Source organism: Bos mutus, chromosome 5 (assembly GCF_027580195.1).
Source record: "Bos mutus isolate GX-2022 chromosome 5, NWIPB_WYAK_1.1, whole genome shotgun sequence".
NCBI classification, from domain to species: domain Eukaryota; kingdom Metazoa; phylum Chordata; class Mammalia; order Artiodactyla; family Bovidae; genus Bos; species Bos mutus.
Window position 1 is genome coordinate 60,404,382 of NC_091621.1, and position 288,358 is coordinate 60,692,739.

Consider the following 288,358-nt stretch of genomic DNA (forward strand, 5'->3'; position numbering starts at 1 on the left):
ATTCCAGTTAAACTATATGCTTTTAGCATTTACTAGACGAGGTGGATACTTTGGGCGGAGAAAAACAGGATTTGCAGGAAAGAATAAATTGTAGGTTATTTTTTTAAATAATCAAATAAGGGACATAGAAAAGCTCTTTGTATTTGGTGACTGGTCATTTGTGCATTTTTGGAGGGTATATTTGAGTTTAATTTATTGGCCCACTTATGCAGGCTTCAGTTATCTGAATTGGTTTCTGTCTGGTCACTAGTATATTGCTTGCCTATGTTTCCTTGTATTTTATGTATAAATATGGAGGCAGGATACTATTCAGGGTTTGCAATTTTATTGTTACGAAATGGTTGTGGATTCTATGTTTAACTATCAATGATTTCCCAAGCTGGCAATTTTTATGAAAAGAATTAAATCCAAATGTCCCGTATATTTGTTTAAAAAAGGGAACTTCGTCCCTGGCTCAAGAAAAAGCAGAGTTCCTAAATAGTTAATGTATACAATGCATTTAATAGCATTATTAACCTTAAATTAGCAATTTTCCTTCTGAGAATATATTCATAGAAAGTAAATGACTGAAGAAAAGAATAATGTCATGTGTTCAAAGGCATTTGCAGTAGTCTTAGGCACAATAGCAAGAGGTTGGCTTGAAGTCTAATAATAAAATAATGGATAAATAGAGTAAATGTCATTAGGATGGGCTCAGGTCATTAAAAATAATCATGATGAAGGCAGTGTAGAATCATGGGGAAACATTTGTTACATAATGTTAAGTAAAAGAGGCAGAATATAAATGGCATGTTGACTGTTAAGGCAAATGTAAACAATAAAAACATTTAAAGTGAATAAAAATAACTACTTGGTGGTGGGAATATAAGTAATTTAATTATATTTTCTTCATTTTTTTTTTAACAAAAAGAAAGTAAAAAGTTCTAAATGGCATGACCATATTATTTGAGAGCCAAATTCTTCATTCATTTCTCATGGATTTGTACAAATGATAGCTTGTATGTTACAGCAATTTGAGGTTTAGCCCAGGAACCTGATTTGTTTGCCTCAAAAGACTCACTGTATCTTGACTTTTTAAATAAATTCTGTGCAAATTCCAATGCCTACTGGCTTGCTAATTTTATTTCTATGAAAAGATCACATGGGTGAAAGATACCATAATCAGAGATAAACAGGAAAAGCACAGTATACAATGTGGAGAGTCTATCGAAAGATATGAAGGCCTTCTGAAGAGTTGTTCCTAAGCTCTATGTATATAAGTTAGAGTTTTATGGTAGATATACAGATAACACAGAACATTTTCACATTCTTAAATTTTACTTTCAAATTAAATCTTTGACATTAAAAAGACAGCCATAGTCAGTTGAAAAATGGCTGCAAAATACTCCACAATTCAATCCCCAAATTTATTAACAAGTCTTGTTGGGGTAATGTCTGTTAAAAGTCAGCTGCACTCAGAAGGGATTTGCGAAATTCTGGTCTCCTTTGTATTCAGTCTTTGGTAGGGAGCTCTAACCTTCTTAGATACAGACCTCTTGTGCATGAGTCAAGATGTGGTCCACTTAGGGCAGATCTGTGAGTGAGTCCCCTGGGGATCTGCACGCTCCCTAACCTTGAAATGCAGCAGACACTATGGGGCCTGGCTATGTCTTGTGTGTTCTTGGGCATAAAAGTATCTCCGAGGAGCCTTAAAGAATGTATCTTCTCAAATGTTAAGCACTTCAGGATCTCCTTAAAAATACCAATTCTGATTGAATAGGTTTAGGGTAGGGACTCAGATTCTGCATTTTTAACAAGTTCCCAGGTGACACTGATGCTGGTGGTCTGCAGAGTCCATTTCTGAGTAATAGGACTCTTAAGCTCAGCTTATTTCAAGAAAAAAAAAAAATGTGATGCAGGGAATTGCCGGCTTAGTCTTTGCTTCCCATATTATTTCTATGGCTGGAAGCTAATCTTTGGACATGTAAGCATGCCATTCACATGGACTTCAATGTAAGAAGTGTTATATATTGGAATATTTTCTTACAATTTTAATATATCACTCTGATGTCCAGAAAGATCAGTATTGGTAACCAAGAAATACACTCTTTAACACACGTGTTGAAGTTTTAAGCATTGCTATATGCCCACAAGCTGTTTGGAATGCTGCTGCTCTAACATTATGCTATGCAGTCAGTCATCTATTTGGTTAGCTGTTTTTGAAATTTTCTTTGGGATTTTCAAATTTCATGTACAGGCCTCTTTATAAAACCCCCACTCTGATTCTTTTGGGGTGGCCCTTGTATACACAATATGTAAAATGTCAAAGTAGTTGGTATTAAATAATTAGCAATTACTTTAGGTCTATTTTTAGTAAATATCTTGAGATTTATTTTTAAATCAAATTAATACCATGGGCAGGAAGTTTCTTGATATTCATTGATCTTCCTAGGCAAGTTAAAACTAACCACTATCATTGGTGTTCAATTCTTTCAAAAGTGGCCTTGGCTATAAGTTTTAACTTTAAATTGCAAAGTTCTGATTTTAACTTTCATATACTTATGAGATAATAAAAGTTAAGTATGAATCTATTATACAAAGTAGTAAAAACAAAATACATTATTTGGAATGTCAATGGGATTGTTATCATTGAATCTTTTTTTTTTAAACCAACTAACAGCTGAAAGATCTCTTAAATGTGTTAAGAATATATTTCTATGGGAAATTTACATGGTGATTTGTTTACTTTTGAATATATAGTAGTATATATCTTAATTCTTTGGCTCACCAAAGTCTGGAGACCACAAAGCTAGACAAAAGGAAAGAACAAAAAGGAAGTTTGTAAGTAGATATAAACCACTGAAATCATTATGCTTTTAAGATAACAGTTAAGTCCCTAGAGTGAAAGAAGAATGGCTGAACTATTTTTTTTTTTTTTTTAATTTTATTTTTTAACTTTACAATAAGTATTACTGCTTGCACCTTAGGCATAGACTACTGCTTGATACTAACAATCTGTATCCCCAATGCACACCGAATTAGTTTATTGCTCTGAGAATTGAGGTTAAGTGTCAAAACATCCAGTTATAGATGTTCAATAAAGTTTTACTTTCCAGATGGCTCAGTGGTAAAGAATCTGTCAGTGCAGGAGACGGAGGTTCAATCCCTGGGTCGGGAAGATCGTCTAGAGAAGCAAACGGCAACCTGCTCCAGTATTATTGCTTGGAAAATCCCTCGGACAAAGGAGCCTGGTGGGCGACAGTCCATGGGGCCACAAGAGAGTTAATTTTTTTTAAGACTTATTAACTAAACAACAACAAAGTTTTGTTGAACTTATACATATCTTACTTGATCAGAGACACAGATACACTGTTTTTGGAAAAATTAGATTTGATTGTCTGTTTCTTATTTTTCCAAGATGGCATTTCTATTTTAGCCTCCACAAACTGCTATCCTTTCCTTCTCATGCATTTGCATCTTGTAGACAGTTTAGAATCTAAAAATCAGGATGTAAATGTATACTTGATGTAATTCCACTAGGCTACTATGACCTTCAGAAGCTCTGTAACATGGTTTCATTTCCTTAACTAAACAAAACTCCAAGAGATATAAAGTTTTAATTTTCATAATAATAGACCAGTAAGGAGATTTTGGTTGAATTTACTATTGTTTCATTAATCTTAAAGGTAGGAGGTATGCTATTAAGAGCCGCAATTTTAATGAAATCCTTTCTTCTCTGAGCATCTGCAACCAATTTATTAGAATGAAAACACATTACCAGTAATATCATTAACAAAAGTGGATATTAAAACTGTGCTAGAGATCTAAAACATGAAGCATATTTAAAAAATTCAAATTTGTTTATTTTCAAGAGCAATAACTATTTGCTGTTAATAAGAGAAAAGTTATCCAAGAAAAGCATTTACCTTGCAAAAGTTTTCAGTTCTTACACTGTAAATGTCGACCCTCAAAACTACTAAATATCATTCCTCAGGACAGTACAACCTGCTGTGAAGGAATGACTTCCCAAATGTATAAGCTGGTAATGTGAATGTAAATGTGGAGCCTTGATAGACATTGTTTATATACTAGAAAGATGGCCAACATCCTATACGTTAAAAATGAACCCTTTGGCCTTCAATTTTAGTTTCTGTCTTTTTGAATTAAAGTGGAAATACAGCACTAACATTTTTTTCTTTATGATTTAAAAATCTGTCCCTTATGCATTTATTCACAGAGGTTTACCTGCACAGTTATATTGTCTACTAAAATTGGAAATGGTCTGAAGTCACCAGAGCACCAGAGATGTCTGTTGTTATAATCAAATGGATCTGGAACTGTTTTATCTTTCCCTTGAAACACATTATTGGAGTATATTTTGCTCAATGCAAAACCACCATCAACTCTTTTTCTTGAAAGAGTTGTAGCGGTATTAGAAGACTGGATTCTTTCCTGAGAAGCAGTTCACTCAGAATACGTGTGCATTTAGTTCAAACTGATCAGCTGATGCACACCAAATCCCATGCTGACTAAATGGAAAGCAATGTGTTGAATTTTAGGTTGGAACTTGCACACTTTCTCTGATTTTCTAAAATCCAACATGTTCAATCATAACTGTCTGAGTAGAAGTTAAAAGCTTTTCCTCCCATTAGGTTTAAATACATGCTACTTTCTTCTGTGCTGAAATGTGTTAACTTTCTTATTCTGGATTGTGCATTGGAAAATTCTAATAAAAACAGTACAATTAAAAAAAAAAGGTCTTTCATTGACAGAACACCTGCAAACTTAACGAGGCAATCCACTGAGATAAATACATCAACTAATAAATTCCCATGCATGTAGCCAGTAGTATCACTGGCCAAGCACAAATCATCAGGGAGGTTTGGAGACTTTCAGTTCCTTTGGTCACAGGTTAACCAGAGCACATATTTCACACAGCAGAGTATTTCTTAAACAGTCCTTTCCTCCATGAAAACAAACCATTCTACTGACCACATTTAAAAACAACCTCAAGGAAACTACAGCTAAGAGGAAGAATGGGACAGAAGTCGGCAGTCTAGGACACAGTTCATGGTAAAGCATTGTGTGTTTATGTGGACACTTTCTTTGTCTCCTCCGGGATGTCATTATCTAACTCTTCACTCTTCCATATGCCTCACACATGTGTTTCAATGACTAGATTATAAACTCCTGAATTTAGGAACTATTAATAGCTTTGAAATCTTTCTCCTCAACCTTTACTTGTAAACCAACAAGACAGTGGGTAACAATTATATTTAACATCCACAAAGTACTTTTGTTGAGATATAGGGAATTAATAGAGGATTAACTGCAGATTCAATATAACAGTTATATGATTATTCATGTTTTATTTTTCTTCTTGAGGCAGTTTTGGCATATTGCATTTCTTTGAGAAAAATTTTCCATTTTATATAAATGTTCAAAGGTACTGGCATAAAGCAGTTCATATTATTCTTACTACCTTTTTAATTTCTGTAAGATCTATAGTGATGTCCCCTTTTATAGTCCTATGTTTTATTATTTTTTTAAGTGACTACTCTTGCCAGAGTTGTGACAGTTTTTTTTAAAATCTAAAAACCAACTTTGGAGGTGTTAATTATCTCTCTGGGTATTTTCCTTCCACTAATCTTTTGATTTTTGGTCTTTTATTTTCTAATATGTATTCACAACTGATGTTTCCTTATATCATGGTTTAACTTATCTCATAAATTTTGATGTGTAATTTGTAATAAAAGTTACAATTATGTGTAATCAAAAATTGTAATTTTTTCATTATTATTCAAGATATTTTCTCATTTCCACTTTCTTCTTTAACTCCAAAGTTACTTAAAGGTATACTTCTTAAATTTAAAGCATACAGGAGGACTTCCCTTGTAGCATAGCGTTTAAGAATCTGCCTGCTAATGGAAGGGACACGGGTCGATCCCTCTTTCTGGAAGATTTTACATGCTGTGGAGCAACTAAGTCCATGAGCCACAGCTGCTGGAGCCAGTGAGCTCTAGGGCCCACGAACTGCAAGTACCGAGCCTGCGCACCTAAAGCCTGTGCTTCACAACAGGAGAAGCCGCCGCAGTGAGAAGCCCCACGCACTGCAACTGGAGAGCAGCTCCCACATGCCACAACGAGAGAAAGCCCACGCAAAGCAACGAAGACCAGATGCGGCCAAAAAATAAAATGAATTAATTAAAAAATAAAGCATATGGAACTATCAAAATATCAGTGGCATTTGTCACAGAACTAGAAAATATAATTGTAAAATTTGTATGAAAAAACAAAAATCCCTGAATAGCCAAAAGAGTCCTGAGAAAGAACAACAAAGTTGGAGGAATCATCCTTCCTAATTCCAAATATTACAAAGGTATGGTAATCAAAACAATATGGTACTGGCACAAAAACCAACACATAGCTCAATGGAATAGAATAGCATCCAGAAATGAACCCACACTTAAATGGATAATTGATCTTCAACAAAGGAGGCAAGAATATACAATGAGGAAAAGACAGACTCTTCAATAAATGGTGTTGGGAAAATTGGACAGTTACATGCAAAAGAATTCAAGTGGACTACTTTCTCAAACCATGTACAAAAATAAATTCAAAATAGATTAAAAACTTAAATGTAAGACCTGTAGCCATAAAAATTCTAGAAGAAAACAAAGGAAGAAAGCTCTTTAACACTGATCTTAGTAGTATTTCTTAGATGTGTCTCCTTAGGTAAAGGAAACAAAAATAAATGAATGGCACTACATCAAATGGAAAGGCTTTTTCAGAGCAAAGGAAACTTCCAACAAAATGGAAAGTTCACCTACTGAATGGGAAAGGATATCTGCATATGATATATCCAATAAGGGGTTAATATTGAAAAATATACAAAGAACTCATATAACAACATCAAAACCCTTCCCAAACAACCCAATCAAAAGTGGGGAGAGCATCTGAATAGACGTTTTTCCAAAAAAGATATACAGATAGTCAAAAGGAACATGAAAAGATGATGATCAATATCACCAGAGAAATGCAAAGAAAAACCACAATGAGATACTACCTCACAACTGTCTGAAATGACTATCATTAAAAAGAACACAAATAACAAATGTTGGTGAGGATGTAGTGAAGGGGAACTCTTGTGCACTTTGTGGGGATATAAACTGCTGCAGCCACTATGGAAAACAGATGAATGTTCCTTAAGCAATTAAAAATGCAACTTCCATACGATACAGCAATTCCACTCTTGGGTAGTTATTTGAAGAAAACAAAAACACTAATTTAAAAAGATATATACACCCCTGTGTTCACTGCAGCATTACTGCCAATAGCCAAGATATGAAAGCAACCTAAAAGCTTGTCAATGCTGCTGCTGCTAAGTCATGTCAGTCATGTCCGACTCTGTGCGACCCCATAGATGGCAGCCCACCAGGCTCCCCCGTCCCTGGGATTCTCCAGGCAAGAACACTGGAGTGGGTTGCCATTTCCTTCTCCAATGCATGAAAGTGAAAAGTGAAAGTGAAGTCGTTCAGTTGTGTCTGACTCTTCGCGACCCCATGGACTGCAGCCTACCAGGCTCCTCTGTCCATGGGATTTTCCAGGCAAGAGTACTGGAGTGGGGTGCCATTGCCTTCTCCGAAGTGCTTGTCAATAGATGGATGGAAACAGAAGATGTGACACACACACACGCGCACGCATGCACACACACAGGAATATTACTTAGCTAACAAAGGAATGACATTTTGCCATTTGCAACAACATGGATAGCCTTGGCAGGTATTATGCTAGATGAAATAAGTCAGACAGAGTAAGACAAATGCTGAACGATTTCACTTATATTTGGAGTCTAAATATCAAAACAAATGAACAAACATAACTAAATAGAAACAGACTCATAGCTACAGACAACAAACAGATGATTGCCAGAGGAGAGCAGGTTAGGGAGGGGAGGATAGGTGAAGAAGTAGAAAATTCCAATTGCAAAACAAATGAGTCACGGTTATGAAATGTACAGTGTGGGGTGGGGAGGTGGGATGAACTGGGAATTTGGGGTTAGTAGATGCAAATGATTGTACGTAGAATGGATAAACCATAAGGTCCTAGTGTATAGCACAGGGAACTATATTCAATATCCTGTGATAAACCACAAATGGAAAAGAATATAAAAAAGAATGCATGTGTGTATGGGCTTCCCAGATGGTGCTAGTGGTAAAGAACCCACCTGCCAATTCAGCAGATGGGGTTTGATCCCTGGGTTGGGAAGATCCCCTGGAGCAGGAAATGGCAACCTGCTCCAGTATTCTGCCTGGAAAATACCATGGACAGAAGAGCCTGCTGGGCTCCAGTCCATGGGGCTGCAAAGACCAGGACATGACTGAGCGCCTACACCACCACCACCATCCATATATATATATATATATATATATAAATATAAATATATGAAGTGAAGTGAAAGTCGCTCAGTCATGTCCGACTCTTTGCGAACCCATGGATTGTACAGTCCATGGAATTCTCCAGGCCAGAATACTGGAGTGGGTAGCCTTTCCCTTCTCCAGGGGATCCTCCCAACACAGGGATCGAACCCAGGTCTCCTGCATTGCAAGTGGATTCTTTACCAGCTGAGCCACCAGGGAAGCCCATATAAGTGTGTGTATGCATATTCATATATGACATATATATTACAATCACTTTGCTCTACAGTAAAAATTAATACAACATTGTAAATCAACTATACTTCAAATTAAATTTAAAAAATAACTACGTAATATCTTTGAATGGTGACAGATTGTAACTGGAGTTATTGTGATGATCATCTTGACGGGTACAGAAATATCAAATCACTATGCTGTGTAACAGGTACTGACATAGTGTTAACTGTAGATAAATTACACTTTAAAAGCAAACAACTCATAGAAAAAGAGAGCAGATTTGTGGTTACAAGGGAAGGCAGGCGGAACTGGGTGAAGGCAGTCAAAAGGTACAAATTCTTAGTTATAAGATAAGTAAGTATTGTACTAGGGAATATAGTACACAACTTAAATACAATTAACATTGCTGCATGTTATATATGAAAGTTTTTTTTTTTTTTAATTAATTTTATTTTATTTTTAAACCATACATAATTGTATTAGTTTTGCCAAATATCAAAATGAATCCACCACAGGTATACATATATGAAAGTTTTTAAGAGAGTAAATCCTGAAAGATTTTATCACAAGGAAAACATTTTTTTCTATTTCCTTAATTTTGTGTCTATATGAAATGGCAGATGTTCACTAAATAATGTGGTAAACATTTCATGAATTTAAGGAAAATCATTATGCTGTATACCTTAAACAGTACTGGATATCAACTATATCTCAATAAAATTGGAAGGAAAAAATGAAGCATATAGAAATATTATATATATAAACATAAGTATGTACATATATATACACACACACACACACATATATGTTGGTGATGCTATCTAACCATCTCCTCCTCTCCTGACACCTCCTCCTTTTGCTTTCAATCTTTCCCAGCATCAAGGTCTTTTCCAATGAGATGGCTCTTCCCATCAGGTGGCCAAAGTACTGAGCTTCAGCTTCAGCATCAGTCCTTCCAATGAATATTCAGGGTTAACTTCCTTTAGGATTGACTGGTTTGATCTCCTTGCAGTCCAAGGGACTCTCAAGAGTCTTCTCCAGCAACACAATGCAAAAGCATCAATTCTTCGGTGTTCAGCTTTCTTTTTGGTCCAACTCTCACATTCAGACATGACTACTGGAAAAACAATAGCTTGGATTATATGGATCTTTGTTGGCAAAGTGATGTCACTGCTTTTTAATATACTGTCTAGGCTTGTCATAGCTTTCCTACCAACGAGCAAGCATCTTTTAATTTGTGGCTGCAGTTGCCTGCAGAGATTTTAGAGCCCAAGAAAATAAAATGTGTCACTGATTCCACTTTTTCCTCTTCTATTTGCCATGAAGTGATGAGATCAGATTGGCACAGCAGAAAAATACAGACAATACTTTATAACAACTATAAATAGAGTATAACATCTAAAAATTATTAATCACTATGTTGTATACCTGTAGCATATAATATATAAACCAACTATACTTCAATTAAAAACAAATAAAAAGTATTTAAAAATACGTTCAATTTAGCTCTTAGCCACCTTGGAAAAAATGAAACCACATGACTCATGCAAAGACTTTGGAATAACTATGCATGTTAAGAGGGTAATAATAATTATCATTATTATGTACAGTAGCAAGAAACACAAAGAACAATCAGATTTATGTGGTATAGAAAGCCTTTTGTATAACTCTAGACATTTATACCTATAGATACAATCACTGTTTTTTCCCTAAAAACACTTTTTTCCCCTACAAAAATTACTGTTATAAAGACAGTTAAGCTTCCACTTGTCTCCCTCTAGGACATTTAAAACCCACAACTATTGCTTTTATATTATGCATTATGTGCCAAGAATTAAGTACTTTACAAGGAGAACTGCAACCATCTGCACTAATCTGACAGAGCTATGGAGTCTAAGAACCTGGATCACCTGTGTCAACACAATTTATTTGTGACAAGAAAACTTTGCCCAAGGAAGATAAGACCATAAACCAATAAATAACTTCATTGTTTGTTTCAGGAAATTTCCATATGTCAATTTATCTCAGATAAACAATCTGTTCACCTTGGCAAAGAGTTAACTTATCAAGCAATGGTTTACTTATCATCAAGATATGCTTTGAGACACTCACCCTGCTATAGATATTAACCATAAAATTTGTATCAGGTCAGGAACTTTCCCAAATCCCTGTCTGTTCTCCACCTTAAAAAAGCTACCTTAAACTACTCGAGTCCAGACTTTGAAATCCTTCAAATATCCTCCCCCCTGACTTCCCCTTCAGAGACTGTCCAGGAGGAGTTTCCTTTTACTGCATTGAATTCTAATAAACTTAATTTTGCTTGATAAACAGGGTGCCTGGAGATGGTTTGGGGGAGTTCAATGACACATACTTATTCCTTTAACCCTCATAACATACTTGGAGTAAATTCTATTTTTATATTTCTGCAGATGAGAAAATTGAAGTGCACCAAATAGTTAAGTGACTTAGGCAAGTACACAGCTTAATTTACATGAATCCAAACTATGGTACTAACATTACTGATTCCCTCTTGCCCCCAAGTGTATTGATCTAAAGATGCCCTAAAGAATCCTATGCCCTGATCCTCTTAGCTATGTCCAGTGATTATAGTATTAATTACTGTAATTAGTAATTTTATTGTCTTCCTCACTGAACACTTTGAGGACAGAGACATTTTTTGTTTGTCTCCATACTGCCAGTGCCTACATATACCTGACACGTGGTAAGCATTCCATCATGTATGAATGCATGCTCAGTTGTGTCCAACTCTTTGTGATCCCATAAATTGTAGCCCGCCGAGCTCCTCTGTCCATGGGATTCTCCAGGCAAGAGTACTGGAGGGGGTTGCCATTTCCTTCTCCAGGGGATCTTCCCAACCCAGGGATCGAACCCAGGTCTCCTGCATTGCAGGAAGACGCTTTATCCTCTGAGCCACCAGGGAAACTGGAATGAATGTTATATAAATATTTGGACTTTAGAAAAAAGTTTAAAATTTTAAACAGAAGTAAAATTATGAAAGGAAAGAAAGTAGCCTGGAAAGGTTTTCTGCTCCTGAGAAAGCTACTCATATAAGAAACAACATGAGGAAAGAGAATAAAAAAGTAACCTAAAGACACACATCAATCAGATGCAAACGTGTGAACCCTGTTTAGACTCTGAACTGAACCAAATGAGGTATTAATATGCAAAGACATTTGGAGCCAATCATGGAAATGTGAATGAGGACAAGTAATAGATTACTATGGGAAAAAAAATCCTTAACTTAGAAATATACACTAAAGTATTTAGGTAAAATAACAAGCTGCCTGAGATCTGCCTTAAAATTTTCCATGGATGGTGGGTGTGCGTGACAAGTGTGTATGTATGCATGCTCATGTGTGTGCTGATGAAACAAGATTGGTAAGTGCTTCTAATTATTAAAGTCTGTGATGAGTACAGGGGGATTTATTATAATCTATTCTCTACTTCTGTACACATTTAAAACTCAGCATAAAGAGCTTGAAAAATGGCTAATTTTCCCAGTATCTTACTCAGTATACAAAGCACCTGATCATTCACATATATTGCTGCTGTTGTTCAGTCGTTCAGTCATGTCTGACCCTTTGCAATCCCATGGACTGCAGCACGCCAGGCTTCCCTGTCCTTCACCATCTCCTGGAGCCTGCTCAAACTCATGTCCATCAAGTCGGTGATGCCATCCAACCATCTTGTCCTCTGTGGTCTCCTTTTTCTCCTGCCTTCAATCTTTCCCAGCATCAGGGTCTTTTCTAATATATACTGGTTACACCTGGGTCTTTTCACATATATACATATATATGTATATGTATTATGTATATGTATATATGTGTATATACATATACACAAGTACATATGTGTACACACACACACATATATAGTATATATACACACATATATACTACACCAGGGTCTTTTCACATTTATTTCCCAGCTTCAAGATCTTTTCACATATATACTAGGCACAAACTCAGTATCACACCCAAAGCAAGAAATTGGTCTCACCTGTGGATAGACTCTAAAATTTAAGAAAGCAGTTACTCTTTCTCCTGGAAAAATTTTATGCAGTCTCTAGCTGAGAATCAAGTAAACTTTTCTCCCCCTACCTGTCCACTTCTTCTGTGCAAATCAGAAACTTCAAGTTTCTGCTAATGAAAGGACTCTGCACCACTCTGGGCAGAGTACTGGTCTTCCCCGATTCACTCGTTTTTCCTAGTTTGACTTTTTACACAGAACCAGGTGATTCCTTAAGTGCCAACTCATCCTTTATTTTGGTAAATGCCCCAAGAATCCTTAAAGTGAGTAAAGAACAGACTTTTGGACTCTGGGAGAAGGTGAGGGTGGGATGATTTGACAGAATAGCACTGAAACATTTATATTACCATTTGTAAAACAGATGACCAGTGCAAGTTTGATGCATGAAGCGGGGCACCCAAAGCCGATGCTCTAGGACAACACAGAGGGATGGGGTGGGGAGGAAGGTGGGTGGATGGGGTTCAGCATGGGGGGACACATATATACCTGTGGCTGATTCATGTCAATGTATGGCAAGAGTCATCATAATAATGTAATTAGCCTCCAATTAAAATAAATTAATTAATTTAAAAAAGAATCCTTAAGGTGAATATCTCAATTACAAGATGCATATTCCTTTAAGGACACAGAATACTTCCTCTTGTAATTTAGACTAAAACAGAGTATAAAATGTTCTTTATATTAAGGACTTTTAATATCTGGCCTGTTTCCTGGGTATTTATTTAAGCATGACTTTTTCCTTTCTGATAACATGAAAAATCCTTCCAAAATGTGAAAGAAAATGCTAATGGTCTTCAGGACCAACTAGTTTTACTGTAAGTATAACTATACCTTTCATATGTTAAGTCAGTAAAATGTCAAAATGTGATATGCAGTAAATAGCAGAAGTCTCTATAACTGAACAGGAAACAAGGCCCAGATTATAATGTTCTAGGGACGTACTTGGAGAAGGCAATGGCAACCCACTCCAGTACTCTTGCCTGGAAAATCCCAGGGGCGGAGAAGCCTGGTGGGCTGCCGTGTATGGGGTCGCATAGAGTCGGACATGACTGAAGTGATTTTGCAGCAGCAGCAGCAGCAGCAGGAATTCAGAAATGTAGGTCAATTCTTTTCTAATATTTTCATGAGTTTTAATTTTTTTTAATTAATGTATGCTTTGACAATGGAAAATGGATTAAGGCATTCTGCTTTAGCTATTGTTTTATTGTCTATTTAAGATACATAACAATGTCTTTCAAATATTTACATAACATTGTATTAATGTTTAGAAAAACAAAATTAGCAAAAGATTCCGCAAACAGATATAGCTAATACCTTGCTTCAATTGAAATCATTGCTGCTTCTTCAGGGCAATAATGGCATAACATCTGGGAGATTTCACAGGATCAAACAACCTCACAAGCGCAGACCACATGATATCATCCTGTAAATTGACAAGTGATTTAAACAGACAACTGTTTGTTGAAGATATGAGAGGTGTTAGAATATATACTAGAATATGAGAGCTCTTTGTTGAAGAAAATTAACAAATTTAATTAATTAAATTAATTTAGAATTAAATTCTAATTTAGAACTTCACCTTTAGGACTTTATGGTGAGGAAATAATTAAAGATGTACATAGGGAGTGAAACACCGGGCTACTCCTTGCTACAACTGTGAAAAAGTACAAGTGGCTACAGACAACTGGGTATTGCTCAAATAAATTACATGGTGAAACATCATTCAGCTTCTGCAGTGTATTTAATGAGATAGAAAAAATCTAAATGAAACAAATGAAACAAAGTAGATGAGAAGCTGTATTTATAATTTGATTCCATTTCTAATTAAAGTAGAAATAATGTGCTCATACACACACAGCATACATATATTAAAAGCTCTAGAAAACACAGTAATTTAAGAGCTAATGCTGAAAGGTGAGATTATAATTACTTTCAACTTTCTATTTGATATTCTTCACTTAAAATTTCCTAACACTAAGTATGTATTACTTTTATAACAGTAATAGTATTTAAAATATTATCAAATGAACAACTGCAGGATTTCTATCACTGCATTACCAGTTAAACTTGGTACATACTGTTATGCCTACCTATTTTATTTAGGTCACTGAGAATTGTTTTGAAAAGGGAAGCAATGAGTACCTAGTAAAATAAGCCTGATTCTGTGAACTACCAAGGTGAAAAGCAAAAGTTTCCAGTGATTTTGAGTTAGTAGCTTAGCAAAGTATCTAATTATCCAAATATTTAAAAACTGCTTTTCTCCATAAAAATATCATTTATTAAAACCCACTTGTTCCAAGTAGCTTGTTGAAGTAAAGCTCTTCATATGATAAAAGAAATATTAAAGAGCTTATAGTGAAAACATAAGGCTGAATCTACAAATGGGATTAAACAGTTCAAAAACCTAATTTTGATTACAGCTTAGACTAGAATCTGAAAAACACATTTTCCCCAAAGATAAACCAAAAAATCATTTTTCTAGTCATTCAACATAGATTAAACAAGTAAGACTGAGAAAACAGAAGCAATGATTAGAAAGAAATTTCTGTACTGCAGAGTACATATGTCCCCAAATTCAAAAATGAATTAAAAGCTGATTCTTACAAAGTGAAACATATAAATGATATCCTTTATGTTGATATCCTGGCTATCCGGTATGTCACATATGATGGCTCGTGTGCACTGTCTACTGTATAGTAATTACCATACAATTAAAAGAATGTACACTTTATTATAGCACGTTTTTGGGAAACATCTGTTGTGCATATGCTTTTGTTTCAAAAGAGATGGAAAGAATATTTAAACTTGGAAAATATAACAAGAAAAATTATATTACTAGTTATGTGAAAGAAAGTTATCATAGTTATAAGCAGATGGATATTACTGGATTTAATAAAGATTCTTGTTATGAATTTAAAATTAACATAATTTACCTGCTCTTTCAGGTAGCAAAGTCGATCCAGAAGAATCAAGGTCTCTATGCAAGGAGCTAGAACAACTTTCAACTAAAAGAAAGAATAAGATAGCACAGTGGTACTTTAAAACAAACAAAAATACTAACTTAACACTTACATTTAAGAAAATACACCTACAGAAACTTGCATAAGGCCAAATCTCCAATATCCATTGTACATCTTCAGAAAATAAGTACTTAAGAGATCAAAAGTTTTTCTTTTAATAGTTAAAGGAAAATAATATCCTTTGAGTGACTTTGGGCTGGAATCCAAAAGCAATCATACATATGTGATAGAAAGCTTTTAAAGGCATACTAAGAATGAAATTCATTAAAAGGAATGCTTGTGAAATAATTGCATTGAGACCAATATGTGTTCAAAGAACTCTAAAACTTCTTTCCATGCATTTCTAATACACTTTAAGAGAAATCTGCCATGTGTTCTCTTTATTATAGTACTGACGCCTAATATAGTCCTAAAATAGGAAATGATCCAAAACAGTTTTTCTACATTAAGAGAAAAACAATATAGATTGGTTGGCCCCATAAAAAAAATTTAATAGGATCCCACTCAAGTCTAGCAACATATTCGATTTAATATGTTTAATTCTGAGACTTACCATATTAAAAGCCTCCAGTTCATTCATTCTAGGCTTATATTTCTCGTAGTAGTCCATTATAATTTTTTCTGGCAGCTTCAAGATAAAACAACAACAATAATAGATTTAGTAACAGTTAAAAATATATATTTTTCCCTAATCAGATGTACCCTGAAGTATAACAAACATAATAATTCAAAGCAATCTTATGTGTCTGAAGAGCTCTAAGGATGTTCATGAAGCAAGTCAATTTAACGAAATTCTTTCATTTAAATCTTCTGCATCAATATAGGTTATTCAGTATATCATGCTGCTGCTAAGTCGCTTCAGTCATGTCCGACTCTGTGCAACCCCAGAGACGGCAGCCCACCCGGCTCCCCCGTCCCTGGGATTCTCCAGGCAAGAACACTGGAGTGGGTTGCCATTTCCTTCTCCAATGCATGAAAGTGAAAAGTGAAAGCGAAGTCGCTCGGTCATTCCCGACTCCTAGCGACCCCATGGACTGCAGCCTACCAGGCTCCTCCGTCCATGGATTTTCCAGGCAAGAGTACTGGAGTGGGTTGCCATCACCTTCTCTGTCAGTATATCATAAGTAAGATCAATAATAAGATCCTATTATCTTTGATTTCAACAAGTAGTAATCAAATATTTACCTTCACTTGTTTCTACATTTGGGATACACAGTAGGTAGGAGTTCAATAAACAGTTTTTGAATATAACTAAAATTTAAGCAATATATCTAAAAAAATATAGAGAATAACGAAAAGGCAAAAGAAATACAGTAAAGACACATTCATATTAAACATAATTTCTTCTAACAACACTTAACCAATCCATCAACAAGCGGTGCTTTCTGTTTTTTCTCTAAAACATGATACCCATAGTACACTGAATCCTTGTGGTTAGTAGGCCACTTTGTAGACAATTTATTAATACATGTTCTGTTCTCACCAGTTGAGCTTTATGCCTACTGCATTAAGTGTATTTGTTCCTAAACTTTTTTATTACAGTTACATTATAATGACATTATATAAATATTAAAAAATCAATAAAATATAGATGCAAAAGGAAAAGTTTCTTTATATGTTGAATGCCTTTGTGAAAGGCTTGATAAAGGAAAGTCACCAGAAGAAATTGCTGTCAATTTATATATGATCAAGGGGTTTCCCAGGTGTCACTAGTGGTAAAGAACCTGCCTGCCAATGCAGGGGTCATAAGACAAGCAGGTTCGATCCCTGGGTTGGGAAGATCACCTGGAGGAGGGCATCACAACCCACTCCAGTATTCTTGCTTGGAGAATACCATGGGCCAAGGAGCCTGGTGGGTTATGGTCCATAGGGTTGCAAAGAGTCAGGCATGACTGAAGCGACTTGGCATGTATCCATGCATATGTGGTCAAGACAAATGACAGGCTGAATAAAAAGAGTCTAAAATCTGAAAGGATTTGTATTCAGATCTCCTTGCAAATGTATAAATATTTTTTCAAAGATCCCATTCTTTTTCTATTACATGAAATTTCTTTTGAATAAAAAAAACATACAAAAGGGTAACTAACAGTGAAAAGTAAGGCTTTGTCTCATCCAATTTCTAGTGTGGCCTTCCAGAAAATATTAATATCTTCCCTTTGGTACAGAACCCAAGATTATGGTTTTCTCTCTAGCCCTTTTTTTTGCTCATCTTCGAATTGAATGAGTATCTCCTGAACCAAACTTTTACAGTAGAGTATATTGGACTAAGTCTAGGCCTGAACTTCAAGCCAGCAACACTCACCTCAAAAAATTATGAATATGTTTGAATTGCAGCCTTTAGTCTTTACTTCTGTCCTGTCATGTGAGATTAGCAGTTACAGAACAACTCAGAGCTCACCACCTTTTTTTCAGTCCTGCCTCATCAGCATACTGCTTCCTACAAACACGGTTTTTCAGTGTGATTCCTTGGGTTCCACAGAATTCTCTGAACTGTACTCTTGGTTGTGCTGGTGATCTGCAAGCCTAGGCAATGTCTCTTGAGATCACTCTGTATCCCTCTTTACCTTCACTGAACTTCATAATACACATGGTTTGAGATTTAATAGGCTTTTTTATTTTGTCAAAAAGGAGTTTGTATTTCTGTTTCTCTTTCCATTTGTTGCTTTTGTGTGATTTTGGAGAGAAAAGATGAGACTATCATCTGTACTTCCTATTAAAAAAAAAAAAATGGAATGCTCCAAAACTGGATACTATAAACTATGCATTATACATGTTTGATGGACAGAAGTTAAAGTAGAAATCTAACTAGAGAAACTATATGCAAAGCTGTGTGCAAAAAACAAAATAAATGGCCTTATTCTTATACCAAATGCTTAGTGGATACAATTATATTAATGTTTCTAAGTGAAAAATTCAGTGTTTAAGATATGATTTCATGCTTTAATCAACTTTTCCAATAAAATGCTCAACTATCAGTCTCATAAGATTAGATCAGAGAATCTATGGAAATTTTATGAAGACACTATTTAGTTCTAGGATGAATCTGTAACATACATATACGCATGGTCTCATTGTACTGATGACATTACCGTAGTTAAACCCAGTAAGAGCCAAGACAGGGCAAACATCCTAGAGATAAAGAAGGCATCATAATTGAGGAGGTGCTTGGTGTAGGCAAGAACACCCATGGAAACTTACAAGTTGAAGTGCACATTGAATGCCAGCTGGGGGCTTTGGCCATGAATTCCATTGCTCCTTGCTGCCCATCTCCGAGACTCCAGAGAAAGGGATTAATATTAGCTAAGCTGTGTAATGGGGCCCTAGCTCAGTGGTCTGTGGCTTAGGTTTAGGGAGATACCCAGTCCTAAATAGAAACGAGGTGAGAGACAGCAAAGGAAAGGTCACATTGAGGGTTTTTAGGTTTTTTCCCTTACTTTTCTTACAATTTTTTTTTTTTTTGGCATTTTAAACTCCAATAGTCCTGTTGATTTTGACAGACTTGCCTAGTTTTTGATGACCTTGACATTACTCAGAAGCCCTAGTCAGGCATTTTGTATGATTTTCCATCACTGGGAACAGTTTTCCTCATAATTAGACTGGCTCTATAGATTTTGAGAGGAAGACTACAAAGTAAAGTATCATATTTCTCATATCATATCCAGGGTATTTACTATCAGTATGATCTATCACTGTTGATATGGATCTTGAGTACTTGGCTGACGTTGTTATTCAGTTGCTACGTCATGTCCGACTCTGTGACCCCATGACCTGCAGCATGCCAGGCTTCCCTGTCCTTCACCATCTCCCAGAGTTTGCTCAAACTCATGTCCATTGATTTGTGATGCCATCCAACCATCTCATCCTCTGTTGCCCACTTCTCCCCTTGCCTTGGCTGATTTGTCTCTTTTCCTACATTATTTATTTAAATTGTCTTTTCATAGATCTATATATGGGGGCCCAGACAAGCAAAGGTGGACCATATTTCAACTCCATGGGGAACAGACCTGATGAATGGATAAGAGATACACAATTGTTCAGAGATCCTCCCCACGCACTACCTGATCAGAAGACAGGTTAGCAACTGACCTTCGTTTCATCAGTAGATGGTAGGACTGAGGCTGCTGATACACCCTTGGCTAGAACTCAAGGTGGGTGGATGTGGTACCATGTTGAGAACGCAAAGGAAAACTTCATTTAAAAGTGCTACTCCACGGAACACATGAATGATATGAAAATGAAAGTCTTACTGCTGACTGAGAAAGCTGTAGTGGTCTGGATAGAAGATGAAACCAACCACAACATTCCCTTAAGCCAAAGTCTAATCCGGAGCAAGGCTGTAACTTTCTTCACTTCTATGAAGGTTGAGAGAGATGAGGAAGCTGCAGAAGAAAAGTCTGAAGCTAGCAGAGGCAGATTCATGAGGTTTAAGGAGAGAAGCCATCTCTACAACATGAAAGAGCAAGATGAAGCAACAAGTACTGATGCAGAAGCTATAGTAAGTTATCCAGAAGATCTAGCTAAGATAATTACACCAAACAACAGATTTTCAGTGTAAATGAAACATCCTTCTACTAGAAGAAGATGCCATCTAGCAATTTCGTAGCTAAAGAGGAGAATTCAGTGTCTGGCTTTAAAGCTTCAAAGGACAGGCTGAAATCTCTTGTCAGATAGGGGCTAATATAGCTGGGGACTTTGAAGCCAACCTCATTTACCATCTCCAAAATCCTAGGGTCCTCAAGAGTTATGCTAAATCTACTCTGCTTGTGCTCTGTAAATGGAACAACAGAGTCTGGATGTTAGCACATCTGTTTACAGCATGGTTCACTGAATATTTTAAGACTATTGTTGAGATCTACTGCTCAGAAAAAAAAAAAAAAAGATTCTTTGCAAAATAGTACTACTCACTGACAAAGCACCTGGTCACTGAAGAGCTCTCATGGAGATGCACAACAAGACTAAAATGCTATTTTCACGGCTGCTAACACAACATCCATTCTGCAGCCCATAGATCAAGCAGTAATTTCGACTTTCAAGTCTTATTATTTAAGAAATACATTTTGTAAGGGTATAGCTGCCATAAATAGTGATTCATCTGATGGATCTGGGCAAAGTAAATTGAAAACAGTCTGGAAAGTATTCACTATTCTAGATGTAAGAACATTCATGATTCATGGAAGCATGTCAAAATAACAACATTAACAGGAGCCTGGAGGAAGATGATTCCAACTCTCATAGATGGTTTTGAGGCATTCAAACTTGAGTGGAGGAAGTAACTGCAGATATGGTAGAAATAGCAAGAGAACAAGAATTAGAAGTGGAGCCTAAAGATGTGACTGAATTGCTGTACCCTCATGATAAAGCTTTTACAGATGAGTTGTTTCTTATGCATGAGCAAGGAAGTGCTTTCTTGAGATGGGATTTACCCCTGTGAAGATGCTGTGATGATTGTTGAAATGACAACAAAGGATTTATAATATTACACAAATATAGTTGATAAAGCAAAGTTTGAGACATTTGACTCCAATTTTGAAAGCTGTTCTGTGGGTAAAAGGCTATCAAAAAGCACTGCATGCTTAGAGAAATCATTCGTGAAAGGAAGAGTCAGCCAACTTTACTGTTGTCTTATTTTAAGAAGCTGCCACAGCCACCCCAACTTCAGCAACCACCACCGCCATCAGTCAGCAGCCATCAACTCTGAGGCAAGACTCCACCAGGAGAAAGATTATGACTGGCTGAAGGCTCAGATGATGGTTAGTAGTTTTCAGCAATAAAATATTTTTGAGTAAGGCATGTACATTGCTTTCTAAACACAATGCTATTGCACACATAACAGACTATAGTATGGTGTAAACACAACTTCTATATGCACTTGGAAACCAAAAACTTCATGTGACTTGGTTTATTGAAATACTCACTTTATTGCAGTGCTTTGGAACAGAATCCACAATCTGAGGTATCCCTGTGTTATTATGTGTGTGTGCTTAGTCGCTCAGCTGTGTCTGACTTTTTTGACCCCATGGACTGTAGCCTGCCAGGGTCTTCTGTTCATGGAATTCTCCAGAAAAGAATACTAGAGTGGGTAGTCGTTCCCTTCTCCAGGGGATCTTCCAGACCCAGGGACAGGACCCAGGCCTCCTGCATTGTAGGCAGATTCGTTACTGCTGAGCCACCAGAGAAGCCCTGTGTTACTATAATGGTTGCAAAAAGCAGCAGGAAATATTTATGGGAATAATGTACATGTCATCACCAAAGATGACAGGCTACCTATATATTTAAATTGTATCAGGAATTTAGTGTTTCTTTAGGGTCAGAGGACCTCACTTACTGTAGATCATTTATAAGCAGTCAGTCCTCAGTATCCACAGATGCACAACCCACAGATACAGAGGGCTGCCCGTACTCCACCACTGTATATAAGGGACTTGAGCACCCTTGGTATTTTGTTCTCTGTGGGGGCTTCTGGAACCAATTCCCCAGGGATACCAGGGGACCACTGAATATCACTACAGGAAAGTTTATGAGCTTCTTGCATTTGTGGTTGTCTTCCCACTTGTATTTAAACCACTTAGTTATTACAATGACTACTGATTCATCTCTGATCTAATGTCTGAAGCTAAGTTGATTTGGTCTCTCCACCCTGGTCCTTTGGCCTCATCTCTCACCACTGCCTCCTCCACTTGCTTTATGCTTCAACTGTGCTGAGTCCAGAATCATGTTTCTTACATCTCTGTGATTTTGCACAAGCTATGCTCCCCACCATACACATCTGAAATGAGTTCCTTGCTCACTACCTGCTCATCTTGTTTGCTTAATGCATTCTTACACGTCCTTCAAGACCAAGCTAAGGCAATCAACGTCCTCCGTAATACCTTCACAGGCAGAGTGAGTCACTCCAGGCATACATACTTTATATATGTATCTATTACTGTAAGTTCATGCTATAATTACTTGTTTTCTTTTCTCATGGGTCATGTCTTAATTATCTTTGTAGCTTCAGAGTTTCCACGGTTCTTGGCACATTGGAGATTCTTCAAAGTAAATATTTGCTGATGAATAACTAAATGATTGTAGTCTCAAAAGTTTTGCTATTGCTGGCCTGTTCTGGAGAAATATTTAAGGATAATTTTCTGAATTATCCTCTGCCAACTTCCACTAAGGTTACAAATGTTTAATGATTTTCAACTTAGTCCGTTCAAGACCCCATTAAATCACCACTTTTATTGTCTATTTCATTCTCAATATCTGGGAGTAACATTATTTGAATATTCATTATATGTATATGGGCTTCCTTGGTGGCTCAGACAGTAAAGAGTCTGCCTGCAATGCAGGAAACCTGGGTTTGATCCCCAGGTTGGGAAGATCCCCTGAAGAAGGAAATGGCAACCACTTCAGTATTCTTGCCTGGAGAATTCCATAGACAGAGGAGCGTGGCAGGCTACAGTCCACGGGGCTGCAAAAAGTTGGACACAACTGAGTGACTTTGACTTTCGCTTTTCTATTTGTACATAACCCCACACACACAAGCTCTAGAACATAAGTTCCTTTTATTTTCTTTTCTTATGGACAAATGATCCAGCTCACTCTTTCTCTAGGAAACAACAGTAGTTTCGTTGCTTTTAAAATTAGATGCTTTAAAAATTTATGGATGTGTGTGTGTACTCTCCGGAGAAGGCAATGGCAACCCACTCCAGTACTCTTGCCTGGAAAATCCCATGGACAGAGGAGCCTGGTAGGCTGCAGTCCATGGGGTCGGGAAGAGTCGGACATGACTGAGCGACTTCACTTTCACTTTTCACTTTCATGCATTGGAGGAGGAAATGGCAACCCACTCCAGTGTTCTTGCCTAGAGAACCCCAGGGACTGCGGGGCGTGGTGGGCTGCTGTCTGTGGGGTCGCACAGAGTCGGACACGACTGAAGCGACTTAGCAGCAGCAGCAGCAGTGTGTACTCTCATGCACTTGTGTGCGTGCACTACATGTATGTGGAAGGAGAAAGAGAAAAGTAATACAGAAAAAGAAAAAACAAGTGCTGTGGACCATGAAGATAATAGGAAACCTTAAAGACAGTTTTGGAGGTTTTCTAAAATGTGGAGAGATACTGAAGTTTGGGACAGAAGACAAAATTTGAAAATACCAAATTTTTTTGAAGGTCAAGGTAAAGTTAATCACTAGGAGTTTGTTATTTTAGACTTTTGTAAAGTTCTATAAAAATAATTTACAAAGAAGTAATTGTGCTTTACTAAATTACAAAGAATTTTACTATAAAATTTCATTCTAAGAAGTCCATCTATTATAAACAGTATTCTCGCTGATGTAAAGCAGCTCATGCTCCACACCATTTATTGTAGGCTTGGCTTTACTGTGAAATCGAAATATTCTTCTTAAACAGAACTATATCTTATGCAGGATTGAAACAATATCACCATTAAGCGGTTAAGGCTATATAAAATTAAAGATCGAGGAGGAGATCATTTTGATAAAAAGTCTTCAAAATATAACAACAGAACCACTGCTTTTCCCATCTTCCACACTCTGTTTCTTTGTATAAAGTGGCATTTTAAGATAATAGGGGGTTTACAATGAGAATGCTAACAGAATTGTTAAAATGACAAATGCTTGAAGACAGCAGATCTCAACCAAGTGTGATTTTTCCCCCCAAGACATTTGTGCCTATGTCTGGAGATTTTTTAAAAAATTTATTTTTGATTGCTACCATTAGGGTGCTATTGCTGACACCTAGTGGGTAGAGGCCAAGGATGTTAAACATCCTACAACACACAAGTTAGCTCTCCACAATGAAGAATTACCCAAACGCGATGAGTTTGAGAAGTCCTGCTCTAAGAGAAAACGTTCAATGCTGTGTATCACAACTGACTACAGGACTTACGGGTTAATATTTTCTGCTGTGTATGGGCCACTTATATATCAGCACATGCTGTTCTAGTCTCCTTTGGAATGATGTTTTGTCTGAGACTATTCTTTGTCTTTCCACAGGTTTACATGGTTTCTTGTGACTAAGAAAGTATCAGGGCATGCTAGGAGATTTTCTAGGTACTTTACCTAATTATGCAGTTTTGACTATGAAGAGATGCACTTTGAGAGATCAGAGACACATCAACAGCAGTCACCACATTTTCAATTATATGTAAAATTTGTTAATCAGATCAGATCAGTCGCTCAGTCGTGTCCGACTCTTTGCGACCCCATGAATCGCAGCACGGCAGGCCTCCCTGTCCACCACCAACCTTTTAAATAATTTGATATATCTAACATTTTAAATTTAAGTGATTTTGATACTTTTTACAATTAGAATCTCACATGAAAATTAATGTCATTTTAAAAATAAAACTATTCATATCTTTTTATCATGCATGTGGTTAAGACTTTCATTTTAGCACTGATACTTCATGACATGAGAGAAAAATGAGAGGATTTTGTATTAGATCACAAGTTCAGTTTTAATAAGTTATCCTATTTCCAACTACTCTGGCCTGATAGACAATTCTCTTAATTTGTCTCCCATCACAATTAAAACAAAAAATCCTCAAAACACATACTCATCTATTTGTTTCCTCTCACCCCACTACTTTTTAAACACTTTATTATATTCTATAAGTTCTTTCCCTTCCAGCTTGGGCTTCTTATTCCTTTTCTTTTCCTCGCATATTTTATTCAACACATTTGTCTGTAAATGAGCTTAAACAGTTTTAAGAGAAAAATCAGCAAGTCCTATTATTACCTTTTAATAACTAAGTAAGACATTCATTTAAGACTGATCTTTTTATGGTGATACTTATCTACATTAGTCTTTTCCTTTTGTTTTTAATTGTACTTCTCAGCACAGAGGTGGCTGACAGTGGAGGTTCTGATGGAAGCTGAATCTGTGTGCAAGTTCCAGCTCTGCCCCTTCAACCAGGGGAAAATGACTTGCCTTTCTCTGAGGCTCTCTTTCTAGATCATTACATTGGGTATTATAAGTATCTGACATAAGAGTTTTAGTGAAGAGTAAATGAGATAATGTTGATGTTTATGGCATAATAACTAACACATAGTAAGTCCTCAGTAAGTGTGTGTTAGTCGCTCAGTCGTGTCTGACTCTGTGACTCCATGGACTCAAGTCTGCTAGGCTCCTCTATCCATGGAATTCTCCAGGCAAGAATACTGGAGTGGGTTGCCATTGCCTTCTCCAGGGTATCTTCCCGACCTGGGGATCAAACCCCAGGCAGATTCTTTACTGTTTGAACCACAAGGGAAGCTTAGTAAATATTATCTATTAATAATATTTTAATCAGTAATATAAGAAGCATACTAAGAGACATTTACTATGGTTATTATTAAAGACAAACCTTGGAAGAGAAAGCCATCAGAAAAAATATGTGACATTCTATCTGGATTCCTGGCAAATGATAAAGCATTTTTAAGTAAAATAATATTTGTAAAAATTATGCTTAAGGTTATATTTTTAATATTACTGTAAGAAGTGGAATTGAAGTGAAATAAATATATGCACTAATTAAGACTAACAAAGAAAGACTAGTCTGGTTAAAAATATATTTTAAAAAACAGAAATAAATAACAGTGTTTATTCTTATTTATGCGAAACTAGAAGGATGTTCATTTTGGTGACAATAAAAATATTTATAGAAGTCACATCAATTGCATTATTATAAGCAGTGCATATACAAAAAGTAGAATAAAAACTAGTATTATTTAGTTAAGTACTTGCTATGCACAAACACTATATTCAGTGTTTTATGTATATTAATTCATTTAATTTTTCTTGAATCCTATAAATTTGAAATGCTTTTTAACAGCTATTTTATAGAGGGCAAAAGTGACTGTACCAGTCTAATCATTTTAAGTAATAAACAACTGCAGAGTAAATGTATAATTGGTACAAAAAATAATAATATCCTTTAGCTTTGATATGACTTAACCATATCTGTATAATTTTTTTTCTTTTAAGAAATCCATTTCATTCCTTAACCACCTATTTCATTCTTGATTTCAGTTTACAATCAATTCAAAATACCAAAGTGATCCAGGTTCAACTTAATATTTAATAACTCATCTGAATCATGTTACTTTTTTCTCAGTGTTATTTATTACCACCAGTCCATCAGCTTACTTTTTTGTCTTCAGCAATACGTTCTTAATTATTCCCTTGGGCCTCCTATGATGTTACAACTTTCCAGGATTCTCTCATTCAAAGACTTTTTGAGTTTAAGATTTTTAATTTTAATGAGTTATACAGCCTTTAAATGGGTATGATCCCTGGGTTGGGAAGATCCCTGGAGGAGGACATGGCCACGCCAGTATTCTTGCCTGGAAAATCCTCATGGACAGAGAAGCCTGGCGGGCTACTGTCCATGGGGTCACAAAGAGTTGGACATGACTGAGTGACTAAGCACAGCACAGCCTTTAAAGGCATGCAGTCGAAAATTAAAATCATCATCTTCTGCTTTACTTACAATTCTCATTTGTTCCGTTTTCTTGCTTTTGAAGTCTATTTTGATTTGAGAACTGGCAGATTTTACCTGAATAAACCTAAAAGGGGAATTACTTGAGAGGTGTACAACAGCAAACTATCCACATGGACAGGAAAGGTGAGCTGGAATTAAGGTAACTGTTTGGTTTCAATATAATTTAGACGTTTTCCACAAATAAGAGGAAAGTAGAGGCAAATAATTTTGTGTTATTTCAATCCATAACCCCATAGAAGTTCTTGTGTTTCTTATGAAACAGTGGGCAATAATACACTGACCTTGGACTCATCCAACCCAAGCTTCTTTAGAGACTTTCTGATATAATCCGGAAAGGAGGAGGATTTGGAATAAATTTTACCAACATGCTGGTCACTGCAAAACAAAATCAAATCACTCTTAGTTTTTCCAATTTAAATTATAGATGATCTTAAATTCAGTCATGAAATATTTTAAATACCTTCTGTACATATTGCACAAGCTCCACATGTGATAAAAATGTAGCAATATTTTTGTGAATACTTAATTTACATATTATAAAAAATATTCAGGATCTGCTTTTGAGAATTCCTCCAGCATACAACAGTAGAAGATAATATTATGAGAAAAAAGTTGTAAACCTAGTAGAGATATGTTAAGAAGCCTCTTTTTTAAAGGGTACTATAGGCCTTTCCAAAGGTTCCATTGTGCTACAAAGCACATTTTTACTTTACTGGCTCAACATCACAGTGCATAGTTCATGGCAACACCTGCGAATAGTGGTGATACCCAACAGCCATGCAAAGAGAATTTCCGAAATGCCAGCCCATTGAGCAAGCACCATATACTGCTGAGTTAGGTCTGACTTAATTTCATTTGTGCCCTGCAGATTTTCATTATACTTTAAAAGCAGAATACAAGATGGTTGGAAATTCAAATAATGCAATGCTGAACTATTTTATCTTACAATTTTGGTTGCAACTTATGTATGATGTAAAAATCAAGAGAAGACAAAACTTACCACCTGTAAGTATCAAAAACAATGAATAAAAGCTCATTTACTCATATGTGTGTGCTAAGTCGCATCCAACTCCTTGTAACCCTATGGATTATAGTCTGCCAGGCTCTTCTGTCCATGGGATTTTCCAGGCAAGAATACTGAAGTGGGTTGCCATTTCCTCTTCCAGGGAATCTTCCCAACCCAGGGATTGAACCTGTCTCTCCTGCATTGCAGACAGATTCTTTACTTCTGAGTCACTGACTCTTGGCAGTATAAATATTAATCACTATGTTCTAGTTAGACATGAAGCTCCATCAATTCTTTCAGTGAAATATATCTCAAATATATAACTTCAACTCCATTTCTAGATGGCCACTTCAATTACATTTATTATTACCTTGGGCTCTAATTATTACAGTTGCTGCTGCTGCTGCTGCTGCTAAGTCGCTTCAGTAGTGTCCAACTCTGTGTGACCCCATAGACAGCAGCCCACCAGGCTCTGCCATCCCTGGGATTCTCCAGGCAAGAACACTGGAGTGGGTTGCCATTTTCTTCTCCAATGCATCAAAGTGAAAAGGGAAAGTGAAGTCGCTCAGTCATGTCCGACTTCCTAAATAAAGCTGATGTTGGTCCCTTCATTCCTATTATGTTATTTTCTTAGAAGAGTATATTCATTTACCACTTCCCTGCTCAAAAACTGCTTTGATATACTAGTTATTTGAATAGGTGCATGTTCCAGGAAGCAGAAATTATAATTTTTGTTACTTTTTGTGTAATACTCAGATCTTATACATATTAACATATAACAGACATCATATAATAGATATGAGTATGTATCAGAGTATGTTGAATTGATTAACTGTGTAGCCAGAAAAATAAGTCAATATTAACTCCCTGCTTCTCATCTTAAAAAGGTTTTTAAACTTTAGTTATTTTTAATTCAAAAAGGCAAACAATTCTTTCACATGAGAGAGTGATTTTGGTTCTTACTTATAGGATCCATTACTACCTAATGGAGAAGCTTAAAAGAGAAAGCAGAGCATAGTGCATAGATATGGCTTAGTCTGACTCTATCACCTCTATGTTTATAAAAATGTGATATTAATAGTACCTATTTGGTAGAGTCACTGTGAGTATTAAATTAGGGAATACATGTAAGATCCTCAGAACTATGCCATGATGTGAGCTGTTTTTGTTGCTGTCATGAATGTTGCTTTTATTATAAGTGGAAGCATCGTTTGGGCTCTTCTTTGATTTCAAATGATAAAGAGCAAGGGTAAGATGCTCACAGGTCAATGCTAACCATTGTAAGCTGAAGACAGAATGTATTATAGTGTAAGTGTAGGTACTGATTTGTTTCCTGGGTTTTATGTTCCAGATTTCTTTCAAAATAAGAGAAACACTTAAAATTTTAATTTGCCCTCATCAAGTGTAGGTATTGATTTGTCTCCTGGGTTTTATATTTCAGATTGCTTTCAAAATAAGAGAAACATTTACAATATTAATTTGCCCTCATCTTACTTTCTTCTTTCGGAATACACTACCCTTTTACTGTTACAGAATCTCACAACATGATTATGAGATTACTTTTAGTGTCTTAAGCAATAATTTGCTGCATAAGACTTTCCCCTTAATCCCTTGTTGATTTGTACTATTTCAGACCTGTTTTTAGCAGTAACCAGTAAGGGAAGGGGCTTCTCTGGTGGCTCAGTAGGTACAGAATCTGCCTACAATGCAGGAGACCCGGGTTCAATCCCTGGATTAGGAAAATCTCCTTGAGAAGGCAATGGCAACTCACTCCAGTATTCTTGCCTGGGAAATCCCATGGATTTCTGTATCCTGGTGGGCTACAGTCCATGGGGTTGCAAGAGTCAGACATGACTAAGTCACCACCACCACAGTAAGGGAGAAAAATATCAACCAAATAGAACTAGGAAGGTGATTATTTGATCATGTTACTTCTCTTTAAATTCGTCCAGAGTTTCCCATGACCATTAGAATTAAGATCTAAATGCTTGTAGTGAAAGCAAAAGTCACTCAGTTGTGTCTGACTCTTTGCAACCCCATGGACTATACAGTCCATGGAATTCTCCAGGCAAGAATACTGGAGTGGATAGCCTTTCCCTTCTCCAGGGGACTTTTCCCAATCCAGGGATCGAACCCAGGTTTCCCGCATTGCAGGCCGTTTCTTTACCAGCTGAGCCACAATGTATAATAATCCTTGTTCCACTTGTTCCTTGCTGACAACCTTTCCACCACTCTTAGGACACTGCCTCTCCACCCACAATGAGCCTTTCCAGTTTCTTGAACACACCATGCTTCTGGCTATAAACACTATTGTGTTACACTTCGCCCTTTATTTTTTTGCCTCAGTTCAGTTCAGTCGCTTAGTCGTGTCCGACTCTTTGCGACCCCTTGCCTAGGGAACCCCAAATTCATCCTTTTCAGATTCTATCTTAAATGTTGCCTTCTTAGGAAAATCTTCTCTGGCCCTCCAGATGAAGTCAGGCTCCTGACACAGAACTTTTCCTTCACATGATTACTCTTTTAAAGAGTCAGTGGACTCCAAAGAGGGGTGAACGTATCCCAGGGAAAAGAGAATATTAGAACTGTAATTTCTATTAAATCTTTATTGTTTTAATTTCATTTTTCCAGTTTATTTTAAAAATCTATACAACAGACTAGCAGAAAGACAAATGAATCACTTATAAACAATTAACTATTCATTTTGGGGGTGTCTACTCAGAAATGCTTATTGATAGAGGCATGCCATTTAAAAATATATTTGAGTTCACAGCTCTGAGCAGCTGGAGAGCAGAGTTTCCACCTGTTTTGCTCATGACTATCTCCTCTGTGCTTTTAGTCGTATCACACATCTAGCAGGATCCTACTACATGAATTAAATAATTAAATATCTCTTGCAGCTTGCAAAAACATAAACATCTAGTTAGACTACAACATGAGATGTGTTAATACAGTAAATAGATCTATTTGCTAGTCAGGTAAACAAAATATAGGAAGGCAGGCTTATACATACAAATAAGTAATGTAATTTAAAATATATACATTTATATATAGAGAGAGAGAGAACTCCTGAGAAAAATATAAAAGGAAAATGCAATGTAAACAAAACAAATAATAACAGCTAATGTTTATTTCATTTCTGTGAAGTGCCAAGACTGTTTGCTTATTTATTTTACTGTGCTGGGTCTTCACTACCGTGCACAAGCTTTCCCCAGCTGCGCCAAGTGGGAGCTTCTCTCTTACTGGGCTTAGTTGCCTCGCATGTGGAATCTTACGAGACCAGAGGTCGAACCAATGTTTCCTGCACTGGCAGGTGGATTCTTCACCACTGGACCATCAGGGAAGTCCATGTCAGAGACTCTTAAGCCCTTTGCTGCATCTACTTATTTAATCCTTACAACTATTCCGTGTGGTAGGTCCCATTATTATCCTCATTTTAAAGATGGTGAAACTAATGAATGGAGAGGTTAAGTAAACCGCTCACGTTTTAATTCAGGAAGTCTGGCTTCAGCATCTAGGATATTAACTACTATTAAATATTAACTCTGGCATAGCACTTCAAAGGGCTTCCCCGGTGGCTCAGCAATAAACAATCTGCCGGCAATGCAGGAGCCACAGGAGACCCCAGTTCAATCCCTGGGTCAGGAAGAGCCCCTAGAGCAACCCACTCCAGAATTCTTGCCTGGAGAATCCCATGGACAGAGAAGCCTGGCAGGCTATGGTCCATAGTGTCACAAGGTCAGACATGACTGAAGCAGCTTAGCATGCACTACACAGCACTGCAGTAAGATTCACATTTGATATTGTTAAATTCCAGATGAATAATGTCTACCTCTGCATTATAGGCAAACAGAAGTAGGCAGATTCCACGTGAACTCAAGACTGAAATGAGTCTGAATCCTTGCTCTACCACTTATTTACCACTTAAAAGCCTCTCTTGTCCCTCCTTATTTAGCAGTAGAAGGTTGAAGATTCAGTAACAGAGTCTATATAGTGTGCTTGGCTCAGTATCTGACAAACACTCAATGAATAGTGGTCATTTTCCTGTTACTGTGCTGCATTCGAGGTAGAATCATCCACAATTTATGAGGGAAGACAGGTGGAGAAATGTTAGAATTCGATGTGATAAGCGCAAGATGGTGAGCAGCATACAGCACAGAGTAGGGAGTGCTTCAGCTACTGCAATTGACAAGGGGAACTTTCTTAGAGGAAGAATTGAGTTTCAAAAGGTCTCAATTTCCAACAGTATTGTGAAGAGCAATATTGATAAAAGAGATGAATATACAGTAACATTAAAATTAGGCCAACACTTAAAATTTAGAAATAGGTTAAACAATTTTTTAAAATTGCTTTCTTAAGGACTTCAAAGAGGTACTCTAAGGTTTACAATTTTCCATGAAATATGAAAGGATAACTGTGTCAGAAAAAAGTTCTTTTCTAAAATTTATTAAATTTATTTGGTTCTACATAAGATTGTACTTGAAAATAGAGTGCTATTGTTAAAAACGTTCTGAAAAATGGTTTTATTACTTTTATGGCTATGGAAAGAGAGGAAAGTACCAATAAGTCCATTTTGGTTTAAGAAATAAGAATATATTATAGAAAACAGAACGTCAATTTAAATATTATTACCAAAGCAACATAAGATTAAGTAGAATGAATCAGGCTTTTAGAACTTTTGGAGGTAAAGTTACTTCTGCCAGACATGGCGCTAATATCTAAAGTCTGGGTAACTTACAAAACAATGTTCTTAAAAATAATAGCTTCAAAGAGAGTTTATAATGAAGAGTGCAACCTGCTCCTTTGCAGCTACAAGAAAAAGACTACTTGCCTCATCAGCCTTTAGAAGAGTCTAAAGTTTTAAAGATAAATATTGCAATTCTAATAATTAAGAAACAAGAATAAAGAAGGGCAGGTACAAGAGAAATCTCAGTACTATTCAGAAAGTACAAGGGCAGAATAGGATTGTTAGTAAATGGAATATGGGGCAATCCCACGTTTAATTTTAATTTTTAATAAGTGCCAATTGCATTTTTCTTATTACTTAACACTCAAGGTTGGAGTCTGCTTTTATAATTACATATTATGACATCACGGAATCACTGTAATCTTAATTTTTGCTGACATGTGTGTAAATAAATCCTTCTCTCTGTTAATTACTTAATATAATTAATATGTAGCAGTTTAGTCACTAAATCGTGTCCAACTCTTTGTGACCCCATGGACTGTAGCCCACCAGGCTCCTCTGTCCATGGGATTCTCTAGGCAAGAATACAGGTGTGGACTGCCATGCCCTTCTCCAGGGGACTTTCCCCACCCAGGGATTAAACCTGGGTCTGCTGCATTACAGGTGGATTCTTTAGCAACAGAGCCACCAGGGAGGCCACATATATAATTATATATAATTAGTCTAGTTAATATAATTGTTTTCTGTAAGAAAATGCCTAATATCAAGGATCTGGAGGCTATCTCATTCTGTCTCCTCTGACGTATTAAGTATCTTTGACTTCTCTTTACTGAGTCTTGACTTGTCACAGGAAAACGTTGAAGTTTTTCTGTCTGAAAACAGCAAGCAAGCACACCAAAATCCCCCACCCCACACAAAACCTCTCTCTGATCCTATATCCTAAAACTACCTCCCAAGGGTGGTTGTCACATGATCAAATGATGAGTTGAGTCCCAGAACCATTTAATGTACGTGAATTCAAGTATGTATGCTTGGCATGTCATGAAAAATACTGTGAAACATTTTATGTATGTATTGTATACTGTATACAGGCAAACAATATGCACTTAAACATTTTACACATTTAATTACGATACTGGGCTATAATACTGAATCTATGTACTTTCCTTCAGTACTTTGTAGGAAATGCAAGGAATTTTCATAGGTAGATTTTACTGTACATGACTCCTATGTTTCCACTGTATAGAATGGCTTTTCTATATAAATTTTCTTATTAGACCACACACCCTTGGTTACTTGGTCTAGAAAGCATGGGAACCATGTCAAATAATGGTTGGCAGTTGCTGTGATAAGACTGCTAGACTAGTTTGCAATACTGCTTACCATCCTCCTGAGAAAGAGTAATGCTAGAATCCTTTTGATAATGCAGAGAAGCACATAGTTACCTGTTTAATATATCTGTCTCTGTTACTCCCTGATGGCAGGGTCCACAGATTATTTGTCAGGTTATCTTCAAGGCCTCAGACAGAGCCTCCGATCATAGAGGGTAGTGTTTAACACAAAGCAGACTGTCTGATTAACGGGACAATGACAGCAGAGTAAGAGAAAGTTGAGGCCACGATCCAAATTTTGGCCTCCCTGGCAATAGTACTCTTTCTCATACAGATTTCAAGAATGCTCTAATTTTAATCAAGAATACTCTCTAAAATTGCATTGTACTAGGAAAAAAAAAAAACACTTGGACAAGAAGTCAACAGATCTAAATTCCAGCAGCAGTAAACAAATCAGCTCTCAGAACTTCAACTTTCTCACTGAAAAAAGAGAGATGAAACGGAGGTAACATCTACTTAATAGCTCAACAGAAAGATGTAAATGAGATAACACACGATAACAGTAAACTGTAAAGTGTTACAGAAATATTAGGTAAGGTAGTACTTATATTACTTGATAAAATTATGATTTAGGTCGTATAACTGTGTTGGTATTTTATTTTTTAAATAAGTACCTTGACTTGTTATTAATAAAAGTTTTGGTTTTCTTATTGCTTATATAAGTGGCTTGACTACTTACCATGGAATGCAATAAGGTTAAATGCAGGGATTTAAAACTGTGGTCTTCACTGGCTGTGAGGAATCTGCAAAGACTTTTAAAGGGGTACACCATTGGGGCTGATTTAAAAAAAATAAGTTTCCAAATCCTCTACTTCCTTATACCCACTTTCCTTAAACTCATCTGTCTGGGAAAATCCCTGTTTTCTACATCTCCTTTCACAGATGGCCCTTCTGCTCTAACTTGGCAAAGAAAAGGCATACCTCTCACCCACATTACTATGTTGCATTGCTATGAGGTGTCAGATCCTCCGGAGAATCGTTGACAAATAGTTTCCTTACTCAGGCATTATAAAGGCCACACCCATCTGTCTCAATAGGAGATGCATTCCAATAAAGTTTAACTGTTCATATTTAATAATTAAAAATAAAAAATTTTAATTTATGTTGTCCACATGTATAAGTATTCATGTAACAATAACTTGACCCTAAATAATTTATTTTTTAACATTTAGAGCTTTGACAGGTATTGGAAATTTTGTCATCAGGTGGACATGACATAAAAGTAACAGGAGAGCAAGGACTAGTCACCAAAAGGAAAGGATGTTTGTTGCATTATGTTCCTATTTTGGATTTAAATGGGACTAGACTTACTGTATATAACAGAAAATACTCCATAGTATTCTATAGTTGACTATCAATAATATATGTGATATTAAACAAAATAATCAAAACAATCTTATTTTGCTATTGTCATTTCCTTTGGAACTGAAAGAAAAATAATCAAATTAATCACAAATGAGATCCTCGGATGAGTTATAATAATTATTTTCAAGATTTTTCTGTGCTTCTTAGAGTATGCCCCATAAAACACTTAGAGTTATAAATTTTAACTACGTGTGTGTATAGTTTTGAGAGAAAAAAGTATCATATGAACAAATAAACACATTTCAACAAAGTTCAATAGATGAATTTTAATAGCGATAGCATTCACTATGTTCCAGGCACTATTTTCAGCACTTTATATACACTAACTTTTGGAGAAGGAAATGGCAACCCACTCCAGTGTTCTTGCCTGGAGAATCCTAGGGACGGGGGAGCCTGGTGGACTTCCGTCTCTGGAGTTGCACAGAGTCGGACACCACTGAAGCGACTTAGCAGCAGCAGCAGCATATACTAACTTACTTTTCACAACATCTCTTTGAGGTAGGTACCATTTTTCACCCCAGTTTACAGATTGGAAAACTGAAGCAGAAACACATTAGGTCATATGCCTAAGATCACAGTGTCTCACCCAGTGAGGACGGGGCGGTGCTTTTAGCCATCACACCCTGCTGTCTCTCGCCAGACCTCTGAGAGTCTTTAAAACAAAAATGTGCGTTCGAATCTTAAACAGGATGACAGTGCATGAAGCATTTACTTGATCAAGAAATTCTTGTCTCTCAAAGGATTTTTTATAGAATCACTGCTCTTCAGACAACAATCTGAAGAATACTCTATAATCAGGATTTGTAATCAGGATCTGATTTATCTTTCTTCAAAGGCATTTCTAAAATACTCTGGAGCCAGATTACAAGGTTCCATGACTTGTGAATGGAACCAGCCAAACAAAAATCATCTGAATTGGGAAATGATCAGAGACAAGTAAGTAAAACATTCAGTATATTATGTGTAGCATAAGAGCTAATGAGAAGCTGATGATAGAGGAGAGAAATGTTAGAGAGGAGTGATGGTGGGTGTCACAGAGAGGATAATTTTGAGTGAAGAACTGAAGGAGAGTCAGCTAGCCATGTGGCATCTGGTGATGATATTCCAAGCAGAGAATGCATTATATGGAAAGGCCTTAAAGTAGAGAGTATTCCTCTTATTTTTAAGTAATGGCAAGGAAGGCAGTACAGACATAAATAAATGGGAAATTAGTAGAAATGAGATCAGAGAGATAATGATAGCTCCATCATATAAGGCTTTGTAGGTCATAGTGAAAATAATCAGCTTTACTTCCACATGAATAAGAATCCATGGGAAGATTGTGAGGAAGATCTCACTTAAAAGTATTAACAGGATCACTCTGGCTATTGCATAGAGAATAGACTCAACGGGGCAAAAACAGAAGCAGGAAGAGCAATTAGGAGGTTACTGTAATCATCTAAATGAGAGATGGTGGTGGCTTAGACCAGGGTGGTGGCCCTGAGGGTGGTAAGAAGTGGTGGCATTTTAGATATGTTTAATTAGAGAGACTACAAAATTGCTGGACTAGATCGAGGCAGTGTGAGAGAGAGGGGTCAAAATTGTCTCCAGAATTCCTGACCAGAACAACTAGAAGAACTGGACTATGGTGAGCTACAGGCCACAGGGTCACAGAGTCAGACACAACTTGAAGGAACAATAACGATTAGACTACAGATTTGAGATTCATCAGCGTAAGATGGTATTGAAAGCCATGCAATGTTATGAGATCACCTGGTTAGTGGGGACAGAAAAAAAGCTCTTTAATAATGAGAGGTTTCAAAGAGGAAGAGGAGTCAGCAAAATAAACTGGGGGGAAAAAAACGAATGAAACAAAAGAATGAAATTTAAAAAGTGACTATCTTAAGAGGGACTTTCTCTAGCATATAAGAGAAAAAGTGTTTCCGTAAAAAGTAATAAACTGTCTGAAATACTGATGGCAGGCTAGGTAAGATGAGGACTGAGAACTGACCACAGGATTTAGCCATATGGGGTCACTGTTGTTGTTCAGTCGCTAAGTCATGTCTGACTCTTTGCTATCCTATGAACTGCAGCATGCCAGGCTTCCCTGTCCTTCTGTCTCCTGGAGACCGCCCAAATTCATGTCCACTGAGTCAATGATGCTATCCAGCCATCTCATTTTCTGTCAACCCATTCTCCTCCTGCCTTCAATTTTTCCCAGCATGAGATTCTTTTTCAATGAGTCAGCTCTTTGCATCAGGTGGCCAAAGTATTGGAATTTCAGCTACAGCATCAGTCCTTCCAAAGAGTATTAAGGGTTGATTGCCTTTAGGATTGACTGGTTTGATCTCCTTGCAGTCCAAAGGACTCTCCAGAGTCTTTTCCAGCAGCACAGTTTGAAAGTGTCAGTTCTTTGGCGCTCAGCCTTCTTTAAGGTCTGATTCTAACATCTGTACACGACTACTGTGGGGTCACAAGTGATCCTAAAAAAGGGAGTTTGATGGAGTGATGGAAGTAAAGTCTGATTGGTATTCAAGCAAAAATGGGAAAGAAATTGGCAGCCCTTTCAAGGATTTTCCCAGTAAAGGAAAGAGGAGATATGAGATAGTAGTTGGAGGGGAAAATGGGTCCAAAGAGGATTTTCAGAATCAGTGTTCTTAACCATGATGATATATGACTTCATTAAATAAAGCTAAAAATTGGCCACCAGGGCTCACTAGGTGGCAGAGGAGCAGACACAAATACTAATTGTATATTTAGATTGGATAAGAGCAATGAATCAAACAGATTAAGTTCTATGGGAGAAGAGAGTGAGAAGGAGAAGAGAAAGATACTAGAGATGCTTTCTAAACTGAGTTTTAAGGAAACCCTAGGATTTTACCTGCCAGAGGTCAGGGGAGGAAAGGATGACAGGAATGGGGAGGTGAAGATTTCAAGTAGCCAGAGGAGCTCCAAGAACACACAGGAGGTGCAAAATTAATTGCATGGGAAAGGAATAATCTAGTGTACAAACGATGTGCATGAGCAGCTGCTTGGGGTACAGAGAAGGAAGAAAGGGGTGACTTAGGCTGGAAAGGACATCAGTGACACCTGAGAAATGGCCCTGAATGCCATAATAAGGATATTTTAGTTTTTGAGTATGAAGAAGAGGAATTATCAAACATATTGAAGTAAGAAAAGTGACATGACTGTTTCTGAAAGATAAATGATGGGATTTAAAGAACAGACTGAAAGGGGGCCCTCTGTCAGAATAAGGCATGGTTAGCATGCTAAAAAGGAATGAGCATTCTTTCTTTTAATAAAAGTGAATGCAGTAGATCTAATTAAAATTCTACTCAAGTGAATCCAACACCATCCACATGCTGTCCACAAAATGAAGAACATGGCTTACTTGTGGCATTTTCCAAAGAAGCAACATCAGTGTAGGAAATTTTAGGAAAAGGTAGATATACTCAATAAAAATAAGCAGAAAGTGTCAAAATTCAGTTTCTCTATCATCACAAAATATTTATGAAATTATTTATCTCGTGCCTTTTATATGCTAATATATACTGAAAGACAAGGAAAACTTTAAGTATTTTTTCAGACTTATAAAATTTTGCTGAAAATGGAAATCCCTTAAAGAAGTACCAAAAATCTTCAACCTACTTTTCAATTTAAAAGATACTGACTTGCTAATTTGACCACACGTTAGGGACTAAATAATTACCTTTAATTTTGTGAGCCAGTGTTGATGACCTGGCTTTTCAAATATTTATCTGATTACTGCAAAATCATAATGAAATTAAATTAATTAATAATTACAGGCATCAGAAATGATGTATTTCTTATACAGTGGTTTACAGTACTCAGTATGAAAGAGAATTATAAAGTATATACATCTATTTCTCTGTCCTCTTTTGAAGTGTTCTGAAGGATTTTTAATTCCATGAAATGCTTTCTTTGGCATTTTATTCCCTTAGAAAGTTTCCAGATAAGGACTAATTATAACATCTTAAAAATTATACAAATTATTGAGTTTTAACATAAATGTTCAATGCTAAGTCACAATTATAATCAACAGAGTAAAGATACTCTGTTAATTTAAGTTCATGAAAAAAGTTTACTTCTAATATAAACAATTATACTTAAAGAACTTTCAGAACAATGTTTCAAGTATTCTGAAGTGGGATATCACTTGAAGACAATATATTTTAGTTAGCAAGGAAAATTAAATAAAATGCAAAAGAAATTATTAAGTGATCTTATTTCTATCTTTAGTACTCTTGCTGGATAGAGATTCCAATCAAGGTAACCTTGTTACATTGCTAATACAAGGAGACCTATAACTCAACTCATATTTAAAAATATCCCAAAGAATTTACAAGGAGACCTGTAACTCAACTCATATTAAACATATTCCAAAGAGAAGCATGGGATAGCAAAAACATTTGTGGACTACAAATTTGGTCCTAATCCTGGTTCTTTTAAGCTGTATGACTTAAGACAAGCTTTTAACTACTTTATCTTAATTTTCCTTATTACTATAATGAAGTGATTGCAATAGATACTAGGGATATAATATGTAACTCAACTAACCCTGAGGTGTGGCCTGAAATGAGATTATAATTTTATTACTATTGCATAAAAACAAGGATTTAAAAAATACAGTGTGTATGTCAATAAAATGAAGTCCTATAAGCAATACCAAATCTGAGAAACAGAGCATTACCAGTCTTTAGAAATTCCCATGTGCCCCTCGCCTTCCCCACTCATCACTCTGTACTCAACTGCCCTCCCTCCAACAGGATGCTATACCACTGAATAAGGCTTGTGTTGATCATTGCTATGCTTTTCTTGATGCTCACCACATATTTTATACTCCTGCATAATTATACAGCTGTGTTTGTTTCCAAATTATAAGAATGGATCCATCCTGCAGGAATTTTTCTATAACGTTTACAACATTCATTCACTTTGATGCATGTAGTTGTAATTCACACATTTTCACTAAGGCACAGTGTTCTACCTACAGTTTACCCATTCTCCTATTAATGACATTTTTGTTCATTTTATTCATTCTGTTTAGACTACTGCTCTTATAAACACTGCAGCTATTTATCATTCTTCTGTTGTTGCTGCTATTGTTGCTTTATTCTATTTATTTTCTTAAATTTGGTCACACTGGGCAGCTTGTGAGATCTTAAATCCCTGATTGAATCAAGGACTGAGCCCGGGCCCCGGCAATGAAAGCACTAAGTCCTAACTGCTGGACTGCCAGGGAACTTGCCTTTTGTGTATCTAAGAAATGACATCTGGGGAAAAATGAAAATCTCAAGCTGAGCTCATTTCTCTTGGTTTCCATCTTCTCCTAAATATCTGATAATTTTCAATTTCCTTGCTAGTATCTGATGTTCACCAGACAATTAAAAACAAATTTAAATACACACATACACACAAACACACATACTTGTATACACTCACCACACACATGCATATGTACACATCTCAGCATTTTCAGCTTTTTTCAGATGGAGAGTTAGCTCTAATTATAGTCTGCTGTTCTTGGATGTGGGTTTCTCTTATTTTCTTTGGTTTTTGCATATGCCATCCTGACTAGATTATGAAAGACTCCTATGTGGATACTAGATCCATAGTATGCATTCAGAACTTGATAGACTGCCTGCCACACAATAAACAATCCCTGTGTTAAAAAACTATAACAAGTACAAGTCTTGGCAACTTATCAGAATGTGTGGCTTGATGCTGGGAAAAGAAAATAAGCAAACATCATTTTAAGATTCCTAAAGGTTGATAATGGCCATGCCATTCCCCAGAAAGGACAAAAGAAGTCAAAGGACAGAAGAAACAGCAATAGAACTGGGGTGAAGCTGACTTGGTATTTTGGCTCTGGCTGAATCTGGTGTATTTTTAAGGTACTTAAGAGAAGCTATTTGAGTTAAATTGAGAAATGTAGATTAGAACTTCAGAAAAGAGGTATGAGCTGGATACATGATGTAAGTTATCTCTTGTTACAGTAATTGCTAAGAGAAAGAAGAAATATAAAGAGACAGCAGCTGAGTATAAAACACTAAAGAATTTCTAGAAACACCAAGGGGCTAAGTAAGAAGAACACTTAAAGAAGATAGATGAGTTTTGAGAGTAAGAAGAGGAAACTTAGAGGAATGTCGCTTAATGGAAGATAATGAGGAAGGCAGTCTGGCAAAAGCAATTATTGCATGATCAAATGTGGCTGAAAGGTTAATAAAGGTCTGGAATGAAAAAAGTATTATAATAAATAATATCTATTGAGTAATCAAGGCAGGCAAGAATGTGAAAGGTTAGAGAGATTTGAATTTTTAAGTGAGAAGAAAGGTTTAGGAAAGAGTTTAGATGATTTTAAGCAGGAATTAAGAGAACAACAGAACAACAAACACACTAATGAATAGATCTGAGGGCTTAAAGGAAGGCAGCCAGTCAGTATGTGAGTGAACATGAATTTGCACAATTTTGTGACTTTTGCTAACAAGGTTAACATCTTGGGGTGAGAAAGAAATCAGTTTTCCAGAAAGAGAAAGGAATTAGTTTACAGGAAACCATGAGAAATTCATTTCTAGACATTTTGAAGATTAATATTTGGAAAAGAGAATGGATAGTGGGATACAGATTTTGGAGTTAACTACATAGAAATGACAATTAAAATCAATGGCATATGTAGATATTTACATGTCATAATTTTTTTAGTTAAAACAAAAAGACTATTTTTCTTAGAGAAATTAGACCTAATCTGAAAATATTAATAGCTTCCATTCCTATTAATGAGTGTGGATTTGTTTTTGTCTTTGAGAACTTGAAAACTATCCTATTTTAAGAATAATTCCATTATAACCAAATGGCAATAAGAATCCTAAAATTATAACTAGTAGGAAGAAACTCACGAAACCCGAAGGGACTGCAGAAATATATGTTTGAGTATAGCAGTTGTTAAACCACTATTATGAAAAACTCTCCTAACCCTTGCCTTTGTGTATAGGCAGTTATTATCTGGGGAAAACAGAAACCAAACAAAACATACGCAGGGCTACTGTTTTACCAGTAGAGACAAGAATGGCCACAACGGCTGTTTAAAATGGATATCTGTTCTGATTACTAAGCTTCATGCTCCAGCGGTTGTGAACCTTCTACGACGTAACCTTTGCTCGTATTTGGGCTTCCCAGGTGGAGCGGTGGTAAAGAATCCGCCTGCCAATGCAGGAGACACAAGAGACGCAGACTCAATCCCGGGGTGGGAAGATCCCCTGGAATAGGAAATGGCAACCCAATCCAGTGTTCTTGCCTGGAAAATTCCATGGAGGAGCCTGGTGGCCTATACAGTCCATGGATCACAAAGAGTCGGACACGATTGAGCACTTAGACACACATACACACACACCTGCTCATATTATATTCACTGAATTACTAATATATAACATTTCAATACTTCTCACACTCTAAAGTGCATTTTACATATGTAACCATATATAACTTAATCATCATAACAACCTCCCAGTACAAAAGGGAATCATTAGAACTCTTATTTCATGCTCAAATTCAAAGCTTCTTCTACTAATAACAGTGACCCTGAATAAATTCACCTGAAAATGAACAGTCACACAGGATAGCTATTATTATTGAAACGAAATCATCATACCATTTGGTGATGCCATAGCACTCTTTAATAATATCCTGGAGTATGGCACGATAGAAGAGGGACTCAGTAGGCAGCTGAAAAAAAAAGCAGATACATATGAGCACAAGAAACAAGTAAAAAACAAAAATTAAATCAATGCTTGAGAGTTGGGACCATAAGTGAATGTTAGAAACCTGAGTTTGCTGTTAACATAGAGGATAATATTATAACACTTCTATTCTAAATAAAATGTACCTGGGGGCTAATTCTCACTGAGAAAATAAAAGAAACTATAAAAGAAGTAGTAGTGAATGAAGCAGAAAAGGAATAATCAAGGAAAAATGAGCTAACATCCCAAATGGAGTGCTTATCATTTAAAAACATAGAAATAAACGTTCACAACTGCGTCAGCACTGTAAAGAGAGAAGTAGGATGTGTGCAAAAGAGCAGAGAATGTGGGTCTTTCCTCACAGATGTGGATTAGAGATTTAACCTAGGACGCTGAGCCAGAGAAAAAAGGCACTACACTACATAAGGACATTCCAAAATACGTTCACTTCCTAGGGAGAAAGAAGTGGGAAGTGACCGTGAAGGTCCAAAGGTAGAGAAGAAGGCCTTAGTGATGCATATTAGCTTCAAAGAAGTAGAAGGTAAGAAAGTCCTATACAGAGAAGAAAAATGTTTCACTGTGGCAATGTAAGAGGTACTCTTATACTGCTGCTGCTGCTGCTGCTAAGTCGCTTCAGTCATTTCCGACTCTGTGCGACCCCAGAGATGACAGCCCACCAAGCTCCCCTGTCCCTGGGATTTCCAGGCAAGAACACTGGAGTGGGTTGCCATTTCCTTCTCCAATGCATGAAAGTGAAAAGTGAAAGTGAAGTCGCTCAGTTGTGTCCGACTCCTAGTGACCCCATGGACTGCAGCCTACCAGGCTCCTCCGTCCATGGGATTTTCCAGGCAAGAGTACTGGAGTGGGGTGCCATTGCCTTCTCCAATAGTGGCCAAAGACCTTTTAATACTGATAGTACAGGAAAATTCAACACAAATATCAGGAACAATAACCCTGTTTCCATGTCAAGTTACTGTTGAAAAAAAGAAAAATGAACAAGGAAGGAGGTCAACAATAATTGAATACCTCTGAGTAGTCAAATAAGGTAAAAACTGTTTTAAAGACAGAGTTCAATGAAACGTGCATATCTAATAAGTTATCCTTTTGTAACTTTAATTCTCCTTCTGAGCCCCACATTGTTACTATCATTTGTTTTCAACTACAACACACTGGATTCAAGTGGAGTTTAGCAGAAAATAAACATTTTGCCTGTGTGCTCAGGTGGGAAACCTATTCTACTGCCCCACTTCGCCACTTAACATCAAGTTCCTACACTGCGTGTCCCAGATGCTGAGACTAAAAAAACATCTCAAGTTGGCAGTTGAGGGTCAACCATTATTTCCTGGGTGTTTACCCAATGGCATTGCCTTCTTAAGTCACTGGAGAACATCTGACTTGTAGGGTCTTGAGACAGTACTTTGAACACAAGTTATATCCTCACTGGATGGTGGGAGCAGTGAGAAGGGCGATTCTAGTAAGAAATGGTATTAGTAATACCAGTTTCCAACCCAACTCCTAAATGACTCACTGAAAAGCAGACATACATATACTTGAGTGCCCACACTAAAATTTATAAACTTCAAAAGGCACACTCCTTATACAAAATCTCTTTCCAAATACAACTCCTTAAGACAAAATCTCTGATTTATAAACTTTCATTTCCTGAAGAGTTCTCCAAAAATTTCATTAAGAATTTCCCATCTCTGGATATATTTTCTATTTGATAATTTTTGATCTTCAGTTCAGTTCAGTTCAGTTCAGTCACTCAGTCGTGTCTGACTCTTTGCGACCCCCTGAATCGCAGCACACCAGGCCTCCCTGTCCATCACCAACTCCTGGAGTAATTCTTTTTTGCAGTACCTACTATCTCTATTATCTGTCCCCCATTTCCCCCAAATCCTTCCAGTTCTCTCACAGAAATGTTGAAATCCCTTTTCATATATTAATACCTACTCATATTGTTCTAGTGAAATTCAAGACATTCTGAGAAATATTTAATGAAGTGAAATATTAGAATTATAAATGGCTTACAAAATTAACTTTTTATTTGATTAGTTATAATAGATAGGAACTTCAATGTTATGTACATTTTATATAAAACTCCTAAAAACACTGAAGCTGTTGTTTGAGCTGAGGAAGCCTGGCTCTGATGTCCCACTACTAAGCCATGATACTATTTTGCTTCTTCCACATTTTGGCAAAGATGGGGTGTCATCAATTTTTTTATTACACACTTTCATGTACAAAAGCTGAGAAGAAACTCTTAAAAATAAAGCTCTCCTTTCCCATGCCTTTTAGATAAATTATATAAAATGATATTCAGATAATTTAGAAATACATGTACATTTAATTGTTATTAAAAACTGACTATAGAAAGGCTACCAAAAAGACCAAGAAACATACTTTAAGCAAGAGAACATACAAAAAATGGAATGCACAGAGGAATACAAACAGGATGGAATAAATCATCATTCCCCAGTAACCCTGAGTAAAGAACTTTACAGCTGTTTCCTAAGAGAAAGGAAAGAGAGTTATGAAGTGCCTTCGAATGTGCACTCCTTGAATAACCAGGACTATCCATCCTGGTAAATACAGATGGGGGTAAGTGGGAAGGAAGTCAACATCTTTCGTGCAGCCTGTGCCTGACCACTCCAGGAACAAGCTGGATGTGCCTCAGAGTTTACTTTCTTTCCTTTGCAAATGATAAATCAACTTAACACTTTAATGAATTTTAAAATGAGAGGGAGCAGACAGAGGACACCCTTAAAGGATGTATATGTATATTAAGACATACATGTTACAGGTCTAGTGGACAGGGCACTAAGCTGGAAAAACTCTACAATTAATTGAGCTAGAATGTACTATTAAACTTGTGCTGTGTATCATGTTCTCACGTAAGTTTGGGGAATACTTAACTCACAAGATGGACTGTAAACATGAGCGAGCACTTGGGAAACTGAAGAGCAGAGCATAAATGCACTGGGGCATTATTATGATTAATGCTCTTTCCTCTTCCAGACCCCTAAGGAACCGCTATTTTGATCTGTACTATAGTCAAGAGCTTGGGCTCCAGAGTCAGAGATTCAAATCTCATTGTTCACTACTTAACAGCTTTCTTGTGTGTATTGTGAGATAATAGTCCCCACCTTAGAGGCCATGTATGGGGCATTTTAATTGAAAAAGCCAACTTTGAACTGAACTTTGCTAAGCATTGTATGAAACTAAGCTTTCATTTTCATGATCATAATTAATCACCTAAAACAGTAACAAGAGTTGATATGTACTGAAGACTTACTATGTGACATTGTTTTAAGCATTTTACATCTTTCACTCATTTAATCCTCACAAAAACTCTATGAGAAAGGTATTATTATTACTCTTAGTTTTATGATTGTTATTATTTGTATTTTACAGATTAAGAAATTAAGCTGTGGAGAAATCATGATGTGTCCCCAGCTCACTAAGCCAGTAACTGATGTAAGACAAGACGCAAATCAGCCGTCAGAGAATAAAGCCTACAAGCTTAAAGTATGCTCGAATGTCTTTAAAAAATCAGTTTTTGTCAGTTTTTAGGTAGCTACAATCAATATTTTTTTTATAATTTTATTTTTTTAAATTTTATTTATCTTTTTAAATGTTTTAACTTTTTTTAAACTGTGCTCAGTCGTGTCCAACTCTTTGCAGCCCCATGGACTGTAGCCCGCCAGGTTCCTCTGTCCATAGCATTTTCCAGTCAAGAATACTGAATTGGGTTGTCATTTCCTCCTCCAGGGGATCTTCCCAACCAGGGATCGAACCTGCGTCTCTTGTGCCTCCTGCATTGGCAGGCGGATTCTTTACCACTAGTGCCACCTGGGAAGCTCCGACTTTTTAAAAAAAGTCCACACAAAGTTCTTAGCATTGTGTCTGATCCAAAGTAAGCACTCAGTAAATGATACTTGTCACTACTATTATCTATTATTATATTTAAAAATTAAAATTGACATATTAATACTCTGAAAAGAAGCTAAAAATAAATCTCTAAAATTTAGGTCCAGTAAGAAAATTTTGTGATAAATTTAAAAGGAACTCTAAAAAATGTTAAAAATATTAAAACATTTCACAAATCATAAGGTAGAGGATAAAGCAATTACACTGAATACATTTAATATCTGTTTATATATAAAAACTCATTTGGTTGTTGCAACTAATGACTAATGAATTCAATAAAAACAGAAGTTAAAAAACCACCAAATAAAATGTGTGCTTTGAACTATAGCTAAAAAATAAATTGAATGTTATACCTTGTTTATCTTTGCTTGAACTAAGCCCATAAAAGCTTGAAAGTCAGCAACAACATTCGTCAGAAATATTTATAGACTGTTTAACATAATATGAAGAAATGAGGTCCTAGTATAAGAGTATAATGTAGAAGTCTTCCTAAAAGCTTAATATTCTTTTCCTGAGAGTTCAATTCTCTTTTATAATAAAGTAAACTTACAGAAAATGTGTAAGTTTGAATATGAAGAGGAGACAAGAAGAGGGAGTATTTATTAAAATCCATCAGGTTTTAGGTTCACCAGCAGGTCAGGTATGAAGAGCACTTTGAGAAAACCTATCACTTTCATCAGCTGGATTAGAGTAAACACTCACTTACCCCTTGGCCAACTGCAACCCGCTCCAGAGCCTTTAAGGAGAAAAAAATAAGACAAAGATAGTTGATATGTTTAGTCTTATCTTATAAAACTTATAAACACATTATATGAGGGCTTGTAAAAGTGACATTGAAAGAGATTAATTAACTGATAACATAATAGTTTATACACTTACAAGTGTTAATATCACGAAGGAATGCTAACTGGTACACTTGTATAATTTAGGGCTGCTATATGCGTGTGTGTCATGTACACAAACACACACACACTGCAACTGTATACACTCTTTGAACTTAGAAGGAATTAGAAAACTGGAAAGATATACAGACACATTCTTGGCTCTCTTTTATTGTAGCTAAAACAAATAAATCCAAAGCTATTATAATATATGTAATAAACATAATTTATATGCTATGTTTTAATTTATTTTCTTCCAATTTTTAAAAAACATATAATTTTATCTTTTATTAAATAAAAGTATATCAAACAAATTATGGTTGAAATCTTAGCTTACAAAAGTACATGTTTTTGGTCTGCATGGTCTGCAAATTCAAATCAAATTCACGTGTGATCAACTCACTTTAAGAGAAAGTAATACATATTTTACAATTTTACATGTAGTTAGTTTTACATTTATATTTACTTAAAATGCAAAATATTTTTATAAAACATTTCCTAATATTTCTAATAAATACTCTTAATACAATATATATGAAAGATTTGTTATAATTCAAATATGGAATAGAGCCTTCTGAAACTTTCAGTTTTTTAAGAAACATACATTTCCACATTTATGTTGTTTTATAACTGAATCACATGATAATATTTTAACTAAAATTTTATTATTAAAGCTTTAATTAGAAAATATTTCAAACATAAAGTAGTAAAATGTAACATATTTGCATACACTTCCTAATTCAAACTACTCATATTTATTTCAGATGCCTATGTCTTCTTAAATATTACTTTTTAGATTTAGCTGAATCATGTCCTTTTAAAGCTGAAAGAAAATTTACAGATTTTTGCACAAAAAGTGCAATTTTTGCAGATGCACAAGGTCAATGACAATGAAAGGAACTTGTCACAAGTTGCATAGTTAGTTAGCAGGTGAGTAGGAACTAAAAACTTGTTTTCCAAATCCCAATTTACTTTTCATGATCTCGTGTCATGAAGATTTAGTGGGAAAATGAGCTCATGTCATGAAAGTTTGCTTCACAGAAATTGTTTGAAGAAAAAAATGGAACTTTCCCATTGACTTCAAGGATACCTTCACTGAACATCAAGAGTAAGAGTGTTATGAATACAGAAGATGATTATTAAATAATAAACTTTTTATTTTATACAGGAGTGTAGACAATTCCCTGGTAGCTAAGATGGTAAAGAATCTGTCTGCATTGCAGGAGACCTGGGTTTGATCCCTGGGTCAGGAAGATTCCCTGGAGAAGGGAATGGCAACCCATTCCAGTATTCTTTCCTGGAGAAATTCATGGACAGTGGGAGCCTGGTGGGCTACAGTCCTTGGGATCGAAAAGAGTCAGTCAGGCATGACTTACTAATATTATAGCCAATTAATATTGTGACAGGCAAGTTTTTAATAATATATTATTTGGTGTCAATACAAATATCATATAACACAGGGCTAATTTTGGTATGTGTTGTTGATGAATTTATCTTAGAAAACCAAATGTTAAATTTTGATTACATGATAAAAGATAAACAGGTAGGTGATAAACAGTTTCTTACAAATATTAATAATTTTTATTGGCCAATAAGTATAGATGATGAAGAGAATATACTAAGTGTTCATTTCATACTAATATTTTTATATTTTATCAGGCTAAAAGTATGCTGATAAGATTACACTAATATAATTCATTTATTCCCCCCTGGTTAGTACCCTTAACAATTCATCTGAAAGTGTTACCAGAAAGATATCTCTCTGTCTGTCTCACTCTCTCAATCCTTTAAGCTCTGAATATTTGTAGAAAAGGTGAGTTATGAAGAAAAAGGCAATGAAACAAGAAACACCAAAAAAATGTTCCTTAGACTTTCTAAGATTTGTCAAGAAAAGAAATCCACATGAGCAAAGACAAGGATAGAGCTAGAAGGAAAGGAGCATTCTCTAAGAAGCTGACATTAGTCAGGCAAAGTGGTTGGTAAATTCTTTATTTTGGAATTTACTTTTCAAAAACCCTTCTTTATGGTTTGTTGAATGTTTATAGCAAACAGTTTTGTTTTGTTAACATACTATATTCTTTTATCTTTCTAAGGGATATTAATTGCTATTATATATTATTTTGGATAGTATCTGTTTTTATTTTGGATTGTTTTCTCCAAGTTGCTTCTTTCCTATTTGTTTATCTGATCTCTGTTCTTTCCTGTTAGACTTTCTTAGACAGTTAAAGATTCTTGGCTGTCTGCTGATAACTAAAATGTAGGTATCATAAACTTGAATGGAAGCACTGTGCTTATGAGAGGACTAGTAATTACAGACCTCACCACAAAGGTCCTATTTTATCGTGAAATTTCTAATGCCAGTATCTTCAGACTTTTCTCTTAGCCTAGTCAGATTCCCTACAAAAAGACTATTTCAATTTCTTCTTGCTTAGAGGAATCAGCAAACTAAAATGGACAGGAATGGGTAAATTTAATTCAGATGACCATCTTATCTACTACTGTGGGCAAGAATCCCATAGAAGAAATGGAGTAGCCCTCATAATCAACAAAACAGTCTGAAATACAGTACTTGGTTACAGCCTCAAAAATTACAGAATGATCTTGGTTCGTTTCCAAGGCAAGCCATTCAATATCACAGTAATCCAAGTCTATGTCCCAATCACAGATGTCAAAGAAATTGATCCGTTCTATGAAGACCTAGAAGACCTCCTAGAACTAACACCTAAAAAAGATGTTCTATTCATCATCAGGGACTGGAATGTAAAAGTAGGAAGTCAAGATATAATTGAGTAACAGGCAAGTTTGGCCCTGGAGAACAAAATGAAGTAGGGCAAAGGTTAACTGAATTCTGCCAAGAGAATGCATTAGTCATAGCAAATACCATTTTCCAACAACACAACAGATGACTTTACACATGGACATCACCAAATGGTCAATACTGAAATCAAACTGATCACATTCTTCATAGCTGAAGATGGAGAAGCTGTATACAGTCAGCAAAAACAAGACCTGGAGCTGACTGTGGCTCAGATCATCAACTTCTCAGAGCAAAATTCAGGCTTAAACTAAAGAAAACCAGGAAAAACCCCTTGGCCAGAAAGGCATGGCTTAAATCAAATCCCATGTGAATTTTCAGTAGAGGTAATGAATAGATTCAAGGGGCCAGATCTAGTTAACATTGTGCTTGAAGAACTATGGACAGAGGTCCATAATATTGTACAGGAGGCAGCAAACAAAACCATCCCAAAGAAAAAGAAAAGCAAGAAGGCAAAGTGGTTATCTGAGGAGACTTTACAAATAGCTGAAGAACGAAGAGAAGTGAAAAGCAAGGGAGAGAGGGAAAGGTACATCCAATTAAATGTAGAGTTCCAAAAAATAGCCAGAAGAAACAAGGTCTTTTTCAATGAACAATGCTTAATAATACAAGAAAACAACAAAAGGGGAAAGACAGGTGATCTCTTCAGGAAAACTGGAAACATCATGGGAGTATTTCACCAAAGATGGTCACAATAAAGGATAAAAAGGGTAGAGACCTAGTAGAAGGTGAAGAGATCAAGAAGAGATGGTAAGAATACATGGAAGAACTGTATAAAAAAGGTCTTAATGAACCGGATTACTACAATGGTGTGGTTAATCATCCAGAGTCAGACATTCTGGAGAGTGAAGTCAAGTGGGCCTTAAAAAGCAATGCTGTTAATAAAGCTAGTGAATGCGATGAAATTCCAGCACAACTATTCAAATCCCCAAAGGATGATTCCATCAGGGTCTTGCATTCACTATGTCAGCAACTCTGGAAGACCCAGCAGTGGCCACGGGACTGGAAAATAGTCAATCATAATTCCAATCACTGCAGATGGTGACTGCAGCCATGAAGTTAAAAGACACTTGCTCTTCAGAAGAAAAACTATGACAAACCTAGACAGCATATTAAAAAGCAGAGACATTATTTTGCTGACAAAGGTCAAATAGTCAAAGCTATGGTTTTTCCAGTAGTCACATATGGATGTGAGAGCTGGACTATAAAGAAAACTGAGCACCAAAGAATTGATGCTTTTGACCTGTGGTGTTGGAGAAGACTTGAGAATCCCCTGGACTGCAAGGAGATCCAACCAGTCCCTCCTAAAGGAGATCACTCCTGAGTGTTCATTGGAAGGACTGATGCTGAAGCTGAAGCTGAAGCTGAAGCTCCAATACTTTGGTCACCTGATGTGAAGAACTGACTCACTGGAAAAAACCCTGATGCTGAGAAAGATTGAAGGCAGGGGAAGAAGGGGATGACAGAGGATGAGATGATGGGTGGCATCATCAACTCGATGGACATGAGTTTGAGCAAGCTCCAGGAACTGGTGATGGACAGGGAAGCCTAGCATGCTGCAATCCATGGGGTCACAGAATCAGACACAACTGAGCGACTAAAATGAACTGAATTTAATCCTAATCCCTAAGAAGGGTAGTACTAAAGAAGGTGCTAACCATTGGACAATTGCACTTATCTCCCATGCTAATAAGGTCATGCTTAAAATCTTGCATGCTAGGCTTCAGAATTATGGGAACCAAGAACTTCCAGATGTCCAAGCTGGGTTTAGAAAAGGAAGAGGAACTAGAAATAAAATTGCCAACCTTTGCTGGATTATAGAAAAAGCAAGGGAATTTCAGAAAAACATCCATCTTTGTTTCATGGACTACACTATCGCCTTTGACTGTGTAGATCATGACAAACTGGAAAGCTCTTAGAGAGATGGGAATACCAGACCACGTTACCTGTCTCCTAAGAAACCTGCATGCACGTCAAGAGGTAACAGTTAGAATCCTGTATGGAAAAACTGACTGGTTCAATATAGAGAAAGGAGTACGATAGGGCTGTCTGCTGTCACCCCGTTTATTTAACCAATATGCTGAGCACATCAGAAGCAATGCTGAACTGGATGAGTTACAAGCCAGAAGTCAAGAAAGGTGGGAGAAACATCAACAACTTCAGATATGCAGATAACACCACTTTAATGGCATAAAGTGAAGAGGAACTAACAAGCCTCTTGAGGGTGAAGGAGGAGAGTGAAAGAGCCGGCTTAAGACTAAATATTAAAAAAACTAAGATCATGGCATCTGGCCCCATTACTACACGGCAAATAGAAGGGGAAAAGGTGGAAGTAATGACAGATTTCCTCTTCTTGGGCTCCAAAATCACTGCAGACAGACACTGCAGTCATGAAATCAGAAGACAATTGCTTCTTGGCAGGAAAGCAATGACAAATCTAGACAGTGCGTTGAAAAGCAGACACATCACTCTGCTGGCAAAGGTCCATATAGTCAAGGCTATGATCTTCCCAGTGGTCAGGTACAGTTGTAAGAGCTGGACTGTAAAGAAGGCAGAATGTCAAAGAATTGAAGCCTTCGAACTCTGATGCTGGAGAAGACTCTTAAGAGTCCCTTGGATAGCAAGGAGATCAAACCAGTCAATCTTAAGGGAGATCAACCCTGAATATACCCTGGAAGGACTGATGCTGAAGCTCAAGTATTTTGGTCATCTGATGTGAATAGACAACTCATTGGAATGGTCCCTGATGCTGGGGCAGATTGAGGGCAGAAGGAGAAGAGGTCGTCAGAGGATGAGATGGCTGGACAGCCTCACCGAAGCAATGAACACGAACCTGGGCAAACTCCAGGAGACGGTGAAGGATAGGAAGGCTGGGCGTGTTGCAGTCCCTGGTGTCCCAAAGAGCTGGACACGATTGTGTGACTGAAAAACAGTAAGAAGTCAGTCTCCCTACAAAAGACTATTTCAATTTCTTCTTATCTAGAGGGTATAAGTTGCCAACATTCTGGGAATCAAGTCATTCCAAAAATGAGCTGACATTCTAACAAGACCCTAAATGAGTATTATTTACAAATATAATGAAAGAACAAGACAAATTCCCAGAAAAATATTTTAAAAGGATTTATCAAAGGAAATCATTTTTTTAGCAAAAATAGATTTCTAAGTTAACTCTCAGATACATGACCTAGAACATTGTAGCACTGTTTCTTTACATTGCTGTGTTATTGGCAATATAAAATTATCAAAATAATGACCACATAATAGTTAAATTTACCTTGGGGTTGTACATTAGAAACATTATTGTAGAAACAATATTTTAAATTTATGATGGCAAAATCCATTTACACCATTTAACTGGAATTTGGTCCTTTTTAGACCAACATAACACCACAAACAGAGAAGACTGTGGGCCAAAGTGTTCTAGATCTAAGGATAAGAGCCAACTCAGACATTTTAAATAAAGATTTCAGTTAACTAGATAGGTACTTCCTATCCCAGACAGTTTAATAATATTTTTCCCATTTTATGAAAACTTAGGAGACCAAATGATCTGCTATACACACACACACGCACACACACACACACACACACACACACACACCCCCACACCCACAGAGCTGTGGATAAAGCACTAAAGTAATTCTGTGTTTAAGAACTGGTTGTTGGTACATTTTATATGATAATTAAAGTAATTACATGTAAGAAATAAAGTGCCATAATGCAGAATTAAAGTATAACTATAAATTATGACCATACTGCATGCAGAGTGAATAATGTTGCAAGGGCAAGCCGTTTTTTTCCCCTCATAATTTGCAGTGCATAAATGCATTAATAAAGATGCTCTGCAAAATTTGGCATTTAACAGAGCCAAAGAAATAAATTCAGCAACATCTGGATAAAGCTTTTAGTTGAGAAAGAACAAATCCTACCAAACAGGCTGACATTCTGGCGTTTCGGCCACAGCACCATCTCTCTTCCTTCAAATAGTGGCACATTGGAAATCCCCGCCTTTCTTGGGTATATTCTGCAGATGGAAGAAAAATATGAATTATTTAAATAAAATTCTTCCTTTTTTAGTTAAAGTAAATAATCTATTGACAGCGCAAATCAGTCATTTGAAAGTCAAACAGTAGTTAAACATGGAAGTGGTAATGTTTAAAAGCTCATTCCAGTATGTTAATTGAAAACATATTAATTTTATGAAAATGGCATTTTCTCAACAACAGCTGTTTTGCATTCAAGCTCCAGGTCTGATACCAGCCAATTTACCAAAATTATTTTTCAAAGATTTAACAAAAGCAATTTAAAATGGAAATACTTTTCATGTGCAGTGTAACTATAGAAGATAAGTAATGAGATACTGGGCATTTTCTGCTGACCCAACTTTCTAATAAAATGATTTATTACATGTGACATTTGGCAATTTATTCTAGAACAATATTAATTTATTCCCAACAATGTTGAAGCATCAATATTTTTTCCCCAGCCACAGTGTTCACTTTCCAGAACAGCTGTATGCACTCTTCTTTTTTCCATTATATTAATAGGATGTTACATTTTCAACTGTGATTCAGTTTGGCTCAACTGCATTTATGGTTTAAGTAACAACAACAAAAAAGTCAGCATTCACTACTTAATCACACATATCTGCTGTTGACTCACTTATAGAGTTATATATGTAACTTGCTGATGTTAAAACCCCTTATGATCAACTATTAATTACACAGCATTTCTGACAAGGAAAAAAAAAATTTATTTTAAATTAAAGCCTGGAAAATAAGAACTCAAGTTTATCAAAACAGTGGTAAAGAAAAGGAAATTAAGATACATATAAATTTTCTATTAGATTAAAAAGTAAAATAGAACTAGAAAATAAGAAAATGGTTTAAAACAAAGTATTATTGAGGCTGTTGCTGTCGTTTAGTCACTACGTGTCTGACTCTTTTGCAACCCTTGTAGCCCACCAGGCTCCTCTGTCCATGGGATTTCCCAGGCAAGAATACTGGAGTGGGTTGTCATTTCCTCCTCCAGGGGACCTTCCCAAACCAGGGACTGAACCCATGTCTCCTGCATTGGCAGATGGATTCTTTACCATTGAGCCACCAGTGAAGCCATACTGTTGATGTAGATTCCACCAAATAAACGTCTGTGTTATGAAATATCAGTTGGTTTTTGATTAAAATAGAGAAAATTTAAGTTTCATATGGACATGAGCCTGTGATAGTGATTTCCTTCTTTCTTTTAATTAAGATTTTATAATTGACCTTATTTGATAATCATATGGAAGATGGAAGACATTCCTTGCCCCAGAAATATAAATAATAATAATGCTAGTATTTATACAACACAATATTGTTAAGCACTGTTATAAGTACTTTAAATATATTAATTACCTTTAAATGCTAGGAGCTTTCAGTGTGTTAACAAGTCCCCACAGCAATTCTATGAAATAGGTATACTATCATGTTTCCAATAGAGAAACTAAGCACAGGGACTTTAAGAGGACTGCCGAAGTTGCAAATCTAGCACATGACAGACCTGGAATTTAAACCAGCAGTCTGACTCCAGAGGCCATGCTCTTAACCACCAGGCTAGATAAACAACTTCACTTACAATTGCCCAGGACTCATGGAGCCCTTGAAGCCTATCCAAGTCCAAGGGACCCCAGTCTACTTCCTCCATCAATTACCAGGATGGCTTGAAAGAGAGGTTTGAGTTTTACTGAAGGCTTTACATTTTAACCAAAACATGATTATTGCTAAACGAAAGGGTTACTGTAAGTAGTTTAACTCTTTTTCTGACAGCTGAAGAAAGAAAGAGCTAAACTTTACTCTAAAGAGTAAGGGGCTAAAGAAATGAGGTTTTGCTGTTTTATTGAGAGTGTTTAGGAAAGTCCTAATAAAACCGTTTTTTCCCTTCCCCCATCTGCTCTCTCCTTCTTCCTTACGAAGTAACAGAGCATTCAATCTTTAGCTGACTATTCAGCTGTTCAGATTAGAGACTATAATTCCCAGACTCCCATGTAGCCACTAGGATAGCTAGAGATTAAGTTTTGGCTAACAGGATATGGGCAGAAGTTCAGTTCAGTTCAGTCACTCAGTCGTGTCCAACTCTTTGCGACCCCATGAATCGCACCACGCCAGGCCTCCCTGTCCATCACCAACTCCCAGAGTTCACTCAGACTCACGTCCATCGAGTCAGTGATGCCATCCAGCCATTTCATCCTCTGTTGTCCCCTTCTCCTCCTGCCCCCAATCCCTCCCAGCATCAGAGTCTTTTCCAATCAGTCAACTCTGCGCATGAGGTGGCCAAAGTACTGGAGTTTCAGCTTTAGCATCATTCCTTCCAAAGAAATCCCAGGGCTGATCTCCTTCAGAATGGACTGGTTGGATCTCCTTGCAGTTCATGGGACTCTCAAGAGTCTTCTCCAACACCACAGTTCAAAAGCATCAATTCTTCGGCACTCAGCCTTCTTCACAGTCCAACTCTCACATCCATACATGACCACAGGAAAAACCATAGCCTTGACTAGACGGACCTTTGTTGGCAAAGTAATGTGCAAATGCTCAAAAAGGGGAGGGGTAAGCTCTCCCCTCCCCACTTTATGGTCATGTTGGCAAGCAGATGATGGAGCCACAAGACAGAAGGATTCTGGGTTTTGGAAGGCTTTTTGGTACAGAGCTCCTTTTGTGTGTCTGTGTGTTAGACACTCAGTCATGTCTGACTCTGCAACCCCATGGACTGTAGCCTGCCACACTCCTCTGTCCATGGAGTTCTCCAGGCAAGAATAGTGGGGTGGGTAGCCATTCTCTTCTCCAGGGGATCTTTCCAACCCAGGGATCGAACCTGAGTCTCCTGCATCACAGACAGATTCTTTACCATTTGAGGGCATCTGTGTGGATGCCCACAGAGCTCCTTTAACTAGCTCTAATTGTCTACCTTGGGACTGAAATAGAAATATCCATCTGTTTTGTTGAAGCGACTGCTACTTTGGGTTTGAACCTATCTAGCATCTAAATCTTTAATTCAGTGTTTCCCAAACTTTTTTTTTGTAGCTCAGCACTCAGAGAATATGGTGGATTTTGTAGATTACAGTGGAATAAACAGATGATGATAACTGTGTTGAGCCAAAACCCATGGGATGAAGGAAGCAATATCACAGGAACTCCTTTGTAGCATCCATGACACATTAGTTGAATCCTTCTGTTCTAATTAATACAGGAGTCTTCTTTGACAATGTGTATTTGAGCAGAGATTTATATGAGGAGACAAGTCATGAAAATATTTGTTGGGAAGACTTAATGAAAAGCAAACAGAGCTCCAACAAGACATAGTTCATTTCCAAAAATATAATACCAGAATATTATACAATTTAAAAATTATTAACTAGCAATTTTTCAATTTCTAATACTTCAACAAAATACCTACAGAACAAACTTGTAGGAATGGAAAAGAGGAGATGAAAGTCAGCTTGGTACAAAACAGGAGAATTCCACTTAAGAAACAAGCAATGGATTTGTAATGAAAAGTATAATTAGTGTACCATCTCTGCTCTGCAATTTGCCTTATGCTGCCAGGAAAAAAGCATGTCTACTTGCCTGAAAATAGGTAGACATTTCCTCCACCAATAATAAGCCAAAATACTACTTAACATCAGACTGAAATGAGGAGAGTATTTCTGGAAAATATATTACAATGGAAGGGGTATATTATTTCCAGGAAAAAAAAAATCTAAAATAAGAAATCCATGCCCAAGTTAGTCTCAAATTCTTAACCCACAGAAACTGTAATAAGATATAATAAAATTTATTGTCTCTAAGTCATTCAGTTTTGCGGTGATCTCTCAAACAGCATTAGATGATGAATACAGTCTTGCAGTAGCAACACAGCAGCCAATTACCTCATACAAGGGAACTGAGATGGAAAAATGCACTGCTGATGAGTACGGCAAGTGTGCTTCCTCAGGGAAGAGCTCCGTTTTGATTAAGACAGTAAAGCGATCTTCAAAGAATAGGTTGCACATAAAGGCAATTTTGGTAATGAATGACTGAATTCAAGAACATTTTGGAGTTGAGAAGAGGTAGAAGACAAGGCCAAACAAAGGACATATATACATTTGTTGAGAATCCTGGAAATCAGGAATGAATTGTGAGGTCAGGTTTCTGGTGAGGACTGACACGAATGTGGATCAAAGGCATGATGGGGTTAGGCCTTAGCATCCCTAGAGATAGTGGTGAGGCTATGAGTGTTGTGGTGGGGGCAGGGAGGGGAATTTTTCAGGGAAATACAGAGTTCTGGGCTTGCCAACTGATGCATGGTGATAAAGGGGAGATGCAGATGGGGTTACATATTACATAGGACTGGGATTCCTCTAGATTTCAGATGATACAGTGTGGAAGCCAGCAGGGGAGTAGTCACACACTGAGCACACTGGGCTGTCACTGGAGAAATGGAGGCTGGAAGATGGCAAGCATGTTCCCTCACTCGTGCTGGTGAATGTGATGAGGGGGGATGAGGGTTACTGTCTTCTTTCAGTTCAGTTCAGTTCAGTCACTCAGCCATGTCCAACTCTTTGCGATCCCATGAATCATAGCATGTCAGGCCTCCCAGTCCATCACCATCTCCCGGAGTTCACTCAAACTCATGTCCATCAAGTTGGTGATGCCATCCAGCCATCTCATCCTCTGTTGTCCCCTTCTCCACCTGCCCCCAATCCCTCCCAGCATCAGAGTCTTTTCCAATGAGTCAACTCTTCGCATGAGGTGGCCAAAGTATTGGAGTTTCAGCTTCAGCATCAGTCCTTCCAAAGAACACCCAGGACTGATTTCCTTTAGAATGGACTGGTTGGATCTCCTTGCAGTCCAAGGGACTCTCAAGAGTCTTCTCCAACACCACAGTTCAAAAGCATCAATTCTTCGGTGCTCAGCTTTCTTTACAGTCTAACTCTCACATCCATACATGACCACTGGAAAAACCATAGCCTTGACTAGACGGACCTTTATTGGCAAAGTAATGTCTCTGCTTTTGAATATGCTGTCTAGGTTGGTCATAACTTTCCTTCCAAGGAGTAAGCGTCTTTTAATTTCATGGCTGCAGTCACCATCTGCAGTGATTTTGGAGCCCCCAAAAATAAAGTCTGACACTGTTTGCACTGTTTCCCCATCTATTTCCCATGAAGTGATAGGACCAGATGCCATGATCTTCATCTTCTGAATGTTGAGCTTTAAGCCAACTTTTTCACTCTCCTCTTTAGGGCTCATCAAACTTTTCTTTGCCCCCACAATGAAGGCCTACAGAAGGGTACCCTTACCATATGCTTAAGTAAGTTCCTCCTCCAACCCTATCTAACAGTGTGAAGGACAGCAGACGGGCAGTCTCATTCATGCACATGCCTCCCCAAACCTCCAACCAAAACACCTCTGAACTTCTCGGGCAGTTTACAGGAACTGCCAGCCTTGGTTCAGGGTTATGTGACACCACAGGAGAGACTCACTCCTCTGGACATCCAGTGGTTGTGTAATCACCTTGAGGTTTTCTGAATCTGTATCAGTTTGTTCTGTGATTGAGGTTAGAGGAACCTCACAGCTTTGTTCATTTCCTAACAGAGCAAGAGCAAAAAGCTGACAGGGAGGAGGGATACCCTCACAGGCAAACAAAGCCTTTCATATACAGATGCACTATTTTCTTTGGAATCTGTTTCGTTAGCTTCATTCTGACTGCAATGAAGAATGAGGCTCCCTTCTATGTCTTGAATCAAAGTCACAGTGTTCACCATTTCTGTTGTTACGTCTTGGTTTCCTATTTAACTGTGTTCATATACTTATAATCAAATCTAGTCAAACTGGGCATTAAACTTCCTTATCAGTGAACAGCAGACTCATTGGGAAAGTCCCTGATGCTGGGAAAGACTGAGGGCAGAAGGAGAAGACAGTGTGAGAGTATGAGATGGCTGGATGGCATCACCGATGCAATGAACATGAACTTGGGTAAACTTGCAGGACAGAGGCCTGGTGTGCTGCAGTTCACGGGATGGCAAAGAGTTGGACATGACTGGGCAACAGAACAAACAAACCAACCAGTGAAATCAAGTTGCTTTCCTTGAGGATCACTTTCATGCTATCTTTAATTCTGGAGGAGATGAAGTTTCTTGTTTTTTTCCTTCTATTCCATTTCCTAGTCTTTTCTAGCTTTAGAAATGCATTAATCTTATCAATCTAGATATTCTACTAGTTCTTCCTTTTTGTGTTAATATTATTATCATCCAGTTAGTGACACAAGTTTGAATTATAGAACAATTTTTTTTTATTGTTCTCTGTTTTAATCCCCAAGTTCTTATATACTCATCTTCTTAATTGTATCTCCTTTTCAATCTTCATTAGCTCTTAACTGGGTAAATGCAATACCTACTAGCAAATTCTCTTTCCCTTTCTTTTTGTTCTTCCTCTACATTAAGAGTAACAGTATCTTTCTGAAATCTATACATCCACACATGCCACTCAAACGGCCCTTGTTTCCATCACCACCAGCATCTATGAGACCAAACCCAATGGGTATTTTTCTTACTGCAGATTTTAAGGAGCTTGTGATGTTTCCTCCTTAAAATATTCTCTTCACTTGGCTTCTATGATCTCACTCTCTCTTATCTGTGGCCTAATACTCTTCATAGTCCCTTGACAGCTTATTGTTTTCTGTCTATTAAATGATGTGCTTAAGGGTTAATCCTCCTACTTCTATGCTTTCTTTGACTAAAGGCTCAAAAACTCATACGCCATCAACTGGTAAACAAATGAATGAAATGGCTAGGTAGAATACAACAGGTACTAAAATTTTTGTATGGTATGATAAAAAGTATCACATTTGCCTGGTCTTAACTGCCTTTTAAAGTAAAATTTGGTCTATCGAAATTGTCTAAAATTAGTCTGAATCTATCTATACTTTTCCCTAGGCAATCTTGTCCATATCTCAATACATGCTGATCATTCCTGCTATTACTTCCCCAGGGCTGCCGTAACCAATCACAACACACTGGGTGGCTGAAACAAAAGGACTGTATTCTCTCACCATTCCGGAGACCAGAGGTCTGAAATCAAGGTGTCAGTTGGGGCATGCTCACTGTGAATGCTCTTGGAAAGAATCTCTCCTTGCCTCCTCCTAGCCTCTGGTGGTTGCTGGCAACCCTTGCCTCACTCGTTTCTGAGCAATTACATCTACTCCTTTAAATTTAATTCCCAAGTTATCTCCAATCTGAACTTCTTTTTGGATGTTGAGATAAGAAATTTAAAAGTTATCTGCTGAATATTTCTAAAACTAAAAATATGCAAAAATAAATTCACTTCCTAGGCCTACAAATCTGTTCTTACCCAATAATAATATGTCATTATGTAATCATGCTATCATCAACTCAACGGACATGAGTTTGAGCAAACTCTGGGAGATAGTAAAAGACCAGGAAGCCTGGTGCACTATAGTCCATGGGGTTCAAAGAGTCAGACATGACTGAGTGACTGAACAACCATCATCATGATATAACCTAAAACCTTGCCATCATCTTTAGCCTTCACTGTCACCCCTCACCACCACCAATCCTCTTTCCCTATCACTGGTTGCCATGTCAGTTGGTTTCATCTCTGAAAAGTCCTAGTGACTTGTTGCCTTCTATTTTTCAGAAATGTAAATGGATGAATGCAATTATTTTGCGATAAACACTCAAAAATATTTTTATGGGACTAAGTATACTTTGCCTTCCACTGAATAACATTCTGAGGCTTCAGTATATCATTCATGGCTCTCATAATCTGGCTCGGATTTGTTTTTTCATTTTTCTAAATGAAAACCAAATGTCACCTTTTTTAGAAAGCTTTCCTTTATCCCTGAGTTATGAAAAATTACTCTCTCTTCTAGTCTTAATAGCATTTGGTTTATACACCCATCACTCATTACTTCTTTTATTCATTTTTTCAATAATTCATATTTGTAGTTGATTAAGATCTATAGATCGTGACTATATCACTCTCAGGCATGCATGAAAGTTCTATGTAATTGTTTCTGAATTCCCCACTGTATCATGAGCTCCCAAAGGGGGAAGACAGACTCTCACTTATCTTATACCCTCTAGTGCTTATTACAGAACTTTGTTGAACTGAATCAACAGAATTACATAGATGAATCAAGATTATCTGCATGCCCTCATTGAAAATACATGCTCTTAAGATTTCTTTAGACTTAAATGAAATTTGACATATAATTTTATCCAGAAAAAAATAAACAGGCATTATGCTGTTAGAGACATAAATTTTTGTTCCCTAAGTTAATAATCTCAACTTACATTATACTTTCATATGTAGAGGGTTTTAGACTATTTTATTTAAAACCACAATGATTATTATTGAGATAGGGGAAAAAAGACAGGAAAAAATATATAAAGTGATTTTTTAAAGATTTTGCTTTGCTCTTCACATACCTTGCCCTCTCTGTTTAGTTGTTCTCCTGTTTATAACCTGACATTATGTATCCACTTATTCATTTTTCTATTGCCTGATGCCTTCTTTCAAAAAACTAATTTATTTTTGGCTGTGCTGGGTCTTCGTTGTCTTTGGGTGGGATTCCTCCAGTTGCAGGGAGCGGGGACTCCTCTTCCTTGGGGCGCACAGACTTCTCATTGTGGTGGCTCCTCTTGTTGCAGAGCACTCTAGGGCGCATGGGCTTCAGTAGCTGTGATACGCAGGCTCAGCAGTCGTGGTTTGCGTGCCCTAGGACACGTGGCCTTCCGTGGTTGTGGCGCACAGCTTTTCCTGCCCCATGGCATGTGGCATCTTCCTGGACCAGGGAATGAACCCATGTCTCCTGCACTGGCAGGCAGATTCTTATCCACTGCTCTACCAGGGAAGACCCTGGTGCCTTCTTATCAGAATATAAGGGTAATGAGGGCAGGGGCTTTGTTTTGTTTACTCTTGTATCATTGGTCCCTAAAGAGTGACTAGCATGTGTCAGGCCACCCAATAAATGCTTCTTATATCAAAGGAAAAAAACCCAACAAAATCTTTATGAATAAACTAACTAAAATGGGGCAAGATTAACAAAAATATCTGAAACAACCACCAAATAAATGAAAAGATAATTTGTTACAACAGGAAAAACATATCAAAGACACAATTTATCCCCACAATAATCTATAAATTCACTGTATGTCAATAAAAATCCCAAGAGCTTTTTTAAAATGGATTTTAACAGTCTGATTCTAAAACTCATTTGACACACAAATCATCAAAATCAGCTTTTACTTTGAACCTGGTCAACAATGTATATTATGATCTAAATATTGGAAATGAGATAATTTAAAAATCATTCTTTTTAAACACCAAACATTTTACAACTTTTCTATGAATTTGCACTATAAATCACATAAACTTTAATCCCAAATAAAAGACTCAAGAAAACTTTTCTACCTAAGCCTTATTAAATCGTTGATGTGATCAGCATTTCAATTTTCCTCTTGCCAAGATCTCTGGATAAGTAAAATACTCCATCATCAAATTTTAAAATAGTTCCACTGTTAACAGTAAATAAGCATTTTAATATTAATTATTTCCTTTTCTGAAAGATGGTGTATCCTTTTCCCAGCAACACAAGAAATATTAGAAAGAACTCTAGCAAAACATGAAACAAAGCCTTATTGCTTGACTTTCGTATCTTGTACTGTTCACCCAAATGTGCACTGAATATCCTGGCTTCCACTGCTGAGCCCAGACAATAAATGAGATGCAGACTCAAGCGATGCAGCAGCAGCAGCAGCAGTCTACAAGCCTTTCCTGACAGAAATCTCTTTGAGGAAACTCACTCAATAACCCTGTATCTGGTTTTTAAAAAATATAAAACTGCATTTGTATGTCTTACACAGACCAATGAAATAAAATGCTCACTCTTTTAAAAGTAAATAAATAAAACTCATTTGAAAGGAAAAACACATGAGTTAAGACAATTTTGAAAACTAAGAACTTTGAAGGACTTGCTCTACCAAATTTCAAAGGTTCAAATAAACTACAGAAATTAAAACAGTATAGTTTTATTATAGGAACCAATGGACTAAAGGAAAAGATAACCTAAAAATGTACTATCTTAGAAAGGTGTCATTTCATATCAATGTGTAAAAGCATGGATTATTCAATAAATAGAATTTAGAAAAAATAGAACCATTTTGCAAATCATACACAAAAATAAACCCAGATAGATTGTGAAAGTGAAAGAAAGTGAAAGTTAAGTTACTTAGTTGTGTCTAACTCTCTGTGACCCCATGGACTGTAGCCCACCAGGCTCCTTTGTCCATGGAATTCTCCAGGCAAGAATACTGGAGGGTTGCCATTTCCTTCTCCAGGGCACCTTCCCGGCCCAGGGATTGAACCCAGGTCTCCAGCATTACAGGCAGACTCTTTACTGACTGAGCCACCAGGGAAGATTATGGAACCAGATAAATCAAAAATTATAGTTTAGAGGAGAAAATTCTAAAACATATGTCACCCACACAGGAGAAGTGAAATAGAATGTGGTACATCCATTCTAAGGACTGGAGTGGGTTGCCATTTCCTTCTCCAATGCATGAAAGTGAAAAGTGAAAGTGAAGTCGCTCAGTCGTGTCTGACTCTAGCGACCCCATGGACTGCAGCCTACCAGGCTCCTCCATCCATGGGATTTTCTAGGCAAAAGTACTGGAGTGGGGTGCCATTGCCTTCTCCATTCTAAGGAATACTTTGTCCTTATTAAACAAATTTAGTAATTCTATATAAGTTAACAATGAAAGTGAAAGTTGCTCAGTCGTGTCTGACTCTTTGCAACCCCATGGACTATACAGTCCATAGAATTCTCCAGGCCAGAATACGGGAGTGAGTAGCCTTTCCCTTCTCCAGGGGATCTTCCCAACCCAGAGATCGAACCCAGGTCACAAACATTGCAGGTGGATTCTTTAACAGCTGAGCCACAAGGGAAGCCCAAAATACACTGCTAAGTAAAAGAACAACACTGCACTGCTTTTCCTTACTAGGTCACTTCACAGGTCCTCCTAGTTCTCCCAAACTTCCTTTGCAAAGTACTCTGAACTTTAAAGAATGTTTCTAGGTTTAATCCCTGTATTTTATTATTATGTTTTTTTAAGATCTCTACTCCCTAAGTGATATCACTCAAACTTACTATCTCTATGTTAAGAATTCAGACATTTATCTTAAACCCAGATTTGTCCTCAGAAACCCAGAATTATCTATCCAACTGATAATATAACCTCCACACTTGTATTTTTAAAACAAACGTCAAACTCAATTGTCCAAAACTGAACAACTTTCTTCTCAATTCTACTCTTTCAGCAGTCATATTCAGGTCACTAAATAACTCCATTTTCCCACTATTTCAGACCAAAACACTTTGAGTTACACTTGGCTTTTTTCTTATGACATTCAGAATATTATCTAAGGGTAAAAGGCATATTAAAACTGTACCAAATTGCTAAGATTTCTGAAGTATTCATATCTTATCAGTTGATTGAATATATTAAAACTAAAAGAATAAATATAATTAAACTATATAAATCAGACCCATACTGTTGTGAAATAAAATTCACATTTTATAAGAAAATGTGAAGACAATTGCAAGACAAGAAAAGTTTAAATATAAAAAGTTCTTCTCTGTCCTTTGCCTCCTCTCTCCCCACACTGTGCATTGCATATGTGCACTACGCATCAACCAAACCTTCCCCGTCAGCAGGAATACCTGCTCAACCAGAAAGAACAACATTCTCCTAGCATTGAAAACACAACTCCTTAAAAGATTACATTTCTTCTTGATCTTGAAAGAGGCCAAAATGATGCTTAGATCTGGACTGTGTAAACTGTCAATAATACGCCATTTAATGTATAGCCCTGTGTTCCAAAAAACCTACGTAACTGTGCCTTGACTTCTCATAGGTGGAACAGTTCTCAGAACTTTCTAAGATGCTGTTCCCTGCTTATAATCCTCAGTTTGGCTCAAATAAAGTTTTCCATCTCTTAGATGGACTAATTCTCATCAACACTCTTCAGTTAAAGGATAAATTCAAAACAGTACAACTAGATAAGGCATAACTAATTTAAAAGTAGATAAATTCTAAAAATTGATCTACTCTCTAAAAATGCTTGGAATAAATATAGGTATAAAACTTTGGTAACTTAAAATATAAAACTTATGTGTAGCTCTCAGTAAGTTTCAAATTGTAAAGGAAGTACAGAAAAAGATCCTATTAGGTTGGTACAAACATAACTGCAGGTTTGGACTGTGAATTTTAAATCATTATAACTAGGCTTAAACACATCTTTATTAATCAAAACAGGAACCACTACAATCAATACATTTTTGCCAATGAAAAACAAATTTGTTTATTCCTGTAGCATAAAAATCTATGCTTTAGGAGTCGATGGACTCTTGCAAAGCATTTTCTGCCTCCTGCTGGTTGTGGAAGCATTTTTCCCTGTAAAAAAGTCACTGAGACGCTTGAAGAAGCGGTAGTCAGTTGGCGAGAGGACAGGTGAATATGGCGGATGAGGCAAAACTTCACAGCCCAATTTGATCAACTTTTGAAGGACTGGCTGTACAACGTGTGGCCAGGCATTGTTGTGGAGGATTGAGCCCACTCTGCTGACCAATGCTGGCTGCAGGCATTGCAGTGTTCAGTGCATCGCATTGATTTGCTAAGTGCACTTCTCAGATGTAATTGTTTTTCTAAGATTCAGCTGTAATGGATCAGATGGGCAGCAGACCATCCAACAGTGACCATGAGCTTTTTTTTTCCCCCAGTGTGCTTTTAATACCAAATTAATAGGTATTAATGTATTAACATATTAACGACATTTTACTCTATATGTCCATTAAGATATTCTATACATAGGTTGAATCATATGAAACTGCTATCATTGCTGGTTTTTGTAGGTGAAAAATGGTTGAACACCAGCAATTTCATTGAGTTCAACCTAATCACTGACTTGATGGACGTGAGTCTGAGTGAACTCCGGGAGTTGGTGATGGACAAGGAGGCCTGGAGTGCTGCGATTCATGGGATCGCAAAGAGCTGGATACGACTGAGCGACTGAACTGAACTGAACTGAATCACTCCTTAACTTAAATATTGTTGCTATTGTTTAGTTGCTAAGTTGTGTCTGACTCTTTCGTGACCCCATGGACTATAGCCCATCAGGCTCCTTTATCCATGGGATTTCCCAGGCAAGAATACTGGAGTAGGCTGCCATTTCCTTCTCCATCCATGACCTTTTCTGGTGCAAGTTTGGCTTGGGGAAGTGCTTTGGAGCTTCTTCTCAGTCCAACCACTGGAGCTGGTTCTCACCAGTTGTATAAAATTCACTCTTCGTCACACATTGCAATCCAATTGAGAAATGGTTCATTGTTGTGTAGAATTAAAAGACAACGGGTTGCCGTCTATGGGGTCGCACAGAGTCGGACACGACTGAAGTGACTTAGCAGCAGCAGCAGCAGCACTTCAAAACCATGACTGCTTTGATTTTCGGTCAGTTCGTGAGGCACCCACTTACCAAGCTTTTTCACCCTTCCAATTTGCTCCAGATGCTGAATGACCATAGAATGGTCAACATTGAGTTCTTCAGCAACTTCTCACGTAGTTATAAGAGGATCAGCTTTGACTATGGCTTTCGATTGGTCACTGTCAACTTCCGATGGCCAGCCACTATGCTCCTCATCTTCAAGGATCTTGAAAAACTTCTTGAACCACCACTGAACTGTATGTTCATTAGTAGTTTCTGGGCCCAAATGTGTTGATGTTATGAGTTGTCTCTGCTGCTTTATGATCCATTTTGAACTTGGATTAAAAAATCACTTGAATTTGCTTTTTGTCTAATATAATGTCTATAGTCTAAAATAAATATAAAATAAACAGCAAATAATGTCATTAGCAAAAAAATAAACAAAGAAATGGATATTAAAATGATGAATAACATAGCCACATTTATTTAAAAATGTATTCCAATATCAAAAGGCAAAGTTCAACAATGCAAAACCGCAACTAGTTTTGCACCAACCTACCAGAATTCAAGACATTTGAAGACCGTCACAGCAGAACAGATATTCACATTAACTAATTATCAAATCTATAATATGAATTGAGGCCCTATGTCTTCTACTTCTGCCTTCCCCAAAAGAATCTTCAATTTAAGTCACTGAGATATATATCTCATGTATGGTCTTTTGCTTCACAGAATCCTCTAAAGAGAATGGCTGATTAGTCAATGGTAAAAGGGTAATTTCTCATTTCTCATTTGTTTCTCTCTAGACTATACCAGGTTAGCCCTATTTATATCATCTTTTTTTCTGTTTCTCATCTCTACTTTTAGCTCTATTATATAATCAGTATATTAATATTTCACTTATCCTTTTGTTTAAAAATGTTGCTGGAAACATAATCTCACAGTAATATGTAAATTACAGTCCTAGTTTAAAATATATTGCTTTAACAGAGTTACATCTACATTCAAACACTGTTTCTTAATGAATTGGCCTAGATACTACTGCCTTGGTAGTTTTTTAATTGGCCACACCACGTGGCATGTGGGATCTTAGTTCCCTGGGCAGGGATTGAACCTGCCTCCTCTCTACTGGAAGTGCAGAGTCTTAATCACTGGACTGCCAGGGAAGTCCTGCTTTGCTATTTTTTTGCATGACTATAAGAACAGCAACGTCTGAGTACAGATAGAAAACACTGCACTGGTCTGGCAAACACTGATAGCAGCATCTCAATGGTGCATCTTACTGTGCATGATAGATTTCCTCTGTTGTTCTTCATATACTCTATATTCAAGACTCCAGTCTTGATAAAATAGTTTATATTGAGACACATATGGAATATCTGAAACATTAAGACAATGAGACAATCTTTACATGAATATCATGAATCACATTGTAAACTTCATTCCTAAAGAAAATTTTGCTCGTTGTGCCAGACTGATGATGAAAGAAATTTAAACAATGTGCTTACATTTATCACATGAAAAGAAGAAATATGCAAATACAGTATTTATAGCAAAATATTTTCAACATTATTTGCTCTATAGAATACAAATCCAAATTTGTATATAGAACTGGTAGAATGTAAACTAGTTTTCTTTTTTAAGGCTGTTTTATATTAGTTTGATTGTAAACTTTCTGATAAGAATTTCTATTAGCTTTGATTTCATATTACCTTATGGTTTGAAGCATATATTTCTCTTTAGTACTTCTTTTAAGTGAATATATACTAATTTTCGATTTTAGATTTAATGAAATTCTTCTTTTACTTATTATGAGCACAGTGAAAAGTTGTTTCTTTGCTAAATAAATACAATCTGCATGAGCTTCTAAAACCACTTTCTATTAGTCATGAAAAACAATGAAGTGCAAATTAAAGAAAGGGGAATATATATTAAAACTCCATGTCTAACTACTTGTGGGCAGCAAGAAGATTTCCTATGGCAAAAGTAATCAGAGCCAATACTGTAGAAAATGTACAACTGACTGAAGATCAGATACAGCTGTCTGTGTGAGGTAATTATGCACAGACTGCCAAGTACATCTAGAAATCTCTGTATTCACTCCATGATAATTGGCAAGAATTTCCCTTAGACTTAAGCCCAGCTGAACAGTGAGAAATAATGTGATGTTGTAACTAAAGGTTATAAACACTTGAATCTACAGAGTTGACAGTGGAGTCTACTTATCCACTCTTAAGATTACAAGATCAATACCTTCTTCAAGCCAAGGTATCTCCTGATGGTTACTGATTCTAAACAAATTTAATAAACTATTAATATTGATAGTTAAGAAAATGAAAAATAAGCATTTAACTAGGAATTTATTGTTAGATAATTTTTACTTCTTAACATAAAGCTTTTGGAAAATTTAAGGCCATTATTACAATGACATAGATTTAAGAGTATGATTTGCAAAAACTGTCCGTTATCCTTCAAATGCAGAATCATAGCAGGAAAGTAGAGTATTTGTTTATGTAAACCCTATATAGTTAAGAAGAAAAGAAACCAGGGCTAAATCTAAATATTGTGATAAATACAGGTTAGGTTCAGTTTAAATAAAAGACATATTTTGGAAATCTATATTCAAGTCATAAGATCATATTATCAGAGTCATAAGTGAGATCTTCACGATCATCTAACTTTTCTTTTTACTAATTTACAAATGATCCACAAAGGTAAACTTATTTATACAAAGCCACAGCACTGCAGAGAATAGTAAAACTCTGGTCAATCAAAGAATCTCCTCCCTATGGGATATTTTTGGACTTCCTCGGGAATTTACATATTACTATCTCAGAGCATCCGAATCTAATACAGCACCTATTACACGGTCTTTTGTTACACGTGTGTCTTTTGTTATACGTCTTCCCATTAGGTTGTCAGTTTCTGTATACTGTCCTACCTAGGTATCTAGGAAAATGGGCAGTTGGTGGATACACAGTTTCCTGAGTATCTCCTGTATTTTAGCATATCCTGTGCCGAATAAATTTTCTCTGATATTCTCAATGCCCAAGATCAGTTCTCATGCTCTTACTAAATCAGTTCTTATGCTCTCATAATTTTAGAGAGTCTTCATTTTAATTTCAGGTTGATTTTAAAATTAGTCAGACTTGCTAAAAGAATTCCATGCCCCAATATCCAGATTCTGGATCAAACAGTAATGATTCATAAGAAAGGCTAAAAGAAAGTTAATTGAAACAAATTAATTTGAAATATTGCCAATCATGTATAAATTACTTGTTTTTAAAACTTTATTTTTGGATGGTGAAGGAAGGGAAGGATTGGGAGTTTGGAATTAGAAGATGCAAACTATTATATATAGGATAGATAAACAACAAGATCCTACTATGTAACAAAGAACTATATTCAATATCCTGTGATAAACCATAATGGAAAACATACGAAAAAGAATGGATATATGTATTGGAGTAGGAAATGACAAACCACTCCAGTATTCTTGCCTGGGAAATTCCATAGACAGAGGACCCTGGTGGGCTACAGTCCAAGGGGTAGCAAAGAGTCGGAAACCATTTAGCGACTAAACAAACAACATATAAGTGAATCACTTTGCTGCACAGCAGAAATTAATACGTTATAAATATACTATACTTCAATAAAATTATTTTTTAAAATCTCTTCAAAGAATCATTTTGGAATACAATCAATTGCTTATAATTTGTTTTTAATAATAACTTGTTTTTATTTTCTCAAATTTTATGCTAAAATTCTTTTAAAATTTTAAGTAATGAACATGTGATATAGTAGGAAGTTTAGAAATCTGAAAAATCTCTGTGAGATTCATTTGAGAAACTGAAGTCCTTATATGAAAAGTTGGCCACTGAAAAAGAAATAAACTAAAGAAGGCATAAATATTCCTTTACATTTGTCTAAATAAAGGAACTTATTCTTTTGACAAATACATATTCAGCACTTGCTGCATACCAGACACTCCTTGGGAGGCTTTACAGATAGGTTGATTTGGTTCTTAAGTGAGCAGATAGGTTGACTTGCTGCTGAAGTGAATAAATTCACTTACTTAAAACAAACAAACATATATTTAAATTTATTTCAAACTGTAGGTCAAAGTCAGTGGTGCAGTCAGGTTGACTCCAGAGAGAGCTGACTGTGTCATCTTTTCCCAGTTAAGCATTCAGTGACAACAGTGATAGCCTGAAACTGGTCAATATGGGTTTATTTATACCATGGATACCAGGAAACACTACATATTAGAGCTTTTATCCAGGGACGGAGCAAATCATTTAAACATTTACTGTCACACCACTGGCTACAACCCATTTAATGGGTCATGAAATTTAGTGGATCATGGTCAGTATTTCTAAAAAATTTAATAGAAATAGAATAAAAAAATATGAGCACACATTTGTGAGTTGTGAGAGCCAACACCTTTCAAAGAACAAATATATTAAAACCTGATCAGAAACTCCTGTTGCATGTGCTCCAGTTTTCCACTAAGCCCTTTGATAACAGATGTCAGCTCACATCTGACTGGAGTTTGCCTTTTGAATAGGAATGTAAGCAGCTAGTTTACTCCTCTGGGGTGAATGCTTCTACTGCACTAATTGTCCTAGCCTTGATCCCACGATTTCTGGTTTTCCCACTGTTTCACTGTTAGGGTAACAAAGAATCTCATAGTTGAAAATTCATAGGTCCTGACAGCTTCTGCTTTTGGTCATGTTACTGTTGTACTCAAAATTTTCATTTCCGAAATGGACTTTCCATATGAGGCCCCCTTGGACTGACCTCTGCCTTTCTTTTCCACCTTATCACTCTTCTGTACTTCATATGAATCAAGCTACCACCTAGAATATTCATTCATCTCCAATGAGTGACCTGCCATGCCTTAACTCACCTTGTTCCTAACACTTGGAATGCTTCTCTCAACAATTTTGTCTACCTAAATCCTAAATGGACATGGAACAACAGATTGGTTTCCAATAGGAAAAGGAGTACGTCAAGGCTGCATATTGTCACCCTGCTTATTTAACTTATAGGCAGAGTACATCATGAGAAACACTGGGCTGGAAGAAGCACAATCTGGAATCAAGATTGCCTGGAGAAATATCAATAACCTCAGATATGCAGATGACACCACCCTTATGGCAGAAAGTGAAGAGGAACTCAAAAGCCTCTTGATGAAAATGAAAGAGGAGAGTGAAAAAATTGGCTTAAAGCTCAACATTCAGAAAACGAAGATCATGGCATCTGGTCCCATCACTTCATGGGAAATAGATGGGGAAACAGTGGAAACAGTGTCAGACTTTATTTTTTGGGCTCCAAAATCAGTGCAGATGGTGACCGCAGCCATGAAATTAAAAGACGCTTACTCCTTGGAAAGAAAGTTATGACCAACCTAGATAGCATATTAAAAAGCAGAGACATTACTTTCCCAACAAAGGTCCGTCTAGTCAAGGCTATGGTTTTTCCAGTGGTCATGTATGGATGTGAGAGTTGGACTGTGAAGAAAGCTGAGCACCAAAGAATTGATGCTTTTGAACTGTGGTGTTGGAGAAGACTCTTGAGAGTCCCTTGGACTGCAAGGAGATCCAACCAGTCCATTCTAAAGGAGATCGTTCCTGGGTGTTCATTGGAAGGACTGATGCTAAAGCTGAAACTCCAATACTTTGGTCACCTAATGCAAAGAGTTGACTCATTGGAAAAGACTCTGATGCTGGGAGGGATTGGGGGCAGGAGGAGAAGGGGACGACAGAGGATGAGATGGCTGGATGGCATCACCGACTCGATGGACATGAATTTGAGTGAACTCCAGGAGTTGGTGATGGACAGGGAGGCCTGGCGTGGTGTGATGCATGGGGTCGCAAAGGGTTAGACACGATTGAGCAACTGAACTGAACTGAATTGAAATCCTAACCTACAAAGCTCAATTCAAAAGTTATTATTAATATCTTTGCAAAGCTTTTCCTGATTTCCTAACATGAAATCCTTTCCACCTTCTAGCTGGAATAGCTCTTTTAATACTTATCATATTCTCTTTTTTTCCCTTACCTCTAAGAAATCATTTATAAATTGTATATATTCACATATAATCTGTCACATAAAATTTGTTATCCTTTGTTGTTGCTATTATTGTTGGCTTGCTATATATTTATAGTGCATAACAGTTAGTCTTAAGGTAAAAGTTTCACCAAAGAAGAAGCATTCAGAACAAGACCTTAGATCCACCTGTGCTGGATAGAATCTCAGAACACAGGTCTTTAAATAAGATAGAAATCTTTCTCTCCCGTCATAGGACAGAAAAAGGTAGTAGGTATACAGTGTGTTATCCAGAGCCCAGAGGTCAGGCGGCTCTGCTATGCTTAAAGAGTTAGCTACAAACTTTAATATCAAGGTCACTATTATTCCTTAGCCAGTAAGAAGAGTGAAAAAAAATAGGGGAGCAAGCAGCTTCCTTTTAAATAAATTGCACACATTATCTGACTACATTCTACTGGCTTGAATTTGTCACATGGGAGTCAGGGACTCTAGCTGGGTGACGTCTGCTCTACTAAAACTAAGAGAAGTTCTATTATTAAAAGAAAGAAGAGGACAATGGATATGATTACACTCTGGTACATTTACATACTGTTACTTTATCCACACTCATCACATTCACCCTCTGTGCCCTTATTCATCCTTATTCATGCAGTAATATTCACACATGACTGTCCAAACACACACACACACACACACACACTCACACACACAGTGGCAGAGAATGCTAAATTCCTACAAATATCCAGTTTCTCCTTCTTTGTTACTCACAGAATCTTGATTTCATTTGGAGCTGTAAGATGCCCATCTAGAAGGTTACATTTCCTAGACTACCTAGACTTCTAGAGATGATCAATGGAGGAGTGGAACTTGTTGGATAGAATTACCAAGGAATTTCTTTAAAGGATGCTATCTCAGATGGGAAAAGTTCTTCCATCTTCATGTTTCTTTCCATCTGAACTACAATGGCTGGAGTAGCAGCAACCATTGTGTGGCCACAGTGAAAGGCCAACAAAACTACAAAGACCTTGGCCCTTACACTCTTGAACCATGTGAACCAATGTCAGCGACTGCCTTACAGATTTTCTGGAAAGTAAGACAAAAATAAATCCTATATGATTATACTACAATAGTTCCATTTCCATGTATTTATAAAACTTGTCCAAATATGATCACTCATATATAAAGCAATCTTAAGTTACTAAACATGTGCAGAACTTTGTCCAGAAACATGGCTTCCTTAATTTTTTCCATAACATAAACTGTACCATCACCTACCCAGTGGCTCTAAACAGAAACCTGATAATAGTCCTTGAAAATCCCTTCTCCATTATTGCCACCCCTCTGCTGCTGCTGCTAAGTCACCTCAGTCGTGTCCGACTCTGTGCGACCCCAAAGACGGCAGCCCACCAGGCTCCCCCGTCCCTGGGATTCTCCAGGCAAGAACACTGGAGTGGGTTGCTATTTCCTTTTCTTAAATGTTTCAATCTACTGTATTTCTGCTACAGCCGCTCTAAATTTAGTCCTTATCCTTACGGTCTCAGCTTCTGAGAGTACCTCCTATGTGCGTGCTCTGTGTGTGCCTAAGTACAAGTTTTATCATTTGTACCCCACTCCTTGCAGAGCTTTGAAACCAAAGCTCAACTTTGCCACAGTACACAAATACCCGTAGTAGCTTCAGCATTTCTGTTATCTTTGTGGACTCCTACCTTCTCCTGTATAAATACTATGCATCTTTCCAGTATTTCAATGTCTTAAGAAACAAATTTTAACTATATTCAGTGTTTTTAGTTGAATGGGGGCGGTGGGTGGGGGGGCAGGCAGGATACCTAGCCAGACAGATTTTGTAATACAGTTTTTTTGTTTGTTTGTTAAAGTTCTGAGCTTACATTTGGTAGATTTTAATCAGTAGAAATTCCAGGGGCCAGAATTTGGGATGTACTCCCCCACAAAGATTTGAATTTACCTCTGCATGGGACTGACTGAAGACTGCTTTGCCTCATTCAAGGCCATGGCTCAGTAAGAGCTCTTCAGGTCGGCTCCTCCACCAAGGAGGTGGGCCCATGTTAGTCTCCATATCCCACTGTGGCCAGCACTTGCCTCAGGACAGCGTCTGCTATCTTATAACCCACAGTTCCCTGCTCCAGTTTCAACTCCTCTTCCTCTCTCTTCCCCTTCTCTCTAGTTAATCCTTTGGTTTTGATTTTTCTTCATCCATGGAGATTTCCCTTATTTTTGTACACTCAGCAATGCTTAAAGGAATACATGTTTTAATTTAGGCAGGACCTAGCTGAACTACAGCAGGAAAGTTCCTCAGAAAAAAATCACACGTGGCTGGAAATGGAAGTCAAACAAATGCTCTTTTGATAAAAGAAACCAAACTCTATTTCTTTATATCCTCCAAAATTCTAGCATTAAATGCTCAAAGCAAATAAACAGATTTAATAAAATGCACAATTTATGAAACAGAAAATACTGTTAAATCTTTACTAAAAAGACAGCAATTTTATGCATTGCTGGAATGATGAGATTAATTCACTGTTACTTGCTTGACTAAAATTAGTCATACCTTTCTGTAGACACAGAACATGGTGTAAAGCTAATCTTAACTAGCTAATATTGCCTTAGAAGTTTTTAATATTAATACCATATATTGACTATCCAAAAGGTCTCAAAATACAAGATACATTTATTTTTAAAATGTGTGTTACATTTTCAAATAATACACTGAACACTTTTCCTTCATCCTCCAGATACATTTCCAGGTGAAGTACTTCTAAATTTAAAACAATGACTACAAGCAATAAATGCTTGAGAGGGTGTGGAGAAAAGGGAACCCTCTTACACTGTTGGTGGGAATGCAAACTAGTACAGCCACTATGGAGAACAGTGTGGAGATTCCTTAAAAAACTGGAAATAGAACTGCCTTATGATCCAGCAATCCCACTGCTGGGCATACATACTGAGGAAACCAGAATTGAAAGAGACACATGTACCCCAATGTTCATCACAGCACTGTTTATAATAGCCAGGACATGGAAGCAACCTAGATGTCCATCAGCAGATGAATGGATAAGAAAGCTATGGTACATATACACAATGGAGTATTACTCAGCCATTAAAAAGAATACATTTGAATCAGTTCTAATGAGGTGGATGAAACTGGAGCCTATTATACAGAGTGATATAAGCCAGAAAGAAAAACACCAATACAGTATACTAACACATATATATGGAATTTAGAAAGATGGTAACAATAATCCTGTGTGCGAGACAGCAAAAGAGACATTGATGTATAGAACAGTCTTATGGACTCTGTTGGAGAGGGAGAGAGTGGGAAGATTTGGGAGAATGGCATTGAAACATGTATAATATCATGTATGAAACGAGTTGCCAGTCCAGGTTCGATGCATGATACTGGACGCTTGGGGCTGGTGCACTGGGACGACCCAGAGGGATGGTATGGGGAAAGAGGAGGGAGGAGGGTTCAGGATGGGGAACACATATATACCTGTGGCGGATTCATTTTGATATTTGGCAAAACTAATACAATATTGTAAAGTTTAAAAATAAAATAAAATTAAAAAAATAAAAATAAAACAATGAAAACCAGTTGTTAATTCTAAAAGACACTGAAGCTGACTATATAAGAATCTAGTCTCCTCCCTGAAAACTCCTACTGGTGTCCTAAATTGAGAAAGTTTTATAGTAGGATGGGTATCATATGCCCTTGACAAATTTCTATTTGATACAGAAATGGCAGGACCAGGTTGAAACATGACGTTAAAAGATGACCTGTAGCCCTCCTTTGTTTAAAAAAAAAAAAAGGAAATGGAGGGCTCTAGGGAGGATCGCCTTAATGCCCTGAAACACATTCAGACCAAGGGTAAACGCAAAAATGAGCCATAGGCTGTCAAGGGTTACATCATTTGTATTTAACTCTGCAGATCTGTAGTATTAGAAGCACACTGAAGATATGAGCAGACTTCCGGGTATTGGGTTAAGAAGATGAGGAGACACCAAGCAAAAATCTGTTCCCTGACAAAGCCTATCAAGGCCGCTGAAGAAGCTCTATGAAACCACCTGATGTGACTCTCTGGGGTCCCAGCTCTTTCTCTACTCATCCTGCACTCTGAAGTCTCTGATATGATCATATCAACTTACAGGAAAAGTAAATTACCTTTCATTCCTCAGACCAGGCCTGAAAGACTCAGTTACAGAACTGAGATCAAATTCTGACAGAATGCTTAGCAGGCAGAATTACTAGACTGAACAAACAGATACAGATGACCAAGACCAGAGGCAAAAAAGAAAAAGAAAAGCAATGTTTCTGTCTTGTATTCAATTTTAAGAGAAAAAAATATTTCCCAGGAAACCCCTTTGGAGATACGCTCCTCATGCTTCATTGGTAACAACTGTCTCATATCCATTCTTAAATAAACGGAATCATCGTAGCTAATTTAGATTGAGAGTCACATATTTCTGAGGTGATAGCAGCACTCAGTCTTCCTAATAACACGCTTGAACAAAGTCATAGTTCAGTTAACACAGAAGAAGAGAGATGTGGATCTGGAGAGGTAACCAGTAATGTTTCTTCAGCATATCTCTACCTTGACAGGAAAAACAACCAAAAGAAGCTCTCTCTCCAGCTTCTACAGAAAGAAACAGTTATCAGTATTTCAAATTAATTATGATAATGATAATCAATATTAAGACAAAACACTGAAACAAGTCAAACTTGGGAAAACATATACCTATATATATATATATATATTCTATAAAGCACTGCAATAAAAGTGTTTCTGTTATTTCATATTCTCCTAGGAACTACTGGCTTATAATGTATAAATATTTAAAAGCAGTTTTTAAAGCATATGGTAGAACTTTGGTATTCATAATTGCTCAGAGAGTTTTGAGGTCTTTTTGAAAATTAACATTCATGACAGACCACCTCTATGGTCTACCACAGCGTACTGGTGAAACATATTCATGCAAAACACATATTGTTTACATAGTACAATATTGTCATAAAAAGTTGCAGTGTACTTAGCAGACTTTTCTACTATACTATGTTGGACTATTAATAACTCAGATTTACATCCCAAAGGGCAATACTGCCCCAATTCAAACTTGAAAACAGCTGTGCAAACAAACTGAGGGTTAGGGGCAGGTGTGTAAGATATCAGGGGAGCAACACAGGACACACTTGATGATTCAAAGACATCACTCCATGGAAAAGGGAGTGAAGTCGCTCAGTCATGTCCGACTCTTTGTGACCCCATGGACTGTAGCCTGCCTGCTAGGCTCCTCCGTCCATAGGATTCTCCAGGCAAGAGTACTGGAGTGGGTTGCCATTGCCTTCTCCAGGAGATCTTCCCGACCCAGGGATTGAACCCCGGTCTCCCGCATTGTAGGCAGACGCTTTACCATCTGAGCCACCGGGGAAGCCCATCACTCCATGGAACCTAGTCCTAAGTATATGACAGGAAATACACCAACCTTGTCCATGCAAACATCTTGCCCTATAAGTTAGTTTATCTTAATATTATGATAAAACTGTACAGTGGTGGATTTCTATTTTAGGAATACTATGAATGCTACACGTACAAAATAAGACCACATCCGTATTCCATCTTTCCAAACAGTCACTGCTAAATAGTCAAGAACAAAAAGTCTGCTGTTGTCTGCTTTCATACACACACACACATGCTCATCAGTAAAGTTAAGCTACCAAAATTCTAGTGGTGCTCATATTTTTGATTTTGTCTAGTTTCTAACCCTTTATTATGCATTTTTGCCTGTATGTTTGACTTCCCTGGGTTTTCACTCTGAGCTCAATGCTTCGAGGACTTTTGGGGGTTAATTCTCTGTAGTCTAGACTCTGATATACCCTTCTTAGATCTTCTCGGATTCAGTCGTTTGCTTGGACCTGCAAACTAGCACATGAGTAGAGCCCACCTAAGTGCCTGCATGGGAGAGGTTAAAACAACTACAAACAACCTCAAATATATTTCTGCAGAACATCTTCTGAAATTCTGTATATCTTCTTAGGAACGATAATAAATATTTGTTTTCAGTGATGCTGTTCATTAGAATTCCTACAGTGCTTCTTAAAAATGCTTATATTAAAATCCCATTCTTAGAGATACTTCAGAAGGTCAGAAGCAGGTCCCAAGCATCTAGAAACTGCAACTGTCATATATGATCCATCTGGACAGCCAGAGTTGAGGAATATTGTTATAAAAATCACAGGAGATGGTTCATATCTTCTCTCCTTTCATTATAGGCAATGGCAAGAAAAATGAAGACGGGGTGTGAGAAAGAAAGGAGTGACTTTTTGCCATCCAGTTTTTGAGAAGAGAAAGTATAACAGTCCAAAGCTAGGCAAAGCTCAACTTAAACCTAGGTTGCTTTTGTTTTTCCTATCACTTATTTTCCTACATTTTCTTCCTACCTTTTGGCTTTCAAACTCTCTGCTTTTGAAGTATTTGAAGGCAATCACCTTGCATACATCTCCACCAGCTTCTTCATATCACTCAGTCCTGTTCCCTCCTGCTTGTTCTGCTTTCCCAACAAGCAAGACTCCCAAGCCTCCATGCTTCTCAGGTATTTATGAGGAAATCAAATAACATCAAGAAATACTATCAGCTTTTGCAACTTAAGTCTAGTTCATAGATCTTAAGCCACTGAGATCATAATCTCAATGATTTCCAATGGTTAAGACATTTTTGGTAGGAAGGCCTTTGCATGAATTAATTCTGCCTACAAGAAGGAAAATGAGAGTTTGTAGCTGCCAGTCACAGTCATTAGCAAACCTTTCCAAACCTTTCTTGTCTGAGTTCTGGGGCCAAACTCATCCTATCAATGCGGTGAAGAAGGGCAACTGCCACTCAAGTATCTATTCAGCACACATTGTGCAAACACTGATCAACATGAACCATGTCTGAGGCAAGGTGCTGATTTCTGAAGATAAAAAAGTAAACAAAAACTAGTGTCTACATTCTGAATACTCAATCTATCAAATCTTTCCATGGCAGAAATGAAGCGGCAAAGCTGAAGGTGTGGTGCACCGTTCTTCCTTCAGATTCTGTGAAAAGCTCTCTAGTGAACATGCCTTATTCAAAGATATTTTTTCATCTTAATTTGAATACATGGTCAACAAATACTTCTAAACAATTTATAACAGTGTGTCAGAAAAGGTACCTAAGTGGACTCATAACACAAAGGACTTTCCTCAATCATTTCATTTAGCTCTAAAAATATTTATCTTCCCTTATGTTTGTTTATGCTTTATTGAAACACATTATAAATAAATGTAACTAAGAATATTAAATTACTATTTGCCTAGAGAAGACTGACACAAAATGGACTGACAAAGGAGCAACTAGTGAGCAACTGGTCCATCTCTTAAATTGCTTCCCACCCTGGCAAGTAGTCTCTGCCAACCCCTTTAAGAATAAAATGGAAGAACCAGACACTGGATGTAAATTGTCCCAATAACATTTCCTGGCTGTCATGAAATAATGATAGCCACTTAAATCTGAATTTCTTTACATATTCAACAAAAGTAGAGAATAAATAAAATTACTCATAAACCACTTATACTAGATATGTAGATTTAAATGTACATTAAGAAATAAACATCTCAAATCAGTGAAACCAGCTCTGGGGATCATTCCAGAGGGACAGTCAGATGTGGAAACATGTGTGTGACAGGGAACAGAGTACACTGCCAAGAGACAGGACCCCATTGTGTGAAGAACAGAGATAAAGGCTGAGACCTGACGATGCATAGCAAGGGCTGCAAGGGTCCCGCAGGCCCAGGATGGCAGTCTTCAGATGGACCACCTACAGAGAGGGAAGCCCTTTGGAAGGGGAAGGCATTTTGGTGGGGGGTGGTGGTGGGGTGAGGTGGAGGGGGATGATGTTAAAGTGAAAGAAGGAAGCAGGAAGCTGAAATTAAAGATCTTACACTATAAGACAGTATTTCTGAACTGAAAAACACACCAAGTGGCTCCATCTACTCCCAATTGGGCCAATTGTTAAAAAACACCCTATTTCACTGCACCTGTAGAACAGGAAGCACTTGAACTAAGAACAAGAACTTCCCTACACAGAATTTTATGCTTGCTGAGCCAGGAGAACACTTCCCATTTAATATTTTAAAAACTGTAAACACTGTGATTGCATTAAGTGTTTTGTTTTCTTCCCCATTTCTTTTAGGAAAGAGGTACAAAAAGAGTTATACACTAATGTAAATATTGGGTTATATACTATAGAGTAAAAAAAAAAATTAGGTTCACGTTTCCCCCCAAGTTTTATCTTGAAAATTTGTGTACTCAGAGCAAAGTTGGAAATAATATGACAAGCATATTTTCCATTTAAATTAAACTATTGTTACCTTTTTGCCAATTTGCTTTCTTTCTCTCACTCTGTGTATCTCTACATATTCACAAATTTACATCTGCATATCTTTTCTAAAAGACAGTTTTTAAAACACTGACATAAAAAAATTCAAACTCCCCTCTTCTCCACAAAAACTTTTGTCAGTTTTAAGGAAGACCTCTGTTTCATCCAGCCAAATTTCAGTATACAATACTAATTTTTACCTCTTGGACATGACTAAATAAAAAATAATCAAAATTTCATACTCATCTGGGCTTTATAGCTGAAAAAAAGAGCAAACAATGCCATCCACATTGATACAACTTCCTGACCTAAAAATTCTTGGCAAGGGACACTGGATATTGATAAATAATTCATTAAACTAATAGAAAAGAGAACTGCTAATATTTTTTTAAATTTTATTTTATTTTTAAACTTTACAATATTGTATTAGTTTTGCCAAATATCGAAATGAATCCACCATATTAATAAACTAAATAACCACCCAATGTGATACCATGTCTAATAGAGAGATGTAATATATAAAATGGGTCAGAAGGAGGAATTTCTGGAGCTGCTCTAGATGAAAGACTGTAGGTGCTTTCAGTCTTGTCAACACACTCTGTCCTTCACTCCTCAGGCACCTTTTCAGCCCAAGGAGCAAACAGTTTGAATACTATTATTTTAAAGCAACTGCGGGTCTTCGCCTTTTTGAAAGCATGGTGTTCTAACACTTCAAAGTAGAGTAAGAAACTTTTTGTGAGGGAGAAATATCAGTATGCCTTACAAGATGGAGAAGGGTTTGGAAATGGAAGCAAATCTTGTCAACTCTATATTTATGACAAAATAACTTAGCTTCACTACATTAGTCAAGGTGTATCTGACAAATATTTTTAAATAGAAGTTCTCTAAAACATGTATCACACAAAATTCTCATATATTTGCAGTTTGGGGCACTCTTTAAGACCATACGGAGCTTAAGAATTGATGCTTTTGAACTGTGGTGTTGGAGAAGACTCTTGAAAGTCCCTTGGACAGCAAGGAGATCCAACCGGTCCATCCTAAAGGAGATCAGTCCTGGGTGTTCATTGGAAGGACTGATGTTGAAGCTGAAACTCCAATATTTTGGCCACCTGATGGGGAAGAGGTGACTCATTTGAAAAGACCCTGATGTTAGGAAAGATTGAAGGCAGGAGGAGAAGGGGACAACAGAGGATGAGATGGTTGGATGGCATCACTGACTCAATGGACATGAGTTTGGGTAAACTCCGGGAGTTGGTGATGGTCAGGGAGGCCTGGCATGCTGCGGTTCATGGGGTCGCAAAGAGTCAGACACAACTGAGCGACTGAACTGAAGACCATACTGTGATAAAAAAAGAAACTATCACAAAATACACTATAAGTGACAATGCATCAAATTTCATTGGATGTAACATTTCTAAAATTGTAAGAATATCAGATCTTATTTCAAATGCTAATTCAAAATGACAATACTGTCAACAACAAAAAAGAGGGAGAGAGATAAAGCAGTCATTTTGCTCGAATAAATAAAATCATGAGACATGAAGAACTTTGTACCTTTATGTGGGTTTTCAAATTCTTCAGATAAGAGGTGATAGCAGCAACCCACACTGCAAACTCCTTTGACTTCAGACTTGGAAGTGAATATTCGCAGAGTATTTGGAGCAAGATCACCACAAGTATGTAGACCTACCATCAAACAATCCTTAAAAGATAAGAAGAAGAAATGCTGGAAATTAAAAGGAAGGGTAAAACACATTTCAGGTGAAGACTGTATATGTTTATCAGAATGCAGAGCTTTAAAAAAATGATAAAGTTCTAACTATAAAGTATCGTATGTCCCATTTTCATAACATAATTATTTCCTTTATAGGTAAAATGATTGTGATCTTTTATCAAAACTGACATGCTTCTGAGTTTTCTTTTTTTTTTTTTTTTTTTTTTTTTTTTTTTTTTCTTTTTCTTTAAACCTAAGGAAGCAGGATCTGAGAAGACAGCACAGCGGTATCGGCCTCCCTGGGCCTGAGGGCCACGTGTGCGTCCCCTCGGAGGGCATGGCAGGAGGGATGGGGCAGGGGGGAAGGCCTGGTGGCGGCAGCAGGACCACCGTCACACGGCGGTGCGTGTGGGCGTGCTGGGCTGGTTTAGCCGCAGTGTTTTACACTGCGTTGATTTTCTAATGCTTTTGGTTACTTGTCCTTTTTACTTTTCTCTGGTCTCTTTTACAATTAATATTTGCTTAACAACTAGTCAAAATAAAGGTTGATTTGACCAATCAAATGTAGGCGGTGTTACTAGGACAAACTTGTGATTTGAGATACATTAATATCTTAATAGTCAATTTTTAAATTGCACTTCACCATTCAAAACTTATAAAACCTGCCATACGAAAGAAATTCAAAAGAAATTAAGCCTTGCTAAATTGGCATTTATACTCCAACATCAAAAAAAGTTTACTTAGTTCACTCATTACACCAAATATGACAATATTAATTCCAAATAAAAAATGTTGCTCTTAATTTTATAACATGAATTATGTAAAATTCCTTTGAAATGTTTCTCCTAATTACTTAAGGCCTAATTTAAATGCATACACAGAGTGGTTACACTGGCTCACACTCAAAAGAATTTCGATCAGTATGCTATTTAACTCTTCAGTTGCATAATTTCCTCATCTGTAAAATGAGGCCAATAATAGTATCTCATCTCAATGGGTTGTTGCAAGACTTTAATAAGTTAATACTTGTACGTGATTTAGTATAACCTCTGGCACATAATAAAATTCTGTAAATGTTATATATTTTTATCATCAATATCAGGTTATTATAAATATGGATATTATAAATATTTAAAATAACAGACATTAAGTTGTGAATCAAATATATAACTATTTTAAGAACAAATACAACTACTTCAGTTGAGTTATTTTACAAAAAATAATACTTTAGTTCATATAATCTAGATATGTGTGTGCCTAGTTGCTGCAATCATGTCCGAGTCGTTGGGACTCATGGACCATTGCCCTCCAGGCTCCTCTGTACAAGAGATTCTCCAGGCAAGAACACTGAAGTGGGTAGCCATTCCCTTCTCCAGGAGATCTTCCTGACCCAGGGATCAAACCCGGGTTTTTTGCATTGCAGGCAGGGCTGAAGTCTAACCTTTCAAAAGAAAAGAATTTACCTGTACACTGCTTTGGCCTGATAAAATATTCAGTTGCTTCAATCATTATTCTCTTCAAAGCACATGTTATGGAATGTTGTGCAATTATTTTGCTTTTCTCAGTGATTAGACAGCTTGGGTAGGTTTTACTTAGATGTTATGTTATAAATAATAAGGAGTTCAGAGAGAGAGGGTTTATTGCTAATTAAGGGTAGATCATAGAGGTACAAATCTCTCTTTTTAAGCTTAGCTCTCCCTAAAGACAACACAAAAACATTTAACCTCATTCTTTACTGTATTCATTATACAGGATTGGTTAATAATATCAGCAGGTAGCAAACAAAAATCTGCAATTAGCATAGTATCCTAATAGCAAAATATTTAAGAACTGCATGTGTGTTGTGCAATGGGGAATGGAAAGGATAAGAGGTATTGGTCAGTTTTGGTTATTAAATTACTGCTTCACTAAGGACCCAAGAAACAATTTTCCACCATATATTTTATCAGCAAATTATTATAAAAGCTTGCATACAGTTTTGATCGTATACTTTTCAGATGACTCTTAAAAGCAAAAATAAATGGTAATAAGCACTAAAAGTGTATATATTTTGAAGTCAAATTAAAGTAACTGGGGTTGTTTAACCCCAACAGAAGGTTAAGCTGTAACTTAATTACTGATTTCATATATAGGAAAAACAATTAATGAGGATTAACCAGTTTTCTACAATTAATGAAATACAAAAATACCTAGGAAAAAGAAAAATTTCCCACTCTAAAATGACAAAGTACTAAAACACTGGTCAGCAACCAAACAAGGATTTAAATTTATAAAGAATTCTAGGGTCTTTTGTTTATTCATTCTTTAGGGAAGACTTTTCAAAAATTTAACAAGAGTAGAATATCATACGGAGAAGGCGATGGCACCCCACTCCAGTACTCTTGCTTGGAAAATCCCATGGACGGAGGAGCCTGGTAGGCTGCAGTCCATGGGGTCGCAAAGAGTCAGACACGACTGAGCGACTTCACTTTCACTTTTCACTTTCATGCACTGGAGAAGGAAATGGCAACCCACTCCAGTGTTCTTGCCTGGAGAATCCCAGGGATGGGGGAGCCTGGTGGGCTGCTGTCTATGGGGTCGCACAAAGTCAGACAGGACTGAGGTGACTTAGCAGTAGCAGTAGCAGAATATCATAACTTCAAAGGCTACCTTGATTTCTAAACAATGAGTTAGGCCAAATGATTTCTAGAAACTCCTCTAATATTGTGTAACATACAATGCTGCCTTTAAGATACATTATCTTTCCAACATTATATGACTCAACATACTTGTAGTTTAGAAAAAGTTCAAAATTTTTTAAGAATTCAGAAGCTACTCTTGCTCAATAAAATTGAAATTTTGGTTACCAACTCTAACATTAAACATAATGTTGCCCTTGTGCTCATGCTTAGTCATGTCTGACTGTTTGTGACCCCATGGACCTTAGCCCTCCAGGCTCCTCTGTCCATGGGATTCTCCAGGCAAGAATACTGGAGTGGGTTGCCATGCACTCCTCCAGGGTTCTTCCCAACCCAGGGATTGAACCCAGGTCTCCCGCATTGCAGGTGGATGCTTTACCATCTGAGCCACCGAAGAAGCCCAAGAATACTAGAGTGGGTAAACTATCCCTTCTCCAGAGAACTTCCTAACCCAGATTCTTTACCAGCTGAGCTACCAGGGAAGCCCAATATTGCCCTAGATACATCTTTACTCCAAATGTAAACGAAATGTAAGAATTTTCTTGGAGTGGAATTTGAAAAATCCATCAATTGCATAAGGAGAACTTATCTAACTAGCTTCTGTATTTGTACTTATGTTTAATTCAGTATTAAAAATGAAGGGAGGGCAAGGGCACGCCATTCTGGAAAACTGTAATTGTCAGATTGTCAGATTTGTACTCTTATCAGATTTTGGTATCTATGGAAATCATGAAAACCTGAATTTTTATTTTCTTGGTTCTTTCAATTAATGTAATCAAATAAGATATGCAGCTAATATTAAAATTTAATTCTATGTTTAAGGGCCTTTACATAAGTCAAATTACAGAATTCAAAACTGAAATCACCTCCAGATCTTTAATAATATCATGTAGTTCCGAATCAGCAGTGATAATAGATGTTAAAGGTGAATATATATTTGATTCATTTGACTTCAAAGTAATTTTTCTTCTCTCTTTACTTGCTTCAGACATTTTTCTCTTAGGTATTTGGGATGAGGAATTAGGTTCTATGGCATTAACAGGCAAAAGGTCTCTAAGAGAAAAGGCATTTTCAAAACACAAATTTTCCTCTCGGTGTGAATAAACCTTTAGGTTTTCCATTTGTCTTCTGATGTCAGAAATCACAGAACCTGAAAACTCTGATAAAAAGTCTGAGGCTGGTGGCTTCTCTTGACTTGCAGTACTGCTGTTACATATTCCCTCAATGTCTGCTTTAGTTTCATCTTGCACTTTCCTTTCTTTCGTTGTCTGTAATGCCAGTCCACTGACATCTGGTTTTGACCGCCTACCATAGACTTCCCAATGTTTCTTCAGTTTCCTGTTTCTCTCCTCAGCTCCACGAGTATTTGAGGAATCGATTCCATAAACTTTTAAGCCATACTTTAAGGACAAAAAGGAGCTTAGGTAGCCTTTTCCAGAACCCAGGTCAATTATCTAAAGAAAATCAGAATGAATCAAAGGGATTTCAGTTAGACGACAAGAGCAATCTCAATTTTTTTAAAAAGCAAGTAAATGGATGGTTGTAAAATTTATACAACCTGTTATGCTTTACTCTATTTTAATTTTTGATCCCATTAAAAACAAATAACTCATCATTTTTATTCAATATTTAAGAGAAGTTCTAAGCAGTGTAATAATAAGTCAAGAAAAAGATGTAAAAGATGAATATTGAAGATAAAATTGTCTTTCTTCACTAGAACATTTAGGTGCGACCTAAATCAAATCCCTTATGATTATTCAGTGGAAGTGACAAATAGATTCAAGGAATTAGATCTGGTAGACAGAATGTCTGAAAAACTATGGACAGATGTTCCTAACATTGTACAGGAGGTGGTGACCAAAACCATCCTCAAGAAAAAGAAATGCAAGAAGGCAAAGTGTTTGTCTGGGGAGGCCTTACAAATAGCTGAGAAGAGACGAGAAGTGAAAGGCAAAGGAGAAAAGGAAAGATACACCCAACTGAATGTACAGTTCCAGAGAATAGCAAGGAAAGAAAGCCTTCTTAAATGAAAAATGCAAAGAATTAGAGGAAAACAACAGAATGGGAAAGACCAGAGATCTCTTCAAGAAAACTGGAGATACAATGCAACATTTCAAGCAAAGATGGGCACAATAAAGGACAGAAATGACAAAGACTCAACAGAAACAGAAGAGATTAAGTAGATGTGGTGAGAACGCAACAGAAACTATACAAAATAAGGTCTAAATACCCAGATAACCATGATGGTGTGGTCACTCACCTAGAGCCAGACATCCTTGAGTGTGAATTCAAGTGGGCCTTAGGAAGCATTATTATGAACAAAACTAGTGGAGATGATGGAATTCCAGTTGAGCTATTTCAAATCTGAAAAGATGATGCTGTTAAAGTGCTGCACTCAATATGTCAGCAAATTTAAAAAACTCAGCAGTGGCCACAGGACTGGAGTTTGTTTTCATTCCAATCTTAAAGAAGGGCAATGTCAAAGAACGTTCAAACTACCATACAATTGCACTCATTTCACATGCTAGCAAGGTAATGATTAAAATCCTTCAAGCTAGGCTTCAATAATATGTGAACTGAGAACTTCCAGATGTATAAACTGGATTTAGAAAAGGCAGAGGAACCAGAGACCAAATAGCCAACATCCATCAGATCAGAGGAAAAGCAAGGGAGCTCCAGAAAACGACTACTTCTGCTTCATTGACTACACTAAAGCCTTTGACTGTGTGGATCACAATAAACTGTGGAAAATTTTCGAAGAGACAGGAATACCAGACCACCTTACCAGGATCCTGAGAAACCTGTATGCAGGACAAGAAGCATACATCAAACAACGGACTGGTTCAAAATTGGGAAAGGAATACATCACGACTGTATATTTTCACCCTGCATTTAACTTATTATGCAGAGTTAATCATGCAAAATGCCCGGGCGGGGGATGACTAACAAGCTGGAATCAAGATTGCCAGGAGAAAGATCAACAATCTCAGATATGCCAATGATACCACTCTAATGGCAGATAGCAAAGAATAACTAAATTAGAGCCTCTTGATGAGGGTGAAGGAGGAGAATGAAAAAGCTGGCTTAAAACTCAACATTCAGAAAACTAAGATCATGGCAGCTGGTCCCATCACTTCATGGCAAATAGAGGGGGAACAATGGAAAAATGACAGACTATTTTCTTGGGCTCCAAAATCACTGCGTCAGTGACTGCAGCCATGAAATAAAAAATGCTTGCTCCTTGGAAGAAAAGTTATGACAAACCTAGAGAGTGTATTAAAAAGCAGAGACATCACTTTGCCCACAAAGGTCTGTATAGTCAAAACTACGGTGTTTCCAGCAGTCATGTATGGATGTGAGAGATGGACAGTAAAGAAGGCTGAGAGCTGAAGAATTAATGCTTTTGAACTGTGGCGCTAGAGAAGGCTCTTGAGAGTCCCTTGGACTGCAAGAAGATCAAACCAGTTAATCCTAGAGGAAATCAACCCTGAATATTCACTGGAAGGACTGATGCTGAAGCTGAAGATCCAGTACTCTGACCACCTGATGCAAAGAGCCGACTCACTGGAAAAGACCCTGATGCTGGGGAAGACTGAAGGCAGGAGGAGAAGGGAGCAACAGAGGACGAGATGTTTGGATGGCATCACTGACTCAATGAATGAGTTTCAGCAAACTCTGGGAGATGGTGAAGGACAAGGAGGCCTGGCGTGCTGCAACCCATGGGGTCACAATGAGACACAACTGGGCGACTGAAGAACAACGTGAAACACGCTATTTCAAATTTTTTCTCTGCACTTTAGAAATTAATTTGTTTTATCAATTTAAAATTATTTATTATATAATATTTCATATAAATAAATAAGTATAGTCAAAATGAAAAGCTATAAAGGACAACAACAAATACCCATCAAAGATTTAAGTATAAGTGATTTATTTGGGAGGTAAAGAAAACACTGTTAGGGAAATAGAGAAGAAAAAAAGAGAAAGGAAGGCAGCCCAACAAAAGGTGTGTTTGTGGGCAAAATACGACTTTAGAACAACCTGGGTTTAATCCCACTGGAAAACTCAGACAGCCAGTGTAGAACACATACCTCAAAGTCAGCCACCTGGAAAGTCCGGGAGTTGATGTATTTTTTAATTAACTTGCATTAGTCATTAATTCAAGGATGCACACAGGGAGGAATTAATCCCCAGAATGTGTATGCAGGCAGTGCCATACTTCAGCACACAGAGAAAAATCCACAGGGAAAGAAATACAGCAATTGCCAGGTAGAAAGTAGCCGGGCCACCATGATGTGGTAAGGCCCAATAGTATTTGAATAAGGCATCCAGTAGCATCTGCTATACCCATGAAGCCACCAGCCAACCTAGGGATGGGTATGTTAGTAATTACATTCCATATAACCGTGTTCCTTTCCATATCTTATCTCTCTGTTTCCCCTACCAGCTGCTAAGTCACTTCAGTCGTGTCTGACTCTATGCGACCCCATAGACGGCAGCCCACCAGGCTCCCCTGTACCTGGGATTCTCCAGGCAAGAACACTGGAGTGGCTTGCCATTTCCTTCTCCATCCCCTACCAGAGGTTAACAACTATTATCAGATTATTGTGTATGATTCCCTTGCTTCTTTAATGGTTTTTTTTTTTTTTGCATGTATTTTTTTTGCATTAAGAACATACCATTATTTTCTTTAAGAGCTTTTTAAAAATGGCACCATAAAATATGTAGTCATCAGTAAATTGCTTATTTTTCCCATTCATTTGTATGCTTCGGCTGCACGGGTGCAGGAGGCCCTAGAGGAGCTATACGACGTTGAAGGTCAGGAAGGGCGGCGGTGAGGAGATACCCCTCATCCAGGGTAAGGAGCAACGGCTGGGCTTTGCTAGAGCAGCCATGAAGAGATACCCCACGCCCAAGGTAAGAGAAACCCAAGTAAGATGGTAGGTATTGCAAGAGGGCATCAGAGGGCAGACACACTGAAACCATACTCACAGAAAACTAGTCAATTTAATCACACTAGGACCACAGCCTTGTCTAACTCAATGAAACTAAGCCATACTCGTGGGGCAACCCAAGATGGGCGGGTCATGGTGGAGAGATCTGACAGAATGTGGTCCACTAGAGAAAGGAATGGCAAACCACTTCAGTATTCTTGCCTTGAGAACCCCATGAACAGGATGAAAAGGCAAAATGATAGGATACAGAAAGAGGAATTCCCCAGGTCAGTAGGTGCCCAATATGCTACTGGAGATCAGTGGAGAAATAACTCCAGAAAGAATGAAGGGATGGAGCCAAAGCAAAAAGAATATCCAGCTGTGGATGTGACTGGTGATAGACGCAAGGTCCAATGCTGTAAAGAGCAATATTGCATAGGAACCTGGAATGTCAGGTCCATGAATCAAGGCAAATTGGAAGTGGTCAAACAAGAGATGGCAAGAGTGAATGTCGACATTCTAGGAATCAGCAAACTGAAATGGACTGGAATGGGTGAATTTAACTCAGATGATCATTATATCTACTACTGCAGGCAGGAATCCCTCAGAAGAAATGGAGTAGCCATCATGGTCAACAAAAGAGTTCGAAATGCAGTACTTGGATGCAATCTCAAAAACGACAGAATGATCTCTGTTCGTTTCCAAGGCAAACCATTCAATATCACAGTAATCCAAGTCTATGCCCCAACCAGTAACACTGAAGAAGCTGAAGTTGAACGGTTCTATGAAGACCTACAAGACCTTTTAGAACTAACACCCAAAAAAGATGTCCTTTTCATTATAGGGGACTGGAATGCAAAAGTAGGAAGTCAAGAAACACCTGGAGTAACAGGCAAATTTGGCCCTGGAATACGGAATGAAGCAGGGCAAAGACTAATAGAGTTTTGCCAAGAAAATGCACTGGTCATAACAAACACCCTCTTCCAACAACACAAGAGAAGACTCTACACATGGACATCACCAGATGGTCAACACCGAAATCAGGTTGATTATATTCTTTGCAGCCAAAGATGGAGAAGCTCTATACAGTCAGCAAAAACAAGACCAGGAGCCGACTATGGCTCAGATCATGAACTCCTTATTGCCAAATTCAGACTTAAATTGAAGAAAGTAGGGAAAACCACTAGACCATACAGGTATGATCTAAATCAAATCCCTTATGATTATACAGTGGAAGTGAGAAATAGATTTAAGGGCTTAGATCCGATAGATAGAGTGCCTGATGAACTATGGAATGAGGTTCGTGACCCTGTACAGGAGACAGGGATCAAGACCATTCCCATAGAAAAGAAATGCAAAAAAGCAAAATGGCTGTCTGGGGAGGCCTTACAAATAGCTGTGAAAAGAAGAGAAGCGAAAAGCAAAGGGGCAAAGGAAAGATGTAAGCATCTGAATGCAGAGTTCCAAAGAATAGCAAGAAGAGATAAGAAAGCCTTCTTCAGTGATCAATGCAAAGAAATAGAGGAAAACAACAGAATGGGAAAGACTAGAGATCTCTTCAAGAAAATCAGAGATACCAAGGGAACATTTCATGCAAAGATGGGCTCGATAAAGGACAGAAATTGTATGGACTTAACAGAAGCAGAAGATATTAAGAAGAAGTGGCAAGAATACACAGAAGAACTGTACAAAAAAGATCTTCACGACCCAGATAATCACGATGGTGTGATCACTGACCTAGAGCCAGACATCCTGGAATGTGAAGTCAAGTGGGCCTTAGAAAGCATCACTACAAACAAAGCTAATGGAGCTGATGGAATTCCAGTTGAGCTATTCCAAATCCTGAAAGATGATGCTGTGAAAGTGCTGCACTCAATATGCCAGCAAATTTGGAAAGCTCAGCAGTGGCCACAGGACTGGAAAAGGTCAGTTTTCATTCCAATCCCAAAGAAAGGCAATGCCAAAGAATGCTCAAACTACCGCACAATTGCACTCATCTCACAGGCTAGTAAAGTAATGCTCAAAATTCTCCAAGCCAGGCTTCAGCCTTATGTGAACCGTGAACTTCCTGATGTTCAAGCTGGTTTTAGAAAAGGAAGAGGAACCAAAGAGCAAATTGCCAACATCTGCTGGATCATGGAAAAAGCAAGAGAGTTCCAGAAAAACATCTATTTCTGCTTTATTGACTATTCCAAAGCCTTTGACTGTGTGGATCACAATAACTGTGAAATATTCTGAAAGAGATGGGACACCAGACCACCTGATCTGCCTCTTGAAAAAATTTGGGAAATCTGGTCAACCACTTGTAAAAGAATGAAACTAGAACACTTTCTACCACCATACACAAAAATAAACTCAAAATGGATTAAAGATCTAAACGTAAGACCATAAACTATAAAACTCCTAGAGGAGAACATAGGCAAAACACTCTCTGACATACATCACAGCAGGATCCTCTATGACCCACCTCCCAGAATATTGGAAATAAAAGCAAAAATAAACAAATGGGACCTAATTAACCTTAAAAGCTTCTGCACATCAAAGGAAACTATTAGCAAGGTGAAAAGGCAGCCTTCAGAATGGGAGAAAATAATAGCAAATGAAGCAACTGACAAACAACTAATCTCAAAAATATACAAGCAACTCCTACAGCTCAACTCCAGAAAAATAAATGACCCAATCAAAAAATGGGCCAAAGAACTAAATAGACATTTCTCCAAAGAAGACATACAGATGGCTAACAAACACATGAAAAGATGATCAACATCACTCATTATCAGAGAAATGCAAATCAAAACCACTATGAGGTACCATTTCACACCAGTCAGAATGGCTGCGATCCAAAAAGTCTACAAATAATAAATGCTGGAGAGGGTGTGGAGAAAAGGGAACCCTCTTACACTGTTGGTGGGAATGCAAATTAGTACAGACACCATGGAGAACAGTGTGGAGATTCCTAAAAAACTGGAAATAGAACTGCCTTATGATCCAGCAATCCCACTGCTGGGCATACACACTGAGGAAACCAGAAGGGAAAGAGACACATGTACCCCAATGTTCATCGCAGCACTGTTTATAATAGCCAGTACATGGAAGCAACCTAGATGCCCATCAGCAGATGAATGGATAAGCAAGCTGTGGTACATATACACAATGGAGTATTACTCAGCCATTAAAAAGAATACATTTGAATCAGTTCTAATGAGGTGGATGAAACTGGAGCCTATTATACAGAGTGAAGTAAGCCAGAAGGAAAAACACCAATACAGTATACTAACAGATATATATGGAATTTAGAAAGATGGTAACAATAACCCTGTGTACGAGACAGCAAAAGAGACAGTGATGTATAGAATAGTCTTATGGACTCTGTGGGAGAGGGAGAGGGTGGGAAGATTTGGGAGAATGGCATTGAAACATGTAAAATATCATGTATGAAACGAGATGCCAGTCCAGGTTCAATGCACGATACTGGATGCTTGGGGCTAGTGCACTGGGACGACCCAGAGGGATGGTATGGGGGGGAGGAGGGAGGGAGGAGGGTTCAGGATGGGGAACACATGTATACCTGTGGTGGATTCATTTTGATATTTGGCAAAACTAAGACAATTATGTAAAGTTTAAAAATAAAATTAAATTAAAAAAAAATTTGTATGCAGGTCAGGAAGGAACAGTTAGAACTGGACATGGAACAACAGACTGGTTCCAAATAGGAAAAGGAGTCCGTCAAGGCTGTATATTGTTACCCTGCTTATTTAACTTATATGCAGAGTACATCATGAGAAACGCTGGACTGGAAGAAACACAAGCTGGAATCAAGATTGCCGGGAGAAATATCAATCACTTCAGATATGCAGATGACATCACCCTTATGGCAGAAACTGAAGAGGAACTCAAAAGCCTCTTGATGAAAGTGAAAGTAGAGAGTGAAAGAGTTGGCTTAAAGCTCAACATTCAGAAAACGAAGATCATGGCATCCGGTCCCATCACTTCATTGGAAACGGATGGGGAAACAGTGGAAACAGTGTCAGACTTTATTTTTCTGGGCTCCAAAATCACTGTAGATGGTGACTGCAGCCATGAAATTAAAAGACGCTTACTCCTTGGAAGGAAAGTCATGACCAACCTAGATAGCATATTCAAAAGCAGAGACATTACTGTGCCAACAAAGGTTCGTCTAGTCAAGGCTATGGTTTTTCCTGTGGTCATGTATGAATGTGAGAGTTGGACTGTGAAGAAGGCTGAGCACCGAAGAATTGATGCTTTTGAACTGTGGTGTGGGAGAAGACTCTTGAGAGTCCCTTGGACTGCAAGGAGATCCAACCAGTCCATTCTGAAGGAGATCAGCCCTGGGATTTCTTTGGAAGGAATGATGCTAAAACTGAAACTCCAGTACTTTGGCCACCTCTTTCGAAGAGTTGACTCATTGGAAAAGACTCTGATGCTGGGAGGGATTGAGGGCAAGAGGAGAAGGGGACGACAGAGGATGAGATGGCTGGATGGCATCACTGACTTGATGGATGTGAGACTCAGTAATCCCCAGGAACTGGTGATGGACAGGGAGGCCTGGCGTGCTATGATTCATGGGGTCGCAAAGAGTCAGACACGACTGAGCGACTGATCTGATCTGAATATTCCTTCATATGTTAGCACAGCAGCAGCTGGTTAAGTTTTACTGTGTACTTGCCCCCTTTACTCTGGTTGGGTATCACCATCATGGTGAGCCTGTTACTGATCCTGACAGGTACTGCTTGGGCATGACACATGGAGAAAAGGTTTAAAACTACTGCCTCAGCTCTTGCCTTAGTTCCTACCCTCAAGATCTATGTTGCCATAAGTGGTTCTGTAAGCCTGGCTCAAGCAGTGATTATTTTCTAACCATCCTCACTCTCTAGAAGTCTGGATGAATACACGGAAAAGATTCTAACACCTCTTAAAAACTGAAGAAGGGAAAGTCCTCCATGACCCCCTAGATGTTCTTGTAGGGATAAGAAAAATGACTATTTTTATAGGCCAATATAGTCAATCACTGATTTTATTTTAGCATCTGTTTTCAGACATTACTACCTTTCACAAAGGCTATTTTTGAGAATAGGAATGCATTATGATTCTGACACTATGAAAGAATCCAGGTTTCTCTGTGTTACAATAATGAGGCAGATGCCCCCTGACCACAGCTTGGTACCCCAGGTCCTTGGGAACACCTGCTGCTGCTGCTGCTGCTGCTAATTTGCTTCAGTCGTGTCCCACTCTGTGCGACCCCAGAGACAGCAGCCCACCAGGCTCCCCCGTCCCTGGGATTCTCCAGGCAAGAACACTGGAGTGGGTTGCCATTTCCTTCTCCAATGCATGAAAGTGAGAAGTGAAAGTGAAGTCGCTCAGTCGTGTCCAACTCTGTGCGACCCCATGGACTGCAGTGCACCAGGCTCCTCCGCCATGGGATTCTCCAGGCAAGAGTACTGGAGTGGGTGCCATCGCCTTCTCTGTGGGAACACCTAGTGGTGAACAATTCTGCAGGAAGTCATCTTCATAATGTTGCTTCAAGGTAGAATTACAACATAAGAAAACTACCAGAGCTTCAATCCACTCTGAAAAGAGTGAAATTTGTAGTAAAATATTAATAGCCATATCTTCTTTTTAGTATAAATGGGTTATAATTGCAGTGTATTGTGTAGTGAGAGCATATTTAAAGGATCAGAAATGATGTGATGTATCTCACATTAGCTATTACTTAATGATGTTTTAAAGACTAGACGAGGACAGTAGAAAAGGAAATTTGAATGATACCCCTCAAAATGGTAATAATTTTAACACAAGAATATATAGGGAAATACTCTTATTACCTGCTTTATTCCACAGTATTCAGCAATACTGCTGATGAGTTCTGACATTGCCTGAACTTCGTGAGATTTTTTCAAATTCATAAACTCATCAAGTTTCACATTCTCATCTGAACAAAAATAAAACAAAATTAACATACTGCTACTAAAGAAATAAAATGTGGTAAGAAGCATCAGTTGATGATCATGTTTTCTGTAATTAAATATGAAAATAATACAGAGATCCTATTGTGGTTTCTATATGACAGATATCTACTAGTTTAGCTGTTATGAATCAAATTTGAATTAAAAAAATGAAAAAGACTCATATAACATTATTAAAAATGTTCCCTGAAATAGAAAACAATTAACTACAAAGGGAAAGACTGATAACTAGTCTACAATGATGGAAAAAAAATGCGGAGATTTATAACTAAGTTGTTTGTTTAATATGGTGCATAAGAAAATCAATTCATTTAGAACAGGTAAGTCTACCAGGGCTCATGATACAAGGTCTAACAAATTAAGAACACGTTGGAAATACAGACATATATGAATAGTATATTACTTCTAAATGCCTAAGAAACACACACACACACACAAACACACCTACCAGTTTTCTGTTTTTGATTTCCATGAAGGGCCACAAGAAGTTGATCAAAAGAAGTACATATCCCCAAGTTTTGTACAGAATAATACTTTGCAGCCAGAGCAAATGCTTCCACATTCACCAGCTTCTGGGAAGTTTCACAAAATATTTTTGGAAAATCAGTAACATCTAAAAAAATCAAGATACAAAGAGAAATGTTGGCAACAAAATAAGTAAATACTAGCTAATTGGTTGGAGATTTAAAAAACAGTCAATGAAAAATGAATATTGTCTATTAGTGCACATATATGCAATCTAGAAAGATGGTACTGATGAACCTACTTGCCGGGCAGCAATGGAAATGCAGACAGAAAACAGACTTGGGGACACAGGGGCAGGGGAAGGAGAGGCTGGGACAAATGGAGAGAGGAGCATGAAAACACATACTCTACCATATGTAAAACAGGTGCCCAGGGAGAATCTGCTGTATGACTCAGGAACTCAAACTGGGGCTCTCTAAAAACCTAGAGGGCTGGGAAGGGGTAATAGGCAGGAGGAAGGGACATATGCATGTTGCTGTTGTTTAGTCACTCAGTTGTGTCTGACTACATTACTTTGCCAACAAAGGTCCATCTAGTCAAGGCTATGGTTTTTCCAGTGGTCATGTATGGATGTGAGAGTTGGACTGTGAAGAAGGCTGAGTGCCGAAGAATTGATGCTTTTGAACTGTGGTGTTGGAGAAGACTCTTGAGAGTCCCTTGGACTGCAAGGAGATCCAACCAGTCCATTCTGAAGGAGATCAGCCCTGGGATTTCTTTGGAAGGAATGATGCTAAAACTGAAACTCCAGTACTTTGGCCACCTCATGCGAAGAGTTGACTCATTGGAAAAGACTCTGATGCTGGGAGGGATTGGCGGCAAGAGGAGAAGGGGACGACAGAGGATGAGATGGCTGGATGGCATCACTGACTCGATGGACGTGAGTCTGAGTGAACTCCGGGAGTTGGTGATGGATAGGGAGGCCTGGCGTGCTGCGATTCATGGGGTCGCAAAGAGTCGGACACGACTGAGCGACTGATCTGATCTGATCTGATGCTACCCCATGGACTGTAGCACACCAGGCTTCCCAGTCCTTCACCATCTTCCGGAGCTTGCTCAAACTCATGTCCATTCAGTCAGTGATGCCATCCAAACATCTTGTCCTGTGTCGTCTCCTTCTCTTCTTGCCTTCAATCTTCTTCAGCATCAGGGTCTTTTCTAATGAGTCAGCTCTTCACAACAGGTGGCCAAAGTATTGGCACTTCAGCTTCAGCATCAGCATCAGTCCTTTCAGTGAATATTGAGGGTTGATTTCCTTTAGGATGGACTGGTTGGATCTCCTTGCAGTCCAAGGGATTCTCAAGAGTCTTCTCCAACACCACAGTTCAAAAACATCAGTTTTTCAGCTCAGCCTTCCTTATGGTTCAACTCTAACATCTGTACATGACTACTGGAAAAACCATAGCTTTGACTAGACGGACCTTTGCTGCAAAGTAATGTCTCTGATCCTTAACATGCTGTCTAGGTTTGCACAGCTTTTCTTCCAAGGAGCAAGCATCTTTTAATTTCATGACTGTAGTCCTGTCCACAGTGATTTTGGAGCCTAGAAAAGTCTCTCACTGTTTCCATTGTTTCCCAGTCTATTTGCCATAAAGTCATGGGAATGGATGCCATGATCTTCATTTTTTGAATGTTGAGTTTTAAGCCAGCTTTTTCACTCTCTTCTTTCACCTTCATCATGAGGCTCTTTAGTTTCTCTTTGCTTTTTGCCATAAAGGTGGCGTCATCAAATATGCAAGGTTACTGATATTTCTTCCACCAATCTTGATCCCAGCTTGTGCTTCATCCAGCCTGGCATTTTGCATGATATACTCTGCATATAAGTAAATAAGCAGGGTGACAATATGCAGCCTTGACGTACTCCTTTCCCAGTTTTGAATCAGTCTGTTGTTCAAAATCAGGTTCTAACTGTCGCTTCTTGTCCTGCATACAGGTTTCTTAGGAGGCAGGTGGTCTGGTAGTTCCATCTATTTAAGAATTTTCCACAGTTTGTTGAGATCCACAGTCACAGGCTTTGGCATAGTCAATGAAGCAGAGGTAGATGTTTTTCTGGAATTATCTTGCTTTTTCTCTGATCCAATGGATGTTGATAATTTGATCTTTGGTTCCTCTGCCTTTTCTAAATCCAGCTTGAACATCTGGAAGTTCACGGTTCACATACTTTTGAAGCCTAGTTTGAAGGATTTTGAGCATTACTTTGCTAGCGTGTGAGATGAGTGCAATTGTGCAGTAGTATGAACATTCCTTGGTGTTGCTCTTTTTGGGGACTGGAATGAAAACTGACCTTTTCCAGTCCTGTGGCCACTGCTTAGTTTTCCAAATTTGCTGGCATATTGACTGCAGCACTTTAAAGCATCATCTTTTAGCATCTGAAATAGCTCAACTGCAATTCCATTACCTCCACTAGCTTTGTTCATAGTGATGCTCTCTAAGGCCCACTTGACTTTGCACTCCTGGATGTCTGGGTCTAGATGAGTGATCACACCATTATGTTTATCCTGGTATTAAGATCTTTTTCATATAGCTCTTCTGTGTATTGTTGTCATCTCTTCTTAATACCCTCTGCTTCTGTAGGTACATACCATTTCTGTCCTTTATCGAGCCCATCTTTGCATGATATGTTCCCTTGGTATCTCTAATTTTCTTTAAGAGATCCCTAATCTTTCCCATTCTATTGTTTTCCTCTACTTCTTTGCATTGATCACTTAGGACAGCTTTCTTATCTCTCCTTGCTATTCTTTGGAATTCTGCATTCAGATAGATATATCTTTCCCTTTCTCCTTTGCCTTTTGCTTCTTGTCTCTTCTCAGCTATTTGTAAGGCCTTCTCAGACAACCATTTTGCTTTTTTGTATTTCTTTTTCTTGAGGATTGTTTTGATCACCACCTCCTGCACAATGTCACGAACCTCTGTCCATAGTTCTTCAGGCACTCTGTCTACCAGATCTAATTCCTTGAATCTATTTGTCACTTTCACTGTATAATTATAAGGGATCTGATTTAGGTCATACCTGAATGGTCCAGTGGTTTTCCCTACTTTCTTCGATCTAAGTCTGAATTTTGCAATAAGGAGTTCATGATCTGAGCCTCAGTTAGCCCCTGGTCTTGTTCTTGCTGACTGTATAGAGCCTCTCCATTTATATCTATGGCTAATTCATGTTGATGTATGACAGAAACCAACACAATACTATAAACAATTATCCTTTCATTAAAAATAAATAAATTTTTAAAAACTATAAAAAAATGAAAAACATTGATCTTACAACAAATTACATTTTCATTTTGGTGTGAGTTTTGAAAATATCACTAATGGTTCCATTATATTTATTATTTAAACTATTAGCTATTTATTTGTAGCAGCTAGTTTTCTCATAATACACTATACACATATATACTTAGATTCCACATATAATTTGGTATTTTTGTTGTTGATCTTTCAAAAACCAAGAAAAGAAAGAAGGAAAGAAAAACATTTAAAACCATGCTAAACTGAAATATGGTCATTAGATTTATGAATGATCCTGGCGGACATACAACCATATATTTAAAGAAGGTAGTCCATCCAATGCTGTTACACCCTGTCCACACTGCAGGTGGAACAACAGCAATATTTTCAATGGTGAAAGTGAAAGTTGCTCAGTCACGTCTGACTCCTGTGACCCCGTGGACTTTACAGTCCATGGAGTTCTCCAGGCCAGAATACTGGAGTTGGTAGCCTTTCCCTTCTTCAGGGGATCTTCCCAAGCCAGGGACTGAACCCAGGTCTTCCTCATTGCAGGCAGATTCTTTACCAGCTGAGCCACAAGGGAAGCCCAAGAATACCAGAGTGGGTAGCCTATCCCTTTCCAGCGGAACTTTCCTACCCAGGAATCAAACCGAAGTCTCCTGCACTGCAGGCAGATACTTTACCAATTGAACTATCAAAGAAGCCCTTTAATGGTATAAATGTTACTATAAAAAAGTCCCTGCACCCTGATTCACTGGACCATGTAGACCTATGAGTGGTGTTTTTGTATGTGTGTGCATGTGTGTTTGTTCAATAAACTCTCAATATAGTTCTAAAATTAATCAGGTTATGATTATGTGATTATGTAAAAACTGTTCATTTTCTCCCAATGTCAGTTTACAGCAGACGTTGTCTAAACTTCATATAGAAACTACTGATAGCTGCCCAGTGCTTTAGCAGAGCAAACCACCACTCTTTAAACACCCCATGTCCCTCTCTGTGTGAGGATCATACACCCTATTGAACTCAGATGTGGCTGCATCTCACCAAGGTGAATGAACTATGCCATTTTCAGGCAGAAGTTTTAAAAACATCAAAAAATTCACTATACTTTCTTTGCCTAGAACTGTAATTGTAAAGACATGTCAAAATAGAACCTCCCTCAACCTGAGTCCCCAAGAGATGACAAGAAAGACATCGCTGCTGTCAAACTACAAGGAACATGCAGTCAGTATACATGAAAAATAAACATCACTGTTTTCAGTCACTGAGTCTTTAGGTTTATTACTGCAGCATAATCTTGCCTATTCCAACGAACACACATAATATAGATTTGCTCTTTATTTGTTCAGTTTCATTTGTCTATAGCCACTTTTAATGCATGTTAATTTATTTTTCAAAGTTTTTTCAAAAAAAGCATTCTGATTTGTAGGCAGTAGCTCAAAGAAACTCTTTGGATAGAGTAGTTCATTTTCAAGTCCATTTACCAAAAAAATATTTTTAATAATCAAAAAACACATCTAGTGGTTAAATAAAATATTTAAAATGATCACTTCACAAAAGCATGGTGCAATTTAGGGAACAACTTAGGTTCTACCAGACAAACCGCAATATATGCTATGAAATTTTTTCTAGCATTGATGATCCTCCAAAGTTACCTATGAAATTATAAAAACCTATTTAAACATGAAAAGCAATGATGCTTCCTGGCAAAAATTAAAAGCAAGAAAACTGATGAGGGTTTACAGAATGCTAACTGAAAACTACATGTTTAAGACAGTACTGTTTGAAAGTTAATATCTATAAGTTGATAGTATTACTAGCAATATTTACTAAATTAACAAGAAAATTAGCAGAGATGTATAATCTCCATTTCTGAAGCAATTAAGTAGAAATTTAAACTATAAGATTACTACAAGTTTATTTTAAATACATTTTGTATATTATATAAAGTTCTTTGGACATTTTACAAACTGAATTTACTAATGCAGCCAAAAGTAATAAAATCTACATCACAATATTTAGGCATGATACAGTGGGGAAAACTCAGTCAACTATTAAGTGAGTCTCAGTTTTAAGGGCAGTCTCAACATCCCTACGTACCAGGGCTACAAATTCTTAGAGTGTGATAGAAATAAGAGCATTAAATCTCAGAGTGCAGAGGGACTATTAAAGTAGTCAGTTATTGGACAAGGTTGCCAACAGAAAGAAATGTGATGTTTCTGTTGGAAAAGTAAATGTTCACAGCAATTTAACTACTGAATCAATCCTACTGAAAATATATGAAAAAATTCCCATCCAAGTCAAATTAATCCCATTAATTTGTTTTTAATTATAGGCCTCTTAGTAATTTCAGAAATTTGGAGATCCAAACTGCAAAGAGACTAAATTTTTATTAATTTACTTATATAAAAAAGTGTTCTGATTCAGTCCTGTTGTTTGAGGCTACACCAGTTTATTCAGATAATCTAGAAATCTGTGAAAAAAATTTTTTGAGTTACGAAAATAAAGCTTTTGTGACTTTGTTTTCAAATGATCCAACCTGTAACTTCCATTATTTAAGATGTTTAGAGATTCGGAGAAAGAGAGGTATCAACGGTCACCTTCACTGCCATTTCTGAAACAGTAAGTCCATTGGGATAGAAATGGTGTCTGCATCTGCATAGTGCATTCCCAGGTACCTGTATACTGAGCTTGGGTTTGGCAACTAGCAAAACAGAAACCACAGTGTTACTCAACTTGTTATTTAATTAATTCTTGATTAGTTAAACTTTGTACCCAAGAAAAGCTTCATTTTTAAATTTGATGCCTGTTGCACCTGCATATTATGTGGCTTGATTACTTTGCCAATATCTCCCTCTACTGGAATTATCTGCTCTGCTTTATTACATGCTTTGTTTTTATCTACTCTTATTTTTCTGTCCACCCACAGAAGTTTCTTACAAGACAGATTAGACACAAGTTTCTTACAAGACAGAAGTGTCTTACAAGACTTGGGCATGAGAGAGCAAAAACAGCAAAGAGGCAAGGGAGAAGTTAATTCTATTAAATATGAGATCAGGATATCTCTGAGTACTTTTTTTTACAGCAGAGACCAATGTACAAGGAAAGAAAGGTTATACATACACATGTTGGATTATGAAAATCTCAAAGTAGAGAAATAAATAATAATGTTTCAAAGCTAGAAATAAAATAGAAACAATCAATGAATATATAATTTTAATATAAATAAAATTTCAAAACTAAATGTCTGATATTTTACTACACTATTACCTAGCACTTTTAAGAGGACAGTTAGGATTCACAATTATCTCATCACTATTACTGCTAACATTTATTGTACATATACTACCTCTTAGGCGCTGTGCCAAACAATTGATATTTAATGGAAAAGACTTATCAGCTAGTTATATTGTGCTCCTATCCACACTTACAGAGGAAGAAATCAACACTTAGAGGGGCTGCAATTTAGCCAGGTTCCCACAAACACTAAGTAGCAAGGCATGTGGGCCAAGGCTGTGTTCCCACATTCAATCAACATGCCACAGTGGTGAGTTGGGTGGACAAGAAACAAACTCAGGAAAGACAGCATTTAAAAAAGTTCCGGGCAGATCTGTCAGAATAAGTTAACAAGAATTCCCTCTGGCAGAGATCAATAATGGTAATATCTTAAGATAGGTTCAAACTCATTTTATCTTCTTAATCATTTCACTGTCCTCACTCCCCCCAATAGCTTCCTCTTTACCACAAGTGATTTCAAGATTAAGACATTAAAGAGTAATTTCTACATATAAAACAACTGATAAGTCCCTGAAAAGTAAACGTTTTTATGATGCTGTTGTGGTTTTCTGTTTGTGCAAACTAAGCACCCCACTGTTTCACGCCTAGGTGGAAAGCTGTAACACCTTGCACACAGCAGGTACTCAGTAAGTAGGGAATGAATGAATGGATAGATGCAAGCAATTCCTCAGTGCATTTACTACTGTGGCACCACCAGGCACACTGGGAGAAAGAAATTCTAAGATTCTGTGGTAGCAGTCATCACTGAGGCCACTATGAAGACTTCAAGAGTACTGCCAAGCCGGTTGGAAGAGCATAAATCCTCATCTCAGCCCTGATGTTCACCATCGCAAGGGGAGACAAAAGTGATTTAGAACATTTAGAAAAGTGAGGTAAGATAAAATGCAGCTATGTGCTAAATTCTGACGTTTACCTGTGTTATAAGGGTTAGGGCAAAGGTCACGACTGTTATAATCACACAGCCTGAAAATTTCCTATGGTCCAGACTTTCAGGAAGACATCAACAGTGCCCTCTTATTACAATAGAAATGTTATGGACTCACTGCTACATAATGACCTACCGATGTCTCCAATTCAAAAGGCCCCAAACTGAAATGAACCTTCTTATGCTCACCAAAACTTCCCCTCCTCCTATTTCCTCTCCTGTTTAACACTGGCATCAGTCACCCAGTGCTGACGTTAAAAATCTTTACATCATCAATGCTCCTTGCTCCCTCAATCCACATATCCAGTCACCCATTAATCCTAATGGAACAATGTCTTGCATTTGGAACCGCCCCCCTTTAACTTGCCCATCACTGCCACGTTTCAGATTCTATTAACACCACCACTGTTACCGAAATAGTAATTTTTTTTTTTCCTTAGCAATAAAACTTCCAAAGCACAATGCTCAGTGTTGGTTGAGATGAATTTTACATGTTTCCTAAAATGGAAATTTAAAGTTGATGCAAGTTTAATTACACATTTGAAAGCATTTCCACAAGAGTTGACTTTAGGCTTCAATCTTTTATACTTGTTTACCAGACTTCAATCAAAAGTTAAAGCTGTCTTGCTGAAGTATGAAAATTAAACATGGGGTATATTAAATTTTATGAATGCTTAAATATACCCATAACCTTATAATCTATGTAAGACAGAAAGAGAATATATACTGTGGCCTTTTAAAATAAATCAATATATGTTACTCAATTATGTGCTAGGAAACTTTTTACAAAAGCTCCAGCATAATTTATGGTTGCATATGAAATGAAAAAAAATGTTATCTCAAGACTAAACCGTGCTCTTAGAAAGTATGATATAATTAACAAGAAATTGATATGCATATCCTTACTGTGCCAACATTACATCACAATGAATGTATAAAGTACATGGAACAATTTCAAAAGCATTTTTACATTTAATTATTTATACAACTAGGAAAATCAGTTTTTACTCTAATATTTCTTAGAGTAAATACACAGTATTTAATAGACCATTTTCATAGTTTAATTTGAAGGAAATAAAAACAACTTACAAAACAACAGCAGTTTAGGAAACTGATTTGGTATATAAAAAATAAATAAAAATAAGTAAAAAATATATCTTTCAAGATGTCACACGGGATGCACTTACTCAGGCCTTCCTCTTGTTTTTTCCTCTGATACCATTTTCCCTCAGATATTTTCCTTCAAGTCTCTGTTCAAATGTCACCATTTCAGTGAAAACGTCTCTGACAACCCTATTTAAAGCTGCAACTTCTCTCAGCTCTCATTCCTCACTGATCTTCATCAGTGTTTTATAGTACTTATCATCATGTGACATAGCAATATGCTAAAGGACACAGATCTTTGTTCATTGCTGTGTCCTGAGGAAACCTCGAATGATTTCCTATCATAGCAGGCACTCAATGACTAGAATGGGTACACGAATAAGCAAGAACTAGGTGTGAATTCTGGTTCTCAGACTGTCTCTCCCTCTATAGCCATGAGTAATCTATTTATCCGTTATAAGACTTGACACCTGCATCTATAAAATAGGGGCAAATATCTATTTTACAATATTTTAAGGAACACACGCATACATAAGCACATACGTGTGTGTGTGTGTACTCAGGGACTCAGTCCCTTTGTGGCCCCGTGAGCCCTGCCAGGCTTTCCTGTCCATGGGATTTTCCCAGCAAGAAAATGGAGGTTGCTATTTCCTCCTCCAGGTTATCTTCCCAACCCAGGGATCAAAACCCATGTCTCCTGCATTAGCAGGCGGATTCTTTACCACTGAGCCATCAGGGAATCATAAGCACGTGTACAAATATGAGAATATTCACAAATACACATATACTTGGAGAAGGAAATGGCAACCCACTCCAGTATTCTCGCCTAGAGAATCCCATGGACAGAGGAGCCTGGCAGGTTACAGTCCATGGGATTGCAAGAGTCGGACACGACTTAGTGACTAAACCACCAAACCAGACATATACTTACATGTATATATGTATTTGTGTACATATACACTCATCCAAAAACAGCCTAGAATACAGTAGACAACTCCTAAACCACTACATCCAGACTAAGTAACTGAGCCTCCTAACATGACACTTGGGACTTTGTTAGAAAAATATGGGGGTAGAAAATACTCAAACATTAGGCGGAGTACCATATAGGCTACTAGAGAAGAACTTGTAACAATGACCAATACAGTTTCTAAATACAAGGCCTGCTGGGAAAAAGGACGTTTGGATTCTAGAAATTGGATGCAAGTCCTCAATCATTAGGATGAAAGCATGAGTAGAGACAGGTAAGCTACAATTTGAGGCACAAGTCTAAGAGCTGGCACTGGGTTTTGTAGAATAAGTAAGATGAAAGCAAGAACTTCTCAGTACATGGCAGCCCATGGTCAGCAGTGGGCACCATGTCCTAGAATCAGCTTGAAAGCTCAAGAGAGAATATTATTACCAATGACACTTTTTACTGATTTTGATATGAAATTTGGTAGCTAGGTTATAATCCTCACCATGCTTTAGAGACCTAATATAGAGGTGAAGTCTGCTTTACTATAATGTTTTAATTTCCTTTATCAGAAGTCTCTCTTTTCAGAAAATAACCAAAATCAAGAGACAGATGATGAGAAATTCTACAACTTCAAACTCCATTTAAAATTAGAAGCACTGAGAGATAAATTAAATGTTTGTAAATATTTTCTGAAAAATAAATTCAATTTAAAAAGTCAAATATGATTTTGTTAGTAAAATACCAAATAAATTCTAGACTCTAAAACTTTAAAAACTGCTTGATCGTTGTAAAGAATGCTTTAAAAGTGAACCCTTACTGCAGTATGTGCTTAAATCAATCTCTCGGTTCTTCTCTTGTTTCTACCACAGACATCTCATTTCCTATTTCAGGTGTTGTTTTCTGAACACCAGTGTAAGCTCCACTGCCCCACAATACCTCAAGGATGGCAGTATCTTAGTAATTAACACTGCTATTGATCTCTTACTGAGAAGACCAATATTTCCTTTCTATACACACATTGACTTGAGCCTAGACTTCCAGGCTTTCAAGAATAAAAAAAAAGACTTTCCAGTTTGTTTATTATTGAGGCAGGAAAAATAAAGGACTTTCTGTCCCAAGTAAACAGTAATTGTAAATATAATTAAATTGCTACTAAGAAATTTTTAGAGCGTAAAAAGTCACACCTCTCCCTTAAAATTGTACTTTTCTCTATTGTGTATTTCATTAACTTGAGTTTAATTTTATCTGCTATTCTTATTCAAAATTCCATTACCTCCATTTCAACATTAGCACAAAATAAATGGGTGTCTATTCTACTATTTCTTAACTGAATACAGTTATAATCATTTGCCCAGCAAAAAGAACGTGCAAAAGGAATTTCCATTAAATATACACTTTCTCTATCTAGTTCCTACCATAACTCCAGCAGATCTTGCTCTTTACTTAATTCTTGTAAATGTATAATTTACATTATAATTCATTATATATATTGATGTGTATAATTCATTAAAAAAAAAAAGATCAATTTTATTCTTTAGGGGCCATTATTCAAGGCGGTTGCAGAATAGAGAATAAGCAAAAAAATGCCCACCTAACTTTACATTTACATTCACCATTCTGATTTTAATCATCAAATAAGAGGAAGAATTCGGTTTCAGTAATTGTCATTGGTGTTGCCTAAAGATACTGGTCAGATATTCTGCAGTTACATCTGAAACACAGTTCCCCTCACATGGGAAGTTTCAGAACTTCATAAAGATTAGTGAAAGAAAATTCTGGAAATATACATCATAATAAGGAACAAAAAGTGACAAGGAAAAAAAGAGTAAGTACAAGTACTGGTCTAAATCAAGATGAAGTCACAAAGTTTTATAACACTAAAAATGCTTTCAACCAGTGGTCCCTATCCTGAGGTCTAAGAGCTACAGAAGCTTACGAATCACCTAAAGCCGTCTGTAAAGTGTTACGTCCATTTGTGAGCGTACATGCCTTTTTCCTAAGGAAGAGGTACTATAGCATTCATGTGAATTAGCCTTTTATGGGATCTGTGACCTAAGAGATTAAGAATCACTATCTTTTACTGTTTCCTCACCTTTTACTTTGCCCAATGTTAATACTATAACAGACAATTCAACTAAGTACTTTTCCCCTGGCTTCTCGAGATCATTTTAAATATTTAAAACAACCTAAAATTATTCTGTTATCACTGATAGAGCTATTAATTCTTAATACAAATTTCACAGTTTTAAAATTAATCCAACCCTGAAAAGATAATCCCTTTCTTTCCAGTATTTCTAGTATTAAACAGATCTTCTCTTATTGTTGATGGTCTAAGTTACTAGTCTTGAGTCTTTTAGATAATACCCATCTAACAAAAAAACATAAATAATATGAGCTACCAAAACATACAGGTCAGTCTGTTTCATTTGACAAAATATATGTTAATCACACTAAATAGTTTTAATTTGCACAATCTAAATTTCAATTTCTAATGAAGGTAAGGTAGATATCTTTTTGTGTAATTCCAGAGATAGCCTAAATGACACATACGACCACCTAATCCAGAAGAATGAAGCACATATTTTCTTTTTGACTAAAAATATAAATTAAAAATTCACACACTAGGTGAACAGAAGAATGAAAGGAAGATTGAAAAAAAAAAGCAGAAATAGAAATAAATTACACTGTTAAAGTTTGTGAGGTTAAAAACAACCCTCCCAATCAAAAAAAAAAAAATATTTTAAGATAATAACAAAATTATACTTCCAGATATCTTTTTTTAAAATATTGGGGTGTAAAGGTGATTTACATTATTAAATCTGTCTTTGGTAGAAAATATTATAAAGTATTAAGGAGTATGAAAAGTTTATAAATGGAGCTTTGTAGACAAAAGGATAGATTCACTGTATTTAGATAACACCTTCATAATCAACAGAGTAGTCACTTAAGAATAATAATTTTTGAGAAATACCTGTTGATAAAGATAGAGCCATGTATGGTGAAATTCTGAACAAACTGTACAAATACTGTCATTTTTTAAATTAAAAAAATAGTTGTCATGGAAGATTACTTCAATTGTCATTAAAATAACATAAAAATTCCTGAGAAACACACAGAAAAGAATAAAACAACAAAAGAGAAACAGCTTGACATGTGAGGGGCGTGGAGGGGAAGGGAAGAATTAGAATTTTATTGTGGAGAATTATAAAATTAACCTGTGAAACAATACAAAAATTCAAATACTTACAGCAGGATGCTTAACATTTCAAATATAAACAATGTTGAAAAATCTATTTAGAAAATGAAATCAACTACTTTTGGATAAAAGCAGTCTCACATAGTTGGAAATTTAATTTTTAAAAAAAACCTTAAAGATTGAAAAGCGTTTTCTTGGGCAGTGCTCAGACTGCAGATTTTCACATATCACTTAATCTAGAAAGAATATAATAATTCTCTGACCACATCAAATAGGAAGAAAGTAGAATAAAATTCTGCAAAAGAAAGGAATATTTCATTCATCTTTCCATTTGTTTTGTATTACAAGTACTATGTCTTTTCCCTTCCTTATGGGAATGTGAATTTTTGGAGCTAGATTATGCCTTCTACACTTTCGCATTCACCCATAACACCTAGCAGAGTGTTAAGTCTAAGAAGATGCTTAGACTAATACTTAGAAGTAGAGGGAAGCCTGGCAAGCTGCAGTCCATGGGGTCGCAAAGAGTCAGATGTGACTGAGCCACTGAACAACAAACAAGAAGATGCTAAGTAATGTTTGCAAAAATAAATTAGGTTATAAAAATAGTCAGGCACCCAGAGGTCATAAGGTTTAGAGAGAGTCCTTAAGAACTATTCTTAAGTCAATGACCACAGCACGTTCTGAAGAATACTGATCCTGCAGAGGTCAGAGAAGAGATGCTCCAGGACTGCCCACCCCTTCCTCTCAAATATCAATAGAATTAAATTCGCTTTAGTCACTTCTGGGTCTTTATAGCCCAGAGCAGTGATAATTTATACTACTCAAATAAAACATGGGAGCTAATTCTAAAAATCTAAGGTGGTATGTGAATGGTTGGGGTCAATGAATGTGAATCCTTAAATATCTCTATTTGGGTGACCTCAAACACAATATATCTAGAACTGAATGCGTTATTTCCCCAACCAGCTCCCTCAGCTGATTTTCCTAATTTTGCTAATGGTACCATTCATTATTATTCTTCAAGATATTCCCACAATCAATCTCTTGAAATGAGCTTTGATTTCCCCATTTCTTTGAACCATATATAAAAAAGAGTCACCTTTTTTTAAAGAGTGACTAAAAAAGAGTCACCAAAAAAGACTCAGGCCTTCATTGTGATCATGAATTTAACAAGAGGAACTAATAAAATCTGGAGGTAAATACTTTGTCATTATATTTTGTGCACTAGAAGCAACACCAGATGTCTTTTACCCAGATGATCCACAGCTATCTTTGGTTCTTGGTCTCCTTTCAGAATGTGAAGCAAACTCCTGAATACATTTTCAGGGGTACATGGAAAGTGCCTGAAGTCCACAAACCAAGAGCCATAATCTTTAGAACTTTGGGGAGCCACATCTTTTTTTCTTTTAAGAGAAGCTGCAATTCTAGACTTGTGTGAGTGAGCTAAAAAAAAAAATATATATATGTGTGTGTGTGTGTGTGTGTGTGTGTGTGTGTGTGTCATTCAAGAGATGTTTATAAGCCATATGAGATAGGCTGGCTCTTCTTCTGCCTCCGTTATTGACGCACACCCTAGACATCTTCTTAGATGAGGAAGTTGATGCTTCCTCATTGTACAACTAAATGCCCTGTGCAAGTTCAGTTCAGTCACTCAGTCATGCCCAACTCTTTGTGACCCCGTGGACCACAGCACTCCAGGCCTCCCTGTCCATCACCAACTCCTGGAGTTTACCCAAACTCACGTCCATTGAGTCCGTGATGCCATCCAACCATCTCATCCTCTCTCATCCTCTTCTCCTCCTGCCTTCAATCTTTCACAGCATCAGGGTCTTTTCAAATGAGTCAGCTCTTCGCATCAGGTAGCCAAAGTATTGGAGTTTCAGCTTCAGCATCAGTCCTTCCAATGAACACATTAGGTAGGAAGCATCACTATGAACAAAGCTAGTGGAGGTGATGGAATTCCAGTTGAGCTATTTCAAATCCTGAAAGATGATGCTGTGAAAGTGCTGCACTCAATATGCCAGCAAATTTGGAATACTCAGCAGTGGCCACAGGACTGGAAAAGGTCAGTTTTCATTCCAATCCCAAAGAAAGGCAATGCCAAAGAATGCTCAAACTACCACACAATTGCACTCATCTCACACGCTAGTAAAGTAATGCTCAAAATTCTCCAAGAAAGGCTTCAGCAAGACGTGAACCATGAACTTCCAGATGTTCAAGCTGGTTTTAGAAAAGCCAGAGGAACCAGAGATCAAATTGCCCTGTGCAAGACACACAGCTAATCAGAGTCAGATATGAACTAGAACCCAGTCTTCTGACTCTCAGTCTATTCACCTCTACGTGAGGAAAGCAGAATATGGAAATGATGGCTAATGTTTATTAAATGCCCACTCAGTTATGTGCCAGGTTTTAACAGGTTATCTCTTTGACTTCTACACAACCCTTTCAGACAGTAATTATGATTTCCATTTTTTAAATGAAGAAACTGAGGCTCAAAAGCTTTACTAATTCACACAAGATTCTACTCTGTCCATGGAATTTTTCAGAAAAGGCAAAGATACTGGAGTGGGTTGCCATTTCCTTCTCCAGGGGATCTTCCCAACCCAGGGATTGAACCCCAGTCTCCCACACTGCTGGCAGACTCTTTACCGTCTGAGCCACCAGGGAAGCCCACACAGGATTACACAGCACTAGAGTAACAGAGACAGGATTCAAGGCTGTATGTGACAATCACAAAACCATATTCTGTACATGCTGTCTCCTATTTGCTTACACTATCAGCTGAGGTTACAGCTGGAGAAAAGATAGTAAATAACATCGAAAGTGAAGAGCTTTGTTTTGCAGGAAATGAAAACCCACTAGATGACTTTTGAGTAAAGGAACAACAAGACAAGAACTATGATTCTGGAAGATAACTGGAAAGCAGTTTGAATGGAGAAGCAATTGAAATAGTCTGAAAGTGAGAACAATTTGGAAGTTATTGCTAAAATTTTTTCACAAGATTGAAAAAGGAGGGAGCTGAACTATTTGTTATGGGAAGCAGCAGATGCAAGAGAAATGGAGGACGAAGAGCTGGCAGATTATGAGCCAATGTAATAAGAAGATTGCTAATGTCATTTATAGAGGACCTCTTTAATCATTGAAGTGAAGAGGTAAAAAAACAAAAAAAAATACATGTAGACCCCAATTAGACATGAAGCCTTCTAGGCAAGTTTTTTTTGTTTGTTTTAATTCAACTTAATTTAAATCATGATAAAACCATGAAGACAGGTTACCATAACAGCAAATTTCCAGTGAAAGGTTAATGATTTGATAATTCAAACAAATAACAGGAGTATCTAGATAAATGGAAGACACTTAAATTTATTCAGATTGGCTAAATACAATTTGAATAGGCTGACAGAAAAAACTGCCATAGAAAAGAGGAATCTCCATAAACTTTGTTTTACTCAGCTTCTTAATAACTGAATGATATGAGGGAAATCAGAAGCTGCGGGAGTGGGGGGAGGCGGGTAACCATTAAAAACTAGAAAATAAATTCAAGTTCTAAATGGCCCCATCTTAAAGGAACAATCAGAAGCACTTTCTATACATCGATTAAGTTAAAAATGATGACCAATATCCAAACACATTCCCACAAATGTGTTTGCATTTTTGTTCACTCTTAACACATAATTATAGTAGCAACTCAAGAAACTGGGCTGACACTTGCCACTATCGTTTTGTCCTGTGAAATTATGTCCACACTTGAGTCTCCTAAAAAGATCCAAGAAATATGAAAAGGGAAAACAGAGCTCAGGAAAATGCATATGAAGTGAAAAGATAAAAGTTAAACACAACAGAGTGAAACAGATGACACTAATTATTTCGCTGCTGTTCTCACTTTCTATTTCCAACATGCTTTTGTTTCATGTGTTTCAAATTAAATGTGTGTAATTTTAATTCACTATAATCACCACCATCACCACCAACAACAAAAAATACTTAGAATGGCCAAAAAGCAATTTAATCTATTGAGATGCAATAAAAATAATTTAAGGGAAACTTCAATGAAATAATCTATCATAGGCAAAAACGTCCTGTGTTGTTCAATTAAAATGATAGTAAATTAATTATGCAGATGCTTACCAAAAGGAACCAATTCTAAACATTTATTCAGCACCCATGCCTGGTAAGGATCATGTGAGTGATGACAACAGGAAACAGGAGATGCCGCATATGGCTGAAAGGAGAGAGTCAAGAGAGGCCCTGGAGGCTCAGGCAGAGTCTCCGAGCAGCCCTGGGCTTTGGCAAAGTCACAGAGGCTGGCTTTACAGGCACAGGAACTGTATTTCTTTAAAGCTGAATAGGTTTTCCACAACTGATTCTAAGCAAACTTACAAGAAACTGATTTTATAATTTATTAATTTACACTGAGAAATACATTTACAACAACAGCCCATATCATTCATTTGAGAGGACACTCTTTCCTAATTTTAGAATTGCAACTAAGGCAGATAAAGCCAGATATTCTAAAAGAAAATCTTAAGCAAGCTGGGCAGCTGGTTGAGTTGCCTGTGTAGTCTTGATCTATTTCTGCTTCATAAACTATTTTGGCTATCCTAAATCAGAATACCTCTTCTGTTTTGCTTTTGAAAAATTTCTCTATACTTAGGAAGACCAATTAACTCCTGAAGACCAAAAGATAATTCACTTGAGAATGTTACAGATTTACATATATAATCATCACTTCCAAAAAACAGTTTGGTTCCCTTGAAGCTGGTAAAACAAAATCTTAATCCCTGAGATGAAATATAGAACACTTGTTTATTAGTAAAGTACTTATAAGGTATCACTACTGATTTTTTTTTTTTTTTTGCAGATGGTTAATCTCACCTATATATATAATAAACTTTAAAAAATTTTAGCCCAAAATGATGCCTGCCTTGATTTTATCTCCAGATTCCCAGGGTATCTTTCCATAATCTTCAGTACTGCATTTTCACAGCTGGAAAGAATAGTTACTGTTTTCTATTTTCTCAAATTAAGTTATAAAGCCTATTAGTTAGAATAAGCCATATAAAAACAATGATGATAAATATAATATCAGAAATAACAGCTATCTAGTTCAGTACCGTATTTCCAGAAGTGCCTTCAATAACATTCTTTATAGATCTACGCTTCACTTCATTCTTTAAGAATAATATACTCATCTATATGCCAGAAACTGTTCGATATGCTAAGAACACAAAAACAAAAAAGGCAAACGCTGGACTTTTGTTTTTTAATCTAACTGCAGACAGAGAAGTCAGTGGACAATGAAAACCGCATGACGTGTTAATATATGAAATATACAGGCTGCTATAGAAGCATATACATTTCCAGAGGTTCTTGACAATCTATATTTTTTCCAAGGAAAGAAAGACCTAATTGTATCATCACCATCACAATCATTACCACAACCCTCATCATTTATTAGCCACAATTTGTTGAATCCATGCTATATTCCCAGTTCTGTATCAGGAGCCAGACCACATTATCTTTCATCTTTACTACACCTTTGTAAGATAGGTAATATTATACTTTTGAAAAAGGAAAAAAAATTACAATAGCAATCAACTGTGATCGAGAGCAACTCATAGCTGGGCTGGCACTGGCACACAGATCACACTCTTCCCTATTAAATATGAAAACACATACAGTACACCAATACCAGACAAAGTCTATGACCAGGCCAAGTCCACAATCATGAGCACAGACAGAAACAAAAACATCTGCAAACATGGCAGCTTCCATGGAGGCAGCCCCTGGGAGATGCTCGCATGGTGGGACACAGAGGCCTTGTTCCAACAGGCAGCACCAACTCGTCACCTATGTAAGTGAGACGCTGTGGAGGCAAGTTCTCCAATTTCCATCAAGCCTTCAGCAACTGTAACATCTTGACTGTGAAACCATGAGACCCTAAGCTTGATCCGCCAGTCCACCTGCTCCTGAATTGCTGACCCACACGCTGTGTGAGAGCGTGTTATCAGCAACAGATAACGTGTAACATTGTGTAATACTAATATAATTATGGGTCAATGAGTGTGTACTCTTCCAATTAAAAGAATTATAAGGGAGGTCATACAATTATCGTGTTTCCCTTTAATTATTAGGCTACTCTGTTCTGCTTCTTTGAACATATTTTATAACAGCCACTTAAATCCAACATCTAAGCCCAATTAGGATCAGCTCCTATTATTTTCCCCTCCTTGGGTCACACTTTTAATTCTTTGAACACAGCTACTTACAATGAGCATCAAGGCTCACTTGTAATCAGTGTTTTGAGCAGGAGTCACACTTTCCTATTTCCCTGCACCTTGAGCAGTTTTTGGTTGAAAAGCAGCATTGTGGATAACTTACTGCAGGGGAGCTGCTTTATTTCTCTAAGGATTTGGTTGTTGTTCTACGAAAAGAAGCAAACTTGCTTGGACCCACACTGAAATCTGACTCTCCTTCCCCATGCAGCAGCCAGCGTCTCTGCTCAGCTGCTGATTTACAGCACCCTCTCTCCAGCATATCCCTGAGCCTGTGTAGTTCAGCAGGCAGATAAAGACTTGGGTACACGTGACAGTCAGATTGGGGGTGGCGGGGAGTGGGGGAGGGAGGTTCAATCTCTCTGTGGTTAAGTTTGTTCCCAAGGCGACCCAGCCCAAGTTTCCAGTCATCCCACCAGCCCTGAATTCTGCCCTTTGATACAGGAATTCACATAGGCTTTTGATCTTTGCTACCCAAACTGTGTACACTTTGGGGAACACACCCCATCAAAGTTGCAGCAAGCCTGCATACCTCCCCGGGAGCTCTGTCTTTCCAGGGGTCACCATTCCCCTGGTTTGTCAGTGTTTCTGTGGGACTCTCCGGGTCAACAGTGTGTGGGTGGGTGTGTGCAGTCCAGTGATCCAGCTTTACATTCATATCTTAGATTTCAGTCCTTCTATGGCCTTCCTTCCAGAAGGTGTTTCTTCAATTCCCATCTGCTCTGATCTGAACTCTGTCATGACCATCTTGAGCCGGGAAGGATGTTGTTTTCCATTGATGCCCCGCAAGAAAGTCATGAACTCACAGTTTTTCGCAATCAGTAGCAATATCTCAACAGAAACTCTTCTCATATTTCTGTCCCTGTTTGGTTATCTTCTAGAGACTTCCAATTGTTGTCTTTAATAATCTAGTCAGTGTTTGTCATTGCTATCTGCTGGAGGAACTGCCTGATCTCTTCAACTGGCCATTACCTGAAGTCCACCCTGGACTATTTTAATAGCCTTCGGGCTTATCTTCCTGCTTCCACCCACACCTCCTCCACACAGAAACTAGCTCCTGGAAAAGTACTGGCACACAGCAGGCACTAAGTATATGTTCCCTGAATAAATGAATGAACAAACTTCCCTAAAATAACAGAGCTGGTAGAACTGGAATTTGTACCCTGTCTGACTAAACAGTCTAAAATTTTAACAGCTAAATTACACTGTACAGAGTGGCTAACAATTCTTTACTAAGATATAAATCTGGTCAAAGAGCAAAAAATGCACTTCTTTGACACAAACAATAAATTTCATATAACGGGGAAAATGTCCTTCTTTTCATAATCTTTACTTAAACAAAAATTAATATTCCTTTACAAATGTACATTATAAAAATCATTTTTAATACTAGAGGCAGCTGCCCATTTGTAGAATTGAATATCTTACATAAAAAAAATTTAACAGGGTAAGATACACTTCAAAAGTGAATATCCTGGTCTAGATTGTATTATTGTCGAATAGGCTTAAAATTCAACATTCAAAACTTGAAGCTCATGGCATCCAGTCCCATCAAACAGATGGGTGAAGACGGAAACAGTGACAGACTTTATTTTCTTGGGCTCCAAAATCACAGCGGATGGTGACAGCAGCCATGAAATTAAAAGACCTGTGCTCCTTGGAAGAAAATATATGACAAACCTAGACAATACATTAAAAAACAGAGACATCACTTTGCCCACAAAGGTCCCTGAACAGTCAAGGGTACGTTCTTCCCAGTGATCATACACAGTTGTGAGAGCCGGACCCTAAAGAAGGCAGAGCGCCAAAGAATTGATGCCTTCCAACTGTGGTGGTAGATAAAGACTCTTCAGAGTCCCTTGGAGAGCAAGGAGATCAAACCAGTCAATCTTAAAGAAAATCAACCCTGAATACTCAGTGGAAGGACTGATGCTGAAGCTGAAGCCCCAAGATTTTGGCCATCTTATGCAAACAGCTGACTTATTGGAAAACATCCTGATGGTGGGAAAGACTGAGGGCAGTAAGCCAGGGCAGAGGGCGAGATGGTTTGATGGCATCACCAACGCAATGAACGTGAACTTGGGCAAACTTAAGGAGACACTGAGGGACAGGGAGGCCTGCCGTGCAGCAGTCCATGGGGGTCTCAAAGAGTCGGACACCACTGGGCAACTTCACATTTTCTTCTTGGGTCATAATCACCCAGAGAAGGCAATGGCAACCCACTCCAGTACTCTTGCCTGGACAGTCCCACGGACGGAGGGGCCTGGTAGGCTGCAGTCCATGGGGTCGCTAAGAGTCACGACTGAGCGACTTCACTTTCACTTTTCACTTTCGTGCACTGGAGAAGCAAGTGGCAACCCACTCCAGTGTTCTTGCCTGGAGAATCCCAGGGATGGGGGAGCCTGGTGGGCTGCCATCTATGGGGTCGCACAGAGTTGGACACGACTGAAGCGACTTAGCAGCAGCGGCAGCATAATCACCACTTGAAATGATCTTAATCAAGAATCCAAAAGACTCAATCACGTTAGGTGATGACATCTCCTGCTGTGTTTTCACACGGATCTGTAAGCACTGTTCCGCGTTTCCCTCCAATCAAAAAAATTTCTTTAGTTGAATTACTAAAGAAAGGTCCTAGCACTCTTTCTTGTTCTTTTTAAACTGTGTTAATACAAAAGCACCCGAGGTCCGAGAGGCGGTCACAGAGCCACGCCATCAGGAGGCGGAAAAGCGGCTCCGCTCCCTCCCACGCAGCGATCTGCCTGGCCCGCTCCCCGCCGGCACAGCCCTCAGCTCGACTTCCGCGACCGGGGACACTACCCACGGCCCGGGGTCTCTTCCCGCCTTCTTGCCCGCCCCGCCCACCCGCCATTCACCTGACATTCTCCCGGCTTCCTCTAGGGGGCACGCCTCTGACGCCGCCGCGGACGTCCTGAGCGCCGACAGCACCGTCTCCGGGGCAAGTCAACCAGTTTCTCCCACACAGACTCCGTGTAGAAGTCCACCGTATGTGCATTCGAAATGGGCAGGGCTTCCCTCAGGAACCGCAGCAGCTTCTGCAACTTGGCATGTAACGTGGACAGGTCCTGGGTCACCGGGAGCTGGCCGGAAGCCGCCATGACGCCCCACCCTCCCGGACTGTAGGTGGCGCAAACGTGGCCTCGAGGCAAGGGCTCGTTGGGAAGCAGGAAAGGCCGGATAAATAGAACTCAGATGTGGATTTTTTTGGGTGGGCGATGGATTGCTTCTGCCTGATGACGTATTTTGACTGAGTCCGTTGTGTTTTTCCTGCGCCTTGGTTGGTGTGCCATGGCGCCCGTTTGGCCGGCAGCAAGGGGGCGGACAGGGGGGTTGAGTACGCGTGGAAGAGTTTCACCGGTTGAATTCAGAAATAAGAATGTGAAACGGAAAACGTGGCGACCTAATCATCTGCAAGCCTTCGCGGGGAGCGTTCGCGAAGGTACGTATGTAAGAAGGCAGCCTTTTACAAGTCCTCGGTCCTAGGAAATCTTCGGATACGCCATCCTCCCAAGCTGGGAAGGATTTAGGAACCAGACCCAGCCCTACTTGGAGCCAGGAAATCTGTTCTTAAATTCGCTGAAGCTGTGGGGTTTTCAGAGCCCTGGATGAGAAGGCGAGGAAGTGTTGCTCACTCTAAATCTTTAAACATTTTCCTCGACTTACGCTCATTTTTTAAATATCAGAACTCTTTCCTTTACGTTTTCCCCATGAAACCTGCATGTATTACAGTAAAGACTAGAAGGCAAGCTAGAAATTTACCCATTCTCACCCTTACTAATTAAAAATATCACAGAACCGTCTATTTTTGCCTTACTATATTTACTTGCTTTAGTATTTTTCGTTTTATCTTGCCGTCATTAAGTACCCTTAAATCCCATATGGACTACTAAATCTTAAATAAGTACAGTTTTCTGATCATTGCTGTTGAGAAAGTCAGACACCACCATCTAACCTGGTTAATGTTGAATTACTTGTAAAAAATCGGTCATAGAAGTAGTTTCTCTAAGGTAAAATAATAGATGTGAAGTGAAATGAAAGTCGCTCAGTCATGTCTGACTCTGCGACCCCATGGACTGTAGCCTGCCAGGCTCCTCTGTCCGTGGAATTCTCCAGGCCAGAATACTGGAGTCGGTTGTTCAGTCACTCAGTCGTGTCTGACTTTTTGCGACCTCACGGTCGCATGGGAAGCATGCCAGGCTTCCCTGTCCTTCACCGTCTCCCCGAGCTTGCTCAAACTTGGTGATGCCATCCTGCCATCTTGTCATCTGTCGTCCCCTTTTTAATCTTTCCCAGCATCAGGGTCTTTTCTATGAGAGCTTCAGCTTCAGCGTCAGTCCTTCACATGAATGTTCAGAGTTCTGTTCTTTTAGGATTGACTGGTTTCACATCCTTGCAATCCAGAGGATGCTGAAGAGTCTTCTTCAACACCACACATGTTCAAAATCATCAGTTCTTCAACCGCAGCCTTCTTTATGGTCCAACTCTCAACATCCCTACATGACTACTGGAAAAACGATAGCTTTCACTAGACGGACCTGTGTCCGCAAAGTAATGTCTCTGCTTTTTAATATGCTGTCTAGGTTTGTCATAATTTTCTTCCAAGGAATAAGCATCTTTTAATTCCTGTTTAATTGTATGGCTGCAGTCACTATCTGCAGTGATTTTGGAGCCCAAGAAAATAAAGTCTGTCACTGTTTTCCATTGTTTCCCCATCTATTTGCCATGAAGTGATGGGACTGGATGCCATGATCTTAGTTTTTTGAATGTTGAATCTTAAGCCAGCTTTTTCACTCTCCTCTTTTTGCTTCATCAAGAGGCTCTTTAGTTCCTCTTTGCTTTTTGCCCTAAGGGCGATGTCAAATGCGAATCTGAGATTATCGATATTTCTCCCTGCAGTTTTGATTCCAGCTTGTGCTTCCTCTGGCACAGCATTTCATGTGATGTACTCTGCATATAAGTTAAATAAGCAGGGTGACGATGTACATCCTTGACGTACTTCTTTCCCAATTTGGAAACAGTCCATTGTTCCATGTCTAGTTCTAACTGGTGCTTCTTGACCTGCATACAGGTTTCTCAGGAGGCAGGTAAGGTGGTCTGGTATTCCCATCTTTTGAAGAATTTTCCAGTTGTGATCCACACAGTCAAAGGCTTTAGCGTTGTCCATGAAGCAGAAGTAGATGCTTTTCTGGAATTATCTTGCTTCTTCTCTGATCCAGTTGATGTTGGCAATTTGATTTCTGGTTCCTCTGCCTTTTCTGAATCCAACTTGAACACCTGGAAGTTCTCGGTTCAGATACTGTTGAATAGAAGTAAGGGCTTTTTTCCCCCCTTAGGTATTTATTGAAGACCTAGATTAAGTGTTTAGGTGAATTAATGAATCTGTTTAATTTATGAGTACAATAAATTGGAATTGTGCAACACTCTAGTTGTTTTTCCTTCTTTGAGACTTTCCTTCTTTCCTTCTCAGTTGAGTTCTTCCCAACTTCTGTTAGCTTAGTCTTTTTGCAAAGGACCAAGGTACTATTTATTCCAGTAGTTTCAACTTCTTTTCTTGAAATAACATTTTAAAACAAAACATAGTGAAATCTAGCATCTGAACATGATGGTGTAAAAAGTTTTCTGTTTTAAATTAACAACTACATTTTTCATGCAATGTTTTCTGAGAAAGTAATTCAAGACTGATGTATTCTTCAACAGGACAAGGCTTTGCATTTCGAAGAAAACTCAAGATTCAGCAAACTTATAAGAAATTACTCCGGAGGGAAAAGAAGTCTCAAACCCCAAGTGAATCCCCCTTCACAGATTGGTATCCTGATCATCTGAAACATCTTTATTTAGCTGAAGAGGAAAGACTCAAGAAGCAGCTTAGAAAAGCTGACCAGCCTCTGTCAGAAGAACAAGTTGATCAGCCTTTGCCAGAAGACCAAGGTAGCAGTGACCAGGCTTTGTCTGAAGAACGCTGTAGCATTGAGCAGCCTCAGCCAGCAGAACCGTGTAGCATAAGAATAAAGTATGTATTACAGTCTTTTGAAATTCTTTATTGTGGATGTAAGTAGCATTTTATGAAAGAGATTATAGAACAGTTTCTATAGTAATGGGAGTTTGCCTTAGGGCATTTCAGAAATCGCAAGTGATTATGTGAAAATATTTTCATGGAGACTTTCGTGGTAGCTTAAATGACTGAGTTATGTTAGGTAAGTTTAATAAACAAAGTAATAGAATGGAATTAAGAGATCTGGGTTGTAGATTTAAGCCTCTCACGTACATTTATTTGGACCATGCTTAATGCTTGCTATTTATGTTTTTAAAAATCTAACTTTTGAGAGGTATTATAGTGTAGTGCATCATAGACTCTGGAGTGGCTTTAATATGTTGGTGCCCAATGTCCTCTTCTTTAAAATGGTATTAATAATAGTAAGTATGTGATTTACAGCTACCATGTTGCACACCCCAGGATGGATTATTCATAGACTATGGTATCCCTGACCTATCTCATGATGTTGTGGTGATTAAATGACTTCATTTATATATGGTCCTTTAAAAGGCATGTGATACATGGGAAAGTGGTATATGACTGTTACCTGCTACTGCTGCTACTACTACTATTATTAATATGGATCCCCCCAGCCCCGAGAACATATACTTGATTGCAATTAAAAACAAATGAAATGGAATAGAGACAAGGTGGTCAGAGAACTTTGGGATTAAAGTTCGTGTACACCCATAAAGTCCTTCATAACATCCTTCAGTTTAATGCCTTTGCAGCCTGTCATTTCTACCATACGTATGCTGGTTTACTTCTTTAAACATTTTAGGACCTTTCAGAACTTTCTGTATTTTCCCTGGTTAAACTATTTCTCCAAGACTCTATATTTATCACCTTCTATATCTTGAAAAATATAACAAAAAATTTAACGTGTTATTTGGGTGTCTTACTAGCAAGATTTAACGTCTTTCTTTCAACATCTCTCCCCCTGCCTCAAGTTGCATTAGTGAGATTTGACTATATAAGTACTATATTTGATGTAATTTTGACATAATTTTGGTTATATTATTTTTAATGCTTATGATTTGTTGTCATTTATCTTGCAAAGCTCCATTAATATTCCAAAGAAAAATAAAAAGAAAACGTCAAATCAAAAAGCACAGGAAGAATATGAGCAGATACAAGCGAAGCGTGCTGCTAAGAAACAAGTAAGATCTATTTTAAAATATTTAGATTCATTTTTCTTTATCCTAAGTGTATATGTAAGCTTTTCTTTATATGGGGCCCATAGTATGCCCATCTGTAAGTATTTACTGGGTAAATGAATAATCTGAGAGGAGCTGGAGAATTTCAACATTCCACTTCCTCCATTGTTTATATTACCCTTGAAGGTGATAGTAATAGTCATTTTTTAACAATTGCCTCAAAAGATTATACATAATAAAATTTGAAAACTACTAAAAAATATAGATTTTTATAAATTTACATCAAAGCAAGTAGAAGTCAGAGGGAGGTATTAGAATAAAATAATATTTTAAAGAGTTTTCTTGCTCATTAAAAACCCTACTAGATTAACTTAGCAGTAAGTTACTGTTCTTTGTTATCATTCATAAACCCACAGTTATAATAGCTTTTTTAAATGAGTAGAACAAAATCATGTGCAGCTTCAGCAAAATTATCTGTGTTTCATTCATATTTCTTAGATTAAAGCTCTATTAATCTATCACATTAAAAAGGTTTAGCACATCAGTCAAAAAGACCCCAAAGTTGGTGCTGATATATAATTTCTTGTATGTGTTAGTTTTACAGATTGTATAATTAAGAAATCTGGAAGTTTAACATGTAAAATTTATTTGATTATTTTTAAACTGATGGCAGACTAGAGTGAAATAGGAATATTTCTCCATGGAAAAACTAAACCTCTGTTTCATAGAATGTTACAGTATACTTTCCTTTTTAAACCAACCTTCTGATACTGCCACCTTTGTAAATAGTATATTAGATGAAATAAGAGCCATTATACTGTAAAACATACAACATTTAAAAAAATTCTGTTATATATTAAAATATAGTATATTGATATATATAATTATGTAATGTATGTGAAAGCACTTTGTTAATTATGTCATACAAATGTAAGGGTGTGTCATGTGGAAGCTATATGTGTTACAGGAGAAGTTCAAAAACAGTGCACTTATTGTATTATTTCAGAAACTTCACTTTTATATATGAGAATAGTATTTTAAGTAGTACTTTTCAGATCTATATAACTTTGAATGATTTTTCTATAAGCGCAAATGAATTTAAGTCTTGATCTTAGCAAATCAGATGAACCTGATAATTCTTAAATAATCAAAATCATAATATCTAGCACAATATTTTACGTGTATACAGTGTACAGTCAGTAAGTACTTCTTGAATTTAAATACTTGAATTAAATCTGTCAGATGACAAATTTAAAAGAATACCAGATATTCTAGAAATGATTTCAGTGTTAGAGGGACTAGATAACCTGTAAAGTCACTTCTGACTCTTCAGTGGATCTAATTAAATGATGAAATTATTAAATATGCCTTCTGTCTTTGTGCTTTGATTTTATTCATATGCAAAATTAAAATTGTTAAATGATTTTGCATTATGCTATGCTATAGCACATATGATAGTTTAAAGGCAAAGAGAGTACACTACTGCGCTTACTAGTAGCATTTCACATTTTGAAAAATATAGGACAGACCTTGAAGTGTTTGCATGGTGATAGCTATTTCAACAGAATTGTGACCAATATCTACTGTTTGTCACTAATGAAAATTATATATGTTAATAATTTCAGGAATTTGAGAGGAGAAAACAAGAGAGAGAAGAAGCTCAAAGGCTCTACAAAAAGAAGAAAATGGAAGTGTTCAAAATACTGAGCAAAAAGACTAAAAAGGGCCAACCAAACTTGAATTTACAAATGGAGTATCTTCTAAAAAAAATACAAGAAAATAATTAAGTCAGACGTTGTTGCCTGACTAATCAACCATTAAAATATATGCTTGCTATTGAGTTCTTTTGTATATGGAGTGTCCCTCCTAACATATAACTAAATTTGTCAACATAAACTGAATGGCTAAGCTATATTAAATAAGATATCCAAATATTTTTGTTTTTCTAAAAGAAAATTTTCTATGTATGCTCTACATTATATATGATTTGATTTTTATTTATTTACCACTGAAGGAAGGTTGCCCTTAAGAACTGAAAGAACCTGCTATTTGCGCGACAAGTTCAAGCATGTGATAATTTTGTACCGTATGAAATTCAAATGAAATAAAGTGTTTTGAAAGTAAGGGAGCAAAGCTTTCAACAGATCATTTCAATAAGTGTTTAAGTTTAGCAGTGAACTGTTATGGTTTTAAAATTCTATAATTATGGAATCCTGAAGGAGGCAGAGACTCCCCTTGAACTTTTTAAATTTATCTTCAGTACATTTTATAGGGGGAGGATCCTATACACTTTATGTATATGTATATCCTGTGCTGCTGCTAAGTCGCTTCAGTCGCGTCCGACTCTGTGCGACCCCACAGACGGCAGCCCACCAGGCTCCCGTCCCTGGGACTCTCCAGGCAAGAACACTGGAGTGGGTTGCCATTTCCTTCTCCAATGCATGAAAGTGAAAAGTGAAAGTGAAGTCACTCTGTCGTGCCCGACTCTTAGCAACCCCATGGACTGCAGCCTAGCAGGCTCCTCTGTCCATGGGATTTTCCAGGCAAGAGTACTGGAGTGGGGTGCCATTGCCTTCTCCGATGTATATCCTATACACCACATTATATCCTATATACTGTTATAGTGTGGTCTTCATAAAGCACAGTTTGATAATTTATAATCATTCCCTTAAGTGGAAGTAATGGATTGCCCCAAAAAGTTTCTTTGGGCTTTTGTATAACTTACAGAAAAACCAGAACAAACCTTTTTGCCAACTCACTGCATAGTGTAGTATTTTTTGAAGGGTGATGGCAACCTCGCAGTGTCAGAGCAGGTCTTAAGTTTTCCAGATCCTATGGGACCGTATCATGTAAGAACATTGTTACGGGACCTACCAGTGTTGTGTCTGTTGGTACCTTTGTGAACCAAGGGAAAGTACTGCAGTGCTGCTGCTCCTGTTTCCTTGAAATCACTGCAAAATCAGATAGGCTTGGTTATCAACATTATAAACAAAAGAACTGCAATAGTAAAACATTGCGTTGTAAATGCTATCCTTTATAAGTGGTAACAGGTGCACTGCAATGTTGCTTTAAGGTTTTGGTAGCTCTACTGATGATTCTACATTTAAAGGTGCAATAGAAGATGCTGAAGAAACATGACTTACTAAAGAAGAATTCTTTATTACAGAGAAGAACATTGCTTAATAATTTGCAGTACATTATATTATATGGGCTTTCCTGGTGGCTCAGATGGTAAATTACAGGAGACCTGGGTTTGAGGAGACTGCAGTGCAGGAGACCAGGTTTTGATCCCTGGGTCGGGAAGATCCCCTGGAGAAGGGAATGGGCTATCCACTCCAGTATTCTTGCCAGGAGAGTTCCATGGACAGAGGAGCCTGGCAAGTTACAGTCCATGGGGTTGCAAAGAGACAGACACGACTGAGTGACTTTTTCATGTATATATTGCATTTAAAATGAACAACTCAGCCTAAATTTGGCTACATTGGTAAAAACAGTAGACTGTGAAGCAGTGTAAAATAGTTAACTGCTTAATACTGATTTTACATGTGTTTTACTTCTAGATGTCAGGACGAAACATTACAGATCTGGTCTTTTTGCAAAATGAGTAAAAATTAGTGAAGTTCATTTTAACTTTTTGTTCACTACCTGCTATATATGCAAGTTCCTCTGAGGAACATAGATGGCAGTAAGTGCCAAATAACATCATAGAATGAGAAGCAATCAGTGGCCATTGGGTTCAAGACAAAAGATGCAGACTTGACTACACCGGAGATGTACCCGCAGAGCTTCTTAAGATGCACATTCAAGAGCCCTATCCCAAGACGAGTAGCCTTGAGGGGCTCCATAATAGATGCTCTAACAAGCAACCTGGTGGTTGCTGTGGTTCATCCTCTAAGCCCTAGACCAGGGTCTTGGTCTTTGAGAGATGGTTCATCTGGTTATACAGATCAGAAGTTTCACAAATGAGATGGCCTGTGTGAAAAGCCTTCAGGATTGCGAAGGGAATTATGGGTGAAGACAGCATGAAGAAAATTACAAAGGGAAGAAAACTTGGGATATATTTAAAAGCTTAAAGTCTTAAAAATAGTTATGATGTATATTATTACTGATGGGGTTAACACTTCTATCCATGACTGATGTGTCCTTCCACATGAAGGGGGCACCCATACCTAACACGCATGGCCTCCTTACTGATCTTACTGTACTTTCAGGGAGGGAGGTATGACTTATGTATATGATCACTTTGGGAGAGGACCTGGCCTGCCTGCCCTTCCCTGTGGTTCAGGCAGTAAAGAATCTGCCAGCAGTGCAGGGGATGTGGGCTCAATCCCTGGGTTGGAAAGATCCCTGGAGAAGGGAATAGCTACCCACAGCAGCATTCTTGCCTGCAGAATTTTCATGGACTGAGAAGCCTGGTGGGCTACAGTCCCTGAGGTTGCAAAGAGTTGGACAAGACTGAGTGAAGAACACTTGCACTGGCCTGCCTACGGGAGTTTGTACCCTTAATTACTGTTTTTAACACTGAAAACAGTAAAGAACAGGCTATGTCAATAAAGGAGAGAATGGGGTTGGAGGCAGAGCAGGGAAGAGGCCTGTGTTTGGGGGAATGTAATATCTGGAACTCCAGTTCGTGCTGCATGGGTCAGTACCTTAAGGAATAAAGCAGGAATGAAATGTGAGGGAACATGATACAAAAGTGGAGAAGCTTTGGGTGGCCAGACCATGTGCTTTCAGACTTCAGTATGTAAGGAGTTTTGATCTTGGTAGTTTATAGAGGCTTATATGGAACCATTAATTTGATGTTTTTATAAATGTGTAGTAGGCTTCTTACTGCTATGGCTTTAGCAAGAGGCTTTAAGCCCTGAGGCATGTGGGGTTTTTTGAGCTCAAGTTTAGGGTAGCTATGTCCACTTAAAACTGATGGTTTCTGCAGAGGCAGTGTGATAATAGGGCCTTAAGCAAAAAAGTGCAGGCCTCAACAGAGGAGCAGGGAGGGGAGGGGAATGACAGAGACACGCAGGCTTCACTGAAGCACAAGATGTGGCCGTGGGGCTCGCCCAAATGCTGACCTGGATGGCCTCCGCTGATGCCCGTGAAGACGGGATCTATCGAGCTACTCTGGCTGTGCTGTCATTAACAAAGCCACTGGCATGTGCAGGCAGCCTCAGGGTACAAGCTGCAGCAGTCTGCCTTGAACTATATTTAAATTCACGGGTGAGCATCAGGGGCCTCATCAGAGGCTGAAGAGCTACCAGAATGTAACTTTCATCTGAGGCAAGAATTTGATGACAGAAAAAATCCAGATGTGCTAAACATTGATGTTTGTATCAGTATTTGCTGCTTTTAAACTTTTGCTAAGGCAGAGAACTTGCACGCAGTACAGAGCTCTCAGGAAGTTCCTGGTTTAAATTGTTCATGCCAGTCATAAAATTCAGTATGAAAGAGCAAAATCTGAATATAAAGATATTTGATTATACTAGATGTGATCAGGACCTCAAGAGACCTGGTGATTGGCACTGCTCCACGGCAAATCTCTACTTTGAAAGACAGCATCAGTGTTTGAAATGCCAGAATGAAGATACAGTGTGCCATGCTAAATGCATGGTGATAAATCTAGCTTCTTGATGCAAAGTTTCTTCTGGTTTAGTTGACAAGTGCAGGGCATGGGCCCCTGACAGTTGGCATAAACTGGCTGGTATTCTGATGAGACTAAAGCCACCCCAGTTATCCTCCTTCCTATGTTCCAATGATTTTCTACAATGGAGTTTCTGCTATAAACTGCCAATTACAACTCCTTGGTTCTGAGAACATAATTTTGTCCATGATAACCACAATGAATTTGGTGAGCATAAAGCAAGTGTTACGACTACGTTGGATGTTCTATTAAATCTTTGGACCTTTTAAAAATTGAGACATACCATAGACTTGATGCTGAACTAATTTAACCTTTGAGGTGCCAAATGAGAAAGGAAATGCCAAGGAAAACACACAGGCTGCCATGGCTGTAGGAATCCGTCTAGGCATTAACTTTTCTGGCTGTGAATGAACAAAATAAAACTGGGAGGGATTTTAATTTTGTTGGATTTTTACCTTATAAAGGCAAGAGAAATGGATCTGGGGGTTTAAATTTTTTTGCCTTTGGATGTTTAATTTGAAAGGTAATTTAATATATAGACTTTATTTTCTCCCTAGGAGTTTGAAAGGGAAAATATTTATACTAAAACATGGGAAACATCAGCATTTTACTGTAAGGTTAATATTGGGCTCTCTTTAAGTGTTTGGATAATTGCCATTGAGAACACTTGATTGAGTCACCCATGGAGCTGAGAGCTTTACATCAGAAATGCACACTTCATGGGCTTAGTGACCCTAGGTTTACAAACATATATTGAGGTATAATCGATGGAATACATTTAAAATGTATTATTTGGTAAGTTTGGGCACATGTATACACTCAAGAAGCCATCACCGTAATCACAAATCCATCACTGTTATCTCCAAAATTTTCCTCATGCCCCTTTTTCATCAATTCTACCAGGGGCTCCCCAAAGAGGTCCCTGGCAGGCACTGATCTGCTGTTCTGTGTTAGTCCAACTCTTTGCAGCCCCAAAGACTGTAGCCCATCAGGCTCCTTTTGTCCATGGAATTCTCCAAGCAAGAATACTAGAGTGGATTGCCTTTTCTTCTCCAGAGGACCTCCCTGACCCAGGGATAGAACCTGGGTCTCCTGCATTGGGAGACAGATTATAAACAGTCTGATCCACCAGGGTTACTATATATAATTCAGTTCAGTTCAGTTCAGTCGCTCAGTTGTGTCTGACTCTTTGCGACCCCATGAACTGCAGCACACCAGGCCTCCCTGTCCATCACCAACTCCCGGAGTTCACTCAGACTCACGTCCATCAAGTCAGAGATGCCATCCAGCCATCTCATCCTCTGTCGTCCCCTTCTCCTCCTGCCCCCAAACCCTCCCAGCATCAGAGTCTTTTCCAATGAGTCAACTCTTCGCAAATATAGGTAGCCAAAGTACTGGAGTTTCAGCTTTAGCATCATTCCTTCCAAAGAAATCCCAGGGCTGATCTCCTTCAGAATGGACTCGTTGGATCTCCTTGAAGTCCAAGGGACTCTCAAGAGTCTTCTCCAACACCACAGTTCAAAAGCATCAATTCTTCGGTACTCAGCCTTCTTCACAGTCCAACTCTCACATCCATACATGACCACAGGAAAAACTGTAGGCTTGACTAGACGGACCTTTGTTGGCAAGTAACGTCTCTGCCTTTGAATATGCTATCTAGGTTGGTCATAACTTTCCTTCCAAGGAGTAAGCGTCTTTTAATTTCATGGCTGCAGTCACCATCTGCAGTAATTTTGGAGCCCCCAAAAATAAAGTCTGACACTGTTTCCACTGTTTCCCCATCTATTTCCCATGAAGTGATGGGACCGGATGCCATGATCTTCGTTTTCTGAATGTTGAATTTTAAGCCAATTTTTTCACTCTCCTCTTTCACTTTCATCAAGAGGCTTTTGAGTTCCTCTTCACTTTCTGCCATAAGGGTGGTGTCATCTGTGTATCTGAAGTTATTGATATTTCTCCCGGCAATCTTGATTCCAGCTTGTGTTTCTTCCAGTCCAGCGTTTCTCATGATGTATTCTGCATATAAGTTAAATAAGCAGGGTGACAATATACAGCCTTGACGGACTCCTTTTCCTATTTGGAACCAGTCTGTTGTTCCATGTCCAGTTCTAACTGTTGCTTCCTGACCTGCATACAGATTTCTCAAGAGGCAGGTCAGGTGGTCTGGTATTCCCATCTCTTTCAGAATTTCCCACAGTTTATTGTGATCCACATAGTCAAAGGCTTTGGCATAGTCAATAAAGCAGAAATAGATGTTTTTCTGGAACTCTCTTGCTTTTTTCATGATCCAGCGGATGTTGGAAATTTGATCTCTGGTTCCTCTTCCTTTTCTAAAACCAGCTTGAACATTAGGAAGTTCACAGTTCACGTATTGCTGAAGCCTGGCTTGGAGAATTTTGAGCATTACTTTACTAGCATGTGAGATGAGTGCAACTGTGTGGTAGTTTGAGCATTCTTTGGCATTGCCTTTCTTTGGGATTGGAATGAAAACTGACCTTTTCCAGTCTTGTGGCCACTGCTGAGTTTTCCAAATTTTCTGGCAAATAGTGCAGCACTTTCACAGCATCATCTTTCAGGATTTGGAATAGCTCCACTGGAATTACATCACCTCCACTAGCTTTGTTTGTAGTGATGCTTTCTAAGGCCCATTTGAGTTCACATTCCAGGATGTCTGGCTCTAGGTCAGTGATCACACCATCATGATTATCTGGGACGTGAAGATCTTTTTTGTACAGTTCTTCTGTGTATTCTTGCCACTTCTTCTTAATATCTTCTGCTTCGGTTAGGTCCATAGAGTTTCTGTCCTTTATCGAGCCCATCTTTGCATGAAATGTTCCCTTGGTATCTCTAATTTTCTTGAAGAGATCTCTAGTCTTTCCCATTCTGTTGTTTTCCTCTATTTTCTTTGCATTGATCACTGAAGAAGGCTTTCTTATCTCTTCTTGCTATTCTTTGGAACTCTGCATTCAGATGCTTATATCTTTCCTTTTCTCCTTTGCTTTCACTTCTCTTCTTTTCACAGCTATTTGTAAGGCCTCCCCAGACAGCCATTTTGCTTTTTGGCATTTCTTTTCCATGGGGATGGTCTTGATCCTTGTCTCCTGTACAATGTCACGAACCTCATTCCATAGTTCATCAGGCACTCTATCTATCAGATCTAGGCCCTTAAATCTTTTTGTCACTTTCACTGTATAATCAGAAGGGCTTGATTTAGGTCATACCTGAATGGTCTAGTGGTTTTCCCTACCTACTTTCTTCAATTTAAGTCTGAATTTGGCAATAAGGAGTTCATGATCTGAGCCACAGTCAGCTCCCAGTCTTGTTTTTGTTGACTGTATAGAGCTTCTCCATCTTTGGCTGCAAAGAATATAATCAATCTGATTTCGGTGTTGACCATCTGGTGATGTCCATGTGTAGAATCTTCTCTTGTGTTGTTGGAAGAGGGTGTTTGCAATGACCAGTGCATTTTCTTGGCAAAACTCTATTAGTCTTTGCCCTGCTTCATTCCGTATTCCAAGGTCAAATTTGCCTGTTACTCCAGGTGTTTCTTGACTTCCTACTTTTGCATTCCAGTCCCCTATAATGAAAAGGACATCTTTTTTGGGTGTTAGTTCTAAAAGGTCTTGTAGGTCTTCATAGAACCGTTCAACTTCAGCTTCTTCAGCATTACTGGTTGGGGCATAGACTTGGATTACTGTGATATTGAAGGGTTTGCCTTGGAAACAAACAGAGATCATTTTGTTGTTTTTGAGATTGCATCCAAGTACTGCATTTCGGACTCTTTTGTTGACCATGATGGCTACTCCATTTCTTCTGATGGATTCCTGCCTGCAGTAGTAGATATAATGGTCATCTGAGTTAAATTCACCCATTCCAGTCCATTTCAGTTCACTGATTCCTATAATGTATACATTCACTCTTGCCATCTCTTGTTTGACCACTTCCAATTTGCCTTGATTCATGGACCTGACATTCCAGGTTCCTATGCAATATTGCTCTTTACAGCATCGGACCTTGCTTCTATCACCAGTCACATCCACAGCTGGGTATTCTTTTTAGTTTGGCTCCATCCCTTCATTCTTTCTGGAGTTATTTCTCCACTGATCTCCGGTAGCATATTGGGCACCTACTGACCTGGGGAATTCCTCTTTCAGATATAGTTAGCAGTTACAAAAATTTTATAAAACTGGAATTATATACTGTATACTCTTTTCTGTGTTTCTTTTAGTCAGACAAATTTTAGATTCTTCCATGTTGTTGCATTTATCAATGTTTCCCTTTTTATTGCCGAGTACCCTATGTTATGGACGTGTCAGCATTTGTTTGTTCATTTACCTGTTGATTGACATTTGGGTTGTTCCTAGTTCGGGGCTCCCAAGAATAAAGCTACTAATTGAAGTCGCTCATTCGTGTCTGGACTCTTTGCGACCCTGTGAACTGTAGCCTACCAGGCTCTTCCATCCATGGGATTTTCCAGGCAAGAATACTGGAGTGGGTTGCCATTTCCTTCTCCAGGAGATCTTCCTGACCCAGGGATTAAACTTGGGTTTCCCGCATTGTAGGCAGATGCTTTACCATCTGAGCCACCAGGGAAGTCTTAGTTCGGGGCTCCCAAGAATAAAGCTACTATGAATGTTTCTGTATAGGTGTTTGTGTGGACATAAACTTTCAGTTCTCTGAATAGGTAAATGCCTAGGAGGGAAATGGTTCAGTCACATGGTAAGTATATAACATTTTAGGAAATGTGACATCTCTAAAGACATTAGGTACTAGAAAAGGGGCTACCTGCTGAACGTGAGAAAAGCCTGCTTAGTCAAATTAGAGGCCCAACAATGATACTCAAGATATCATAGCATCCTCCACTTCATATCTATTTGTACTCAATGCAGATGCTACATTTTCTATTTTAAATCTCACTACTTTGTCTCAACCTGTTCCTTTCAGTACTAATAAAATAATGGGAGGTTGTCTCTGAAAGACACTGACATCTATGATTTGACTAGTCTTGTAACTTTTACTAATTTCCATTGTGTGCCTCTGCTCCAGCAAGCTTAATTGATACTTGCTCTGTAACAGCATCATGAAATTCCATGTTTGCCAGGGGGCACCACATCAGAGCCACCCAAACTACAGCAGTTCCTTCACAGGTACTGTCCTTGCCTGGTGCAACATTAGATCAGATTCCTTCTACTCTTCAGTTTAAAGACTTATTGATGTGACTAGAATATTGGAAACTGACCTAATAAAAGTCAAATGAATCCTTATAACTCCCCTTTGAGGTCATCCCAATATCTATTCAAACTTGAAGAAAGTTCAGGAATAAAACTCATTATTGAGTCTTTATTAGAATAAGGATGACAACATCTGTACTCCCACACAGGGAGGTAAGAAGCTGATCAAAAGAGACTGCCCCGCTTGTTCATGATCTCAAGGTGGGTGATGGAATTTTGATGCCCAGATACCTAGCAGTTCCCAACACAAATATGCCTTATCTTCCAGCCCCTGAAAAAGTCAGTATTTCACAGTAGTCAGTCTATATGTAGCTTTCCTTCCTAGACACATAAAGCCAGTTAATATTTGCTATTTTGTGGGAAAATGGATAGTATATCTAGATGTTTATACCTCAGGGATTTACAGAATCCTCATGTTTCCCTCTATCTAAACAAGTCAATCTAAACAAAAGAATTCATTTTTCTTTGAGAGTTCATTCTTGTACAGTATATAGATTACTGTGCCTTTACTAACCTAAGCACTTCACAGGAAGACTTCCTATAACTGTTCTTAAGATTAACTGAAAAACTTTACAAACCACATAAAAAAAGCTATAATTTTGCTAAGAAATTACAAATTATTTGGGTCACAATCTGTCAGCCATGGATACTTTCTGTTCATCAGAACACATAAAATTTCCATGTTACCAAAGTTCTAAACTAAGAAAAACAATGAAACCATTTTCTTTTTGAGGATTGACTGGTTATTACAAACAATAAATGCCTAATTTAAAAAATAGCTCAGTCCCTTCATGAGCTTATTAAAGCAATAGTTCCTGAGTCTCTTCCATGGGAAGCAGAAATGAAGAAGCTTTCTCCTTTTTCACTGCTTCTCTTCAACTGTCTTCCACTTTGGGTATCCCAACCATGCCAAACCCTCTTCTCTTCCGTTAAAGAAAGAAAAGATGCTATATTTGGAGTATTAGCTCATGAGAGCCAGTAGGTTGCCTCTTTTAGCCTATTCCATGGTTTAGTAACCAAGGCATACTTTTTAGGCTTGCAAAATGTGAGTACATCTGCCAAACAGGTTGAAGCTTCTGCCAATATATTGTTTGTGTCTCACCAACTCCATGATTTGCACCTCCTGAACAATCATTGTTATAATACTTTTAGACAACACTCAAGATTTCTCTATCAGCAACTTTTGCATTTATGAAGCTTTTTTAATTATCTCTTTTATATATCCCTATTTAACAAAAGTCAAACCTTACTCTTGCAACTTGATTCCTTTTCAGGATGAAGGGAAAACATGTGACTACAGCAATGACTAAGGAAAGCATGTCCAGGACTGATCTTACAGAACCCTTTTAGTTCATCTTGACTTAATACGACTTATAGATGGATTTTCTTTTAGAAATTACAAAGACATCCTCTTTTGCTGTGTCTACCAAAAATGTAGCCATCCATTACATAATATTCGATCTTCCAGATTCCAGAATTAATAGTTCTGACTAAAGCCTTTATTGTGGTAAAAGACAAAAGATAATCTTTTAGAATTGTTCATGTCACCCTAGGCAGACAGTGGGGAAGATCTGCTCCAGGTCTCTCTTCTGTCTCTGGCTCCTTGGCACATGGCAGCAGAAGTCTAGTCTTTATGTGGTGTCCTCCCTGGGTACATGCTTTTGTTTCCAAATTTCCCTTATGATAAATACACCAGTTATACTGTTTTAGGATTCACCCCAAATTACCTTATTTTCACATGATTACCTATGTAAAGCCCTTACCTCTAAATAACATCACATTCTCAGGTGCTAGTGGTGAGGATTCCAGTATATCTTTTTTGAAATGAAGTGAAGTGAAAGTCACTTAGTCATGTCTGATTCTGCAACCCCATGGACTATACAGTTCATGAAATTCTCCAGGCCAGAATACTGGAGTAGGTAGCCTTTCCCCTCCAGAGAATCTTCCCAACCCAAGGATCGAACCCAATATCTTTTTTAGGGAATACAATTCAACCAATAACACATATCAAGATGGCAATGCTTTTCAGCATTACTGGGAACCATTTCTATTCTTACTATAGGCTCATGTGTCACACAAGTGAACTACTAACCAAGCTACAAACTATCAAAGCAGTGGATTTCTACTCACATGAGATTTAAATTGAGACCAAGTCAAAAAAGTCTCCAGAAGCAGATAATTTCAAGAAGCAGTCATTTTGTCCAAGGGCTCTGAACCAAGGAGATGACAGTGGATATACAGTCCACGCCTGAGATTGACAAAGTAAGACACAGCTGAAAGAATTTCTTTAAAACAATCATTGTTTTTCTTGTAATTATTATTCTTGTATTCTTGGTCATTTAACCCAAATATCACATGATCATTGTCTTCTCTCAGCACAGTTGATTTTAACCACGCTCAGTTCTTGGTATATTCAAAATAAGCAAGTTATTAGCCTGTGCATTTGCAATAGCATTTAGTGCAGAAATGGTTGGGTATATGGGAACTTCTTCGTTCATAAACAGAATATTTGCATGCTACCATATCTTATGGGCTTCCCAGGTGGCGCTAGTGGTAAAGAACCCATCTGCAAATGCAGGAGACATAAGAGACGCCAGTTCAATCCCTAGGTCAGGAAGATCCCTTGGAGGAGGGCTTGGCAACCCACTCCAGTATTCTTGCCTGAAGAATCCCATAGACAGAGGAGCCTGGCAGGCTATAGTCCATGGGGTCACAACTTAGCATACATGCCCGTACCGTATCTTGTAATTCTATTTATTATGCAAGGCATTTTCAATTGCTCTAGTCCCCATGATCTACATGAGGTTTGGGAAACCTTTCCTGTACTTTTCTGCAGAGGCCTGGTTTACCTGACCAAAAACAACAGAGGCCATGGGGTCTAAGTGGGGACAACTTTTGTTACAACTCAATTTCAGAGGCTAAAAACAATAATAGATAATGGCTGGCACAAATATGTATCTCTTTCGGCAATGTTCAAGAGATTAAATAATTGTATTAAAATGATTGGGAGGACATACACCCTGAGAAAACCATAACTGAAAGAGACACATGTACCCCAATGTTCACTGCAGCACTATTTACAATAGCTAGGACATGGAAGCAACCTAGATGTCCACTGATAGATGAATGGATAAAGAAGTTGTGGTAGATATTTACAATGGAATATTGTTTTATTATTCAGCCAAAGAAAGAACACATTTGAGTCAGTTCTAATGAGGTAGATGAACCTAGAGCATGTCACATGGAGTGAAGTAAGTCAGAAAGAGAAAAACAAAAATCATATATTAACATACATATATGGAATCTAGAAAGATGTTATGGATGAACCTATTTGCAGGGCAGCAATGAAGAGAGACACAGAGAACAGACTTGTGGGCACAGGGTGGGAGGGAGAGGTGGGACAGATTGAGAGGGTGGCATGGAAACATACACATCACCGTATGTAAAACAGATAGCCAGTGGGGATTTGCTCTGTGACAATCTAGAGGGGTGGGATGGGGTGAGACGTGGGAGGGGGTACAAGAAGGAGGGGACACATGTATACCTATGGCTGACTCACCCTGATGTATAGCAGAGACCAGCACAATATTATAAACCAATTATTCTCCAATTAAAAAAAAACTAAAGTGCAATATAACACCCAAGACTTTGACATTTGTTTATCTTTAGAATTTTTTCTTTTCACTAGAAATTAAAGGCTTTGTCTCATTTGACACAAAATTCCCAACATGTTTTAGGTGCTTAATTACTGTAGGATAAGTGTATGAATAAAACTTTTAGCCAAAAAAAAAAAAAAAAAAAAGAGAGAGAGAAGAAGACAGGGGGATACAACACCAAGGGAATTTAGTGCAAGTTTCCTAAGGATTAATTGTGAGTGATTCTTTATTCCTTATATTGAATTGGTGAAATTAGGGCTTATAGAATGTTATGTGTTAACTGATTAGGTTTAGAAATTTATCCTGTCTCTTGTCAGCCTTACAGGTTGTCCAGCATCCATTAGCGAAGGCAAAGCACTATTTTACACACCAAAAATAGTTCATCCCTGGCTAGAAAGGTTGCTTAGTTCAAGGAAAATTTCTACTTGTAGTTACGTCTATGGTGATACAGTGTAGTTGTATAGGTTTCAGAGAATTGTTATCCTAATGAACCAGTTTTATTGTTGAACCTCTGATGTATAGTGACACTCAAATGATGATTCTATGCTAGAGTAAACTGAATTCCTTATGGCCAAACTTCCTCCTCTGCTGCTGCTGCTGCTGCGTCTCGTCAGTCGTGTCCGACTTTGTGCAACCCCATAGATGGTAGCCCAACAGGCTCCCCCGTCCCTGGGATTCTCCAGGCAAGAACTCTCCTCTGGGATAGAGACAAAACCACAGAAAGGGACTGATGAACTTTGACCCCTTTTTCCACACTATATATGAAGCAGAGGCAGCCAAATGCCATAATCCCAAGTTAGGGAAATCAGATATAAATCAGAGGTGCTTCAAAGGTGGAATCCTAAAATGGGCACCATACTGCTGCTGCTGCTGCTAAGTCACTTCAGTCATGTCCTACTCTGTGCGACCCCATAGACGGCAGCCCACCAGGCTCCCCCGTCCCTGGGATTCTCCAGGCAAGAACACTGGAGTGGGTTGCCATTTCCTTCTCCAATGCATGAAAGTGAAAAGTGAAAGTGAAGTCGCTCAGTCATGTCCGACTCTAGCGACCCCAGGGACTGCAGTCTACCAGGCTCCTCTGTCCAAGGGATTTTCCAGGCAAGAGTACTGGAGTTGGGTGCCATTGCCTTCTCTGGGATGTCACTGAGAGACCTTGTTTTCCTAATATAGAACAGAGATAGGTCACCATCTCATGGTTATAGAAGACCTAACTCCATTTCTTATCCCTCAAACTATGAGATCCTCCTATATTTGGTCTTTTATATTATGTATATTCATACTAAAATAATTTTATTATAACGTACTATTTTATTATTATAGTATATGTAATATGCCAAAGACTTTGACTGTGTGGATCACAATAAACTGTGAAAATTCTTAAAGAGATAGGAATACCAGACTATCTGACCTGTCTCTTGAGAAACCTGTATGCAGGTCAGGAAGCAACAGTTAGACCTGGACATGGAACAACAGACTGGTTTCAAACAGGAAAAGGAGTCCGTCAAGGCTGTATATTGTCACCCTGCTTATTTAACTTATATGCAGAGTACATCATGAGAAACGCTGGGCTGGAAGAAGCACAAGCTGGAATCAAGATTGCTGGGAGAAATATCAATAACCTCAGATATGCAGATGACACCACTCTTATGGCAGAAAGTGAAGAGGAACTAAAAAGCCTCTTGATAAAAGTGAAGGAGAAGAGTGAAAACGTTGGCTTAAAGCTCAACATTCAGAAAACTAAGATCATGGCATCTGGTTTCATCACTTCATGGGAAATAAATGGGGAAACAGTGGAAACAGTGTCAGACTTTATTTTTCTGGCCTCGAAAATCAGTGCAGATGGTGATTGCAGCCATGAAATTAAAAGACACTTACTCCTTGGAAGGAAAGTTATGACCAACCTAGATAGCCAATTGAAAAGCAGAGACATTACTTTGCCAACAAAGGTCCATGTAGTCACTATGGTTTTTCCAGTGGTCATGTATGGATGTGAGAGTTGGACTGTGAAGAAAGCTGAGCGCCGAAGAATTGATGCTTTTGAACTGTGGTGTTGGAGAAGACTCTTGAGAGTCCCTTGGACTGCAAGGAGATTCAACCAGTTCATCCTAAAGGAGATCAGTCCTGGGTGTTCATTGGAAGGATTGATGTTGAAGCTGAAACTCCAATACTTTGGCCACCTCATGTGAAGAGTTGCCTCATTGGAAAAGACTCTGATGCTGGGAGGGATTGGGGGCAGGAGGAGAAGGGGACGACAGAGGATGGGATGGCTGGATGGCATCACTGACTCGATGGACATGAGTTTGTGTAAACTCTGGGAGTCGGTGATGGACAGGTAGGCCTGGTGTGCTGTGGTTCATGGGGTCGCAAAGAGTCGGACACAAATGAGCGACTGAACTGAACTGAACTGAATATTAATACAAGAGAAATAGAGAAACTAGTAGAAGGAGTTCTCTTCACAGAAGTGGGAAAAAAAATCAAGTGGATTTTTAATACCATCCCCTGTCTTGTGCCATGCTTAGGAGAAAGTCTTTTAGAAATTCTGCTTAAGTTAATTACTATGGCAGTAGGTTTCAAAGGTGACTTTTTGTGCTTTTGTTTGTGTATGTGTGCTCAGTAAATCTGAATTTGTTTAAAAAACATTAGCATATTTGTGTGACCTGGACTTTATGCTTGCTTTTTGAGAAGAGTAGTTTGGATTTCGTTTTCGTAACCTATGTATAATTTGGTAATGAGGTATTAATGTATCATTTTATTTACTTATTTTAACTTTTTATTTTATATTGGAGTATAGCTGGTAGTAGGCTCTAAAATAACTGAGGATGGCAACTGCAGCCATGAAATTAAAAGAGTCTTGCTCCTTGGAAGGAAAGCTATGACAAACCTAGACAGTATATTAAAAAGCAGAGACATCACTTTACTTTCCATATAGTCAAACAAATGTCCAACAAATGTCCATATAGTCAAAGCTATGGTGTTTCCAGTAGTTATGTATGGATGTAAGAGTTGGACCATCAAGAAGGCTGAGAACTGAAGAATTTATACTTTTAAATTGTGGTGCTAAAGAAGATCCTTGAGAGTCCTTTGGACTGCAAGGAGATCAAACCAGTCAAGTCTAAAGGAAACTGTCACGCGACTGTATGTTCCTCGGTTCTTTGTCTCGTCACAACAAAGAATTGGAGCGACGGATGTTAAAGCCCTCAGCGCGTCACAGCTTTTGGATCTTGGACAAACCATGTTACAGCTCTATTTTATTTAGAAGATAGCAGGAGAGAGAGAGAGAGAGAGAAAGAGCGCACACACGTGGGAGAAAGAGTCTGTGAGAAAGCGCTTTGGCTTCTCCTTTTATATGTTTTTCCCTCCACCTGGGCCTGCCCTATGCAAATTGGGCTTAGCCAGGAGTGCTGTTTGTTCTGCCTAAAGTCTTCACCCTGGTCCTCAGACCTTCCTTTGACCTTCCTTGTCTTTTAGCCACCGCCATTTTGGACTCCTTTTCCCTATTCTACCTACCTAATAAAACCAACCCTGAATATTCATTGGAAGGACTGCTGCTGAAGCTGAAGCTCCAATACTTTGCCCACTTGATGCGAAGAGCCAACTCATTGGAAAAGACCCTGGTGCTGGGAAAGATTGGAGGCAAAAGGAGAAAGGGGTGCCAGAGGATGAGATGGTTAGATAACATCACCAACTCAACGGACATGTGTTTGAGCAAACCAGAAGATCAGAATGGCTACCCACTCCAGTACTCCTGCCTGGAGAATTCCATGGACAGAGGAGCCAGGTGGGCTACAATCCATGGGATTGCAAAGAATCAGAGAAGGACACGACCAAGTGACTTTCACTTGCACTTTCCTGGAGACAGTAAAGGACAGGGGAGCCTGGTGTGCAGCAACCCATGGGGTCACAAAGAGTTGGTCATGACTTAGAGACTGAAAAACTGCAAAATAGCCAGTTAACAGTGTTGTTTAAAGTTTTGATAGCTAATAGTGAACAATGTCAGATTTTTGATCTCCTAAGAAGAAGATTTAGCTTTGGGACCAGGGACCAGGCTTGATCAGCTTTTGTGTAGCAGAGTTTTAGTAAAATATGTAAAGGGACAGAGAAAGCTTCTGACATAGACATCAGAAAGGGGATAGAGAGTGCCCCCCCACCCCCCCGACTAGTCTTAGCAAAGGAGCTATATACTTTTTCAACTGGTTGTGAACAATAAATCAAAAGAATGTCTCAAGGTTGTAAAGATCTTACCAGACCCTCTCCCACTATTTACATTTTAAGATGACAGGATTAAAATTAACAATAGAAAGATCTTACCAGACCCACTCCCATAATACACATTTTAAGATAACAGGATTAGTCAGAAGGTTTTCAAGAAGGAGAAACTGTCCTCAAGCAGGATACATTGTTGTTATATAATCCTTACTAAGAAATGTAGGGAAAAAAAAACATTTGTCCTTTCCTTCTCCTTGAGAGCCCCAGACTCCTTTCTCCTCCTCAGGGACCCCGTACTTCTTATCAACCTGCCTAGGAGTTTACTCTGGAGAAGGAAATGGCAACCCACTCCAGTGTTCTTGCCTGGAGAATCCCAGGGACAGGGGAGCCTGGTGGGCTGCCGTCTCTGGGACTGCACAGAGTTGGACACGACTGAAGCGACTTAGCAGCAGCAGGAGTTTACTCTCTCCTTTTCAGGTTGGATGTATTATTTTAAATTGTAAACATTCACAATAACTGTTTCCTTTATTAAAAAGTGATAAACTACTGCTAAATTCACTTATTACATTTTATCCTCAAATTGCTTTTCCAAGCAAATTTATTTTTATATACTTTATTAACAAATTAATTTAAAAAACAAATCTAAGTTTTGAATCAGAGAAGAAAGGCCTAAAATTTACAGCAATCCAGGCCCAGCTCTTTAAAATTACTTTTTGAGATGTATTCTGCAACATGGAGTAACACAATTTATACTTCTGGACATTTCTATCTGTTTCATAGGGTGTATGCTCAGCTATTGTTAACTCTAAAGGCTTATCTACATTCTTAGATTTAATAGGAATGTTTTCACATTAGTGGCCTATAAGTAGGGCTTCCCTCATGGATCAGATAGTAAAGAATCTGCCTACAATGCGGGAGATCCAGCTTCAGTCCCTGGGTTCAGAAAATCCTCTGGAGAATGGAATTGACAACCCTCTCCAGTATTCTTCCCTGGAGAAGGAAATGGCAACCCACTCCAGTATTCTTCCCTGGAGAATCCCATGGATGGAGAAGCCTAGTGGGCTACAGTCCAAGGGGTTGCAAAGAGTCGGACATGACTGAGCGACTTAAAACTTTCCAGTATTCTTGCCTGGAGAATCCCCATAGACAGAGGAGCCTGAGGAGCCCATCAGGCTCCTCTGTCCATGGGGTTGCAAAGAGTTGGACACGACTGAGCGACTACAATTTCAGTTTCCTCTTTGCTAATAAGTGAGCCATCTGCAGGAGTCCTGACAACTTCTTTGTGCACCACAGGCTTTAGCAAGGTAGAATATTGTTCTTGAAATCAGAAGCCACTAATCTAGTGGAAAGGAGAGAATAGTTGCCTGCTCTTGATTGATATAGTTTAAGAATTTTCAGTAATCTACTGTCCCAAAAGTGCTTCCCAGGTGGCACTATGGCAACTCACTCCATTATTCTTGCCTGGAGAATTCTGATGGACAGAGGAGTTTGGCAGGCTATAGTACATATGGCTGCAGAGTTGGACAAGACTGAAGTGACTTGACACACAGCCCCAATAATGGCTGAAGCTGGGAAACAGTAGTAATTTATGTAAAGTATGATAGGAACAAATACACTTGAATGATCAACTTGCATATTTATAATTTGACAAAGGGTGAAATCTATGTTTATAGTTGTGACTACAAAATTATAATTGTTGGGAATTCCCTGGCAGTTCAATGATTAGGACTCTGTGCTACCACCATGTGAGGAACAGCTTCCATCCCTATCAGGGAACCAAGATCCCACAAGACTCATGGTGAGCCCACTCCCCCCAAAATCTTTTTTTCTGTTTTGCCACTTTAAAAGAAGCTATTAAAGAATTGGAGAACTAGCTTGAATGCTTAGTCTCGTGACATTCTGCAGATGACAATTTCAAATTGGTTGCTAATACTGTGAAAATGGGATAAACTGCTTCAGGATTACATATTGAAAGAGTAATAAATACTACTTTTAGGCCTTACCAAAAATGGCTCAATTAACTGTACTCAAGTATATTTCATTTAGATTTTATAGAAAAGAATTCCAAAAATAATTTAGAATTTATATGTGTGAATATATAAAGTAAAATACTGCTTAATTATTTATTCAAGGTCATAGAACAGTTTGGTTTCTAAGGTAGTAACAGAAACTCAATTTTCTAACATCTACCCCAAACTGCTGTACAGATCACTCTAGAAATTCTATCTGTGAAATTTCAATCAAGACAGATATTTAAGCCCTTTGAAAACTTTGCTTGCTCTGTATTTCATCAGTTTCAGACTGATTACTATACAGTAATCCATGGTGAGTTTGGTTTTTTTTTTGGAGAGTACATGCTGGCACAGAATTTTACACCCCTTTGGGGTAACCATGACACAGGCACATTCAAATAAATTAATGTCCAGTCCAACTAACTCTTCTGAGTTGACCAGTAAAATCTCTGCTGTTCAACACAAAATACAAAAAAGATCCCTTTTTATGCTCTAAAAAAATTCTTTTGGACCACATAAATATCCAATTTTAGTGGAAAGAAAGTATAAAAAATAGTATTGAATATTTTTCACATCTGAAAGAGAGTAAAAATGTATGATTATTTTTCTCAACCCTTTCTTACACAGGTTTATTGAAAGATGAAAGCCCCTAGTTATATTATCATAAAGCTATAATAATTACCACCATTTTAAAAGAAAAAATACTTTATTTTAATTAATTTGAAATGATAATTTGTACACATGACATGTAGGAAAAAAAATCGCTTCCTGCAATTGGCTCCAAAGAACGTGAAAAAATAGAGATGCTCCAATACTTATATTCAGATGACATACTACTATATGTAGAAAATCCTAAAACTATTAGAGCTTATCAATGAATATGGTAAAGTTGCAGGATAAAAAATAAACACACAAAAATCAGCTGCATTTCTGTATATTAACAGTGAAATATCAGAAAGAGAAAATAAGGATATTCCTTTTACCATTGCATCAAAAAGGATAAAATACCTAGGAATTTATTCCCATAAGGCAAAAGATCTATACTCCAAAAATTATAAGACCCTGATGAAAGAAATTAAAGACAAAAAACCATCAAACAAATGGAGAGATATACCATATTCTTAAATTGGAAGACTCAATATTGTTAAAATAGGCATACTACTTAAGGCAATCTATAGGTTCAATACAACGCCTATCAGATTACCAATGGCATTTTTCATAGAACTAGAACAAACAATTTTAAAATTTGTATGGAAACACAAAAGGCTCTAAATACCCAAAACAATCTTGAGACAGAAGAATGAAGCTGAAAGAATCATACTCCCTGACTTCAGACTATATTACAAAGCTATGGCAATCAAAATAGTATGGTACAGACACAAAAACAGACATATAGATCAATGGAACAGGATACAAAGCCCAGAAATAAATCCACACACTTATGATCAATTAATTACAAAAGAAGCAAAAATATGCAATGGAAAAAGGACAGTCTCTTCAATAAATGATGCTGGGAAAACTGGACAGCTATAGGTAAAAGAATGAAATTAGAAGATTCTCTAACATTACATATGAAAACAAATTTGAAATGGATTAAAAGATCTAAATGTAAGACCAGATACTATAAAATTCCTAAAGGAAAACACAAGCATTCTTTGACATAAATATTGACATAGCAACATTTTTTTGATCCATCTCAGATAATGGAAATAAAAGCAAAAATTAAACAAATGGAACCTAATTAAAATTAAAAGGTTTTACAGACCAAAGGAAACCATAAACAAAATCAAAAGACAACCAGTGCAATGGGGAAGTATTTGCAAATGATGAAACCAGCAAGGGATTAATTTCTGTGTTTCCTTAGAGGCTCAGATAGTAAAGAATCTGCCTGCAATGAGGGAGACCCAGGTTCTATCCCTGGGTTGGGAAGATACCCTGAAGAAGGAAATGACAATCCACTCTGGTATTCTTGCTGGAGAATACAAACAGACCATACAGCTTAATATCAAGAAAACAAACAACTCAATAAAAAATGGGCAGAAGAACTAAATAGACGTTTTCCCAAAGAAGACATATAAATGGTCAATAGGCACATTAAAAATTTCTCAACATTGCTAATTATTCAGTTCAGTTCAACTCAGTTCAGTCACTCAGTCGTGTCCAACTCTTTGTGACTCCATGAATCACAGCACGCCAGGCCTCCCTGTCCATCACCAACTCCTGGAGTTTACCCAAACTCATGTCCATCGAGTCGGTGATGCCATCCAGCCATCTCATCCTCTGTCGTCCCCTTCTCCTCCTGCCCCCAATCCCTCCTAGCATCAGGGTCTTTTCCCATGAGTCAGGTCTTCGTATGAGGTGGCCAAAGTATTGGAGTTTCAGCTTCCGCTAATTATTAGAGAAATGCAAATCAAACCTACCCTGAGCTATTGTTTCACACCAGTCAGAATGGCCATCATCAAAATGTCTACAAATAATAAAAGCTGGAGAGGATGTGGAGAACAAAGGAACCCCCCAACACTGTTGGTGAGGATATAAATTGGTGCAGTCACTATGGAGAATAATATGGATATTCCTTCAAAAACTAAAAATAGAGTTATCATATGATCCAGCAATCCCACTGTAGGGCATATACCTAAAGAAAACTCTATTTGAAAAGATATGTGCACCCCAATGTTTATAGAAGCACTATTTACTATACCAACCTAACTGTCCATCAACAGATGAATAGACAGAAAGGTGGCATATATGCACAATGGAATATTACTCAGCCCTAAAAAGAATGAAATAACACCATTTGCAGCAACACAAATGGACCTAGAGATTATCATACTAAGTGAAGTAAGTCAGACAGAGAAAGACAAATAACATATGATATCACTTACATGTGGCATCTAAAAAATAATATAAATGAATTTATTTAGAACACAGAAATAGACTCACAGACATTGAAAACAACCTACAGTTTCCAAAGGGAAAGTTGGGGAGGGATAAATTAGTACTTTGGGATTAGCAGATACATACTACTATACACAAAATAGACAGAAAGGACCTACTGTAAAGCACAGGAAACTGGCTTCAGTATAATAACCTATAATGGAAAAGAATCTGAAAAAGTGTACATATATATATATATACATATATTCATGTGCTCAGTCGTTCAGTCACGTCCGACTCTTTGTGACCCCATGGACTATAGACCACCAGGCTCATCTGTCTATGGAATTGTCCAGGCAAGAATACTGGACCGGGTTGCCATTTCCTACTCCAGGGGATCTTCCCAACTCAGGGATATCAAACCCGCAACTCCTGTGTCTCCTGCATTGGCAGGTGGATCTTTGATTTATATACCATTATAAATCAAATATATTTCAGTGAAAAAAAAAGAAGCAAAGCAATCATCACATTCCTTTTCAATAATATCCTAATATATTGTAGTATGCTTCTAGAAACTTTCAGTTCTCCAGATTTATCTGGATATTTCAGAAAGGAAATGTGCTTTCCATAGTCCATAAATGCTTTCTTTTTTTTTTGTTTGTTTGTTTAAAGCAATTAACATTACATCTCAAAATGATCTTCTGGAATTTTAAGTGCCTCAAACCTTAAAAAAAAAAAAAAAAAAGAGACTGGAAATCCAAATTAGGGAACTGAAGAATGTGGATTTGATGGCAAGAGGTTCTAGGAAGAATGGGAACCTGAACTATATATTTCTTAAGTCGGATGTATTTCCCTCCAGTGCATATAAAGAATCATTAACAACGTAAAGATTAATTTTAGAATAACAGAAAAGCCTAGCTATCACCTTGAGATTTAATGAGCCCTTTTCTTGGAACAGATGACATTTGCTCTTTCTTTCTAACAGATATGTTCTTTTTGAACCAAAGTTAGATGACTGTAAAAGGCTGTCTGGTCTGAAAAATTCCTTATGGCCTAAGTAAAATATATGAATTCAGCTTACATTTAATCTGCAAGTAATGTAGCAATCCACACTTTACATTAACAAATCTGCTAAAACACAGGTAGATGACCAATGGTTATTCTTTGCCCTCACATTTTGTAGTGAACATAGTTACATGTTACATTGTGGTTAATATAAAAGAAATAGGCAAACCAGCATAGGTAGGGAGAATTGTGGACATGTTTCATCTGGATACTTTATAATTAATAAATAGTACTATATTTGAAATAAACAAACCTCTAGATATGTTGGCTCTCGTCATCTCACATAACACAACTGAACACTTCTCCAGTAATACTGATCAAAATAAAGAACCAAATCTGTAAGTTCTCTGAATTGTGTTAAGGTTTATAATTCCCAGGTAGATTGGCCCTTAATATTATGCATTTTGTTTCCGAAGATGAGACGTGAACATAAAATTTGCATTATCTAAAATCACAGCAAGAGACTGCTTAAAATCTGCGGTTGGATGTTTATAGCTGCTTTTCTCCTCATTCTCTTTATAGTGCTGTAATTGGATGAGCTACATATTAAAATTCACATCTTTTGTGCTGATGTTGTATTAATGGGTTTTCTAAAGTTGAGTATTCAACTGCAATAACACAAATAATATAAAAGTATAAAGGGTTCTGATATCCCATTTTGTTTCTTTTGCTGTGAATTAAAGAAAATGAACTTCTCATTATGACAATGGATTTCTCCAGGACCTAGTTCCTTGTTATTTCTGTAACATCCTCTCCTGCTGCTCCAGGATATGCAATTTATGTTGTACAAAAATTCTCATGATTCAGTAAGAACTGAACCATGATGCCACACTAGGTAGGAACAAAATTGTAGGGAAGAGAAGATATTTTAGCTGTATATTTAGGAGGACTTGGTATGTAGTTCATTGAAAGTGGTATATAATAGAAAAGGGACAATCTTGGATGATTTCCAAATCTGTATTTTGTGTGACAGTGAAATGAAGTCCTAAGGGTGGAGTTGGGAGGGGTAAGAATTTGGAAGTGATATAGTTCTATATACTGGTGTTTCCCTATACCTTGCCTATACCTGTGTGAATAGTTTCCTTATGAACTTCTTCCCCAGTTTATATCATCTGTTTCCTGTTAGGATCTTGATTGGTACAATAATTAGTACCCAAAGTGGCCTTGGGAAGCAGAACTTCAAATTTTAGGAATGGATTTCTCACATTCTTGCAGAGTGCTGGGGAGAAATGGACATGGGTAATCCATGACATGCAGAGACATTGTGTGTGTGAGTGTGTGTGTGTGTATGTGTGTGTGCTCAGTCGTGTCCAACTCTTTGTGACCTCATGGACTGTAGCCTGCCGGGCTCCTCTATCCATGAAATTTTCCAGGCAAGAATACATGACGTGCAGAGACATTACGATTACTCAAATGATCACTGATGCTAGAAGGTGATGAAGCATATAGACAGAATATGGCATTGGGAATTCAAGTGAATGTAAAACTCAGTCGCTTTAGCAAAAACAGTAATTATAAAATTCATGGAGTCACCTGGCTCCTTCTGATAGCTCTAGAGTGTATATATGTGGAAAATGAGTGATTAAAACCCAAAAATATCTGGCATGGACATTTAGTAAGCTTAAAAGAAATCTTGAAAGAGTCCCTCATTTCTTATGCCCAGAGGGTAAGAACCAAGTCCAGGGTCCAATTCTGAGGGTTTCACAATTCAAATAAATTCTCAAGTCAACTAGGTCTCTTGTGCTTATAGAAAAGTATTGGTGGCAGAAAGGGTAGAATTTTAAACCAGGATAAAGGGTCATTTGAGCAGCAAGGATGAAGCTGAGAACTTTGAGGTTCTCCCCACTCCCACCTATAGGTCTTTCACTCAAAGACATATAGAAAAACAAACAAACAAAACTTCTTCAGTATGAAAGCCTTTTGATGACTGCACTTGCCTCGCAATCTAATTCCCCTCACAACACATCCATTACTGCTAGCAGAGATGGAAAGTCCGAGGACTGCTCTATGTGGAGATGGCCTACACACCCAAAGGGGTTCAGGACCTCTCCAATCGGTACCGGCAAGAAATTAGAGAATGTGTGTCAAGGTAAATTTTAAGGGATTAGATCAAGGAGGATAAAGTATAAGGTATAATTGGGCTGAATTGTTATCATGGATGCATTGTCAGAATATGAAAGTTAATCTATTGACTTAAGCATGTGAATATAACCTGGTGAGGTAGATCTTTGAAGCCTGGACTCATCAATAATCCATATTTTACAATGTGGAAATGTTGGAATGTTGCTGGCATAGCTAAAGGAATAAGTCCAAAAGCTCAGAAATGCTGAATGAATCTGCTCAGCCCCTTACTACCATGCCCCACGGAGAGACAGTTGGGAATATGTCCTTCAACTAAGCTCTAAGAAATGTTTTATTGAGGAGGCTGCAAGATGAGTAGATGTGGAATTTTGTCAATGGGTTGCTAAACACAATCATCATTAAAAATTAAGTTAATAATCCCAAAAGGCTATTAATTCTAGTATTTCTTTCCCCGACTTCATATCTATGTGAAGCAGGAATTCCTTCAATAAATGGTGCTGGACCAATAGGATAATCATATATGCAAAAAAGAGAAAGAGAAAACAGACCCTTGACCTGTATAAAACTTTAAATGGCTCATAGGTCTAAAGGTAAAAGCTAAAACTATAAAATTTCTAGAAGAAAACACAGGAGAATCTTTGTGACCTTGACTTAGGCAAAGGTTACTTGAACGTGTGATAACAGAAGCCTGATTCAAAAAAGAAAGCACTGATAAATTCAACTTCATTAAAGTAAAAATTTTGTTTTTTGGAAGAGATCATTAAGAAAATGAAAACATGAGCCACCACACTGGGAGAAAGTCTCATATCTGGTAGGGACTCATGCCCAGAATACATAAAAAACGTGCATGAGTGCTCAGCCGTGTCCGACCCTGCGGTCAACGTTTGTTCAGCAGCAAGTTGTAATTTTGGAGTTCTTACAGGAGAAGATACTCCACCATCTTCCTCCTTTTTAAGTCTAAAAGAGCATAAACGTGATTATTTTACTTGGATTTTTATTATGATTAGAGTCTTTATGTAACATTTAAAGTGTTTCTGTTCTGTCTATGCTTGATTACTATACAAATATAAGAAAGTTTAAATTACTCCTGAAAGCCAGCAGAGGGTGTACAAGGTACTGTTTTACTAGTGAGGAATTAAAAATCATTTAAATGTGTTCTTTTACTGATTTAGGGAATGAATTTGAGAAATCAAAATATTTATTCCATCAAATATCAGTATTATTAGAAATTTACACCTAGATAATCAAAATTTGCCTAAATATTTTTTGGTCCTCCATAAGTCATATCATTTAGGGAAGAACCAAAATTTTCTTTTGAGCAAGGATAATTTTGGCATGAAGTTATACATACAATGCATATAACACAAAACTGAAATTATGTATGGAGTCTATAGTAAATGTAATTCCAACTAATTCATTTTTGAAAATGAAACTCAGGAAAAATTCAGAGACAATGATTGTAGAATAGTTAATAAACTTATTATTTTGTCACTTATTTTTTATCACATGAAAAACCTTTTCTCATGCTAAAGTGTGCAAATAAGCACATGTAAGTCTTGAATCAATAACACTTCTAAATATTTTTGATGTGCTTATTTCTTTAAGTATAAGGAATTAGAAAACACCACAAACATGTAAGATAAAAGGGAGTTAATGATTTCACTATTTGTTCTTTAGTCACTAAGTCATGTCTGACTCTTTTGCAACCCCATGAACTGTAGCCTGCCAGGCTCTTCTGTCCATGGGATTTCCCAGCAAGAATACTGGAGTGGGTTGCCATTTCCCTTTCCAAGGTGTCTTCCTGACCCAGGGATGGAATCCAGTAGGGATTTAGAAATGGGTTTGTTTATACTGGATATTTTGAAAAAGCTATGTTATTCCAGTGGAAATTTTTGTCTGCAGGCTGCTGCTCTTTGATATTTATAAATATCATAATGATGGAGACTGCTATGAAGTAGAAAATGCTTCACTGAATCTCTCAGTAGCAGTAATTCAATCAAGCAAAGGTTACAAAAGCCCTGTGGGCCACTTGTTATGTGATAGCAGAAGCAGACCTGATTTTGTTGTATCAAAAATTTTTTAAGCAAGGAAGCTTAGTGTTAAATTTAATGCTCTATTATGGTAATTCTATTACTCTGAGCTTGATATATCCATTTCATTTTTGCTCCACATTTTTTCCTGTTTATTGTCAGTAGATCTTATGTGCTATATAAATGATGTAGGGTTAATTAAAAATGATGATGCAACACTGTTTAAATATGTATTACATATTTGTGTATAGACATATAGCTATAGACAAATATACACTAAGTAAATAATTCTAATTTTTCTCACATTTGTGAATTTTAAAATTCCAGGAGGAAATATACTAAAAATATAAGGAGAATTGAATGTTGGAATGCTTGCTGACAGGAATACAAGTGATTCATTTTTCTCATTGTAATTTCCAGTTTTCCAAAATTTCTAGAAATAAATTCTAATTTTTATATTTATAATTCTGTTATCAGAAAAATAAATAAAATTAAATAGAAACAGCCTTATAAAGGATTTACTGGGTAAGTAAGAAAAATTAAGTTTCAAGATGACACAGTGATTAATCACCAATTTTATATCTGACACCATTAGGTTTATTCTCATGAAATTTTTATGTCAATCTGCTCAGGAGGATGTGGAGTCATTTGTCTCTAGAAAATTTCTAGAAAAGATGAGACAGTCATTCTGTTGGAAAGTTGGGAAATTCATCTTTCTGAGAACAAAGGAGTAGGGCTTATGTTCCATAGAATTCTTTCTTTAGTCAGTCTAAACTGACATGATTTTGTCAGTTTTAGCATATTGCACATTTTATGATTCATAGTAATTAAATAAAAGGCACAGTAATTAAATAAAAGTCTCACCACCTTTGATTGACTCCTCTTGCTTTGCTTGTTTTAAAATTTGACACTATTATTTTTTAAAATTTAACACACACTTTTTTATTCTGCCACTTTCCTTTATCATTAGTTAATTAATTAAACAGGTATTCATTGAGTGTTCCTGCCCTGCCCAGCTCTGTTAGCCATCAGTTTGAAGTTAGGAGGTTATGCGTGCTGCCTGGGTCCTGGTGCTCACACCTGGAGCTTGGCTTTGGGCTGCCCCACAACCAATGTCCCTATGTTCCAGCCCGCAGCGCAACTCGGCTATCCCCTGAGCACAACAGGCTCTACACTAGGGTCCGGTCTGTGTCAAGACTGCATGGGAGCCTTGGAGGATATTGTTGAAAAGACAATTGCTTTAGAGATTCCTGGGGTCTTGTCCTCATTTAACTACACCTAATGACGTGTTGTTTTGTAAACTTGGAAGCTTCCCAGGTGAAATCTGAATGCTCCTTGCCCCTACACATGGGCACAGAGGCAGCTTTTTTCCTCCCTTCTTTGTTGAAAAACCTATTTTTGTATTGAGGTAACACTGGTTTATTATGCTAGGTATCATCCATGTGCACAACATTGGATTTCTACTTCTGTACACACCACTGCATGCTCATCACCAAACATTTAGTTTCCATCTGTCACCACAAAGTTGACCCCTCACCTATTTTTGCCCTCCACCGTCTTCCCCGCTGGTAACCACTACTCTGTTTTCTGTATCTATGTGTTTGTTTTTGTTTGGTTCATTCATTTTTTTTTTATTGTTTTTTTACATTCTACATGTGAGTAAAATCATATGGTATTTGTCTTTCTCCATCTAACTTACTTCACTTAGCAGAGTACCCTTGAAGTCCATCCGTATTGTTGCAAATGGCAAGATTTCACCTTTTTATGGCTGAGTAGTAGTCCATTATATATGTATGTATTTACCACATCATTACCCATCCATCCATTGATGAGTACTGAGGTTGGTAGGCAGCAGTTTTAATAAGAAAGGGAAGTTACACATAAGGCTTGTCTTGGGTGTCTGCAAGATGAGTAGATCTCCACACCCACACACACCAGACTCTTAAAAGGTTTTATGGGAGCCTTGCCTAGATTCAGTCAGGTACACGGTTGAGATGGTCACAACAACACATTGCTCTCAGCACTTCAAAACTGCTCCCACTCTGGGAATGGTGTGTGGAATATACATTTTAACAACAGAGAAGAGGGTGAGGAGATTATGATTGCCTAGGGCCAGCTTGGGGTCAAGTACTGATCACATACTCAAAGACCTCCTCCAATAACCAGGGTCTAGTGCAAAAAACAACAGCAACAACTATATAGAAGCATATTCTCCAAGGTAATTGACCACATCCATTAGGGAATTCTAAGAGGAGGATAAAGATAGAGAGTTAAATTTAAAAATAGTGAATTATTTCCCTTTTACTATTATAATTCTAATGTTTAAATGCTGTTTTATGTAATTTGTAATGTTTTGAGAAGTGATATATTAATATATGGAAAATATTTCCCTGGGATATAGAGTATAATAAAGTCAAATATACTTTAAAAAGATACTTTTAGGTTTATTAATAGTGTCAATTCATTGAGGCAAGGAAGACTTGATTTGCAAACCTCACCTATACGATTTAAGGCACAAATGAAAGCATTTTTTTTAAAGTTTGCTAATTTTTTTGTCCTGTGGACATTGGCCAATATTAGGCTTTTCAGCACCAACATGAAAACTTCCATCTCATTCAACAGATGATATCTCCAGGAATTTAGCAACCTGTTTAGTCACTTTGGAAATCTACTAGTGTACCTCTGGGGAAACCTATTGGATTAGCTCTCAATTAGCTTTCTAAGTCCATTTCTCCAAAGGTCACTTAGGACATCAATGATCCGGAGTAGTTGTTTGTATCAAATCACTCTGAAGGTGATAAGAAGAGCCACTTCCCTTATCCTGCACAGGATGCTGAGTACAACTCTGCTGCTGACCACTGGGCTGTGGGAACCCACACGCCAATCCTGCAGTGCAAGTATGTCAGTCACAGGCTGGGAAAACAAGGAAGTCTTCGCTCATTTCTCTCTCCAGCTTGCTCCCTGGTGCTTCCATTTATCTGCGGTGATATCTATAAATTTAAAAGGGGAAGGCTAAATGTTAAGATAGAAAACCTGAATGTTTTGCATGCAATCTCTGATGGCTTTTGGAGGTGAGACATTCATCTACCAGAAGGAAGCATAACTGACATTAAGCCTCTAGCTTATTTCAGAGGAGCATATGTGTTTTCCATGAGTTAGGCTTTTTTTCAAGGTTAATTTTAGAAGGAGTATGATTGCTTCTGCCCAGGGATTAAGAACAGGGAAACTTATCCTGGATAAAATGATCAAGTCAGGGATATGTCATATTCGTGGTTATAATATCCATCACGTGCCTGATATAGCAAAGAACTGCAAAAGAATTTTCTTCAGTGCACTTCAGTTCAAGCCCCAGCTGTGTCACAGAGATCTGGGCCAGCCATTTAAGGTCCCGGAGGCTCACTTTCTCCACTTTACAATGTATATTAAAAACTTGCTGTTGCTCCACTTTGAGGAAAAACCAAGCTGATGTTAATAAATATATTTTTAAGCGAAGGTTTTGCATGGAAGAACAGTTATTACTGTGTACACATGCTACAGATAAACATATACTGTAATGTTGAGGTTATGAAGTGAAGTTAAAAGAGGCTATTGTAATATCCAATTGAGTCCTGAGCGGGGACATCGGTACACTGGATCGCTGTCATTTTACTCTATTTAACTTTTATTCACAGATTTTCGCTTGTTTTAAAATATCTTTCTAACTAGTTGTTAACATTTACTAGAGGCCTTGACTGTCATCTTCCTAGCTGAATTCAAAGCATTTAAAACAATATTTGGAACCGAGCAGACACTCAATTATTTTTAAAATAAACCAATACCACCATGTTGCAGAGAGCCACTCACCATGAGGTCTCTCTCTGCTGATGTTTATGGCTGGTCAGGATTTTTTAACCTACTTGAGAGATTATGAATGAAAAGAAAAAAGTGATAAAAAGGATATATGATTGATATAAAAATTATAACATGCCAATAGAAAAGAAATACATGGTAAAATATTATTTGTAGACAAGTTTGACTTGCTGCTGAAAATTAGGGGGATTATACAGAGACACTGATTAAATCACACTCTTATTATAGGCAATATGTGTTTTACTTCAGATCATCAGACTTAACCTTTGTGTGATTGATATCATACTCTTATTTATCATATATTTTTTGAAGAGATAGATTTCAGTATTTTATATTTAAAAGAACTGTTGACTATCCTACTAAGAAAAAATATTTCTGAATGAAAATTTATAAATATATAACACAATCGTATCTTTCATCAGTATATCCAAATATTGTTTCATGTTTATTCATGCATGTGCTCAAGCAGTTGGCACATTTTTGGCAGTTCTGGTCAAATTACTTCATCTTTTCAGAAATGTTTAAACTAAACTGACAGTTTGGATTATCTGACAGCCTTTATTCACAATTGTCTAATTTTTTCACAATATGAATCAAATGATTTTCTCGTCTATAAGATTAACAAAAATAGGGTTGTGTCCCACAATCGTTACTTAGTAACTTGAGAATATATGGGAAATCACAACTGCACTCAGGAATATGTGTAGCTGATATGAAATGTTCCTGGAAAACTCATATTAAGAACTTCAGGAACTTTCTCTTTTATATTCTACTTTCTCTGCTAAGAGTAATTTACATTTCATTCTGAATTCAAACAGTTTGTTTGCTTGATTTGAACAGTTTTTAAAGCTTTTCCTTCTATTTCTCTGAGTATCATTATACAGTCTAATAATTTGTTCTCTGGCTTATATGAATTTTAATATTTTAAATTTTAGATGAGAGTTGATTATCATTTGGTACTTTATCAGTCATTTAAAAATCTTTTATCATTGTTTCTGTTTTGACAAAAAATCTTTAATAAACTTACAACTTATTTGCATCAGAGTCCACTAAGATTAATGGGATTCAATTTTTCAACTTTGTGAAATTAACTTTGTTAATGAGGTGTGAACTAGTGACATGTGTCATTTAAATACCAGTAAGAGACTCTCTAGAGTGTTTTCTTCCTCTGTCTGGCTGATCTGCAGTGTCACAGTTAATGGCTACTTCATTAGATTGAGTTCCTGAATGAAGATACACCAGATTAGGGTTCCCCATGCATCCTTCAGTGGAGCAAGAAATAAACCTTTATAGTTTTAAATCATTGAGATGTTGAGGTTCTTTGCAATCTTAGCATAGCTAGGCCTATCTTGACTAACATACAAATATACCTAAAGTTGTATTAGATTTGCAATAGTTTCATTTGGCTTTGATTGTTATTTAAAACTCCATCCTAGGCCACTGCTTTGATCCTGTTTGCCCTGCACTCACAGCTTTCTTGTCCCTGGTTCAGTACCCATTTTTTTTCTGTCATACTGTATGTTGTAAGGATTCTCAGAGGACATGGAGACAGGGCATTAAAGTATGTAAGAATAAACACTGGCCTAGGAGTTAGAAGACATAGATTCTTTTACCTATTATTCAACTATGATCATGTGGCAATTTATAATTTTGAGACTCAGTTTCTTTGTATAAAATACATATATTATACTCTGCAGTGTCATTATACTCAATTACAGTATATAGAGAGTAAGGCACTATATTATACAAATGTAAGTTATTGCTATTTATCAATCAGCAATCTATATGTCATCTTTATGTAAATTGCTTAGGTATGTTTTTCCAAGGTTAAGCTGGGCATTGTTTTACGTCATCAGTTTAGCCAATGAACACACAATTGTACAAACTCACGAATGATGATAATGATGGTGGTTTAGTTGCTAAGCTGTGTACAACTCTTGTGACCCACTCCGTGGACTCTAGCCTGCCAGGCCCCCCTGTCCATTGGGATTCTTCAGGCAAGAATACTGGAGTGGGTTGCCATTTCCTTCTCCAGGGGATCTTCCTGACCCAGGAATCAAACCCTGGTCTCTTGCCTTGCAGGCAGATTCTTTACCGATTGAGCTACACATGTAACAAATTAGTTGTGATTCTTTTTAAATATCTAATTGCTTCTAAATCCTTGTTTCCTTGGTAGCTCTTCAATTATGCTTTAAGACAGTGATGAAATCAATGATAATGCTAGTTACATATGTCAAAACAGTATAGTTCACATCCAGGTAGTGATTAAGCTATGTTGCCCACTGATGTCAATGCTGGCACTAAGTTACTCCCAAATACCCTGTTTCTGGTTGCACAGGGGATATTTCTGTGTGCACTGGTAAGGGGTTTGGGAAGCAGAGGTAATCTTCCTGTCCCTTTGACTGTCACTCCTTGATACAACAGTCCTGGAGATGTGAGGAAGTTCTGCTGTTGTGTCTCTGGCTCCATGCTCCAGCTTCTGGTACTGAGAGGTGTATAGATGGAAGTAGTAACAATGGCTTCTGAATTTGCAGTATCCTGGTACCCCCTGAAGTTACAGTATATGCTCTTGAGATCAGTTGTTCCACAACTAGACCTAGAGGTGATAATTCCCTAATGAGTCAGTACTATTTTGTTCTTTATTTCTGGAGACACGGTTCAGAGCTTGCTCTTGTAGCCTTCTCAATGATTCTGTAAGCATCTAACCTGTATTTCATTTGCTCTCACATAAAATACCTTAATCAGTGGTTCTTAAACTTTAGTGTAACTCAGAATGACCTGGTGGACTTATTAAAACATGGATTATCTGACTGCACTCCCAGAATTTCTGATTTATTAGGCGTGGGAGTAGAATCCAAGAATATCAACATACAAGGATTCCTGAACTGCTGAAACAGAGACTGTGATTTGAGATCTAAAGCCTTTTCTGTTTCCTACTCAGAATCTGTAATGAAATAGGTCTTGTCCCTGAGTGTATCAAATAATCCAGATCAGGTATAAGCATTTCTCAAAAGGTCAATAATTGGACTCAGTGTATGCTGCATCACAAATGGAGAATATTAATTGGATTTATAACAAAATGTATATTAAGCAGTGTTAATACAGATCTGACAATTAGTAATATATACTAGAATGGCTATGTTATGTTTAGTATGTATTTATACTTTTATGCTTTGGAAGAAAGCCTGTCTGGGTGATATTATATAGTAACATTATCATATAGCAAGTTACACTTGTTTTCCTCCTGTCTGAATATAAGTTCAGCACAGACAGATCATTTGAAGCTTTTCTATAAATTCTGATTTAAAAATAGAACCTTAAACAGAACTAATATTTATAATACATTTAATTATTATCCTTTTATACTGCATATGTTAATCTTCTTATTTTTAATTTATGTTAATCATCTATTTACCTTAGTCCAGATTAGTGCTTTTTATCTAAACTATTTTGAGGTACAAATATATAATAATTTAAAGAAAGAGTTAAAGCCAGATTCTGAGTGTTTTGATATCTAGTCCAGTTTTTATTATTTTTTTTTTTTTACAACTGTTATCAACTCTCTGGAGTGTGGGCTTCACTGTTACCTATTTTATGTGTGTTCAAATCAGCAATGGAAACTTTTTTGCATATTTTAAACAAAAGTTTAATAATATATTAGTGTGAATTACATTGCCAATCCATGCTAATCTTTAAGTATTAAGTAGAGGTCACTAGCTGCTATCAGTTTTCAAGTTGTTACTTAAACGCTGTTTAAAAGATCATTTTATGTTATTTCAAGTTGTTCTGTAATTCTTAGAAATAAGTAATATATTTGGATGTCATCCAATATCTCCCTATGAATTAAGCTCCTTCGTTCTATAATCATGTTATTTAATCAAAAATTAACTTCCTGCCAGAGTGGCTTGTTAAGGATTTGCTAATTCTAATTTTCTTCTCTGAAACTTAATTGAACTCAGCGGTCAATAGCTCCTCTCCTCAGGTCTCAGATAACAAAATATGTTTTGTGTTTTCTTTTTTTCTCAAGATTTATCATTTCTCAATTTTTTTCTTTAAAAATTACCTTTTTTAAACAATGATTGAGCAATTGAAAAAGATGAACAAGTCACAATTAACTGATGATTCTTGAGGCTTTGCTACTTTTCAATTTGAGGTGACTTTCAATTTCTTCTACTATAATTTTGCATCTATCAACATATAAATATAACAGCCTGGAATTTTTTAATACAGTCCAGCCTTTTGGGCAACTCAAAGACTCAAAGTATGGTTCATTTTTGTCTCTGTTGCTGTCAGTTCAGTTCACGGAAAGTATCCTTTCAAGGTGATGTAGGCTACTTCATATGTACCAGCAAAATATTGAGAGTCTATCATGGCATTGAGAGATGCCTTAAAAACTTAAGCTTCAGGTTAAATATCTAATTTAATCAAGTGAGGTTTGAACAGTTTCTGATTTAGATTGATTAGGCAACTGATGATGGTCATCGCTGGGTTACAGTACAAAGGGTTTAACTATCAGCACCTATATATTTGCATATGATTGAATTTTCTGAAATAAAAAGCTTTTAAAAATAAGCCTTCAGAATGGGAGAAAATAATAGCAAATGAAGCAACTGACAAACAACTAATCTCAAAAATATACAAGCAACTCCTACAGCTCAACTCCAGAAAAATAAATGACCCAATCAAAAAATGGGCCAAAGAACTAAATAGACATTTCTCCAAAGAAGACATACAGATGGCTAACAAACACATGAAAAGATGCTCAACATCACTCATTATCAGAGAAATGCAAATCAAAACCACTATGAGGTACATTTCACGCCAGTCAGAATGGCTGCGATCCAAAAGTCTACAAGCAATAAATGCTGGAGAGGGTGTGGAGAAAAGGGAACCCTCTTACACTGTTGGTGGGAATGCAAACTAGTACAGCCACTATGGAGAACAGTGTGGAGATTCCTTAAAAAACTGGAAATAGAACTGCCTTATGATCCAGCAATCCCACTGCTGGGCGTACACACTGAGGAAACCAGAAGGAAAAGAGACACGTGTACCCCAATGTTCATTGCAGCACTGTTTATAATAGCCAGTACATGGAAGCAAGCTAGATGCCCATCAGCAGATGAATGGATAAGCAAGCTGTGGTACATATACACAATGGAGTATTACTCAGCCATTAAAAAGAATACATTTGAATCAGTTCTAATGAGATGGATGAAACTAGAACCTATTATACAGAGTGAAGTAAGCCAGAAAGAAAAACACCAATACAGTATACTAACGCATATATATGGAATTTAGAAAGATGGTAACAATAACCCTGTGTACGAGACAGCAAAAGAGACACTGATGTATAGATCAGTCTTATGGACTCTGTGGGAGAGGGAGAGGGTGGGAAGATTTGGGAGAATGGCATTGAAACATGTATAATATCATGTATGAAACGAGTCACCAGTCCAGGTTCGATGCACGATACTGGATGCTTGGGGCTGGTGCACTGGGATGACCCAGAGGGATGGTATGGGGAAGGAGGAGGGAGGAGGGTTCAGGATGGGGAACACATGTATACCTGTGGCGGATTCATTTCGATATTTGGCAAAACTAATACAATATTGTAAAGTTTAAAAATAAAATTAAAAAAAAAAAGATAGAAATGATACCTACAAGAATTGTGTAGCAATAGCACATATAGAGAGGTTCAGTGAATAATACGTAGATAAATATTTAGGATATAAGTGAAAAACAAAACAAGTATATCTTTACTGGGATTTAATGTGTGCAACTAGACCATGAGTAGGAGGAAGACATTTATCAACTGACAAAAAATTAATCTACAAAATATACAAGCAGCTTATGCGGCTCAATACCAGAAAAACAACACAATCAGAAAATGGGCAGAAAACCAAATGGACATTTCTCCAAAGGAGACATACAGATGGCCAACAAACACATGGAAAGATGCTCAATATATCTCATTACTGCTGCTGCTGCTAAGTCACTTCAGTCGTGTCCGACTCTGTGCGACCCCATGGACTGCAGCCTACCAGACTCCTCCATCCATGGGATTTTCCAGGCAAGAGTACTGGAGTGGGGTGCCATTGCCTTCTCTGATCTCATTACTAGAGAAATGCAAATCAAAACTACAATGAGGTATCACCTCACACCAGTCAGAATGGCCATCATTAAAAAATCTACCAACAATAAATGCTGGAGAGGATGTGGAGAAAAGGGAATCCTCTTGCACTGTAGGTGGGAATGTAAATTGATACAGCCAGTATGGAAGACAATATGGAGATTCCTTAAAAACTAGGAATAGAGCAGCCATATGACCAAGAAATCCCACTACTGGGCACATATCCTGAGGAAACCATAATTAAAAGAGACAAATGTGCCACCATGTTTGTTGCAGCACTTTTTACAATAGCTAGGCCGTGGTAGCAGCTTAGATGGCCAGCGGCAGATGAATAAATACAGAATTGTGATGCATATAGACAAAGAAATGTTACTCAGCTGTATAAAAATAATATATTTGAGTCAGTCCTAATGAGGTGGATGAACCTAGAGCCTATTGCACAGAGTGAAGTAAGTCAGAAAGAGAAAGACAACTATTGCATAGTAACACGTGTGTGTGTAGTCTAGAAAGATAGTGTGATGAACTTATTTGCAGGGCAGCAATGGAGAAGCAGACATAGAGAACAAACTTGTGGAGACAGTAGGGAAGGGAGAGGCGGGGACAGATTGAGAAAGTGGCAAGGAAACAATACATCATCATATGTAAAATAGAGAGCCAGTAGGGATTTGCTCTGGGACAACCTAGAGGGGTGGGATGGGGTGGGATGTGGGAGGGGGTACAGGAAGAAAGGGACACAGTCTGCCTGTGACTGATTCATGTCGATGTATGGCAGAAGCCTGCACAATATCATAAAGGAAATATCTTGCAATAAAAAAATTTAAAAGATGATATTTATATGTAAGAGTAGGGATAGAATATTTCTTTTGTTGTTGTTGCTACCTTATACTATTATTTACATTATACATTTTTTTATGTTGATCCCTTTTCCTTAAAGTTCAATGAAATAAAATTACATTCGAAAAATGAAATTTAGTTCTCGTTCTTATTGCTGAACTACAATTAGACATGAAGGTCATATTCTTGCATTTTAAAACGATGACAGTTTTGTGGGACAAACAAGAGCAAATACTGCAAAGTCTGAAAAAATGATGCTGTAATTTGTAACGCAGATGGCATAAATATATCTCAAATATCACAATATTAGAGTGTTTATGAAGAAAGCCCAAGGGACTCCAGGTTAAGACCACTTTTCACAAAGCATTTCTATTCTAGTCCTCTAAGACACGCTACAGAACTATGACTATCGGAAGCATCTAATGTTAGAGGCAAAATGCACCACTGAAATCTATGACAAGAATGCAGGTAGGCTTAATATCTTTAAAAATTAAACAGAAGCAAAATTTAAGATAAATACTCCAGATCCCGGTGGTTCAGATGGTAGAGTCTGCACAAAGTGCAGGAGACCCAGGTTTGACCCCTGGGTCAGGAAGATCCCCTGGAGAAGGGAGTGGCTACCCACTCCATAGTCCTTGCCTGGGAAACCCTATGGACAGAGGAATCTGGAGGGCTACAGTCTGTGGGGTCACAGAATCGAGCACAACTGAGCAGCTAACATTTTTACTTTGACTTCCTAGGTGGGGCAGTGGTAAAGAATGTGCGTGCCAAAGCGGGAGAACCAGGTTCGATCCCTGAGTCAGGAAGACTCCCCTGGAGAAGGGAATGGGAACACACTCCAGTGTTCTTGCCTGGGAAATCCCATGGACAGAACAGTCCATGGGGTCACAAAGAGTTTGACATGACTGAGCAACTGAGCACGCACAGAGATAAATGAAGGATAACTCTGATCTTGTAATAATTGGAGGAGGTCATGGAGACAATGACCTGTGAGTGGAACAAGGGCAACCGGAAGCTCCTCACCCTCCTCTCACTTGGACTGTACATCCTGCCCACCATTCCCACCATGGGAGCCCTTTTCAAGAACACAGCCTTAAGAGAGCAATGTGTGCTTGAGACCACATGACTAGGTAGCTACTGTATCTGACTGAACCACACTAAAACTTCTGTATATACTTTAAGATTCTGGCAGGCAGAGCAGAGATCTACTCATTTTGCAGATCCCAAGTCAAGCCTCAGGTCCCCTAGCTTATTAAACCCACCACCTACCAATCTGGAGGGACTGTCTCATTCTTCATCTCTCTATGCCCTCCCTGTATGAGGGCCCATTTTGGATTTTACCTGGGAAACTCCTGCAGGTGCAAACCAACAGTTATAAATGATTGACAAAGTAGTATTAGTAAATTAAAATATAGACAACTGGTACAAAGGTGAAGCAAGCAAGAGGCCCAGGGAGCAAAACATGCAGAAGTACTCCTTCTCTGGGTCACAAATGTGCAGAGCAGGTCCCTGAGAAGGGTGCATCCTTAAATTGCACCCCATAGATGCCTCACTTGCCTTGTTTTTGTAGCGGCCCTGCTTTGCATTAATCAAAGGAATTCAAATTACAGCTATAATTGGCAGTTTCCCAGGTAGTTTCCTGTGATCCCCTGCTCCTGATACTTATATCTTTGAGTATGGCTTTCATAAATACATGGCACTCTGTGTGATCAATGGAATATATTTGAAGTGGTGGTATGTGTCCTTTTGACTACTGCTTTGCTCTCTCTTCTGAGGGAAATGCTCACTCTGGGAGAAGTCAGCTGCCATTTGGTAAGGCTAACCAAACTGCCAGATGCAGAAGTCCAAGTGGTAAGGAACTGAAACTTTCTACCAACAGCCACGAGAAAGAGACATTTTGGAAGCAGGTATTTTTAGTCCCAACCAAGCCTTCAGGTGGCTGTAGCCTCATTAAGATTTTACAAAAATGCAACTCTCAGAATGGAAGAAAATATTTGCAAAAGAAGCAACCGATAAAGGATTAATCTCCAAAATATACAAGCAGCTCATGACACTCAGGGCTTTTCTGGAGGCTCAAATGGTAAAGAGTCTGCCTGCAGTGCAGGAGCCCCGGGTTCACTCCCTGGGTCGGGAAGATCCCCTGGAGAAGGAAATGAAAACCCTGTGCAGTACTCTTGCTGGAGAATTCTATGGACAGAGGAGCCTGGCGGGCTACAGTCAATAGTGTCGCAAAGAGTCAGACACGACTGAACGACTTTCACTTTCTTTTTTTTTCATGCAACTCAATATCAAAACAAATAAACAAACAACAAACAACCAATCAAAAAAAAATGAGTGGAAGATCTAAACAAACATTTCCCCAAAGAAGACATATAGATGGACAACAAACATATGCAATGCTCAACATCACTCATTATTTGAGAAATACAAATCAAAACTACAACGAGGTATCACCTCACACTGGTCAGAATGGTCATCGTCAAAAGACATACAAACAGTAAATGCTGGAGAGGATATGGAGAAAAGGGAACTCTTGCATTGTTTGTGGGAATATAAATTAATACAACCACTTTGCAGAACAGCATGGAGGTTCCTTAAAAAACTAGGAATAAAACTACCACATGACCCAGCATTTCACTACTGGGCATTTACCCTGAGAATACCATAATTCAAAAACACACAAGTACCTGAATGTTCATTGCAGCACTATTTACAGTAGCCAGGGCATGGAAGCAGCCTAGATGTTCATCAACAGATGAATGGATGAAGATGCGGTATGTCTATAGGGCTTCCTCGGTAGTTCAGCTGATAAAGAATCCACCTGCAACGCATGAGACTCTGGTTCAATTCTGGGGTCAGGAAGAACCCTCCCTGGAAAAGGGATAGGCTACCCACTCCAGTATTCATGGGCTTCCCTGGTGGCTCAGACAGTAAAGAATCCGCTTGCAATGTGGGACATTTGGGTTGGATCCCTGGGTTGGGAAGATCCCCTGGAAGAGGATATAGCAACCCACTCCAGTATTCTTGCCTTGGAGAATCTCCAAGGACAGAGGAGCCTGGTGGGCTACAGTCCATGGAGTCACAAAGAGTCAGACATGGGTGATGGGATATTACTTAGCCATTAAAAAGAATGAAATTGGGTCATTTGCAGTAATGTGGATGAACCTAGAGTCTGTCATATAGAGTGAAGTAAGTCATAAAGAGAGAAACAAATATTGTATATGTTGGAATTTAGAAAAATGGTACTGATGAACCTACTTGCAGGGCAAGAACAGAAACTCAAACATAGAGAATAGACTTGTGAACACGGAGCGGGGGAAGGCGAAAGTGGCATGAATTGAAAGCATAACATTGACGTATATGCTCCACCGTTTGTAAAATAGGCAGCTAGTGGAAGGTGCTGTACAGCTCAGAGGCTCGCCTCAGTGCCCTGTGATGACCTACAGGGGTAGAGTCGGGGTGAGTGAGAGGGAGGCTCAAGAGGGAGAGGATCTATGTACACATAGATCTGATTCATGTTGTTGTATAGCAGAAACTAACACAACATTGTAAAGCAATTATACTTCAATTAAAAAAAATTTTAATTGTGAGCTCATAAGAAACCTCAGCCAGAACCATTCAGCCCAACTACTCCCAAATTACTGTCACAGAAGCTTTGAGATAATAAATATTTATTGTTTTAAGCTATTTTTTAATGCAACAATAGGTAATTAAGACAATAGCAGAGCAAACCTGAGGCATTTTATCACTTGTACCTAAAGAAAAAAGAAAAAAAAGAATTCTGTGTGGTAATATAGACTCATCATAGTGATTAAGAATATAGAGCCTGGAGCCAAACTGACTCTGGTGAGTTCTGGATCAGTCATTTATTAGCTGTGTGGCTTTAAGAAAATATTTAACTTTTTTTGTGTTTTTAGTTCTTCATCTCTAAAGAGGGAAAATAATAGCACCTTTGCTACAGGGTTGATGCAAGAATTAAGAAAGTGAATATATGTAAAGTGTCTATTAAATAATAAGCAATTTAAAAGTATCTGATATTATTTCTAACTATTTTTGTCTGCTTATTTATCACATAGATAAATGTATTATCATTAACAGTGAATGGAGTGCAGCTTTCCTTATGTGCAAATATATTTCACTAAAGGGGGCTGCATAAGAAGAGATGATTAGATAGGATCACTTGCTCGATGGACATGAATTTGAGCACACTCCAGGAGATAGTAAAGGGCAGGGAACCCTGGCATGTTGCAGTCCACGGGGCTGCAAAGAGTAAGACAAGACTTAGCGACTGAATGCACAATGCCTTACACAGTAATGCCTGGAAGCACAGATATATGGCTTCCAAAAAAGGTATCTCCAGAGTAGAAATGAGATTTCTCTCACCTTGATTTTCAGTGGGGAAAATAATTTTCTGGATTCTGTAGCTAGGAAAAATATCTCCCAATTACTCACATTTTATTTTATAGGTGTCTCCTTTTTGCCATATCAGAAGTGCTCCCAACTTCAGTAGTTTGGGTTAAATCTTTCCGTGCCTCATATAATAAAAAAATTCATAAAAGTTTTATTGTCCAAACATTGCATGCCTAAGAAATGAAGCTTGCACTTCCCTGTAAATGAATCTTTTATTCTCTTACATTGTGTTTGTGTGTGTGTGACCTACATGCATTCTTCTCTTTTTAAAGGAATGTTCTTATGCTCTGCAGACATCATCCAGACTGAGCTGGAGGTTACCATGGTGATGTGGCCATACAGGATGACTTCAAGACTACATTTCTGCTGAGTTGTTTCATGGAGAATTGAGGACTATTGTTTTTCGCTCATAGGTTGTACTTAAACTTAACTCTCCTTGCCATTTCGTCTAAGAATAATTTTTTTTTTTAATTTGCTATCGGTGTATGACTGTTATCAAAAGTGTAAAGTAGGTAACCTTTATTTTTACATTTTCCTTTTCTGTGACCTTTTCCCCAGTAACAGAATCCATCTTTTTCTCTAGGCATTTGAAAACCTTATGTTATCTCAGACCTTCCTAGCAAATAACAAGCTAATGTGATAAGCTACCCACACTAAGATTTTTTTAATCATATCATTTTTTTGATTTGCATTATTTAGAATAATCTCAAAAGTCATAATTTAGAGGCAGCTACTCTTCAGGAAAATTTTTTTTTTTTTTTTAGGAAACATATTTGGTATAAATTGCTGCAGTTAGAAACATGCAATTAACCATTTCAAAATTACAACTATGAAACGCATAGCTATCTTTCAAATAACTCCTCAAATATATATATGAGGCAGAACAAACAAGTATGTCAATTTATGCCCCAAACAGCACAGGTTTCTTTTCCCTCTTTCCCAATTAATTCTTCCAAAAATGACTATTTTTCTTAGTGAGCATCATTAACATTTTTGTGTTTATTTTTCCCGAATTGTCTGAAATAGTTTTTTAAGAGTTTCACAAAATTTTGTTACCAGGCTACATATTCAGTTGGACATCAACATCTTTAAAAAAAATTCAATTATGTTTCACCAATGAAAAAAAAAAAAATAATTATTAGCCTGTGAAGCAAATGCACTTGAACCTTAAAACTATTTAAGATTTAAACTGTTTCTTTAAACTATACTCCTTATTCATATTTGTGTCATTCTTTCAGTTCAGTTCAGTCGCTCAGTCATGTCCTACTCTTTGCGACACCATGAATCGCAGCACGCCAGGTCTCCCTGTCCATCACCAACCCCCGGAGTTCACTCAGACTCACGTCCATCGAGTCAGTGATGCCATCCAGCCATCTCATCCTCTGTTGTCCACTTCTCCTCCTGCCCTCAATCCCTCCCAGCATCAGAGTCTTTTCCAATGAGTCAGCTCTTCACATGAGGTGGCCGAAGTACTGGAGTTTCAGCTTCAGCATCATTCTTTCCAAAGAAATCCCAGGGCTGATCTCCTTTAGAATGGACTGGTTGGATCTCCTTGCAGTCCAAGGGACTCTCAAGAGTCTTCTCCAACACCACAGTTCAAAAGCATCAATTCTTTGGCACTCAGCCTTTTTCACAGTCCAACTTTCACATACATACATAGCCTTGACTAGACGAACCTTTGTTGGCAAAGTAATGTCTCTGCTTTTGAGTATGCTATCTAGGTTGGACATAACTTTCCTTCCAAGGAGTAAGCGTCTTTTAATTTCATGGCTGCAATCACCATCTGCAGTGACTTTGGAGCCCAAAAAAATAAAGTCTGACACTGTTTCCACTGTTTCCCCATCTATTTCCCATGAAGTGATGGGACCGGATGCCATGATCTTAGTTTTCTGAATGTTGAGCTTTAAGCCAACTTTTTCACTGTCCACTTTCACTTTCATCAAGAGGCTTTTCAGTTCCTCTTCACTTTATGCCATAGGGTTGTGTCATCTGCATATCTGAGGTTATTGATATTTCTCCTGGCAATCTTGATTCCAGCTTGTGTTTCTTCTAGTCCAGCGTTTCTCATGATGTATGCTGCATATATGTTACATAAGCAGGGTGATAATATACAGCTTTGACGTACTCCTTTTCCTATTTGGAACCAGTCTGTTCTTCCATGTCCAGTTCTAAAGTTGCTTCCTGACCTGCATACAGATTTCTAAAGAGGTAGGTCAGGTGGTCTGGTATTCCCATCTCTTTCAGAATTTCCCACAGTTTATTGTGATCCACATAGTCAAAGGCTTTGGCATAGTCAATAAAGCAGAAATAGATGTTTTTCTGGAACAGTCTTGCTTTTTCCATGATCCAGCAGATGTTGGCAATTTGATCTCTGGTTCCTTTGCCCTTTCTAAAACCAGCTTAAACATTAGGAAGTTCACGGTTCACATATTGCTGAAGCCTGGCTTGGAGAATTTTGAGCATTACTTTACTAGTGTATGAGACGAGTGCAATTGTGCAGTTGTTTGAGCATTCTTTGGCATTGCCTTTCTTTGGGATTGGAATGAAAACTGACCTTTCCCAGTCCTGTGGCCACGGCTGAGTTTTCCAAATTTGATGGCATATTGAGTGCAGCACTTTCACAGCATCCTCTTTCAGGATTTGAAATAGCTCCACTGGAATTCCATCACCTCCACTAGCTTTGTTTGTAGTGATGCTTTCTAAGGCCCACTTGACTTCACATTCCAGGATGTCTGGCTCTTGGTCAGTGATCACACCATTGTGATTATCTGGGTCATGAAGTTCTTTTTTGTACAGTTCTTCTGTGTATTCTCGCCACCTCTTCTTAATATCTTCTGCTTCTGTTAGGTCCGTACCATTTCTGTCCTTTATCGAGCCCATCTTTGCATGAAATATTCCCTTGGTATCTCTAATTTTCTTGAAGAGATCTCTAGTCTTTCCCATTCTGTTGTTTTCCTCTATTGCTTTGCTTTAATCGCTGAAGAAGTCTTTCTTATCTCTTCTTGCTATTCTTTGGAACTCTGCATTCAGATGTTTATATCTTTCCTTTTCTCCTTTGCTTTTCGCTTCTCTTCTTTTCACAGCTATTTGTAAGGCCTCCCCAGACAGCCATTTTGCTTCTTTGCATTTCTTTTCCATGGGGATGGTCTTGATCCCTGTCTCCTGTACAATGTCACGAACCTCAGTCCATAGGTCATCAGGCACTCTATCTATCAGATCTAGGCCCTTAAATCTATTTCTCACTTCCACTGTATAATCATAAAGGATTTGATTTAGGTCATACCTGAATCGTCTGGTTCCAAATAGGAAAAGGAGTACGTCAAGGCTGTATATTGTCACCCTGCTTATTTAACTTGTATGCAGAGTACATCATGAGGCATGCTGGGCTGGAATAAGCAAAAGCTAGAATCAAGATTGCCAGGAGAAATATCAATAACCTCAGATATGCAGATGACACCACCCTTATGGCAGAAAGTGAAGAGGAACTGAAAAGCCTCTTGATGAAAGTGAAAGAGGAGAGTGAAAAAGTTGGCTTAAAGCTCAACATTCAGAAAACTAAGATCATGGCATCTGGTCCCATCACTTCATGGGAAATAGATGGGAAAACAGTGGAAACAGTGTCAGACTTTTTTTTTTGGGCTCCAAAGTCACTGCAGATGGTGATTGCAGCCATGAAATTAAAAGACGCTTACTCCTTGGAAGGAAAGTTATGACCAACCTAGATAGCATATTCAAAAGCAGAGACATTACTTTGCCAACAAAGGTTCGTCTAGTCAAGGCTATGGTTTTTCCAGTGGTCATGTATGGATGTGAGAGTTGGACTGTGAAGAAGGCTGAGCACCGAAGAATTGATGCTTTTGAACTGTGGTGTTGGAGAAGACTCTTGAGAGTCCCTTGGACTGCAAGGAGATCCAACCAGTCCATTCTGAAGGAGATCAGCCCTGGGATTTCTTTGGAAAGAATGATGCTAAAGCTGAAAGTCCAGTACTTTGGCCACTTCATGCAAAGAGTTGACTCACTGGAAAAGACTCTTATGCTGGGAGGGGATGGGGACGATAGGAGGAGAAGGGGACGACAGAGGATGAGATGGCTGGATGCCATCACTGACTCGATGGACGTGAGTCTGGGTGGACTCCAGGAGTTGGTGATGGACAGGGAGACCTGGTGTGCTGTGATTCATGGGGTCGCGAAGAGTCAGACACGACTGAGCGACTGAACTGAACTGAACTGAACTGAACTGAACTAATGGTCTAGTGATTTTCCCTACTTTCTTCAATTTAAGTCTGAATTTGCCAATAAGGAGTTCATGATCTGAGCCACAGTCAGCTCCTGGTCTTGTTTTTGTTGACTGTATAGAGCTTCTCCATCTTTGGCTGCAAAGAATATAATCAATCTGATTTGGTGTTGACCATCTGGTGATGTCCCTGTGTAGAGTCTTCTCTTGTGTTGTTGGAAGAGGGTGTTTGCAATGACCAGTGCATTTTCTTGGCAAAACTCTATTAGTCTTTGCCCTGCTTCGTTCCGTATTCCAAGGTCAAATTTGCCTGTTACTCCAGGTGTTTCTTGACTTCCTACTTTTGCATTCCAGTCCCCTATAATGAAAAGGACATCTTTCTTGGGTGTTAGTTCTTAAAGATCTTGTAGGTCTTCATAGAACTGAGAGGGTAACAGGCAGGAAGGCCAGGGGTCTCCAAATAGAGGAAATAGCCTGCAAGTGTCAGACATTTTTATCTCTCTTAAGCGGCAGGAGGAAACAAACTAGCAATATTTTTTCCTTCTCTATACAAATTTAAAGGGAGGTTTCTCTTAAAATATTGTGTTGCCATAATGACACCCCAACCGCCTGAAGTTAGCTATTCTCGAGTCTAGAGATAACCAATGCCTTTTCTTATGGAAATGTTTGTCTTAAGCTATGCTAATGTACTATGCCTTTACCCCAAACTCTGTCTCCAAGTCGGTTCCTCCTCTTGGCCCAGAACCTACTTGACAAACCAGTAGATGGATATTGTTCCCTAATCTATGTAAATGAAACTATTTGTATGGTGGTCTGCCCTTCTTCAAGATTCAAGTTAATCATTTTATGGCCCAGGATAAACCATTTATCCCAAAATGCATCTTATGGGTGAGGGGCCTGGTGCCATTCTGAATTTTAAGATATTCCTTTCTTTCATTAACAGACTGCTAGTGACTATAGAACATCCAGCTAAAGACCAGCAGGGGGGTACTCTTTCTGCCCCCTTCTGATGCCTATGTCAGAAGCTTTCTCTATCTCCTTTATACTTTAATAAAACTTTATTACACAAAAGCTCCGAGCGATCAAGCCTCGTCTCTGGCCCCGGATTGAATTCTTCTCCTCCGGGGGCCAAGAATCCCGGTGTATTTGCGTGATTCAACAACAACCTTTCAGAACCATTCAACTTCAGCTTCTTCAGTGTTACTGGTTGGGGCATAGACTTGGATTACTGTGATATTGAACGGTTTGCCTTGGAAAAGAACAGAGATCATTTTGTTGTTTTTGAGATTGCATCCAAGTACTGCATTTCGGACTCTTTTGTTGACCATGATGGCTACTCCATTTCTTCTGAGGATTCCTGCCAGCAGTAGTAGGGCGGCGGCCAAGAGGAGTTACCCCACATCTGAGGTCAGGGGCAGCCGCCGAGAATGCCAGGCTGTGACAGCACAGGAACGGCCGAGAAGAGCTACCCAAGTCCGAGGTCAGGGGCGGCGCCGGGAGGAGCTACCCCACCTCCAAGGGGCAGTGGCTGCACGGGCGCAGGAGGGCCTAGAGGAGCTATCCCACGTTGAAAGTCAGGAAGGGCAGCGGTGAGGAGATACCCCTCATCCAAGGTAAGGAGCAGCGAATGCGCTTTGCTGGAGCAGCCGTGAAGAGATACCCCAAGCCCAAGGTAAGGGAAACCCAAGTAAGACGGTAGGTGTTGCAAGAGAGCATCAGAGGGCAGACACACTGAAACCATACTCACAGAAAACTAGTCATTCTAATCACACTAGGACCACAGCCTTGTCTAACTCAGTGAAACTAAGCCATACCCATGGGGCAACCCAAGATGGGGAGGGGGTCATGGTGGAGATATCTGACAGAATATGGTCCACTGGAGAAGGGAATGGCAAACCATTTCAGTATTCTTGCCTTAAGAACCCCATGAACGGTATGAAAAGGCAAAGTGATAGGATACTGAAAGAGGAACTCCCCAGGTCAGTAGGTGCCCAATACGCTACTGGAGATCAGTGGAGAAATAACTCCAGAAAGAATGAAGGGATGGAGCCAAAGCAAAAAGAATACCCAGCTGTGGATGTGACTGGTGATAGAAGCAAGGTCCGATGCTGTAAAGAGCAATATTGCATAGGAACCTGGAATGTCAGGTCCATGAATCAAGGCAAATTGGAAGTGGTCAAACAAGAGATGGCAAGAGTGAATGTATACATTCTAGGAATCAGCAAACTAAAATGGACTGGAATGGGTGAATTTAACTCAGATGTGTCATTCTTTAGCACTTAATATTTGCTGCCTAGCATTTAACTTTTTATGTATACAGTTGTTCTCATCTAAATTTAAAATGTGTTGATATTAGGGATCGTGCCTAATATTTTGTTATTTCCAAACAACACATAATTAGCTTTTGAATAAACATTAACTGATTGACAAATTTACTTAGAGGCAATTAAAGAATGTATGCGAAGTTTCAAGGAAAGTGATTACTCACCTATTTTTTTTCCCCCAGAAATATTTTGCACTGGCTCCTCTTCAAGTTTTAGTTTTTCAGTCATGAAAAGAGGTAATAAGTTTGCATACACATTTAGCAAATTCTTACTGAATACCAGCCTCTGCTCTTTTAGATGTAAGCAGAGATAAGAAGATCTCTGTTTTTATATAGCTTACACTAGTTGGGGGAAATAAAAAGGAATTAAGAAAACAATGTATAATTCCAATGACTAAAATGAGGCTCATACTACAAAGATTGTGTAACTATTTTAGAGTCAATCTCTCTGAGCAGGTGGCAATCTGAGAAAATTTAAGAATATGTTGGATTTGAAGTTACAAAGAAGGTCAATGTAGCTAAAGTATAAAGGACCAGAGAAGGGGATTACTAAATAATTTCAAAGAGAGAGAAAAGGGCCAGACTACACTGTGTCCTTTGTAAACTGGGGTAACAGATTTGAATTTTTTTTTTTTTTTTTAGTACAAGAGGAATCCAATGGAAGATATTATGAAAGGATGAATCAAGATCTGATTCATACTTTAAAAAGTTGTAGTACTAGGTTATGAAATGGACAGGATTTAGACAGGATTGGGGTAGAATCAGTAAGCTAGTCAGGAGTTCTGATTTTTCCTGGCTAGGTCTGAAATACTTGTTTGATTTACATGAAGAGTTATCAGGTACAGAGTTGATGACTAGGGTACAAGAGAGAAGACAGAGTTTTTGGAGCCATGGGTATTTAGTTGATATTTAAAGCCACCAACTGTATGAGTTTGAAATATTCCTTCAGGAGCATAATGAGAAGGTGACTTGAAACAGAGGCTTGAAGCATTCTAACACTTAGAGGTCCAATTGAGGAGAAAGGGTCATAAAGAGACGGAGTCACAAGCGTGGTGAGAGGTCAGAGGAAAGAATACAGTAAGATGTAAGAGGATAGAAGAGTAAAGTAATGTGGTAAGAGGTCAGCAGCATAGATAAGATCAGAAAAGAGCAGAGAGAATTCAGTTTCCTGTAAGACATCAGTGATTTTGACATAAACAATATCGATGGAAAGCCCGACTAGTGTGAGTTTATCTATGAAAACAATGAAAAGAATGATCAAATCAGTCCTGAATATTCATTGGAAGGACTGATGTGAAACTGAAACTCCAATACTTTTGTCACCTGATGCAAAGAACTGACTCATTTGAAAAGACCCTGATGCTGGGAAAGATTGATGGTGGGAGGAGAAGGGGATGACAGAGGATGAGATAGTTGGATGGCATCACTGACTCAATGGACATGAGTTTGGGCGAGCCCTGGGAGTTGATGATGGACTAGGAGGCCTGACGTGCTGCAGTCCATGGGGTCGCAAAGAGTCACATGACTCAGTGAACTGAACTGAATTGAACATGTGTCTCATTATATATACATAGTGGGGCTTTTTCAGTGGCTCAGCAGTGAAGAGTCTGCCTGCAATGTGGGAGCTGCAGGAGGAGCAGTTTTGAACCCTGGGTCAGAAAGATCCCCTGGAGGTGGGCATGGCAACCCACTTTCAGTATTCTTGCCTGGAGAATCTCATGGACAGAGGAGCCTGGCAGGCTACAGTCCATAGGGTCACAAAAGCTGGACACGTCTGAAGAGATTTACGATGCATGCATGCATAATATATAGAGTACAAGATAACAATAATGGAATGAGAACACCCATCATTTAATGGGTGTTGGCTTTATGTATGGCATTTTGCTATGTACTTTTCATATATTATTTCACTGAATGCTTGTTACAACACTTTAAAGTCTGTATTATAACCATTATTTTAGAGGTAAGGAATTTGAGACAGGGAATTTAAGTGACTTGCTAAGGTCACGTGGCTTTACTGCAAGCAAAGATTTGTAGCACTAGTCTTAACCTAAAGAAGTAAATGAACATAATGATTATTGTGTATATTTATTTTCCTATACATCTTTGCAGATTGAAACAATGTTTAAGTGGTTTTCTCTACTTCGTTTAATGTAAGGCAGCAATAATAAATGCTAATAATATCTAATGTTGGCAGCGTGTGAGGAAATAGACACTTTTAAACACTGTGGGTGGGAGTAACAATCATTTGTTATAGGGAATTTTCAGGAGAATCTCTAATTAATGTCAGTTGTGTGAATTTTTTTCTTTTAATGAGTCTGGAGAAAAAAACAATATTACATAAATTGTTTATGTGAAGTTTTCTAATTGTTACCAAACTCTGTCTCTAAGGTAGACGTTTTCACTCAGGCTACACATAAAACCCCCCTGGGTAGCTTTAAGAAAATACCCACAACCAATCAAGTAAAACTCTCTGAGAGTGGAGCATAGACACTGTTAATTAATTTTTTTTCCCCAGTGGAATCTAGTATATACTAGGTTGAGATATCTTTTATAAGTATATACCTTCATGTTTCCTAATAGGGAGAGTGAATAACAAATCTATATCCCATTCTTGAGTGTCTGTTGTTCAGGAAAACTGCCGACCTACCTTACTTAATGGAGAGAAAAAGATTTATCTCTTAGCTAAGCTTGTCTAATAAGATATACTTGAGTAGAAGCCTAAAGGGAATTAGGTTAGAAATGGTAGCTAGATTTGACCAGCATCATCAGTTCTGTTCAGGGAAAATAATACTGGATCAGAACAAATTTTTCCTCATTTGTTGTGTTGTTGTTCAGTTGCTCAGTCATATCCGACTCTTTGCGACCCCATAGACTGCAGAATGCCAGGCTTCCTTGTCTTTCATCATCTCCTGGAGCTTGCTTAAACTCACGTCTGTTGAGTCGGTGATGCCATCCAGCCATTTCACCCTCTGTCATCTGCTTCTCCTCCTGCCTTCCATGTTTCCCAGCATCAGGGTCTTTTCTAATAAGTTAGCTCTTTGAATCAGGTGGCCAAAGTATTGGAGTTTCAGTTTCACATCAGTCCTTCCGATGAACATTCAGGACTTATTCCTTTTAGGATGGACTGGCTGGATCTCCTTGCTGTCCAAGGGATGCTGAAGAGTCTTCTCCAACACCACAGTTCAAAAGCATCATTTCTTAGGCACTCAGCCTTCTTTATGGTCCAATTCTCACATCCATACATGACTACTGGAAAAGCCATAGCTTTCACTAGACAGACCTTTGTTGGCAAAGTAATGTCTCTGCTTTTTAATATGCTGTCTATGTTGGTCGTAGTTTTAATTTCATGGCTGAAGTCACCATCTGCAGCAGTTTTGGAGCCCAAGAAAATTAAGTCTCTCACTGTTTCCATTGTTTCCCCATCTATTTGCCATGATGTGATGGGACTGTATGCCATGATCTTAGCTTTTTGAATTTTGAGCTTTAAGCCAGCTTTTTCACTCTCTTCCTTCACTTTTATCAAGAGTCTCTTTAGTTCTTCTTTGCTTTCTGCCATAAGGGTGGTGTTATCTGCGTATCTGAGGTTATTGATATTTCTCCTGGCAATCTTGATTCCAGCTTGTGCTTCATCTAGCCTGGCATTTTGCCTGATGTACTCTGCATAGAAGTTAAATAAGCAGGGTGACAATATACAGCCTCGATATAGTCTTTTCCCAATTTTGAACCAGTCTGTTGTTCCATGTCTGGTTCTAACTGTTGCTTCTTGACCTGCATATAGGTTTTGCAGGAGGCAGGTAAAGTGGTCTGGTAGTCCCATCTCTTTAAGAATTTTCCACTGTTGTTGTGATTTACCTTCTAGTATCTTTGGAGCTCAAGAATTTTCAGAGGGGTGGACTGCCACCTTTAGTCAGAAATCCAAAATCATGGTGGTCATGTTCAAATAGGTACATTATGCTTAATTTGGACTAAAGGACAGGTTGGAGACATTTGATTTAGCTTGGTTTTTCTGTGAACTTTTTATTGATCTATAAGAATCAGTGTATGATCCATCCAGGAGAGGGATGCTGTCTGAATTATGGAAGACCCCAAAGCAATATTTTTATAGTCTGTTTGTAGACAGTCTGACCACATTGATTTAAAAAATGTTTATAGCTTTTTTTGCCAGCATTTCCATATACTGGAGTAAATGGTATATGGCTTCCAAATACGGCTGTCAATACTTTCTCCTTTCATTGTATATGCATGGACTCTAAGAAATGGGATTTATTTTCTCTCTTCTAGAATGGGGGCTGGACTGTGACTTTCTTAGACCAACAGACTACAGTGGAATGATATGCTGGGATTTTCACACATCCTTGAGAGATACTGCAGCTTCCATATTCCTTTCTTGGATCTCAACAAACATGGTATAAAGAAGTCCAGGATAGATGACTGAATGATTAGTGGCACATGGAGAGAAACCCTGAGGGATGAGAAGGCACCTTATATGAGCTTCCAGTTGACTGCAGCTGTATGTGAGTGAACCAGTCAATACCAACTAGAGCAGAAGAACCCCTGAACTTAGCACTTCCTGAGTTCCTGATGCACAGAGATGAGAAATAACAAATCATTGTCATTTTAAACCACTAAAATTTCAGCTGATTTGTTACACAGTCATAGAACCACTATTCATTATTCGCGCATTCATTTACTCTTCATCTACTGAGCACCTTTTGTATTTCAGGCACCATTCTATACCCGGGACAAAAAGAACTAGACAGAAGCATCCTTTTCTTTTGGAACTTAAATCCTAATAACAGATAATGAAGAAATAAAGATAATTTCAAGCTGTGACAAATACTGAAGAGGAATTATATATTTGATGCTGCTACTGCTGCTGCTAAGTCGCTTCAGTCGTGTCCGACTCTGTGCAGCCCCATAGACGGCAGCCCACTAGGCTCCTCTGTCCCTGGGATTCTCCAGGCAAGAATACTGGAGTGGGTTGCCGTTTCCTTCTCCAATGCATGAAAGTGAAAATTGAAAGTGAAGTTGCTCAGTCATGCCCGACTCTTAGTGACCCCATGGACTGCAGCCTACCAGGCTCCTCCATCCATGGGATTTTCTAGGCAAGAGTACTGCAGTGGGTTAGATATGTATTGAAGATACTATCCTAGATTAATGCTGAAAGAAGTCTTCTCTAAGAAGAGTGGAGTTCTGAAGAAGGAAAAGACTCCAGTCCTGAAAAAGATTGGAAGGTTCCAGACAGAGAAACTGCAGATATAAATAGGAAGGTTCTAAGAATAGAAGAAAGGATTATGTGGCTGGTGTGCAGAGATGGATGGGAAGAAGAAGCCAAGAAGTTGTCTGTTTAGAAGCTTGCTAGCTCAATATTCAGAAAACTAAGATCATGGCATCTGGTCCCATCATTTCATAGCAAATAGATGGGCAAACAGTGGAAACAGTGGCTGACTTTATTTTTCTGGGCTTCAAAATCACTGCAGATGGTGATTGCAGCCATGAAATTAAAAGACGCTTGCTCCTTGGAAGGAAAGTTATGACCAACCTAGACAGCATATTCAAAAGCAGAGGCATTACTTTGTCAACAAAGGTCCGTCTAGTCAAGTCTATGGTTTTTCCAGTGGTCATGTATTGATGTGAGAGTTGGACTATAAAGAAAGCTGAGTGCCAAAGAATTGATGCTTTTGAACTGTGGTGTTGGAGAGGACTCTTGAGAGTCCCTTGGACTGCAAGGAGATCCAACCAGTCCATCCTAAAGGAGATCAGTCCTGGGTGTTCATTGGAAAGACTGATATTGAAGCTGAAACTCCAATACTTTGGCCACCTGATGCGAAGAACTGACTCATTTGAAAAGACCCTGATGCTGGGAAAGATTGAGGGCAAGAGGAGAAGGGGACAACAAAGCATGAGATGGTTGGATGGCATCACTGACTCGATGGACATGAGTTTGGGTGGACTCTGGGAGTTGATGATGGACAGGGAGGCCTGGCATCCTGTGGTTCATGGGGTTGCAAAGAGTCAGACATGACTGAGCGACTGAACTGAACTGAGCCATATTAAGAATTTTAAATATTATCCTAAAGTTGAAAAGTGTCAGGCACACTATGAACTGATTTAAAATATATTTAAACAAATGAATTCAGTAAGTTGGAATATGTAACAACTCTTTACAGTGGTTATCTCTGAGGAGTGGTCTTAAGGAGAATTTTAAGTATATATGATAGTGTTTTAATTTTGTATAAATGTGTAGGAGATTCTTTGTTCCAAAATCATTCTCTCCTTGTATGTCAGTAAGACTGTAATAATGAACACATTTAGACTGCATTAGTTCCCTTGTGACTAAAATGTTCTTATGTAGCTAAATATATGAAATTATAAATATTTGAAATGATATGTATCATTCTTGTCTGAGACTTTTGCAACAGTAGGTTGGCCTCTTCCATGCTTTCTTTCCTCTTGTTTTGACTATTTGCAGGGGCTTATGAGAATGACAAAGCCTTAGGTTGGAGAGAAATTTGGTCTTGGATGATTGCATGAAGGAGAGCCACACAGATACATGAGCAATAAAAGCTCTGGTGTGTTAAGCCTCTGAAATTTTGAAATTTGTTACCATAGCTTAGTCTAACTTGATACAATGAATTACATGTATGGCTCTCATAATGGGATTACATCAAATATAATCATTTCATTTGTACTTCAGGTTAAGCTTTGCTGCAAGTAGGTCAAGGAATTAATTTAAGCACTAGAACAAGAGAATATTTAAGAGTTTTTGTGAAATAGTATTTAATAATTTCAGCAACTAATGTTATAATTTATGGCAGATACTTACGGATCATCAATGATCTTACTCTACTGCCTCATATGTCAAGAAGTTTCTTTTTGTCTATATCAAGAACTAAGTTCTTGTTGGGTTATACATTTCCAAATAACACTTTATTCAGTGTATTACCAAAACATGATAAAACATGTGACATGTAAACAGTTTAAGAAGATTATCATGAAGCTCAGAGAAGTAGAGTGGAGATTAAATTTAGGAGTTGTTTGAGTATAGATGAAATTTATAGCAATGAGATTGGATAAAATCACCTTTGGAAATGGATGTAATTAGAGAAGTATACCCTTGATTAAATCCCAAGGCACTCCACAATTCAAAAGTAGAGATAAAGAAGAAAAGGTAGCAAAGGAGACAGAGAAGGAACATTCAGACTCTAAGGAAGACCATCAGGACATGAAGTGTACTAGAAAGCCAAGACTTTTTTTTTTTTTTTTAAAGGAAGAGATGATCAACTGTGTCAAATACTGCTGAGAGGTCAGGTAAAATGACTGGGAGTTGACTTTGGAAATGGTAAAATGAAAATCAATGGTTACCTTGACAGGAGCAGTTTCACTGCATCCATAGCAGAGAGGAAACCTTTTTGAAAGCATGGTTAAGAAAAAGCAAATGAAATGAAGCAATGGACAAACAACTAATCTCAAAAATATACAAGCAACTCCTACAGCTCAACTCCAGAAAAATAAATGACCCAATCAAAAAATGGGCCAAAGAACTAAATAGACATTTCTCCAAAGAAGACATACAGATGGCTAACAAACACATGAAAAGATGCTCAACATCACTCATTATCAGAGAAATGCAAATCAAAACCACTATGAGGTACCATTTCACGCCAGTCAGAAAGGCTGTGATCCAAAAGTCTACAAGCAATAAATGCTGGAGAGGGTGTGGAGAAAAGGGAACCCTCTTACACTGTTGGTAGGAATGCAAACTAGTACAGCCACTATGGAGAACAGTGTGGAGATTCCTTAAAAAACTGGAAATAGAACTGCCTTATGATCCAGCAATCCCACTGCTGGGCATACACACTGAGGAAACCAGAAGGGAAAGAGACACGTGTACCCCAGTGTTCATCACAGCACTGTTTATAATAGCCAGGACATGGAAGCAACCTAGATGCCCATCAGCAGATGAATGGATAAGCAAGCTGTGGTACATATACACAATGGAGTATTACTAAGCCATTAAAAAGAATACATTTGAATCAGTTCTAATGAGATGGATGAAACTAGAACCTATTATACAGAGTGAAGTAAGCCAGAAAGAAAAACACCAATACAGTATACTAACGCATATATATGGAATTTAGAAAGATGGTAACAATAACCCTGTGTATGAGACAGCAAAAGAGACACTGATGTATAGATCAGTCTTATGGACTCTGTGGGAGAGGGAAAGGGTGGGGAGATTTGGGAGAATAGCATTGAAACATGTATAATATCATGTATGAAATGAGTCGCCAGTCCAGGTTCGATGCACGATACTGGATGCTTGGGGTTGGTGCACTGGGATGACCCAGAGGGATGGTATGGGGAAGGAGGAGGGAGGAGGGTTCAGGATGGGGAACACATGTATACCTGTGGCGGATTCATTTCGATATTTGGCAAAACTAATACAATATTGTAAAGTTTAAAAATAAAATAAAATTTAAAAAAGTAAAAAAAAAAAAAAAGAATCCCTATGACCGGAACTTAAATGTATTTAGGTGAATGTGGACTAAACTATTTTGATTTTCTCCTAAAAGTGTCTATATTATGGGTGTGTGAGGAAGAATCATTATAGAGCATAAGTCATTTTGTTTTATGGGCTTCCCTGATAGCTCAGTTGGTCAAGAATTGGCCTGCAATGCTGGAGACCCCAGTTCTGTTCCTGGGTTGGGAAGATCCACTGGAGAAGTGATAGGCTACCCACTCCAGTATTCTTGGGCTTCCCTTGTGGTTCAGCTGGTAAAGAATCACCTGCAATGCAGGAGACCTGGGTTTGATCCCTGAGTTGGGAATATCCCCTGGAGAAGGGAATGGTTAACTACTCCAGTATTCTTGCCTGGAGAATTCCATTGACTGTATAGTCCATGGGGTTGCAAAGAGTCAGACACGACTGAGTGATTTTCACTTTCATTTTGTTTTGCTGAGTCATTTCCATGAGTGCTATTTTTTCTGGTATCAGAGGAAGAAAATTTCAATTGGAAAGTAAATCTTGAAAAAGGTATAAAATATTAGCTCAGACTTCTGAAAAATCTAGAGGTTTTCTCCATCAGACACTGTTGGATTCACAAGCTCAAATAAACTTATCAAGATCTAGTCTCATATTTTCATATAAGCCTACTTTCTTATTGCTTCTGATATTTCCTCTGATTTCTGGCATATTTTTCCACTCCTCATGCAGACAGGCCACTAACAGATCCAGACTTATATCATCTCTTCTTAACTATCAGTGACAGAGATGAGATGTGTTGAGGCAGTTAGGGAGATGAGGAGGGAGATAGACCAGGCAAATCCTGCTAATAAGACAAAGGATTAGTTCTCATTATACCCACTTGGGTTACCCATCTATATACAGACTAGTCCCTGGTTATGGGTGAGAAAGTTATCAATAATTTATAGATAAATAGACTAGTTGTCATTTATACAACTGAACAGCTGCTTTAAAGACTGAGAAAGTCTTTCAGTCTCAGGGGTTAGAACTCTAACATTAGGAATATTTAAGAAATTCATTCACATGGCATAAAGAGGAAAGCATTCATTAGAATCCAAAGCTAACAAGAAGAGATGGACCACTAAGATGTATTGTGGCCATAATTACGCAACGTTTAGTAAATGGTATGTATGGATGTGAGAGTTGGACTATAAAGAAAGCTGAGCATTGAAAAATTGATGCTTTTGAACTGTGGTGTTGGAGAAGACTCTTGAGAGTCCCTTTGACAGCATGGAGATCCAACCAGTCCATCCTAAAGGAGATCAGTCTTGGGTATTCATTGGAAGGACTGATGTTGAAGCTGAAATTACAATACTTTGGCCACCTAATTCAAAGAAATGACTCATTTGAAAAGATCCTGATGCTGGGAAAGATTGAAGGCAGGAGGAGAAGGGGACGACGGAGGATGAGATGGTTGAATGACATCACCGACTCAATGGACATGAGTTAGGGTGAACTCTGGGGGTTGGTGATGGACAAGGAGGCCTGGCGAGGTGCAGTCCATGAGGTCACAAAGAGTCAGACATGACTGAGCGACTGAACTGAACTGAATAAATGGCATGTTTTGCAATTAAAAAAAAGAAAAGAAAAGAAAAAGCAAATGAACTTGAGAAAAGAGAAATAATGCAAAGAAGTGTGTGTGTGTGTGTTTACATTTTATCCCTAGAAGAGATTAATTTTTAAAAGGCACAATACATTGTGTTTTTTGGACTACAGATTTTTTTCTCTTTCAGTTGAGATATCTGAAATAGCTGAGTGAGTTGATAAAGCCAGTCAAGTTCCACTGTTATAGTTTTAGAATACAGTGCTAAACTCTTTATAAATACTGTTTCATAAAAAGAGTTGGATGATTTTTGTTAATGCAAAAGTTTCCACTGTAGGTGCCAAGAGATAAATATATCATTATAAATTAAATAAACTTATTTTTGCTTGGGACAACATCCAATATACACTTCTGTATCTATAATTAACCAAGTAGAAGATAGTTGGTAGCTATAGTAATTGCTATGTGATTATTATTAGATTGTTTCCACATATATTGTCTCATTTAATATTGAAAATGATCCTGCAAAAGTCCTTTATGGATGAGAAAAATGAGGCTCTGAATTTTGGGTTATTTTCTCAAAATTACATCACTAGTTTTAGACAAGGAATTTGATTATAAGTCTGATATTGGGCTCTTACTCTGGTATTCAGTACTAGTTCTTGATTTGAAAATTACCAAACATCTTAAGGCAATGGCACCCCACTCCAGTACTCTTGCTTGGAAAATCCCATGGATGAAGGAGACTGGTAGGCTGCAATCCATGGGGTCTCTAAGAGTAGGACACGACTGAGTGACTTCACTTTTACTTTTCACTTTCATGCATTGGAGAAGGAAATGACAACCCACTCCAGTGTTCTTGCCTGGAGAATCCCAGGGACGGGGGAGCCTGACGGGCTGCCGTCTATGGGGTCGCACAGAGTCGGACACGACTGAAGTGACTTAGCATAGCATAGCATAGCGTAAACATCTTAAAAGGCGTAATCTCTTATACCTATGCTATGCTAAGTCACTTCAGTCGTGTCCGACTCTGTGTGACTCCATAGACGGTCTCTTATACCTGGTATGATATAAATCAAAAATTTTAAGTACTTCAGAATGAATTACAATCCAATAGTTAAAGATCCAGGAATTATACATGAAAATTAGGATCAATTTTTAAAGTTTTCCTAGATATATAGTCATTATGACAGTTGACCTAATTAGTAGAAATGAATTTCATATTAAAAATATTCAGAAGGTTTATATGCTCTATATGTTCAATATATTCTTAGAATAGAAATGCATTTCTTTTTAAAAAGTATTCGGTTGTATAACTGTTAGCATCTTTAAGACCAGTACACATCCAGATGCACAATTATGAAATTTTATAAAATTCTGATCTTGTGGGGAATAGGCAGGGAAGAATAGATTTCAAGTTGGCACTTGAAATATTGACCCTGATAGAATAAGTAGGCATATTTGGTACTGAGAGATAATATAAAGATTAACACACTTGATTATGACTGTATTTAAAATAGTGATCTGAAGCTATAGTGTAGTATCAATTATGAATAAAATGTTAAGCCTATTATGCATTCCAGAGCTATGGCAACTATTACCTAGGTAACCACAAAAACATATAGTCTTGAACTGCATTTATTACATGAAAAGTTTTCTTTTGTATTCCTGCTATTATAATATGTAAAATGAGAAAAGGATTTAAAGTTGTTTGGAATTGCATAAAACAGAGTCTGAATTACATTTGTATGTGATTAGAAAAGATAAAATAATTACAAAATTTGCTTCAGTTAAATATCTCAAACAACATGTGGTGATGATTTACACTTTATTACACATTTTCCTCTAAAGAATTTGAATATGCTTTATAATGGGGAAGGAAATAGCCACCCAAGTCCAAGAAACTCAGAGAGTCCCAAACAGGATAAACCCAAGGCAAAACACCACAAGACACATATTAATCAAAATAACAAAGATCCAACACAAAGAGTAAATATTAAAATCAGTGAGGGAAAAACAACAAATAACACAAAAGGGGATTCCCATAAGGATAACAGCTGATCTTTCAATGAAACTCTTCAGGCCAGAAGGGAATGGCAGGACATCCTTAAAGTGATGAAAGAGAAAAACCTACAACCCAGATTACTATACCCAGCAAGGATCTCGTTCAAATATGAAGGAGAAATCAAAAGTTTTGCAGACAAGCAAAGCTGAGAGAATTCAGCACCACCAAACCAGCTGTTCAACAAATGCTAAAGGATCTTCTCTAGACAGGAAACACAGAAAAGGTTTATAAACTTGAACCCAAAACAACAAAGTAAATGGCAATGGATCATACTTATTGATAATTACCTTAAATGTAAATGGGTTGAATGCCCCAACCAAAAGACAAAGACTGGCTGAATGGGTACAAAAACAAGACCCCTATATATGCTGTCTACAAGAGACCCACGTCAAACCAAGGGACACATACAGACTGAAAGTGAAGGACTGGAAAAAGATATTTCATGCTAATGAAGACCAAAAGAAAGCAGGAGTAGCAATACTCATATCAGATAAAATAGACTTTGAAATAAAGGCTATGAAAAGAGACAAAGAAGGACACTACATAATGATCAAAGGATCAATCCAAGAAGAAGATATAACAATTATTAAATATATATGCACCCAACATAGGAACACCTCAATATGTAAGATAAATATGAAAGGGGAAATGCAAGAAAGCAAAGTCATTGTCTGAGGAGGCTTTACAAATAGCTGAGGAATGAAGAGAAGCAATAGGCAAGGGCAAAAGGGAAAGATACATCCACCTGGATGCAGAGTTCCAGAGAAAACCAAGGAGAGATGAGAAAGCCTTCTTAAATGAAAAATGCAAAGAAATAGAGGAAAACAACAGGATGAGGCAGACTAGAGATCTCTTAAAAAAAAAAAAACCCTCCCCCGCCCCAAGATATCAAAGGAATATTTCATGCAACAAGGGCTCAATAAGGGACAGAAACGGTAAAGACCTAACTGAAGCAGAAAAGATTAAGAAGAGGTGGCAAAAATACATGGAAGAAAGCACTTAATGACCTGAATAACCATGATGGTGTGGTCACTCACCTAGAGCTGAATATCTTGGAATGTGAAATCAAGAGGACCTTAGGAAGCATTACTACGAACAAAGCTAGTGAATATGATGGAGTTCCAGCCGAACTATGTCAAGTCCTAAAATGTGAAACTGTTTAAGTGCTGTATTCAATATGTTAGCAAATTTGGAAAACTCAGCAGTGGCCACGGGACTGGAAAATATCAGTTTTCATTACAATTTCAAAGAAGGGCAATGCCAAAGAATGTTCAAACTAACCGTACAATTGCACTCGTTTCAAATGCTGGCAAAGTTTGTCAAGGTAGGCTTCAGCAGCATGTGAACTGAGAACTTCCAGATGTACAGGCTGCATTTTGAAAAGGCAGAGAAACCAGAGATCAACTTGCCAACATTCATTGGATCATGGAGAAAGCAAGGGAGCTCCAGAAAAATATCTATTTCTACTTCATTGACAACATGAAAGCCTTTGACTGTATGTATCACAAGAAACTGGAAAATTCTTAAAGAGATGGGAATACCAGACCAGACAAACTTATATTCGGGTCAAGAATCAACAGTTAGAACTCGACATGGAACAATGACTGGTTGAAAATTGGGAAAGGAATACAACAAGGCTATGTATTGTCACCCTGTTTGTTTAACTTATATGGAGAGTACATTATGTGAAATGCCAGGCTGATGAATCAGAAGCTGGAATCAAGATTACTGAAAGAAATATCAGCAACCTCAGATATGTAGATGATATCACTTGAATGGCAGGAAGTGAAGAGGAACAAAAGAGTCTCTTGATGAGGGTGAAAGAGGTGAGTGAAAAAGTTGGCTTGAAACTCAACATTCAAAAAACTAATATCATGGCATCTGGTGCCATCACTGGCAAATAGAAGGGGGGAAAGTGGAAGCAGTGACAGATTTTATTTTCTTGGGCTCTGAAATCACTGTGGACAGTGACTGCAGCCATAAAATTAAAACATGCTTGCTTCTTGAAAGGAAAGCTATGACAAACTTAGACAGTGTAATAAAAAGCAGCAACATTCCTTTGCTGACAAATATCCATATAGTCAAAGCTATAGTTTTTCTAATAGTCATGTACTGATATAAGAGTTAGACCACAGAGAAGGCTGAGCCCCAAAGAATTGGTGCTTTCAAATTGTAGTGCTGGAGAAGACTCTTGAGAGTCCCCTAGACAGCAAGGAGATCAAACCAGTCAATCTTAGAGGAAATCAACCTTGAATATTCATTGGAAGGACTGATGCTGAAGCTGAAGCTCCAATAATTTGGCCACCTGATGCAAAGAGCCAACTCATTGGAAAAGACCCTGAGGCTGGGAAAGACTTAATACAAAAGGAGAACAGGGCAGCAGAGGATGAGATGGTTAGATAGCATCACCACTCAATGGACATGAAATAAGCAAACTCCAAGAGATACTGGAGGACAGAGGAACCTGGCATGATACAGTCCATGGGGTCTCAAAGAGTCAGACATGACTCAGTGACCGAACAACAACAACAATCCCTTCTCTTGCAAGTAAAAGAATCCAAAGTATTCCATGGTCTCCCCTTTTTCTTTATTTGTTTCCTTTTTCTACCTCTGATGATTTACACAGATTCTGATGAAAACAGGAAATTAGTGACTTGATGTCTCTTTAATATAATATAGCTAATTTATATTTTCTTAAATATATATTAATATATTAATATTTTATGTTAATATAGACATATATATTTATATATGTACTATATAGTAATGTAATATATTGTATGGTATATTGTATTTAAATTTTTATTTGCACTATGTTAACATTTTTTTCTATAAAATGTATTATTTTACTTTTTTTCCATACAACATATTTCTATTCTTAATTTAATTTCTGGCCAACACTTCCTGATTTTGCAGAGGAATAAGCAGATGGTGACTGCAGCCACGAAATTAAAAGACGCTTACTCCTTGGAAGGAAAGTTGTGACCAACCTAGATAGCATATTCAAAAGCAGAGACATTACTTTGCCAACAAAGTTTCGTCTAGTCAAGGCTATGGTTTTTCCTGTGGTCATGTATGGGTGTGAGAGTTGGACTGTCAAGAAGGCTGAGCACCGAAGAATTGATGCTTTTGAACTGTGGTGCTGGAGAAGACTCTTGAGAGTCCCTTGGACTGCAAGGAGATCCAACCAGTCCATTCTAAAGGAGATCAGCCCTGGGATTTCTTTGGAAGGACTGATGCTAAAGCTGAAACTCCAGTATTTTGGCCACCTCATGCGAAGAGTTGACTCATTGGAAAAGACTCTGATGCTGGGAGGGATTGGGGGCAAGAGGAGAAGGGGACGACAGAGGATGAGATGGCTGGATGGCATCACTGACTCGATGGACATGAGTCTGAGTGAACTTCAGGAGTTGGTGATGGACAGGGAGGCCTGGCGTGCTGCGATTCACGGAGTCGCAAAGAGTCGGACACGACTGAGTGACTGATCTGATCTGAAGCTGAGACATAGAAGGAATAATTAGTTTAGGTGATTTCATGCAGCCACCAGATCTCAAACTTGGTTCGTCTGACCTTATTTTTTTTTCCTAACTAGTAATTGAGTGTGGTGCTAGACTGTACAGTAGAAATAGTGGAAATAGTAGTCAGTAGCTTGATAGAAGGAACAGAAGATTAGTAAAGAAAAGTAAGGGATAAAGAGGGGTTTGCAGACATGTAAAGAAGCTGGCCTTATTTCAGGTAACCTAGGATTGCATGGTTGAGAGGCTTCATTGGAAGTAACTGTTCTCAGATATGCCAATTCTGGAAGAACATTTTTTGTTACTAGAAATGGTTGATCATTCCCAATATCAGCATGAACTAACTTTCTATGTCCAGAATAGACATTAAGGGTCACTGCTGGAAGATACGTAGCTTTGGGTAGTTGGAAGTCCTGCTCTACACTAATAAGAATCTCTTTTCTGGGTCTTGTTAATTTCCAAAATGAAATCACTAACAGAATCTTTTCCTGGTGACTGCCCATGGTCTAGCTCCTATTTATAGCTTAGTTACATTTACGGCTTTATCATCTCACCATTCCTCTTTAACTGATCTTATATCTTCACTATGTTGATTTTATCACATACTAATTAAAATGCATGAAGCAGTAAATGTATACGTTTATATTTAGTGATATATAAGGTGGAATCTGTGAGGACAGAAGGAAAAGAGATCTTTACGAGAAACTTGAAAAAAATCAAAAGTTAAAAAATAGAAGATATCAACTCTTAAAAAGTGTCAAGAATAATTTTGTGTTCTCCTTCAGGATCTCATCAATATCTTTAGGTACAAGTTTTAAGAGCTGGAAACGGAATTTGTCAGGATTGTTGAACCACTTGGAATGGCCAACATTAACAACTGTGTCTGCATTAGTTTGCTAGGCCTACCATAGAAACATATCACAGACTGGGTGGCTTAAGCAACAGAAATTTACTTTCTCAAGTTCTGGAGGCTGGATGCCCAAGACGGAGGTGTCAGCAGGTTTGGTTTCTTCCGAGCCCTTACTCCTTGCCTTAAAGATGGCTGCCTCTAGCTGTGTCCTCCCATTGCATTTTCTCTGCGCACACACAGCCCTGGTGTTTTCCTGTGTGTCTAAAATCCCTCTTCTTATAAGGGCTCCATTCAGATTGGATTAGGCCTCATTTTAACTTAATTAACTCTTTAATGGCCAAATCTCCAATACAGTCAGATTCTGAGGTACTGGAACCAAGGCTCACGTTTAATAAACGCTAATGATGTGTCTGCACCATGCTCAGCTCTTCATGTACTGACTTATTTAATCTTTGAAACAAACCTAAGAGCTACTGTGAAGAATTCTATTTTCTTAGTATTTAACTCATATTATGTGAAAACTGGGGCTTGCCAGGTGGTGTTAGTGGTAAAGAACCTGCGTGCCAATGAAGGAGACATAAGAGACATAGTTTCAATCCCTGGGTCAGGAAGATCCTCTGGAGGAGGGCATGGCAACCCACTTCAGTATTCTTGCCTGGAGAATCCTATGGACAGAGGAGACATGGGCTACAGTTCATAGGGTCACAAAAATTTGGACACAACTGAAGCAACTGAGCTTTCAGCATGCATGTGAAAACTGAGTTACAAAGAGGTCAAACAACGTTATCAAGGCCACAGAAGTAGTGAGTGGCAGAATAGGGAGGTGGTCTGATCTCAGAGCTGCTCTCTCAGCCACCACGCTGTAAGGATGAACACACTAGAATGGATCCTCAGGTCAGAAGATGACGTCATGCTTTAGCCCCACTCACTGTGCCTTTTGGAAAGCCATGTGCCCCCCTTATGTCTTCTATAGTTTTCTTTTTGTGAGGAGTGATGGAAAAGATGATGTAAAGCTATTCTACAAGTAATGATTACATAAATAATGGCTGTTGCAGTAATTTAATCAGTAGGGGTATGCTTGCCACTTATATTTATGGGCAGCCCAGTTACTGAGCAGAGGGGATTGTGCTAATTTCCAGAGAAAAAAAAGATCCACTATAATGTGAATGAAAGAAGATCATATAATATGTTGTGGTAACTCTTTTGCTTCATGTAGTAAATCCAACATGGTATCCAAAGATCTCAAGCCTTGTTCATGTGTACATTCTAATTTCACAGTAAGTAAGAGATTTACTACTCCAACAGCAATTATAGCTGAGAAAGAAAAAAGTAGCTGTTGGTATTAGGGAACCATGTGACACTGTTCTAGGCTTCATAGTTATTTGGTATTGGCCTGGTACATACAGTTAGTGGCTCTCCCATTGACAGAAACAATCAAACACCAACTTATCAAACATCAGTGTCAGACAAGGCTAGTCTGAGACCACAATAAAGTGAGACAAAACAAGGCTACTTCATAACTTTTTAAGCACACACAAAAGCAAGGTTACTGTGCTATTTGCAAAATGGTAAGTATCCCCTTATCCTGGCTAACATAAGGCATTCTCTTTCATTACCAAGCACAGCTTTAGCTTTACTTAGGTGAGCTGTCCATGTAGATGAGCTTTACTGAGACACCCAACCACAGATACATCTCTACTTTCTGATGGCATCTAAAGTGAAGCCCTGCCTTCTTAGACTCCCTTCAAAAGCAACCAGACAAGCCCAAATACTCTTATGGATTCTAATACCTTCTCACCAAAATGACCCACAGTTCTCCCGGGGCTTCCCGCTTTAATACAGTGAATCATAAACCCAACTTGTTCAGTTATAGATGTGTTTCTGGTGGTCTTTAGCTGAAGGACAAGGATAAAGGCAGTGCAGTTTAGCCAACCAGAGTTTCAGTTCAGTTCCATCCAGTCCTTCAGTTGTGTCTGTCTCTTTGCACCACACGGACTGCAGCATTCCAGGCTTCCCTGTCAATCGCCAACTCCTGGAGCTTACTCAAACATGTCCATCGTGTTGGTGATGCCATCCAGCCATCTCATCCTCTGTTGTCCCCTTCTCCTCACGCCTTCAATTTTCCCCAGCATCAGGGTCTTTTCCAATGAGTCAGTTCTTTGCATAAGGTGGCCAAAGTAGTGGAGTTTCAGCTAAAGCATCAGTCCTTCCAATGAATATTCAGGACCGATTTCCTTTAGGATGGACTGGTTGGAGCTCTTTTCAGTCCAAGGGACTCTTAAGAGTCTTCTCCAACACCGCAGTTCAAAAGCATCAGTTCTTCGGTGCTCAGCCTTCTTTATGGTCCAACTCTCCACTACTGGAAAAACCACAGCTACGACTAGATGGACCTTTGATGGCAAAATAATGTCTCTGCTTTTTAATATACTGTCTAGGTTTGTCTTAACTTTCTTTCCAAGGAGCAAGCATCTTTTATTTTCAAAGTTGCAGTCACCATCTGCAGTAATTTTGTAGCCTAAAAAATAAAGTCTCTCAACTGTTTCCATTGTTTCTCCATCTTTTTGCCATGAAGCGATGGACTGGATGCCGTGATCTTAGTTTCTGAATGTTGAGTTTTAAGACAAATTTTTCACTCTCTTCTTTCACTTTAATCAAGAGGCTCTTTAGTTCTTCTTTGCTTTCTGCCATAAGGGTGGTATCATCTGCATATCTGAGGTTATGATATTTCTCCTGGCAATCTTGATTCCAGCTGGTGCTTCATCCAGCCTGGCATTTCACATGATGTACTCTGTATATAAGTTAATAAACAGGGTGACAATTTACAGCCTTGATGTACTCTTTTCCTGATTTGGAGCCAGTCTGTTGTTCTATGCCCAGTTCTAACTGTTGCTTCCTGACCTGCATACAGATTTCTCAGAGGCAGATCAAGCGGTCTGATATTCCCACCTCTTTCAGAATTTTCCACAGTTTGTTGTGATCCACACAGTCAAAGGCTTTGGCATAGTCAATAAAGCAGAAATAGACGTTTTTCTGAAACTCTTGCTTTTTCGATGATCCAACTAATGTTTGCAATTTGATTTCTGGGTCCTCTGCCTTTTCTAAATCCAGCTTGAATATCTGGAAGTTCACAGTTCACGTCCTGTTGAAGCCTGGCTTGGAGAATTCTGAGCATTACTTTGCTAATGCAGGCAGTGGCACCCCACCCAGTGTTCTTGCCTGGAAAATCCCATGGACGGAGGAGCCTGTTGGGCTGCAGTTCATGGGGTCACTAGGAGTCGGACACGACTGAGCGATTCACTTTCACTTTTCACTTTCATGCATTGGAGAAGGCAATGGCAACCCACTCCGGTGGTCTTGCCTGGAGAATCCCAGGGATGGGGGAGCCTGGTGGGCTGCAGTCTCTGGGGTCGCACAGAGTCAGACACGACTGAAGCAACTTAGCAGCAAGATGCATGCAGAGTACGTCAAGGCCGTATATTGTCACTCTGCTTATTTAACTTATATGCAGAGTACATTATGAGAAACACTGGGCTGGAAGAAGCACAAGCTGGAATCAAGATTGCCGGGAAAAATATCAATAACCTCAGATATGCAGATGACACCACCCTTATGGCAAAAAGTGAAGAGGAACTAAAAAGCCTCTTGAAAGTGAAAGAGGAGAGTGAAAAAGTTTGGCTTAAAGCTCAACATTCAGAAAACTAAGATCATGGCATCCGGTCCCATCACTTCATGGCAAATAGATGGGGAAACAGTGGAAACAGTGTCAGACTTTATTTTGGGGGGCTCCAGAATCACTGCAGATGGTGATTGCAGCCATGAAATTAAAAGATGCTTACTCCTTGGAAGGAAAGTTATGACTAACCTAGACAGCATATTTGAAAGCAGAGACATTACTTTGCCAACAAAAGTCCATCCATAGTCAAGGCTATGGTTTTTCCAATGGTCATGTATGGATGCTTCCTAAGGCCCATTTGACTTTGCATGCCAATATATCTGGCTCTAGGTGAGTGATCACACCATCATAGTTGTCTGGGTCATGAAAATCTTTTTTGTATAGTTCTTCTGTGCATGCTTGCCACCTCTTCTTAATATCTTCTGCTTCTGTTAGGTCCATACCATTTCTGTCCTTTATTGTGCCCATCTTTGACTGAAATATTCCCTTGGTATCTCTAATTTTCTTGAAGAGATCTCTAGTCTTTCCCATTCTGTTGTTTTCCTCTACTTCTCTGCATTGATCACCGAAGGAAGGCTTTCTTATCTCTCCTTGCTATTCTTTGGAATTCTGCATTCAGATGGGTATATCTTTCCTTTTCTCCTTTGCCTTTACCTTCTCTTGCTTACTATTTGTGAGGCCTCCTCAGACAACCATTTTGCCTTTTTGCATTTCTTTTTCTTGGGGATGTTCTTGATCACTGCCTCCTCTACAATTTTACAAACTTCCATCCATAGTTCTTCAGGCACTCTGTCTATCAGATCTAATCCCTTGAATCTGTTTCTCACTTCTACTGTATAATCATAAGCGATTTGATTTAGGTCATACCTGAATGGTCTAGGGGTTTTCCCCACTCTGTTCAATTTAAGTCTGAATTTGGCAATAAGGAGTTCATGATCTGAGCCATAGTCAGCTCCCAGTCTTGTTTTTGCTGACTGTATAGAGCTTCTCCATCTTTGGCTGTAAAGAATATAATCAATGTGATTTCAGTATTGACCATTTGGTGATGTCCATGTGTAGAGTCCTCTTGTGTTGTTGGGAGAGGGTGTTTGCTATGAGTTTAGGAAAACAATTTCATTTATATTATTTTCCCAAATGAGAAAAACTGTAAAACTTATTTTTAGTACATAAAGCTTTGGGGTGTTTTGGGGAGACTATTTCCGTAGGAGAGGAAAACTTCCACCTGAACAATTCCATTTAGTTTTTGCCTTTGCTTGTCACGTAGGCTCTTTTCACACATATTTCTAAATGTATCTTTAAATTTTGCCTGCCTAAAAGTGTGGTGTTCTGAATATCATGAATTCTATCTTGTTACAATGACTGTCAGACACAGTTTAGCACAAGTTCTGGCTCTATATATTCTTATACTCTTCCTACCCACAACAGAAGAAGAAAAAAAGAGAGTTATAATGGTGTATGCTGCTTGCCCAATTTAGTTGCTAACTGTCCACCCACTGTTCTTTTCTTTTCGCCTTATGCCTATGCTGCAGTTTGATCAAATTAAAAGATAGACTTAATTAACTGTAAGAACTTTATAAGCTCCTAACTAGAAAACATGCTTCTTCTGGCTCAATTTTTTTCCTCATAGGAAAAAACTGCTTTATACTTACAGATTATTCCTTTTTGATAATTTATACAGTATTTGCCTATCCACTAATATACATATTCAACTAATTTTATTCTAATACCTCAATTCCTGTGCCTATATTCTATGGCTTGAAATCCTTTTTTCCCTCAATATGGTTGCATAGCAACCTTTGCAAGTTGTGAACAACAAAATGCCTTATTATTGGGTTCTAGGAGAGAGATTTCTAAGTACCATCGAGCCAGGAGTTCCATGAGTAAATATTTTTTTCTTATATTTAAAGAGGGAGGATTGGAGTCTATGATCAATTAGAGAAAAATAAAATTTGTAGACACCAAAGAGAAAGGTTGAGACAAACTGATAACCAACTGGCTTGATGGGTTCAAACTTTTTTATCCTTTGTTTACCATGAGTCTCAATGTTTGAGTTGTGTTTCAGCAGTTTGATTATAGATGTTTATTTTTAACACAATATGAACAAACTCAGTAACTTATCAAAGCAACAACCCTACTACATAAGACGCCAAATGCTGTCAGTAATGATGTGTCAGACACAAATACTAGTACAAAGACATTTCATAGAATAGCTTAAGTTCTACTTTTTGTAACAGTTGATAATCTTCCTCAAATTTTGGTTTACTACTTGAATCTGACTGAAGGAAAAGAGGTCAGAAGGCTCAGGGCCTCCGGATCCTTCTATTTCATTACAAGGGTAGTTTATTCTTTTAGAATAAAAATCTGTAAATCTGTGGTCTTCCTGTGGGAGGTCCAATCTAAAGAAATCCAGTTTGAAAATATGCACATGTTCTTTTCTTATTATTCCAACAGATTGCTATTTGTAGAATCTGTAATGTGGATAACCCAACCTTATATCCACTCTTGGTCTAAACGTGCATAATTAAAATACACTGACACAAAAAAACAAACTTTCTGTTCCTGACTGCAGCACCCTAAGGAGACCTTTCTGGTGCTGGGCTTTTCATCTGGAGCCATTATCATCATATACTCTAGATTTTACTCATTCTCTGGCATCTTATTCTTTTAATGTTCCTGAAGCACTTCTTTTCTGTGTGAGGTGCTAATTTTTGTCTGAATAAGTAGTTCAGTAGTTTGTAGGGGTGACAATAATAAATTCATCCTTTCTGAATTTAGATCCTGTCCATTAAAATTGTGTTTCAAAAAATTATTTTGGTGTTAATGGACTACTACTTATGTTCCGAGACTGCACTGTTGATGAGATCTGTGTTTCACGTTTCAAACTCGGAAAGACACAAAAGCAATTCTTTTGTTGACTCTGGATCTAATGTCTATAATAAAAGTGTGATGATTAATTTTACATGTCAACATGACTGGGCCATGGGCTGTCCAGAGAGCTGATTAAACCTTATCCCTGGGTGTGTCTGTGAGGATGTTTCTGGAAGAGATTAGCATTTGAATCTGTGAACTGAGTAAGGCAAATGGCTCTTCTCAGAGAGTGAGGGCTTCCTGCAATCCACAGATGGCTTGAATTGAAGAGGCAGAGGAAAGTGGAATTCAGTCTTTATCTTCCTGGAACATCGATCTTCTCCTGACCTTAGTGGTCGGGATTCTCAGCCCTTCAGACCTGGAATTTATACAATCAGCTCTCCTGCTTTCAGGCCCCTGAACTATACCATTGGCCTCAGCTCTTCACATGGGGTAGATTGTGGGACTTCTCAGCCTGTATTGGTTCTGTTTCTCTAGAGAACCCTAATATAAAACTCTAGGGTCAAGACAATATAAAATAAATTACCTAATGGGCTAAAAGCATAAGTAATATTTATTGAGCTCCTACTATGTATCAGTATCTATTCACACATAATTCTCTTTAATGCATATAGCAATAAGGTGGATATTACTGTTTAAGTTGACTGATGAGATAACCATATTTCAAAGATATTGAGAAAACTGGCCTATGTCACAGAGCTAAGAAGCAGCAGAAGTGGTGTTCAAACCTGTTTACCTGACTTTCGAAACACATTCCAGTTACCCCATTCTGAGGTTCAAAGAGCTAACATTTATTGACTACCTACTAGCTGGAAGATGTATATATAGTTTATGTATAATATATTCTATAAGGTGCTCTGAATGCAACAAAGAATTCAAACCATGGCTTCTAAACTCAAAGATCTTGTAATATATTTTAGGATTAATCATATGAGGCCACATTAAGGTGACAGAGGACTAGAGATAGTGCTGTAGGAGCTGAAAGAAGGGCTTCATAAATCCTCAAAGATTGATATCAAGCTTGTAGCTTGATATCTAGGAAGCATATGTTCATATTCTACTTTTCATGTAAAATATCAATGAAGAATATGTTGCTTTTGTAGTAAACTGTGGGAGTTGCTTTCCATTCTTTTTTCTTTTTTTTTTTTTTTAATGACCTTTTGAATGTTGAAGGACTGTGGTACAAATGGGATGTTCCAGCTCTATCATGTACTAGATGTGTGAATCTGGGCAAATTACTTATCTCTTTGTGTCAAAGTTCCTCTATTTGCAAAATGCACACAATAATAATACCCTGTTTAAATGTTTGCTGTGCCAATTAATGGGAACTTAGAGTGCTTTGAAGTTATATAACTTATTAGGTACATACATATATCAATAGTTTAGTTTATAGCTATAACATCTTCCTGTCAAATCTTTCTTTTTATCATTCAACTACTCTTTATGCCTGAAAACACTTTTACATATTTTTTTTTTCACCTGTAAATTCTGTTTTGTTTTACTCCAGTTTTCTTTTGATAAGTATTTTCTGTCTTTATTTGATAGTATTTACTGTCTTTCCCCCTTTCTATCCTTTTACTTGCAACTTTTGGGGGCCCATATGTTATAGGGATTTAAAAATTACATTTATGTTGACTGTAATTATTATTTTCATTTATTTTGACTATAAATTTTCACTTATTTTATACTATTTTCCTATGCTTACATTTTTCCTTCTGTGTTCTATTTAATTGATAGAAATTATTTTATGTCTTTTAATCTCCATTCATTTGAAAATCATGCACTGCCACTGAAATGAGATTATTTCTTTTAAGTGTTATCCTTAAGATTTTAAATAGATATTTAAGCAAGTTTAAAGAAATCCAAATTTCTGCTTTTCTCCCAAAGAGTATAACTGATTTAGAATGTTTTATCTCTATTAGCTCCCATCATGTTTTCCATGTTATTGTGATCAAATGCTTTTAGTTCCACCTTGACTTTATATTCCCTAAAATAACATTATTCTTATTTATAGTTATTACTTTCTTTGTAATTTCCTCAGCAGTGTCAAACAATTCACTAATCATGTTTTCAGCTTCATTTATTTCTGTTTTTACTCTCAATTAAAATTTTAACTTCTAAAACTTATATTTGCCTCTTTTCCAAATCTGCTTGAATTTTTTCTGATTTTTTTGTTACTTTTATCTAGGTTTTCTATTCCTTTCTTTATACACTTAATATTTAAGTACACAGTAATTTACATTAAGCTCGTTCTATTATCTGAAGTCTTGGGGGTCCTACACGCTGTTTACAGTATCTGCTGATTCTTGCTCTCAGTGGATAGTTTCCTTCTGTGCTTTCTAATTTTAGACTGCTCATCTTTGGCAGGCAATCTTCTGTTGCCTGGACTTGGGTTGTGTCCTTTAAGAACGACTTTTGCATTTAACTCTACTGAGAGTCTTAAAACCTTATCAGCCATTGGGCAAATTTTTATATTAATTTCAAGCTTTGGAGATTTGGATTCAGCAACTGATGGGAATTTAAACACCAAACATGACTGAGGTCAAGCCTGCGATTACAAGTTCTTAGCAGAGATTTCTTTTGCTCTCTCACAGAACCAGATTGTAATAGATAAGCTACCTTTTCATTTCCTTCTCATGGGTGAAGTTTTATAGCTTACCATTATTGCACAGAGGTGCCCCATTTGAGAATCCTAGTTTCATAGGGGAGGGCAAAAGCTCAAGGCAGGTAATCCATAAGACTCTTGTGCCACTCTATTTCAGTGGCACAGTACTAACTTGTTGTTTACAGCTCTGGGTTTTAGTTTATTCTTCATATTTGAGTGACTCATTTTTTTCAAACTTCCTTGAAATGTTGATTTTTCTTCTGACTTACTATGCATTTAATATTGTTTTTTGTATCTATTCGGTCTAATTATGGGTTTTGTATTTTGAAGGCTTTTAGCCTTTCTACTTTATTATGTTGCAAAAAATGTGGCTGTAATAATGGGCAGTTAGAAAGTGTATTCAAAAAGCAGTAGAATTTGTTATGGTAGTGATAAGCAGAGTCCTATGTTTTCATGGGCAGTTTTCCATATTGTATCCACGCCATTCCTTCTAAATCATAAATCTTATTATATGATCATGTAAAAACCCTGTAGTGATTTCCCATTGCTCTTGGGCTGAATTCTCATTCTCTTGGTGTATCTTTTACTGAATGAATTTCATTATTTGCCCCCTATTTGCCCATCCAGTTTTTCCCTTCTCATGCTTTCCTGTACAGCTAGAATGAATGTCTTTAAGTTCTCCAAGTCTGTGATTTTGTTTCACCTTCAGCCTTTTTACTATACTGATCTCTCTGCTTGGAACACAGGTTCTTTCTCATCTCTCTCCTATACCCCACCTCCTCTGATGATTGTGTAACTTTTCAGAATTAAATTTAAGCATCACTTCCTTCAAGGAATTTCTCCTGACTTTCCCTCCCCACAATGTATTTCTATTACAAGCTCCTATCACATCCTGTACTTCTTATTTCCTCTATTATGTCACCAAAATAAACTTTATTTATACTTGATTGTTCATTGGGCATTTTTGGTGGTCTCTAAATTCAGGTAGACTCCCAAATTATATTCTCATTATTGATTCTAACATGACAAATATTTGCTGAGTATTTCAAATGATAACTGCCATGGTTATTATCATTTTCAGTAGTTTTTATTCATGTGCCTAGTACTAGGCAGAAACTATAGGATTATGGTGTTATAGGGAAGCTTTAATTTGGGATTATTTATGAGAGCCTTTCACAAATAGAAAATGACCATGTCCTGTAATCCTAATCATCTACTTTGTGAGGCTGTGTATTCAGATGTCATACCAACTAGAGAATATTTTGACTATGGTGATTGTTTTCAAGCAGGATATCAAAAGGGTCATCCAGTTGAAAGAGTCCTTGATGGTGATACTGACACAAAAGCAAATTAGCTCACTAATGTATTCTCCTATGGTTGTGCCATGCATGTTGGCATGAAGAGCAGAAAAACCTTTGGAATTTTTCAGGGTAGTTCTTTCCCTTAGGTATGGACACCACACTTAGTACTTATTGAATTGCCAGATGTCAAATATGGGTGAAGAAAAGTCCAGACAGATATTTAGAATGTGTTATGGTGCCAGGTATAGCATCCTCAGAATTGGTGTCCATGGGCCTCCCTGGAAAGGATCTATAGACAGAAACACACATACTGAAGAATATGTTTATGGGTGCAAATAAGAGTTCATGTGCCTATCAGCCAATCAGCTAGGCCACTAGATTAGTTTGTGTTGCTCACATGTGAGGAAGATGTAGTTCAAGGTAAGCGGAGCAATGGTGAATTCCTCATCCAAAAATAGGGTAGAGATTTTTTTAGGAATTGATGATTTCAGCATAATCAGATATTCTTGCTTTCAGGTTAGATACCTGGCTTAGTTTAGGTTAGATTTCTAGGCTTATCAATAGTCTTGGAGTTGAGATACTCAAAGAACAGCAATTATCATCTTTGTTGCCACTTAACTATACCATTTATGAAGTGTTAAGTGTGGCAAGTGGTTGCATTTGTTATACTGTGACATACCTGCCCTCGTAGTAAAGATTCTCACCTTAAATGTGGTTCTTGAGGTTTTATCATCCACTTGGAGAGGACAGTTGTGTTCCACAGGACTGAGCTCTTTAAAGAATCACATGCATGGGAATAAGAGCCAAAATTTATAGTTCTTCTGGGCTTCCACAGCAGCCATGGTCATTTAGGTCCATCAATCTAAATCACAAGCAACTGAGAAAGTTTTCAAAGTGAAACTTGAATTACAGACACTGGAGGATATTTTATGCTATCAGGAATCACTGAAATGATGAATTCTTCTCCAGGGTATGTGTGAAAAGGACTGGGTGATGTCAAAGATGGGAAATAAGAACCAGTATTAAGAAACAAAGATATTTGGAATCATTGAATGCTCTCATCAGTAAGTGCATTACTATAAAACAATTTTTTAAGAAATGTTTGGAATCCCTTAAGGAAGTAGGTATGACAATCAACACTGGGAAAATCAAGTACATTTTTCTCAGATCTCATAAGCAAATGATATTGACACAAGTGGCCCAGAATTAACAGGCTGAAATAAAGTTTATGAATTCAAGTATTGTGAGTAGATTAAGTACGATTAAGTTGTCATTCAGAGAGATTATTGCTTGACCTAGAAGCATGTTTGCATGTGTGTGTGTGTGGGAACACCAACCCGTGAAAAACTGTGGGTACATTTCACAGGCCAAAGGCCATCGCTGGACATTCAAATGTTTCAATGATTTTTGTAAGGTGTATTATTTTGGTTACATATAATGAGTCCCAGCTTATAACAACTTTCAGGGAAAAAAATACTGAAAGGATTCTGGGAGAGTTTGTAGAGTCCGAGGTGGAGCCAAATATCAGCTACAGAAAAGCAGGAATAAGACAATTCTGAGGTTCATAGGTACTGATTCAGGGACTTGAGCGTTTTGTGTGATGTCCTGTATCTTTTATCTTGCCTTTTCTCTGAGTTTTGGCATGAAGGTATGCTTCCTGTGTTCAGGAGCAAAGGAGGGGAGTACGTGATACTTAGTAGCTTTTAGAACTTCTTGCAACTTAATCATTAGATATTAAAACCTCTTGCTCCACATTTTGCTCCAGTTATTAAAAAACCCAGGGAAGGGCTTGGACTGGTCAGTGTGAATCCCGTGACTGCCCCAAAGAGATGGAGGTTGGATGGCATTAGAAACATATGTTTCTTTTTATTGTGAATTTACTTTTACTCTGTGACCTTCTCCCTTCCCTTTAACTCAGACTGCTAAACATAATTCATCCATCATATTGGGATAAGGGGGTAGGCTGTCCTAGAACAGAGAAAATAGAGAAAAAGTACACATTTTTACTTCTAAACTTAGACAAAAAGCCATGATCCAGACATCAGACTACATGTGTGGGAGGATTTTTGCTAAATCAATTTTTAAAGTTGCAGTTCTGAGGTCTCAGGAGAGAAGAGTTGGAAAACAAATAACTGAAATAAATAGTTTCACTGGGAAGGACCCTTGTACTTTGCCTCTCATTATGGGGTTAGTTCCAAGCTGGGTGGTCAAAATCCCACCCTCCTGAGTTTGGATATATGAGATTAAAGCAGACTTTCTCCTTGGTTGACTGGGTGGCAGAATAGCTGAGCCCTCTGATAACCATGGTGTGGGAAAACAGACCTGGAACATTTGTATCAGATGCTTGGGCAGAAGAGGGTGTGGTAGACTCAACAAATTGATGGAAGTCCTTCTCAATTGAGGCTCTCCAGAAGCAGATCCTAAGACAGAGTTTGGGGTGCAATATGTTTATTAGGGGTTTAACAGCTTTGAAAGGAAGGAGGGAAGAAACAGGATACAACAGGAGAAGTATAACTGTGATACAGCCTTGACTAACCTCATGGGAAGCTCTGGAACAAGAATTGCCAGTCAATTTTGCAGACTGGCTGAAGTGGCTGGGCCTCTATCTCCCTGCCTTGCTCTCTCACTGGGTATCGACCACCTAGCAATGTGAGGTCAATGTGTGTGATCTCAGCAAGGCAGCTCATTGAGTCTGAGATTAAGAAGAGGTTGACTGCTAGAGACTGTCTGCTGATCATAGTCCCTACATCTGGGCCTCAAACTCTCCTTTGAAATATTTGAGGATGCATCTTTTATCTACACATGCTTTCAATGGTTAAAGGAAGCAGCCATTGTTTTCTTTTGCATCTGAGAATGACAAGGATGTAAAGGATCTTTAAGGTGATAATAACAATTATATCAGGGGCTTCCCTGATAGCTCAGTTGGTAAAGAATCTGCCTGCAATGTGGGAGACCTGGGTTTGATCCCTGGGTTGGGAAGATCCTCTAAAGAAGAGAAGAGATAACCACTCCAGTATTCTGGCCTGGAGAATTCCATGAATTGTATAGCCCACGGGGTTGCAAAGAGTCAGACGCGGCTGAGCGACTTTCATTTTCACTTTCAACAATGATACAGAGTAGAAAGCAACCATGGGTTATGCAGGTGTTGAGTGGGCAGAATTCCTCAGCCGTTGCCAGTATAATAAAAGAAACATATCAAAAGGCCAAGTAGTATTTTCAACTTCAATAAATGGGAAAATAAAACATTCTTACTTCTTACTTTCCCTCCAGCCTCCTACCTCTATGCCATGGTATTGTGTAAACCTTGAATTTGTCATTCACGGCGAAGGTCTGAAATAACTAACTTGGAATTGAATAAGATTGTATTTTTCCATCAGGAAAAGTATTGATTCAAAATGGAGATGAAGATGAGTTATAGAAAGACAGAAAGCTGAATTTGAATATCCAGGGACAGGGCCTTAAAAATTTATAACCACTTCAATAAATAAATAAAACTAAAATAAAACTAAATAATACTAAACTCCTGAAACAGGGGCCCGATCCCCACAGCACAGCAACTGTCTGAATCAGAGGAGAAACATTTAAGACTGAGAGTGAAACAGCTAATCTGTGGCAGCCTAAAGGGAATGAGACTCAGACAGTTCTTGCTGCAGCCATACACACTCCTACAGGAATTCTGGTCTCCTGGAAGGTGCAATGGCTGGGAGCTGGAGTTCAGGGATTGTGGGGCAATCCCAGGGCGAGGGCTGGTGTTGACTGCGGAGAGACGGATTGAGGGGATGTGAGGGAGGAGATTGTGGTGAGAAATGCTGGTGGAGGAAAGCCAGGCAGCCATGGAAGCAAGGTGATACTGCTGAGTCACGTGTAGGGGGTGGAGTCATCGCCATGGCCTCTCTCCCCACACAAGGGCATCAGCAGCTGAATAGAGAGGTTGGCCCTGATGCACTAAACTAGGGAGTAGGACCCCATCCAGGGTGCCCCTTTAAGTGCCTGATGCGCTGATCTACAGCATAGGACCCCAGCCAGGGGCGCCCCTCTATGTGCCTGACACACCAAACAACAGGAAGGACCCCAGGCAAGGGAGCCCTCTAAGTGCCTGAACAGGCGGAGCTACTGGAGAAAGCCTGACCAAAAAGGCCTTCTGATCACCACCTACAAGAGGCTCAAAAAAAGACAATGACAGGGCCATAACTCCTGCCACAGAGGCAGTCCGTGTCCCTGCACACTTAGTGACACCAGGGTCCCCGCAGCTGCTCCACCTTCACACTCAACTCTTACTGGGGCAGAGTTGCCACAGGCGAAAAAAGTCTTGTGTCTATGTGCACAGGGTTGCTTCGGTCATGTCCAACTCTTTGCGACCCTGTAGGCTGTGGCCTTCCAGGCTTCTCTGTCAGAGAGGGGGTTCTCCAGGCAAGAATACTGGAGCATATCAGCCAACACTGGTTGCCATATCCTTCTAGAGCACTATATTTCCTGTTGCCCTAGCCGCCAACCCCACTGAGTACCTGGTGCGGCCAGAGCCCCTGTGACCCAAGCAGCTGCACCACCTCCACACCTGGCCCTCCCATGGCAAACCCAAGCCCTCCAGGGAAGCCTCAGGAGCTAAACCCTTGTAGATGACCCACATGTAGATGTGGAAATAAAACCACAATTGAAATCCAGGGTATGTGGCTAAGGAAGAAGACCCAAAACCTTCCCACCAGCTGTACAAGCTGCAGATTAAATCCACATGATCAACTAAGTAGACTCTGTGTCTATGGAATATATAAAAGGCCACTGAGAGCTCCCACAAAAGAAAATGCACTAGTTCTGATAGCTGTGGACATTGCAGGCAAGAACACAAAGGCGTAGGACCAGATTAGAATCTGAGCTGCCCCACAGCAGGTCCAGAGACCAGCACAGGTTGGAAGGCATCCTAGGGAGGTGAGGTGGACTGTGACTCCCAGCGAGAGGAAGGACTCTGACAGCAGTGACTCAAGAAAAACATTTATTATTCTTATTTTTTGACTTGTTCTGTAGGTTCTTTGAAAAATTTTTCGTTTTCTTTCTCTCCTTTTTCCCCTTCTGTAATAGTTGTCAATTCTATTGGCACTAAGAAATCCAATTAAGCTTTTGAGCTTTTTTTCCCCCCTTCAGTCATATTATTTTATTATCGTCATAAACCTCTGCCTCTCCGTTGGGCTTTTGCTGTTCTGTGGCATTTTCTTTTTTTTTTTTTTCCTTCTTTTTTTTTTATTTTTAATTTTTTAAACCTATTATTTTTTCTACATTTATTCCTTTGTTTGCTTTTCCTACTGTTCTTTCCTCTTGCAGTTAATCTTTAACATATATAAATCTTTTTCTTTCTCTACCTCTATTTAACTTTGCATATCTATTCTTTTCTTTCTCTCCTTTCCTCTCAATATATTTGTTAGTTTTGTTTTCATTGCTGTATTTCCACTTGGCACCTTGCTATAGTTTTGTTTTCCAGTTTGTGCTTAAGTTAATTCTGTTCTTAATGGGTAAATATAATTTTTGATTTCCTTTGCTTGCTGAGTCAATCTACTGCACTTTATTTTTGTTGGACTGTTTTTACTTTGCTCATGGGTGTATATGTACATGTGTATATTCCATTATTTTAATTATTATTTGCCTGATTCTGTAACTGTCATTTGTCTGGGGTTCATCTTTGGTTTCTTGGTTTTGGATATTTGTTTTAATTTCACTTAATGCCATAACAAACCACCTGTGGAATCTTCCTTCCTGATAAGAGATCAAGCCCTGAGCCTTTAGAGTGGGAGCACTGACTTCAAGACCTTAGACTACCAGAGAACTAATGCTAGGGAGTATCAAATAGTGAAAACTCACACAAAGGAAACCACTTGAATATGAGACTCAGCATCACCCAACCACCAGTAGCACCCTATGCAGGATGCCTCATCTAAACAGCAAACAAACTCAATCATCAGCAGACAGGATTACGACCTCATTCAGCCTTTCCCATCAGAGGAAAAACAAACAAACAAATAAAAAACTCACCACAAATCTCACCCTATATGAAGCTCACACAAACCACTGGGCCAACCTTAGGAAGGCAGAAATCAAAGTAAAGAAAGACTTCAACCTTCATCAAGGAAAGAATTCAACTTTTCTTGAAGCCTGGGGAAAGGAGACCTCAAACACAATAACTTAAAAAAAAAAAAAAATGAAAAGGCAGAGAAATACTACATAGATGAAGGAACAAACTAGAAACACAGACATCCAAGTAAATGAAGAGAAAATAGGCAAACTACCTGAAAAAGAATTCAGAATAATGATAGTAAAGATGATCAAAAACCTTGAAAACTAAATGGACAGAATGCAAGAATCAATTAACAAAGACTTAGAAGAATTAAAGAATAAACATACAGAGACAACACAATTACTGAAATTAAAAATACTCTAGAAGAAATCAATAGCAGAATATCTGAAGCAGAAGAACGAATCAGTGAGCCGGAAGATGAAGTGGTGGAAATAACTTCTGAAGAGCAGAATAAAGTAAAACAAATGAAAAGAACTGAGGACAGTCTCAGAGACCTCTGGGACCATATCAAATGCACCAACATTTGAATTATAGGGGTCTCAGAAGAAGAAGAGAAAAAGAAAGGGTATGAGAAAAACTTTGAAGAGATTATAGTTGAAAATTTCCCCAACATGGAAAAGGAAATAGTCACTCAAGTCCAAGAGGCACAGAGTCCTATACAGGATAAACCCAAGGAGAAACACGCCAAGACACATACTAATCAAACTAACAAAAACTAAACACAAAGAAAGAATATTAAAAGCAGCAAGGGAGAAGCAACAAGCAACATACAAGAGAAACCCCATATGTTTAACAGCTGATCTTTCAGCAGAAACCCTGCAGGCCAGAAGGAAATGGCAGGATATATTTAAAGTACTGAAAAGGAAAAATCTACATCCAAGATTATTGTACCTGGTAAGGATCTCATTCAAAATTGATGGAGAAATAAAAAGCTTTTCAGACAAGCAAAAGTTAAGAGAATTCAGTACCACCAAACCAGCTGTACAACAAATGTTAAAGGGACTTATATAGTCAAGAAATAGAAGAGAAGAAAAAAGATCTACAAAATCAACCACAAACAATTAAGAAAATGGCAATAGGAACATATATATCAATAATTACTTTAAATGTAAACAGATTAAATGCTCCAACCAACAGACACAGACTGGATGAATGGATACAAAAACAAGACCCATATATATGCTGTCTACAAGAAACTCACTTCAGACCTCAAGACACATACAGACTGAAAGTGAGAGGATGGAAAAATATATTCCATGCAAATGGGAAGCAAAAGAAAGCTGGAGTAGCTATCCTTATATCAGACAAAATAGACCTTAAAATGAAGATTATAAGAGATAAGGAAGGACACTACATAATGATCAAGGGATAAATCCAAGAGAAAGACATAACAATTGTAAATATCTATGCACCCAATATAGAAGCACTTCAATGCATAAGACAAACACTAACAGACATAAAAGGAGAAATTGACTATAACACAATAATAGTAGTAGACTTCACACCCCACTCACACCAATGGATAGACCATCAAAACAGAAAATTAATAAGGAAACACAAATCTTAAATGAAACATTAGATGAGATGGATCTCATTGAAACCTTCAGGACATTCCATCCAAATGCGGAAGAATACATCTTCTTCCCAAGTGCACATGCAACATTCTCCAGGATAGACCAAATCTTGGGTCACAAATCAAGCCTCAGTAAATTTAAGAAAATTGAAATCATATCAAGCATCTTCTCCAACCACAATGCTATGAGGTTAGATATCAATTACAAGAAAAAATAGTGTAAGAAACACAAACACATGGAAACTACACAACACATTTCTAAATAACCAACAGGTTACTGAAGAAATCAAAAGGGAAATAAAAAATGCTAGAAACAAATGACAATGGAAGCATGACAACTCAAAACATATGGGATGCAGCAAAAGCAGTCCTATGAGGGAATTTTATAGCAGTACAATCCTACCTCAAGAAACAAGAAAAAACATTGAATAGACAACTAACTTTATACCTAAAACAACTGGAAAAAGAAGAAGAAAAAATCCTAAAATTAGTAGAAGGAAAGAAATCATAAAGATTTGAGCAAAAATAAAAGAAGTGAAACAATAGTAAAGAATAATAAAACTAAAAGCTGTTTTTCTGAGAAGATAAACGAATTGACAAATCTTTAGCCAGACTCATCAAGAAAAAAAGAGAGAAGAATCAAAATCAACAAAATTAGAAATGAAAAAGGAGAAGTTACAACAGACAATGCAGAAATACAAAGGATTATAAGAGACTATTATGAACAACTATATGGCAATAAAATAGATAATCTGTAAGAAATGGACAGACTGTTATAAAAGTTCAATCTTTCAAGACTGAACCAGGAAGAAATAGAAATTATGAACAACCCAGTTATAAGCACTGAAATTGAAGCTGTGATCAAAAATCTTCCAAAAAACAAAAGCCCAGGACCAGACGGCTTCACAGAATTCTATCAAACATTTAGAGAAAAGCTAATGCCTATCCTTCTAAAACTCTTTCAAAAAATTGAAGAGGAAGGAACATTTCCAAACTCATTTTATGAGGCCACCATCACTGATACCAAAACCAAAGACAACAAAACAAAAGAAAACTACAGGCCAATATCACTGATGAACATAGATGCATAAATCCTCAACAAAATTTTAGCAAACAGAATTCAGCAACACATCAAAAAGCTCATACATCATGATCAAGTCAGGTTTATTTCAGGGATGCAAGGATTATTCAATATATGCAAATCAATCAATGTGATACACCATATTAACAAACTCAAAGATAAACCATATAATAATCTCAATAGAAGCAGAAAAAACATTTGACAAAATTCAGCACCCATTTATGATGAAAAATCTTCAAAAAATGTACATAGAAGGAACCTACCTGAACATTATAAAGGTCATATATGATAAACCTGCAGCAAACATTATTCTCAATGGTGAAAAATTGAAAGCATTCCCCCTAAGATCGGGAATAAGACAAGGGTGTCTACTTTCATCACTATTATATAACATAGTTTTGAAAGTCCTAGCTACAGCAATCAGAGAAGAAAGAGAAATAAAAGGAATACAGATAAAAAAAACATTTAATGCAAAGATGGGCTCAATAAAGGACAGAAATGATATAGACCTAACAGAAGCAGAAGATATTAAGAAGAGGTGGCAAGAATACACAGAAGAACTGTACACAAAAGATCTTCACGACCCAGATAATCACGATGGTGTGATCACTCACCTAGAGCTAGACATCCTGGAATGTGAAGTCAAGTGGGCCTGAGGAAGCATCACTATGAACAGAGCTAGTGGAGGTGATGGCATTCCAGTTGAGCTATTTCAAATCCTGAAAGATGATGTTGTGAAAGTGCTGCACTCAATATGCCAGCAAATTTGGAAAAGTCAGCAGTGGCCACAACTGGAAAAGGTCAGTTTTCATTCCAATCCCAAAGAAAGGCAATGCCAAAGAATGCTCAAACTACCACACAATTGCACTCATCTCACACGCTAGTAAAGTAATGCTCAAAATTCTCCAAGCCACGCTTCAGCAATACATGAACTGTGAATTTCCAGATGTTCAACCTCGTTTTAGAAAAGGCAGAGGAACCAGAGACCAAATTGCCAACATCCGCTGGATCATGGAAAAAGCAAGAGAGTTCCAGAAAAACATCTATTTCTGCTTTATTGACTATGCCAAAGCCTTTGACTGTGTGGATCACAATAAACTGTGGAAAATTCTGAAAGAGATGGGCATACCAGACCACATGACCTGCCTCTTGAGAAATCTGTATGCAGGTCAGGAAGCAACAGTTAGAAATGGACATGGAACAACAGACTGGTTCCAAAGGAAAAGGAGTACATCAAGGCTGTATATTGTCACCCTCCTTATTTAACTTCTATGCAGAGTACATCATGAGAAACACTGGGCTGGAAGAAGCACAAGCTGGAATCAAGCTTGCTCGGAGAAATATCAATAACCTCAGATATGCAGATGACACCACCCTTATGGCAGAAAGCAAAGAAGAATTAAAGAGCCTCTTGATGAAAGTGAAAGAGGAGAGTGAAAGTGTTGGCTTAAAGCTCAACATTCAGAAAATGAAGATCATGGCATCCAGTCTCTATACTTAATGGCAGATAGATGGGGAAGCAGTGGAAACAGTGGCTGATGTTATTTTTCTGGGCTCCAAAATCACTGCAGATGGTGATTGCAACCATGAAATTAAAAGACGCTTACTGTTTGGAAGGAAAGTTATGACCAACCTAGACAGCATATTAAAAAGCAGAGACATTACTTTGCCAACAAAGGTCCATGTAGTCAAGGCTATGGTTTTTCCAGTGGTCATGTGTGGATGTGAGAGTTGGACTGTGAAAAAAGCTGAGAGCCAAAGAATTGATGCTTTTGAACTGTGGTGTTGGAGAAGACTCTTGAGAGTCCCTTGGCCTGCAAGGGAATCCAACCAGTCCATTCTAAAGGAGATCAGTCCTGGGTGTTCATTGGAAGGACTGATGTTGAAGCTGAAACTCCAATACTTTGGCCACCTGATGTGAAGAGCTGACTCACTGGAAAAGACCCTGATGCTGGGAGGGATTGAAGGCAGGATGAGAAGGGGATGACAGAGGATGAGATGTTGGATGGCATCATTGACTCGATGGACATGGGTTTGGGTGGACTCCAGGAGTTGGTGATGGACAGGGAGGCCTGGCATGCTGCAGTTCATGGCGTCACAGAGAGTCAGACAGGACTGAGTGACTGAACTGAACTGAAATAAAAATGAAGAAGTAAAGCTTTCATTGTTTGCTGATGACATGATACTGTACATAGAATACCCTAAAGATAGCATCAGAAAATTACTAGAGCTAATCAGTGAATTTAGCAAAGTTGCAGGATATAAGATCAATACACAAAAATCACTTGCATTTCTATATACTAACAATGAAAAATCTGAAAGAGAAATTAGTGAATCAATCCCATTCACCATTGCAACAAAAAGAATTAAATATCTAGGAATAAACTTCCCTTCTGCTTTATTGACTATGCCAAAGCCTTTGACTGCGTGGATCACAATAAACTGTGGAAAATTCTGAAAGAGATGGGAATACCAGACCACATGACCTGCCTCTTGAGAAATCTGTATGCAGGTCAGGAAGCAACAGTTAGAACTGGACATGGAACAACAGACTGGTTCCAAATAGGAAAAGGAGTATGTCAAGGCTATATATTATCACCCTGCTTATTTAACTTATATGCAGAGCACATCATGAGAAACGGTGGACTGGAAGAAACACAAGCTGGAATCAAGATTGCTGGGAGAAATATCAATAACCTCAGATATGCAGATGACACCACCCTTATGGCAGAAAGGGGAGAGGAACTAAAAAGCCTCTCGATGAAAGTGAAAGAGGAGCATATTAAAAAGCAGAGACATTACTTTGCCAACAAAGGTCCATCTAGTCAAGGCTATGGTTTTTCCTGTGGTCATGTATGGATGTGAGAGTTGGACTGTGAAGAAGGCTGAGCACTGAAGAATTGATGCTTTTGAACTGTGGTGTTGGAGAAGACTCTTGAGAGTCCCTTGGACTGCAAGGAGATCCAACCAGTCCATTCTGAAGGAGATCAGCCCTGGGATTTCTTTGGAGGGAATGATGCTGAAGCTGAAACTCCAGTACTTTGGCCACCTCATGTGAAGAGTTGACTCATTGGAAAAGACTCTGATGCTGGGAGGGATTGGGGGCAGGACGAGTGGGGATGACAGAGAATGAGATGGCTGGATGGCATCACTGACTTGATGGACATGAGTCTCAGTGAACTCAGGGGGTTGGTGATGGACAGGGAGGCCTGGCATGCTGCGATTCATGGGGTCGGGAAGACTCGGACACAGCTGAGAGACTGAACTGAACTGAACTGAACTGAAGGAGACAGAAGAACTGTACAAAAAAAAAAAAAAAGACACTAATGAAAGTAATCAAAGACAACATAAACAGATGGAGAGATATTCCATGTTTCTGGGTAGGAAGAATTGATATAGTGAAAATGACTATACTAGCAAATGCAATCTACAGATTCAATGTGATCCTTATCAAATTACCAATGGCATTTTTCATAGAACTAGAACAAAAAAAGAATTCACAATTCATATGGAAACACAAAAGACCCCGAATAACCAAAGCAGTCTTATGAAAGAAGGATGGAGCTGGAGGAATTAACTTTCCTGACTTCAGAATACACTACAAAGCTATAGTCATCAATACAGTATGGTACTGGCACATAAACAGAAACATAGACCAACGGAACAAGATAGAAAGCCCAGAAATAAACCCATGCACCTATGGGTACCTTACTTTTGACAAAGGAGGCAAGAATATACAATGGGGCAGAGACAGCCTCTTCAATAAATGGTTCTGGGAAAACTGGACAGCTACCTATAAAAGAATGAAATTAGAACACCTCCTAACACCGTAGACAAAGATAAACTCAAAATGGGTTAAAGACTTAAATGTAAGACCAGAAACTATAAAACTGTTCTGCTAAGTCACTTCAGTTGTGTCCGACTCTGTGCAACCCCATAGATGGCAGCCCACCAGGCTCCGCCTTCCCTGGGATTCCGCGGGCAAGAACACTGGAGTGGGTTGCCACGTCCTTCTCCAATACATGAAAAGTGAAACTGTTAGAGGAAAACATAAGCAGAACACTTGATGACATAAATCAAAACATGGTCCTCTATGACCCACCTCCTAGAGTAATGGAAATAAAAACAAAAGTAAACAAGTGAGACTTGATTAAACTTAAACGTTTTTGCACAGCAAAGGAAACTATAAGTAAGGTGAAAAGACGACCCTCAAAATGGGAGAAAATAATAGCAAATGAAACAACTGATAAAGGATTAATTTCCAAAATATACAAGCAGCTCATACAACTCAATACCAGAAAAACAAACAACCCAATCAAAAGTTGGGAAAAAGATCTAAATAGACATTTCTCCGAAGAAGACATAGACCTGGCTAACAAACACATAAAAAGATGCTCAACATCACTCATTATTAGAGAAATGCAAATCAAAACTACAATGAGATATCACCTCAAACCGGTCAGAATAGCCCTCATCAAAAAGTCTACAAACAATAAATGCTGGAGAGGGTGTGGAGAACAGGGAATGCCTTTGCACTGTTGGTGGGAATGTAAATTGATACAGCCACTATGGAAGACAGTATGAAGATTCCTTAGAAAACTAGGAATAAAACCACCATATAACCCAGAAATCCCAGTCATAGGCATGTACCCTGAGTAAATCAAAATTGAAAGAGACACATGTATCCCATTGTTCACTGCAGCACTATTTACAATAGCTAGAACATGGAAGCAACCTAGATGTCCATTGACAGATGAATGGATAAAGAAATTGTGGTACATATACACAATGAAATATCACTCAGCCATAAAAAGGAATACATTTGAGTCAGTTCTGATGAGGTGGATGAACCTAGAACCTATTTTACAGACTGAAGTGAGTCAGAAAAAGAAAGATAAATACTGTATTCTAACGCATATATATGGAATGTAGAAAAATGGTACTGAAGAATGTATTTACAGGGCAACAATGGAGAAACAGACATAGTGAACAGACTTACAGACATGGGGAGAGGGGAGGAGAGGGTGAGATATATGGAAAGAGTAACATGGAAACTTACATTACCATATGTAAAATAGATAGCCAATGGGAATTTGCTGTATGGATCAGGAAACTCAAACAGAGGCTCTGTATCAACCTATAGGGGTGGGATGGGGAGAGAAATGGGAGGGAGGTTCAAAAGGGACTGGATATATATGTACCTATGGCTGATTCATGTTGAAGTTTAACAGAAAACAACAAAATTCTGTAAAGCAATTATCCTTCAATAAAAAATAAATTAATTAAAAAATAAAGAGGGAGAATTAAAATATAAATATTATAAACATTATGTTAATATACTAAATAAAGTTTGTTTTTAAAAAAAAGAAAAAAAAAAACTCCTGCTATTTAATTATAAGAATATGGATGGTTCTCAAAGCATTTGGTTTGAGAACTACGTTTTATAAGAAATCTGTGACTGCATTCAAAATGTAATTTTCAGTCTTACATGCTTACTTGGTAAAAGTGAAATTTACAGTTGTGGTATTATTTGAATACATGCCCACCTCACAGCCCTTTCCCACTGCATCCCCTCAACTTCAACAACATCTTATTCCTCTATGTCACTGTGTTCCTTGCTCAAATGTCACTTCCTCAGACAGACATGCCTGGCTAACTAATCTATAATATTCCTTTAATGTGTTTCAATTTTCTTCCACTCTTTATCTCCACCTGACATTGTATCTTGTGTTTGTTTGTATGCCGTCTCCTCACGATAAAGGAAACTCTCTGAAGGCAGCACATCCTTTTCATCATCTTTACATCCCCAGTTCCTGCCACCCGGTTCAATATTTACTGAATAAATGAATCAATGGTATTTACAGATTTGCCAATTCTGGAAGTTCACTTAAGTTTTATTCATTGGCAGAAATTATACAAATTCTTTTTCTTAAGTTATCTTCCTACATTAAAAAGAATAAATAAACTTCCAGATCCATTTAAAATAACGTCACTGAAAGAAATTTTAAAATATGAAGGTACAAAAATGGCCTCATTCTGAACATATTTTCAAGCCTTATTAAGTCAGCACTTTAAACACATCTTTCTAGATTGCTGAATTAGAATGAAGTATTGTCAAAGGCAATACTGGATTAGCACTGTTAATCAGATATCTGTATTACTAGGTTTCCTGACCATAGCAAGATCACAATTTTTTAAATAGAGTTGAGGGGTGAGACATTTCTGAGTATAGCTCAGGAGTGGACATGCCTGGGAAAATGGCATTGGGGTCAAAGATAAAGTTAAATACTCAAATTTTCCAACCATGAGATTTGAAAGAAAAAAGTGCTTTTACTTTTTCTTCCCCTCATCGTCTTCCTCCTCCTCTTGCTGTTCTCCAATCTCCTCTTCTCTTCTTTATCCCCTTCCTTCTCTTTCTCACCATCTTTCCTGAATCCTTTTGTGAAGAAATCCCACTGGGTGGAAGCATGGAGCTAGTTTTATCAGAAAAGACCATCAGAAAACAAAACTTAAAAATAGTGTAGCTGTTTCAAGATATGAATGCTACTATTCTTAGAAAGTCTTTCTTGTATTTTTAGAACTTCTACAAATTGAGAGGAGAGATGACAAATGGCGTCAGGGGATGTAGATGTATGACAGACTGGCAAGTCTTGTCCAGACAGGGCAGTTGGTATTTATTCTACTTTAAATGTCTTCAGCTCAGAAGAAGAGGACCAATGAAGAAAGTGTCCTAGCATGAACTGTGTTTTGATGATGTATTTCCTTAGCTTATTTATTAATTTTCTAGTCACATAGATTATGCAATTTCAGTTTTTATTTAATTTAGGTTTAGTAAAAAGTGATAATGTATTACTGAAATAAAATCTCAGAGGAGTTTAGAAACTGGGTAATGCTAATGTTAAAAGTATGGCATATTGCCTTGATTTGATGCCTTAAGGAGACAATCATGTTTATCTCAGAAAAAATCTGAAGTGTCTTACTGAGCATGGAATAATATTTAGTTATTTTCTACTTCTATGTATTAAGATATATCTGAAAAAAACTGCAATGTCTTAGCATTACAATTTAAAATTATTATATGTATATAAATGCCTGTATATAGACTGAGACTTTTGCTTATAATTAAATGCAATAATCCGATAGGTGTCCAGATAAATACATGAGTTTGCATTTTTCTTAGAAAGAAAAATGTAGATTTCATTTAATAAATTCCAGAGGGAGAGACCACCCAGAGAAACTTGCCACTGAAGATTAGTTGCTATGATGGTATGACTGTAGAGATACCATCTCCATGGTAATTTAAATAGCTTTAGGCATGAGAGGTGAGAATAAGTGCCTCAAATTCGAGATAGATGTGAAAAACAAGTCACTATATACTCTGATGTATTCAGGGTGATGGAAGGGTAATGTGCTTTAATCCTCTGCAGCAACTCTAAGCTCCAGGAAAGGCAGACAGTTGAGAAGTAGCAGAATAGAGCTCCAAACTATAGGCAGAGAGATCTTTGAAAACACACATCTGTTTAAGTCACGTTTTTTTATCTTTATAGAGACACAAACCTTCATCTCTTTGTACTGATTTCAGGTTCAAGACTAAAATTTTTATCCTGGGTCTATAAAACTCTTTCAGGTCTCATTCCACCTTCTTTTCCTGTTTCTATTTAGATCTCTCTCTCTTTTTCCTCTGTTCCAGTAACAGTGAATTTCTTTCATTTGCTCAAATGAGCCATGTCTCCTCCAGCTACAAGCTCTTCCTGCTACTTGGTAGCTGGGGAAGGCCAGAGTTCCCTTGCCCACTGAACTGCCATTCATTTATCAGATTTCATATATCACTTTCTCATGGAAGGCTTTTGGCCTTTTGGGCTAGTTCAGTCCCTCAGTTGCAAACTCTCAAGGCATCATGTACATTTCCTTTGCTGTATGATATTTGATTAATGCGTTTTACCAAACTTGACTGTAAGTTCCATGTGGGCAGGGAGTGGGTCACATTTAGGTCTTTATTGTACTCACAGCTCTAGTATTTTGTCTGTGAACCCACTCTCTCTCCCTCCATCATTATATACTGCTGATTTTTGGATACTGACTCTGAGATTCTCATAAAACTGCATCATACCAGTTCCTTCTCTTCAACCTACAACCAGAGATTGGAACTATGCATCAAACTCTGAGAAATATTCTACCACCAATAAAAGTAAGATGGTATTTGAAAGGAACTTGGTAGTTATGCATGCAAAATGCTACAGCTTTCTCATAAACTCATCAGAGGGCAAGAAAAATAAAATGTAAAAGAAAATCTCATTCCAAACCAAGAAAACTAGAGAAGTTGAAAACTTGCAAGCCACATTCTAGACTGTGCATGTGGCAGACTTCTATGCTGAATTTGCTGTAGTTGTCTACTTTAAAATAATTGCAAATAAAGTGTTGAGATTGGTACCCAAAGAGTGAAAAAGAAATTCTCCATAATTAATGTTTCGCATGTTTACTGTTGGCTAATAATAAGGCCACCTTCTGAGATCAAAATGACACCTAAAAGAGGGTCATTGTGCCTTAATTGGCAGGAAACAGTGAGAAAAGGAAAATAAAGTGTCATGGTTTAATTACCAGTGGCACCAATTGTTACCTCATATGTAAATACTTTCTCATCAATTTCCTCAAAGAGGAAATTTCCTGATAAAAGAGAGATGATTACAATGCTTCAAAGTGTGGGAGATTTCTGTAATGAGAAGTTGTTTCTCTTTTCTTTTCATAGCTTGTCAGACTAGAGGTCATCCAATCTAAATTCTTTATTAGCTGGTGAGAACATATGCATGAATTGTGAATCACAATACCCAAATAGCTAGGTGATCTGTTGCATTTAGGTTGCCTTGTGTCTCTCTGTGTGTATGTACCTGTATACATATGGCCTTTTATTTTAGTGAGATGGTACACAGTTTCCTAATTTCCAAAAGATGTCTAGACATTAAGCCATGACTGTAAGAATCAATATCCATATATAGCAATGTTAGCAAGTCCAGACTGAGCCTCAGATTTCATGGGCAGTAATGTAAATATCTTTAAAAGGGGACGAGTAACATGCACGGCACTCTCAAGTTTTCTCTTTCCAATTGTCCTTTCTGTTTATCTTTCCCCTCTGTATTTCTTACCCTGACTGTTTAGATAAGAAATACAAAGAGGGGAAAGATAAAGAGAAAGGGTAATTGGAAAGAGAAAACTTGAGAGTGCTGTGCATGTTACTCATCCCCTTTTAAAGGTATTTACATTACTGCCCATGAAATCTGAGGCTCAGTCTGGATTTGCTAACATTGCTATATATGGATATGGATACAGTATACACAAATTTTTTTTATGATGAACCAAGAAGCAGCTATATACACTGAGAAAACTGGGAGGAACTACAACTGTGTACTGACATCTGGATAGGAACAGAAAAACGTTCTAGATGTAGAAAAAACTACAGACAGAAATCTACAAATGATGCCTTGGACATGTGATGTAGCTTACTGACTGCCATTTTATGATGAAAACCAAAGCTGTACTAAGTGACTAAGTGACATTGATACAATACATTATACATGGAAAATGTCTTACATTTTAGAAATAATGATAGGATTAGGATCATTTCAATAAATTGTCTAGAGCTATATTTGTAATTCCTATAAAATATTCTAAGTTCACAAGATATCTGTGAATTTAATAGAAAATTTTATCTATTGATATTAATTCCCCCCCCCCCTTAAAGCCAGCTAGCAATCTGACATTACTTAGGGTGAGTAATGTCATGTTTTACATAAAGACATGTTCTAAAAATAAAGTTGAAAATGTTCACTCTGGTTACTCCATCATTCTAGTTATTTATGGTATAGTTAATTGTAAGACCTCAGACATATTTTTTGGCCTTTGTTAGTTTTTCTTGATGTGAAGATTGTAAGAAATTTTTGAAAATAAGATCCAATACACTAGTTTAGCAGTGGGAGTAGTATAAATTATAGCACTCAGGGGAATCTAAAACATGAAATTATGGTATCATTGGAAGCAAATCATAGTAACTAAGAATTGGCCTTCCCAGGTGGTGCTGGTGGTAAAGAACCCAGCTGCCAATGCAGGAGACATAAGAGATGCAGGTTCAATCCCCGGGTCAGGAAGATTCCTTGGGGAGGGCATGGCAACCCACTTCAGTCTTCTTGCCTGAAGAATCCCATGGACAGAGAAACCTGACCATAGGGTCACAAAGAGTTGGACACGACTGAGGCGATTGAGCACACATGCAACTAAAAATTTATTTACCTGTCCATTTAAGATTGAGGTTCTAGGTGGATAAAGAAACTGATCGAATTTAGGATGCAGAAACCTGGTGTGATCTTGGTAAGAACTAAGATTAAAGTGACCATATTTTGAATTATTTCTTATAGGACTAAGGTATAACTGAAGGGAGTGCCTGCCATATTATATTATTGCACAGTAGCCCAGAGTGTGGGCTCCAGATTCAAGATGTTTTTATTTGGGTTAAGTCACTTGTCTTCTCTATAACCCAATACCAGATTTACAGGGTTGCTCTGAGGATTAGATGATGTTAACATATTTAAAGATCCTAGCACAAGCCTAGCACATAGCAAGTTGCTCTGAAATGTTATCTACACTATTATAAACTGCCAGCACTATTAGGGTAAACAGTCTGTGAGGAATTGTGGAGAGGATATAGGAAGCAGAAGAAAGTTATAACAATATTCAAAGAGAAGAAAATAGGGTATAACAATAGCCTTGAGAACTTGATATTGATTCTTGACAAAAAAAAAAATAATAATAATAATAATAAAGAAAGAAAGAAAGGAAAAAAGTAGCCATCAGAAGCCAAGATGGAGTCATTTTAAATGAATCATATCAGTTCAAGTAGAAATTTTTTGAAAGAAATGTAGACAGATAATCAACCTCACACTTTAGCACCGAATATCACTAGGTATAGGGTTTCTGAACTTTAGTCAATAGAAAAGCTATTTTTTTCCTTATACTTGTGAACAAGATAAAGGGAAATAAAAAACAGATGCTTGAACAGTTAATTAGAAAAATAATCAGTTGGGGAGCACTATTCAAAGGGTCCAGATCAATGAATTGGTGTAAATATATAAGGGCTTCCCTGGTGGCTCAGACGGTAAAGAATCTGCCTGTAATGCAAGAGACACAGGTGTGACCCCTGAGTAAACATGGAAGAGAATTTCTAACACTGTTTCAGAATTCAGCTTTGATTATCCCCTATGGAATGCTGTTGTTGTCGTTCGGTCACCAAGTCACATCCGACTCCTTTTGACTCCTTGGACTGCAGAACGCCAGGCTTCCCTGGTTCCTCACCAACTCCTGGAGTTTACTCAAGTTCATGTCCATCACATTGGTGATGCCATCCAGCCATCTCATCCTCTGCCACCCTCTTTTCCTTATTCAATATATTAATTTACAAAACATGTCCCCTGTAGAATATGCTTTATAAATTAACATATTGAATGATTATTACTATAACAATAGTGAGAAATAAGAAAAATTTAAGATTACTTATTTTCTACCCACAGACCAGTCTCTCTTTTTATTTTTAATAAGACCCCTGTTTTTTTCAGCTGTGAACTCTATAGCAGCCATATGCTCAAGGGTAAAAACATCACCCCAAACCCCAGAATCATGACTGATTTAAGACAATCATTGTGCCACCACATCAGTTACCAATGATTGATGTGGAAATGGGCATAAGAGAACATTTTGACCTTTAAGGAGAGTTGACTGGGAAAGTTTCTGAGACACAGGACAAAGACAATGTTTCTTAAGGTCTGTAGAACTTACCATGAAGAAAAGATGGCTGAACATGCCAAGGTCATCTAGAGACCATGGTGGGAAGAAGCCAATGCACTGAAGTATAGCAGGGAAGAAAGACAAAAAGGCCCCAGTCATTGACAATGTCCGTGAGCTACTGAGTAAACTGACCTCTGGACATATGTGTGAAATAAAATTTCCCTATGATGACAATTGAAACTGACTTTTCTCTGATGTCCTTGACTTGCAATTTGCATTCTTAGTTATTACAATATACAGTCTTTCCAATTAAGATACAGAAAGAAAAATCATAAACTTTTCTACAGGAATAGCAAATATGTTGAGTGGCAAATTAAAGTCCCAAGAACATTGAAAGACAGATGGTGTTCATTGAAGGTGCTTTTGCCTTGAGGGCTTTTGTTGGTTTAGGCTATCTTGAGTTCCACATCTGATGACCTTGTAAGAAATTGTGTGTGGAGTCAAAGCTGAGAATACAATAAAACACGGTATGTGGGTGGAGTGGATTAATGCAGAAACTCTGAGGCCCCAAAGCCCTATTACTTCAGGGTAAGTGTCAACAAGGTGTTAAACCTGCCTCTACCCAAACTCTTCTCTCTAGGCTCTTATAAGAAAAGTTTCTCTGCCACTTCACAGAGCAGGGCTTCCCAGTAGGTGTGACTGGTAAAGAACCTCCTGCCAACACAGGAGACTTAAGAGACATGGGTTCAATGCCTGGGTTCATAAGATCCCCAGAAGGAGGGCATGGCAACCCCACTCCAGTATTCTCTTCTGGAGAATGAGTTCATGGACAGATGAGTTTGGAGGGCTACAGTCCATGGGATCGCAAAGAGTCAGGTACAACTGAAGAGGCTTAGCATGTGGCAGAGCAGGAGGAAAGAAAAAAAGCCTTTGAGAAATTATTGTCATATGTAGAATTTTGAACTGAGTTGTAGTAAAAATTTTTATCACTTGAGAAGTAATAAACAACACTCCCCAACAACAACAACAAAATAATCCTCCAACTCTGAATAGTTTAGCATACAAATACGGTGTGCTGTGCTTAGTTGTTCAGTTGTGTCTGACTCTTTGTGACCCTTTTGGATTGTGGCCACCAGGCTCCTCTGTCCATGGGTTTTTCCAGGGAAGAATACTGGAGTGGGTTGCATATCTTCCTCCAGGGGATCTTCCTGACTCAGGTATCAAACCTGTGTCTCCAGTTTCTCCTTCATTGCAGGTGGATTCTTTACCTGCTGAGCCACTGGAGAAGCCCATACCAATACTAGCCAAAAGTAACAGGTGCATCTCTGTTGCATGTGTGTGTTCTCACAGCTCTGTTATTATCAGACATAATTGTATAGAAGGATTGCTGGCGATAGAGCCATCCACTTGATAGAGATAAAAAATTCAATTCTCAAAGAAGCTATAAAAATTATAAGTATGTGGATACCATATATCCATAGTCCTTATATAGCTATAAAGTATTCATATAGGGATAAACATAAACTATATGAAGGAATAATTTTTAGGACTACCACATAAATGGGCTTCCCAGGTGGCACAGCGGTGAAGAACCTGCCTGCCGAAGCAGGAGACATAAGAGACATGGGTTCTATCCCTGGGTCAGGAAGATCCCCTGGAGGAGTGCACAGCAACCCATTCCAGTAATCTTACCTGGAGACTCCCATGGACAGGGGAGCCTGGTGGGCTATAGTCCACAGGGTTGCATAGAGTTGGACATGACTGAAGGGACTTCACATGCATACCCACCACAATAAATACATGAGTCATAGATTTTAGAAGCTATCTCTCATTAGTTAATAGAATAAGCATATCAAACAATAAGTATGATATGAACAATATGACTAATATATTGTTGACCTAGTAGACTCTAAAACTCAAGAATATATGTACTTTTAAAGAATATATGGGATATTTTTGTAAAATTGTCTTTTCCCTAAGTAAAATTTCAAAAAATTTAAAAGGACATGTTATCTCACCAAAGTGCATGAAGTATCAAAATAATTTTTAAAAGTTAACAAGAATATCTTCATAAAGTGGTAAATAGAATTTTGCAATCAGAATCCAATAACACATTAAAAAGATCATACACCATGACCAAGTGGGCTTTATCCCAGGGATGCAAGGATTCTTCAATATCCGCAAATCAATCAATGTAACACACCACATTAACAAATTGAAAAATAAAAACCATATGATTATCTCAATAGATGCAGAGAAAGCCTTTGACAAAATTCAACATCCATTTATGATAAAAACTCTCCAGAAAGCAGGAATAGAAGGAACATACCTCAACACAATAAAAGCTATATATGACAAACCCACAGTAAACATTATCCTCAATGGTGAAAAATTGAAAGCATTTCCTCTAAAGTCAGGAACAAGACAAGGGTGCCCACTTTCACCATTACTATTCAACATAGTTTTGGAAGTTTTGGCCACGCAATCAGAGCAGAAAAAGAAAGAAAAGGAATCCTAATTGGAAAAGAAGAAGTAAAACTCTCAATGTTTGCAGATGACATGATCCTCTACATAGAAAACCCTAAAGACTCCACCAGAAAATCACTAGAACTAATCAATGACTATAGTAAAGTTGCAGGATATAAAATCAACACACAGAAATCCCTTGCATTCCTATACACTAATAATGAGAAAATAGAAAGAGAAATTAAGGAAACAATTCCATTTACCACTGCAATGAAAAGAATAAAATACTTAGGAATATATCTACCTAAAGAAACTAAAGACCTATATATAGAAAACTATAAAACACTGGTGAAAGAAATCAAAGAGGACACTAATAGATGGAGGAATATACCATGTTCATGGATTGGAAGAATCAATATAGTGAAAATGAGTATACTACCCAAAGCAATTTATAGATTCAATGCAATATCAAGCTACCGATGGTATTCTTCACAGAACTAGAACAAATAATTTCACAATTTTTATGGAAATACAAAAAACCTTGAATAGCCAAAGCAATTTGAGAAAGGAGAATGGAACTGGAGGAATCAACCTGCCTGACTTCAGGCTCTACTACAAAGCCACAGTCATCAAGACAGTATGGTACTGGCACAAAGACAGAATATAGATCAATGGAACAAAATAGAAAACCCAGAGATAAATCCATGCACATATGGACACCTTATCTTTGACAAAGGAGGCAAGAATATACAATGGATTAAAGACAATCTCTTTAACAAATGGTGCTGGGAAAACTGGTCAACCATTTGTAAAAGAATGCAACTAGAACACTTTCTAACACCATACACACAAAAAAAACTCAAAATGGATTTAAGATCTAAATGTAAGACCAGAAACTATAAAACTCCTAGAGGAGAACATAGGCAAAACACTCTCTGACATACATCAAAGCAGGATCCTCTATGACCCACCTCCCAGAATATTGGAAATAAAAGCAAAAATAAACAAATGGGACCTAATTAAACTTAAAAGCTTCTGCACAACAAAGGAAACTATAAGCAAGGTGAAAAGACAGCCTTCAGAATGGGAGAAAATAATAGCAAATGAAGCAACTGACAAACAACTAATCTCAAAAATATACAAGCAACTCCTACAGCTCAATTCCAGAAAAATAAATGACCCAATCAAAAAGTGGGCCAAAGAACTGAACATTTCTCCAAAGAAGACATACAGATGGCTAACAAACACATGAAAAGATGATCAACATCACTCATTATCAGAGAAATGCAAATCAAAACCACTATGAGGTACCATTTCATGCCAGTCAGAATGGCTGTGATCCAAAAGTCTACAAGCAATAAATGCTGGAGAGGGTGTGGAGAAAAGGGAACCCTCTTACACTGTTGGTGGGAATGCAAACTAGTATAGCCACTATGGAGAACAGTGTGGAGATTCCTTAAAAAACTGGAAATAGAACTGCCTTATGACCCAGCAATCCCACTGCTGGCATACACACTGAGGAAACCAGAAGGGAAAGAGACACGTGTACCCTAATGTTCATTGCAGCACTGTTTATAATAGCCAGGACATGGAAGCAACCTAGATGTCCATCAGCAGATGCATGGATAAGAAAGCTGTAGTACATATACACAATGGAGTATTACTCAGCCATTAAAAAGAATACATTTGAATCAGTTCTAATGAGGTGGTTGAAACTGGAGCCTATTATACAGAGTGAAGTAAGCTAGAAAGAAAAACACCAATACAGTATACTAACGCATATATATGGAATTTAGAAAGACGGTAACAATAACCCTGTATACAAGGCAGCAAAAGAGACACTGATATATAGAACAGTCTTTTGGACTCTGTGGGAGAGGGAGAGGGTGGGATGATTTGGGAGAATGGCATTGAAACATGTATAATATCATATATGAAATGAGTCACCAGTCCAGGTTCGATGCATGATATTGGATGCTTGGGGCTGGTGCACTGGGATGACCCAGAGGGATGATATGGGGAGGGAGGAGGGAAGAGGGTTAGGATAGGGAACACGTGTATACCTGTGGTGGATTCATGTTGATATATGGCAAAACCAATAGAATATTGTAAAGTTAAAAAAAAAATCATAAAGTGGTAAATAAGAAACATAGTTTTATATAATTATTAGATAAAGAAAAAGTCATAAGTGGAAATTATGATTAAAAATGAGAGGAAATTAGAGGCTATTTTAAACAATAATAATCAATAGTAAATAGAAAATATAAAACCATCCCCAAGAAAAGAAATTCAAAAAAGCAAAATTGTTGTCTGAGGAGGCCTTCCAAATAGCTGAGAAAAGAAGAGAAGTGAAAGGCAAAGGACAAATCAAAAGATACATCCATCTGAATGGAGAGTTTCAAAGAATAGCAAGGAGAGATAAGAAAGCCTTCCTAAGTGATCATTGCAAAGAAATAAAGGAAAACAATAGAGTGCAAAAGACTAGAGATCTGTTCAAGAAAATTGATACCAAGGGAACGTTTCATGCAAAGGTGTGCACAATACAGGACAAAAATTGTATGGACCTAACAGAAGCAAAAGAGATTAAGAGATGGTAAGAATACACAGAAGAACTATACAAAAAAGGTCTTAATGACCCAGATAACCTTGATGGTGTGCTCACCTAGAACCTGATATATTGGAGTGCAAAGTCAAGTGGACCTTAGGAAGCATCACAAGGAACAAAGCTAGTGGAGGTGATGAAATTCCAGTTGAGCTAGTTCAAATCCTAAAAGATGATGATGTAAAAGTGCTGCACTCAATATGCCAACAAATTAGGAAAACCCAGCAGTGGCCACAGGACTGGAAAAGGTCAGTTTTCATTCTAATTTCAAAGAAGAGCAAAGCCAAAGAATATTCAAACTACTGCACAATTGCACTCATTTCACATGCTAGCAAACTAATGCTCAAAATTCTCCAAGCTAGGCTTCAACAGCGGAGAAGGCAATGGCATCCCACTCCAGTACTCTTGCCTGGAAACTCCCATGGATTGAGGAGCCTGGTAGGCTGCAGTCCATGGGGTCGCAAAGAGTCAGACACGACTGAGCAACTTCACTTTCATTTTCACTTTCATGCATTGGAGAAGGAAATGGCAACCCACTCCAGCGTTCTTGCCTGGAGAATCCCAAGCACGGAGGAGGCTGCCGTCTACGGGGTCACACAGAGTTGGACGTGACTGAAGCGACTTAGGCTTCAACAGTACATGAACTGAGAACTTCAAGATGTACAGTTGCCAACATTTGTTGGATCATAGAAAAAGAAGAGAATTTCAGAAAAATATCTACTTCTTCTTCACTGACTATATTAAAGCCTTTGACTATGTGGATGACAACAAACTGTGGAAAATTCTTAAAGAGATGGGAATACCAGACCACCTTACCTACCTCCTGAGAAACATGTATGCAAGTCAGGAAGCAACAGTTAGAACAAGATATGGAACAACAGACTGGTTTAAAATTGGAAAAGGAGTATGGCAAGGCAGTATATTGTCACCCTGCTTATTTAACTTATATGCAGAGTACATCATGCAAAATGCTGGTCTGGAAGAAGCACAAGTTGGAATCTTGGGCTCCAAAATGACTGCAGATGGTGACTGCAGTCATGAAATTAAAAGATGCTTCCTCCAACAAACTGATGCTTTTGAACCAAATAACACTAATTCTGTTTGATATTATATACATGAATTATGCAAACAATGAAAAAACTCAGGACAGTTTCTGGATACAAAATCAATACCTAACAACACATCAATTTACAATGTCTATATCATCTACAAACAGAATATACAATTCTAGACTATAACACTCACAATAGCAATGAAAATATCAAGTATTTAGGAACAAGTCTAACAAAAGTGTGCAAGCTCTCTAGATAAAATTATGACAATTATTTGAAAGGTACTCAGTTCAGTTCAGTCACTCAGTCATGTCTGACTTTTTGTGACCCCATGGACTGCAGCATGCCAGGCTTTCCTGTCCATCACCAACTTCTGGAGTTGCTCATACTCATGTCCATTGACTAGTGAGGCCATACAACCATCTCATCCTCTGTCATCCCCTTCTCCTCCTGCATTCAATCTTTCCCAGCATCAGGGTCTTTTCCAGTGAGTCAGTTCTTCATATCAGGTGGCCAAAGTATTGGAGTTTCAGCTTCAGCATCAGTCCTTCCAATAAATATTCAGAACTGATTTCCTTTAGGATGGACTGGTTGGATCTGCTTGCAGCCCAAGGGACTCTCAAGAGTCTTCTCCGACACCACAGTTCAAAAGCATCAATTCTTTGGTGCTCAGCTTTCTTCATAGTCCAACTCTCACATCTGTATATGACTACTGGAAAAACTATAGCTTTGACTACATGGAACTTTGTTGGCAAACTAATGTCTCTGCTTTTTAATATGCTGTCTAGGTTGGTCATAGCTTTTCTTCCAAGGAGAAAGGGTCTTTTAATTTCATGGCTGTAATCACCATCTGCAGTGACTTTGGAGCCCCCACACCAAAATAAAGTCTGTCACTGTTTCCATTGTTCCCCTATCTATTTTCCATGAAGTGATTGGACCAGATGCCATAATCTTTGTTTTTTGAATGTTGATTTTTAAGCCAACTTTTTCACTCTCCTCTTTCATTTTCATCAAAAGGCGTTTTAGTTCTTCTTCACTCTCTGCCATAAGAGTGGTGTCATCTGCATATCTGAGGTTATTGATGTTTTCCCCTGCAATCTTGATTCCAGCTTGTGCTTCATTCAGCCTGGCATTTGTCATGATGTACTCTACACATAAGTTAAATATGCAGGGTAACAATAAACAGCCCTGACATACTCCTCTCCCGATTTGGAAACAGTCCATTGCTCCATGTCCAGTTCTAAAAGTTACTTCTTGACCTGCTACAGGTTTCCTCAGGATGCAGGTCAGGTGGTCTGATATTCCCATCTCTTTCAGAATTTTCCACATTTTGTTTTGATCTACACAGTCAAAGGCTTTGGCATAGTCAAATGTAGAAGTAGATGTTTTCCTGGAACTCTTGCCTTTTCAATGATCCAACAGATGTTGGCAATTTGATCTCTAAGTCCTCTGCCTTTTCTAAATCCAGCTTGAACATCTGGAAGTTCATGGTTTATGTACCGTTGTAGCCTGGCTTGGAGAATTTTGAGCATTACGTTGTTAGCATGTGAGATGAGTGCAGTTGTGCAGTAGTTTGAACATTTTTGGCATTGTCTCTCTTTGGGATTGGAATGAAAACTGACCTCTTCCAGTCCTGTGGCCACTGCTGAGTTTTCCAAATTTGCTGGCATATTGAGTGTAGCACTTTGAAACATTATCTTTTAGGATTTGAACTAGCTCAACTGGAATTCCATCATCTCCACTAGCTTTGTTTGTAGTGATGCTTCCTAAGGCCCACTTGACTTTGCACTCCAATATGTCTGGCTCTAGGTAAGTGATCACACCATCATGGTAATCTGGGTCATGAAGATATTTTTGTATAGTTCTGTGTATTCTTGCCACCTCTTCTTAATCTCTTCTGCTTCTGTCAGGTCTATACCATTTCTGTCCTTTATTGTGCCCATCTTTGCAGGAAATATTACCTTGGTATCTCTAATTTTTTTAAAGAGATCTCTAGACTTTCCTGTCTTTTTTTTTTTTCCCCCTATTTCTTTGCATTGATCACTTAGGAAGGCTTTCTTATCTCTCTGTGCTATTCGTTGGAAGTCTGCATTCAAATGGCTATATCTTTCCTTTTCTCTTGGTCCCCCTTCCTGCCCTCCCCACCCCTGTTATAAGCTCTTACAGCAACCTGGACGTCTCCTGAGTAGGAGTTCTCCCAACAGTAACACAATCATTGCATGATTATTTGTCTCCAGACCAGTGTCTGGACTACTGGCCTGGGAGCCCTGTGAGGTGGGGAGGGGCTGTGTGTCCCAGGATGGCACACACTCAGGGTGCTCAGAAGGAAGCCACGGCCCCAGAGGAGGAGCTGAGGCCACGGGAGGGGAGCAGGTATGTCTTTGGGCTCCTCAGTTAGTCCTGGGCTGTGATCCCAATGCCAGCCCATCTGTTTTCTAGCTGTAAGTGGGTTGCCATTTCCTTCTTCAGGCAATCTTCCTGATCCAGGGATTGAACATGCATCTCTTGCATTGGCAGGGCTCTTTACCACTGCCCCCAAGGAAGCCCTGAAAGGCACTAGATATATAAATAAACAGGTACATTATGACCATGGATTTGCAAACAGCATTGTAAAGATGTCAATTCTTCCCAAATTAACCTATGGATTTCAGGCAGTTCTCACTGAGAACTGCTGTTGCTGCTGTTATTATTGAGTTTTTAGAGTTAATTCTAAAGTTTCGTGAAGTGTAAAGAGCAATCACTTTCTTAGAGAAAAAGAATATGATTGTTGTGAACTTGTTCTAACAGAAATTAAGACTCCTTATAAAGCTATAAAATAATTGCATTGTATTAGAACAAGTTCAGATACATAGACAAAAGAGATAGAGCAGAGAGTTCAGAAACAGATCCAATCATATGCAGCAGAGGTAGTGCTGCAGTTAGGAAAAAAGAGGATGGACTTTCAGTTTATGGTGCTGGGGTAACTGAATATTTGTCAAGATGAACAGAAATTATAACCAGCCTCTGATACCATTTTTGCATTTGTACAAAAGTAAAATGCAGGTGATTTAAAGTTAAGATTTTAGAATATCCAAGAGGAGAATGTATTTATGTACTTGATATATAGAAATAATTCTTTGTTAAGATGTGGAAACCCCTAACCATTAGTTTCACTACATTAAAATTAAGAATTTCTTTACATAAAAAAGAATAAAGACAATTACTGAGAAAAAGTTGCAGTACATATTATCAATAAAATACTTATATTCATAATATATATTCTTACAAATTAATGAGGAAAACTAGACATTTCAATAGAAAAATGGGTTAAAGGCTTGTATAGAGACTTCACATAACAGGAAATCTGAGTGGTCAGTGGTCAAATAAAAAGCTGATCAAGCTCATTTATTATTAAAAAAAATACAAATTAAAGCTATAGCTAGACATCTAAACTACCAGAGGAAGACATGAAATAAAATAAAAAAAAGTGTGGAACAAGAATCTAAAGTATAGGGCTTTATGGTAAATATTTTGGGTAAGAGTATGACAGACATGGTTAAGAAAAGTTGTAAGATGGTTATTCCCTTCCTAATATATTCCCTAGAGAATCTCCTGCATGTTTGTATCAGGAGATGACTGTAAAATATTTTATACTGTCAAGGTTTAAAAATAACTTCAAATTGAGAACAACACAAATGTTCATCAACAGGAAAATGGATTAAAAAAATTGTGGCATACTTATAGACTGGGATGTCATATAGCAATGAAATTGGATGTACAGCTACATGTAATAATGAACAAACCTGACAAATATAATGATAAACAAGAGAAGTAATTTAATAGTATGCATAATATTATTTCAATTAAAGTTAAAAAACACAAAACAAACAACATTATTAAAAGCAAAGAATAATTTTTTTAAAGTAAGAACACTGGACATCTCCAGGCAGGAGGAGGAAGGCCATGATAGAGCAGACCATGATGTTGTCAATGTTCTATTTCTTCAGTTGATTAAATCAGGTATTTGTTAATAATACCTTATACTGTACAAATAATTTTAAAAATATATTTCAATGAGCTATGTTCAGAAAAATAACAAACAAAAAGCATGGCAGTGACTCAAACGTAAAATGTAGAGTTAATATATGATTTAGAAATCCTACTCCTAGGCATATACCCAAGAGAAATGAGAACACATACCCACAAAAAGACTTAGAATATACTCAAATATTTAGAGTAGTATTATTCAAAATAGCCCAAAAGTAGAAAAAAGTCAAATATGGATCAACTGATTAAATGACAAATGTGGCATATTCATACAATAGAATATTATTCAGTAATAGAAATACATGAAATACTGATATATGCTATAATTTTAATTATGCTAAGGAAAGTAAGCCAGTCAAAAAAAAAAAAGGCCACAGATTGTATGATTCCATATTTATTAAATGTTCAGACTAGATCCTCTACAGGGACAGAAAATCAATTTTTGTTGTCTAGGCTCAAGAGACTGGAACAGAGAGATGAGGAGTGATTGCTGAAGGCTATGAAGTTTGCTTTTTGTGATGATTAAAGTATTCTTAGACTGTAAGGATGGCAGCATAGATCTGTGATATACTTAAAAGGACTGAATTGTACATTTTAAATGGGTGAATCATATGGTATGTGACTCTCAATATAGCTGCTAGAAAAAATGGCCCCCAAATTAGGATAAAGAAGTAGAAGGTACTGGAAAACAGATTTTGGTTCAATATATTTAAAAAAGCTATGTAAATAAATTCCTAGCTGAGGGAATCATCTGCCTCTTTATATGCTGAGTTCTTCCTCACTCCAGATGTTTAAACCCAGATATGATATAGTGTAATTGGATTTTATAATTAATATTGTCAGAACAAATCAATTCTTTGTGGGGTGAGATATGACTGAAATATATGAATAGAATAGTTAATAAAATATGGAAAGACTATATGGTCTTTATTAAATTGCATTTGAATCAATTGTCTTTTTAAAAACTTAAGGTGTAATGGACATATTAATATAACATCTTATGTTACATCCTCATGACTTACCTATTTTATAAATTTATATCTTTTGGGCCCATTCACTCTTTTCACCCACCCCACCCCTTCCCCTCTGGCAACCACCAATCTTTTCTCTATATATGAGTTTGGTTTTTGTTTTCTTGTTTTTTAGATCCCACACATAAGTGAGACCATACAGTATTTGTCTTTTTCAGACTCATTTCACTTATCATAATGATCTCAAGGTCCGTCCATGTTGTTACAAATTTCATTCTTTTTTTTATGTCTAAATAATACTCCAGTGTGTGTGTTTATCACACAGTCTTTATCCATTCACTTATTGATGAACACTTAAGTTATCTCCATATTTTGACTACTGTAAATAATGCTGCAATGAACATGTGGGTGCATATATCTTTTTGAATTAGTGTGAAATAAGCCATTTAAACCATTTGGCTCAGTACTTAACATATGGTATGGGCTCTATAAACATTTATTTAAAAAGCCCAAACAAAAACATATGGCTCTGTCATCAAAATGGGTAGCTTTTAAGCAAAGTTTTAGAAATGCTGTGGAGAGTTAGAAAAGAAGACAGGATTTTATCAGAAGAATGCTTGTGGGGTTTATTTATATTTACTTTGATCACAGCACAGTTTTCCTCCTTCCAGCTATCCAATTTGTCCTCAGCTTAGGAGGTGTAGAGGTTGGCCTGGCAAACAGGGGTTTCTAGGCACGCATAAAGATGTCACTTCACATATGTCCCTTGAGGCCAAGGATGCATCTGTTTAGTGGACTGGCAGAAGACAAAAGAAAACTCTGTTTTGTGTATTTATGAGAACACATTGCTGTCTTTCTATGGACATATGTAGAACCTTACAGGGCATTATACAGATTAAAGTCTTGAAATAACTGATGGAATCTGTCATTTTATTCTTGATGTTTAAAGTACATCCTGGCAAGATAAATCCAACAAAATAGTGAACATTTCAGCTTCAGTGCTCATACTAAAACTATAAAAGCATGAATAAGTCCCATCTTGGATGCCTGTATACCTTAAATTTTATTCTAAGGTTCCTACAACAGATTTTTGCTTTGGGCTGATAGAGCAGTCACCATCTGACTTCTGAATTTATAGCTTGGGTGAATGTACAACTCTGATATTCAGATCCTAGTTCAATAATGTTTTCATTGATCTTAAAGTTGAAATAAATCTGAGTTTTAGAGACTAAAGGAATGGTTATGTTAATAAATAGTTGTGATGTCTAGTGATATTTTTCCAATTTTTGGTACATTCTAAAAATGCGCACAGGGAACAAAATATTTTTAGAACAGCAATAGGCTTCTATCTTTTAAATTTTTTATTCTGACACTGAAATATATAATTTAAGTATACAGAAAGCCACCAAGGTTTATAAATATCTTAAAGGATTTCTTTCTTATTATATCTTTTTATAAAAGCATTTATCTCCTCTCATTAAAACTGAACTGTTCAAAAGAGGTAAATACCTATCTACAGAATTTCATTCTTCTTTTCAGCCTCCACATTCAATACCTGAGTTCAGGTTCTCAGAAATGCTTACCTTCTTCCCAATCAGTTATCTAGTTTATTTTTTCTTCTCTCTAGCCTTTGTATTAATATTACTTTCCCTTAAATCTTTTCAACTATCACATATATGGCCATTATCAGAGTGTTTCTGATATAATTCTACCAATGCTGTAAGAAAAAGATGAGAGGTTTTTTTTTTTTTTTTTTATGGTTGCTTTCTCTCACTACCAAAACCAAAATTAATTTATTTCTTATATGTGTTCCTTTGCACTACAGTACTTTCCTTAAATTTAGCATGTACTGTATGATCTCTCACAGTTTAAAAAAAATGCATGTGTTGCTCCATATTATTAAATTGAGAGCTCTTTGAAAAATGAGCTATTTTTTAAAATATAGCATCCAAACTTACCATGATCCTGATTCCTTGGATATAAAATCAAATAGATGTATTAGAGATGATGAGAGGTAAGCAATTTTTAACATATGTTAAAGGTAACGCTGTTGGAAATTGCTGATGGGTTAGATGTAATGTGAGAGAAACAAATCAAGATAAATGCTTTGTTTCTGTCTTAGAAAACAAGAACTATTTAGTGAGATGTGGAAGCATAAAGAATATTGCATTTGTGTGTGTATATGTGTGTGTGTGTATGAATCAAAAACTCTGTTTTGTAGACGTTAAGGGAGCAGTTAATTATGGATGAAATGTATGTTTGAAAGTCATTAAGTTATAGCTAATATTTAAATGCCATTGGAATGGGGATGGGGAAACAGTGACAGACTTTATTTTGGGGGGCTCCAAAATCACTGCAGATGGTGACTGCAGCCATGAAATTAAAAGATGCTTGCTCCTTGGAAGAAAAGTTATGACCAACCTAGACAGCATATTAAAAAGCAGAGACATTACTTTGCCAACAAATATCCATCTAGTTAAAGCTATGGTTTTTCCAGTAGTCATGTATGGATGTGAAAGCTGGATTATAAAGAAAGCTGAGTGCTGAAGAATTGATGCTTTTGAACTGTGGTGTTGGAGAAGACTCTTGAGAGTCCCTCGGACTGCAAGGAGATCCAATCAGTCCGTCCTAAAGGATATCCGTCCTGGGTGTTCATTGGAAGGATTGATGCTGAAGCTGAAACTCCAATACTTTGGCTACCTGATGCGAAGAACTGACTCATTGGAAAAGACCCCGATGCTGGGAAAGACTGAAGGCAGGAGGAGAAGGGGATGACAGAGGATGAGATGGCTGGATGACATTACCGACTCAGTGGACATGGGTTTGGGTAAACTCTGGGAGTTGGTGATGGACTGGGAGGTCTGGCGTACTGCAGTCCACGGGGGTGGCAAAGAGTCGGACACGACTGAGCGACTGAACTGAACTGAACTGAACTGGAATGGTAGAGATAAAGTAGGAAGATATTATACATACAGAAGAAAAGTTTGATCAGAAATAATCTTAGGGATTCTTCAGCGTTAAAAAGGAAGAAGATGAGCTACTGAAAAAAGGAGACTAAGAAAAAGGAGTTGATAAAATGGGAGTTAATATGAAGAGCAGGATATCTCAGAAACTGGTAGGTAGTATCATGTATCGCTGTCTACCCCCTTTCTCATAAGAGGATTGGTCATCTCTGCCTCTTGCCATACAAGTCTTGAAGAAGGATCCTTTCACCCTGTACCACTCCGGACTCAGTCATATGACTTTACTGGCAAATGGAGTGTGAGCAGAGGTGATGTATCTCCACTGTGTCCGAGGAGAAGATTTAGAAGCACTGAAAGTTTCTTCCTGGTCTTCTGTTCTTCAGTCCTCTGCCAAGGGAAGGGTATGTCCCAGAAAGAAGCTGACCCCTTGATCTGGGTCCCAGAGTGAGAAAACACATGTAGCAGACATGAACTCAAAGTACAACTTGGAGCAAAGTCACAGCTTGCAATGCATAGAAGCTGACATATAACTAGAATCAAAAATAGTTATTTGTTTTCTTAAATCAATGAAATTTTCCAACATAACTTAGTCTAATGCAACTGACACAGACTAATACAGAAACAAAGAAAAATTTCAAGGTACATCAGTGATCAATTAAGCTCAATATTATGAAACTGTAAAATAGGTATATACTGAAATGTGTTCATTAGATATACAACATGAAGCTTTGTTGTGACCTTATAAAGTTTGATTGAAAGGGCCTTAAAAGTGAGCAGAAAGTAAGAAAGAGAAATGATGAATGTAAACATTTTCAGACAGTTTGTATGGCAATGGATCTAAAAAGAGAGGTGGTAACTGTACATGGATATATGTCAAGGAACGTTTGTTTGAAGACAGGCAATAGTACAGCGTGTGTGTTGAAAGCAACAGTTAGTGTAGAAAACAACTGGCAATAAGGAGGAGAGAAGATAGAGGAGGAGAGAAGATAACCTCAGAAGTGAAATCATGAGAACATTAGAGGTCATATGTTCAAAAGCATAGGGGAAGAATTGGCCTTTAATAAAAGGATGGGCTTTTGGAACAAAGGAAAAAAGTCAGCTGCTTATGTTTTTAGAAGGCTGATGGATTGGAGTGGGAATGCAGGGGAGTTCTTGCTTGAATACTATGAAAGATGTGAGTTTGTTGATTGAATGTGGGGCAGTAAAGGAATGTATGAGCAGAGAGGGTAAAGGACACAATTGCCATCTCAAATAGGGAAGCAGACTTACTAGGAAAAAGAGTAGGATGACTAGGCAAAGTTGAATGTCTATTTGAGATTTAGGATCATGACTTTAAAGTGAAACTAGTCAGCCCGGGTGTGTGCCTTTCTCAGCAACATCGAGCTTCTTGATTTGGCAGTTTGGAGAAGGCAGATACCTGGACTCAGTTAAAAATCTGGAGTTTTGCTAGATGTGTATGCCCGTGGAAGGGAAGGATGAGGAGTAGAGGATGTCTTCAAGAAGAGATTATAGTTACCATCAAGGAATATAAGCTGAGTAAGGAATGAAAGGGAGAATGAAGTAACAGTTAATGGAACTGAAGAGGAGTGAATGGACTGCAGGTCCCAATGAATACTTAGTGCCTGTGGAGTCTATATGATGCTGGACATTAAATGAATAATTGGTCATGAAAATGAACTGTTACTGTTGGAGGTTAATGATATTAGATAGGAAGTATCACAGGTCTAGACAATGTTTTCTTGGACACCAATTAGCATGTGACTCACTGTGGTAAAAACATTAAAAATACACAAGAATAAAAATAAATAAATAACCTTTTTTCTACTCCTAAATTGTGCAGAATGCTGGTAATAGGCAGGGAAATTCAGCCACAGAGTATTTTAGACTAAAGAATAAGTGGGCTGGAGCTTTACAAAAGAGGCCAGATGTGGTTTTGGAGACTATAATCAAACAAAGAAACACTTTTCTTTGAAATCAACTGAAAAAAAGATTTAGTACAACAAGCTTGGATCTTGAGCATGTGTGTAATCATATTCAAAGGATAAATCTACAGAAGAGACATTTATTTTGCTACAACTTTATGAAGAGGATCAACAGACCTTTAGAAAAGGTACCTAGCTCAAATTTTATGTTTTCTCAAAAAAAAAAAAAAAAAGCAAAATGAGTGATGGCATGGAATATAGGGGTATATTTCCTGAATAACTTGAACCACTATATATTAATTTAAGAAAATCCAATAGTTAGAAGCTTACTAAAACCACAAAAACAAAAATTGACTTTGGGAATTTAATTTATGTAATTCTTGTCTCTTATAACTATTATTATAATAGCATCTGATCTCTTTCTCTCATAAAAATCTCAAGAACAGACATGAGTAGAAAGCAACTTTCTAATATGTACTGTTAAAAAGTTAAGATACTTAACATCCTATTGCTATTTTCTTAGTTTATTTTTTAAATATATTTTTGTACTTTTAAAAATATATTTTTGAAAAAATATATATATTTTTGGATTTTTGTGCAATCTTTTTCCATTTAACAATATTTTTCTGCCAAGGTTTTGGGTTCCTCAATCCTGATATCTCTTATTATGGTTTAAAAAAATTAATGCTAATGTATTTTCAAAAGCCTCATTTGGAATTTGAGCTATAGTTGCTATTCACAGCTGTGTGTGGGGTAGATGGGAAAGGCTGCCAGGTCAAATACAGGATACTCAGTTTAATTTGAATTTCAGATAAAATTTGAATTTCAAATATTGCCTGGAACATACTTAGACTAAAAAAGTATTTATTGTTTATCTGAAATGCAAATGTAACTAGGTGTCCTGTATTCTCACTTGCTAAATCTGACAGGCCTAAACGGGAGGGAATGCCAGCAACCTTTCCCCTTCCTGTCCCTTTCTCAGTGCTGTCTCACTAAGAGATATGACCAATGTATCCTAGGACATGCCAGGGTTGCTATATATCAAGTTCTGAGTATAGAAGCCATCTTACGACTAGACTGACACACAATTAAAATGCTAACCAAAGACAACGTAGAGAGGAGAGTAAACCAGTGGGTTATAATATGTGGCTCAGAGTCCGGGCCCTCGGGGGTCAGTCAGGACTGGGTCACGTCACTGCTCAGATTTCTACTCTCACACCCTGTGTCTTTGAGAGATTCATTTTCATCACCAGGTAAAATGGAGATGATAATATAAAACTTTTAGAGTTTTTGCAAGCATTAAGTATGGTTATATCTACAACATACTTATGACAGTGTTGGGCACACAATGTATCATTGACTGTTAACCAATGATTACTTTCTGTTAATCAGTGATTGCTTTCTAGTAACAGCTTTTACAAACTCTATTGTGGGACAGAAACTTATAACAACAATGTGTTCTGCTCAGAGTCAAAAGATTAGCTTCAATGTTGCTTGCACACTGTATATTTCTGCATAACCATCAGATTTTAAATTACATCTATATGTAATAGTCACTGATTTAACTATTAATATTTATCTACCTATATGAAGTCTCATATTATATTTATAAACAAATTAAATTCAGTAAATCAGTAGAATTTCCTCTATTAATTCCTTATTCATATTCTAATGACTTATCTATTAATTAGACTGATAGCTATTAAAGTGACAAGAAACTGCTAGTGTGTCTAATTAGATGTGGAAAGGTAGTAAATTGGGCTCAACATAATTTTTCCCACTAGGGTTCATTACTGTTAATGTTTTAAACTATATTAGATATATATATTCTCAAAAAGGTTTAGGAAGGCAGTCAATTCTAAAAATCTTGGGCATAGAACAAATGTGCTCAGCAAAAATGATGTAGAAGCTGGTGTATATAACCAGATAAATGAAAGTTACACAAATGTCTAAAATATTTTTCTTGATATTGCCTTCTAATAGTCATAATTGAATGACCTTCACATTCTCTTTTGTTGGGAATGCAGATGAGTAGGGTAAAATACATTATAAACTCTTTAGATGCAATTTTTAGCACGGTGGGATTTTAGAATGATGGCACCCTAGAAGCGATATTGGTGGGGAAATGCTCTGAAAACCAGTACCTGCATTAACATTTTTAATAAAAATAATTATTAAAATTTCTAAAATAGTGTGCAGTATTAGAACTACCTAATTAGTAAGGAAAGAATGTCATTTCTCTACCCTATGATCTTTTGGCCAAATCCCAACTAATGTTGAACTTTTTTATTGTCATTCAAAATGCCAGTTCATAGCTAATTGTTGCCATTCCACCCTCAGTTCTATTTGGCATTGTCAGAGAAATTATTTAAAAGTATTGAAATTCAAGATGCCTGGGGATTAAGTAGAAGAACAAATAATTTCAGTACTCTGTAGGATTTTGAAATTTCTGGCAGAGATGCATTATTCTAATTGGATATTTTCATTTTAACTGATTTTACAGCTGATTTTGCCCAGTATATTAAATTCTTGAAGGAGAACAAAATATTCTGTTCTCTTGGAAAAAAATAAACCTAATTGAAATAATGAGCTACTGTATCCATCAGGTTGTTGTTATGGTAGCTTCAGTTTTTAGAAATAAAAAATAAGACGTGGTGTAAGTTTTGAGTATACTTTTACTATGAAAATTTTATCTCCTACGGTGCTTAGAGTACAATGTATCTGTCTTTAATGTAACATACATAATTCCATAGGGTGGACATGCTCATGAGATTTCTATTTACAGACAAGAAACCAGAAAAAAGAAAGAATATTTGCCTAGATTTAACTAAAAATATCAAAGCATATGAGATGACTTTTTAAAAAAATAATTCCCAGAAAATGTAAGACTGCCCTAGAGTGTTGTTTTCAAAACAGATAATTCTTTAATTTGAAAATAATCATAAAATTTTTCCTAGTGTTGAAGGGTACAAGATCTCAAAATCTGCATCTGCTTCTCAAAGATTCCCATCTGAACTAGTGGAACATTATGACAGACTATTAAAAAACATTTTATTAAGCTAATCTGAATTAATTTTAGAAGTATCAAGTTATTTTTTTTAATCAGCTTTCTTTAATTCTCTGCAATTGAAAATTTACCTTTTTTTTTATTACTTCTGAATTAACTAGAATTTCACCTCTTCATGAAGACGCACCTCAGAAGCAGTCTGCACAATGCCTAACATTTACTAAAGAGTTCAAAAATTCTGTATTTTATGAAAATCTCAACTATTGTAAACTCAGGATGATACATTTAGTGTTAACAATCGGTCAAATTCTCTTTTAAGTTTCTAAGAGCACATTAATGAATAAATCACAGTTCTTATTCTCAAGAAGTTTATGGCTTAAGGGGGTAAAAAACAATTCAGCAATTCATGAGCCATTTTAACATAGAATAAAGTGTGATATTGAACTTAGGAGATTTGCAGAACTTTTTGGGAGCAAAGGGCAACTGTTTTAACCTCGAGGGACCATAGAACGTTCCCCAGAGGAGGCAATTTATAATCTGATTTTTAAAATATAATTAGGAGAAAGGAAAATGGTGTCAATGGAGGTGTGTTAGAAGAGGGAAGTACTTCAGTGAAGAGCTCTCAAGGTGCCTTGACAACTTTATTGCCATATTGGAGTTAATGCTAAATTGTGCCTGTGGAGAGACTATTCATGGGTTCTTTACATTTCTGTACCTCTTGTGAGCAGACACACTGACTGATGTTTTCCTAGACTATATTTTCCTGAATGTATGTAAAGTGAACAGCTTTGCAAGATGGACATAGCATTTTCTTCTTGGAGCAAAGGCAGGTTTGTTTATTATTCACGCTAGTACTGTCTCCTTCTGAACAAAAGTCAGGCACACTTACTGCCTATGATCAAAGATTCAAAGTCCCTAAACTTAGGGTTTCTCTTCTGTGCAATCTACTTGATGGGTAGGCATCACGTGGCCCCCTTCATATTCCTCTTTGGGAATCCAGGCTCAGAGAACTGGCTCAAATGCTGTTACTTTCATCCTTGCCATTTTTGTAGTTATAAAATTCTTTGTCTGTGAATAGAAATTTTGTGTCTTATGTTCAGCATTTATGAAACTGGCAGGCAAACTCATTAGTTAGCAAGTAAGGCTGGGACAACAGACTGGTTCCAAATAGGAAAAGGAGTACATCAAGGCTGTATATTGTCACCCTGCTTATTTAACTTCTGTGCAGAGTACATCGTGAGAAACACCGGGCTAGAAGAAGCACAAGCTGGAATCAAGATTGCCGGGAGAAATATCAATCACCTCAGATATGCAGTGACACCACCCTTATGACAAAAAGTGAAGAAGAACTAAAGAGCCTCTTGATGAAAGTGAAAGAGGAGAGTGAAAAAGTTGGCTTAAAGCTCAACATTCAGAAAATGATCATGGCATCTTGTCCCATCACTTCATGGGAAGTAGATGGGGAAACAGTGGAAATAGTGTCAGACTTTATTTTTGGGGGCTCCAAAATCACTGCAGATGGTGACTGCAGCCATGAAATTAAAAGATGCTTACTCCTTGGAAGGAAAGTTATGACCAACCTAGACAGCATATTGAAAAGCAGAGATATTACTTTGCCAACAAAGGTCCATCTAGTCAAGGCTATGGTTTTTCCAGTGGTCATGTATGGATGTGAGAGTTGGACTGTGAAGAAAGCTGAGCGCTGAAGAATTAATTGATGCTTTTGAACTGTGGTGTTAGAGAAGACTCTTGAGAGTCCCTTGGACTGCAAGGAGACCCAACCAGTCCATTCTAAAGGAGATCAGTCCTGGGTGTACTTTGGAAGGAATGATGCTAAAGCTGAAACTCCAGTACTTTGGCCACCTCATGTGAAGAGTTGACTCATTGGAAACGACTCTGATGGTGGGAGGGATTGGGGGCAGGAGGAGAAGGGGACGACAGAGGCTGAGATGGCTGGATGGCATCACTCATGTCATCGATGGACATGAGTTTGGGTGAACTCTGGGAGTTGTTGATGGACAGGGAGGCCTGGCGTGCTGCGATTCATGGGGTCACAAAAAGTCAGACACGACTGAGCGACGGAACTGAACTGAAGGTAAATTTCAGGTCAATAAAAGTCACAATCTTAAACTCTTTAAAATAATTCGAAAATAGTTTCTCTCTATTTTTCTCCTCAGCCACAAATGGAGAAAAAGAAGATTCTGTAACTCCCTGTTAGTGAGTGGTTGCTAATTCATTATATGATGATTATTGTGGCTAGAACATAATGATTTTGTTTAGTTAAACAAGTGTTGGTGGTTTAGTCGCTAAGTTGTATCTGTCTCTTGGGTTCCCATAGACAGTAGCCCGCCAGGCTCCTCTGTCCATGGGATTTCCCAGGCAAGAATACTGGAGTAGTTTGCCATTTCCTTCCCCAGGGGATCTTCCTGACCCAGAGATTGAACCCAGGTCTCCTGCACTGCAGTCAGATTCTTTTTTCCAACTGAGCTACCAGGGAAGCCCATGTTATTAAATGAAAGACACTCCTATTTGTTCAAAGTTTAGTAAACATATTCTTTGCTATAACCTTTTTTTTTTTTAACAGATGGACTGTTAATGGAAAAAGTGATGGGAATTATTATGAAATAAATGCAAACAATTATTTCTATAACTAACAAATTTCTTTCTGCTCTGATACTCTTAAAACGAATTGTTAGAAATATTGTCTATAAAATACTTAACAGAAATGAGAATTATTGTAGAAAATATGGCTTAACAGCATATTCATCTACTCATGTCTGTTGTTATCTATTATGTACTAAGCACTATTTTAGATATGAGGGACACAGAAATGACTAGGAGACAAATCATTGCTTTCGTGGAGCCATAGTCTCACTGAGGGAGAAAGATAATAAGGAAGTAAACAGTTGTATACATAATATACCCAGCAGTAATTAATGCTAAGAGTACAGTGAAAGCATGTTTAATATATAGAGAATGATAGTAGGAAAGTGTCATTTTTAAATAGAATAGCCAGAGAGGGCCTCTATGATGAGGTAACATTTGGGCAGAGAACTTTATTAATGTTTCATAATTTCAGAATACAGACCTTTCACCTCCTTGGTCAGATTTATCCCTAAGTATTTTTTTGATGCAATTTTAAAAGAGATTGTTTTTTACTTTTCCTTTCTGATATTTCATTGTTAGTGTAAATAAATATAAAATATTCCTGATATAAATCTTGTATCCTTCTACCTTGCAGAATTCATTTATCAGTTCTAGTAATTTTTGTCCTGAGAGTTTCAATATAGTTTATCTCTGCATATAATGACAACTTTACCTCTTCCCTTATAATTTAGATAGCTTTTATTTATTTTTATTAAATGATGAAGGACTTTAAACATCTGATTACACTGTAATCAATAAACTTGGTTACAATAACTAGAATTATGACTGATTATAATCTTCCATTAAAAATCTTAATCTGTGGCAAAAATCAAGAAGCAAGTAATTGTGAACTCTTTACCATACCCGCATTACCTGATTCGAAAACTTATGTTTTACCTTCCTCTCTTAAGAAGACAAAGGTATGTAAACTTAGAACTGCCCGGCAATTAATGTTCCAATATTTTATCCTGTTTGAACTGACCCAGTTAGTCAATGAGTTCTCTTCATTTAACTTGGTTTGGTTTCAAGTTAAAATCTGAGGAGACTATTTGAAATACACTTTCCCAAAACACAATGATTCCTATAGAGTTTACCCAAAATCTCTTATCTTATTTATATTTACTTATAATAAATACAATTTCCTATAGAGTTTACTTCAAATAATGATCAAAATTCTTCAAGCCAGGCTTCAACAATAAGTGAACCATGAACTTCCACATGTTCAAGCTGGATTTAGAAAAGCCAGAGGAACCAGAGATCAAATTGCCAATATCCACTGGATCATTGAAAAAGCAAGAAAGTTTCAGAAAAACATCTATTTCTGCTTTATTGACTATGCCAAAGCCTTTGACACACAATAACACAATAAACACAGTGGAAAATTCTTCAAGAGATGGGAATACCAGACCATCTGACCTGCCTCCTGAGATATCTGTATGCAGGTCAGGAAGCAACAGTCAGAAGTGGACATGGAACAACAGACTGGTTCCAAATAGGAAAAGAGGTACATCGAGGCTGTATATTGTCACCCTGCTTATTTAATTTATATGCAGAGTACATCATGAGAAATGCTGGGCTGGATGAAGCACAAGCTGGAATCAAGTTTGCTGGGAGAAATATCAAGAATCTAAGATATGCAGATGACACCACCCTTATGGCAGAAATTGAAGAGGAACTAAAGAGCCTCTTGATGAAAGTGAAAGTGGAGAGTGAAAAAGTTGGCTTAAAGCTCAATATTCAGAAAACGAAGATCATGGGCATCTGATCCCATCACTTCATGGGAAATAGATGGGGAAACAGTAGTGGATTTTATTTTGGGGGGCTCCAAAATCACTGCAGATGGTGACTTCAGCCATGAAATTAAAAGACGCTTACTCCTTGGAAGGAAAGTTATGACCAACCTAGACAGCATATTAAAAAGCAGAGACATTACTTTGTCATCAAAGGTCTGTCTAGTCAAAGCTATGATTTTTCCAGTAGTCGTGTATGGATGTGAGAGCTAGACTATAAAGAAAGCTGAGCGCTGAAGAACTGATGCTTTTGAACTGTGGTGTTGGAGAAGACTCTTTGAGTCCCTTGGACTGCAAGGAGATCCAATCAGTCCATTCTAAAAGAAATCAGTCCTGAATAGTCATTGGAAGTATTGATGCTGCAGCTCAAACTCCAATACGCTGACTACCTGATGTGAAGAACTGACTCATTGGAAAAGACCCTGATGCTGGGAAAGATTGAGGGCAGGTGGAAAAGGGGATGACAGAGGATGAGATGGTTGGATGGCATCACCAACTCAATAGACATGAGTTTGGGTAACCTCTGGGAGTTGGTGATGTGTCAGGGAGGCCTGGCATGCTGCAGTCCATGGGGTTGCAAAGAGCTGGACACAACTGAGTGATTGAACTGAACTGATAGAGTTTACCTAAAAACTCTTATTTATATTTACATATATTACTTATGTTTACTTTCTTCATATCAGGTCATTTTCCTTGCTGACATATTTGCAACAGATATAATAAGGTCTTATTTAGCCTTAATAAACTGAGATACAATATAATTATTATTTAATACTGTTGACTCTAAAGAGCTCATCATGAACCAATTTTGGCAATGCTGTTTGGAAGCTGATGTACTTCATATTTATAAACTACACACACACACACACATTGACACACATATCCATACAGACACAGAGATCTCATAGTTTTTCTGCTAGAGTTCAAAAAGGTTGCTTTCTCTTTTTTGTTTTTCCTTCACTCTCAGGGATTAGAAGAAAGTTCCTGAGATTCCTAGGAAGACCATTTACATCTCAAAAGGCACAGAAAGAGGAATACCAGTTCCTTCTAGAAAGCTGACTTCTAATAGCAAAAGCCAGTGTTATAATGTCAAGAGTCCCATCTTCAACATCTTCAGGTTTTTTTTTTCCCCCCAAATTTCTAAATAGCTGACTCAGTTTAAACAAATAACAGTATTAGGCAACAATACATATCATCACTTATATTCACATGCCTCACCTTCAGAGGAACATAAATCAGCATTCAAGTTACTATGACCCTCTAATGAGGATCAAAATAAGGGAGGGAGAACAGGATTTTAACTCAAGACACTCTTGAACACACCCAAGATAAAATCCAAACCAATTCCAAAAGGCTCAGTTTGATAAAATAGTAGAGCCATTAGGGACATTATTCTTGAGGTCTCAATGTGTACTTAAGTCGAATACCATTAAAATAAAAGTATCATTGTCTTTCATTTATGGGGACACTGTTGAATATCTCAGAGTTTTGCAAAATAGACCCTCAGTTCAGTTTAGTCACTCAGTCGTGTCCAACTCTGTGACCCTATGGCCTACAGCACGCCAGGCTTCCCTGTCCATCACCAACTCCCTGAGCTTGCTCATACTCATGTCCATTGAGTTGGTGATGCCATCCAACAGTCTCATCCTCTGTCATCCCCTTCTCCTCCTGGCTTCAATCTTTCCCAGCATCAGGGTCTTTTTCAGTGAGTCAGTTCTTCACATCAGGTGGCCAAAATACTGGAGTTTCAGCTTCAGCATCAGTCCTTCCAATGAATATTCTGGACTGATTTTCTTCAGGATGGACTGGTTAGATCTCCTTGCAGTCCAAGGGAATCTCAAGAGTCTTCTCCAACAACACAGTTCAAAAGCATCATTTCTTTGGTGTTCAGATTTCTTCATAGTCCAACTCTCACATCCATTTATGACTACTGGAAAAATCATAGCTTTGACTAGACGGACCTTTGTTGGCAGAGTAATGTCTCTACTTTTTAATATGCTGCCTAGGTTGGTCATAACTTTTCTTCCAAGGAGCAAGCATTTTTTAATTTCATGGCTGCAGTCACCATCTGCAGTGATTTTGGAGTCTCCCACCACCACACTCCCATTCCCCACCCCTCCAACTGCCCCACCCCCTACCCCTGCAAATAAAGTCTGTCACTATTTCCATTGTTTCCCCATCTACTTGCCATGGAGTGATGGGACCAGATGCCATGATCTTCGTTTTCTGAATGTTGAGCTTTAAGCCAACTTTTTCACTTTCTTCTTACACTTTCATCAAGAGGCTCTTTAGTTCTTCTTCACTTTCTGCCAAAAGGGTGATGTCATCTGCATCAGTTCAGTTCAGTCACTCAGTCATGTCTGACTCTTTGTGACCCCATGAATTGCAGCACGCCAGGCCTCCCTGTCCATCACCAACTCCCGGAGTTCACTCAAACTTAAGTCCATTGAGTCAGTGATGCCATCCAGCCATCTCATCCTCTGTCGTCCCCTTTTCCTCCTGCTCCCAATCCCTCCCAGCATCAGAGTCTTTTCCAACGAGTCAACTCTTTGCATGTGGTGGCCAAAGTACTGGAGTTTCAGCTTTAGCATCATTCCTTCCAAAGAACACCCAGGGCTGATATCCTTTAGGATGGACTGGTTGGATCTCCTTGCAGTCCAAGGGACTCTCAAGAGTCGTTTCCAACACCACAGTTCAAAAGCATCAATTCTTTGGCACTCAGCTTTCTTCAGAGTCCAACTCTCACATCCATACATGACCACTGGAAAAACCATAGCCTTGACTAGATGGACCTTTGTTGGCAAAGTAATGTCTTTGCTTTTGAATATGCTATCTAGGTTGGTTATAACTGTCCTTCCAAGGAGTAAGCATCTTTTAATTTCATGGCTGCAATCACCATCTGCAATGATTTTGGAGCCCCCCCAAAAATAAAGTCTGCCACTGTTTCCACTGTTTCCCCATCTATTTCCCACGAAGTGATGGGACCAGATGCCGTGATCTTTGTTTTCTGAATGTTGAGCTTTAAGTCAACTTTTTCACTCTTGTCTTTCACTTTCATCAAGAGGCTTTTTAGTTCCTCTTCACTTTCTGCCATAAGGGTGGTGTCATCTGCATATCTGAGGTGATTGATATTTCTCCTGGCAACCTTGATTCCAGCTTGTGCTTCATCCAGTCAGGCATTTTGCATGATGTACTCTGCATGTGAGTTTAATAGCAGGGTGACAATATACAGCCTTGATGAACTCCTTTTCTGATTAGAAACAGTCCATTGTTCCATGTCTGTTTCTAACTATTGATTCTTGACCTGCATACAGATTTTTCAGGAGGCAGCACAGGTGGTCTGATATTCTCAGCTCTTTCAGAATTTTCCGCATTTTATTGTGATCCACACAATGGCTTTGGCATAGTCAATAAAGCAGAAAGATATGTTTTTCTGGAACTCTCTTGCTTTTTCCATGATCCAGCAGATGTTGGCAATTTGATCTCTGGTTCCTCTGCCTTTTCTAAAACCAGCTTGAACATCTGAAAGTTCACAGCTCAGGTACTGTTGAAGCCTGGTTTGGAGAATTTTGAGCATTACGTTGCTAACATGTGAGATGAGTGCAATTGTACAGTAGTTTGAACATTTTTGACATTGCCTTTCTTTGGGATTGGAATGAAAACTGACCTTTTCCAGTCCTGTGGCCACTGCTGAGTTTTACAAATTTGTTGGCATATTGAGTGCAGCACTTTGAAAGATTATCTTTTAGGATTTGAAATAGCTCAACTGGAATTCCATCACCTCCACTAGCTTTGTTTGTAGTGATGCTTCCTAAGGCCCACCTGACTTCGCATTTCAGGATGTCTGGCTCTAGGTGAGTGATCACTCCATCGTGATTATCTGGGTCATGGAGATCTTTTTGTATAGTTCTTCTATGTATGCTTGCCACGTCCTCTTAATATCTTCTGCTTCTGTTAGGTCTATATTATTTCTGTCCTTTATTGTGCCCATCTTTGCAGGAAATGTTCTCTTGGTATCTCTAATTTCCTTAGAGAAAAAATATACCCTAGGGGGACTACAAGGTAGAACAGAGTTTTGATCACTCCAGCAAGGTATCTCTTCTATTTCTCATAAGTCTTCTATGGCTTGCATGGCATGGGCAACTGTGAAACAGGAAGGAAGGGGGCAGGGCACAAGTTTTGAAAGAATGACATAGCCTGAGGACAATATAAATGCATTAGAATCAAGTGGGTCCTAGATGGCAGACGAATCAACTTCAACTAGACCTTGATCCTCAATCACCAAGCTAAGCGGCACACCAAAGAGTGGGCCGTGGTCCAATTTCTGGAAATCTCCATCCCTTCCTCAAAACAGTTGGAATCATCCTCCCACTCATTAGCCTATGAAATTACCCAGCCTATGAAAACTAACTGCCACATTTTGTTGCTGCTCTTGCCTTCTGTGATGGCCCACTCTGTCAGTCTCTCTGAATAAATCCACTTCTTACCTATCACTGATTTTTTTTTTTTTTTTTTTTCCTGTGATGCGACATCAAGAATCTCAACTTCATTAGGTCCTGAAACCAGGTCTCTGATCTCAGTTAGAAGATTATGGGTTTTTGGCCAGGTTTGAGTCCCAGCCATGTGCGTTCAGGCCCCAAACAGGGTTTTGGCCAGATTCAAGTCTTGACCATGTGGGTTTGATTTCCAAATTAGGTTTTGGCTGGGTTCAAGTCCAAGCACATGGCTTTAATTCCCAATCTGACATAAACAGTTTTAACTGAATGTCCTACTAAGGAACTCAGAAATGAAACTAAAGTCCCATACCATCCTCTAGGAATGGACTGTAGTATCTCACCCTTCTTTCCTGATGAAAATAACTCACTGTCTGGGCCTTTATAGGGCTTGGCATATACAGCGTGTTTCATGCCTAGCTCTCCTCATATATTCTACAACAGCCAAGGGAGAGGAGTAGTGGGTATAACCCCTTAATTTGGCCAGGTGATGGGACTGGCAACTATTACACAAAATAGTAGGGAAAACACTTCACCCTCATTGATGGCCCCATGTAAACACTGCCACAGAGCTAGGTGGCCAGTCATAGAGGCCATTTTCAACATTTCCTGGCCAATTAACATAATGTCACTTTGAGGTAGAAATTGCTAGGCAGTCAGAGTAGGACTCTGAGATCTTGGCTTTGTTTTCAATAAACAGCTCACTCCATTAGCCTAAAGCTATACCCTTTGTCCCCATTTCCTGGAATGTGCCTTTGGTCTGATAAGTTATTAGCACTTTTATCCAGTTTAGTTCAGTTTAGTTACTAAGTCCTATTGGACTCTTTGTGATCTCATGGACTGCAGCATGCCAGGCCACCCTGTCCATCACCAATTCCAGGAGCTTACTAAAACTCATGTCCATTGAGTTGATGATGCCATCCAACCATCTCAACCTCTGTCGTCTCCTTCTCCTGCCTTCAGTCTTCCAATGAGTCAGCTCTTCGCATCAGGTTGCCAAAGTACTGGAATTTCAGCTTCAGCATCAGTCCTTCCAATAAACACCCAGTGCGGGGAGCGAGCTCCGCCCATGGCAAATGTCATGAGGAAGGAGGCTTGGCATACGCAAAGGCGGGATCAAGCCTCAGGAGTCTCCCTGGAAATTCTCGAGCATCTACCCCCAAAACCAGAGTCTGCCTACTTTATGCTTTGTGCTTTCACCTACACCTCTGACTTTATGGGGGGCTGTCCCCCACTACCTCTCTCTGAAAAAAGAGTTAGCTTACAGCTCCAGTTAATAATTCCTGGGTGTGACAGTGTTTAACCTACAAACTCCTTTGGAAATCCTCTAGCCTGCCTGAATAGGTTTTTCCAGCCACATGTGATTGTTCAGAGCCTCCCAGCTGTGAGAGGCAGGAGATGTTCTAAACTGTCTAAACACAGATTCCTTTGAGTAGTTAAAAGATTGATTAGAAATTGTATTGGTGAAGGATTTTTCACTTATTGGGCCAATGTTTGCTGCTAAGTCTCCATACTCCTTACCTACTGTGTCCTTGGCAGTGTATTGATTGATATAATGGGTGTATAGAAATGTAAGTAGTAGCTCAATGTTTGTAACCTTGGACCCTTGAGTTAATTCTTTTCTTGATTGAGCCCACCTCACCTTTGCCCTATAGAAATGCAGCTTTGTCCAATGCTTTTTTGGAGGCTGGTGCCTGACTTTGGAATAATCACCTTTAGAGAAAGATAAGTTTCTTAAAATGTTAACAGGCCTCCTGGCCAGAAGATGATGTAATTCACCTGAACTTTTGCATATGATAAGTTTGAAAGCCTGGCTTCGATTAGGACCAAGAACTGCTGTCCTTGCATGACTCCACCCCTTCCCCCATTATCCTCTATGCACAACTTGAGGTATAAAAACTACTTTGGAAAATAAAGTGCGGGCCTTGTTCACCAAAACTTGGTCTCACCATGTCGTTCTTTCTCTTACCTTCTGGCTGAATTATTCAGCCTCTTTTCTCCACTGAATTTCCTCACTGAGCTATCCTTATTTCAGCCTCTTTCCTCCACTGAATTTCCTCACTGAGCTATCCTTATTCTATTACTCTCTATATCTTTGATAAAATATTTAAATAAATAGGTCGCCGACGCCGTCCGCGCTTCGAATACCCTGGATCAGCCGGGGCTGGTCCCCGGCAACCCAGGACTGATTTCCTTGAGGATGGACTGGTTGGATCTCTGTGTGTCCAAGGGACTCTCAAGAGTCTTCTCTAACACCACAGTTCAAAAGCATCAATTCTTTGACGCTCAGCTTTCTTTATAGTCCAACTCTCACATCCATACATGACTACTGAAAAAACCACAGCTTTGACTAGATAGACCTTTGTTGGCAAAGTAATGTCTCTGCTTTTGAATATGCTATCTAGGTTGGTCATAGATTTTCTTCCAAGGAGCAAGCTTCTTTTAATTTCATGGGTGCACTCACCATCTGCAGTAGTTTGGAGCCCCCCAAAATAAAGTCTCTCACTGTTTCCATTATTTCTCCATCTATTTGCGGTGAAGTGATGGGACCAGATGCAATGATCTTCGTTTTCTTAATGCTGAGCTTTAAGCCAACTTTTTCACTCTCCTCTTTCACATTCATCAAGAGGCTCTTTAGTTCTTTGCTTTCTGCCATAAGGGTGGTATCATCTGCATATCTGAGGTTATTGATATTTCTCCCCGCAATCTTGATTCCAGCTTGTGCTTCATCCAGCCCAGCGTTTCTCATGATGTATTCTGCATGTAAGTTAAACAAATATGGTGAAAATATACAGACGTGATGTATTCTTTTCCTGATTTGGAACCAGTCTGTTGTTCCATGTCCAGTTCTAGCTGTTGCTTCCTGACCTGCTTGCAGATTTCTCAGGAGGCAGCTCAGGTGGTCTGATATTTCCATCTCTTTCAGATATTTTCACAGTTTGTGGTGATGCACACAGTCAAAGGTTTTGGCATAGTCAATAAAGCAGAAATAGAAGTTTCTCTGGAACTCTCTTGCTTTTTTGGTGATCCAGTGGATGTTGACAATTTGATTTCTCATTCCTCTGCCTTTTCTAAATCCAGCTTGAACATCTGGAAGTTCATGGTTCACGTCCTGTTGAAGCTTGGCTTGGAGAATTTTGAGCATTACCTAGCCAGCATGTGAGATGAGTGCAATTGTGTGGTAGTTTGAACATTCTCTGGAATTGACTTTCTTTGGGATTGGAATGAAAACTGACCTTTTGCAGTCCTGTGGCCACTGCTGAGTTTTCCAAATTTGCTAGTATATTGAGTGCAGCACTTTCACAGCATCATCTTTTAGGATTTGAAAAAGCTCAACTGGAATTCCATCATCTCCACTAGGTTTGTTCATAGTGATGCTTCCTAAGGCCCACTTGACTTCACATTCCAGGATGTCTGGCTCTAGGTGAGCGATACTGTCTGTGTCTTGTAGATCTTTTTTGTACAGTTCTATGTATTCTTACCTCTTTAGGTGGCTCAGAGTTTAAAGCGTCTGCCTGCAATGCGGGAGACCTGGGTTCGATCCCTGGGTTGGGAAGATCCCCTGGAGAAGGAAATGGTAACCCACTCCAGTATTCTTGCCTGGAGAATCCTATGGACAGAGGAGCATGGTGGGCTACAGTCCACGGGATCGCAAAGAGTCGGACACGACTGAGCGACTTCACTTCACTTCACTTCACTTCTGTGTATTCTTACCACCGCTTCTTAATATCTTCTGCATCTGTTAGGTCCCTACCATTTCTGTCCTTTATTGTGCCCATCTTTGCATTAAATATTCCCTTAGTATCTCTAATTTTTTTGAAGAGATCTCTAGTCTTTCCCATTCTATTGTTTTTGTCTACTTCTTTGCATTGATCACTGCAGAAGGCTTTCTTATCTCTCCTGGCTCTTCTTTGGAACTCTGCATTCAAATGGGTATATCTTTCCTTTTCTCCTTTGCCTTTCACTTCTCTTCTTTTCACAGCTATATGTAAGGCCTCTTCAGACAACCATTTTGTATTTTTACATTTCTTTTTATTGGGGATGGTCTTGATCCCTGCCTTCTCTACAATGTCACAAACCTCCATCTGTAGTTCTCTTCAGGCACTCTGTCTATCAGATCTAATCCCTTGACTCCACTGTGCAATCATAAGGGACTTGATTTAGGTCATACCTGAATGGTCTACTGGTTTAGCCTACTTTCTTCAATTTTAGTCTGAATTTGGCAATAAGGAGTTCATGATCTGAGCCATAGTCAGCTCCCAGTCTTGTTTTTGATGACTGTATAGAGCTTCTCCATCGTTGGTTCCAAATATTATCATTGATCTGATTTTGTATTCACCATCTGGTTCCTCGGCCTTGATCTCTGGTTCCTCTGCTGTTTCTAAATCCAGCTTGAACATCTGGAAGTTCACGGTTCCTGTACTTGCTTCATGTTCATGCACTTCATGTTCATTAAGTTTGACTTGAAGAATTTTGAGCATTACTTTGCTACCATGTGAGATGAGTGCAATTATGTGGTAGTGTCCATGTGTGGTAGTGACCATCTGGTGATGTCCATGTGTAGAGTCTTCTCTTGTGTTTTGGAAGAGGGGGTTTGCTATGACCAGTGCCTTCTCTTGGCAAAACTCTATTAGCCTTTGCCCTGCTTCATTCTGTACTCCAAGGCCAAATTTTCCTGCTACTCCAGGTATTTCTTGAGCTCCTACTTTTGCATTCCAGTCCCATATAATGAAAAGGACATCTTTTTGGGGTGTTAGTTCTAGAAGGTCTTGTTGGTCTTCATAGAACTGTTCAACTTCAGCCTCTTCAGCATTATCAGTCAGGGCATAGGCTTGAATTACTGTGATATTGAATGGTTTGCCTTGGAAATGAACAGAGATCATTCTGTCGTTTTTGAGACTGCATCCAAGTACTGCATTTTGGACTCTGCATTTCTGCCTATTTTAAGGAGTAGAGCCAACCTAAGATGTACAGATTAAGGATTAAAAATCTGCTGTAAGCTCTGCCTTTGAGAGACTCTACCTCCTCTCAGTGTCTATGCTAAGAGCTTTGTACTTTCCTCCTCTCTAATAAATTCTATTTGCTTGCTACCATGAGTATTTTTGTGTTTGTGGATTCCATTTTTAGGCTCCGTGAATGAGATTTTGGATTCCCATTTCAACCTGACTTCTGAGGTCCTCAACCTTCACCTCAGCTGTTAGCTCAGTATCTGTGCCCTTAACATAGAACACAATAGCCAGCTCACAGCTACAGTCATTGCCTTATTGTCTGACTTCTTTTTTCCCCACTGTAATGGTGACTAATGTGGAACCCTAAACCAAGGTCCCAGGTGTGGAGCCTTATACCAAGGTCACAGGACAAAAATCTCTGGACCTGGCCAAGCCCCATAGCAACTATTGCCATGAGCCTTCCAATCTAAACTGGCCAGTTCCCTGACCTCATATTAGGTAAATTACCCACCCCTGTCTTGAGGCTATAAAAACTGGCTACTAGCCCACAAAATGATTCAGCTCCCCTTAGAGCCAGCCTGCTCTTCCTCTAATACCTTTTATTCTCCTCTCATTCTGCCTCATGTCTTGAAATTCTTTTCCAATCCATGCATGGACCATGACCACCAATATCTCTGCATCAGTCTTCGGGGTGTCTGTGAATTCCCCATACTCTCTTGGCAGCCCCTGTTCATCAAGGACAGCCACCACAGGGCAGCACATATAAGTTGGCAGCCACCTAGGATTACTTCTACAACTTTGCGGAAGTAAGGCAAAAGTTAAATGACACCCACAACTTTCAAGTCTCACATGCTAGTGGATGGCCCAAGCAGCTTTCCATTCCCTGTCCTTAGGAGACAGGAGGGAAGGGGCAGGGCACAATCATTAAAAGAATGACACAAACATAAAAGAATAACAAGATACAACAAAAATCGACTAGAACTGATTAGGTCCAAGTTGACAGGAAATTTGACTTCCAGAAAACCTTGAGCCTCACTATACAGTCATTGTAATACATTCAGTTCAGTTCAGTTCAGTTCAGTCACTCAGTCATGTCTGACTCTCTGCGACCCCATGAATTTCAGCACGCCAGGCCTCCCTGTCCATCATCAACTCCCGGAGTTCAACCAAACTCATGTCCATTGAGTCAGTGATGCCATCCAGCCATCTCATCCTCTGTTGTCCCCTTCTCCTCCTGCCCCCAATCCCTCCCAGCATCAGGGTCTTTTCCAATGAGTCAACTCTTCACACGAGGTGGCCAAAGTATTGGAGTTTCAGCTTTAGCATCAGTCCTTCCAATGAACACCCAGGACTGATCTCCTTTAGGATGGACTGGTTGGATCTCCTTGCAGTCCAAGGGACTCTCAAGAGTCTTCTCCAACACCACAGTTCAAAAGCATCAATTCTTTGGCTATATGCTAAATGATACATGGCAATTTCAAGGTCAGTTTAAAAGGCCAAAATGTAGGCAGTGGCCCAATTTCTGGAAATTCCTGCTCCTCCTCCATAATAGATATTTATCCTATTCATTAGCATATGAAGTTACCCAGCCTATAAAAACTAACCCCCACAGCCCAGGGCCACTCTCACCTTCTGAGACAGACTATATTCTGCCATAATGTATGTCTCCAAATATGTTACTTACTTATATTAAACATAAGTTGCTGTCACCTTACTATGGCTCTCTCAAGGACACTTACTTGGCAGCCTGTCCCAGGGACTCATCCAAGACCCAAGACATGCCTGTTCCCTTGTCTCATTTCTCTGCAGCACATACTTCCCAACAATTCGGCACTCACAGAAGCTTCCTCAATCTCCTAGCTTGCTCCACCAACTGTTGGGCTGTACATTGAGCCCTGCAAGCCCTGTATTGTACTTCAGTCTAGAAAGAAGTCCAATTTCTAGACTGAAGAAAGAGCCCAGAGACATCAATGGTTTAACGAATGGGGTGGGGGTGGGGGTGGGGTGCGGTTTACATGCTTGAAGAAAGGTCTGGAGTAACATCCCACCATATGGCAAGAAAGATGTGGCATCAGTCTTTACTGCCAAGGGAGGGGAAATCACCTGTTATAGAAGAAGTTGACGTCAGGAGAAAGAAACAGCAATCCACTCCAGTATTTTTGCTTGGCAAATCCCATGGATAGAGGAGTCTGGTGGGCTACAGTCTATGGGGTTGCAAAGAGTCAGACACAGCTGAATGACTTTCATTTCACTTCACTTACCTCATTCGTTACCAGAGAAACCAGCAGAGCAGCATGCCCCTCACTGCCCTTATGATAAGCTGTAATAGTGGAGAGACTCTGATCTAAAGCTAGAATGATCGTTAGCTGGAGACAGGGCAAGTGTGTAGGAAGCAAACAGTGAAGTTATTTACTGGTTTGCAGTTCTATTTTTTTTTTGACAGAATTTTTGGAACTAACAACTAAGTCAGGTTGACATAAGTGATCTACAGTCTCTTCTAAGTCATAGTGACACAGATGCCTTCAATTCTTAGTTCTTAATTGCTGTCATTCATCATCCCAGGCTGGAGGATAGATAATTATTTTTTGGGAAAACAATTGGTCCAGTTCTATACCATCTTTTTGTAAAGTCACAGCAAGTTGCTGGTGGTAGTTATTTCAACTACTACACATATTATGTTTTCTCATTCTTTTTGTAAGATGATCAGTTTTGTGGATCACTTAATGGATGGTGACTGTAAAATAGGGTGTAAGATGTTGGAGTGAACCGTGCTACTCAGACAAATATTAGAGGCATGATTATAATTAGAGTTTGTAGACTTTATTTAACCCTAAATCTGAGAGTGTTTAAAGTAAACCAATAAAACAATCCCAGTTTCATTCTGAAGAGCCTACACAACCAGATATGAAGATAATAGCCAAGGCAATTAATTTCATGATTTCTTCATTGGTTTTTCAGATCTTTGTAATTTTAAAGGCCTCAGAAAGTCTGTAGAGATGAAAGTACAATTTCTTTTTCCCCCTCAAATGGCATTTCAACAACCTCAAGAGGCCAATATTCTGTCTAGGGCTCTTCTGTTCCAAATCATCATATTTCCAATCTCATGTACTTCTTAGTGAGATTGTCTAGCTCCATGGCAGGTAGGAGCTTCTTCACATTCTGTGTCTCCTTTAAAGCATGAAATGAAAACTCCTGATGACAGAACAAAGCTATCTGGAATTTCTATTGAATGATTAAGATTTTGAACTTCAAACTGAGGCCCAGTTTTTTTTTTTTTTTTCCTCCTTCTTGTACCACGTTAAGAAGTGAGTTCTTTTTCAAAGAAGGAGAAATAGGGTGTCAAAATGGATCCTGCATTATGTCAGAGATCACTTTACTGAGATAACTAGACCATGTCTAGTTTTTTGAAAGTAGCCAATAGGTTGCTTTTTTTATTTTATTATTATCACTATATATTTAATGTCAGCTTTGGAGTCTATCCAATGATGTGGTCTTGTGTAAAATATCCCTATGGGGTATCTCAACTTCATTGCATGGTCTCAGCCCCATTAAGAAGTAGTTAGGTGCTAGGTAGAAGATTATGGGCTTCCCAAGAACCCACCTGCCAATGCAAGAGACATGATACTTGGGTTCAATCCCCGGGTTGGGAAGATCCCTTGGAGAAGGGAACAGCTACCTATTCCAGTATTCTTGCCTGGAAAATCTCATGGACAGAGGAGTCTGGCAGGCTACAGTCCATGGCGTTGAAAGGAGTCAAATATGACTGAAGCGACATAACATACACAGGTTATAAAGTGGAGACATGATTGAATAGGTAAATGGTTAGGTCTGATAGGGAAACAGACTTATATAATAAGCCTTTTTTGTAAGGCCTGTAAATGTGATAGAGGTAAAACACAAGCCATCTATTTCCTTTTTTCTTTCTAAAGCAAATCGTGAAAGTTTGGTTACAGAGTTCTTTTATTACAAATGAATCTTGGGTGTTGCTTCAGTGGAAGCAGAAAGCAGAAATATCTTCCTTTATAGATATGTGGGCTCCCTGGTGGCTCAGATGGTAAAGTGTCTGCCTGCAATGCAGGAGACTCGGGTTCAATACCTGGGTCAGGAAGATCTCCAGGAGAAGGAAATGGCAACCCACTCCAGTACCCTTGCCTGGAAAATTCCATGGACAGAGGAGCCTACAGCCCATGGGGTCTCAGAGAGTCCGGCACGACTGAGCGACTTCCCTAAGGAATGTTGTGGCTGATTTCATCTTCTATACAGATCACTAAAACTTTCTCCATAGTAGCAAGCCTGCTGGCTTTCTTATTATTCTTATCTTATCATAGATATTTTATGATGGGGATTTTACTTTAAAAAAAAAATTTCCTGGACTATTACGTTATCTACTAGATTAAAAAATCATGTCATAGTTGAGTCCAATTACTGATGAAAACAATTGAGTTTTTACAAGGGATTTATACTTAAGGGAACTGGTTGGAACTCAGAGGTAAATATACAACAATCCAACAGTCAGTTTAATTGTACAATCATGAAAAGATTACAACCAGGGATTGGACTCACACCAAGGAGTATATGAGGATTCTAAAAGAAATTTAAAGTGTAGAATCTATAAATATTATGCTTAAGGAAAAAGAAAACATATTTTTGTAAAAATCCAAAGCCTTATTTCAGCAGAGGATTGAAATCATTCAGGAAGATAAAGAACAGAGACATGAAGATTAAAGTAAGACAATCTGTAGCCTTGGTAAACTAGATCTTGTCCTGCAGGTTTTGGGTACATGTTGTCTTCATCCTGTAGTTTGTTCTTTGGTATGAAGCCTTTGATTGATGAAATCTCCTTCTTATTACTGTCTGTTTCTGAAGTATTCTCAAATCACTCAGTGGAATGGCAATCCAGGTATTGAAATATGATGGAGCCAAAGCAAAAACAACATCCAATTGTGGGTGTGACTGGTTATAGAAGGAAGGTCTGGTGCTGTAAAGAGCAATACTGCATAGGAACCTGAAATGTTAGGTCCGTGAATCAAAGCAAATTGGAAGTGGTCAAACAGGAGATGGCAAGAGTGAACGTTGACATTCTAGGAATCAGTGAACTAAAACGGACTGGAATGGGTGAATTTACCTCAAATGACCATTATATCTACTACTGTGGCCAGGAATCCTTTAGAAGAAATGGAGTAGCCATCATAGTCAACAGAAGAATCCAAAATGCAGGACTTAGATGCAATCTCGAATGCCTTCGTTTCCAAGGCAAACTATTCAATATCACGGTAACCCAAGTCTATGTCCCAACCAGTAACATTTAAGAAGCTGAAGTTTAATGGTTCTATGAAGACCTACAAGACCTTTTAGAACTAACACCCAAAAAAGATATCCTTTTCATTATGGGGGAATGGAATGCAAAAGTAGGAAGTCAAGAAACACCTGGAGTAACAGGCAAATTTGGCCTTGGAGTACAGAATGAAGCAGGGCAAAGGCTAATAGAGTTTTGCCAAGAGAACACACTGGTCATAACAAACACATAAACAAACACCCAACAACACAAGAGAAGACTCTACAAGCGGACATCAACAGATGGCCAACACTGAAATCAGATTGATTATATTCTTTGAAGCCAAAGATGGAGAAGCTCTATACAGCAAAAAAAAAAAAAACAAGACCAGGAGCTGACTGTGGCTCAGATCATGAACTCCTTATTGCCAAATTCAGACTTAAATTGAAGAAAGTAGGGAATACCACTAGACCATTCAGGTATGACCTAAATCAAATACCTTATGATTATACAGTGGAAATGAGAAATAGAGTTAAGGGACTGGATCTGATAGACAGAGTGTCTGATGAACTGTGGATGGAGGTTTGTGACGTTGTATAGGAGACAGGGATCAAGACCATCCCCAAGAAAAAGAAATGCAAAAAGGCAAAATGGCTGTCTGAGAAGGCCTTACAAATAGCTGTGAAAAGAAGAAAAGCAAAAAGCAAAGGAGAAAAGGAAAGATATTCCCAGTTGAATACAGAGTTCCAAAGAATAGCAAGAAGAGGTAAGAAAGCCTTCCTCAGCGATCAATGCATGAATAGATGAAAACAATAGAATGGGAAAGACTAGAGATCTCTTCAAGAAAATTAAAGATACCAAGGGAACATTTCATGCAAAGATGGGCTCGATAAAGGACAGAAATGGTAGGAACTTAACAGACACAGAAGATATTAAGAAGAGGTGGCAAGAATACACAGAAGAGCTGTACAAAAAAGATCTTCATGACCCAGATAATCACGATGGTGTGATCACTCACCTAGAGCCAAACACCCTGGAATGTGAAGTCAAGTGGGCCTTAGGAAGCATCACTACGAACAAAGCTAGAGGAGGTGATGGAATTCCAGTTGAACTATTTCAAGTCCTAAAAGATGATGCTGTGAAAGTGGTGCAGTCAATGTCAGCAAATTTGGAAAACTCAGCAGTGGAAAAGGTCAGTTTTCATTCCAATCCCCAAAAAGGCAATACCAAGGAATGCTCAAACTACCTCACAATTGCACTCATCTCACATGCTACTAAAGTAAAGCTCAAAGTTCTCCAAGCCAGGCTTCAGCAATATGTGAACCGTGAACTTCCAGATGTTCAAGCTGGTTTTAGAAAAGGCAGAGGAACCAGAGATCAAATTGTCAACATCCACTGGATCATTGAAAATGCAAGAGAGTTCCAGAAAAACATTTATTTCTGCTTTATTGACTATGCCAAAGCCTTTGACTGTGTGTATCACAAAAAACTGGAAAATTCGGAGAGATGGAAATACCAGACCACCTGACCTGCCTCTTGAGAAATCTGTATGCAGGTCAGGAAGCAACAGTTAGAACTGGATATGGAACAACAGAGTGGTTCCAAATAGGAAAAGGAGTACGTCAAGGCTGTATATTGTCACCCTGCTTATTTAACTTGTATGCAGAGTACACCATGAGAAATGTTGAGCTGGAAGAAGCATAAGCTAGAATCAAGATTTGCCGGGAGAAATATCAATAACCTCAGATATGCAGATGACACCACCCTTATGGCAGAAAGTGAAGAAGAACTAAAGAGCTTCTTCATGAAATTGAAAGAGGAGAGTGAAAAAGTTGGCTTAAAGCTCAACATTCAGAAAACGAAGATCATGGCATCCGGTCCCATTACTTCATGGCAAATAGATGGGGAAACAGTGGAAACAGTGGCTGACTTTATTTTTCTGGGTTCCAAAATCACTGCAGATGGTGATTGCAGCCATGATATTAAAAGATGCTTACTCCTTGGAAGGAAAGTTATGACCAACCTAGACAGCATATTAAAAAGCAGAGACAATATTTTGTCAACAAAAATCCATCTAGTCAAGGCTATGGTTTTCCTTTAGTCATGTATGGATGAAAGAGTTGGACCATAAAGAAAGCTGAGTGCTTAAGAATTGATGCTTTTGAACTGTGATGTTGGAAACGACTCTTGAGAGTCCCTTGGACTGCAAGGAGATCCAACTAATCCATCCCAAAAGAAATTGGTCCTGGGTGTTCATTGGAAGGACTGATGTTGAAGCTGAAACTCCAATACTTTGGCCACCTGATGGGAAGAGCTGACTCATTGGAAAAGACCCTGATGCTCGGAAAGATTGAGGGCAGGAGAAGGGGACGACAGAGGATGAGATGGCTGGATGGCATCACTGACTCAATGGACATGAGTTTGGGTGGACTCTGGGAGTTGGCGATGGACAAGGAGGCCTGGCGTGCTGCGGTCACAAACAGTTTGATACAACTGAGCAACTGAACTGAACTGAACTGAATATCTGTAGCCATTTAGTTTATTATTTGGTAAGTCATTTTTATTTTGGGATATCATATTGGTAGCAATGATATTAAAAAAAAGTATATGTATAATGAAAACTTATGTCTTGTTTCATTCAAAAAGTTGATGAGAAATTTGTAAATCAAACAAAATGTTGGTGAACATTTATTATTCATTATGGAGACCATAACGATGTACAATCTCCTAAGGAAGCATAAATTATTACCTATTTCTAAACTTACCAGATACTTATGACCTGTGGAAGGCACATTTAGGTTAAATGATTTCTGTCTCAAGTTAATTTTGCTCATTCTTAATCCTAGATTTTCTTTTTCATGTACAAAAAATGACGTGATAGTTGTTAATGAATCAGATCCATTAGCAACAGAGGAATTTAACAAATAAATGATGCCAGTTTTACCAAAATATCATTTGACATCTAAAATAGGAAATCAATTAAATTTTTATAATGGTTTGCTTTTAAACAAAATACTCTTTTCATGGAATCAAAGTAAATCTTTGGAATTTCATCCTGTAAATGGAGATATATTTAGCATTTTTTTTTTTTTATTGTCACCCTGCTTTTTTTTTTTTTTAATTTTTATTTTATTTTTTAACTTTACAATATTGTATTGGTTTTGCCATATATCAAAATGAATCTGCCACAGGTATACATGTGTTCCCCATCCCAAACCCTCCTCCCTCCTCCCTCCCCATACCAGCCCTCTGGGTTGTCCCAGTGCACCAGCCCCAGGCATCCAGTATTGTGCATCGAACCTGGACTGGCAACTCGTTTCATATATGATATTATACATGTTTCAATGCCATTCTCCCAAATCATCCCACCCTCTCCCTCTCCCACAGAGTCCATAAGACTGATCTATACATCAGTGTCTCTTTTGCTGTCTCATACACAGGGTTATTGTTACCATCTTTCTAAATTCCATATATATGCGTTAGTATACTGTATTGGTGTTTTTCTTTCTGGCTTACTTCACTCTGTATAATAGGCTCCAGTTTCATCCACCTCATTAGAACTGATTCAAATGTATTCTTTTTAATGGCTGAGTAGTACTCCATTGTGTATATGTACTACAGCTTGCTTATCCATTCATCTGCTGATAGACATCTAGGTTGCTTCCATGTCCTGGCTATTATAAACAGTGCTGTGATGAACACTGAGGTACACGTGTCTCTTTCAATTCTGGTTTCCTCAGTGTGTATGCCCAACAGTGGGATACTGGGTCATAAGGCAGTTCTATTTCCAGTTTTTTAAGGAATCTCCACACTGTTCTCCATAGTGGCTGTACTAGTTTGCATTCCCACCAACAGTGTAAGAGGGTTCCCTTTTCTCCACACCCTCTCCAGCATTTATTACTTGTAGACTTTTGGATTGCAGCCATTCTGACTGGTGTGAAATGGTACCTCATAGTGGTTTTGATTTACATGTCTCTGATAATGAGTGATGTTGATCATCTTTTCATGTGTTTGTTAACCATCTGTATGTCTTCTTTGGAGAAATGTCTATTTAGTTTTTTGGCCTATTTTTTGATTGGGTCATTTATTTTTCTGGAATTGAGCTATAGGAATTGCTTGTATATTTTTGAGATTAGTTGTTTGTCAGTTGGTTCATTTGCTATTATTTTCTCCCATTCTGAAGGCTGTCTTTTCACCTTGCTTATAGTTTCCTTTGTTGTGCAGAAGCTTTTAAGTTTAATTAGGTCCCATTTGTTTATTTTTGCTTTTATTTCCAATATTCTGGGAGGTGGGTCATAGAGGATCCTGCTGTGATGTATGTCAGAGACTGTTTTGCCTATGTTCTCCTCTAGGAGTTTTATTGGAAGAATCAATATAGTGAAAATGAGTATACTACCCAAAGCAATTTATAGATTCAATGCAATCCCTATCAAGCTACCAACGGTATTCTTCACAGAGCTAGAACAAATAATTTCAAAATTTGTATGGAAATACAAAAAACCTCGAATAGCCAAAGCTATCTTGAGAAAGAAGAATGGAACTGGAGGAATCAACCTGCCTGACTTCAGGCTCTACTACAAAGCCACAGTCATCAAGACAGTATGGTACTGGCACAAAGACAGAAATATAGATCAATGGAACAAAATAGAAAGCCCAGAGATAAATCCACGCACATATGGACACCTTATCTTTGACAAAGGAGGCAAGAATATACAATGGATTAAAGACAATCTCTTTAACAAGTGGTGCTGGGAAAACTAGTCAACCACTTGTAAAAGAATGAAACTAGACCACTTTCTAACACCATACACAAAAATAAACTCAAAATGGATAAAAGATCTAAACGTAAGACCAGAAACTATATTTAGCATTATTTAATTGCTATTGTAAATTAAGCCTAAAAGTTAAGAACTAAGTTTAAAGCATTTGGGTTGATAATGCTAGTAAAAGCATATGGGTATAGTACATTGTTGTTATAAGAAGATGGCTATCAACTCAAGAAAGCTACAAAATATGGAAATGCATTTGGGATATGTCCTGGTATACATAGATATTGGGAGGGATTGGGGGCAGGAGGAAAAGGGGACAACAGAGGATGAGATAGCTGGATGGCATCACCGACTCAATGGACGTGAGTTTAAGTGAACTCCGGGAGTTGATGATGGACAGGGCGGTATGGCGTGCTGCAATTCATTTGGTCGCAAAGAGTCAGACACAACTGAGAGACTGAACTAAACTGAACTGGTATACACAAATGTCCAAGTATATAATTTTAAAAATATATACATACTTTAATTGAATAACTAATTGTCTGTGACAAAACTGATATCAAGCAGAATTAAATGCTGAAACATGGCAATGAGTACTTTTCTTTATTGTCCAGTATCATCCAGAGCTTTCAAATGTTTGAGCTTTTGAAAAAGTATTTGGGATTAACTGTATCTTACCATGATATTGAGGAGAAGTCAATGGCACTCCACTCCAGTACTCTTGCCTGGAAAATCCCATGGATGGAGGAGCCTGGTAGGCTGCAGTCCATGGGGTCGCTAGGAGTCGGACACGACTGAGTGACTTCACTTTCACTTTTCACTTTCATGCATTGGAGAAGGAAATGACAACCCACTCCAGTGTTCTTGCCTGGAGAATCCCAGGGACGGGGGAGCCTACTGGGCTGCCGTCTATGGGGTCGCACAGAGTCGGACACGACTGATGCGACCTAGCAGCAGCAGCAGCAACAATGATATTGAAATTTTAAATAAGTGATATCTCTAAATCTTGGTTGCACTTTATGGAAAATCATTGAGGAATCTTTAAATATTTAACAAACAGAACTCTTAAGACTCTCTGTCTTTTTGAAACTTTTAAGAATTGCAGTTAATTAAAACAAAGTTAACAAAAAGAAGAAATGTATCCATAAAAAACAAATTGAGAAGAGAACAAATAAATGATAGGAATTCAAACAGCAGGTAAGACTTAGTTTTAAATTCTATAATTGCATTTGGAATAAGTTGATTTTGATAGAGCTCTCACTTTTCAGTGGCAAATTTAGATTCTATACAAGAATGGAATGATGCTAAGAAGGCCTATAATTTTGCAAGACCTAAATTTGGTTTAAAACATCTAAAGCAATTATAAATATAGATAACTTACTTGATAATGTTTTCATGTTAAAATTTTTGCCAGAGATAAATTTTCTGATTGCAGGTAAAAATGATGTGCTTAAGCAAATATTTACCATGAAATATTTACTCATTTAAATATCAGAATTGAGAATATCCTCTATTTAGCAGAACTGCTTTGAGCTTGTCAGTTTTCCTATTTCTGTAGGGAGAATATTTCCTTAGTGAAAAGTATTGTTTTTATAGAAAATATTCTATTGAAGATATCAACAGTATCAAATTTATTAGCTCTCTATTTGGTTTTGAAGAAGATTACAGAATTTCAAAAAAATATTAAATAAGGAGAGAATTAAAAATACATTTTTAAGAAAAGAAAAACAGTGATATGACGTCGGGACAGATAACAACTAAGGAACTGATTAAAAGTATTTGCTTATGTACCAGTAGCATTGCTGCTGTTGACAATTTTTTGTATTCTGATCATCAAGATGAAGTAGCTTCTCCCTTTATGAAACACTTGTATGTGTTATCTCTATTTTCTAAATAGAATTTTAATTTTGAAAACATTTTTAAATAGAATTTTATACATTACTAGGGAGGCCTGGCGTGCAGCAATTCATGGGGTTGCAAAGAGTCGGATAAGACTGAGCGACTGAGCTGAACTGAACTGAGCACAATAAAGCCAAACGTTCAACAAGCAAATAATATTTCAAAACTTTATAATGGTATAACTCTTTTAGAGACTTATATTCACTCTTAAAATTGTTTCAGTTTGAACAGTAAATGACATGGTCTCTCCAGCAAATGGTAGGAAACAAAGTTAAGATGCAGCCTTGACCGTGAAGTCGCTTCAGTCATGTCCGATTCTTTGCAACCCATAGCGCACCAGGATCCTCTGCCCGTGGGGTTCTCCAGGCAAGAATGCTGGAGTGTTGCCATGCCCTCCTTCAGGGGAGTTTCTCCACCGGGGCCAGGGATCCAATCTGCGTCTCTTATGTCTCCTGCATTGGCAGGTGGGTTCTTTACGGCTAGCGCCACCTGGGAAGCCCCAAAGGCAGGCAGGGGTGACAAATTCTGAAGGACACTGAAGGTGAGGGTAAGGAGTTTGGATTCTATGGGACAGGAGACTAGCAAAGGATTATTTTTGTCACATATTTTAGGTGCAGGAAATTGAGCTAAAATTGATTTACCCTATGCCTTGAATAGACTTTTAACACCATAAGGTTCTATTTTTGAACATGAGGATAATAGTGATGATCATGATGCTGTTCCAACTTTTAACTGGTTGTAGAATCACATACTTTTAAGAAGAATAAACTTTTCTTGAAAGCTTATTGTATAAGTTTAGTTTATCACAATGGTGAATTGCCAACACCTTTTCAGTAAACATAATTTTAATCTTATACCACGTTTCTACAGTCTGGAAAGAGCTTCCATGCATTTAGTCAAAATGTGGTATCCAGACCTGAATTCAATTCACCATTTCCCATCCTCCCTATCTGGCTGATTGGATTTAAGGTTTTGAAAATTCTTTTCTGTATTTTTTGTCCAAATAATCTTGCCCTTCAGGTGTTTATCTCACTCAGGTGTACGGCCTCAACATAAATGTGGTTTTCATTCTTATCCAGCAACCTTTCCAACAGTTTTTTGCTTAATGTTTTTTTACTACATGTTTGATTCATAAGAAATTATCAATATTTGAGCTACAAAAATAACAATTTCAAAAGTTTTAACCCGTTGCATCTCCCCTTGCTTCTTATCCTCCTCTCTCAGATACCTAGATCACTTAACTCTTTTCCTTCTTCTTCTCCAGTTAGTTCTATGGCATCATTTCACCCAAATAGTTTTTATTATTTTAACATCATGGGGATTTCATATTATGTTAGATTGAATTCATATTAGATTATTAGTAAGAAACATCACTTGAGCACTTTCTACATGCCACATATTTTCTATGAGCTTTCCAAGTATCAACTCATTTACTTCTTCAAAAAACCCGATGAAGTAGATGCTGTTATCTTCATTTTATAAATGATGAAACAGTTACTGATGGTTAATACAATGTTGCCACAATCATACACATATTAAATATCCAAGTTGGAATTTGAACCCAGGCAGTCCTTATTATTATTGCCATACTACTTTTTGTAATTAATAAAGGTGGAGAGGGGGATTGGGAATTAACACAATATAGGTCACAACAGGGAAAAAGCAGTAATTCTAGTGAAGGGGATAAAAATAGGCTATTTATAAAAAAGACTGAGATTTCACAACTTTAGCTTATTTCTGGCAAACATAATGATCATAGAGGAATTTTTAAATTATGGAGAACTTTGGGGACCTGACTTCTGCAGTATGTTGTGGACGTACTGCAATATGTCGAAGCATACTTTTGAAAACAGCTCCAGCCAGAGATATTTTGAAAACTATGTAGGAAAGAGTGGGGGCCCTGAGGTAAAGGACTAAGAGGAAGAAGGAAAGGGAATGTGCACAATTCAGTAACCTGAGGTACTTTTCAGGGACATTCTCACTCAAAGTACCAAGGATCTAGGGGACAAGAGTTGAGGACAGTTCTTTAACAAAAGCCCACACAGGAGGGGGGTCATATAGCTGTGCTGAGTTCCTCATAGAGACATTCCAGAGGAACTCCCACTTACTATTTAGGTTCCATATTTTCTGGTGCAGCTGGAAGTTTCTACATTGTTGTTGCTTATTGATGCTCATCACAATCAGTTGGGATGACATTCTGTGATCATTATGGCATTGCTAAGAAAATCTTATCACACTTCCAAAATAATCATACTGCAAAGATCCCCAATTTATGCATTATGTTGTTAATATAAGATAATGTAAAATTCTAAGAAAATAGTAATACTCCTAATAGATGATTTCATATATTTACAGGGCATGCTAGAAAACAGGTTTGACATGAATGTTGACTCTTTCAATGTGGGTAAATTGAATATATATGATAACTAATTGTGTAAAAGTTTACACAATTGTGGCCTTGTAGCATATAAATCAGTTGTAATCTTTTTATTTTTAATCTTATATATTGTATATATATTATCTTATATATTGTCATCTTATATATTTTCAGTTCATATATAACTGTAGCAAAAGTGAGATAAAGATTCTTACAGAGATTTTTTTTCATGATACAATTAGATAAAAAGTAGTTGCTCTGTAATAAGGAAATATTCCACTTTTAGCCTGAGTCTGTAGGAGCTTAAAATCTTAACAATGATAGGTGCACCAAATAATACTAACTTAAGAGTTTTTTTCTATTTGAGCTAGATCAAGAGAAGGTAAATTCTCAAGTTATGTAGAGTCCTAAATTCCTTGAAAATTTGGGGGTCTTTTACAGGCAAAGTTTATTCATTGACTTTAAATCATATACTTCCTATTATCTAAGACAAGTTATATATATTATACTTATTATACGAACTGTGGGTTTCTCTGGTGACTCAGATGGTAAAGAATCTACCTGCAGTGCACAAGAACTGGGTTTGATCCTTGGGTCAGGAAGATCCCCCGGAGAAGGGAATGGCTATCCACTCTAGTATTCTTGCCTGGAGAATTTCATGGACAGAGGAGCCTGGTGGGCTACAGTCCATGGAGTCACAAAGAGTCGGACATGACTGAGCAACTAACACTTTCACTCACTTTATATAAACTATATAATAAGTAACTGCATGGTTTTGGTTATAAATATTATCATTACAGCTTATAAATAAATCAGCATATTTAAGTTATTAAAAAAAATTTTTTTTGACTGATGATATATCCTGGCAGGGGCTGACATTTTTAGGACATGGAATGTAGAAAGTATGTGTATTGGCTTGTAGTGATCAGAGTGAATTCAAATTATAGGAAACAGATCACACTTCCTAGCAGCATTCTGCAGAGCTGAAGAAATTTGTAGGCTTATTCTAATTCTTATAGAAAAAAATTTGAGTAGTTAATAACTCATAACTTGTGGTGTTTGGAGTTGAGAGTAGTGGTGAAGGTGTCATGATCACAGAAACCACTGTCTCCTTTATGCTTGGAGAATTCTGAAATCTGGAAGTTGGCTGATGGTAGGGAAGGCTTACAATCCATTCTAGTTATGTTTAATATTGAAAGTGTTAAGCTAGACTTGCATGGTCCAGTATGGTAGCCTGTAGTCACATGCCTTTACTGAGCATTCGAAATATGACTGGTCCTGATTCAAATGTGCTCAAAGTGCTAAATACAAATAGGATTTTTAAGATTTAGTATTTAAAAAGAGTGCTATGTATCAGTTTAAAATACTGATTACATGATAGAATGGTAATATTTTAGAATATTGGGTTAAAGTATATTAATAAAATTAGTTTTTTAATGTGGTTACTGAACAGTTTAAACTGTATATGTGACTAACATTTGTGGCTCCTCATATTTCTATTGGACAGCACTGACCTAGCTTGCTGCTGCTGCTGCTAAGTTGCTTCAGTCCTGTCCGACTCTGTGTGACCCCATAGATGGCAGCCCACCAGGCCCTGCCGTCTCTGGGATTCTCCAGGCAAGAACACTGGAGTGGGTTGTCATTTCTTCCTCCAATGCATGAAAGTGAAAAGTGAAAGTGAAGTCACTCAGTCGTGTCTGACTCTTAGCGACCCCATGGACTGCAGCCTACCAGGCTCCTCCGTCCATGGGATTTGCCAGGCAAGAGTACTGGAGTGGGGTGCCATTGCCTTCTTCGAGCTTAAGTCTTGCTTAGAGAAGTCTTGCTTCTCTCTTTGTTACTCACTCATTTCATATTTGGAAACAGGCCAGTTTATTTGCTGGGTCTGGGAAAGGGGCTGACGACTCTGGCTCGGTCTTTTTCCCTTTCTCCATTCTCCGGGAAGCAGCCTGTCCAGCAGAAGCATGCCTCAGCATCACCCGCTTTTCTGTCAAGAATTAAGGAGCCTTCTCATGGGGGTGAGGGGCAGTACTACAGTTTTCCAGCCATGCCTATGACTGGGTAGGAATTCCATATCACTTGAGGCCATGTGTTGATATTAGCAAGCACTGCTTGCACAGTTCTAAGCCATTTCCTGTAAACGGGTGTTTTGTTTTGTTTTTAAAATAATAACCCATAGCTGATCTCCATCTCTGTGTTTTTGATTCCTGTGTCTAGTATGTAGTTTGACTTTATCTCAGATAGGGAAAGGATTACCCTTTATGAGGACCTCTCAAATTCTTAACAGCTGGAAAAGAGAAGGGACCGAAGAGGAACTGTCTGTATGCCCAGCAATCAGCATGATACAGATGAATGAGTTTATTGTGTATTAATTGACCACTGTGGAATGCCACAAGGTTTGCGCCATCTCAACCTAATATCAATCAAGAGGGTAGATTTTGGGGTCTAGAGGATTCTAGCAAAAAGAGGCTGAGCAGTAACCTGCCAAGGGCAGGGGCTGGAGAAGCAGAGGAGGGGGTTTGGTGGAGTGGGAGGCAACAGAGGCCCGTCAGAGAGTGCACCATCCCTTCCCTGGAACTCTGCAAATTAGAGATGCCTGTGGAGGTCTTCCAGAAAATTTATATTTAAATGCCTGCCTCATAAAGGATCCTAATATCTGGGTTTATGGTTCTCGTTCAGTTGCTAAGCCGTGTCCAGCTCTTTGTGACCCCATGGACTGTAGCCTGCCAGGCTTCTCTGTTCATGGGTTTTTTTCAGGCAATGATACTGGAGTGGGTTGTCATTTCCTCCTCCAGGGGAATCTTCCTAACCGAGAGATTGAAACCTCATCTCCTGCATTGACAGATGGATTCTTTACCACTAAGTGACCTGGGAAGCCCAATAGCTGGATTACAATAATACTAATAATTTAAGACATGGTTTTTCCTTTTCCCAACTATCCTCCAGGTCTTAGAGTTTCAGAGAAGAGAGATCCTAAAGTAGCAGAGTGAGATGGGATTATAAGTGAGAACAGTGCAAGAATAGACAGTCTCCTTCCCCACACACTGTCATGGTTCAGGATTTGAACTGATTTGGAATCAACCTCTCTGTTTAAATTCTGAGATATTTTAACACCTGAAAACACTCAGCAAAATGGAATGATATGAGAAACCTAAGAGATGTGCCTGAGGAGTCCTCAAGGAGTAGGAACGGGAGAGGTACTACAGCATGGATTATGAGATGTTACTCTGTATCACAAGCACATGGAGGGTTTGCAGTCCAATGTCCAGAGTTTTTAATTTAGTAGATCTTAGAGGGTCTCTGGGACCTGAGAACTTGCAATTCTAAATTTCTAGGTGATAAATTTTCCCATACAGTATTGAGATATGAGGAAGTCATCCTGGCTTACACACAAGTTAAGTTTTATACTAACTAGAACAGTCTGTTTGTGGCCTATCGAACATACATTGGACATCTGCTTTAATTACTAAAGAAAAGGGCACATTCACCAGAAGTAAAGAAAGTCTATGTTAAAAATAAAGATGAAATGGCTCTCTCCCTGGGAAGCCAATGCTAGTACTCCTTAGACGATAGGGCTCCCTTCCTAGGTGCCAAGGCCACACGGACTTGCTGTGTAAGTGCTGGTCTATTTTCCTTTTCTTTTCTTTTAACCTTGAAGAAATGTACTCCTGACTTGTTTAATGTTCTTGTTCTAACAAGAGGTAAAACTGTGCTGAAAGCCAAGTTTCTCTGTAGTAGTTTCTTAGAGTAATCTGGGAAACTGGCTCCATGCTATAATCCTCAGTTTGGCTCAAACAAAACTCTTTTCTATTCTTAGTATTGACAGTTTATTGGTTATTTTTATTGACATAGGTGATATTAATATTAATATTGATAGGGCAGAGGCCATACTTTGAGAATCACTGTCAAAGGCAGTAGTAAAAAAAAAAAAAAAAAAAAGTAACAAAACAATCTTTCTGTTTGTAGCCATTGCTTGTTTACCATTTAGCTGCTAAATTGTGTCTGACCCTTTTGTGACCCCATGGACTATAGCTCTCTAGGCTCTTCTGTCCATAGGATTTTCCAGGCAAGAATACTAGAGTGGGTTGCCATTTGTTTCTTCAGGGGATCTTCCTGACCCAGGGGTTGAACCTGTGTCTCCTGCTTGGGAGGCAGATTCTTTACCGCTGAGTTACCAGGGAAACCTTGCATCCATTCAGTTCAGTTCAGTCACTCAGTCGTGTCCGACTCTTTGTGACCCCATGAACCACAGCACACCAGACCTCCCTGTCCATCACCAACTCCCAGAGTCCGCCCAAAGCCATGTCCATTGAGTCAGTGATGTCATCCAACAGTTAGGTAGCTAGAATAGGGAAAAGGAGTCCAAAATGGCGGTGGCTAAAAGACAAGAAAGGGAAAAGCCTGTGAAAATAGAACAGAGGAAGGTCAAAGGAAGGTCGGAGGACCAGAGTGAGGACTTCAGGTAGAACAGCACTCCTGACTAAGCCCAGTTTGCATAGGGCAGGCCCAGGGGGAAGAAAGAAACATATAAAAAGAGGAGCCAAAGGGCACTCCCCACCCCCCACCCCGGCACTCTGGGGTGCTCTTCTCTTTGCGTCTTTGGATCGACATGCCCTCAAGCCTCAAAGATGTATTTTCCTGCTATTATCTAAATAAAATAGAGCTGTGACACTGAGCTGTAACACTAATTTGTCTAAGAGCTATAACACGGTCCACTCGAGACCTGAGAGCTATAACACAGTCTGTCCAAGACCCGAGAGCTGTGACACGCCGAGGGCTTTAATGTCCATCACTCCAAATCTTTGTTGGGATGAGACAGACCGAGGAGCATACACTCGTGTGACACAACCATCTCATCCTCTGTCGTCCACTTCTCCTCCTGCCCTCAATCTTTCCCAGCATCAGGGTCTTTTCAAATGAGTCAACTCTTCGCATCAGGTGGCCAAAGTATTGGAGTTTCAGCTTCAGCATCAGTCCTTCCAATGAACACCCAGGACTGATCTCCTTTAGGATGGACTGGTTGGATCTCCTTGCAGTCCAAGGGACTCTCAAGAATATTCTCCAACACCACAGTTCAAAAGCATCAGTTCCTCAGCGCTCAGCTTTCTTTATAGTCCAACTCTCACATCCATACATGACCACTGGAAAAACCATAGCCTTGACTAGATGGATCTTTGTTGACAAAATGTCTCTGTTTTTTAATATGCTGTCTATGGAGTTCAGTCTATTTCAAAGCCAGTTTACAGACAAAGCTGGGTGTATAAGAAGGTTATTGCAACTTTATTTGGAGAAGCAAAACATACTTATAAACAGGGGACTGGAAAGCCATGGTATATCCCTAAAATGGAATATTTTATAGTCACTAAAATTACATAAATATATAGCTTATAAATATTTTCAAATTATAAAAATCAAGTAGCCCAGCAAATTGCTTTTTTTTTTTTGGTAAATAAACACATGCTGTATTTAATTTAAATCACATGGAAGAAAATATAAGAATAGGTTAACAGGGGTTATATCCTGTTTTTCCCTGAAATCAGATGGTAGAATCTGTAGAGGGAATTTGAAACTTTGAAATTTATATTCTCTCAGAACTCTTTGATTAACTTATTTGTATTAAAGAAAGAGCAGTAATTTAAAAACTCTGGGCCTTTGTGTATGGCAGTCCACCTAAGCTTAGTGCTCTTCTACCTCTTCTTTGCCTGAAAAAATAGCAACCTGCTCAAGTACCTAATCTTCTTTATGGAATTTTCTACAAGCTTTTTCTCATTCAGGAATCCCACTATTGTGGGTTGAATTGTGTCCCTCCCAAATTCCTATATCGAAGTCTTAACCCTTAGGATGTATTTGGAGATCCAATATTCAAGAGGGAATTAAAGTAAAATGAGGTTACATGGGTGGATCCTAATAATATGACTGGGCTCCCTAGAAGAGCAGCTTAGGACACAGAGAAAAAGCCATGTGAGGAAAGAGGGAGAAGGCAGCCATCTGTAAGCCAACAGAGAGAGGCCTTAGAGAACACCACATCTGCTGACCCCTTGATCTTGGACTTGGAGCCTCCAGAACGATGAGAAAATCAGTTTCTGTTGTTTAGCTTACCCAGTCTGTGGTACTTTCCTATGGCAGTCCCAGGAAATAAAACACCCACAGTGCTTGGTTCATATTACTCCTGAAATACTTGCCACATCACTTTTTAATGTGCTTATATTTCCTGTTATCCAGTAGATTATAACACCTTTGGTTAGTTTTCTATTGCTGTCATAACAAAGTGGCAGAAACTTAGTGGCTAAAAACAACTCATGTATTTTCTTAGCGGTCCAATACCATTCTCACAGAGCTAAATTCAAGGGGTCAGCATATTTCTGAAGGCTCTAGGGGATGACCCATTTCCTTGCCCATACAGAATTCATTTCCATGTAGTTGTAGGATTGAGGTATCTTGTCTTTGCTGGCTGTCAGCTGGAAGCTACCCTTAGTTCCCAAGCAGCCCCTTCATCTCAGAACTAACAACACAGAGGTGACGCCTCACTGCCATTTCTTTGATGTCATTGCATTTCTAACTGTGGTCAAAAGGTTCTCTGCCTTTGAAAAGTCATGCGATTAGATTGGGTCCACCGAAATAATCCAGAATAGTTTCTTCATCTCAAGGTTTATTATGCTAACTGCAGTTACAGAGTTGTGGGGTCTTTTATTTGCTATGTCAGGGACCATATTCACAGGTTACAGGAACTCAACCATGGATACTTCAAAATTTAAGGGCGGATCTCATTCACTGTTTGCATCCTTAACCTTTACCAAAGGTTGGCAAATAGATTTTAAACCAAATTTCTTACCTTGGACATGCAAATGAAAGCCAGGAAGAAAGAGAGGATGGGACTGAAGAGAAAGCGAAAAGGAAAAAAGAAGGAAAAACAGAAGAAAGGAAATAATATCTTCCTAACAGAACTTCACCTTATCAGGTAGAAGTCCTAGAATAATGTACAGTACATAATGTTCCATTCAGTTAGCTATGTACTGTATTAGATCAGGCATATAAAGGCATTTAATAAATGTTTTGAACAGATCTGAATCATAAAGGTTATGAATTTAGCTATTAATCACCTCACCAATGACTAAACTACAGAGGTAATTATAATCAATTTCAGTGAACTGTATTATATATCATGGTTGGAAACAAAATGCCTTTCTAGTCAATTATCCTGTTTGTGTTATAAACCATATGATCCTTTGTAATTTTAAAGTACTAGAATAAAATAAAATACTCTTTAAAAAGTAAGTTTATTTTACAATAAAGAAAACCCTGAAATTCTTGAATTGAGTCATATTATAAATATCTTTTAGAGCAATGTCACCATCTAGAGAGACTGCTTTTAACCAAATTCTAGAGAAACTAAAATCTATATGCTTTCTTGGAAAAACTGACCTACTCTACAGATGGTATTTGACCTTGGAGATGCCACAGTAATTTCAAGATTTAGGTATAATCTCCCTGGGTGGGGGGGTGGTATTTGTTATGCATTACTTTCAAAGCATATTGATGAGAAGATAATCTGTTTTAGCCATCTTCGTTGGGTTTTAAGGGGACACCCTTGAATAAAATGCAAAGGACTTACTCAGCAACAGATAATTACCAGAGTGGGATGGTTCATAGAATGTCCTTGATGAAAGCATTGCAGAAAATCTCAGCAAGACAGGGATTATGATCATAAAGTTGCTTTCTCGACAGTTTTACATTTTCTTTAACTAAACGCTCACAGATTTCTTAGGAGAGGTGTTATAAGTGCATGGGTTTTTCTGTCAATTTTCTTCATGGCAGGCAATCTAAACACTTTCACTTTAGCTAAGCCTGGCAGCTATATATCTATTCAGTTCAGTCGCACAGTTGTGTCTGACTCTTTGTGACCCCATGGACTGCAGCACCACAGGCTTCCCTGTCCATCACTAACTTCTGGAGCTTGCTCAAACTCATGTCCATCCAGTCGGTGATGCCATCAGATTATCTTATCCTCTGTCGCCCCCTCCTCCTCCTGCCTACAGTCTTTCCCAACATCAAGGTCTTTTCCAGAGAGTCAGTTCTTCACATTAGGGGGCCAAAGTATTGGAGTTTCAGCTTCAGCATCAGTCCTTCCAATGAATATTCAGGACTGATTTCCTTTACGAAACATCTATTAGCAAGCTTTTTTTTTTTAATGTGAGAGAAACAGCATTATGTTCTTTAGGTTAATATTCCAATTCCAAACACATTACATCAGTACACCTGAAGTGCTTTGCTACTATGGTAACCCATAATACTGAAGTGCACAGATGATATTTATCATGCTCTATTTCTCACTCTGTGTACAGGAGAAAGCTTGGTGCAGCCTCCTAAGAGTGAAGGTGGTGTGGCCGGGCCAGAGAGGGAGTGGGAAGACTGGAGATGGATTGCCTGACTTTCAAGTTCCTCAGTTTTCTCCACTCCTTCAATTGACTATCCAATTAAGAGCATGTTTTCTTAATGCCATAAAGATAGATCTCAATTATCGATGATAATTGAGTTTAGAGTCAGAAAAAATGATACCCACTGGTAATCAAAAGCACTGATTTAATTACAAGTTTCAATTTCCCCTCCTAACAATATTTAACAAATTTGCTGCAAAGAAGCTAAGTGGAATTATTTCCTTTTCCTACTGCCACTCCTTCCCTTTTTTTGGTTTCTATTATACTAGAAGTGTCAAAGAAAATAAGGAGGGAGTTTTTTTTGATAATTCCTAAATTGGAAAATCAACTTCTGAATGGTCTAGATTGAGAATAAGTTAAATAATTTTTCTATACCAAAATATATGTGCACCACACAGTATTTTATTGTAATACTATATTTTCTTGTCATGAACTTTACTTTTATGTCACATGTTTTCTGTTCATTAATTTGGTGTGTGTGTGTTTAAGTGAGGAATTGATGGTGATTATTATGATATACTATGTCTATATATAATTCTTATATATATAATATCTATAATTCTATCTATAATTCTTAACAATAACCCAACATTCATAGCATTTCTTTGCTGTTAATTTCTTATCTGGACGAAACATCCTTGGTGTTGTTGTATTATCAAAGAACAAATAGAATTATGATTTCATATTGCAGTTTGGTTACTGAATTCATGTGTTGTGTTCTGGTTCCAATAGCTACAATCTGGCTTCTCTGTGAGTTGGGGTCTAATGCTGAGTTATTTCCTTCTGCATCTGTCCGATTTTATATTTAATGCTAGAAACAGCAAACAAGTAATAAGTCCAGTCTCATATACGTGCTGAGAAAAGAAAAGAAAACTTTTATTGTATTCTTTTTCCAATTCTTTCAAAAACCATTAGAGATTTATTATCAATGCTGAAGGTGTCATTTCTATGCAGAATAAAAGCAAACATATAAACTCTACATTTCTTAGAAAAGTCTTGATAATCTATTTACCAAAACATCTCTGGAGAGCTAAATTGCTACTTTAAAACTTATTTGTCCTTAGGAAATGGAACTTTATTTTTTTTTTTTTTTTTTTTTTTAAAATTTTTTTAATTTCAGATACACACATGCTCCCCATCCTGAACCCTCCTCCCTCCCCCTCCCCATACCATCCCCTGGGCCTTCCCAGCGCACCAGCCCCAAGCATCCAGCATCGCACTGAACCTGGACTGGCATCTCGTTTCATACATGACATTTCATATGTTTCAATGCCATTCTTCCAAATCTTCCCACCCTCTCCCACAGAGTCCATAAGACTGTTCTATACATCAGTGTCTCTTTTGCTGTCTCAGTATACAGGGTTATCGTTACCATCTTTCTAAATTCCATATATATGCGTTAGTATACTGTATTTATGTTTTTCCTTCTGGCTTACTTCACTCTGTATAATTGGCTCCAGTTTCATCCACCTCATTAGAACTGATTCAAATGTATTCTTTTTAATGGCTGAGTAATACTCCATTGTGTATATGTACTACAGCTTTCTTAGCCATTCATCTGCTGATGGACATCTAGGTTGCTTCCATGTCCTGGCTATTATAAACAGTGCTGCGATGAACATTGGGGTACATGTGTCTCTTTCCCTTCTGGTTTCCTCAGTGTGTATGCCCAGCAGTGGGATTGCTGGATCATAAGGCAGTTCTATTTCCAGTTTTTAAGGAATCTCCACACTGTTCTCCATAGTAGCTGTACTAGTTTGCATTCCCACCAACAGTGTAAGAGGTTCCCTTTTCTCCACACCCTCTCCAGCATTTATTATTTGTAGACTTTTGGATCGCAGCCATTCTGACTGGTGTGAAATGGTACCTCATAGTGGTTTTGATTTGCATTTCTCTGATAAAGAGTGATGTTGAGCATCTTTTCAAGTGTTTGTTAGCCATCTGTATGTCTTCTTTGGAGAAATGTCTATTTAGATCTTTGGCCCATTTTTTGATTGGGTCATCTATTTTTCTGGAGTTGAGCTGTAGGAGTTGCTTGTATATTTTTGAGATTAGTTGTTTGTCGGTTGCTTCATTTGCTATTATTTTCTCCCATTCTGAAGGCTGTCTTTTCACCTTGCTAATAGTTTCCTTTGATGTGCAGAAGCTTTTAAGTTTAATTAGGTCCCATTTGTTTATTTTTGCTTTTATTTCCAATATTCTGGGAGGTGGGTCATAGAGGATCCTGCTGTGATGTATGTCAGAGAGTGTTTTGCCTATGTTCTCCTCTAGGAGTTTTATAGTTTCTGGTCTTATGTTGAGATCTTTAATCCATTTTGAGTTTATTTTTGTATATGGTGTTAGAAAGTGTTCTAGTTTCATTCTTTTACAAGTGGTTGACCAGATTTCCCAGCACCGCTTGTTAAAGAGATTGTCTTTAATCCACTGTATATTCTTGCCTCCTTTGTCAAAGATAAGGTGTCCATATGTGCGTGGATTTATCTCTGGGCTTTCTATTTTGTTCCATTGATCTATATTTCTGTCTTTGTGCCAGTACCATACTGTCTTGATAACTGTGGCTTTGTAGTAGAGCCTGAAGTCAGGTAGGTTGATTCCTCCAGTTCCATTTTTCTTTCTCAAGATCGCTTTGGCTATTCGAGGTTTTTTGTATTTCCATACAAATTGTGAAATTATTTGTTCTAGCTCTGTGAAGAATACTGTTGGTAGCTTGATAGGGATTGCATTGAATGTATAAATTGCTTTGGGTAGTATACTCATTTTCACTATATTGATTCTTCCAATCCATGAACATGGTATATTTCTCCATCTATTAGTGTCCTCTTTGATTTCTTTCACCAGTGTTTTATAGTTTTTTTCTATATATAGGTCTTTAGTTTCTTTAGGTAGATATATTCCTAAATATTTTATTCTTTTCGTTGCAATGGTGAATGGAATTGTTTCCTTAATTTCTCTTTCTGTTTTCTCATTATTAGTGTATAGGAATGCAAGGGATTTCTGTGTGTTGATTTTATATCCTGCAACTTTACTATAATCATTGATTAGTTCCAGTAATTTTCTGGTGGAGTCTTTAGGGTTTTCTATGTAGAGGATCATGTCATCTGCAAATAGTGAGAGTTTTACTTCTTCTTTTCCAATTTGGATTCCTTTTATTTCTTTTTCTGCTCTGATTGCTGTAGCCAAAACTTCCAAAACTATGTTGAATAGTAATGGTGAAAGTGGGCACCCTTGTCTTGTTCCTGACTTTAGAGGAAATGCTTTCAATTTTTCACCATTGAGGATAATGTTTGCTGTGGGTTTGTCATATATAGCTTTTATTATGTTGAGGTATGTTCCTTCTATTCCTGCTTTCTGGAGAGTTTTTATCATAAATGGGTGTTGAATTTTGTCAAAGGCTTTCTCTGCATCTATTGAGATAATCATATGGTTTTTGTTTTTCAATTTGTTGATGTGGTGTATTACATTGATTGATTTGCGGATATTGAAGAATCCTTGCATCCCTGGGATAAAGCCCACTTGGTCATGGTGTATGATCTTTTTAATGTGTTGTTGGATTCTGATTGCTAAAATTTTGTTTAGATTTTTGCATCTATGTTCATTAGTGATATTGGCCTATAGTTTTTTTTTTTTTTGTGGCATCTTTGTCAGGTTTTGGTATTAGGGTGATGGTGGCCTCATAGAATGAGTTTGGAAGTTTACCTTCCTCTGCAATTTTCTGGAAGAGTTTGAGCAGGATAGGTGTTAGCTCTTCTCTAAATTTTTGGTAGAATTCAGCTGTGAAGCCGTCTGGACCTGGGCTTTTGTTTGCTGGAAGATTTTTGATTACAGTTTCAATTTCCGTGCTTGTGATGGGTCTGTTAAGGTTTTCTATTTCTTCCTGGTCGAGTTTTGGAAAATTGTACTTTTCTAAGAATTTGTCCATTTCTTCCTCGTTGTCCATTTTATTGGCATATAATTGTTGATAATAGTCTCTTATGATCCTTTGTATTTCTATGTTGTCTGTTGTGATCTCTCCACTGTCATTTCTAATTTTATTGATTTGATTTTTCTCCCTTTGTTTCTTGATGAGTCTGGCTAATGGTTTGTCAATTTTATTTATCCTTTCAAAGAACCAGCTTTTGGCTTTGTTGATTTTTGCTATGGTCTCTTTTGTTTCTTTTGCATTTATTTCTGCTCTAATTTTTAAGATTTCTTTCCTTCTACTAACCCTGGGGTTCTTCATTTCTTCCTTTTCTAGTTGCTTTAGGTGTAGATTTAGGTTATTTATTTGACTTTTTCTTGTTTCTTGAGGTGTGCCTGTATTGCTATGAACTTTCCCCTTAGGACTGCTTTTACTGTGTCCCACAGGTTTTGGGTTGTTGTGTTTTCATTTTCATTCGTTTCTATGCAAATTTTGATTTCTTTTTGATTTCTTCTGTGATTTGTTGGTTATTCAGCAGCGTGTTGTTCAGCCTCCATATGTTGGAATTTTTAATAGTTTTTCTCCTGTAATTGAGATCTAATCTTACTGCATTGTGGTCAGAAAAGATGCTTGGAATGATTTCTATTTTTTGAATTTACCAAGGCTAGCTTTTTATGGCCCAGGATGTGATCTATCCTGGAGAAGGTTCCATGTGCGCTTGAGAAAAAGGTGAAATTCATTGTTTTGGGATGAAATGTCCTATAGATATCAATTAGGTCTAACTGGTCTATTGTATCGTTTAAAGTTTGTGTTTCCTTGTTAATTTTCTGTTTAGTTGATCTATCCATAGGTGTGAGTGGGGTATTAAAGTCTCCCACTATTATTGTGTTATTGTTAATTTCTCCTTTCATACTTGTTAGCATTTGTCTTACATACTGCGGTGCTCCGTGTTGGGTGCATATATATTTATAATTGTTATATCTTCTTCTTGGATTGATCCTTTGATCATTATGTAGTGACCTTCTTTGTCTCTTTTCACAGCCTTTGTTTTAAAGTCTATTTTATCTGATATGAGTATTGCTACTCCTGCTTTCTTTTGGTCCCTATTTGCATGGAAAATCTTTTTCCAGCCCTTCACTTTCAGTCTGTATGTGTCCCCTGTTTTGAGGTGGGTCTCCTGTAGACAACATATGTAGGGGTCTTGTTTTTGTATCCATTCAGCCAGTCTTTGTCTTTTGGTTGGGGCATTCAACCCATTTACGTTTAAGGTAATTACTGATAAGTATGATCCGTTGCCATTTACTTTATTGTTTGGGGTTCGAATTTATACACCATTTTTGTGTTTCTTGTCTAGAGAATATCCTTTAGTATTTGTTGTAGAGCTGGTTTGGTGGTGCAGAATTCTCTCAGCTTTTGCTTGTCTGAGAAGCTTTTGATTTCTCCTTCATACTTGAATGAAATCCTTGCTGGGTACAATAATCTGGGCTGTAGGTTATTTTCTTTCATCATTTTAAGTATGTCTTGCCATTCCCTCCTGGCTTGAAGAGTTTCTATTGAAAGATCAGCTGTTATCCTTATGGGAATTCCCTTGTGTGTTATTTGTTGTTTTTCCCTTGCTGCTTTTAATATTTGTTCTTTGTGTTTGATCTTTGTTAATTTGAGTAATATGTGTCTTGGGGTGTTTCGCCTTGGGTTTATCCTGTTTGGGATTCTCTGGGTTTCTTGGACTTGGGTGATTATTTCCTTCCCCAGTTTAGGGAAGTTTTCAACTATTATCTCCTCAAGTATTTTCTCATGGTCTTTCTTTTTGTCTTCTTCTTCTGGAACCCTATGATTGAATGTTGTAGCGTTTAATATTGTCCTGGAGGTCTCTGAGATTGTCCTCATTTCTTTTAATTCGTTTTTCATTTATTCTCTCTGATTCATTTATTTCTACCATTCTATCTTCTAATTCACTAATCCTATCTTCTGCCTCTGTTATTCTACTATTTGTTGCCTCCAGAGTGTTTTTAATTTCATTTATTGCATTATTCATTGTATATTGACTCTTTTTATTTCTTCTAGGTCCTTGTTAAACCTTTCTTGCATCTTCTCAATCCTTGTCTCCAAGCTATTTATCTGTGATTCCATTTTAATTTCAAGATTTTGGATCAATTTCACTATCATTATTCGGAATTCTTTATCAGGTAGATTCCTATCTCTTCCTCTTTTGTTTGGTTTGGTGGGCATTTATCCTGTTCCTTTATCTGCTGGCTATTCCTCTGTCTCTTCATCTTGTTTAAATTGTGGAGTTTGGGGTGTCCTTTCTGTATTCTGGCAGTTTGTGGAGTTCTCTTTATTGTGGCTATTCCTCACTGTGTGTGGGTTTGTACAGGTGGCTTGTCAAGGTTTCCTGGTTAGGGAAGCTTGTGTCAGTGTTCTGATGGGTGGAACTGTATTTCTTCTCTTTGTTCAGTCACGCTGTGGGGAGGGGAGGGAGGGATGCTGCAAGCAAATAACACTGGCGTCGCCGCAGTGCCTCAGCCACACTGGGTCTGCCCCCGCTCACTGCGCGTGTAGCCTCCCTGCCCACACTGCTCGGGCTCTAGGTTGTTCCACCGGGAACAATCCGAGGCTGGCCCTGGGTTGCATGTACCTCCCAGGTCCAAGCCGCTCAGGTTCAGGCACTCGGGTAGTCCTCAGAGGCGCAGACTCAGTTGGGCCTGAGTATTGTGCTCTTCCCAGGTCCGAGCAGCTCAAGTGATGAGGTGTTTGGCGAGCGCCAATGCTGCGACTTATCGCCTCCCCGCCACTCGGTTATCTGGGCACAAAACCGGCGCACCTTCTTAGGCAGATGTTAACCGTCCAGACCCCCAAGAAGTTTTAGTTAGCAAAGAAGCCTGCTTACAGTTTTATAGATAATGTCTCTCTGGGGCTGCGATTGCCCCCTTCCGGCTCTGGCTGCCTGTCACCGGAGGGGGAAGGTCTGCAGCCGGCTATCTCTGTTCAATTCTTTGTTCCGTGCGCGGGCCTGGCGGTGTCTTAGGTTGGGGCTGGCTTTTCGCGTGGTAGATATCCTACAGTCTGGTTTGTTAGCCCAAATTATTTCGCTCAGATAGTGCTCAGGGTATTCAGGCCAGATTCTTACTCTAAGCGATGCAGCCCCCGCTGCGCCTCCTGCCCAGCCCCGCTTGTTAATGGTGCGTGCAGGCGTCTGCGCGCTTCTTCTCCGCTGGCGGAGTTACCGTAGGACTCGCAATCTTCGAGTTTTAATTGTTCATTTATTTTTTCTTCCTGTTATGCTGCCCTCTGTGCTTCCAAAGCTCGGCACAGATTCGGCAGTGAGAAGGTTTCCTGGTGTTTGGAAACTTCTCTCTTTAAGACTCCCTTCCGGGACGGAGCTCCGTCCCTCCCTCTTTGTCTCTTTTTTTGTCTTTTTTATATTTTTTCCTACCTCCTTTGAAGAGTTGGATTGCTTTTCTGGGTGCCTGATGTCCTCTGCCGGCATTCAGAAGTTGTTTTTGTGGAATTTACTCGACGTTTAAATGCTCTTTTGATGAATTTGTGGGGAGAAAGTGTTCTCCCTGTCCTACTCCTCCGCCATCTTGGCTCCTCCTCGGAACTTTATTTTTAAAAATTCCTTTTATAACAGTGACCTTTCTGTAATCTTAAAAGAGTGCTACATGGATGGAAAATTATTACCGTGTTTTCACCATGTACTAGTATTCCAGTATTTAAAACCAAAACAAAACTTGATCTGCTTATATTTTACAGATATTCATTCTTTTCACAACTAGTTGTTAATTGATCAGTGCATGTGAAAATTAATCATGATAAACCCCATTCTAAAGAAATCATATGTGATGGACACAGGGCATTCACAAAAATAAATAATATATTATCACATCAGTTCAGTTCAGTTTAGTTGCTCAGTCATGTCCAACTCTTTGCGACATCATAGACTGAAGCACGCCAGCCTTCCCAGTCCATTATCAACTCCCCAAACTTGTTCAAACTCATGTCCATCAGGTCAGTGATGTCCATCAGGTTGGTGATGTCTATATTATCATATAGAAAGTGAAAGATAAGGAGGGTATAGATAAAATACAACGGAAATTTAGAGGAAGAGATTTGGGATGGTTAATTAATCAATTAATCAATTAATTAATTCATCAAATACTATGTACCTACTATATGCCAGAGGCTGAGTTTATTTTTTTGGAAACAGTGGCTGACTTTAGTTTTTGGGACTCCAAAATCACTGCAGATGGTGATTGCAGCCATGAAATTAAAAGACGCTTACCCCTTGGAAGGAAAGTTATGACTAGCCTAGACAGCATATTAAAAAGCAGAGACATTACTTTGCCAACAAAGGTCCGTCTAGTCAAGGCTATGGTTTTTCCAGTAGTCATGTATGGATGTAAGAGTTGGACTATAAAGAAAGTGGAGCACTGAAGAACTGATGCTTTTGAACTGCTGTGTTGAAGAAGACTCTTGAGAGTCCCTTGGACTATGAGGAGATCCAACCAATCCATCCTAAAGGAGATAAGTCCTGGGTGTTCATTGGAAGGACTGATGTTGAAGCTGAAACTCCAATACTTTGGCTACCTGATGCAAAGAGCTGACTCATTTGAAAAGACCCTGATTCTGGGAAAGATTGAGGGCAGGAGGAGAAGGGGACGACAGAGGATGAGATGGTTGGATGGCATCACCGACTCAATGGACATGTGTTTGGGTGGACTCCGGGAGTTAGTGATGAACAAGGAGGCCTGGCGTGCTGCGGTTCATGGGGTCACAAAGAGTCGGACACGACTTAGTGACTGAACTGAACTGACTATATATCAGGGAAGGTAGATAATATTCTTTCCACTTACAATTAGATGGGAGCTAGTAGTTGAGCTGGACTTTGAAAATCAAGTAGAACATAGAAGCATAAATGATAATATGGTTCTTTGATCTATGGTTCATTCACTCTATCTACTACTATCTCTATCTATCTACTATTTCCAAAATTGCAATGCCTGACTTTGGAACTTCAATTTAATTTTATGAATATTAACAAAAATACTGACTTAAAATGACAAATAGAAAAGCCTCTTTTCTCTGTCCTCAAATGTATTGATGTGTGATCCACCTTCAGTAGAATCACCGTGGTATCAGGAAACCCTTTTGACTCCAAGAATTGGTTGTTTGAATTATAAGTTCTGGGGGGATGAGAGATCTATAAGGTTCTGTCCTGTCCTGCATATTCTGAGGTCACATGTTGTAGAGCTCAGGACTATCTGCATGCTACCTTGTCTTCCCTGGCATTAACTGTCACCAGTATTTTAGTAGCAGGGGGATATATTTTGGTCACCTGAATCTTAACCTGAAATATATACTGCCATAAAAAAAAAAAAAAGAATGAAGGCTTCATGGAGTTGAATTGATGCTATTAGTGTTTGTTTTAGACACATTGTGGTGAAATTTCAGGTGGAGACACACATTAGTTCTTTGGGGAAAGAAGGTTCCAAATAGGCACGTTATAAGCAAGATTTTGGAAAATATTAATACTTGTACTCACAAATGGTAGGCTGCATGTATTTGTTAAGAAAGTATTAAGTTTTGGTAAACTTACTTGTTTGGTATTTTGTTCAGAATAACGAATGTATCTTGAACAGCAGGAAAATGTCTAAATATAAACCATGAGCATCTTCGTTCATCCTTGCCAGAGACTTGTATTCAGTAGATGAAGAAAACAATGACATTTATTGTGATGGTTGTTTTAGCAGCTTCAAGGTTGAGGTACTTCTTTTTTTTTTTCTTTCTTTCTTTCCTCTATGTATGACTTAATATATTTCTCCTTGA

At 38.0% G+C, this 288,358-nt stretch overlaps 2 protein-coding genes across 2 annotated transcripts; one reads left to right on the forward strand and one right to left on the reverse strand.

Moving 5' to 3' along the window:
- Positions 1-8,460: 8,460 nt before the first annotated feature.
- On the reverse strand, positions 8,461-120,895 carry METTL25 (methyltransferase like 25). The gene is given in 14 exon segments (XM_070370957.1): positions 8,461-9,750; positions 13,998-14,106; positions 15,617-15,688; positions 16,257-16,331; positions 27,467-27,560; positions 43,280-43,353; positions 48,004-48,033; positions 54,923-55,017; positions 84,515-84,662; positions 88,219-88,806; positions 98,130-98,236; positions 98,719-98,883; positions 120,634-120,732; positions 120,735-120,895. Coding segments are annotated over 13 exon segments (1,797 nt in total). The 5' UTR covers positions 120,892-120,895; the 3' UTR covers positions 8,461-9,750; positions 13,998-14,013.
- CCDC59 (coiled-coil domain containing 59) lies at positions 120,660-127,117 on the forward strand. The gene is made up of 4 exons (XM_005898855.2): positions 120,660-121,232; positions 123,491-123,803; positions 124,888-124,987; positions 126,610-127,117. The coding sequence occupies exons 1-4, from the start codon at positions 121,082-121,084 to the stop codon at positions 126,769-126,771; spliced, it is 726 nt and encodes a 241-aa protein (XP_005898917.1). The 5' UTR covers positions 120,660-121,081; the 3' UTR covers positions 126,772-127,117.
- Positions 127,118-288,358: the final 161,241 nt, after the last annotated feature.

Bases quoted from the DNA above. Each gene is read 5' to 3' on its own strand.
- CCDC59 (XM_005898855.2), top strand. From the start codon at position 121,082: ATGGCGCCCGTTTGGCCGGCAGCAAGGGGGCGGACAGGGGGGTTGAGT. The intron at 123,804-124,887 runs GTATGTATTACA...TATCTTGCAAAG, and splicing joins CCGTGTAGCATAAGAATAAA to CTCCATTAATATTCCAAAGA. The intron at 124,988-126,609 runs GTAAGATCTATT...TAATAATTTCAG, and splicing joins AGCGTGCTGCTAAGAAACAA to GAATTTGAGAGGAGAAAACA.